At 42.1% G+C, this 243,793-nt stretch overlaps 10 protein-coding genes, 1 long non-coding RNA gene and 1 pseudogene across 28 annotated transcripts; 7 read left to right on the top strand and 5 right to left on the bottom strand.

Annotated features, from left to right (window-relative positions):
• The first annotated feature begins 6,002 nt into the window (after nucleotides 1–6,002).
• On the top strand, nucleotides 6,003–22,336 carry gad1a (glutamate decarboxylase 1a). 4 transcript variants are annotated; one of them, XM_035750098.2, is made up of 17 exons: nucleotides 6,003–6,306; nucleotides 7,488–7,568; nucleotides 9,292–9,354; nucleotides 11,747–11,887; nucleotides 12,594–12,836; nucleotides 13,007–13,097; nucleotides 15,601–15,713; nucleotides 15,874–15,989; nucleotides 16,250–16,329; nucleotides 16,416–16,470; nucleotides 16,981–17,097; nucleotides 17,263–17,327; nucleotides 17,429–17,507; nucleotides 17,701–17,850; nucleotides 18,023–18,130; nucleotides 18,498–18,587; nucleotides 18,705–22,336. In XM_035750098.2, exons 2-17 carry the CDS (start codon nucleotides 7,493–7,495, stop codon nucleotides 18,876–18,878), a joined length of 1,761 nt encoding a protein of 586 aa, XP_035605991.1. In that variant the 5' UTR covers nucleotides 6,003–6,306; nucleotides 7,488–7,492; the 3' UTR covers nucleotides 18,879–22,336. The 4 variants fall into 4 exon arrangements, with proteins under 4 accessions (XP_035605991.1, XP_035605993.1, XP_035605992.1 ...); XM_035750100.2 differs by having other exon boundaries at nucleotides 7,428–7,568; XM_035750099.2 differs by having other exon boundaries at nucleotides 7,396–7,568.
• An 11,061-nt stretch (nucleotides 22,337–33,397) lies between these two features.
• Nucleotides 33,398–37,970, top strand: LOC118367081 (Golgi reassembly-stacking protein 2-like). Of its 3 annotated transcripts, none has more exons than XM_035750094.2 (10): nucleotides 33,398–33,592; nucleotides 34,083–34,163; nucleotides 34,351–34,554; nucleotides 35,973–36,059; nucleotides 36,165–36,295; nucleotides 36,383–36,515; nucleotides 36,645–36,768; nucleotides 36,874–36,960; nucleotides 37,055–37,171; nucleotides 37,281–37,970. In XM_035750094.2, the coding sequence occupies exons 1-10, from the start codon at nucleotides 33,530–33,532 to the stop codon at nucleotides 37,409–37,411; spliced, it is 1,158 nt and encodes a 385-aa protein (XP_035605987.1). In that variant the 5' UTR covers nucleotides 33,398–33,529; the 3' UTR covers nucleotides 37,412–37,970. The 3 variants fall into 3 exon arrangements, with proteins under 3 accessions (XP_035605987.1, XP_035605989.1, XP_035605990.1); XM_035750096.2 differs by lacking the exon at nucleotides 33,398–33,592 and adding an exon at nucleotides 33,834–33,972; XM_035750097.2 differs by lacking the exon at nucleotides 33,398–33,592 and adding an exon at nucleotides 33,966–33,984.
• Nucleotides 37,971–40,318: 2,348 nt separating this feature from the next.
• Nucleotides 40,319–70,364, bottom strand: tlk1a (tousled-like kinase 1a). Of its 3 annotated transcripts, none has more exons than XM_035750090.2 (23): nucleotides 70,223–70,364; nucleotides 69,955–70,070; nucleotides 50,115–50,245; nucleotides 49,858–49,929; nucleotides 48,294–48,332; nucleotides 47,936–48,011; nucleotides 47,780–47,823; nucleotides 47,433–47,528; nucleotides 47,153–47,239; nucleotides 46,960–47,052; nucleotides 46,197–46,307; nucleotides 45,919–46,055; nucleotides 45,520–45,708; nucleotides 45,328–45,394; nucleotides 44,852–44,949; nucleotides 44,443–44,524; nucleotides 44,263–44,354; nucleotides 43,873–43,962; nucleotides 43,617–43,786; nucleotides 43,369–43,504; nucleotides 42,221–42,332; nucleotides 42,029–42,136; nucleotides 40,319–41,749 (listed from the first exon to the last, which is right to left on the bottom strand). In XM_035750090.2, exons 2-23 carry the CDS (start codon nucleotides 70,061–70,063, stop codon nucleotides 41,579–41,581), a joined length of 2,310 nt encoding a protein of 769 aa, XP_035605983.1. In that variant the 5' UTR covers nucleotides 70,064–70,070; nucleotides 70,223–70,364; the 3' UTR covers nucleotides 40,319–41,578. The 3 variants fall into 3 exon arrangements, with proteins under 3 accessions (XP_035605983.1, XP_035605984.1, XP_035605985.1); XM_035750091.2 differs by having other exon boundaries at nucleotides 69,955–70,067; nucleotides 70,223–70,362; XM_035750092.2 differs by lacking the exons at nucleotides 69,955–70,070; nucleotides 70,223–70,364 and adding an exon at nucleotides 68,850–68,872.
• A 15,682-nt stretch (nucleotides 70,365–86,046) lies between these two features.
• LOC118366671 (tRNA N(3)-methylcytidine methyltransferase METTL8, mitochondrial-like) lies at nucleotides 86,047–87,922 on the bottom strand (annotated as a pseudogene).
• Nucleotides 87,923–92,589: 4,667 nt separating this feature from the next.
• LOC118367079 (uncharacterized) lies at nucleotides 92,590–93,597 on the bottom strand. The gene is made up of 2 exons (XR_004822070.2): nucleotides 93,487–93,597; nucleotides 92,590–93,387 (listed from the first exon to the last, which is right to left on the bottom strand). It is a non-coding gene; the product is annotated as an uncharacterized LOC118367079 (long non-coding RNA).
• A 313-nt stretch (nucleotides 93,598–93,910) lies between these two features.
• On the top strand, nucleotides 93,911–99,987 carry dcaf17 (ddb1 and cul4 associated factor 17). The gene is made up of 14 exons (XM_035750088.2): nucleotides 93,911–94,307; nucleotides 94,395–94,498; nucleotides 94,606–94,696; nucleotides 95,070–95,206; nucleotides 95,364–95,442; nucleotides 95,582–95,671; nucleotides 97,351–97,458; nucleotides 97,594–97,696; nucleotides 97,831–97,973; nucleotides 98,413–98,522; nucleotides 98,673–98,757; nucleotides 98,912–98,995; nucleotides 99,133–99,288; nucleotides 99,480–99,987. Exons 1-14 carry the CDS (start codon nucleotides 94,188–94,190, stop codon nucleotides 99,594–99,596), a joined length of 1,527 nt encoding a protein of 508 aa, XP_035605981.1. The 5' UTR covers nucleotides 93,911–94,187; the 3' UTR covers nucleotides 99,597–99,987.
• A 540-nt stretch (nucleotides 99,988–100,527) lies between these two features.
• Nucleotides 100,528–103,863, top strand: LOC118367078 (plasma membrane ascorbate-dependent reductase CYBRD1). Its single transcript, XM_035750089.2, has 4 exons — nucleotides 100,528–101,427; nucleotides 102,045–102,253; nucleotides 102,720–102,874; nucleotides 102,989–103,863. Exons 1-4 carry the CDS (start codon nucleotides 101,235–101,237, stop codon nucleotides 103,272–103,274), a joined length of 843 nt encoding a protein of 280 aa, XP_035605982.1. The 5' UTR covers nucleotides 100,528–101,234; the 3' UTR covers nucleotides 103,275–103,863.
• Nucleotides 103,864–104,117: 254 nt separating this feature from the next.
• Nucleotides 104,118–124,178, top strand: LOC118367076 (dynein, cytoplasmic 1, intermediate chain 2a-like). Of its 3 annotated transcripts, none has more exons than XM_035750084.2 (17): nucleotides 104,118–104,282; nucleotides 106,303–106,420; nucleotides 106,731–106,845; nucleotides 107,595–107,685; nucleotides 108,990–109,049; nucleotides 109,392–109,507; nucleotides 114,434–114,520; nucleotides 114,740–114,902; nucleotides 115,036–115,135; nucleotides 116,142–116,267; nucleotides 117,320–117,466; nucleotides 117,654–117,767; nucleotides 118,204–118,337; nucleotides 121,422–121,566; nucleotides 121,865–122,005; nucleotides 122,225–122,350; nucleotides 123,112–124,178. In XM_035750084.2, the coding sequence occupies exons 2-17, from the start codon at nucleotides 106,313–106,315 to the stop codon at nucleotides 123,223–123,225; spliced, it is 1,887 nt and encodes a 628-aa protein (XP_035605977.1). In that variant the 5' UTR covers nucleotides 104,118–104,282; nucleotides 106,303–106,312; the 3' UTR covers nucleotides 123,226–124,178. The 3 variants fall into 3 exon arrangements, with proteins under 3 accessions (XP_035605977.1, XP_035605979.1, XP_035605978.1); XM_035750085.2 differs by lacking the exon at nucleotides 104,118–104,282 and adding an exon at nucleotides 104,328–104,485; XM_035750086.2 differs by lacking the exon at nucleotides 108,990–109,049.
• LOC118367075 (electrogenic aspartate/glutamate antiporter SLC25A12, mitochondrial-like) lies at nucleotides 124,074–145,573 on the bottom strand. 4 transcript variants are annotated; one of them, XM_035750081.2, is made up of 19 exons: nucleotides 145,412–145,573; nucleotides 144,828–144,936; nucleotides 144,233–144,286; nucleotides 141,957–142,099; nucleotides 141,174–141,289; nucleotides 139,663–139,802; nucleotides 136,842–136,988; nucleotides 136,626–136,764; nucleotides 136,119–136,212; nucleotides 135,491–135,575; nucleotides 134,150–134,234; nucleotides 132,902–133,060; nucleotides 131,952–132,004; nucleotides 131,658–131,738; nucleotides 128,748–128,888; nucleotides 127,384–127,522; nucleotides 126,948–127,106; nucleotides 126,708–126,798; nucleotides 124,074–124,714 (listed from the first exon to the last, which is right to left on the bottom strand). In XM_035750081.2, exons 2-19 carry the CDS (start codon nucleotides 144,837–144,839, stop codon nucleotides 124,501–124,503), a joined length of 2,052 nt encoding a protein of 683 aa, XP_035605974.1. In that variant the 5' UTR covers nucleotides 144,840–144,936; nucleotides 145,412–145,573; the 3' UTR covers nucleotides 124,074–124,500. The 4 variants fall into 4 exon arrangements, with proteins under 4 accessions (XP_035605974.1, XP_035605975.1, XP_035605973.1 ...); XM_035750082.1 differs by lacking the exon at nucleotides 144,828–144,936 and having other exon boundaries at nucleotides 145,412–145,438; XM_035750080.2 differs by lacking the exons at nucleotides 144,828–144,936; nucleotides 145,412–145,573 and adding an exon at nucleotides 144,519–144,685.
• Nucleotides 145,574–145,693: 120 nt separating this feature from the next.
• hat1 (histone acetyltransferase 1) lies at nucleotides 145,694–162,315 on the top strand. Of its 3 annotated transcripts, none has more exons than XM_052493808.1 (11): nucleotides 145,719–145,847; nucleotides 149,137–149,208; nucleotides 149,414–149,489; nucleotides 149,636–149,756; nucleotides 156,311–156,490; nucleotides 156,676–156,797; nucleotides 157,331–157,435; nucleotides 157,867–157,973; nucleotides 159,351–159,502; nucleotides 159,981–160,097; nucleotides 161,752–162,315. In XM_052493808.1, the coding sequence occupies exons 2-11, from the start codon at nucleotides 149,139–149,141 to the stop codon at nucleotides 161,917–161,919; spliced, it is 1,218 nt and encodes a 405-aa protein (XP_052349768.1). In that variant the 5' UTR covers nucleotides 145,719–145,847; nucleotides 149,137–149,138; the 3' UTR covers nucleotides 161,920–162,315. The 3 variants fall into 3 exon arrangements, with proteins under 3 accessions (XP_052349770.1, XP_052349768.1, XP_052349767.1); XM_052493807.1 differs by lacking the exon at nucleotides 145,719–145,847 and adding an exon at nucleotides 148,367–148,514; XM_052493810.1 differs by lacking the exons at nucleotides 149,137–149,208; nucleotides 149,414–149,489; nucleotides 149,636–149,756 and having other exon boundaries at nucleotides 145,694–145,847.
• A 36,270-nt stretch (nucleotides 162,316–198,585) lies between these two features.
• Nucleotides 198,586–206,984, top strand: LOC118367073 (homeobox protein Dlx1a-like). Of its 4 annotated transcripts, none has more exons than XM_052493812.1 (4): nucleotides 198,586–200,373; nucleotides 201,325–204,683; nucleotides 204,961–205,160; nucleotides 205,513–206,984. In XM_052493812.1, exons 2-4 carry the CDS (start codon nucleotides 204,371–204,373, stop codon nucleotides 205,765–205,767), a joined length of 768 nt encoding a protein of 255 aa, XP_052349772.1. In that variant the 5' UTR covers nucleotides 198,586–200,373; nucleotides 201,325–204,370; the 3' UTR covers nucleotides 205,768–206,984. The 4 variants fall into 4 exon arrangements, with proteins under 4 accessions (XP_052349772.1, XP_052349774.1, XP_052349773.1 ...); XM_052493814.1 differs by lacking the exon at nucleotides 198,586–200,373 and having other exon boundaries at nucleotides 200,745–201,547; nucleotides 204,093–204,683; XM_052493813.1 differs by lacking the exon at nucleotides 198,586–200,373 and having other exon boundaries at nucleotides 200,745–201,547; nucleotides 204,085–204,683.
• A 4,471-nt stretch (nucleotides 206,985–211,455) lies between these two features.
• Nucleotides 211,456–214,607, bottom strand: dlx2a (distal-less homeobox 2a). Its single transcript, XM_035750075.2, has 3 exons — nucleotides 214,005–214,607; nucleotides 213,709–213,893; nucleotides 211,456–213,470 (listed from the first exon to the last, which is right to left on the bottom strand). The coding sequence occupies exons 1-3, from the start codon at nucleotides 214,318–214,320 to the stop codon at nucleotides 213,144–213,146; spliced, it is 828 nt and encodes a 275-aa protein (XP_035605968.1). The 5' UTR covers nucleotides 214,321–214,607; the 3' UTR covers nucleotides 211,456–213,143.
• Nucleotides 214,608–243,793: the final 29,186 nt, after the last annotated feature.

Here is a 243,793-nt window from a genome sequence, read left to right as displayed (position 1 = left end):
AGTCTTTCTGGGTAAGTCTCTAAGAGCTTTGCATTCCTGGATTGTACAATATTTGCACACTACTCTTTTTACAATTCTTAAAGCTCTGTCAAGTTGGTTGTTGATCATTGCTAGATAGCCATTTTCAAGTCTAGCAATAGACTTTCAAGCCGATTTAAGTCAAAACTGTAACTAGGCCACTCAGTGTAAGCAACTCCAGTGTACATTTAGCCTTGGGTCTCAGGTTATTGTCCTGCTGAAATGTGAATTTGTCTCTCAGTGTTTGATGGAAAACAGACTGAACCAGGTTTTCCTCTAGGATTTCTCATGTCCTTAGCTCTATTCTGTTCTTTTTATCAACAAAAAAACATCCCTAGTCCTTTTTCCAATGACAAGCATGCCATAACATGATGCAGCCACCAAAATATATAAATATTTATTATTTATATTAAAATATAAAGAGTGGTACTCAGTGATGTGTTGTGTTGGATTTGACCCAATCATTTTTCACAGTTTTACTTTAGTGACTTGTTCCAAACAGGATGCATGTTATGGAATATTTTTATTCTGTACCGACTTCTTTCTTTTCACTCTGTCATTTAGGTTAGTAATTGTTGAGTAACTAAAATGTCATTGACCCATCCTCAGTTTTCTCCTATCACAGCCATTAAACTCTGTAACTGTTTTAAAGTCATCATTGGCCTCATAGTGAAATCCCTGAGCGGTTTCCTTCCTCTCTGGCAACTGAGTTAGGAAGGACACCTGTATCTTTGTAGTGACTGTGTGTATTGATACACCATCCAAAGTGTAATTAATGACTTCATCATGCATAAAGGGATATTCAATGCTTCATTTTGTTTTTACCCATCTGCCAATAGGTGGCCTTCTTTGTGGAAAACCTCCCTGGTCTTTGTGGTTGAATCTGTGTTTGAAATTCACTGCTCGACTGGTGGACATTACAGATAATTATTGTATCTGTGGAGTACAGAGGTGAAGTAGTCATTCAAAAGTCATGTTAAACAGAGGGAGTCAATGCAACTTATTATGTGACTTGTTAAACACATTTTTGCTCCTGAACGTATCTAGACTTGACATTTAAAGAAAGGGTTTGAATACTTATTTTAATTAATAACTTTTACATTATGAGGTATTGTGTGTACGTCAGTGACACAAAATCTCAAATGAATCAATATTAAATTCAGGCTGTAACAGCAAAATGTGCACAAAGTCAAGGGGTGAATACTTTATGAAGGCACTGTATATCAATAACAGTATATAACCTAGAATAACCTTTTTTCCCCAGATGGATGTATTGGTTTTATTCTTCACAAAGACCTACAGATTCAGAGTCCTATGAATAAAACATAACCTTGAGAATCACGTTTATCTCAAAACAACAGATTTTGTGACACTGGTTTGAAAATTTGTGTAAAGGCTTGGATGTACCATTATGCCAACATCAGCGTGTACATCCAAATTGTTTATGGCTTCTTCTCTAGCCAAAGGATGCCACATTAGCAGAGCGAAGACATGAATGATTGCTGTGGCAAAGACGTTGATGCAGATGACTGTTGTGACACCATTGACACCCTCTGACAGCTAAGGGGAATCCTCTGACAGCTGCTCCTTCAGAGGAAGAAGGAAGAGAGAGAAGGATCCTACTTCCACATTCAGAAACAGTGAAGCACTCAAGTAAAGATGGCAGCAGTGTCATGGTGCCACTGGCTCTGTGATTGGGCTAGAGGTGAAAAGTGCATCTTCAATTATAAGCCAGGGGATAGATGACCATGATAGTACGAGGTTCAAGTAGGGAAAATAATTCAAAATGTGTCTTGCATCTCATCACAAACAAGGCACAGCATCACATAAGCCTGAGCCAGATGGGTTAACACAAACCTGCTCCTTTTAGCTTGAGTGACCATACCGAGTCAGCACGACTCAACTGAAAGACAGCACACTTTACAGGGAAGTATCCCTATCACTACCCAAGGGCATTGGGGTCTCCTTCAGAGGGAAGAGTGTCCCCTAGGCCCTCTGACACTTCCAGAACCATCTGGTCTTTCATCCAGGTAATAGTAGATCTATCAACCCAGGCTAGGGCAATTCTGCTTTGCAGATGAAAGACATCATGGTCGTTTGACTGTATGACCATGGGGGCTCTAACCTGATGTCCAAATGTCTCCACTGCTTCAACTGTTTTTTCACTGAAATGGAACATACATTTTTGTTATCAACATTGAGCCTGTTCTCTAATAGGCCTAGTCTAGCTTTTGATGAGTGACGACATCACCAATAATAGAGACTCATTTATGAACGGTACTGCCTAGATGTGTTTTTAATGATCACATTCCCCTTAAATGGTTTAATATAGTGTTTCCCTTGACATTCTGTGGGCAATCTCTCCGTGGTTATCATAGTTTCAAGGTGGTTTCAACACTAGGGTTTGAGGTTTATCTGGTTTCAATGGTAGGAGGAAGCGCCATCTCCTGGAGACTGCTGTTAATAAGATCTATGCAACGCGATAAAGAGGACTGCATCCTTCACTTTCCTTTGGATGTCAATTAAGATCTGACGTCTGATTTTTAACGACTGCCACTTGATTAATTATGATAAGTGTATCAAAACAGATTAATCACAAACATGATACATTGGGATATTCAGGATCACATTGGAAGCATGTTGCCTATCACAATGACTTGAAAATTAGCCCAAATAGAGTTTGCCATAACAGGTCTGACAGCGTCAACTGGAAACCGTTGGAGGAGCTGTCCAGGTGCTGAAAACTCCATAGAAGCACAGCCAAGGTCCGCTGAGGTCACATGGGCTCAAGTGGGCTAAAAGGCGCTGCGTGGTCTGACGTCTGCATTGGCCGTGGAGCATTTTACGTTGCTAGGCTTCTGCAGAAGTCAGGGCATTCATACTTCTTGCGCTTCGCGGAGCAGAGCAGAGCAGAGCTGTTCTGAAGGAAGTTGTCAAGGAAGTGTGTTTTGTATTTATACGGGACCTCCCGCCCCCACCTACGGTCAACCAACCATGTCATTGTGGAGCTATATGGCGCTATAAGGAGCAAAAATGTGCTAGGTGCACGCCAATGTGTAATGGACCTCAATTTGGCCTCTGCATGCCTCCTGTCAAATAACTTGCATACATGGAGTGACCAGAACATCTGGTAACAATGTGGACACAGTGGATGGATAAGAGACACATTTTAATAACATGTGTAGCACTGGAGGCTGCTGAGGGGAGGACAGCTCATAATAATGTCCTGAACAGAGGGAATAGAATGACACATGGTTTCTTTGATACCATGAGCCCATCCTCCCCAATTAAGGTGCCACCAACCTCCTGTGATGTGTAGACACATGTCTGAAAATCTGAGCACAATCAGAATATGGCCTAGATCAGGACATAGGACACATATGCCCCGTAGCACTCACTTCCGTCATCATGAAGTGCTTTGAGAGACTAGTCAAGGACCATATCACCTCCACCCTACCTGACACCCTAGACCCACTCCAATTTGCTTACCGCCCAAATAGGTCCACAGACGATGCAATCTCAACCACACTGCACACTGCCCTAACCCATCTGGACAAGAGGAATACCTATGTGAGAATGCTGTTCATCGACTACAGCTCGGCATTCAACACCATAGTACCCTCCAAGCTCGAGACCCTGGGTCTCGACCCCGCCCTGTGCAACTGGGTACTGGACTTCCTGACGGGCCGCCCCCAGGTGGTGAGGGTAGGCAACAACATCTCCTCCCCGCTTATCCTCAACACTGGGGCCCCACAAGGGTGCGTTCTGAGCCCTCTCCTGTACTCCCTGTTCACCCACGACTGCGTGGCCACGCACGCCTCCAACTCAATCATCAAGTTTGCGGATGACACAACAGTGGTAGGCTTGATTACCAACAACGACTAGACGGCCTACAGGGAGGAGGTGAGGGCCCTCGGAGTGTGGTGTCAGGAAAATAGCCTCACACTCAACGTCAACAAAACTAAGGAGATGATTGTGGACTTCAGGAAACAGCAGAGGGAACAACCCCCTATCCACATCGATGGAAGAGTAGTGGAGAGGGTAGCAAGTTTTAAGTTCCTCGGCATCCACAGACAAACTGAATTGGTCCACTCACACAGACAGCATTGTGAAGAAGGCGCAGCAGCGCCTCTTCAACCTCAGGAGGCTGAAGAAATTTGGCTTGTCACCAAAAGCCTCACAAACTTCTACAGATGCACAATCGAGAGCATCCTGGCGGGCTGTATCACCACCTGGTACGGCAACTGCTCCGCCCTCAACCGTAAGGCTCTCCAGAGGGTAGTGAGGTCTGCACAACGCATCACCGGGGGCAAACTACCTGCCCTCCAGGACACCACCCGATGTTACAGGAAGGCCATAAAGATCATCAAGAACATCAACCACCCGAGCCACTGCCTGTTCACCCCGCTATCATCCAGAAGGCGAGGTCAGTACAGGTGCATCAAAGCTGGGACCGAGAGACTGTTAAACAGCCACCACTAACATTGAGTGGCTACTGCCAACACACTGACACTGACACTGACTCAACTCCAGCCACTTTAATAATGGGAATTGATGGGAAATGATGTAAATATATCACTAGCCACTTTAAACAATGCTACCTTATATAATGTTACTTAGCCTACATTATTCATCTCATATGCATACGTATATACTGTACTCTATATCATCAACTGCATCCTTATGTAATACATGTATCACTAGCCACTTTAACTATGCCACTTTGTTTACATACTCATCTCATATGTATATACTGTACTCGATACCATCTACTGTATCTTTCCTATGCTGCCCTGTACCATCACTCATTCATATATCCTTATGTACATATTCTTTATCCCCTTACACTGTGTATAAGACAGTAGTTTTGGAATTGTTAGTTAGATTACTTGTTGGTTATTACTGCATTGTCGGAACTAGAAGCACAAGCATTTCGCTACACTCGCATTAACATCTGCTAAACATGTGTACGTGACAAATAAAATGTTTTTTGATTTTATTTGATATTAGAACCAGGTATAAACGAGACTTCAGTCAGACATTTTGAATGGCTTTACTTATTGACCTTACAGCCAAACATAATAATTTGACCTTACGTATTGATTATGCAAGATACTAGATGAAGATTAAAATTCCATGTGCCCAGTATTTATATGAATGATAGTTTATGATGATGAATTTATATTTTAATTGATTGAAGGATTAAACCTGTACTCTACAGCCTAGTCTATGAATAGCTTGTTCCTTCGAATCTTATTCTTGCGCACTGGGCCTATTCTTGTTCCGTTCCATTGCACCCATGCAGCTTTGGTATGTAGCAAATCTGATAAATGTGTTGGTTTATTATTAGATTCGTGAAGTATTTGCGGAGTGGCCCACTTCAATTCTGTGGAGTTCTGGGAGGAATCATTGATGATTCATTACTGCCACCTTGTGGATTTTGTTTTCACCTTTATGCACTGACTTTGAATTTCACTGTTTCTTTACCAAAAAACACGTAAGATAAATGTTGCGTTGTCATCTTAAAATTCGGTCGAAAATAAGACATTATAACTTTGGCCAAAATCGCCTACTTGTCTATAAATATCGTTATTGATAATATATTTATTGTAGCCTTCATCGAAAAACAGATGAAGCCAATACACGCTGAGATTTCAACAAAACATGTTAATCCCACAGAAGAAGACAAACAATAACCTAAAAGGAGATGGCTCTTCTGATTATGGTTCCCTACTATTCCGATTTCACAAGAACAAGCCAAGGACCTCTCTCCTCCCCCCTCCTTCATCCCATATGAGCGTAATGTGTTGCATAGGATCAAACTTCCCAAGTCCATGTTCGTGACCGGGATTCCAAATCAGTTTCCAAATCGAGGTATATAGCCTCAAAGGCTATCAAACACTTACCAAAAGTCACGTTATAGATGAAAGCGCCACTATTCTATGTACATTTTGCAGACAAAGCGGATCTGTTCGATATTGGGGGTGGGGGGAATGTTCAGCACCAGAGGAGGTATTGGTGTGACTCATGCGTGCGTAGTAACGAATAAATAGTCAATGCACGCGGCTCTAAATATCAGCAAATCAAACGTAGGCTACTTCTCTAAAAAGGTCACTGTGGATGGGATTTTGTAGACTGATATTGAACTGATATTCAAAACCCTGTTTTTCTTGAAGTGTCAAAAGCGCACCAGACGTTGCGTTGCGTTGCCAACGGACTTTATTTCATCATCGTCCCATAGTTTCTTTCTGGGGCTCTACTTGGTCACCTGTACCCACCCTCAGCACGGTAAGATGTTTTTAACAGGGATTATTATCTTACAAGAGCTGGATAAGTGTGCTTTGTTCATTAAAGCTCTATGATAAATTGACGTTTGAGAGGCTCAAACAGGTGTTTTAACATCGTTCATAAACGATTTGTACGATAGACACAGAGAACAATACAGGCTATGCATAGTATGTGTTTGCTGATATTAAAGCTATTGATTGATAAAATTGTGGTATCATTCAACTACAGTTCTTTGAGCTTTGACGGAGGGTTTTTCATTGCATGGGCATGCTTTTCCCTTGAAGTGACATTGACCTGGATAAGGGTCATCACTATTTACAAATCTTCCTCTTAATTGAGGAGTCACTATCCTGTTTGTCAATCAATTGTGTAAACGTCGCATATTTTCTGTCATGATTATAAAATGAAATACGTCATTTATCTGAGGTTTGACAGTTCACCTAACTTGCCTATGTGATAAATCACCAGATTAGCTGTTAATGTCATAGTTGATCATTTATCAAGGCTAATTCAGTATTTTCACTTTCAATACATAATGTTTTAGGGTTAAACTATTTGTTGCCCAACTCCCCGGGTTACCTTCCTATCATCAAAGGCAGATACATATATAACTCTCTGAAAACAAAGAAATGCACTTGCAGTGATGCCTCATTATCCACGTTGACAGCAGAGATCAGGTTGTGGAACGGATTGGCGAGGATTAATGAGCATCATTGTCGATGATGATTTGATAAAGCCTAATGAAATGTATTGTATTTATAGCCAATAAGTTATTTAGCATTTTTTTTACTCTCATATCTGTCGCCTATGGATTCAGGAAAAAATCATGTGCACTGCAGCCTCAGCCAACCTGTTAATTGATGTTTGAGAATAATTGTACGCTACTCTGGCTGCCAGACGATGTCGTAGACATGTCTGTCGTGTCCTGTCTCCTTGCTTATTCGTAGTTGTGGATATTTCTGTCAGCGTTTGAATGAGGGATCGATCTTAAAATATCATATTCATACATTTAACATAGCCTAGATAGGCATGTCATTATTTATATATTTTAAGGCTCAGAGACAGCTATTCTTTCTACTCTCCTTGCAGTGAATGTGACTTTTCATCTTGAATAAAATAAGAAAGGTTTCCCAGAAAGTGACAGAGAGCTTTGGAGTGAGGACATTTGTACTGTATCTTAGGAGTGATGGCGGCGTCTGCACCTTCCTCGTCTGGCAACGAACCGGATCCCAACTCGACAAATTTACGACCACCAGGCTCAAGTAGGTCCATCACAGATAAAACGCTATTTCACTTGTGCTATTTACTTTGTGGGCAATGCCATTAATCATTTCCACGGAGGAAAAAAAACTGTACCATTCTAAATGCCTCCCACGCAACAAATCACCGCATCATTGCATGCGCAGCAGACCTCCCGGCATCTGCTTGATAGACGGATCTTGCTGTCAAAATCGGTTGATGTCCTCTAAAAACATGAACTGAAGCAATTAGAAAATACTAATGGCTTGTCTAGTACCATCCTGTCGGTATTGATAAATGCAAAAATCCCAAAAGAATTTAAAATAATCTTCCCAAAAAATATACAGCCTTCTTGAATTATTATTCTGCTGTTATAAACCTATTATTATTATTATTATTATTATTATTGCCTTCCATAAAGAGACTATAGTAGCCTATATTTGTCAGTGTATTTATTCCGTCGTGGTTGAATAAAAAGTGAGAGTGAATGTAATGCTAATTTATTATGTGCAAAGTGGCGTTAATTGTAGCCACACTAAATTGGCCCTAATGGCATGTGTTCAAGCACCTTATTGTACCTTCAGCTGAGGGGGGATGTAGAGATAGATGTAAGCGGCCAACAGCGCTGCCTCAATACTTTTTATTATCCAAGAGCTATTGAAGACAAACATAACTAACCTATAGCCTCGGCTACATTCCAATTAGTTGTCCAAGCACATTAATATTTTGATGCAAAGCTCGCTATAAATGTCCTACTTTTCCTCACATACAACCATAAAGCTCTGATTTGATATAGACTACACTCCAATGTAAATTATGCATTTTCAAAGGTAAAAGATTAAACCACGAAATTGTATTTGACGTCAGATCAGAGTTAAATGTAGAAAAACTGCACCTCCGTTTTTCTCACCAGAAAAGGGATTCAGTCAGTGCTGAATTTGCTTGCAAACCTGTGCTTGCTTTGGGCTGTTGTCGTGCCAGTATTAGGCTACAACTATTAATGTGCAACTTCAATTGTGTCTGTATCTCTTTTGACATCAATGCATAATACGCGAAAATCAGAATTATGCTCGTGGATCTCAAGCTTATTCCACCCATAATTGGCATAATTATTTGGCATTATACACGTCTTATTTCAGATATTTCTGTTTCCTTTGCATTTGTCTTCATGGGTGTAACATTGGCGTAGATTTGGTCCAGATATATGTGATTTGTGATCCTAAGCAGCGGTTAAACGTCATTCTGTGTGGAGCTGTCTGTCCCTTCCACTGGCCGCTTTTCCAGGGTCAATTTCAACAGAATTCTTCAATTCCTAGACCCCCCTCCTCACACACAGACACACAACAACTCCCCACCTCCCCAATTTAATCCATGGAAGCCCTTGATAGCGACGTAATGCTCAGCCCTTTTTGTCACTGGCCAATGTCTGGTGATGCATGTCTGATCTTTTCAGCATCTTCTCACCCAATTAGTTCCTTTCCACAGTCAGAAATGGCTAAATCGTGGAATGTTCAGCTGAAATGCCACGCTATAGGCCTATGGCCATAGTGGTATCATTGGGATAGAGCAGATAAATTAAAACACACACAGATGCAGGTTAATTGATAGTCGTATGCATTGTTTTATCCAACATGCTTCAATATTTTCCCATCCATCACTTTGAGTTTGGGAGTATTTTTTCAGAAATAATATGCACTTGAGGCCTAATGTAAGGGCCTTCTCAATAGTTTTCCAAATGTATTTTAGGCTATGACGCTTGGTGTGGAGTTGCTCACGGATGTTCTAGAAAATTGGGAATGAAGATATGTGGTAAGTTGACTATTTTCATGTAATTTATTTTCGTGGACCTCATAATACATGTTTATGTAGGCTTTTGTTCTTAAGTGTCTTTTAGAATGCAATTAGTCCTACGTCAAATAATTAACAGAATAAATATCATAGCCTACATTATGTAACCTGTTTCATATTTTATGTGTTTCTCAACGTCGAGCAAGCAGACCATTCTGATATCTGATTAATAGGCTATTAGCCATACTGTTTTGGGCTAATACACAAAGACTGTGAAGCCTGGGCGGCTGTGATTACGTTCTGTCCCTTTCTTCTTTCTCTGGTCGCATGAGTGGCTTTTCATGCAGAAAGAATCAAAATTGGCCATATTGATTATTACCACTGAATTTATAGTAACAAACCTGTTTTTTAATCAATATTAAAATCAGTTCGAAAAACAGCAGAGACTAGCTATTGGCCCAAAAATAACTATAGGTCTACGTTGGCACTTCCCAAAATGGAATATGAGCTCTCTTTAATCTTGATATGTTTTCAACGTGTGTGTTTTCTTACCTTGCTTTAAAAAGTATAGAATTCTTAATCAAATCGTACTATTGCGCCCTCTTATGGCCTACCTGGAAAAACATATACGTTTGCCAATGCTTAATGACCTTGGAATAAACAAATAGCCGGCTAAATTATACATTACATTTTTACATTTAAGTCATTTATACAACCCCCTTTTCATTATTTTTAGGTAATTTCGACTGAAACATGAACATGTACAGTTGATTTTACTACATTCATTGTAGTTATCCACAAGTAAGATAGCCTATCTTTGTATTTGCTGAGCCAAATCTTAATATCTTATTATACGCACCTGCCTTTGTCTTTTTCTCAAAATATATCGGTAGCCTCTGAGCGGGTGTCATTTATTAAAGAGCTATATTTGGTGGAATGATTGGAATCGGTCCTTATCATGATGCGAGTCCATCAGAAGAGAAAAGATTACTCTCATCGCGATAGTCATCTTTTCTGCTCCAGGGAACTCAAATCGCAATTCGTCAAGGTTCTGTTTTGCAGAGATAGTAGGACTCCTTCTCCACTATACGCACCGATTAAGTGGAAGCAAAATGCATTAGCCCTATCTGATATGGCCAAGCGTTGAGTCTATTGTTATTGAGCCATCAGGGCCAATCAAGGACCAACAGTATAGGCCTATTTTCATTTTACCAGGCAAGTCAGTTAAGAAGAAATTCGTATTTACAATGACGGCCCTATGGTCCTCCCATTCACGGTCGGATATGATACAGCCTAGATTCGAACCAGTGTGTACGTAGTGATGCCTCTTGTACTGAGATGCAGTGGCTGCGCCACTTGGGAGCCCAACGCAAAGGATAAATCAAGTTTGATTTGCCAGTTTTACGTTTTGGTTTGATCTGATTCACTATATAGGCCTATAGGCCCGTTTTCCACTTTTCATCTCTGTTTATTAAGTGCAATGATATTGGTTTAAAAACAACATCAAATGCTTGACCTTGTGAAATATTGGATTTATGCTTATTCGGGGTATATATAATCCAACATATCCTTTCTGAATGTGAAATAATACAATTATCTACAATTAGTCTATATTGAAAACGAAATAAAAATAAATGAACAGTAAAAAATACTTTCAACTATCATCTCCTGATACACTTTTATGTGGTTTTATTTATTACTCTAAAAGGGTGTGGGATATGGCATATCGTTTCACATCTTGTAGGCCTAGCTAGTTTATCTGAAATATTGCGTTGTTGATTGTAAAATAAGATCATAAATAAGATCACATTGCAGGACTTTGTATTACTAATAATCTTAGCATAACATTTGGAATAGTTGTTCTTTTTTTCGAAGGCCAACCTAGAAATACATTTTTGAAAAACAAAAAAAAATCGGTATAGGTTAATAAATAAGATTTGAGTTAATGTGGTGTCCTCCACAAGTCTATGAGCAGATAGCCTATAAAATGTCCCATATATCATCACAGCCCAGTCCAACTATTAGGTCTGACTTCAGGCTTTAATGACATTTAATGACATGACGTTCACTTCATTGTGTGCTCTTCCCTGCTTACTGAAGTGGAATCTGTCGGAGGGAATTAATACGAATTTACAGCTACACGAAATGACGGATATTTGTTTTTGCTTGACTGGCTTTTGGTGCTGCTGTCACTGGGCTCAACCTCCCACTGACTCTTCCTCCCATAAAAAGGCTTCCCTGGACAGGATGGGAATTTTCTTAAAACCAACCCACACCACGTCATTGTCAGCTCAATCAGTGAGAGACATTTAGGCATGTGTTTTGTGTAAAAAGTGTGTCATCAAAATGTTTGGGATTGGGAGTGATGATAGTAATCACTCATTTCAATCCTCTGCCCCTTGCAACAATTCAGGATTTTTGCAGAAGAACAACAACCTCGAGGAGAAGATTAGTTCCTTCAAGGAAAGATCGTCTAAGGACCTGCTGGATAACAGCGACAGAGATTCCCGTTTCAGACGCACGGAGACGGATTTTTCCAATCTATTTGCTAGAGGTAGATGTCCGGATTATTTTCATTATGGGAAACGTAGGCCTATGAATAAAAAGGATGTAGGGAACTTGTTGATGTTCGCTTTGTTCAGTTGTTTTACATGGAACACGAGTCAATTTAAAATCTTAAATGTTGTTACTGATGCAAAGATTAGCCTGATTTGATCTGGTTTGAAAATACCAAATCTTTATAATCAGTCTAAATCTCTGGGATTTCTTTCAATTTAGTCATGTTTGATGATAAAAGGTAATTCTTTTTTTTTTTTTTACTTTTTGTGGAAAATAAGAAAACCCTAAATCATTAGGTTGTTAGTCATTTAAATTGAATTGATTGCTATGCCTATTTTAAATCAATATTCACCATTTGGTTTACCATAATGACAGGCTAGATCAAGTTGTAATAGCTGTAAAATAGCATAGGCTACTCAGGGATACTCACTGGAGAAATACCAAAAAGGCTCATTCGTTTGTTACTGGAAATGACATTCTAATTTATATAATTTATACCAGCTTTAGAGAGGAAAACCAAAGAAATAGTTTACAAGATGTGAAGTAGAATGAAGTCATGACACATTCTACAGAAGATTGTGAAAGTAAGCTCTTAAAAACATCCTCAAGTGAGCTAGGATGCAAACAAAAGTGATGGATACATTTTTTCAAAAATGTGAAAAACACAAATACTGTTGACATGCTTCAATTTCTCACCCTAGATTTATTACCAGCTAAAAATGGAGAGGAGCCAACTATGCAGTTTTTGTTGGAGGTGGTGGATATTCTTACAAACTACGTCCGGAAGACCTTCGACAGATCCACCAAGGTCCTGGACTTCCACCACCCCCACCAGCTGCTGGAAGGCATGGAGGGCTTCAACCTGGAGCTATCTGACCAACCTGAATCTCTGGAGCAGATCCTGGTGGACTGTAGGGATACCCTGAAATATGGAGTGAGAACAGGTGAGGACAGAGGAGACAGAGGCATAAAGCACGGCTAACCCCCCAGCACAATCAATATCTCTCTCATTTGTCTACAATGTGGTTTAATGATTACAGATGATCCCATAGTTGAATGATGAAGCTTTCATGAGAAATGTATTAAAAGACAAATGGTGTTGTCTCCCTCCCAGGTCACCCCAGGTTTTTCAATCAGCTATCTACTGGCTTAGACATCATTGGCTTGTCAGGAGAATGGCTCACCTCCACTGCAAACACTAACATGTGAGTGGTCTTTATCTCACCACAGTTATTACACATTTGTTATGATACATTTATAGGTGTTTATTAGTGAAAATCACAGGAACTTTACAATTTTGGAAATATGTGTATAGTATTAAAGTAGTCCTGTCGATTTTGTAAACAATGTGCCGAAACAAAGGATCTTAGTAAGAGTTGCGTAACATAGTTTTCATTTTAGGCTGGGGATTGTGATAAGAGGTTGAAGGATCTAATTAGGCAGAGAGTGGATTTCGTTTGGTTTAAGGCATGTCTGGCGTTGAAGAAAAATGGCAATTCCTACCATTTCAAATGGCCTCTGAAGATTTCGTTTGAAGATGAAGATCAGTGGAAGTGACATATTTAGGGCCTTTCATAAGCTTCTAAGTGAAAGATCCCAAGGATGCTCTTACAGACTGCCTTTTAAGCAAGCAAAAAGGGAGAGTTGTGTGAGTTCACTATCTGTTTGCTTTATTGTTGTTGTTGACCGACACTGTGGCTGTAGTCAGATAATACAGCCCTGCAGGCAAACTAAATTGCATATTGATTAGCATTCAAAGTTATATTGGTTGGTGGTTGTTTTATGGAATGCTCTTTGCCACAACAGAATGAGATATGCCCCTGAGATCTTCTGCGCAAATGTGAACAATAGACAATTGTGATTCAATATTGCTTTTCCTGTGGCAAAGGAAATCTGTAAGAGACAGCATGGCGATACACCAGGTGCCCAGAGACTTGTCCAGGAGAAACGTTGACGCTTCGTTGGCCATGGACTATTGTTGACCAGTACACACAGATTACCAGCTAAGGCTTCCAAGTCAGTTAAGCCACTGGTCAGAGTGTATCAGCTGCTGTAAAATGCTGATCTTGTCTATGATGTCAGCCTGGGAACCCATCACAGCATTGTAAAATCATCATTACAACAACAAAAAACACACGATATGAAAAATATTGTGTTGTGAACATTGATAAAACATTGTATTTCTGAGTGGTAATAACCAGAGTAATCTGTGTGGTCATGGTCAATTTCCATACATTTTTTGGGCCTAAACACAGCACAGAAATACAAGCTCACCACCAAGGCTTGTCTTCTTCATGTCAGGGATTCAATTATTCATTTTGCCTGGCCCCTGAATTAATTAACGGGTCAAAACATGGCCTGGCTGACTTGACCTTCTATGTATTGTAATCCTCAAAGGATGTATCCCTCTTTGCTCCCAGTGTTTTGAAGAGTGTTTAGTCGGTCCAGCTCATGGGATTGATATGGTGCTGAAGATCTCCTGGTGAGAGTGTTGCCACCCTGTGTATGCTATATAGCAACACTACTGTAGATGAGTTGAATCAGAGGGTTGGCTCTGACTGCATCCATATTTGTTATTTGCATGAGCTAATTACTCCATCATCATTAATTACCCCTGACACGTATTGATTCCCACTACTAGGTTGACAATCACGTCCCAGGGTTATCATCAGGATTACTCTACATAAGTGAGCGAGTGAAAATTCATTTGGGACAATAGCTCCGGACTCATTTGAAACATTTCTGCTGGATATGATGAGCCAGAGAACAAAACAAAATAAGTGCTGTGTGTATGGCACAGTGTGATACACTGCATTGCCCCACTAATGCATTGACTCATTGCATGAATAGACAGGCAGTGTAATGAGAAGAGCATTGGGCAGGACATAGTGACGATAGATGAGTTAGATGGGGATCCATTTCATTCTACATTGATCTTGCACTACCCTGGAGGAAGTTTCTAATGATATGAAAACAATCCTTTATGTTGTAATTGTGATTGTATTGAATAAACATGATCGCAATGATATAATTCCTATTCTAAAGGAGAAACGACCATTCTTCCATCATTACTCTCTGTGAGACAGGCCATGAGGGTAATATACTGTTTTAATTCAAAACACATTGAAAACAAGCTCCGCGGAAGCTGGCCTCAAGACTAACCTCAGACGCAAAGGCAATGACGCTCTCATTGTGTTGCCTCGCGTTTCTAGCCTCTTCTTCTTGCTAACTCAGAGACAGGGGTTCCCTCTTGGTGGAATATTCTTAATGGACTTCAGACTATGTGACATTGATGTTCTTTCTCATTCCACTGCAACAAATGGTATCCGTAATACAATGTAACAGAGCTATCACTGAATCGCGACGGCGTTGAAAGTAGTAAGCGTGTTCCATTCTTTTCTCTGGCTTCAACGTGGCATTGCTCAATATACACATTAAGAAACATATGTAATGATAATTCAACAAAACAACACAATTTAAATCTATTTTGCACAAAAGAATAGAAGAAATAAGCTACAATTATTGGCCTTTATCACAATGGTGATGTATGGTGATGCCTTATCCTGGGATTTTGCCACCTGCCTTCATTGATTCTGTTGTTGACAATGTAGATATGAGAAACCCATGACAATATGAGAGTTCAAGGCCAGTGATAGAATGGATTTCTATTGGTAGTGGGTAACTGGAGACAGGTGCTCTGTATTTCAGGTTCACCTATGAGATTGCCCCAGTCTTCGTGCTCATGGAACAGCTGACGCTGAAGAAGATGAGGGAGATCATTGGCTGGCCTGATGGAGAGGGCGATGGGATCTTCTCACCAGGTGAGTGCGAAGCCAATTCTGATGAACAGTTATGAATTCAGCCATGCCTTGAGAATCTGAGGTGGGAATAAACCTACCGTTACAGATGAAGATTCCTTACACAAGCCTTCAGATAATCAAATGCAGTTTAGTGAAACATTGTATGCAAACGTTTGTGCAGGTGGAGCAATATCCAACATGTACAGTGTGATGATCGCCCGCTACAAGTTCTTCCCTGAAGTCAAGACCAAAGGCATGACTGCTGCCCCCAGACTGGTGCTCTTCACCTCCGAGCATGTAAGTCTCATCCAACATTCATTTCCACAGCAGAACAGGTCTCCAGTCTCAGAAGCAGGATTGTATTACCAAGACAACGTCTTATTGTTATTTATTGTCACTGCTTGATTGACCCTGTCTATTCTGTATAAAGGGTTTGTGGCATACCTGATTCAAAGCAACACAACAAATACAACCATTGGACAGTACATCAGCTGACTATATGCCAGAGCTCAGCTGATAGGTTCGTAGTCTAATGTCATGCTCATGTGTTTTGTCAGAGCCACTACTCTATTAAGAAAGCCAGTGCTGCTCTGGGCTTTGGAACAGAAAACCTGATCCTGTTGAGCACAGATGAGAGGTTTGTGGAGCCATGTCCAATTTACTGCACTGAATGAAACAACCCAGTGAGAACACCCCTTTGACGTGTCTTGTTTGCTTCACTAGAGGGAGAGTCATTCCCGCTGATTTGGAAGCCAAGGTCATCGATGCCAAGGCGAGGGTGAGTTTTCAAACTGTCAGCCAATCAACTTCAAACTGTGGATTCGTATCCCCTGAAGACATGAAATACCTTCCGTTTGATTCTGCACAATGATGCGATGCACTGACACAGAATTCAAATGAGAACAGCTGCCTAATATGAATCTAGTCATCTGAATGCTCCGGGTCGTCAGGTAATCTTTCATGTTTACAAAATAAAAAACAGGTCTACTTTCATTTTAGGGTTAGTACTTATGCCTCCTTAAGTATTACCTTACGCACTGCCACTAGCTCCAAAGCACAGTCTCCTGAAGCTAGTTCCGTTACAGGAGAGCGGTGATAGCAGGCTGTCTGCAATGGACGTGCAGTTCTGGGGTTACAAAGGCTCGCGCAAGAGAAATAGTCCAATGTTATTTAAATCTGTTCTAACCTGTTCATAGTATGTCAAAGATGACAGAAACAGAATGCAACCATTTCAATTCACTCCAATAACACAAGGCTCCATATTCATTCTCATGGTGTATGCTTGCAGGGTTGTGTCCCAATGTTCGTGAATGCTACAGCTGGTTCCACAGTGTATGGAGCCTTCGATCCCATCCACGAGATTGCAGACATCTGCGAGAAATACAACATGTGGTTACATGTGGATGTAAGTGCGTCTTCCTACTACGGATACAGTAAGGTTGTGGTGACATCGATCATTTCAGGGTTAAGTGCAACACATTTCAGTGGTCGGCTGAGCTTTAGTTTGAACATATAAGCCACCTGCCGTGTCCAATCCTTATCCTCAAAACAAACTGTTGTCTTTGTTCAGGGTGCGTGGGGAGGAGGCCTACTGATGTCCAGGAAGCACAGGCACAAGCTGTGTGGCGTAGAGAGGTAGGCTACAGCCCCGAGAAGATATCCTATTTTAAACCAATCACACACACTCATTGATGGGGACCGTGGCCTGCCTTACAGTCCGCGTTACATGTTTGCAGGGCCAACTCGGTCACCTGGAACCCTCACAAGATGATGGGTGTGCCACTGCAGTGTTCTGCCATTCTGGTCAGAGAGAGGGTAAGAGCAATACGGATAGATGGGTCATCATCCCTTATGGTGTGAATGCCACGAAACCACACTTCAAGTTAAGTCGGAGGTCACAGAGAGTTGGCTACTATTCTTATGAGTATAGCCCAGTTTGAAGGCACCGTTGAACGTGACGTCTCTGCCTTTCGTCCGTGTCCGTTAACCACACCATTGATCTTTGCAGGGAGTTTTATCAGGCTGCAACTCCATGTGCGCTGGCTACCTCTTCCAACCAGACAAACAGTACGATGTATCGTACGACACAGGGGACAAGGCCATCCAGTGTGGACGACATGTAGATATCTTCAAATTCTGGCTCATGTGGAAAGCAAAGGTAATGTGCACATATCTGTCCAAGCTCTTATTGCAATACTTAGTCAGGCTTTAAAGCGTTAGCATGAAACAGGGATTGATCTTGGATGCTGATCTTGGCTCATGGAACAGAAAAAGGGTAGTTCTTGATATGAATGATCTTTCTTATGTTTTGTGTATTTCCACTCCAACAGGGAACAATAGGGTTTGAACAGCACATCGACAAGTGTTTGGACCTCTCGCATTATCTCTACACTAAAATAAAGGGTCGCGAGGGCTATCAGATGGTGTTCGATGGAGAGGTGAGATTTTTCTCCCTTAATTTTCTACTTGGTTCTGTTCCCAAAAACAGCAATATCTTCTAATGGATTACCCTAATAAAGCGTCAGAGGAATTACATATCTGATTAATATGAACTCATTAACTGAGATGCCCAATAGTATTCTGAGCAACACAATGTAGTGAGGCAGGCCAACTCTCCTCGCTGTCTGCCTCTAGAGGTGGTGCTAGGCTTTAGAATCCCCAGTTGAACTCCTTGTGGATTTATGAACTTGCCTTGCAAGAGCCTCAGATCTCAATTTGGTCTCTTAGTGAGGTTGGCTACTTCTTCTTTAGACACTCCATTGAGTAAAGACACAGACAAACAATGTTGCTGTTTTCTTTCCACAGCCCCAGCACACGAATGTCTGCTTCTGGTACCTTCCGCCAGGCATTCGTGACATGCCCGACGGTCAGGAGAAGAGGGAGAAGTTGCATAAGGTAAGGAGTAAAGGACTCGTCAGCTTCGGCCCATGAAGACTATATTCTGTATTCAGATGAGACAGCACTGACCTACTGTACATTTCTCTGAATTGTGAATCCTTGCCTCTAAACCAGGTGGCCCCCAAGATCAAGGCGTTGATGATGGAGTCTGGAACTACCATGGTGGGCTACCAGCCTCAGGGAGACAAGGTCAACTTTTTCCGAATGGTCATCTCCAATCCTGCCGCCACCAGGTCAGATATCGACTTCTTAACCGATGAGATTGAGAGACTGGGGCAGGACTTGTAATGGCCACACCCATTAGGAGGATGTTGCCCTTTGACCTTTCATTCTCAGCTTTGTCATGTCCAGCTCTAAAAAGACCCTGAGCTACACTGAGCTTCATATTCCTGTTGTCTCTTGACCAATCATGTAGGACTTTGAATCTTCAGCTGCTTATAGGTCTTTTTAGACCACAGGTAACCTTCAGAATAATAAATGTGGGACTCATATGTTTCCTGTCTGTTCTGTCTTTTAGCAGTGACTATGCCATTGTTAGATTTAACTATTGTACAGTATAGCCTATGTAAGAGAATACATATTCACATACTGAGTGACCTTGAGCGACCTTTTCAGTAGAGACAGAGGACAATGCAAAGCACCTCATGGCATAGATATGTGCAGTATTGTAATATACAGTACTGGTCGAAAGTTTGGAGACACCTACTCATTCCAGGAGTTTTCTTTATTATTACGATTTTCTATGTTGTAGAATAGTAGTGAAGACATCAAAAGTATGAAATAATACATATGGAATCATGTAGGAACCAAAAAAGTGTTGAGATTCTTCAAAGTAGCCTTTGTCTTGATGACAGCTTTGCACACTCTTGGCATTCTCTCAACCAGCTTCATGAAGAATGCTTTTCCAACAGTCTTGAAGAAGTTCCCACATATGCTGAGCACTTGTTGGCTGCTTTTCCTTCACTCTGCGGTCCAACTCATCCCATACCATCTCAATTGGGTTGAGGTTGGGTGATTGTGGAGGCCAGGTCATCTGATGCAGCACTCCATCACTCTCATTCTTGGTCAAATAGCCCTTACACAGCCTGGAGGTGTGTTGGGTCATTGTCCTGTTGAAAACAAATGATTGTCCCACTATGCGCAAACCAGATGGGATGGCGTATCGCTATAAAATGCTGTGGTAGCCATGCTGGTTAAGTGTGCCTTGAATTCTAAATAAATTACAGACAGTGTCACCAGCAAAGCACCCCCAGACCATCACACCTCCTCCTCCATGCTTCACGGTGGGAACCACACATGCGGAGATCATCCATTCATCTACTCTGCGTCTCACAAAGAACCAAAAATCTCAAATTTGGACTCATCAGACCAAAGGACAGATTTCAGATTTTAGGCCTTCAATGTCCATTGCTCGTGTTTCTTGGCCCAAGCAAGTCTCTTTTTCTTATTGGTGTCCTTTAGTAGTGGTTTCCTTGCAGCAATTCGACCATGAAGGCCTGATTCATGCAGTCGCCTCTAAACAGTTAATGTTGAGATGTGTCTGTTACTTGAACTTATTTGGGCTGCAATCTGAGGTGCAGTTAACTCTAACGAACTTATCCTCTGCAGCAGAGGTCTCCTTTCCTGTGCAGATCTTCATGAGAGCCAGTTTCATCATAGAGCTTGATGGTTTTTGTGACTGCACTTGAAGAAATGTTCAAAGTTCTTGACATTTTCCGTACTGACTGACCGTCATGTCTTAAAGTAATGATGGCCTGTTGTTTCTCTTTGCTTATTTGAGCTGTTCTTGCCATAATATAGACTTGGTCTTTTACCAAGTAAGGCTATCTTCTGTATACCACCCCTACCTTGTCACAACACAACTATTTTGCTCAAACGCATTAAGGAAAGAAATTCCACAAATGAACTTTTAACAAGGTACACCTGATAATTGAAATGCATTCCAGTTGACTACCTCATGAAGCTGGTTGAGAGAATGCAAAGAGTGTGCAAAGCTGTCGTCAAGGCAAAGGGTGGCCACTTTGAAGACTCAAATACAAAATATATTTTGATTTGTTTAACCCTTTTTCTGGTTACTACACGATTACATATGTGTTATTTCATCGTTTTGATGTCTTCACTATTATTCTACAATTTAGAAAATGGTAAAAATACATTTTTAAAAAAAGAAAGAAAAACCCTTGAATGAGTAGCTGCGTCCAAACTTTTGAATGGTACTGTATATATATTATAATGTACTGAATATTGGTGCTGTGTGTTGTCCATGTAGATATTAAGCCAGGGGCACTGTATGCAACACCACATTGTATCTGGTTTTCCCCTTTCATATTAAGTAGAGGGAATATAACACAGTCATTGTAACAGGTACTGTATTCTATTGCTGCGTTTTTAGAGCTTATGAATTTTGTGGAGATTGTGTATAGTATTGTTACATTGCTTTTGTGGCAAATATATGTCCTAGTTTTTCAGTAACACATGTTCCAATGATTATACAAACCACTAAATAATAGTATTTAATAGATGAATCACTTGATTTATATTGTTATCTATTCCATTTGTAATGTGTCCTTACTTGTATTTTGAAACGCTACTGTGTTTTGTATAAGCATATTAAAAGGTATTTTAGTGTATTTGTGAACCAAAGAAGGGTATACTTACAAATATATATAAATAAGTCCCTTAATATAACCAATAGATGGATTAAGATATTTATATAAGAATATGTAAGTCAGTCACCCTTAACCTTAGTGCAATCTGTGTTGTGTAACTGTGATATGTCATTGTGAATCACATTGACTGAATGTTATAGTGTCACATGACTAGCTGTGGGAGGGAAGCTGAGCTCTGGCAGCAAATGTGCTGTTTCTTTAGGGCTCTTTAGGGCTCTATTCAATCTGTATCGCTGAAGCGGTACAGATTGCGCGATAGAAATTGAAAGGTCATGTCCCGTTGAGCCGTTTGCCGTGAATACAGTCTCCACTGTAATGCGGAAACATTGCCTTTAAATTGAAATTGCGCTGAAATGCTGCACTTCCACGATACGGATTCAATAAAGCCCTTATTTAGTGGGAAGCACAGTGATGAACCATCTGGGGAAATGTTTTATCGTAGGGACAAAGGATTGTTTGTATTTTGACAGTGATGCATTGACTGTTTTGAAGAATTTCACTTAATGAAGGGGGCCATTTAATTAAATATATAATCATTCAAATCTATAAACTATGTCGTGGATTATCTGGTCTTAATATGACCCGTGTGTGGACAATATTATAATAATAATATGCCATTTAGCAGATGCTTTTATCCAAAGCGACTTACAGTCATGTGTGCATACATTCTACGTATGGGTGGTCCCGGGAATCGAACCCACTACCCTGGCGTTACAAGCGCCATGCTCTACCAACTGAGCTACAGAAGGACCATCCCGTGAGAATCGACATGTTGCAAGAGACCAATTGTTTGTCATTGAGATGTTGACAAAACAAACGCACGGTCATGATGATGGTTTTGTTTCTGTGATCAGATTGATTGAATTTACATTCCAAGTGAGTCGGATGAAGATCCCCTGTCAAGGTAGCCACTTGAACCTCATACTAAGTGCAGATCATTACCGTCTTATTGACAGCACCAATAAAAATCTCAGCTTTAACCATTTTTGGGGGGGCATTTTTTTGCAGTTATTGTTAATGAGGTCTAATGATGATCTGTAATGAATAAATCTGTGGCTATGAGTCCGGTCGACCAGTGTAATGGCTTGCTGTTTTTAATTCCGTACGGTGTGCAGTAATATTCCCTCTGGGGTCCTGTGTTTGCTGGCTGAATAATAAAAAGGCCTTTGGGGACAGACCTGCCTTTATGGACTCGGGTCAGCCATGGGGAACAGCAATGATGTGAGAGACATTTTGAGATGATTTACCTCAGAAGACACTCGGCCTTTGCCACCCGCCTTCCATTCGTCGTCAGAGGCAACTGAATTGCAATCATCTCAACGGCACACTGGCATGTTCAAATACTCCGCATTTACAACATATTAACATTTCTGATAGCCCAGAAATGGAAGGTGCAGTATCAAAGTCCAGTATGGGCAGTAGAAATGAGCAATTAACATATTGTTTTTTTTTCAACCATGGCCTGTGAACTGATTAGCCCTCACTCCCCCATGCCAAAGATCTAGTATGAGCAAATGTCCATGTATTTCCAGTGCCTTGTCCAAATTCTCCAAAGAGCCTATGTGATTATCATTCCCCATCCCTCAAAATGAATCCCCCCGGAGGGAAGGTTTATTGGCTGATCATCTCACAGCTGAGCTTTCACGAGACCCCGCTGTGTACTCCACTCCTCTCATTACTCACACTTTGAAGATATTTATCATAAAACGCATCACACTGTGCTTCCTTTACATTTTTTTTTATCTCTCAGAGAAGCCCATTTCAAGGCTCTGCCTGGGTGCATTTTATCTGAATCCAGTCGTACAGGAGTGGAGTGTTTGATCACTGTCGTGATCATTATGGACTTGATGTCATTGGATGTTTCGTAGAGTTACACAAAATACAGGATTGGATAAATCACAGTCTTAAGGGGGTAACAGAAATCAAAAACCTTTTTTTCTTTGAGTCGAAGTGCATTAAACAAAGTGGTTAGTTGTTTGCATCAGCAATGGTGATAGTATTGTCTGGGCTTAATTGAACTGATGCATAATTACAGAGCTAATTTGGAAGCAGGTGTCTGAGGCTCTTGAAATAATTGAACGTAAATGAAAATGAAGGAGCCAGATTGAACTGCAGTACCTGAACCAGCTTTTGTATCTCCCAATAATTAGCTCTTTTGGCTGTCACAGTCCAGTGCCTAAGCAGAGACGAATGGCCTCCCACTGTAAGTTATATTCTCAACCTACACTGGAACATAAATATCAGTGCTTGGGGCTTCCACACAATGCAAAATGTATCATCTCCAGAGCTATTTTAGCATTCCCAAGATTGTTTGAACCGAATGTCTGTCCATTTTGACTGAAACATGTAAGAGAAATATGTTCTAATTTGCATTATCTTGTCTTCACACCCTTTATAATGTACACTTTGGAATAGCTCTCTGATATATTAGGAACATAAAATGAATAATTCATTGAATTTCTCCATCACCTTTACCAACCATCAGTAAGCCCATCAATCGCAATTACAAGCATTATTACACTTTGAACAAGTCCAAAGCAGGCGTTTGAAAATAACAAGCATGGCTGATTTCCTCAGTCTCTGGGGGTAGACTGTCTATGAACACCAGACTGTGAAATGCCTGCTGTCTGAATCGCTGACCACCCTCCATTTCACAACACCCACAACTTATGATTCTCTGTGTCCAACACACTGCCTATGAGGAGATGGATGGTGGGCCTAAAGAGGCTTAGTTTTCATGTCCAACAGAAAATGAACCAACACCAAGGTACAATCAAATTTAAAGGCCCAGTGCAGTCAAAATGAAGTTTTCCCTATTTTTTGTAATCATATTGTACAACAGCTGATTAAACGAACACTGTAAAAGTGTGAAGAAATTCGATCAGTGTTATATTTCCTGATAGTTACCCGTTGAAAATACAATCTACACAGGACCTTCTAATCAGCAGGTTTGGCATGGGTAGGGTTTTGGATTTGGATTGGTGACAAGTTAATATAGATCAATTACAAAGAGAGTTCCAAACCTCTCTGCAGCTAGTTTTCAGATTACATATCCCTCCCCCTCCCCACTCAGGCCACTCTGAGACAGTCCTAGCAGAATTCTTGCTTGAGAAATATTTATTTGCTAAATTGCTATTTTTGTTTCTTTTTTAAAATGTTAATGGAAAACTATTACAGTAAGGTACGTAATTCTTACCCAGAAATGATAGTGAGATAAAAATGGTTGCAATTTGGCTTTTAATGTAGCTGAACCTCTGGTCTCCAAGTTGTTTTTATTCATTAAATAAATAATTTCCTGATAGTTATGGTATTGGTTGCATGTGCTTGTTACACAATCTTTCCATTGATTTTGTGAGATATTGATTTGTGCTTCAGGTCTGAGATGCAGTATCTTTCCTCCTAACCATAGCAGTGAGTTTCATCTCAACTGGTATCTCTTTGCACCTCCAGTGTCCTCATATGATCATTCAGGTCCTAGACATTCTCCCCACAATGGGGTTCTCCCCCTATCCCCTCTCAGCTGTAAAGCTCTCCTCTCATATATATCCATGAGTCTAGTCATTGGGTTCCTGATGTGCCAGATCTATCTTCCACCTCCGGGAATCACTGCCACATTAGGCTCCTGATAGATACTGACATTCCCATTGTGCGCGGCTAGTCGAATGAAATGGTGATGATGATGATGATGATGATATTGATGGAGGCTCATTGCCACACAACCACCTTTTGTCTGTCTGTCTGCACACACGCTCGCGCACACACACACACACACACACACACACACACACACACACATATATATATATATATATATATCTTGGCCAAGTGGAGAGGAGTGTATTATTTAAATCAACATAGTTTATTCATTTAATCTTTAGCAGATATACAAACATGGCAGTAACTCTCTAAAGGGTTTTTAGCAGTGATGGTAAGGCTGAGATTAATTATCAAACCGGTGGCCTGGGCCTTTCACTCCTAAAACAATGATAATAGTTCACAATTATCTAAATAGCCTCCTCTTATTGACCTCGTGGATCACTCCCAGTGCAAGGTTTGATCTGTCTTGGGAGAAAGCAAATGTATAAATGGAAGAATGAACAATGCATCAACAGCAACTTGCTCATCTCCCCGGCTATAATGTCTGAACTCCTAATGGGGTTCTTGTTAAAGTTGAAAGACTGCTAGTAAATGTCTGTCTTGGACAGTTTCTAAAGGCAATTAGTGTTTGCCAAGAGCAATTACACTGCAACCAGGCCTTGCATGCTGATTACCATCATGTGCTTTAAAGAAACAAGACGACCCACGGAATGTGACAGTAATGCAGTGCTCAGCCTCACTCTAATTGTTAAATGTTAATTGTTAATTGTTTCTAACATGAGGAGGGCTGACACTTCCAGGGTACTGCACGTATACTGACTACGAGCCATGAACTGGCCTGGCAGGGAACACAGTGTCAGTGGTTGAAATGAAAATAATAAACAGTCTGTGTGATAAACATTTCACCAGCAGGTACCTGTACTGAACTGTCAGCTAAACACCCCCCCTCTCTCTCTGAGGAGCACTTTATCTCTGCCTCCCAGCACAGTATGTCGGTGAGATTATACAGCTTGTCTAACCACAGGCTCCCTTTATTTTGACAGTTTTCTCTTCCCCGGGATAATGACCTGTCACAGAGGATTCATTAAGTTTATGTCATTAAAATACAAACCCGCTGCAGTGCACAATTCTATTCATTTTTGCACTCGGCTTGATTATGACTGCAATCACTAAGCTTTGTCAGAATGCATTTGGAAGGCTCTCATTAGCTTCACAACTGGACTACAAGCAGAGAGCCAAAGACAGAGAGGAAGGAGATCATGGTTGGCGAGCACAGCTCTGGAAGGTCCATCCGCCATCATGACAGGCCGGAGCCAGGCCAGGCAGTTGGTGTGGTCAGCATGGCAATCCAGAGAAGACACAGCTGTTTGCCATGTGTTGCACGCTGAAGGATCCAGCACGTTGACTGCCAAGTTTAACCCAGACGAGTAATGTTTTTGCTCTGTTCTAAAGACTATTTTAAACATTGCCATAATGTTAGATATTGGTAATCTTCTCTATGTACATAGTCATTTTATTGCCCAGATTGTTGCCAGTTCATAAGTAAAATATACTCATTTATTTTACAGGCTTCAATGTTTTGCATAAGCTGGTATTGACATTCCCAAAATTATTTGGTCCTTCTTCAGTAATATACACCATAAAATGTTGACTCTCACAAAACGTCCAAGTCCGTGTCCTGAAAACTCCACAGAGTATATTTTATAGTGCTGTAAGAATGTATTTTCATGTATACTAAGAATAGTAGATTCCCTAGTCCAGACTTGCATTGTAAATTACTTGGAGGACTGAATGGATATAAATCTGTGACAGCCACATAGAGCGGCCCTGAGAGGAGTGATGATTGCAGGGACTTAAGGTGTCAGCAAGCTGCGAGTGAAATACCGAGTTTATTTATTTACTTCTAGTAGGATAGTGTCACTGTAAACAGAGAATTCTTCAGTGATTAAAAGTGAAAATGACAACAATTTTAATGTCACAAATGTAATACTGTAGCAAAATATATTAATCATATGTATAAATCAAATATTATCACCATAGTACTGAGTTAAATTGTAAATTCTGTATGCACATACAAGCACACATATTGTATACATTTCTGACCAGGAATGCAGATTAAGCATTCTTTAATTCTTACAGTTTGTTATGAGTCATTGCTACATAAGCCATGGTGGTGATATTTCAACATACTACTCATAGTACGCTAGTATGATTCTTGTCCTCCCAGCCTCGAAAGCATTATCAACAGAGACCATTTTCAACATAATGTTAAAGGACGAGGGAAGATAATGACTATTTCTTTCTAGTCTATGATGGATGTAATCCTTTGAAGTGGGGGTATTTTGGCCTCAAAACCAGAACATAAAGGTATCCTTCCGCTGAGGAGATTTTTATCCCAGTATGATGCATTTTGCCCCTTACAATGGCGAAAGGCCAGTAAGATGGAACTTTTACAACCACAGTTTGTAGAGGCCTAGCCTAACATACAGTACAGAAAGCAACATACTTGAATCCTTTCATATATCTCCTTTGTAAGAGAAATAAAAGGTTAAGCTTAATTTTAAAGTTAATATATTTGCTTAATCAATAACGGTATATGAATATATGTTTTAAAGAACAAATAAAGGTAATTGATATAAGTAATAGAATGTTAATTATTGATTAGTAGACCCAATCTCTGATATCGAGAGATTCACTTCACTGTCCAAGCAACCCTCTACATTTGGGGTATGGTTATACGGCCCTCCACATTGGTTGATTCATCTCAGCTGTTTTATTGTATCACCACAAAAACGTTATTATACTATTTCATCCTTACACAAGATATTCTCCTGACACAAATGTAAGGTTAATACCCAAGGGGGCTGGTCATTCGTTCTTGTTACGGTTTTCTTCCGGTGAAAGAGAGGAGGACCAAAATGCAGCGTGGTTATTCATAAACATCTTTAATGAAAGATGAAAATACGAACAGTATACAAAAACAATAAACGTGAAAAACCGAAACAGCCTATCTGGTGCAACAAACACAGAGACAGGAACAATCACCCACGAAATACTCAAAGAATATGGCTGCCTAAATATGGTTCCCAATCAGAGACAACGATAAACACCTGCCTCTGATTGAGAACCACTCTAGGCAACCATAGACTTACCTAGACTACTCTACTAAACACAACCCCATTAATCTACAAAACCCCTAGACAAGACAAACACATAATCACCCATGTCACACCCTGGCCTGACCAAAATAATAAAGAAAACACAAAATACTAAGACCAGGGTGTGACAGTTCTATCGGTACGGTTACCAGAGATGCAACCCAGTCGTTCGTTCAAAATGTTCCATTGCCATACTGGCTGGCAATGTTCTTATCTCTTGCTTGCTAGCTAGCAAATTATGGCTAACTTACAGTCACGTCAAACAGTGTAGCGAGAATAACAACAAAGTAGCTGCATTTGTTGAAGCTGATTTATAGTGACATTTACAGTGCATTCGGAAAGTTTTCAGAACCCTTGACTTTTTCCACATTTTGTTACAATACAGCCTTATTCTAAAATGTATTATTTCGTTTTTTCCCCCTCATCAAACTACACATAATACCACATAATGACAATGCAAAAACAGGATTTTAGAAATGTTTGCTAATTTATTAAAAATTAACAACAGAAATATGACATTTACATAAGTATTCAGCCCCTTTACTCAGTACTTTGTCGAAGCACCTTCGGCAGCAATTACAGCCATGAGTCTTCGGACGCTACAAGCTTGGCACACCTGTATTTGGTGAGTTTATCCTATTCTTCTCTGCAGATCCTCTCAAGCTCTGTCAGGTTGGATGGGGAGCATTGCTGCACAGCTATTTTCAGGTCTCTCCAGAGATGTTCAATCGGATTGAAGTCCAGGCTCTGGCTGGGCCACTCAAGGACATTCAGAAACTTGTCCCAAAGCCACTCCTGCATTGTCTTGGCTGTGTGCTTAGGGTCGTTTTCCTGTAGAAGGTGAGCCTTTGCTCCAGTCTGAGGTCCTGAGCACTCTGGAGCAGGTTTTCATCAAGGATCTCTCTGTTGACCTCCCGAGTTGGGCAGCAGTCTAAGACACTGATCAGTGCTAGAGGCATCACTACAGATCCGTGTTCGATCCCGGGCTGTGTCACAGCTGGCCGCGACCGGGAGACTCATGAGGTGGCGCACAACTGGCCCAGCGTCATCTGGTTTAGGGGAGGGTTTGGCTGGCTGGGATGTCCTTGTCCCATCACGCTCTAGTGACACCTTGTGGCGGCCGGGCGCATGGACGCTGACTCCGGTCGCCAGCTGTATGGTGTTTCCTCCGACACATTGGTGTGGCTGGCTTCCGTGTTAAGCGAACAGTGTGTCAAGAAGCAGTGCGGCTTGGCAGCGGGCTGTCAAGCGGGCTGTCATGTGCCTTTTACTGAGGAGTGGCTTCCGTCTGGCCACTCTACCATAAAGGCCTGATTGGTGGAGTGCGGCAGAGATAGTTGTCCTTCTGGAAGGTTCTCCCATCTACACAGAGGAACTCTGGAGCTCTGTCAAAGTGACCATCGGGTTCTTGGTCACCTCCCTGACCAAGGCCTTTCTCCCCCGATTGCTCAGTTTGGCCGGGCGGCCCACTCTAGGAAGAGTCTTGGTGGTTCCAAACTTCATCCATTTAAGAATACATATTTTTTTATTTTATTAATTTAACCCTTATTGAACTAGCAAGTCAGTTAAGAACAAATTCTTATTTACAATGACGGCCTACACCGGGTAAACCCAGATGACGCTGGGCCAATTGTGCTCCGCCCTATGGGACTCCCAATCACAGCCAGGATGTGATACAGCCTGGATTTGAACAAGGGTGACGCCTCTAGCACTGAGATGCAGTGCCTTGGGCTCCCAAGTGGCGCAGTAGTCTAAGAATAATGGAGAACACTGTGTTCTTGGGGACCTTCAATGCTGCAGACATTTTTTTGGTACCCTTCCCCAGATCTGTGCCTTGACAAAATCCTGTCTTGTAGCTCTACGGACAATTAATCCGACCTCATGGCTTGGTTTTTGCTCTGATATGCACTGTCAACTGTGGGACCTTATATAGACAAGTGTGTGCCTTTCCAAATCATGTCCAATCAATTGAATGTACTACAGGTAGACTCCAATCAAGTTGTAGAAACATCTTACAGAAGATCAATGGAAACAGGATGTACCTGAACAGTCTGCTGTTCCCACATGCTTCAAGAGGGCCACCATTGTTCCTGTTCCCAAGAAAGCTAAGGTAACTGAGATAAACGACTATCGCCTCGTAGCGCTCACTTCCATCATTATGAATTGCTTTGAGAGACTAGTCAAGGATCATATCACCTCCACCCTACCTGACACCCTAGACCCACTCCAATTTGCATACCGCCCCAATAGGTCCACAGACGACGCAATCGAAACCACACTGCACGCTGCCCTAACCCATCTGGACAAGAGGAATACCTATGTAAGAATGCTGTTCATCGATTACAGCTCAGCATTTAAACCATAGTACTCTCCAAACTCATCATTAAGCTCGAGACCCTGGGTCTCAACCCCACCCTGTGCAACTGGGTCCTGGACTTTCTGACGGGCCACCCCCAGGTGGTGAGGGTAGGAAACAACATCTCCACCTGATCCTCAACACTGGGGCCCCACAAGGGTGTGTTCTCAGCCCTCTCCTGTACTCCCTGTTCACCCATGACTGCCTGTCCATGCACGCCTCCAAACTCAATCATCAAGTTTGCAGACGACATTACAGTGGTAGGCTTGATTACCAACAACGACAAGACAGCCTACAGGGAGGAGGTGAGGGCCCTCGGAGTGTGGTGTCAGGAAAATAACCTCACACTCAACGTCAACAAAACAAAGGAGATGGTCGTGGACTTCAGGAAACAGCAGAAGGAGCACCCCCCTATTCACATCGACGGGACAGTAGTGGAGAAGATGGAAGGTTTTAAGTTCCTCGGTGTACACATCATGGACAAACTGAAATGGTCCACCCACATAGACAGCGTGGTGAAGAAGGTGCAGCAGCGCCTCTTCAACTCGAGGCTGAAGAAATTTGGCTTGTCACCAAAAACACTCACAAACTTTTACAGATGCACAATCGAGAGCATCCTGTCGTGCTGTATCACCGCCTTGTACGGAAACTGCTCCGCCCACAACTGTAAGGTTCTCCATACGGTAGTTAGGTCTGCACATGCATCACCAGGGGAAAACTACCTGCCCTCCAGGACACCTGTACCATCCGATGTCACAGGAAGGCCAAAAAGATCATCAAGGGCAACAACCACCCGAGCCACTGCCTGTTCACCCCGCTATCATCCAGAAGGCGAGGTCAGTACAGGTGCATCAAAGCTAGGACCGAGAGACTGAAAAACATTTTCTATCTCAAGGCCATCAGACTGTTAATATTAAACAGCCATCACTAATATTGAGTGGCTTCTGCCAACATACAGACTCAAACTCTAGCCACTTTTATAACTAACATTTGTATGTAATAAATGTATCAATGTAAACAATGCCACTTTATATAATGTTTACATACCCTACATTACTCATCTCATATGTATATACTGTACTCTATGCCATCTACTGCATCTTGCCTATGCCGTTTGGCCATCACTCATCCATAAATGTATATGTACATATTCTTTACACTTGTATATACTTATTCCTTTACACTTGTGTGTATAAGGTAGTTGTTGTGAAATTGTTAGACTACTTGTTAGATATTACTGCATGGTCGGAACTAGAAGCACAAGCATTTCACTACACTCGCATTAAAATCTGCAAACCATGTGTATGTGACCAATAAAATTAGATTTGATTGGATAATGAGGTGCGATTTCGCCTGGCATTGAAAATGTGCTCTCTCCTCAGGATACTGCTGTTCAGAGGAGCTAGCCAACAATACAGCTAACACAATCACATTAAACTGAAGCTGGAAAGACTGCAAACTAGCTGCACTTTGTTTCTTTTGACCTTTTTTCAATTGACATTTTTTTGTATATATTCATAAAAATATGCCAGCTGATTCATGATTTAGACTGGCTGAGAAACACGGCCTGTCTGTCTCGTTCCGACTCCTTCATCATTACTCTGGGACAGCTGGAGATCTAATTTGAATATTGAAACAATGTTGCAAATGTCTGAGAGACAGACATCACGGTTAATTTCAAATCTCCGCTGTTGAAAACGAAATGTTAGTCTAAAAGAAATGTGAGATTATGTCTAGATGCTTTTTATAGTGGAGAAGTTTATAAATCGCCTGGCTGGGCATATGAGATAGTGGATTGTGCAGTCAGATGGAAAAGAGAAAATTGGCATTTTAATGGCTGGAATGCAGTTTTAACCAATCAGCATTCAGGATTAGACCCACCCATTGTATAATACTGTAATGAACTCACATAATTTCTGTCACAAACTCCACACAGTTGTCACTAGTCGGATATTCATTACCCACTGAGCAAATAATTACTGTACTTACAGCCTTCATATAAATACATTTTTATCTGATTCTGCAGCTTCGAAGGAGCCAATGAGAATGTGTGGCATGTTCTGGTGAGTGAATTTTTATCAGGTTTTTGCTTTGGTTGACCTTATTTATTTAATTGACATTTGTCAATAAAACTCATGAATGTCAAATTATTTTGTGTTCTACTTATAGCCCTGGCTTTCCTGAAAATAAAATGGTAAAACAATTAATTGTGAGGCTAAATATGAGGGCTTGATGATAAATGAATGTCAGATAAACAAAAAGCTGTTTTTTGCTGGCGTCTCAGGACTGATATGGTTAATCTGTTTGTTTAAGCCATGTTCCTTACAGTTTACCTCAGCCTCCTGCACTCCTGTTCTAAAATGATAGCAATATGCCATACTCCTTCCAGTGATTGTATTAGACAGCACCATCCAGCACCTATGGCATCAACAACGATGTTGTTGTTTTCATTTACAATGTGTGGTTGCTGCCATAATGGACAAAGGCACTGATACAGTTTGTTGAGGAAAACACATTACATTTATGTTGTCTATCATCCAATTGTTCAACATGAAATTCCTTTCTCATAATACGTAAAGCCTGGAACACGATGGAATACGTTAGACAGATTAATAAGGCTCCTGTTTGTGATGATTCCCCAATCATGAGCTAGACACCACAGCATACACTGCTTTCATCAGCTCCACTCTCATTCCAAAACATATCAAATAGCCAATTCAGGGTAATTTAACCTTCTATTACCCTTAACATTAACCGTTTTTTCTTTAAAGGGACCTTAAGTAACCTTAAAATAAGAGCATATAAAATTGCATAAATGCATAGCACAGATTCTAAACACCGAGTCACAATATCGCGAGACTTCCGAGAACGGCTGCGAAACAGACCAAGACCAGGCGGGGTTTGGGAAGTCAAGTCGAGAAAAAATATATATAAAAACACACTGAACACAAATGGTAGTGGAAAGATACAAGGTTTTAGTATTTTTTTGTATTTTAGATGATGCCATAAACTCTCTCTTACAATGTACCGGAAGTGTTTCTATGTAGTCAAAAATCTTGATTTTAGCATCATCCCGGAACCGGGGGAAAGTGTTAGCTACTGTGTTTAACCAGCTACACTGATTTATTCACCAGAATAATATCCAGGGTTTGATGAGACATGGGGGGTGCACAGAGCATCAAAATACCTGGAGGAGGATCCGAAGGTTATCACGTCCTCAGGGTATGGATCTTTAGTAGCATGCTAAACCACGAGCTGTAACTGGGCTAGTTTATGATGGGAACGTAACACATAAATGCTTGTCATGAGTGTGAATAACGATAATGTTGTTGCTGTCATCAGGTTGCTGTAGAATGTCAGTGTGTATTTTATGTGCTCCATGTGAGTAATTCCCCACGTATTGTCGTTCAGGGAAAAAAACGGTGTAGTCTAACCAATTAAACAGAGCAATGTCTGACGAGTGAAATTGTGCAAGCTGATTTGAATAGCTAGTTAATTAGTTTGTTAACTAGTGCCAGTTCGTCGCTTGACTCGAGCAACCGGTCTGTCAATGTGTATGACGGGGGTGGGCTGTTGTTTCAATTCAGAACACACTTGCAAAGGTCATTGCACCTGTGTGTTAGCTGTGAAAGTGTGGTGATTTAAATTTTTAAGGGCAATATGAATGTCATGTTATATATGTCATGCGCAAAAATCCTGTCTCAATTTGCAGGTGCAAGAGAATTCCCCTGGGCATCGTGCAGGATTGGAACCATTCTTTGACTTTATTATTTCCATCAGTGACACAAGATTGGTAAACTCATTTCTCAAATCTACACAAGATTGGTAAACTGTCATTTCTCAAATGATCTACATCCTGAAGCTGTCAGATCCCATTGCAGCTCAACTATTTTCAAAGTCAGAGTTACAAGACAACCTATAGGTGGACTAACTTTGTTTACAGGTGATGATACACTTTAACATCTGTACATTTTTGTCAGAACAAAGATGATGACACATTTAAAGACTTGCTGAAGGTGAATGTGGAGAAACCCATCAAGATGCTGGTATACAGCAGCAAGACGATTGAGCTGAGGGAGGCAACAGTCACACCCAACAACATGTGGGGAGGTCAAGGGCTTCTGGGTGTCAGCATCCGATTCTGCAACTTCGAAGGAGCCAATGAGAATGTGTGGCATGTTCTGGTGAGTGAATCGCCTTGGCGTTTAGAGCTGCACGTATGAAGAAATGTAAACCTGGATATGTGTTGATGTGAAGACTTGCAGTGACCCGATATACAGTGCTGTGAAAATGTATTTGCCTTAATAATTTCTCTATTTTTGCAAACATTTTTATACTGAATGTTATCAGATCTTCAATCAAAACCTAATATTAGATAAAGGGAACCTGAGTTTACAAATAACAAAAAATATACTTATTTTATTGATTTTAATTAACAAAGTTATGCAACACCCAATTTTCATGTGTGAAAAAGTAATTGCCCCATTACACTCAGTAACTGGTTGCGCCACCTTTAGCTGCAATGACTACAACCAAATGCTTCCTGTAGTCGTTGATCAGTCTCTCACATCGCTGTGGAGGAATTTTGACCCACTCTTGTATGCAGAACTGCTTTAACTCGGTGACATTTGAGGGTTTTCAAGCATGAAATGTTCGTTTTTAAGTTCTGCCACAACATCTCAATTGGGATTAGGTCTGGACTTTCACTAGGCCATTTCAAATTTGTTGCTTTTTATTCATTTTCATGTAGACTTGAGTGTGTATTTTGGATCATTGTCTTGATGACCCAGCTGCGCTTCAGCTCACAGACAGATTGCCTGACATTCTCCTGTAGAATTCTCTGATACAGAGCAGAATTCATAGTTCCTTCTATTAAGGCAAGTCGTCCAGGTCCTGAGGCAGCAAAGCATCCCCAAACCATCACACTACCACCACCATGTTTGACTGTTGGTATAAGGTTCTTATTGTGGAATGGGTGTTTTGTTTTCGGCAGGCATAATTGGACCCATGTCGTCCAAAAAGTTGACTAAAGTTTGCAAAAAAGCACAAGGAAGCACCAGGATGGTTCAAGACTCTTGGAAGAATGTTCTATGAACAGATGACTCAAAAGTATACCTTTTTGGACAACAAATTTGAGGTTTTGGAATGGCCTAGTCAAAATCCAAACCTAATCCCAATTGAGATGTGGCAGAACATGAAATGATCCGTTCATGCTTGAAAACCCACGAATGTCACTGAGTTAAAGCAGTTCTGCATGAAAGAGTGGGCCAAAATTCCTCCACAGCGACGTGAGAGACTGGTCAACAACTACAGGAAGCATTTGGTTGTAGTCATTGCAGTTTAAGGTGGCACAACCAGTTTGTGAGTGTAAGGGTGCAATTACTTTTTCACATGAGCATTGGGTGTTGTACTTTGTTTATTAAATAAATTAAGTAAGTATGTCATTGTTGTGTTCTCCGGTTCCCTTTATCTAATATTAGGTTTTGGTTGGCGATCTGATAACACAAATATGCAAAAGTGGAGAATTAGAAAGAGGGAAAATACTTTTTTCACGGCACACTGTGTTTATAATTTTGGTCTGTATTCTATTTCTTGTCCCTAGGAAGTGGAGCCAAACTCTCCTGCAGCCATGGCTGGTTTGAGACCACATACTGACTATGTCATAGGTGCAGACACTGTCATGAACGAGGTGTGTGGGATGCCTTTCTTTAGTGTCATTTCAATTATGGTTTCCCTACACTAAGCTGTTGATGTAGTGTTTGACTATGGTTTTTGTCTGAACTTTTCCCCACAGTCTGAGGATCTCTTCTCCCTCATTGAGACGCATGAAGGGAAAGGGCTTAAGTTGTATGTGTATAACACTGACACGGACAACTGTCGCGATGTGGTTATCATTCCAAACTTTGAATGGGGTGGAAAGGGCAGGTATGGCATTGACGTTTTGTTAATTCATTTAGCAGAAATTCCTATAGGTTGCCCTATAGAACACATACTCACTGTGCCCTTCTTCAGCCTAGGCTGTGGGATTGGCTATGGCTACCTGCACAGGATACCCACACATACATTTGAAGAGGGTAAGAACATCAGTGTTCCTGGGCATATTCCAAGTGAACCAGTTTCCCCACTTAAGGATGGCTTCACAGAGGTAAGACAATTTTGTAAATGACCTACTTCTTTTCACTTCCAATATCTGCCAGTCACATGAAGGAATTTGTGTGCAATGAGAATATTTTACAGCACTGGGTGTTGATCCCAGTTTTAATTTGTTCCTCAGGTTCAGCTCTCTGCTGTCAGTTCTCAATCTGCAGTGCCTTCTGCTCCAACTGGGTTGGAACAAAATCTCTTTGACCTGTCAGTCAGCTCAGCTCCTCTCACTGTCCCGAGCGCTCTTCAAACAGGTATGCTAGGTATCACTACTTTTCATTCAGACTCATAATGCTTACAGACTTGATATCACCAAGTAAGAGATTAGTTATTAATAATGGATTCTATCTTTGTCCAAGGAGTACCTACTGTGCCAATGTTGCCTAGCCAAGTCAGCCACCTGCTAAGCACTATACCTCCAGTCATCCCTGCTCCCACATTACCAGGTCATTGTTGGACACTGTTCTAGTTTGGGAACAATATGATGCATGTATTATGCTTGTGGCTTGGTGTATTTCATTGTTCATATGTCCAGCACAGGTCTAATGTCGTTACCCGGAGGCCTACCTCCCCTTCACAAACTGGCAAATTTAAATGTCACTTTACCAGACTTGGGCACAGTGTCATTACCAGGTATTGGAGGGATGCCACCAGCAGGTACTGTCAATGTTTTCAAGATTCTTTGATGGTTTTTAAGATGTAGGTTTATGGATATTTGTATACTACTGTTAGTAATATTGCTGTAACTTTACACCTGTCTCCTCAGGTTTCCCTCCATTGGCCCCTCTTCCTCCCCTAAACCTATCCATGCTCAACTCCCAGCTGCCTCTGGTCCCAGGAGTAACTCCATCAGAGTTCACTCTCCCACCTAGCTCTGCAAGCGGCAATTCCCAATGAGCAAACACCCTCATCCTGGAAGCAACATCCTCCTCCAGAGCCCCAGTGGTCAGTGACACATTGACAGAAACACTTCTCCCTACACCAGTGGCTTCCTCTGAACCTAGAGAAACACTAGTGACTTGACTCCTAGCAGAGAACCATTTACCGACAAGATCTACTGCATTTAAAACTCAACAAGGAAAGAATCTGGAAACGCTCTGTTGTACTTCTAAATCCATGGCGGCATCCCCAATTATCCACCCTTTTCCAGAAGTGTGTATATTTGAACATTTCTTGTTATAATCATTGGCTTGAAGTTTGCACCATTGTTAAATCCACGATGGGGAGTGTACACTCTGGGAAAAGGGTGGAGAATCGGGATGCAGCCTTGGTGGCTGAAACAACAGCAAGGGTCTTCGGAAGAACGATGGGCGGTCAGAAATGTGAGAATTATTGTGAGATCTGCTTTAGTCTGTTGTAATGCAGATGTATTTTTATTTTTGTTGTACAAAAAATTACTAAAACATTAATGAAATATCCCTTTCTTGAATAAATTGATTTATTTTTCTTGTCTGCAGCATTGACTTCTCATACTTCCATTTGTAGTTCTTTGGTTGGTGTAAAAATGAAGGTACTTTACTGCTGAAAACCACAGGGTGTCAGTGTAGCACCACAATGAAACGTGACTATGGGAGAATCTATTGCATACTCATCCCGTCTTCTCTCAACCCATCATGAGTACACCAGAGGTCCTGCCCTGCTGACCTTCTCCAGTGGGTTTTGAGAAGGATGCAGTTGAGATTTTCCCACAATGTACCTTAAGCAGATTCCTTCGCAATGGGATTGATTAATTTTGCACTCACTATTACCAAGTTGGTGAATCTTGGCTACAAACCAAGTAGTTTCAAACTATTTCCATTCAGTGTTGTAATTTGGTATGATTCACTCTTTGTTGGCCTGCTGCATGTTAATTGTATTGAGCCTTTAAACATTTTCTGCTGTAAGTTTTTAGATGGTCAGTGGAAAAGAATATTGGTGCAACAGCTGATCAAGAATGCTGCTGCTGCTCATGTTAACTTTGCCCTTCAGTTCCATCCTGTCACTGGCAGCATTAGATCTAAAGCATGCCTACTCCACTGGGCAGTGAAAGAAACTCAATCATACACGCAAATAATCAGACTGGGTCACTGTCTGGTCAGCAGGCTCTTCTGGCACTCTCGGTCCTGTCTGACCCCAACGACAAGGAACACACCTATCTTCCCTTCTCAATTATCCCCAATATTGTCAGGGAGCCAAATGTACATTGGTGTTCACTCTGTGCTACGTCTACAATTCCAGCAGAATCCTCACAGGTACAGGTTTGAGAGTGTAGCTATTTTCCTTTGCCGCAATTGAGAAACGGTAGCCAGACTAGATACAGTGCATTTGGAAATTCAGACCCTTTGACTTTTTCTACACACAATACCCCATAATGGCAACATGAAAACATGTTTTTGGATTTTTTTTTTGCAAATAAATGTAACATACCTTATTCACAAGTATTCAGACCCTTTGCGATGAGACTCAATTGAGCTCAGGTGCATCCTTTTTCCATTGATAATCCAAGGTTTCTACAACTTGAATTGAGTCCACTTGTGGTAAATTCAACTGATTGGACATGATTTGGAAAGAAATATCTGTCTAGGTAAAGTCCCACAGTTGAGTGCAAGTCGGCGCAAAAACCAAGCCATGAGGTCAAAGAAATTGTCCGTAGAACTCAGACAGGATTGTGTCAAGGCACAGATCTGCACCAAAACATTTCTGCCACATTGAAGGTCCCCAAGAACACAGTTGCCGCCATCATTCCTAAATGGAAGACGTTTGGAACAACAAACTCTTCCTAGAGCTGGCCGCCCAGCTAAACTGAGCAATTGGTGAAGGTCACTGACGGAGCTCCTTTGTGGTGGGAGAACCTTCCAGAAGGACAACCATCTTTGCAGTACTCCACCAATCAGCCCTTTATGGTAATGGACAGACTGAAGCCACTCCTCAGTAAAAAAGGTACATGACAGCCCGCTTGGAGTTTTCCAAAAGGCACCTAAAGGACTCAGACCATGAGAAACAAGATTCTCTGGTCAGATGAAATATAGAACTCTTTGGCATTCATTGGAAGAAACTTGGCAGCATCATGCTGTGGGGATGTTTTCAGCAGCAGGGACTGGGAGAAGTGAGGAGAGGGAAAGATGAACAGAGCAAAATACAGAGATCCTTGATGAAAACCTGCTCCAGAGCACTCAGGACCTCAGGCTGGGGTCAAGGTTTGCCTTCTAAACAGGGCAACAACAACCCTAAGCACACAGCCAAGACAATGCAGGAGTGGCTTCTGAATGTCCTTGGAACAGCCCAGCCAGAACCTGGACTTGAATCCGATCGAACATCTCTAGAGACCTGAAGATAGCTGTGCAGCGACGCTCCCCATTAAACCTGACAGAACATAAGAGTATCTGCAGACATGAATGTGAGAAACTCAAAATAGAGGTGCCAAGCTTGTTGCATCATAACAAAGACTTGAGGCTGCCAAAGGTGCTTCAAAGTACTGAGTAAAGGGTCTGAATACTTATGAAAATGTGATAGTTTATTTTTAATACATTTGCAAACATTTCTAAAAACCTGTTCTTGCTTTGTCATTATGGGGTTGTGTAGATCGATGGGGGGGGGATTAATCCATTTTAGATTAAGGCTGTAACGTAAAAGTCAAGGGGTGTGAATAGTTTCAGAATGCACTTTATGTAATTTAAGATGGGACTGGAATGCTTTGTAACTTGTCAGGACTACACTGACTGAAAAGGCCCAACTTCATCCATCCATCAAAACATACACAAGTCACAGAACACTGGAGAGCTCCTCCCATCGTCGTCTCCAAAAGAAATACGTTGTATAGCATGCTGCGATTCCCTGTTATTTATCATCATTTATTGTTTTTACAGAACTGTACATTGTGTACCCAGAGTGTAACATACAGCCCTAAAAATTAAGAGCAACATCAAAAGCAGCAAAAATTTAAAACAAATCGGAAAAGAATAAGAAATTGTTAAAAGGTCCAATGCAGCCATTTTTATCTCAATATCAAGTCATTTCTGGGTAACAATCACCTTACTGTGATTTTTAATAGAAAACGTGGTCATAAACAAAACATAGCAATTTCTGAAGCAAAGAATTGATAGTGGTCTGAGTGGGGAGGGGAAAACTGAAAAATAGCTATTTTTAGCAGTGAGGTTTGGAACTCTTTCTTATTGATCTATAAACTAAATTTACCGCCTGAAGATGTCAGCAGGCAGGCCAAAACTCCATCCCACCACACAGGCAAACATTTCAGGTGGTCTTGTCAAACAGCTCTTACACTAAAGGGCATCACCATAATTATCACAATTTCACAGTATTGTTCCAACCTCAGTGTGGTAATGTGTATACAAAACAAAGGGGAAAATCACTGCACTGGGCCTTTAAACATTTGTACAGAATGGTACAGCTGCAGTTCGAAATCTGAAAATCGTCTTCTGTACAGCAAATATACATGTACTCTCGAAGAAATTCATTAAAATCTTCCTGCATAGGATTCTGTACATTGACATTTGGTTATTTTGTGCATTCAACATTAGTATGCTGCCTGGGCCTAAATGACAGATCCCACATATGCTAAAACATTACATTCTCATGGCTAATTGTACAACCCAACACTTTCTGAAAATAAAAAACATACAGCCAAATTGGTGAAATCATTGCATACCTACAAAAAACAAAAAACACGAATGTCCACTCCTAGAAGGTAAATCATCCCGGCAGGACCATGTTCATTCTTCTAAATGGCGGGCTGCCAGGTATACCTTAGGCCCTGTAAGGCTTCCACCAGCAAGTGTCTAGTCACATTTATTCAAGGTACTGTCTGTAGCAGTGCTCTATTCAACCTTCACAAGGTAATTTACTCATGTTCTTTTAAACATCCATTCATTAATAAGTCTTTAGTAAACACCCATTTGAAACCCAGAACAGTCCAGGCGAAGGCCAAATTCCACACCATTCAGTCTACAGGGTCCAAATGCCTTCCATACACCGCTGGTTGGCAGGCAGCTCCTCTCTCACACACCTGGTCCTGTGGGGGAGAGGGCTCTGCAGGCGTGGTGCAGCCAGTCAGTGCACAGCCGGCCCTCAGTACGAGATGATGCTGGAGGAGGCAGGTCCTGAGCCACCAGCGCCCAGCTGCAGATTCCCTGAAGAGCTGGACCTCCTCATGTGAGGGAGCAGGTAGGAATCCCTTCCCAGCTGGTGAACATCAAACCGGTCCTCCTTCCTGTATGCCAAGCAGCGCCTTATAAAGGCCTTGGGGAATAAAGGAGACGTCATTCAAAGGACAGCACTCAGAACCAATTAAATGAAACATTGGAGTAAGACGCTAAGTATGATGGCGATCATGACTTATGGCTGGACAGAAATGCATCTCAAAAGGGGCTGTAATGTCGATCTTGTATGAACACTAGAGGTCTCAACAAAAGCAATGTTTATACAGGAATTGCTAAATCATTAAACAATCCCAAAATATTAAATAGGAGTGACAATTGCAGTCAGATGATAATATTCAGAATAACTTCTCCCACAGACCTTAGCTTCATTACTGGCAACAGGCTTGACAGGAAACTGAACTTCGGTTGCTTTAAGAATAGTGTTCTCCTGCAGGATATCCTGCTGAGACTGATTGTGACCAAATGGCTGAAAGATAAAAATAAGGCGACAAGTTAACTTATCTTTACAAAACTTATTTTACAAGTCGATAAAGCCAGTTCTAACACTTACTTTTCTTCCATATAAACACTGGAAAAAGATGATGCCAACAGACCACACGTCCACCTTGTTGGAGATCTTTGGAGGTTCTTTGCCAACAACAAAACACTCAGGAGGCAAGTACCTTTGAGAGAACACAAAACAAAAATCTGTCCATATGTCATCATAGCATCAAAATCATGTCCTGGTCCTGATAGAGCCTTCAGAAAGTATTCGTACACCTTGACTTATTCCAAAGTTGTGTTACAGGCTGAATTCAAAATATATCTCTCACCCATCTACACACAATACCCAATAATGACCCATCCACACACAATACCCCATAATGACAAAGTGAAAACATGTCTTTCACATACTATTTTGCAAACCCCAGGCATGCGGTCATGTGCTTTTTCCCCCAGGAGTAGCTTCCGTCTGGCCACTATCCCATAAAGACCAGTATGGTGAAGTGCTGTAGAGACTGTCATCCCTCAGGTTCTCCCATCTCAGCCAAGGAACTCTGTCGTTGTCATAGTGGTCATTGGGTTCTTTGGTCACCTCCCCAAACAAAGGTCCTCCTTGTCCGGTTTCGGAGTTTGGTTGGCCAGCCAGCTCTAGGCCGAGATTGGGTAGTTCCATATTTGTTGTCTTTTCCAAAATGACGGTGACCACTGTGGTGAAAAGAAACTTTCTAACCTCTAGAAATGGTTTTATACCCTTCCCCAGATAGAATTGTGAGGAGGCATATTTCTCAGAGAACTACTGATAGTTCCATGGGCTTCATGGTAGAATTTCTGCTCTGACATGCACTGTCAGCTGCAGGACCTTATATAGACAGGTGTTTCTTTCTAAATCATGTCCAAACAATTTGGCCACCGGTGGACTCCAATCAAGTTGGAATGACATGTCAAGGATGATCAAATTGGACGGTCAAAGCAAAGGGGTGTGAATACTTATGCAAATGACATATTTCTGTATTTAAATTTGCAAAATAAATCCCTTTGTTTTACCTTCATCATTATGGGGCATCATGTGCAGATGGGTGAGAAAAAAAAAGAAAGAAAATACATAGTCCATTTAGATTTCTGGCTGTACCAAAGCACAACGTGGAATAAGTCAAGGGGTGTGAATACTTTGAAGGCACACTGCATATTTATCCATATATGGTGGCAGTTTGCTACCAGTAGGTCCCTGCTCCTTGTGAGGTCAAGTCCATGCCATCTGCACCGTAGCTGTCGTCATCCATGATTTTGGACAAACCGAAGTCTGTGATTTTGATTTCCCCACAAGCTGTGCCATCAACAAGCAGGATGTTACCTTGAAATTGGAAAAGAACAAGTGAGCACATATCCTGTGTTCTCTGAGGCTCTCTTTACAGATGGAAAGGTAACCATAATATCCCTGCAGTGTGTAAAGTGTGTCTGTTCACCTGGCTTGAGGTCATAGTGGATGATGGGGGGCTTGATTTCGTTCAGGTATCGGAGAGCATTCACAATCTGCATGACGATGGAGCGGGCCTCCTTTTCTGACATTAGCTTGTGCTGCTTCAAGTAGAAGTCCAGGTCATTTCCTTCACAGTACTCCAAAACTGTGCAAAACCTGTGACGGCAACATAAAGGAACAATGTGTAAAAGGCAGTGATGAGAGGATGTCACGAGAACATACCGTGAGGAAGGGTCACTTACGTGTCTGTGTCCAGTGAGAAGTAGTCATACAGCTTGACGATTCTGGGGTGGTCCAGCTGCTTGTGTATTCTGTACTCTCGACAGGCGTGTCTGCAACAAGGTGAGCAGTGTTGCCATGGGCAACCAAAGGAATGACTCAAGACAGTAGGAGCGCAGAGAGGTGGAGGTATGACAGATTGGCTAACCCAGACACTAAGCGGACTAGAACAACCAAAGGCTTAAAGCCAGCGAATTACAAATAAAACTGTGCCATTGTTACAGTAATTCATAAAACTGACTCTGCTTTTCTAAAATTATCTAAAGCAGGGCAATGCTTTAAAAAAAGTTACTTTTCACAGTGTTGATGAACAGAACCTGGCAAAAGTGGCAATTATTTAATGTTGAACATACTTGTGATAGTTTTCTTTTTTCTCCTCCCGCCAGTTCTTGTTGAGCTGGTGAATTTTCACAGCAGCATACCGTTGCTCAATCAAGTCAAACGCCTGTAAAAAAACAGAAAAGTTCTGACTGGTTTATTCAAACAAAGACTTGCAGATGCAACTGATGACACATGAACTCCGATAGACTCACCTTGTAAACTTCACTAAAGCCTCCTCTTCCCAGAAGATGCAGGAGTAGATACCTATCGTTCAAAGTCGGATGGTCTTTGAATCTTTAGCGGGAGATAAAAGGAAAAAGGGTAAGCAACTCATTACGAACGAAGTCAAATGGTAGGACTTCCACCAACACAAAAACTAATAATCCCTGTAAAGACATTAAGTTGAACCTTCTTACTGAAATGCCAGTCGGTGAAAAAAAATGGCTCATTTTACCTCAAGTTGCAGAATAGAAAACTGACATCCAGAATGATTTGTAACGTACTGTGAAAAATACCACGACATGGCCATTACTGCCTCACTGAACAATCTATGGTTGTCAGCAGGAGCCCTTGTGCATATGCCCTGACGTCACAGAGATTCTTTCCAGTGATCAGACTCACTGTGAACTGTCCTCATTATTTATTCTCTTAAGTTCCCGAATGTGAAGGTTCCGCACTCTCTCCAGGCGCTCCAACTCCGCCTGGATTTCAGCTTCTTCCTGTAATGATTCACACAAACAGACATAAAGAGGAACATCGGGGAACTGACTACAAGGAGAGGGGAGAGCATCAAAACCCACTTCTACACCAAGGCTGACAAGTCATTTTAAAAACTAACGATTGACGTGGTAGAAAGTCTGTCTAGGGAAATCAGTCTGATGCTTAATCCCTATGAAAGCTAATAATTCAATATACTATAAGGTTTGGAGAAGAAAAAAAAAAGCCACAGGATCTCTAGGCAGTCAAACTAATAGTGGTTCTATATCAGGATGTCTTATCCCCATTTCATTGTCTTGATGAACAATGGTGACATATGAAACAATGAAAGGTCAGCTTGTGTTGCCTGGCCCTGCCAGGTAGAGCATCTACACACTGACCTTTTTGAGATGGCCGAGTCGCAGTTTGTAAATCTCCTCCTGCTCATGGTACTCTGCTAGAGTCAACCTTCGGAATGAACCAACAAAATAAATGACTAGTAAGAGCAACAGGATCAGGCATATACGTTCATAGATATCTAGCGTCTGGTGTGTTTAGGCTCAGCCACAAGTAAGGAGGACAAGCGCACTCACAGCTGAGGTAGGCTGGGCTTGAGAAAGGGATCGTTCTCCGTGCCGTTCACTGCCTTGGTTTTGCGTTGCTTTGGCTCAGAGTTTGTGGTTGGTGCTTGGGAGTTGCTGGAGGATGGGGGTTTCCTCTTTGCTAGGAGTTTTCTCTGCTTCTCGATTTCTTCCCTCTGTTGGTTTATCCACTCTTGCTGTCTGCAGATAAAGATGTTATATGCAATCAATACCATTTCCCGCTACGCTTGCGCTTAACCCTGGCAAAGGCTTTAGAATAAAAAGGAAAATGGTACATTTCAGTACTAATTCTACAGATGTCTTTGATCCCTGGTTGAAAGATAAATATATGTAGCTTGCCAACCATATCATAGTTGAAAGTTAAGTTGACCTGGAATCTAAGGTACTCACTTGACTAGGTTTTGGAAGGCAAAGCCATCTGTCCACTGCTCTGTGAAGGAGGCTCCATGTCGTACAGTGGTAAAATGGCCTAACCGTAGTCTGTCTTGCATACTCTTCTCCCGGCACGCCTGCTTTTCCTGGGTGCTCTAAGCAACACATACACAATGTCAGGCATCACGGACTGATACGCAATACCAGATTACTCATACGGAAATGCAAAAGACTTGGCACAATGTCAAAAGCCAGACATGCCGGGCTTTAGACATTCCACTTTGAAATGAAAGTACCTTTTCTATGAGCAACTTCTTGCTCATGGTGATGCATTTATTTAAGCGTTCTTTATACTTTTCAAGTAATTTCTGTTGTTCATCTATCTGTCTCCTGAGATCACAGTTTGCCTATGGAGAAACACACATTAGGTTAATCATTACAATTCTAACACCCAGGACCTCTAAACAGAATTAAAACAGTCAGTCTAGCATGGATAACATGCATTTTTGTATGTACTTTTGAGTCCACTGGCAGCACACTGAACTGTGTTTTAATTGATCTGTGTTCAGTTGTGCCAGAGTAATATATCACTGACACTTAAAGTTCTTAACTTCTTTGGAATAGGGGGCAGCATTTTCACTTTTGGATGAAAAGCATGCACAGAGTAAACTGCCTCCTACTCAGTCCCAGATGCTAATATATGCATATTATTATTAGATAGAAAACACTGAAGTTTGTCTGTGAGTATAACAGAACTCATATGGCAGGCAAAAACCTGAGAAAAAAATCCAAACAGGAAGTGGGAAGTCCGGTTTGATTGATTCTATACTTAGTTTGACAAGTTTCTACGACCTGTAATATAACTTTTTGAACTTTTCGTCCGACGTTCGGCTGGACTTGAATGTGCGTTTGGATTTGTTTATCAAACGCCCTAACAAAAAAAGCTATTTGGACATAAATGGTGTAAATGATGAACGGGGTTTCGCAGTCCTAGACAGGTTAAGTCCCTCATTGTGTTTATGCTGAGGTTCTTTGTGCTCATTAGACAGCTTTTCTTACCCTAAGCAAATCATCTATTCTGCCTTCTTTTTTCTCAAGGTCCAGGTTCTTGTTACTTTCAAGGGCAGCCAACTTGAGCCCCGTCAGGTCAGTCTGCAAAGAAAACAAATAGAACCATTTCTTAAAATGCACCAACACAATGTCAGTTATTCAAAAAGTGCTGAACGCACATACTAATGGTTGTCATCCTCACCTGCACACATTTGACTGCTAGCTGTTTAGGATGCATCACATGGTCCCCAAAAGACAGACTCGTAGGAGATGAGCCGTTTTGCCTAATCTGAAACACAAGGGACAACAATTGTTTGCATATCGATCTAATTATACCATCAATATTACTTATAAACATTGACTGTTTAAAATAGGCCGGTCTGGCTCTGGGCTGTTCTGGCCTGGACAAGGATACTTGCCGTCTTCGGTTTCGAATGGCAACAAGCGGTAAATTAATTGAAGTGGATATGGGGGTAACTTACACTGGAAACCTGCGCGGTGTGGGAATGTGAGTTCTGGGGTGAGCGGATCACTGGGGGGAGACCGCTCACAGGACTGGACCCATTCCCTCCTTGGAACTGGAGAAAGAGAGGCCACCAGTGTGAGTGCAATCATTGTTTTTGCCAAGTGGCAGGCAGAGGCACAGAAAGCCTCCTTTATGTTTGGTTCTGTTTACTGCCTCTGAGTGAAATGGAACTTCATTGATATTCTCCAAAACAGAACACCTCTCAGATGAACACCGAACGTGGTGCTCCAGCACACAGGGACATTAAGAGTAGAACTTTCACTTAAAAAGACATTTAGCATGCGCCCAACTCATGTAACTTACATCAAAATAATCACTAATTTTGGGTCCTCGCACGATAGACTTCCCTGTGAGAGAGAAAATACATTTACCATTGTCAATCATTTAGAAATGATGGCCATCATATAGTAGTGACTATTTGTACCCAGAGCATAACAGAAACGGCTTAAGGGACGTTACCTTGGCTGCTCTCTGATTGGATATCAGGTTTCCTTTTTCTTCCCCTGGATGATTCAGAGTGTTTCTTTTCAGGAGTCTGTCCAAGAAAAACTCAGTTTAACCAATAACCACCATCTGGTAGGTTATACAAGTAGAGTTACTTTGATTCCTTGAAATGTCAAGATGAGGATGTAATGACGGTTTTGAAAAACAAAAGCGTTGTGAATATATTGTAGCAGCAGCAAAATGCCTAACCTACAGCCTGCTAAGTGAGTTCCTGAACGTAGGTGAACTGACCGACCACTGCTGCCTACCGGCCCAGCAGCTGACAAATGAAGGGGAACATAGCCTAGTATTCCAAATACAATGGAGTACCTACCGAATATGCAGGAGAGCTCCCCCTTTTCACATCGGAGCTCTGCAAACAAGAGGGGTACAGAAAATGAGTTCAATGTAATGAAATACATGACTAATCTCATTTATAATTAGCCTGTTTTGACAGAGATTCATTGTATTGGAAAGCTTAAGACTAATGGAAGAATTTCAACAGTTGAGAGAGGATATTTATCTATGGCCAATGCAGCCCATTGGCAGTTTTGGGCCACAGGCTGAGAGAAATAAAGACAAAAGCGACTACAGCAGGTAACAGGTAACTGTGGCACAAAGATTAACTAGCCTTTTCTAATGTCTGATTCAAATCTCAATGACAGAGTATACACACACTGCCCAATTCTGATCTTTTGACCAATCACATCAGATCTTTTTCAGAACCGATTTGATTGGTCAAAATACCAATTAGTTAAAAATAGACGGCCTGTGTAATACTGAGCTATACTTATGGAGGGGGAAAAAATAAGATCGCCAAACAAGGAATAATCATGATCAACCAATTTAATTAATTACCAACCACCATGGTAACATATGAGGATTCTGCCCTACAAAAGAAAAGCATTAAAATGCTTAAACTGAGAAAACCCAAACTAAATCAAAAAGGAGTAGCCTATTTCAACCAGGCAGAGGAATCCTCGTGACATTTATGCAAGACCCCAGGTCCAGGACAGAGCCTTGTGCAGAGAATCTGCTGACAGGTGCTAGTCTGATTGAGTGTGTCAACAGTGCATCATTAGGGAGTGTATGACGTATGGTAGCATCTGTGTGGGTGACATCTGTGCAGATTCAGCAGCAGAGGCAGCCAGAGAGGATTTATTCTGCCTCCTCCTCTCCCCCCTCGATCATGCTCACACACAGGCCTCCATCCGTGACTTATTAAACCAGTCAAACTGTACAGAAGGGAGGGGAGCAGACAGGCACCTGCAGTCAGGTTGCTAGTATACTCGCACACTCCACTGCAGTGGTTCAGGCTTCTTTATTCCAGACAATGTTGGAGCCCACCACCCCACATAAACAGGCTGCGACACTGCAGCCCCACCCAAGTTGGAAGCCATTTGGGTTTTGCCTTCATTAGCGTAGAGCTGTTCTGCCAAACACAGGAAAACAGTGTGGAGGGAGGCGCAGACACAGCATGATGCCTGTGATCAGACTGCCCTGGCACAGACCGTGTTTGTACAGAGAGGTGAGAGCTTGTGGTATGATGCGTCACAAGGCAGTTTAATTACAACAAGATTCCGCACATTTTTATTCTCTCTAGAGCTAGCTCCATCTTAGGTTGCGTCTGACATTTTCACCAGTGACAGAGGATCATATGAGGGTCCAGCTCCTCTCCCTCTGTGGGATCTCCCTGCTCACACCAACCAGCCCATATCTGACATCCAATCAAAACAGGTCTAATCCAAACAAAGGATGGAATGTCAGACAAAAAAACACAGAAAAGCCATGAAAACCAGTTATATTGTCTGACAAGAGCCCGTTCAAACAAACATGCACATTGATTAATTATATAATGTTTCACTAAAACTGTAACACCACCATGTTAAGAAACATACCTCTGACTCTTTGTCACTGGAAGACCCCAGGCTTCCAAAACTTTGATTTGAACAGTCATTGTTCGTCATTCCCTGAAAACAAAAACAGAGGTACGTCATGACGTTCTTCTGAAAAGAAACCATGACAACTATTTACTTTATTTTTGTTACACAAAATAAGCCTAACAGACAATTAGACTAGCTGAAAACATGCAGCCAAGTGTTACTGTAGTAATGTGAGTGTATGGGGATCAGGGGTTTGAGGCCAGCGCACACACTTTGGTTCCCCCGCTGGTGCTGCCAGTGCTGCCCCCGGTACTGCCCCCAGTACCAGTGACCGCACCCATGAAGCGAGCCTCCAGCAGCTCCTGTCTCCGGGGGTCCAGGCTGTGCAGCTCCTCCATGGTGCCTGGAAGAGAGGAGAAACACCACCTTAACATTAAAAGGTAAACCACTTATTGCCTACTCCTCCTTACATCCTCTCAGTCATCCAACGCTGCAGAGTAGACCTGACTGCATCATGATCACCACTTCTATGTCAGGCCTTACTTGAAACTTTTAAGTAGGACATTTTATGAAACACATTTTATGAATGGTGACCATTAGAGTAGGATGCCAAGCCTGGGACAGGCAATGTAACGTCACAATTTTTATGTTGCACCTTACTGAACTCGATCTTAATGTATAGCCTACTCAGCAGCCTTACATCTACCTATTCTTTTAGGCCGATACAAGGAAAACCAGAAAGTCTGGCTCTTTTTACAATTTCTTCATGACAAAATTGAGACAAACTACAGAAAGCACACCGAGGTCCACCACTATCTGAAAACTGTTGTATTTCATTGACTTGATCTGAAGCGTCGACCATAACTGAGACCAGGTATACAGCTAATTCAGTTTCAGGCTGACACAGGGATACTTCAGGATTTTGGCAATGAAGCACTTTATCTACTTCCCCAGAGTCCAATGAACTCTTGGATACCATGTTTAAGTCTCTGCATGCAGTTTGAAGAAAGTTGCCAACTAGCGTTAATGCAATTGCTAAATTGCGTTAGCAAAATTAAGCCGTCTAAGGTAACTGCTAGCATGCTAGTAGATACAGTACCATAGACTTCCAGTCATTGCGGCAACGCTAGTTAGCACTGGCTCGCAAAATTTCCTTCAAGGGATGCAAATTCGGTCAATTTCATTGCCAACTAACCAACAGTTAAATTTGTTCCAAACAGTAAAATGAAGTGACCAACAGAAAATACTATGCATGGAAGACATTTTTCATTAAAACCTTGAAAAAAAAATAATAAACACGCGACAATAGCAAGCCTATCCGCTAATATTATCGAACATGAAACTACAGTAATGAAGCGGAGACTGAACACATTTTCAAACATTTGCCAAAATGCAGTTTGCGGTTAGACACCGTTCTAAAAAGACGCATCTGATGCGAGCCGTTTCATGTGACAGAGATGAACATCTCCATTCGAAACTTTGAGGGAAAATGTAAACACGCAACAACGAGGCTGGGTTGTTAATACGATTAGGATTGTGCCTTTGGCTTCTGGACAACTAAATAGTTGATATGAAATCCAGTACTGAGAGAAAGTCTGAATCTCAGCTGTTTCATGCTGCTCCTCCCTCTCCCACTGCGCCTGTCAGTTTTCTTTGTGCATGGGCTGCATCTCAATCCACCGAAGGGCAGCCTTCCGAATCGGTGGTGGAAGGTGGCCGAGGTACAGCTGTGCTTGTCAGACCGCGAGACGCCTGGAAAAAGTCTGTATCATCAGAACAGTTTGGCATACTAACTAATATGACCACTCAATGGAAAGATGAGCCCCTCACTAACACAGCGATGTTCTCGGTTGTACTCTAGTAGTCGGTACCGACTACTACCAACTTGTTTGTAGTGTTCAGTTTGGGCTACACACTAATATGACCCGTCTATGGGAAGGTGAGAATCTCAAACATGTCTGTTGTTTTACTCTAGGAAGCCCACGAGTGTCACACGGCTCGCCTGTAGGTAGGCCAGTATCAGTAAAAATAAATGGAAGTATACCAAACATTAGGAGTGCATCTGGCACCTACTATGATACCCCGTTCAAAACGCAATTAAATATTTTGTCTTCCCCATTCACCTTCTGAATGGCACACACACACAATTCATGTCTCAAGGATTCAAAAAATCCTTCTTTTGACCAGTCTCCTCCCCCTCATCTACACTGGTTGAAGTGGATTTTCCAAGACATCAATAAGGGATCATAGCTTTCAGGGCCTAAAATTAACACCAGCCATGTTGGCGGGTGGTCAGGGCTCCACAGAGTGAGCATTTCACTTCATTTGTAAATAAAACTAGTAAAGTATGATCACATTTACAGTACCAGTCAAAGGTTGACACCTACTCATTCCAGGGTTTTTCTATATTTATTTGACTATTTCCTACATTGTAGAATAATAGTGAAGACATCAGAACTATGAAATAACAGTTGGAATCAGAGAACAGACTAGCAGCTGTCCACACAAACATACTTTTGGGTCATGTAGTATCAATATTTAAAGTTTCAACTGCTAGGGAAGAAAAAAAAGAAGAAATAAGCTGCTACTGGTCATACTCAATTTCACAGGCACATATAGGACTTGTCACGTTACTACGGTAACTTCCCGCACTTAAAGGGGCAGGTGAATTTCTCTCATCTGTAATATTTTTGTGAAGACTTCCGTCACAAAATGTATGAAATTAAATATACCACATTACTTCTTACTAGTAGTACATTTATGGTTTTAGGAATATTACAATGCATGCTCATCTGCTTTTGTGTTTTGTTGGTGTAATTGCAACAAAAAACTATATTTGGGTTGTTAAAATCTGAGTGGGTGGTAGATTAAATATATATAATTATAGGCCATGATAGCTTTCACCTGGTAAGTCTCATGCAAAGAGCAGGTGTTCTTAATGTTTTGTATACTCCAAAAGTAGTTTAGTGCCCCAAAATGTAGTATTTCTTATATATAGGACAGACACTAAAGTAAAACTGAGTTGAACTATTTTGCAGATATGAAAAGATTATAAAAAAATATATATATATTAAAAAAAAGTCCCAGTTAATGCTACAAAACCAACTTTAAGGTTTTAAAAATAGGTTATATTTGACTCAATTCCATGATGTAGAGTAAGGCATTGTTGGCAGAATAGATGGATGCAGTTCAATGCATGATGAATATAATTCACCAATACATTTCCTGGTAGTCCCAAAAATATTGCTCTCAGGTTGTAACTCACAGCTGGCCTGGTACATTGTTTGCAACCTCCACCCATTCAGGATTAGGGCTGGGCGATATGAACAAAATATCAGTATTAGATTTTTTTGAATAAATACTCAATATATACTTTGAGTAGTTCATGACCCTAGGGTGGCAATACAAATAAGTTCTTTCAAAATGGGGCTTCAATACAACTCTAAACAAAAATACATTTCTGTACTTCTATCATCATTTCACACTGTGCCACAAAGCATGATACGAGCCAAAATAAATCTAGACCTAGTTAATTGGTGAACTGGTGGAATCATGGAAATTATGATTAACCTAATTCTATAGTTGGAAACAGTGGAAAGCACCTAGAATAAATTGTCTGACGTGAATAAGTCAGTGAGGAATTATTGACAGAGTAAGAACCAGTGTTGGTCAGTGTTTCCAGGTGACCCTAATTAGATGTTACATGTTCTCTTACTTCATGTAGCTAGTTAGGTGAATGAATATGTTGGCGATTACTCTCTGATAAGCCGGTTTGTGCAGTGGTATCTTATCTAGGCCTACATCAGAATCGGTACCAGGCTGTATTAGCCAACTAGCTGTGTTTGCTTTGACTCTTAGTACATTTAGCAAGCTAGCTATTAGCCTCAGCAGCTAAAAAAAATATATTGTCGCAAAACCTTGCTAATAAAAGAAACTAGCAAATAGTAAGATGCACAAACGAATAGTGCAATTATAGAAACGCTTGTGGAAAGCAGCATGTCACCAACATTGTTGCATCCATCGACCCATGCAGAGTGAACGGCAAGAAAGTGCTTGGTCCAACAACTGCTCTCTCCTTGAGTGACAGGGGGCAGGGCTTGTTGAGGTTAGTGGCATTCAGCAGCAGGGAGAGATGAGTCAAATATAAAACAGAGTAAACTATCACATAAATCCCTTTCTGTGTTTACAAACGAGGGAGATGTGCGCAAGTTGGTGGCAGAACACCAGTTCTTATTGAACGCCAGCAACAGAAAATCTGTGCGTGACGTCAGTGTGTGGTGTACTGGAAAAGGGTCTATTTAACAAACCAAACATAGAGTTTTTACTTTATCTTCTATAACAGTGTTTCCTAACTGGTCTGTGCATCAATACCGGTATACAGTAAAATATAGCATACCACCCAGCCCTGTTCAGGTTACACCGTTTTAGTTTATGACTCAATATTCTGGACAAAAATGGATGAAACTAAGGCTGGGAATGTCAATACAATCATCTGTGGATCTATTGGGGCGGTAAGCAAATTGAAGTGGGTCTAGTGTCAGGTAAAGTGGAGGTGATATAATCCTCAACTAGCTTCTCAAAGCACTTCATGATGACAGAAGTGAGTGCGATGGGGCGACAGTCATTTAGTTCAGTTACCTTTGCTTTCTTGGGTACAGGAACAATGGTGGACATCTTGAAGCAAGTGGGGACAGCAGACGGATGTTCGTAAACACTCCAGCCAGCTGGTCTGCGCATGCTCAGAGAACACAGCTAGGGATGACGTCTGGGCCGGCAGCCTTGTGAGGGTTAACACGCTTAAATGTCTTAATAATAATAATAATAATAATAATATCGGCCACGGAGAATGAGAGCCCACAGAGTGCTCCGGAGCGGGCGTGTCGATGACACAGTGTTATCCTCAAAGTGGGCGAAGGTGTTTAAGCTTGTCCGGGAGCAAGACTGTCCGCGACGTGGCTGGTTTTCGCTTTGTAATCTGACTGCCTGGAGTCCCTGCCACATACGTCTCATGTCTGAGCCGGTAAATTGCAACTCCACTGTCTCTGTAATGACATTTTGCCTGTGATTGTCTACGAAGGGCATAACTGCACTGTTTGTATTCTACCCAGTCACCTTGCCGTGGTTAAATGTAGTGGTTGGCGCTTTCAGTTTTGCAAGAATGCTGCCATCTATCCACAGTTTTTGGTTTGGGTGGGTTTTAATAGCCAGTGGGAACCACCCGCCCTATACACTTCCTGATGAACTCAGTCACCGTGCACGTCAATGTTATTCTCGAAGGCAACTCGGAACATATCCCAGTCTGCGTGATCAAATCTTTAAACAATCCAATTGGTCAGACCAGTATAGCATAGACCTTAACACAGGTAATTCCTGTTTGGGTTTCTGCCTATAGGAAGGGAGGAGCAGAATGGAGTCATGATCTGATTGCTAAAGGGAGGGCGTTGTAGCCATCCCGGAAGTGAAAGTAACACATGTTTTTGAAGCGCAAGTACTACAGGCAATGTCTTGATAGAACTTTGGGAGTGTTTTCCTGAAATTTGCTTTGTTAGCCTTGTGACTAGGGGGCAGTATTTTCATTTTTGGAAAAATAACGTTCCCGTAGTAAACGGGATATTTTGTCAGGATAAGATGCTAGAATATGCATATAATTGACAGCTTAGGATAGAAAACTCTAAAGCTTCCAAAACTGTAAAAATATTGTCTGAGTATAACAGAACTGATGTTGCAGGCGAAAGCCTGAGAAATCCAATCCGGAAGTGCCTCATGTTTTGAAAGCGCTGCGTTCCAATGCGTCCCTATTGAGCAGTGAATGGGTTATCAACCAGATTACTCTTTCTCTTTATGTTGAAGAATACCCATAAGCAGCTACATTGCGCAAGTGGTCACCTGATGGCTCCCATAGTGACTCTCGCGTAAATTACAGGAGGTAGCCATTATTCCAATCGGTCCTACTGAAAATCAAATTGTCCCGACGGATATATTATCAAATAGATATTTGAAAAACACCTTGATGATTGATTATAAACAACGTTTGCCATGTTTCTGTCGATATTATGGAGCCAATTTGGAATATTTTTCGGCGTTTTCGTGACTGCAATTTCCAGGCGATTTCTCAGCCAAAACATGAAGAACAAACGGAGCTATTTCACCTACAAAAATAACATTTTTGGAATAAAGGACCATTTGCTATCTAACTGGGAGTCTCGTGAGTGAAAACATCCGAAGCGCAAAGGTGAACGATTTAATTTGATTGCTTTTCTGTTTTTCTGATTTTCGAGACCAAGTTACCTGCTGCTAGCTGGACAAAATGCTATGCTAGGCTATCGATAAACTTACACAAATGCTTGTCTAGCTTTGGCTGTAAAGCATATTTTGAAAATTATGACAGGGTGATTAACAAAAGGCTAAGCTGTGTCTCAATATATTTCATTTGTGATTTTCATGAATAGGAATATTTTCTAGGAATATTAATGTCCGTTGTGTTATGCAAATAAGTGTCAGTCGATGATTACGCTCCCGCATGAGGGATGGGTAGTCACTAGAGGTTAAAGCCCCGAGCTACAATAAATTGTGGCCGCAGGATGTGTGGTTTCCAGTTGACACAAAGTCCAGTGTAGTTCCTTGAAGGCCGTGGTCATATTGGCTTGAGGGGGAATATACACGGCTGTTATTATAACATAAGAGAATTTGGGAGGTAATACAGTCGTCACTTGATTGTGAGGTACTATTGTAAAGTGGCTGTTCCACTGGATGCCATAAGGTGAATGCACCAATTTGTAAGTCGCTCTGGATAAGAGCGTCTGCTAAATGACTTAAATGTAATGTAAATGTAGGTATTCTAGGTCGGGTAAACAAAAGGACGTGAGATCCCTGTACGTTATCACAATCACACCATGAGTAGTTAATCATACACCTCCACCTTTCTTCTTCCCGGAGAGTTCTTTTTTCCCATCTGTTCAATGTACTGAGAACCCTGTATGGACAGGCACAGTATAAGGAGAGTCATGATTCCATAAACCAGTATGTTACAGTCCCAGGATAGACATCAGGGAGCTGAGCTCATCTACTTTACTGTCCAGGGACTGAACATTAGCAAGTAATATACACTCTGAAGCGCTGGATGAAGTCCACGCCGAATACCTCTTCCCGCCGGCAGCGTCTTGGAGCAGCCTCTGGGATAAGTTTGATTACCAGTTGTGCATTTGGTTTGCTAATTTAGTAGCTAGTTAGCCATCTAGCGGAATAGTTTGCTTCATCCAAAATGATGCATTTGCTTGGTAACAGCAGAGACTACCCTGCTGGATCATGAGTGGTGACGCACCGATATCACATTTTTGTCCGATACCGATATTTTCCTTGCAAAAAAAATAACAGATATTTAACATTTTGGCGGCCTTAAGCATTCTAGTACAGTTAAATAGTTAACACCACACACACATGGACACAGCGGTCTACGGCACTGTATCACAGTGCAAGAGGCGTCACTACAGTCCCTGGTTCGAATCCAGGCTCTATCACAGCAAACATGCACAGCATGACAGTATTCCCAGAGAATTCTTTCAGAACAGAAAGCTCAGGAAAAAGTGCTTCGACAGTGGAAGTCAGTCAGCTAGAAGGCATTGATGTCATTTTATAAAAGTTGATAAGCAGAAATAAGGGAGTACTCTCACATAGTAGTATATGTGAGTTTCTCTTTCAAACAATCCCCTGGCCTTGTACACAGCTAATAGCTAACATTATCCAAAGCAAGCAACCCTATCAGTAGCTAGCTAAGTAACAGCACAGATTAAAAATTATCAGGTCTACTGGACATCTTACTGTAGAAATGATTGTTGAAAACAAGTCTAGGTTGGAACTAGAGGTTGACCGATTATGATTTTTCTCAACACTGATACCGATTATTGGAGGACCAAAAAAAGCCGATAAAAATTAAATCTGCCGACTAATCTGTAAAATGTATTTGTAATAATGACAATTCAACAATACTGAATGAACACTTATTTTAACTTAATATAATACAATCAAATCAATTTAGCCTCAAATAAATAAACATGTTCAATTTGGTTTAAATAATGCAAAAACAAAGTGTTGGAGAAGAAAGTAAAAGTCCAATATGTGCCATGTAAAAAAGCTAACGTTTCAGTTCCTTGCTCAGAACATATGAAAGCTGGTGGTTCCTTTTCACATGAGTCTTCAATATTCCCAAGTAAGAAGTTTTAGGTTATTACAGGAATTATAGGACTCTCTCTGTCTATACCATTTGTATTTCATATACCTTTGACTATTGGATGTTCTTATAGGCACTATACTATTGCCAGTGTAACAGTATAGCTTCAGTTCCTCTCCTCGCCCCGAACCAGGAACACGTCGACAACAGCCACCCTCGAAGCATCGTTATCCATCGCTCCACAAAAGCCGTGGCCCTTGCAGAGCAAGGGGAATAACTACTCCAAGTCTCAGAGCGAGTGACGTTTGAAACGCTATTAGCGCGCACCCCACTAACTAGCTAGCCATTTCACATCGGTTCCACCAGCCTAATCTCAGGAGTTGATAGGCTTGAAGTTATAAACAGCGCAATGCTTCAAGCATTGCGAAGAGCTGCAGGCTAACGCACAAAAGTGCTGTTTGAATGAATGCTTACGAGCCTGGTGCTGCCTACCACCGCTCAGTCAGACTGCTCTATCAAATCATAGACTTAATTATTACAGAACACACAGAAATACGCACCTTAGGTCATTAATATGGTCAAATCCGGAAACGATAATTTCCAAAATAAAATGTTTATTCTTTCAGTGAAATACAGAACCGTTACGTATTTTATCTAACATCCATAAGTCTAAATATTATCCATAAATCTAAACACAATTTCCCTAGTTTAATATTGCCTGCTAACATGAATTTATTTTTACTAAATACGCAGGTTTAAAAATATATACTTCTATGTATCGATTTTAAGAAAGGCATTGATGTTCATGGTTAGGTACATTCGTGCAACGATTATGCTTTTCGCAAATGCGCCTTTGTTAAATCATCCCCGTTTGGCGAAGTTGGCTGCCTTTGTTAGGAAGAAATAGTCACAGTTCACAACGAGCCATGCGGCCTAAACTGCTGCATATACCCCGATTCTGTGGCACAGAACGCAAGAAAAGTGACACAATTTCCCTAGTTAAAAGAAATTCATGTTAGCAGGCAATATTAAGTAAATATGCAGGTTTAAAAATATATACTTGTGTATTCATTTTAAGAAAGGCGTTGACGTTTATGGTTAGGTACACATTGGTGCAACGACGGTGCTTTTTTTGCGAAAGCGCTTGTTAAATCACCAGTTTGCAAAGTAGGCTATGATTCAATGTTAAATTAACAGGCACCACATCGATTATATGCAACGCAGGAAGCTATATAAACTAGTAATATTATCAACCATGTGTGGTTAACTAGTGATTATGTTAAGATTGCTTGTTTTTTTATAAGATACGTTTAACTTCTCTAGGGTAGGGGGCACTATTTTCACCTCTGGATGAAAAGTGTGCCAAAAGTAAACTGTCGCACGTACCCTAGAGGTTAATGCTAGTTAGCACCTTACCGTGGCTCCTTGCTGCACTCGCATAACAGGTAGTCAGCCTGCCACGCAGTCTCCTCGTGGAGTGCAATGTAATCGGCCATAGTCGGTGTCCAAAAATGCTGATTACCGATTGTTATGAAAACTTGAAATAGGCCCTAATTAACTCTGCCATTCCGATTAATCGGTCGACCTCTAGTTGGAACCGTTGCTGTTAAAATACAAGTAATCATTTTTATTCTGAACTGGAATAAACAGATTGCTTCAAAAAGTCAAAAATCTCCTTTCAAACAGTTCTGGGTTGCTCATCTACAGCAGGAAGCAGTCTCCTGCCTAACTGAGAAAGCAGTAGATGTTCTGGACCTGTTTGGCCCCAAATGCCTGTCAATCAGGGTTCTCAACTCTGGATTACTTAAACATGTAGGATTACTTAAACACACACACACAGTCTCAATGCTGAGCATGAGTGTACACTCAATGCTGAGTGTTACACTGTCAGAAACTGAGCCCAGAATAGACCTTGTTGAAACACCTCTAATTAGGACTGTGTGTGTGTGTGTGTGTGTGTGTGTGAACGGTCTACATCCGTGTGATTGAAATTAAAAAATATATTTTAAAACAATTTAACTAGGCAAGTCAGTTAAAAACAAATCATTATTTACAATGACGGCCTGCCCTGGACGACACTGGGATAATTGTGTACATCCCTATTAGACTTCCAAACACGGCCAGAGGTGATACAGCCTGGATCAGTTTATTCCAATTCAGAATACATTTTTAAAAAGGGGTTATTTTAACAGCAACAGCTCCAACCTAGACTTGACAATCATTTCTATAGTAAGATGTACATTAGGCCTGATCATTTCTCATCTGTACTGTTACTTAGTGCAACCCTATCAAAAAGCCTGCGTGTCTGTTCTGTTATCAGTTTGTTCCTTCAGAATGAAAATTATTTGTTTAATTTTAAACCGCAACATTTCCAACAGACAGATATGTAAGAGTTTTTAAAATGGAGGAAAATAAACATTACGAGCTATTTATATGGCCATTTCATTTCATTGTTATTTGTTTGTCGATATGCATTAAACAAATGCAATAAGGGCAATGTAATGTACCAATATTTACATATAGTTGCATATGTTCTTAAACTTGGGTCCCAGGAAAAACACAGAATTTCTAATTCGGGTCCCAGGCTAAAAAAGGTTTAAGAACCCTTGATCAAAAGTCACACTGTTGCTACCGCCTGTAAAAACTCAGTCCAGTTCAAAGTGAATGATGACGGGCCCTTGTGGCAAATGGCTTATTTGCATAAAGGCCTACTGTAGCTCTGGTTGGCTATGGCACACCGGTCTGTGTAGACTCCCATCCTGGACAAGGCCAATGTTTAGGTTTTATTTACTCCATTGTCTATTAATTGTCCAAACGCACGGTCTGCTTTTCCACTAGATTGCTATAGAATTTTCACATTTACAGACTGTTTGGGAATGACAGTATGAAAACAACCAATTATGTACTCGCTTGTCAGGTAACGTAAAACAGTTGTCATTCTTCCTGGGGGTTAAAAGGAGTCCTAAAATTCCAAATCAAACAACAAAATTATGTTCTTAGTAACAGTTTAGACTCTTAAGGATTAACTGCGAGGTAACGTCGGGATTGACTAGGAATCCTGAAGACCTTCAGAATATGCTTGTATTCCTCAGGACTGATCTTCCCCAACCATAAAAGGTTGCATAGAATCTGTTAAGGCATTATCAAAGGGCTATCCACTTGGTTAAAACTAAAGGATGTGATAAAGCAAAACTAATGAGGATTGTTCCCTTGTCACGCACAAAACAGCTGAAAGCAATTTCCTGAAGTCTGAAATGTTTAATAGGCAAAATGTCTGGTTACGTCATGTCTGAACAGAGAAAGGGAGATGTAATGTCCTAAATTTATACTCACGATAACATTTTACAAAACACTAAAACAGCTTAATCCCAGTACATGGGATTACATGACCACATTCTGCATGGTGAGTGTTCAAGGCAAACATGACACTAGGTGCTCTATATCAAGACACTTGTGTAATATATAAGTATGTGGATAGCCCTTCAAATTAGTGGATTAGGCCATTTCAGCCACATCCGTTGCAGACAGGTGTATAAAATCAAGCACACAGCCATACAATCTCCATAGACAAACATTGGCAGTAGAATGGCATTACTGAACAGCTCAGTGACTTTCAACGTAGCAGTCATACGATGCCACCTTTCCAACAAGTTAGTTCGTCAAATTTCTACTCTGCTAGAGCTGCTCTGGTCAATTGTAAGTGCCGTTATTGTGAAGTCAAAATGTCTAGGAGCAACAACGGCTCATTCGCAAAGTGATAAGCCACAAGCTCACAGAACGAAACTAGAGGTCGATTTTTCAACACATATACCGATTATTGGAGGACCAAAAAAGCCCATTACCTATTTTTTTTTTTTTTTTTAAACGGCCGATTCTTTATTTATTTGTAATCATGACAATTACAACAATACTGAATGAACACTTATTTTAACTTAATATAATACATCAATAAAATCAATTAATTCTTAAGCCCACCCGACACGCCCCATCTAGCCATCTGGAAATGCAAATGCTCTACGCTAAATGCTAATAGCACTCGTTAAAACTCAAACGTTCATTAAAACACACATGCAGGGTACTGAATTAAAGCTACACTCGTGAATCCAGCCAACGAGTCAGATTTTTAAAATGCCTTTCGGCGAAAGCATGAGAAGCTATTATCTGATAGCATGCAACACCCCAAAATACCTGAAGGGGACGTAAACAAAATAATTAGCATAGCCGGCGCTACACAAAACGCAGAAATAAAATATAAAACATTCATTACCTTTGACGAGCTTCTTTGTTGGCACTCCTAGATGTCCCATAAACATCACTATTGGGTATTTTTTTTCGATTAAAATCGGTCCATATATACCCTAAATATCGATCTATGAAAAGTGTGTGATCCAGGAAAAAAAAAAAAGTTTTAAAACGCAACGTCATTTTTTAAAATTAAAAAAGTCGACGATAAACTTTCACAAAACACTTTGAAATACTTTTGTAATCCAACTTTAGGTATTAGTAAACGTAAATAATCTATCAAATTGATCACGGGGCGATGTCTATTCAATAGCTCCACGTCTTCAAATCATGGTCGAAAATTTATCCTCCAAAACATCCTGTCGGAGACCGGAAGGAATGGGCTCTCTTACTCGTTTGACCAAGAAACAAAGCCCAGGCAATTGACAAGACTGGCGACATCGTGTGGAAGCTGTAGGACTTGCAATCTCAGCCCCATGTAATTTGCTTTCCCATAGACAATACATGCAAGGGGTGCATGGATATTTTTCCCAGTTATCGGTGATCAGTTTCTCTTGCGTTTTTCGATGAAACACACGCTCTGTTATAGTCACAGCCGTGATTTAACCAGTTTTAGAAACGTCAGAGTGTTTTCTATCCACACGTACTAATCATATGCATATACTATATTCCTGGCATGAGTAGCAGGACGCTGAAATGTTGCGCGATTTTTAACAGAATGTTCGAAAAAGTAAGGGGTAACCTTAAGAGGTTTTAATTAAGCCTCAAGTAAATAATGAAACATGTTCAATTTGGTTTAAATAATGTGAAAGTAAAAGTCCAATATGTGCTATGTAAGAAAGCTAACAGTTCCTTGCTCAGAACATGAGAACATATGAAAGCTGGTAGTTCTTTTTAACATGAGTCTTCAATATTCCCAGGTAAGAAGTTTTAGGTATTATAGGACCATTTCCCTCTATACCATTTGTATTTCATCAACCTTTGACTATTAGATGTTCTTATAGCCAGTTTAGTATTGCCAGTGTAACAGTATAGCTTCCGTCCCTCTCCTCGCTCCTCCCTGGGTTCGAACCAGCAACACAACGACAACAGCCATCGTCGAAGCAGCGTTACCCATGCAGAGCAAGGGGATCAACTACTAGAAGGCTCAGAATGAGTGACGTTTGAAACGCTATTAGCACGTGTTAACTAGCTAGCCATTTCACTTCGGTTACACCAGCCTCATCTCGGGAATTAAACAGTGCAGTGCTTGACGCACAACGAAGAGCTGCTGGCAAAACGCAAAGAAAGTGCTGTTTGAATGAATGTTTACGCGCCTGCTTCTGCCTACCACCGCTCAGTCAGATACTTAGATACTTGTATTCTCAGTCAGGTTATATGCAACGCAGGACACGCTAGATAATATCTAGTAATATCATCAACCATGTGTAGTTAACTAGTGATTATGATTGTTTTTTATAAGATAAGTTTAATGCTAGCTAGCAACTTACCATGGCTTACTGCATTCGTGTAACACTCCTTGTAGAGTGCAACAAGAGAGCGACAGGTCGTTATTGCATTGGATTAGTTAACTGTAAAGATGCAAGATTGGATCCCCCGAGCTGACAAGGTGAAACTGTCGTTCTGCCCCTGAACAAGGCAGTTAACCCACCGTTCCTAGGCAGTCATTGAAAATAAGAATGTGTTCTTAACTGACTTGCCTAGTTAAAAAATATATATATATTATTATTATTTTTTTTTAAATTGGCAAAATCGGCACACAAAAATTCAGATTTCCAATTGTTATGAAAATTTCAAATCTAAACAAAACCACCTAAAAGTAATCTTTCCTCAGTTGCAACACTCACTACAGAGTTCCAAACTGCCTCTGGAAGCAACGTCAGCACAATAACTGTTCGTAGGGAGCTTTATGAAATGGGTTTCCATGGTCGAGCAGCCACACACAAGCCTATGCTCACCATGCGCAATGCCAAGCGTCAGCTGGAGTGATGTAAAGCTCGCCGTCATTGGACTCTGGAGCAGTGGAAACACATTCTCTGGAGTGATGAGCCACGCTTCACCATCTGGCAGGCCAACGGACAAATCTGGGTTTGGCGGATTCCAGGAGAACGCTACCTGCCCCAATGCAGTGCCAACTGTCAAGTTTGGTGGAGAAGGAATAATGGTCTGGAGCTGTTGTTCATAGTTCAGGCTAGGCCCCTTAATCTTAAAGCTACAGCATACAATGGCATTCTTTTGACGATTCTGTGCTTCCTACTTTGTGGGAACAGTTTGGGGAAGGCCCTTCAGCATGACAATGCCCCGGTGTACAACGTGAGGTCCATACATAAATGGTTTGAGATAGTCATTTACATTTAAGTCATTTAGCAGACGCTCTTATCCAGAGCGACTTACAAATTGAATGAACTTGACTGGCCTGCACAGATTCCTGACCTCAACCCTGTCGAACACCTTAGGGATGAATTGGAACTCCGACTGGGAGCCAGGCCTAATCGACCAACATCAGTGCCCGACCTCAGTAATGCTCGTGGCTGAATGGAAGCAAGTCCCCACAGCAATGTTCCAACATCTAGTGGAAAGCCTTCCCAGAAGAGTAGAGACTGTTAAAGCAGCAAAATGTAGGGACCAACATATTAATGCCCATGATTTTAGAACGAGACAGTCAACAAGCAGCTATCCACATACTTTTGGGTCATGTAGTGTATGAGTTTCGATAATACCCTATGCTAGATCTTTATCATTTCACATATAAACAAGGATTTAAACTAGTAGACTACATCCTAGACAGAGAATAGGATTGGACTGTCTCCCTAAAGCCTAAAGGCCTCTGGGAGACAGCTGACATAGCCTTGCTCTAACAAGCGCTCCATTTTGTATCAACAAAGGGCTAGGAGGTCTCTTAACACCTGTTCAGTCAGTGCATCATGTCTGCTGCAACACTTCCTCTGTCAGAGCACAGATAGGACTAATACCAGAGAGACACTGATTATTTACATATATCTTACCAAATGCAATGACGGTCAAAAGTGAATCTACATCTCGGGTACTGCCATAAATCTTCTGAATTCTGCTCAACTATCCAGTAAAGTTAAAGACAGGGTGGAGGAAACGCCTAAATCAAAGCCAAAGCTCTAGATGTATATCCTTTACAGACATCAGGTCTCCTCAGAGCAGTCAGTGTGTCCAGTACAAGCCCCTTTACTCTGGCCAGTACAGTTCATGGTGGTTTCCCACCAGCTTGTGGTTTACAGCACCCACAGACAAGACGACACAGTTCCTCCACCTTGTCTAATATGAGCCTGGAGAACAATGCAGGCCTGTCTCCAAGACAATTCCCACAAGTGTAGTAGGCCCAAGGGACCTGGGCCTGGCTGTTTCACTTGGCTTTCACAAGTGCACCAACGTATCAGAGCTGGAATAGAGAAAAAAAAAAACATGCATCAAATTCTTCTCTGGCAGTTCTCTTAAAATCAAACACCCTTACATCAACTAAACTACAAAATACATTGTTCTGAAGAAAAACAAATGTCTGCGAGAGCTAGACTGTCTAAAACTAGGCCAGATAATGTTTCCCTACATTGATCGCTCATTAGTGCTACTGTTTTTAAAAGTGCTGCCACCAGTGACATGGCAATTGTAATTTGTTCCCTGTACTGGCTTCACATCAAAATCCAAAAGAACCATCTGGCTACCCATCGTTTCAATCCACTTTCCTCACCTACAATTTCAAATTCCCCTGAGAAACGGAACACTCCTGTTCATCTTACAAAAATGTCCACTGCAAGAAAAATATTTCATTGCCAGGGCATAAAAATATTTCATTGCCAGGGCATAGCCTAATTGTATAGCTCATATCATATACGTGCTACCATTCTATGACCTCAACTACCCTGTAATCTATATTAGAGTTTGCTTTTCATCTGCAGTCTGTGGATGCTGCAATACCAGATGCAGGCAGTCTCTCTAAAGTGAAATACGCAAAAGAAAGAAAAAGACAACACCCTGGGGACAAAGGATCAGATACCACAGCAGGTTCCAAGACACCCAAGATGGATGCCCCTTAAGCTCATTTGTAGAGTAGAGGTGAAATAAATGTGGTGCACTTGGGCTCTAGGGAATCAATGTACAAACCCAGGACAGTGCAACAATGTTATGCAGCTCCTTTTGGCAAGATGAATTTGATTTAATATAATTGTATGTAACAGCTGCCCAAGTGAAACTTGTGGAATAAGGTATTTTGTATGTTTCACCAATACTGTAATAAGCAGCAGATATGCACAACAATAACATTATAGTTGATCAAAAGTAGAAAAGTTGAAAGAATGTGACAAAATGAAAAGACAGCCATCATTTACAATACAGCCTAACAAAAACAAGAGGTTAAGGTGATGGGGAGTACGGTAATGTTATGGCTTGCCAGTAGATATTTCAGTGCAACATGAAGTAACTTGAGAAATGTCATGTAAGGATGATGTAACACAGTAAATAATACTCGACTTAAATGCCAGATATCTACTTCAGATCTCGGTTGTCATGTCACTTTCATTTCCTTATGATGGTCTGAAGAACCAGGCTACTAGACACGGCTCTCACTTTACAGCAGCATCTCAGTGTATACTCTCATATGCACCACCATTAACTTGGTAGTAAACAAAACAAAAACTATGGTTATCTTAAAATAAAAGCATAATCTTGCGTTGAGCGCACTTGGATCTACAGTCGTTTTCATATTTAAAAAAGCCAGGAAAGCATGGAGTGTAAGCCCTCTCTCTCTCTTTGGCAAGGAGGGATGATTTCCTAGACATTCTGCATAAATAAGTAGCCAATACATTCCAAGCAACCAAATTCAAGCCCCTGCACAAGCCAGTGGTTGAACCCTTAGAATGCTGTGGATGTCATTTGAGCTCCATGCTGTGCAACATAGTGTCCACCTGTTGACAGACAGACACTTGGACAGTCATTCAAAAATTAATTTGGCATAAGACTAGGCCTATAGTTTAGATTCAGATCAAAATAGGTGGCACAATTTGTATAAAGCCACCAGAAAATGTATTCTGGGTTACAATACTTTGACAACTCAACTATAGGATGCAGTTAATCTACTCATATTTCAACACTAAATGTTTTCCCATGCATGTAGGTCTTAATGTCTAATTAGGTAGTGAACATAGTAAGTTTAGTACGCATTAGACAATTGTACTACTTTGATGCAGTTTAGTCTACTTTCTTCACATCAGTGGTCCTTCTGTAGCACAGTTGGTAGAGCATGGCGCTTGTAACGCCAGGGTAGTGGGTTCGATTCCCGGGACCACCCATACGTAGAATGTATGCACACATGACTGTAAGTCGCTTTGGATAAAAGCGTCTGCTAAATGGCATATATTATTATTTATTCTATACTAAGGGGTACTGTGCTCAGTATTTTTTGGGTTACAAACTAAAAAAATATAGCCATCTAAAGAATGTTACCAACTAGCACAATGTCAAGAAATCAGTTAATCACTGCTGACAGAATTTGCTCTAAATACATTACATGACCAAAAGTATGTGGACACCGGGTCATCAAACATCTCATTCCAAAATTCTGGGCATTAATATCGAGTTGGTCCCCCCTTTGCTGCTATATAACAGCCTCCACTCTTCTGAAAGGCTTTCCACTAGATGTTGGAAGATTGCTGCGGGAACCTGCTTCCATTTAGGCACGAGCATTAGTGAGGTTGGGCACTGATGTTGGGCAATTAGGCCACGCTCGCAGTCGGCGTTTCAATTCATCCCAAAGATGTTTGATGGGGTTGAGGTCAGGGCTCTGCAGCCCAGTCCTTCCACACTGATCTCGACAAACCATTTCTGCACGTACCTCGCCTCGCTTTGTGCACGGGGGCATTGTCATGCTGAAACAGGAAAAGGCCTTCCCCAAACTGTTGCCACAAAGTTGGAAGCACAGAATCGTCTAGATTGTAATAGCGTAGCCCTAACCATGAAAAACCATCCCCAGACCATTATTCCTCCTCCACCAAACTTTACCATTGGCACAATGGATTGGGGCAGTTAGCGTTCTCCTGGCATCTGCCAAACCCAGATTGGTCCGTTGGCTGCCAGATGGTAAAGCATGCTTTTTCACTCCAGAGAACGTGTTTCCACTGCTCCAGAGTCTAATTGCAGGGGGGGTTGAATTTAGAAGACACTTAGTTAAAATTGTATAATTTTTCTCCACAAAGGTATCCAAGCATGTACACTGCCATCTTGTCCATTTCATATCTTCTCTCATTGAGACAGGTGGGTGTCCACCCCAAAGTGCTACATATCATCGCACTCACCTGTCTGGATCAATGAGAAAAGATTTGAAAATAGACATTATTGTGGCACATTGGCAGCCCAGTCTACTTTCCACATCATTTAACACCTGATTTACTTAACAAAACACACATCAATAGGTAGTCCAGGTAGGTCATGACATGGCACAAGGGGGCTTTCTTTGTTCTCCATTTCTCCTTAAGCAAAGGGGAGGCTGATGACATAACGTCCCATAAAACCAAATCCACGAATGCCCTATTCCTTGAAGTTGGCAGTTGTGCCTAAAAAACAAACATTTTTTTACCCTTTCGTGTGTGTAGTTTCCTGTATTTATCCTTGGGATATCGCTCTTCAACAGGAAATGTTCAAAAACGCACTGGAGGATGTCTTTAAGGTCGTCAAATGATCCGTGCTAGGCCAAACAGTACCTAACATGTAATGGCTAATGAGCATCACATTAGCCCGCTACATCTAGACTTCTGTCGGAAGTAATACACTGCCCAATTACAAACTATTGCCACCGTCCTGTCCACGCAAGCCATTGAAAATACCACGGTGTGCCCTCATTAGCATAGTAATAGTTGGATACCTAATTTAGTCAAGGAGTGCAATACAATTATGATTATAATCCCTAGTTTCTGAATCTGATATGGTAAATTGTACATTGGGTTTCCACAGCACAGTGTACCTAGCTGGTTACTGCAATAAAAAGGTGTCATCCCGACTTCGTGTCAAAGGAAAAGAGGGTCGCCAGACATGCATTAGCTAGCTATCGATATGTTGAGATATACATTTGAAAATAATTTCATACAGTCCACAGAATTCCGTTTAGATCTGGCAATACTGAATCCATAGGTCCATGTCATCTCTCGACCCTGATTTAAATCTGACATATTAGCTTGCTGTCTAGCAAATACAACATTCAACAACCGATAATAGCTAGCTAGCTAACGCTGTCAACGTAGCTAGCCGGTGGAGACAGCTAGCTAGCAGTATGTAGTTATTAAACTACCTAGCTATATTAGCTGGATAGCAAATTCTCTAGTGCTGATAACTTAGGCTACATCAGTTCTGTAGTCAGTTAGCCAACTAGCTAACTACTCCACTTCAGCATGTAAACATCTACAATCTTCACTTATATTGCAAACAAAGAACAAATGTATCAGTAGTTTAGGTAATGTGGCTAACGTTAACTAGCTAACGTTCCTCATGTGTTATTTCTCATGGACATTTGCAAACACCACCAGCAAACACTCGTCTGTAGTGGCTAGCTAGCAGGCTGCTGCACACCATGGCTTCGGTGTTACTCAGTTGCAATTCATTTCAAGATGACTCTTAACACGTACCACAAAACGACACACAAAACATGTAACTAGCAAATACTTTTGTTTCAATAATATTATTTTTACCTCCCTTGGCCTTCACCACTGCCGTGATATGTTGCTGAGAAAGGGACGTGGAGATCTGGGACCAAGATGGCGTCCCCTCCAAACTTCCACTGTTACTTTGGACACTCATCAAGCTACTTTTTGAAACGACAAAGCAAACAAACACCGCTGTCAGTGGCAGTGAAATCTTGTGATTTAAAAAAAATCCTGGCAATATTTAGACATTTGTCCAGCTACCATCGGTAACCTCACAAAATGTTGGAATGTAACATTTTTGGACACAACCCACCTTAAGACCTCTGCGGTGGATCTTTAAGTTCCCTTTGTAAAATGAACTTAATAAGATACCTTACATCAAACGTCACGCATCGTGTGCAAACATTATCGCGAGGTTCATGCTCCTAGGCAAAAATGTCACTAGTGAAAAAGCCATCCAAATTGTGTGGAATAGAATATAGTCATTTATATACTGTATTATCAGTGTACATTTAATTTAGAAATGGATACAGCAGTATATAGACATGCACACACATGATACAATATGTAATACAAACATAGCCGCGTGAAGTAGGGGTGCTGCAGCACCCCTTGAAAAATCTTGAAGCAAAGAATATGTATATATAGCTCGTCTGTATATGCACTGGGCCTTTACTAGTCCTGTATTAGCGGACTTATATATAACCATCTATAACAGGAATCATCTACTAGATTCAGCTATTTTTTTCTTGAGCGGATGGTCAGGGGGCTGGAACATAATTACAAATCATTTCTAGACTGCAATCATTTTGTTATATTGTTTTTAAATTAACCTTTATTTAACTAGGCAATAAATCAAATCAAATGTATTTATATAGCCCTTCGTACATCAGCTGATATCTCAAAGTGCTGTACAGAAACCCAGCCTAAAACCTCAAACAGCAAGCAATGCAGGTGTAGAAGCACGGTGGCTAGGAAAAACTCCCTAGAAAGGCCAAAACCTAGGAAGAAACCTAGAGAGGAACCAGGCTATGTGGGGTGGCCAGTCCTCTTCTGGCTGTGCCAGGTGAAGATTATAACAGAACATGGCCAAGATGTTCAAATGTTCATAAATGACCAGCATGGTCGAATAATAATAAGGCAGAACAGTTGAAACTGGAGCAGCAGCACGGTCAGGTGGACTAGGGACAGCAAGGAGTCATCATGTCAGGTAGTCCTGGGGCATGGTCCTAGGGCTCAGGTCCTCCGAGAGAGAGAAAGAAAGAGAGAATTAGAGAGAGCATATGTGGGGTGGCCAGTCCTCTTCTGGCTGTGCCGGGTGGAGATTATAACAGAACATGGCCAAGATGTTCAAATGTTCATAAATGACCAGCATGGTCGAATAATAATAAGGCAGAACAGTTGAAACTGGAGCAGCAGCACGGCCAGGTGGACTGGGGACAGCAAGGAGTCATCATGTCAGGTAGTCCTGGGGCATGGTCCTAGGGCTCAGGTCCTCCGAGAGAGAGAAAGAAAGAGAGAAGGAGAGAATTAGAGAACGCACACTTAGATTCACACAGGACACCGAATAGGACAGGAGAAGTACTCCAGATATAACAAACTGACCCTAGCCCCCGACACATAAACTACTGCAGCATAAATACTGGAGGCTGAGACAATAAGCCCTGACATATATAATATTTTGCTAAAACAATAATTTTGCACCTTGCTAACATTGCTATGATATCACATATATCGCTCTATTATGCGTGGGAATAATTTGGAACATTTTTCCAAAATTAAATCACTTGGGGCCTTCTGGGTGGCGCAGTGGTCTAGGGCACTGCATCACAGTGCTAGCTGTGCCACCAGAGACTCTGGGTTCGCAGCCAGGCTCTGTCGCAGCCGGCCACAACCGGGAGGCCCGTGGGGCGACGCACAATTGGTCTAGTGTCATCCGGGTTAGGGAGGGCTTGGCCGGTAAGGATATCCTTGTCTCATCGCGCACTAGCGACTCCTGTGGCAGGCCGGGCGCAGTGCACGCTAACCAGGACACCAGGTGCACGGTGTGTGGCTTGGTTGGGTTGTGTTTCGGAGGACGCATGGCTTTTGAGTTTTGTCTCTCCCGAGCCCGTACGGGAGTTGTAGCGATGAGACAAGATAATAACTACTAACAATTGGATACCACGAAAAGGGCGTAAAATACACCAAAAAAACAGCCACTAAATAAATCACTTGGAGCTGATTTGCTGGTGTTCTTAAATGTCCAACATTATTTTTTTTAATTAAAAACTTGGGGGGTCAAATAAAATCCCCCACAGTCCGAATTTGAGTATCTGTTATAAAAGTATAAATGAGGTCCCAAGCACTTTTAGCACTATGAAATACCTAAAAAAAAAATTTTTTACCTAGAGTTAGAAAATAAGCAAACATAAAAGCACACAATAATAGCCACTGAATCATTTTTATTCAAACAGTTTACTGCTAAACAAACAAGAAACCTCTCATCCAGAGGCGGCACAGTGGCCGGGGACATTAATGCAGGGAAACTGTTTCACCTAATTTCTACCAGCATGGTAAAAGTGCAACCAGAAGAAAAAAACCTCTAGACCACCTTTACTCCACACACAGAGATGCATGCAAAGCTCTCCCTCACCCTCCATTAGGCAAATCTGACCATAATTATATCCTCCTGATTCCTGCTTACAAGCAAATACTAAAGGAGGAAGCACAAACCGGAATATGTTCTGGGATTCTTCCGATGACATTGAGGAGGACATCAGTCACTGGCTTCATAAATAAGTGCATCGATGACATCATCTCCACAGTGACCATACGTACATACCCAAACCAGAAGCCATGGATTACAGGCAACATCCGCACTGAGCTAAAGGGTAAAACTGCCACTTTCAAGGAGCGGGACTCTAACCCAGACGCTTATAAGAAATCCCGCTATACCCTCCGACAAACCATTGAACAGGCAAAACGTCAAAACAGGACTAAGACTGAATAATACTACACCGGCTCCGACCCTTGTCGGTTGTGACAGGGCTTGCTTGCAAACTAATACAGACAACAAAAGGGAAGCACAGCCGCGAGCTGCACAGTGACACAAGCCTACCAGACAAGCTAAATTACTTCTCGAGGTAACCAACACTGAAGCATGCATGAGAGCATCAGCTGTTCCAGGTGACCATGTGATCACGCTCTCCATAGCCGATGTGAGCAAGACCTTTAAACAGGTCAACATTCACAAGGCCGTGGGGCCAGACGGATTACCAGGATGTATACTCCAAGCATGCGCTGACTATCTGGCAAGTGTCTTCACTGATATTTTCAACCTGTCCCTGACTGAGTCTGTAATACCAACATGTTTCAAGCAGACCACCATAGTCCCTGTGCCCAAGAAAGCCCCCCAGCACTCGTATTGGTAGCCATGAATTGCTTTCAAAGGCTGATTATGGCTCACAACAACACCAACATCCTGGAAACCTTAGACCCACTCCAATTCGCATACAGCCCCAACAGATCCACAGATGACGCAATCTCAATTACACTCCACACTTCCCTTTCCCACCTGGACAAAAGGAACACCTACAGTTTAAGTCGGAAGTTAACATACACCTTAGCCAAATACATTTAAACTCAGTTTTTCACAATTACTGACATTTAATCCTAGTAAAGATGCCCTGTCTTAGGTCAGTTAGGATCACCACTTTATTTTAAGGATGTGAAATGTCAGAATAATAGTAGAGAGAATGATTTATTTCAGCTTTTATTTCTTTCATCACTTTCCCAGTGGGTCAGAAGTTTACATACACTCAATTAGTATTTGGTAGCATTGCCTTTAAATTGTTTAACATGGGTCAAACATTTTGGGTAGCCTTCCACAAGCTTCCCACAATAAGTTGGGTGAATTTTGGCCCATTCCCCCCGACAGAGCTGGTGTAACTGAGTCAGGTTTGTAGGCCTCCTTGCTCGTACACACTTTTTCAGTTCTGCCCATAAATGTTCTATATGATTGAGTTCAGGGCTTTGTGATGGCCACTCCAATACCTTTACTTTGTTGTCACTTAGCCATTTTGCCACAGCTTTGGAAGTATGCTTGGGGTCATTGTCCATTTGGAAGACCCATTTGCGACAAAGCTTTAACTTCCTGACTGATGTCTTGAGATGTTGCTTCAATATATCCACATAATTTTCCATCCTCATGATTCCTTCTATTTTGTGAAGTACACCAGGCCCTCCTGCAGCAAAGCACCCCCACAACATGATGCTGCCACCCCCATGCTTCAAAGTTGGGATGGTGTTCTTTGGGCTTGCAAGCCCCCCCTTTTTCCTCCAAACATCACAATGGTCATTATGGCCAAACAGTTATATTTTTGTTTCATCAGAGCATAGGACGTTTCTTCAAAAAGTAGGATCTATGTCCCCATGTGCAGTTGCAAACCGTAGTCTGGCTTTTTTTATGGATGTTTTGGAGCAGTGGCTTCTTCCTTGCTGAGTGGCCTTTCAGGTTATGTCGATATCAAATCAAATGTATTTATATAGGCCTTCTTACATCAGCTGATATATCAAAGTTCTGTAAAGAAACCCAGCCTAAAACCCCAAACAGCAAACAACGCAGGTATAGAAGCAGGGGGTAGGAAAAACTCCCTAGAAAGGCCAAAACTTAGGAAGAAACCTAGAGAGGAACCAGGCTATGACGGGTGGCCAGGACCAATTCGGGAAGATAGGTAGGAGCAAGCCCATGTAATGATATAGGACTTGTTTTACTGTGGATATAGATACTTTTAAAACTTTTTTACCAAAGTACGTTCATCTCTAGGAGACAAAGCGCGTCTCCTTCCTTTATTTAACTCTTTGCAAACTGGAAAACATTTATCCGGAGGCTGCATTCATTGTAGCTGGGGATTTTAACAAAGCCAATCTGAAAACAAGACTCCTAAATTTTATCAGCATATCGATTGCGCAACCAGGGGTGGTAAAACCTTGGATCATTGTTACTCTAACTTCCGCGACGCATATAAGGCCCTGCCCCGCCCCCTTTCGGAAAAGCTGACCACGACTCCATTTTGCTGATCCCTGCCTACAGGCAGAAATTAAAACAAGAGGCTCCCACGCTGAGGTCTGTCCAACGCTGGTCAGACCAAGCTGACTCTACACTCCAAGACTGCTTCCATCACGTGGACTGGGACATGTTTCGTATTGCGTCAGATGGGAATATTGACGAATACGCTGATTCGGTGTGCGAGTTCATTAGAACGTGCGTCGAAGATGTCGTTCCCATAGCAACGATAAAAACATTCCCTAACCAGAAACCGTGGATTGATGGCAGCATTCGAGTGAAACTGAAAGCGCGAACCATTGCTTTTAATCAGGGCAAGGTGTCTGGCAACATGACTGAATACAAACAGTGCAGCTATTCCCTCCGCAAGGCTATTAAACAAGCTAAGCGTCAGTACAGAGACAAAGTGGAATCTCAATTCAACGGCTCAGACACAAGAGGCATGTGGCAGGGTCTACAGTCAATCACGGACTACAAGATGAAATCCAGCCCAGTCACGGACCAGGATGTCTTGCTCCCAGGCAGACTAAATAACTTTTGCCCGCTTTGAGGACAATACAGTGCCACTGACACGGCCTGCAACGGAAACATGCGGTCTCTCCTTCACTGCAGCCGAGGTGAGTAAGACATTTAAACGTGTTAACCCTCGCAAGGCTGCAGGCCCAGACGGCATCCCCAGCCGCGCCCTCAGAGCATGCGCAGACCAGCTGGCCGGTGTGTTTACGGACATATTCAATCAATCCCTATACCAGTCTGCTGTTCCCACATGCTTCAAGAGGGCCACCATTGTTCCTGTTCCCAAGAAAGCTAAGGTAACTGAGCTAAACGACTACCGCCCGTAGCACTCACTTCCGTCATCATGAAGTGCTTTGAGAGACTAGTCAAGGACCATATCACCTCCACCCTACCTGACACCCTAGACCCACTCCAATTTGCTTACCGCCCAAATAGGTCCACAGACGATGCAATCTCAACCACACTGCACACTGCCCTAACCCACCTGGACAAGAGGAATACCTATGTGAGAATGCTGTTCATCGACTACAGCTCGGCATTCAACACCATAGTACCCTCCAAGCTCGTCATCAAGCTCGAGACCCTGGGTCTCGACCCCGCCCTGTGCAACTGGGTACTGGACTTCCTGACGGGCCGCCCCCAGGTGGTGAGGGTAGGCAACAACATCTCCTCCCCGCTGATCCTCAACACGGGGCCCCACAAGGGTGCGTTCTGAGCCCTCTCCTGTACTCCCTGTTCACCCACGACTGCGTGGCCACGCACGCTCCAACTCAATCATCAAGTTTGCGGACGACACAACAGTGGTAGGCTTGATTACCAACAACGACGAGACGGCCTACAGGGAGGAGGTAAGGGCCCTCGGAGTGTGGTGTCAGGAAAATAACCTCACACTCAACGTCAACAAAACTAAGGAGATGATTGTGGACTTCAGGAAACAGCAGAGGGAACACCCCCCTATACACATCGATGGAACAGTAGTGGAGAGGGTAGCTAGTTTTAAGTTCCTCGGCATACACATCACAGACAAACTGAATTGGTCCACTCACACTGACAGCGTCGTGAAGAAGGCACAGCAGCGCCTATTCAACCTCAGGAGGCTGAAGAAATTTGGCTTGTCACCAAAAGCACTCACAAACTTCTACAGATGCACAATCGAGAGCATCCTGGCGGGCTGTATCACCGCCTGGTACGGCAACTGCTCCGCCCTCAACCGTAAGGCTCTCCAGAGGGTAGTGAGGACTGCACAACGCATCACCGGGGCAAACTACCTGCCCTCCAGGACACCTACACCACCCGTTGTTACAGGAAGGCCATAAAGATCATCAAGGACATCAACCACCCGAACCACTGCCTGTTCACCCCGCTATCATCCAGAAGGCGAGGTCAGTACAGGTGCATCAAAGCTGGGACCGAGAGACTGAAAAACAGCTTCTATCTCAAGGCCATCAGACTGTTAAACAGCCACCACTAACAGTGAGTGGCTGCTGCCAACACACTGTCATTGACACTGACCCAACTCCAGCCATTTTAATAATGGGAATTGATGGGAATTATGTAAATATATCACTAGCCACTTTAAACAATGCTACCTTATATAATGTTACTTACCCTACATTATTCATCTCATATGCATATGTATATACTGTACTCTACATCATCGACTGCATCCTTATGTAACACATGTATCACTAGCCACTTTAACTATGCCACTTTGTTTACTTTGTCTACACACTCATCTCATATGTATATACTGTACTCGATACCATCTACTGTATGCTGCTCTGTACCATCACTCATTCATATATCCTTATGTACATATTCCTTATCCCCTTACACTGTGTATAAGACAGTAGTTTTGGAATTGTTAGTTAGATTACTTGTTGGTTATCACTGCATTGTCGGAACTAGAAGCACAAGCATTTCGCTACACTCGCATTTAACATCTGCTAACCATGTGTATGTGACAAATACAATTTGATTTGATTTGATTTGATTTGAGCGGTATGACGGCTGCATTGTCCCATGGGGTTTATACTTGCGTACTATTGTTTGTACAGACGGAACGTTTTCATCTGGATCTTCACAACTAGCTAACTAGCTAACCGCAACCCCGGATGACTACTCCTGGCTAGCGTTTCCATCCACTTAGCTTGAAGCTAGCCCGGCCAGAGCTCCTGTGCTACCACCGAAGCATACTCCTGGGCTACAATATCCTTACCCACGACCGGTCTATCAATGTCACCGCATGAAGAGGCATAAACAGACTTAACCCCATCGCGACGTCCCCCAAAGGCTAACTTTCTAGCCTTTGCTATCTGCTTGCTTGCTAATTCGGCCTGCTAACTGCTAGCTTGTTTAGCCCCGGTCTGCTAACTGCTAGCTTGTTCCGCCCCGGCCTACTAACTGTTAGCTTGTTAGCACAGGCCTGCTAACTGTCTGAATCGCCGTGTCTCCAGCCAGCCCAACCACTCACTGGACCCATATTTACTTTCAATTTCTTTTTGATTTTTAATTTGATTATACCTTCCGGTGCCTCACCCAATGTGATACGGAATCGCTATTATTTTAAATTTTTAGAACACATTCAAGAACCTCCAGAAGCTAACCAGCTAACTAGCTACAAGCTATTTAGTCATTGTTAGCCACTGCTAGCGGCTTTTACCTTCTGCACAGCCAGCCAGTTTTTTTTAGCCTGGATAATACTCGCCAGTCTAGCTTCCCTGTCCCATCCACCGCTGCCCCCTGGACACTGTGATCACTTGGCTACATAGCTGATGCCTGCGATACTGTGATCACTTGGCTACATAGCTGATGTCTGCTGGACTGTCCATTAATCACGGTACTCCATTCTGTTTGTTTATGTTTTATCTGTTGGCCGCACTCAGTCTCTGTGTGTAGTTAATCCGACCCTCTCTGCCTTGTCAACGCGATTTTACCTGCTGTTGTTGTGCTAGCTGATTAGCTATTGTCTCACCTACTGTTTTAGCTAGCTCTCCCATTCAACACCTGTGATTACTGTATGCCTCGCTGTATGTCTCTCTCAAATGTCAATATGCCTTGTATACTGTTGTTCAGGTTAGTTATCGTTGTTTTAGTTTACAATGGAGCCCCTAGTTCCACTCTTCATACCCCTGATACCTCCTTTGTCCCACCTCCCACACATGCGGTGACCTCACCCATTACAACCAGCATGTCCAGAGATGCAACCTCTCTTATCATCACCCAGTGCCTGGGCTTACCTCCGCTGTACCCGCACCCCACCATACCCCTGTCTGCGCATTATGCCCTGAATATATTCTACCATGCCCAGAAATCTGCTCCTTTTATTCTTTGTCCCCAACGCTCTAGGCGACTAGTTTTGATAGCCTTTAGCCGCACCCTCATACTACTCCTCCTCTGTTCCAACAGCATCAAATAGTCCCCGCGATATGCAACTGTTCAGGGAAGTCAGGAACCAATACACGCAGTCAGTCAGGAAAGCAAAGGCCAGCTTCTTCAGGCAGAAATTTGCATCCTGTAGCTCTAACTCCAAAAAGTTCTGGGACACTGTGAAGTCCATGGAGAACAAGAGCAGCTCCTCCCAGTTGCCCACTGCACTGAGGCTAGGTAACACGGTCACCACCGATAAATCCATGATTATCGAAAACTTCAACAAGCATTTCTCAACGGCTGGCCATGCCTTCCTCCTGGCTACTCCAACCTTGGCCAACAGTTTAAAACGACTGGAACGGTGGTAAACTTGCCTGGTAGAGGATGCAAGTGTATCTTGTCCCCACGCACTGTGAGGAAGATGGTTCGGGAGGCAAATCCAAGTCCCACAGTTGGAGAATTACAGGGTCACCAAGTCTCCAAATCTACAATTATTCACCACCTCCATGCCAATAAGCTCCTTGGAAGGGTTGCCCAAATAAAATGCCTTTATTGGGATAACCAACAGATGTAAATGCCTGGAGTTTGTTAAATGGCATTGGCACTTGGATTGGAACCGGGTGCTAGGTCAAATGAGACGAAAATAGAGCAGTTTGTCCACACACACCAGTGGTGGGTTTGGAGTTGAAAGAAGGAGCATTTGCATAACCTTCACCTCAGATCAAAACTCCAAACCTAAAACCTAATTTTGGACAAAATTACCTGGAAGGATTACTACTACCAAGGATGGATTTTTCCAAGCGTTACAGAGCGTGCTCTGCAAACAAACAGCAGAGACCTGAGAACACCATCCAACCTGGAACTGAGACAGAACAGATACAACTTCAATTAGCATGGAGGTGTGACGTGAGAGCAGTCAAAGCCTTTGAGCCCAACAAATGACAGGAGTCTCACAGGCTACCCAACCCAAACCCAGAGGCATTTGAAGCCCTTTTCCACTGTTCAGAGACCATCCACTGACATTTTCGACAAGAAATCTGCCTCCAGAAATAAAAGCTTCTCCCAAGTGGGTTTGACACCTACTCCCATTGCCTGCAGCACTGCTGCTTGGATTCCATCTGGGAATCCGTTCACCGTCTGCCCTGGCTTGTCTCCCGCTGTCTGGTACAGGTACCCCACCACACTCCCCCCTCTCTCCCGAGCTTTCACTCGCCTCCAGCACACAGGCACTGTTGGGGCAAGTGACTCTCGACTTACAATGGCTAGCCCCAAGTCGTTATACTTTTTTTCTTGTGCATTTTGCTATTTTGCTATTTGCCTCATGACTCCTGCATGCTTTGTTGACTATGACATTTCTTGTTTACCCAACCGTGGGACAGACTGTGTTTGGTCCCACACGTGGGACTGACTCTCTACTGGTTACACATACTTTTGGCCTCCCATCCTATTCTAATCACATCTCGCTGGCTTTGTATTCATGTTACCTGATGAAATTGCTGTACAATATGATCTTGTTGCCATCTAATGCACATTCAAATGTCATAAATCAACACTGCAGAGCTTACCCTGTCCTCTGCCTTGATTGTATTACTGTTGATGATATCTGGAAATGTGCATATACACCCTGGGCAATCTACTGTTGCTAGCCCCAATTCTGACTTGTGCTCTGATATCTGCTTCACTGATTTCTGCTCTCGTAAAAGCCTGAGTTTTCTGCATGTTAACACTTGGAGCTTTATTACCCAGAATGGATTTTTAAAAAAGTGTGGGTTCACAGCTCCAATACAGATGTGTTGGTCATTACTGAGACTTGGTTAAGGAAGAGTGTTTTGAATACTGATGTTAACCTTTTTTCTGGGGCGGCAGGTACCCTAGTGGTTAGACCATTGGGCCAGTAACCGAAAGTTTGCTAGATCGAATCCCTGAGCTGACAAGGTAAAAAATATGTAATTCTGCCCCTGAACTAGGCAGTTAACCCACTGTTCCTAGGCCGTCATTGTAAATAAGAATTTCTTCTTAACTGACTTGCCTAGTTAAATAAAGGTTAAATAAATAAATACAAATTAAACCATTCTGGTTAGAACCTTTTCTGGCAAGACAGATCGTCCAAAGTTGGGGGAGTGGCAATCTTTACCAAGGATCACCTTCAGTGCTCAGTTGTCTCCACCACGTCTGTCCCCAAACAATTTGATTTGGCATTAAACTTTCAAATCGCTCTTTGTTGACTGTTGCTGGGTGTTATCGTCCTCCATCAGCACCGGCCTGTACCCTAACTGCCCAAAGCTTTCTCCTGGCCCTTTACAGTAAGACTGAATTTGTCCTGCTAGGTGACCTAAACTGGGACATGCTTAAACCACTTGACCAAGTCTTAAAGCAATGGGACTCCTTAAATCTTTCTCAGATTATTACCAATCCTACAATGTATGACTCCAAATACCCAGAAAAGGCTACTCTCCTCGATGTTATCCTCACAAATAATCAGTCTGGTGTTTTCTGTAATGACCTTAGTGATCACTGTTTTACAGCATGTGTTCGTAATGGCTGCTCAGTGAAACGACCTGTCCTAATTTGTCATAGACGCTTGCTAAAAAACTTTAATGAGCAAACCTTCCTTCATGACCTGGCCTCTGTAAATTGGTATAGAATCAGATTGATCCCCTCTGTCGAAGACGCTTAGATCTTCTTTTTTAATATTTTCAGTAGTATTGTTAACAAACACTCCCCCCATAAAGAACATTTGAATTAAAAACAGGTTCAGCCCGTCTCGATTGTGATCTTGCAGAGTTACTCCACCTCAAGAAATGCACACGCATACTCAGGCTGACTGGCTCTCGTTCAGGCAATTGAGAAATAAGTGCACTCAGGCTATCCGGAAGGCCAAAGTTAGTTACTATAAGGAGCAGTTCTCTCTCTGTGGGTTTAACCCCAAGAAGTTCTGGAAAACGGTTTAAGACCTGGAGAATAAACCCTCCTCCTCACAGCTGCCCATGTCCCTTAAAGTTGATGATGTGGTTGTTACTGACAAGAAGCACATGGCTGAGCTTTTTAATCACCACTTCATTATGTCAGAATTCACATTTGACTAAGCCATGCCTCCTTGCCCATCCAACATTTCCTCATCTCCCACCCCTTCTAATGTGACTACCCCCAATGCTCCTCCCTCTTTTTCCCCTGCCACGCTACAACGTTTCTCCCTGCAGGCGGTCACTGAGTCTGAGGTGCTAAAGGAGCTCCTTAAACTTGACCCCCAAAAAACATCAGATGGGCAGATGGTTTAGACCCTTTCTTCTTTAAGGTTGCTGCCCCTATCATTGCCAAGCCTTTCTCTGACCTTTTTTAACCGGTCTCTCCTCTCTGGGGAGATTCCCATTGCTTGGAAGGCAGCCACGGTGCGTCCTTTATTTGAAGGGGGAGATCAACCTGATCCTAACTGTTATAAGCCTATTTCTATTTCGCCCTGTTTATCAAAAGTGTGAGAAAAAAAACACAATAATCAACTGACTGGCTTTCTTGATGTCTATGCTATTCTCTCTGGTATGCAATCTAGTTTCTGCTCAGGTTATGGATGTGTAACTGCAACCTTCAAAGTCCTCAGTGATGTCACCACTGTCCTTGATTCAAAGCAATGTTGTGCTGATATTTTTATTGACTTGGCCAAAGCTTTTGATATGGTAAAACATTCCATTCTTGTGGGCCAGCTAACGAGTATTGGTGTCTCTGAAGGGTTTGACCTGGTTTGCTAACTACTTCTCTCAAAGAGTGCAGTGTATAAAGTCAGAACATCTGTTATCTCAGCCACTGCTGTACCCCAAGGCTCGATCCTAGGCCCCCCACTCTTCTCAATTTACATCAACAACATAGCTTAGGCAGTAAAAAAGCTCTATCATCCATTTATATGCAGATGTTACAGTCTTATACTTATGGCCCTTCCCCGGATTGTGTGTTAAATGCTCTACAACAAAAGTTATTTTTGATTTAACCTTTATTTAACTAGACAAGTCAGTTATGAACTAATTGTTACTTACAATGACGGCCTACAACGGACGACGCTGGGCCAGTTGTGCTCCTCCCTATGGGACTCCCAATCACACCCGGATGTGATACAGCGTGGGCCTCTGTACACCTGTGTAGATATATCAAAAATCTGCTGTTTCCAGCTACAATAGTCATTTACAACATCAATAATGTCTACACTGTAATTCTGATCAATTTTATGTTATTTGAATGGACAAAAAATGTCCTTTTCTCTCAAAATCAAGGACATTTCTAAGTGACCCCAAACTTTTAAACAGTAGTCTATGTATAATGTATAATGCAGAGGCCTCTTTGATTTTCATTTAATTGAAGAGGTAAGGGAGGCTGCTGTGACTGAGTTCTAGAAGGTTTTAAAGAGAAACTATAATTAACTGTAGATGATAGATAGTATCTGCACAACATACCAATACCAATTGTACATGCCTTTGTGTGCCTCCTGGTCAGTATACATGCAGTATACCTGCAGACTAACATATTCTTACATATTCTTACACATACTAACACATACTGCAGACTAACATATTCTTACACATATTCTTACACCTCTTTGTTGGTTGATATCCATTAAATTGTGTCCATTTTCTGTTTTAGAAATCATGTCATTTCAAATCCAAATGTTTCAGTTGGGCAGTTAGGTTCCTTCAAGAACCCCCAGGAGGTTCCTCGATGAACCCCACCTCCTTTGGGGTTCTTGGAAGAACCTTTTGTTGGGCATTTTTCAGAGCCAAGAATCCTAAGGTTCTTCAAGGAACTTTTAGGATCTTAGAAGAACCCTTGTTGGACCCCCAATTTTTTGAGTGTACTCCAGAACTTTGGAAAATAATGTTTAGTCTGGGAAGCATGCGGACACCTTTAGAGAGCCTGTTTTTGGAGGGTGGAGTGGGTTGGGTTAGTAAGGACATTCAGACAAAGTATAGGGAAAGGGGGAGGGATGGGGGGTTTGGGTGGGAGTGAATGGGAATGATGGGAGTGAGCGCTCCTGCCTTTGTCTCCTAACCTTCACCTACCACTCAGGTGAATGGAGAAGAGCACGAAGACCAGCAGAATAACATCCAGGCTCAGTGAAAGGAAAGGAAAGGACCTTGTCACATCGATATGTTACAATTCAACTCATTCATTGGTTAAATGTAGTGGATAACTTAAAAACCTACTGTTGAGCTCTTATGATGGCAATTTGGATAAGCAAAATGTTTTGCTTAATTCAAACCTAATTGAAATGCAGAAAAATATGCCCCTGAATGTACTGACAAGCTCCTCAAACACCTACAGTCCTACAGTATAGTTACATAAACCCACAGATTAGGCATTATGTGAAAATTCATTATTTTCATCCTTAGAAGAAAAACAGCCATGTTTAATGTAAGCAATTTTGAATAAAAAACTATTATTCACTTATTTATTACAGTAGCTGAAAAAGGCATTACCATTCCCAGGTTAAAAGTGCTCTTCAAAACCTGCAGACAGATCATTTTACTGCAAGTCTCAAGAGGAGTTGCTATGGAAACTGAAGTACTCCCCCCCAAAAAATGACTCTGTAGTGGCAAGACCTTAGACTAAATCACCACTAAAAGGTGCATATAACTGAAGGCACCCATAAACACACCAGTACATTACAGTGTAGTCTGAAAGATTGAGATAATTTAGCTATTATGAGGTAGTTACTCAACCGGCAATAGAATTAGCAATGTGAACAAACTAGCCGTTTCCTAGTGTTTCATGAGTAGATTGCATTAATTGAGCAACATCATGTTAAGCTCTTAAATAGTCTTGGAAAGAATTGCACCCCATAAATTGCAAAGCAACTGGCAACAGATAAGGATAAATGTAACAACCTCTAATGAGGACACACAGTCTGTACCTGGTAGATTGCTCTGTTCTGCATCTCTCAGTGCCGTTTTGCACTGAAAGATTCTGTACAATAATGCCTGGACTGCTGATCATGGCCATTTGATAAAAGACAGTCCATTGCAAGAGCATCAAATGTCCACCAGGCATCAAAGCAAGAAAGGTGTGATAGCAGACATTTTGGGTAGAGAAGGATAATCACAATATGTGAAAAATGCTTGTTTGTCGTGATGTAATTTCAAGCAGATTTGAACGTTTTTGTAACAATGTAACTTCAACCATATTTCAATCTGTTTGTAATGACGTAATTTCCAATGTTTGATTGTATGAATCTCACTTGTTTGGAAAATGGTATCTTATCTTGACCAGTTGGACAGTGTAAGGTTCTGTATTTATGTTCTTAGTCAACCTTGTGTTCTGTTTCTTTGTGTTCTTGAACGTAGCCCTGTCTTTCATTTTTGTTTATTGATTTCACCTGTGTTAGTTACTCAACTGGTCTCAGCAGCTCCTTATTTAGTTCAGTTCATTCTCTTTGTGCATTTTTAGGCATTGTTCGTTTTGACTCTACTAAGCCATTTCCTAGCTCGTTTGTAAGAACCAGTTATAGCCTTCAGTCCTAGTTTTGATTCGCCTGCTTGTTTGCCTACCTGTGTATGACCATTGCCTGCCTGTGACCACGATTCCTGCCTTCTGCAAAGGCGAAATAAACCCCTGCCGGCCTCTGACCGTGAATCTACACCTTTTTTCTCCCTGAGTATTCATTACAGATAGAGTGAGGCTAAAGTACCAGCAGTATAAGAATGCCCCTGTCTCTGCAAGACAGCAACAACATAGAGGGAACTTGTCAGGTTAATTTCATATCATTTTCACAACTAACACCAAAACAAAATGGAGTAGTGATACAATATTTAATTGAATAATGACACGTAGATTTAATCGATTGGCATTCTGTAGTAGTCAGTATATATTTACTGATCAAATTGCTCTTAATCACACACCAGGCAGGTAGACTGAGGGACTAATATATTTGCTATCAGATAACATACACTCCATATAATTCAAGAGTCATTCATAGGATTATGCATGCAGGTCAAGGTTAAACACTTCCTCCTCATTATTTTCCTCCCCTAGGCTTGCCAAGCCCTCTGGACAAAATATTCTATGTAAGATGACATTATGCTTTAGCACAGGTGGTCTGCATAACAAAGCAAATATCAAAACATTTGCAATCAACAAACACAACCTTATTCTTAAATGACTAAGAAAAGAAAACCATTTAACCCCACAGACTCAGTTTGACGTCATGCATCAATACAGGTTTCTGATCAGAGTGTATAAAATACGTCATTTAGACTGGATAAAATATGTATAATGTTGAACTTAATAGAGCTGACAATAGGAAATACACTGTTACCAGCCCCACATACAACATAAGACAAATAACATTCTGTCAAAATAGAAACTACTGAGCCAGTGAAATCAACACAGGTTACAAGAGTTCATGCATCTTACCATTTATTCTAACTACATAATATTTTAACTGTGTAGTGGATGAGGGATTAAAACTAGATGAAAATGTCTACAAGATCCTGAAAGTTGCATGTTCGCCTGGGAAAGAGCTGGTCTGCCTTGCAGCCACTGCAGTGTCTCTCCCATCTTGGTTACAGGACTGTTGGCAATCACTTGTCTGTGGATCTATGTGCTGGTGAGTGGGTGCATGCTGCCCCATCTCTGTGTCCCTGCAGGACACACCAGGCTCTGGGCATGAGGCCCACACTGTCTTTCCTCAGTAGCACTGCTCTCTGGCCCTAAAGAAAGAAGCTCTCGGAACTCCAAGAACAGCCACTTGCGATCTTTAAAGAACTTGTCCTGGTGCATCTCATAAAACCTGTCTTAGTATTTACAGGCGTCTATGTCATATTTGCCTGAGTGGGTAGGAAGAACAAATACTACATAATTATTTGTTTTCATACAATCAAAATTAAGAACAGAATTTGCTAGGAATGTTTAGAAAGGGGTTACCTTGCTCTTCTAATAGAATGCGTATTCTCGTCTGGCTTTTTCTTTTTCTTCCTCAGACCATTTCACAACCTCTTAAGGATACGCTCCTTTTTTCCCATTTTCGCCTATAACGACATACCCAAATCTAACTGCCCATAGCTCAGGCCCTGAAGCAAGGATATGCATTTTCTTGGTACCATTTGAAAGAAAACACTTTGAACTTTGTGGAAATGTGAAAGAGAATATAGGAGAATATAACAGAATAGATCTGGTAAAAGATTACACAAAGAAGAAAAAAAACGTTATTTTGTATTGTTTTTGTACCATCATCTTTGAAATGCAAGATAAAGGCTATTTAGATTTTGTCCACTAGATTGCAGCAGTGTATGTGCAAAGTTTTAGACTGATTCAATGTCATGTTGCATGTTTAAAATTTTGTATCAAGACTTGAAGAATGTGCCTAATATGTTTATTAATAACTTTTCATGTTCAATGCAATCTCCTCAAACAATAGAATGGTATTCTTTCACTGTAATAGCTACTGTAAATTGGACAGCGCAGTTAGATTAACAAGAATTTAAGCTTTCTGCCAATATCAGATATATTTATTTTTATTAATTTTATTTTACCTTTATTTAACCAGGCAAGTCAGTTAAGAACACATTCTTATTTTCAATGACGGCCTGGGAACAGTGGGTTAACTGCCTGTTCAGGGGCAGAACAGATTTGTACCTTGTCAGCTCGGGGATTTGAACTCGCAACCTTCCGGTTACTAGTCCAACGCTCTAACCACTAGGCTACGCTGCCGCCCCATATATATATCTATGTCCTGGGAAATTTTCTTGTTACTTACAACCTCATGCTGATCGCATTAGCCTACGTTAGCTCAACAGTCCCGTGGAAGGGACACCCATCTCAAATAAGTTTACATTTTTTTAACATGAATGTATGCATGATCCAAAATACACTGCTGTGCCATTTGACACAGTATATTATCAACTTCAGACTTCACATTGAAAATGGCACTGAATGAAAATAATAGATGTGCAAACACATACCACATGTTATGCTGAAAGAAGTCCCAAAGGAGCATCCCCCTCTGCTGTTTAGTCTGCATGGAACCCTGTCCCAACCCATAGCCACTGAGGCTAGGCAGGGGGTCGTGATCCTCTCATTTAGCCTATGGATTGGGAAAACCATGTAAGAAACAACCTACATTTTAATGATTGTCTAAATACAAATACACAATGACATACAGTTTGGGGAACAGTCCCAAAATGTTTTGCGTGCCAGCAGTCAAGTTTTCAAGATATTGGACTTTCGAGAAGTAAAGTGTCACCAGCCACATCATCATGATGATCCATTTTGCATCATCATGATGATGTAGCAAGTGACACTTTGGGTTTGTTCGACATTGCAGCCGAAAGTGAAGGCGACCTTTGACTTATTGATCTACAAAGAACCTTGCATCATAAATAACTACTCGTTATTATTTGTAGATCCGTCAGTCAGTCACAATTTACCGATGATACTGTTGTAGGTGTTGTAGGAATTCCCATTGTTAGAGCTTATCCTGCCCATGATATACTAGACAACCTACACATGGCCACATTTGTAAAAAAAAGTGCCATCCATTGTTGCCATGTTCCCAGTTTTCCTGAAAAATTGGGCTACTTTGAAAATTACGTTGCGGGTGAAAATGTATCTGCCGTAATTGTTGCAAACCCTATTACTAGCCTGTTCAACCTCTCTTTCGTATCGTCTGAGAACCCTAAAGATAGGAAAGCTGCCGCAGTCATCCCCCTCTTCAAAGGGGGAGACACTCTAGACCTAAACTGTTACAGACCCATATCTATCCTGCCCTACCTTGCCCTTCTGTAGCTCAGTTGGTAGAGCATGGCGCTTGTAACGCCAGGGTAGTGGGGTCGATTCCCGGGACCACCCATACGTAGAATGTATGCACACATGACTGTAAGTCGCTTTGGATAAAAGCGTCTGCTAAATGGCATATATTATTATTATTATTATATTAAAGTCTTCGAAAGCCAAGTAAACAAACAGATCGCCAACCATTTCGAATCCCACTGTACCTTCTCCGCTATACAATCTGGTTTCCGAGCTGGTCATGGGTGCACCTCAGCCACGCTCAAGGTCCTAAACAATATCATAACTGCCATCGATAAAAGACAGTACTGTGCAGCTGTCTTCATTGACCTGGCCAAGGCTTTTCTACTCTGTCAATCACCACATTCTTATCTGCAGACTCAATAGCCATGGTTTCTCAAATGACTGCCTCGCCTGGTTCACCAACTACTTCTCAGATAGAGTTCAGTGTGACAAATCGGAGGGCCTGTTGTCCGGGCCTCTGGCAGTCTCTATGGGGATGCCACAGGGTTCAATTCTTGGGCCGATTCTCTTCTCTGTATACATCAATGATGTCGCTCTTGCTGCTGGTGAGTCTCTGATCCACCTCTACGCAGACGACACCATTCTGTATACTTCTGGCCCTTCTTCGGACACTGTGTTACCAACCCTCCAGACGAGCTTCAATGCCATACAACTCTCCTTCCGTGGCCTGCAACTGCTCTTAAGTACAAGTAAAACTAAATGCATGCTTTTCAACTGATCGCTGCCTGCAGCTGCCTGCCCCCAGCCTCATATCATTCATTTTCAAAGACACAAGTTGGCATATCATATTTCAAATATGTGATTACACTGGAAAAATTGGGAAGAAGTGGAATAATAAAATGCGTTTGGGGAACAACAGTATTGTTCTTGCTGGCAAGCACAGTAATTACCATATATTTTAGCCCATTGTTAAGAAAGAGAATTGTTCCACTGATCAGACTAAATAAAGTAAATAGCTCATAAAATCTATTTAATAACATAAATCTGCCCCTACACCCTAACCAAATAATTATTCTATTTTCTTCCAACTCTAGAATCAAAAATACACTTTTGTGTTCACAATCTGTTTGACAAAATAATGTTCATAGTTACAAATCAGGTCACTACCTGCTAAAACCATAAGGGGACTAGTGCAAGTGTGGATTAAATCTATTTTAGTACATGCTGTCAAAAGGCTGCATTCTGCAATATATTTATGGCTGTATTATGAGAACATAATTTTGTTGACAACATTTGAGCGCATAAAAGAGCGCTACTCTGCTGCTCTTTTTTACAGCTCTATAAAATCAGCAGAGAACGTTCTGTTTCTCCATTCACTTCCACTCTAATCTTGATGGGCGTTTCTTTAAAACATGCATCCAATAGCCTTGATCCTTCACATAACTAGACAAATCATATACTTCAATGTGCCACAGTTCACAGTGCTGTGTGGTAAAACAGGACAATGATAGATGTTCTGCTCGTGATGTTAAATTGCAGGCGCATATGCTCTGATTTCAAAACGAGTTTGCGCAATATATGTCCTAATTATAAAAATAAAATCAGTAGTTTTCTATGCGTGAGATATAAGAAGTGTGCCATCTGAGTGTGAGAATGGTCAAATGCTTCTGTCTCACGGGGAATGTGTGAGAGTTTTTTCTATTTATTGAACCTTTATTTAACTAGGCAAGTCAGTCAAGGACAAATTCTTATTTACAATGACGGCCTACCAAAAGGCAAAAGACTCCTACAGGGAAGGAGGAGAGGATAAATATATAAATATAGGACAAAACACACATCAAGACAAGGGAGACAACACAACACTATATAGAGACCTAAGACAACAACATAGCAAGGCAGCAACACATGACAACACATCATGGTAGCAACAGAACATGACTACAACATGGTAGCAACACAACATGGTAGGAGCACAAAACATGGTACAAACATTATTGGGCACAGACAACAGCACAAAGGGTAAGAAGGTAGAGACAACAATACATCACACAAAGCAGCCACAACTGTCAATAAGATTGTCTGTGATTGAGTCTTTAAATGAAGAGATGGAGATTAAACTGTCCAGTTTGAGTGTTTGTTGCATCTCGTTTCAGTCGCTAGATGCAGCGAACTGAACAGAGGAGCTACCCACGGATGTGTGTGCTATGGGGACCTTTAACAGAATGTGACTGGCAGAACGGGTGTTGTATGTGGAGGATGAGGGCTGCAGTAGATATCTCAGATCGGGGGGAGTGAGGCCTAACAGGGTTTTATAAATAAGCATCAACCAGTGGGTCTTGTGACGGGTATGCAGAGATTACCAGTTTACAGAGGAGTATAGAGTGCAGTGATGTGTCCTATAAGGAGTATTGGTGGCCAATCTGATGGCCGAATGGTAAAGAACATCTAGCCGCCCGAGGGCCCCCTTACCCTACCGATCTATAAATTATGTCTCCGTTATCTAGCATGGGTAGGATGGTCATCTGAGTCATCGTTCGTTTGGCAGTTGGGGTGAAAGAGGAGCAATTACGATAGAGGAAACAAAGATTTAACTTTAGCCTGCAGATTTTATATGTGCTGAGAGAAGGACACTGTACCGTCTAGCCATACTCCCAAGTACTTGAATGAGGTGACTACCTCAAGCTCTAAACCCTCAAAGGTAGTAATCACACCTGTGTGGAGAGGGGCATTCTTCTTACCAAACCACATGACCTTTGTTTTGGAGGTGTTCAGAACAAGGTTAAGGGTAGAGAAAGCTTGTTGGACACTAAGAAATCTTTGCTGTAGAGCATTTAACACAAAATCCTGGGAGGGGCCAGAGTTGGCAGCTCTGCTGACATGCAACACATTTTGGGACTGTATCAACGGTGGACTAATACAATAAAATACAGTTTTTGAGGGATTGTTTTCCTTTAAGTTCCAAAGGTTCCCCAAATCTGTATCGCCTATTTGCGTTTAGACAACGTTGGGATTATACAGAGCGTCTGGGTTGTAGTTCAGGAAGGAGCCAGCTGTTATCAGTACTGTCAGCTTAGAACCCAAGGAGGCCACTGTAAGCTGGGTATGACCCACTTGGGCTCTTGAGAGATATTGTATACCCAAATTGTACCATCAAGTTCTGATTAATCATAATGGCGAGTCTCTAAAATTGCCTCCTCTGTTCATTGAAAAAGGACACTCAGTGTAGTAGTGCACTTTCGGAGAGAGCAAATGCATGTGAAGAGACATTGAGCTATCAAAGAACGTTGAAAAGCAAAGATGGAACATGACAAATGATTCCACTTCCTCTTTGGATGAACCATGAACTCGGAAATAATAAACTGAAGTAAGCTAGGAAGGAAATGGATGAAACAAAAAAATTGGGGGAAAGTGATCAAAGCAAGTATCAAAATGCAAATTAAACCATACAATTACACTCAACTGCTTTCATCAGATATGAAGGGATTTACATATTTATATATTCTTATTCCATTCCTTTACTTAGATTTGTGTGTATTGGGGTAGTTGTTGTGGTATTGTTAGATTACTTGTTAGATATTGCTGCACTGTCGGAACTAGAAGCACAAGCATTTCCCTACACTTGCATTAACATATTCTAACCATGTGTATATGACAAATAACATTTGATTTGACATTGCCATATTTTACTTTTGAGTTTCAGTGGCATGTCACTCTATCACAACTTTGAAGTGTGCCCTCAAGAACTACACGTACAAGAATGCCTGCACTCCATACACTCATACACAGTCCCAGGCCAAAGGTCTAGAGCTGCAGAATTGAGACATGAGCCAACTGAGGGTGAGGCTTCTACCCCACCAAGCTCTCCAGCCGTGGCCCTAATCCTACCCCTGTCAGAGCCAATACTTACTCACGGGTGGGTCGGCTGTGTAAGCCACCAGACAGGCTTACTTTGTACGCAAGGGACCGTGTTAACCTGTCCTCTGTTAAATAGAACAACAACAAAAAGAGGCAGACGACAATTGAAGTAAAAAGAAAATGTAATGTATTTTCATTTGTTATGAATTGCCTGTTAAGAACTTAATGTTGTGCTGTTACGTTAGCACTTTCTATTGAAAAGGATGATGCTACGGAGTTTAGTTGATAGGTAATCAACTAGCTGGGCTGTTCCCCTGGGACTTGTACAATACTTGAACATGGCTATTGAACTTGACATTTGTGTCTGTCTTTATTCTTTAATCTAACATATCATACAGAAACAGTAACCAGGAGCGGTATGGTGTTGATATCTTGTATATATCAAAAGAGCAAAAGGAGCATGCATTGTGGCTCGCAAAGTTATCAACGCAGGAAGTGGACAGCTTTGATTGTCGGAGCAGGGCACCAGTTAAAGGTGTTATCTCTGGCATTGACAATCAGGAGTAGTTGAATGTAAAATGTTGCAACTGTGACGGGGATCACATTTCCGAATTCCCTGAGTGCCCTGTTAGAGTGAAAGAGGTTGAGGTGTCAAGGATCAGGGCTGTACAGCAAATCTCCTATGTGGAGGCGGTGAAGAGAGTTCTGAATAAGATATTGTATATCTCAATCAAGTGGTCTGGATACATTTATTGTGAAGAAGGTGGATGTTGTACCATTTATAGCCACAGTTATTAATTGTACTGGCCAAATGTCCAAGAAGTCCAAGAAAGCGGACATCATTATATCTGCAGCTGAGAAGTTTTTGGGCCTCCAAGACTTAACCACAGAAGCACTGCAAGGACTATTGTCGCCAGGAAATGTCCAGCCATCACAGGATCCTTCTGGGCCTGTGGAGGGACCTGATTAAAACAGAAAAGCAGGCTGATTTAGTTTTTAAAAAATGTCGTTATTGATAGTTTGTATGGAATATATATATTTTTTATTTATTTAATAATTACCCCGCATTTTTCCCTTTCGGATCTTTATTTTCCACTTGTACAGTAGGTGGCGGAATGCACACGTAATTGTCGCAAAAGCTCTTACACCAAAGAAGAAGGAGGGTGGGGCGGAACGCCTACTATGTGAAGTTTAGTAATTCAATTCGCCCTTGCCCTCCTAAACGATTTACATTTTTTTTGTTTAGTTTGGCGAAAGGTAACGTATACAAAACGCAGTCCACTCTGTTTGTTACAGATTCTAGTTTTGGAAACTGAAAACGGTTTGGAGATCAAATGTTTCATCGTTGAGATAATCTGAAGAATGCCAGTCAAAATCCACCTCGCTCTATCGTCTCCCACTGTTGACTGCTGGTCTTCCTCTCATCCCCATATTTGGTAGTGAGCGGAAACGCCAACCGGATGCTTCACATTTATACATCCGGTGAAATATATGGCTCGTTCTATCTGCGATCACTGTGTATCTGATGCTAAGGACACGTCGTTTTAGCAGTCGTGATAGTTAGTTATGACTATTTAATTATCGTGTTCTAAAGGACGAAGTTTTTGTATACGTAGTAATTGGTTGTAAATGAATCGTTGACATGGCTGGAAGTATCGAATACCGACGTGGATAACAGTTGAACTGCGCTTGCTTTGTTTTGGACACACTGGTGTTATTGTGTGGAGTGTTCCAGCCACTGTGCATTGAGCGCCTCCTAGTGATGCCTCAGCTGAGAGGGAAAAATGTTGCAACCTACCTAGACCTGAGATCGAGAGGCATTTTTGATGCTGGCACTTTGTCAAAACTCAACTTGAAGATTCTTAGGGGTATTGTCCTCCAGGTATGTGAAGTGCAATGTATTAAGTAATTGAATATATTAATTCCACAAAAATAAACCTGAGTAATGACTTTTATTAATGTACTCTAGGACAGCAAAGACTTCACCAAAGTCTGGACCAAGTCCTCAAAATCCACTATATTTTATGAGAGTGGGAGGATATATTTTGAAAATTATCAGTGTTGCTTCAGTAGGTAATGTGTATATTTTATTTTTTAAACTACATTATATGGCATTGTTATGTTTCATCACATGAGTACCGTTACTTCTTTTTTTTTTTTTGAAAAAATATCATTTCCAGCCTTCCATCTGAGCCACAACTTCTGTATGAATTACCCAAGCGGTCCAAAGCGGAGAAGATTGAAGATGCATTGCTATGCCAGTGCCCTCTTGTAAGTGAATTAATATTTTCCATCATAGCCAGTTCACTGTTGCTGTATAGAAATGTAACAGGTGTCAACAGCTTAGAATTCCTAAGGGGTCAATAGATATCACTTCCAGTTTTTAGTTCTGTACATCTACATCGTCAGCATCACTGTGGACTTATGGACTATTGGACTATAGAATAGTGAATGGACTGCACTGTATTGCATTTTGTATTTATAAAAGGCATGTTTTATTGTCTATTATACCTATTTCTGAATTATTGCCCCCTTGGGGATGAATAAAGTATATTAAATGTAATTGTAAATTAGTAGAAATGCTATAAACAGAGTGCTGTATTAGTGTTATCCTAATTAACCATCATTATGTTTACCCTCATAGGACAAAGGGTTGCCAACACCGTCAGATCAAAAACCTAGCCTCTTGGCCCTGACTAGCAATAATTGGCTGTATCGCTTCTCAGCTGTGACAGGACAACAATTGGAGAAAGTTTACTTGTCCCCACATCACAAGTTCAGGTAATTGGCAGTTGTATGTGATTTAATTACAATTAAAATGTCCTCCACAAATCATGAACCCAACAGATCTCTTTTTATTATTATTGTGGAGCTGGGGTTCCTCTTGTTTTAGGTAACCGCTGATTTTACTTAACATGACACATTTTTTCTATATCAGATACCTTGGCTGGGATGTATCGCAGGAGACATTTTATGTCAAGTCCATTCAGAATAAAGTGACATCTTCAGCAAGACAGGTGTGGTTTCCACGAGTCTGATATGCCCATTCATCTTATAATTTGCCTTTGTAAAGTAGAACCATTCCATGTAGTTTTTCTCTTTGTGACTGGTGAAATCTGAGAAGTATTCACTTATTTCCTATCCTAACTCTCACAGGCAGGTTTCAACCAAAACACCTTGCTGTACCTTGCTGTGTTCCGTGTTTTCCCCCTGCAACTTGTGGGCGTTCTGGAGATCAACAAAAGTGTATGCAATATTTTGTTTCTTAAGGTTTCTTTAAGTAATGTATTTTTGTAATGACATATATGTTGTACAGTGTATTCGGGAAAGTATTCAGACCCCTTCCCTTTTTAACATTTTTGTTACATTACAGCCTTATTCTAAAATTGATTAAATAAATAAAAATCATCATCAATCTACACCCAATACCCCTTAATGACAAAGCAAAAACAGGTTTGTAAAATATTTAGCAAATGTATTAAAAACAGAAATACCTTATTTACATAAGTATTCAGACCCTTTGCTATGAGACTTGAAATTGAGCTCCGGTGCATCCTGTTTACATTGATCATCATTGAAATGTTTCTACAACTTGATTGAAGTCCACCTATGGTAAATTCAATTGATTGGACATGATTTGGAAAGGCACATAGCTGTCTATATATTTTTATTTTATTTAACGAGGCAAGTCAGTTAAGAACAAATTCTTATTTACAAGGTCCCACAGTTGGTTTTTGCTCTGACATGCACTGTCAAGCCATGAGGTCGAAGGAATTGGCCATAGAGCTCAGAAACAAGATTGTGTTGAGGCACAGATCTGGGGAAGGGTACAAAACCATTTCTACAGCATTGAAGGTCCCCAGGAACACAGTGGTCTCCATCATCATTCTCAAATGGAAGAAGTTAGGAACCACCAAGTCTCTTTCTAGAGCTGGTCGCTCGGCCAAACTTAACAAGTGGGGGAGAAGGGCCTTGGTCAGAGAGGTAACCAAGAACCTGATGGTCACTCTGACAGAGTTCCAGAGTTCCTCTGTGGGGATGGGAGAACCTTCCAGAAGGACAAACATCTCTGCAGCACTCCACCAATCAGTGAAGAGTGGCCAGACGTAGAAGTAAAAGGCACATGACAGCCAGCTTGGTTTTCCAAAAGGCACCTAAAGGACTTTCAGACCATGATAAATACGATTTTCCGGTCTAATGAAACCAAGATTGAACTCTTTGGCCGGAATGCCAAGCGTCACGTCTGGAGGGAATCTTGCACCATCCCTATGGTGAAGCATGGTAGTGGCAGCATCATGCTGTGGGAATGTTTTTCAGTGGCAGGGACTGGGAGACTAGTCATTATCGAGGAAAAGATAAATGGAGGAAAGTACAGAGAGGTCCTTGATGAAAACCTGCTTCAGAGAGCTCAGGACTTCAGACTGGAGTGAAGGTTCACCTTCCAACAGGACAACGACCCTAAGCACACAGCTAAGACAATGCAAGAGTGGCTTCGGGACAAGTCTCTGAATGTCCTTGAGTGACCCAGCCAGAGCCCGGAATTGAAGTCTACGCTCCCCATCCAACCTGACAGAGCTTTAGAGGATCTGCAGAGAAGAAGGGGAGAAACTCCCCAAATACAGGTGTGCCAAGCTTGTAGCGTCATACCCAAGTAGACTCGAGGCTGTAATCGCTGCCAAAGGTTCTTCAACAAAGTACGGAGTAAAGGGTCTGAATACTTGTGTAAACGTGATATTTCAGTTTTTATTTATACATGTCACAAAACCTGTTTTTGCTTTGTCATTATGGGGCATTGTGTGTAGATTGATGGGGGGGGGGGACTATTTAAAACATTTTAGAGTAAGGTTGTAACGTAACAAAATGTGGAAAAAGGGAAGGGGTCTGAATACTTTCCGAAAGCACTGTGTATATCTCTGTCATTTCAGATATTTGGAAGCACCGTCATTGATGTAGTTCTGTCCCAAGGGGTCCTTGCAGTTTCTCACAGTACCAAGACTGTGAAGCTCTACAGCTTTGAAGACATTCTGAATAAGGTGTGAATTTATGATTAACAATAACATTTAAGTTGTTTTAATGCATGCTTCTTAAAATGTTCAGATTGTCTACATACTGTATGTTCCATTATTTCTAAAAACATTTATTGATTGTTCTTTCTTCTTCTTTGCCAGTACATAAGAACGGAATTGGTTCTTGGGGAGCAGTGTCATTCAGAAGGCGGTAAAACTGTGGGAGAAGCTCCATTTGGCATTCCAGTGAATATCCACATCAATGGTAGGTGATTGTTTATCTGTCTATCCATCTTTCTGTCCCTCAGATTTTCCAACCATTCATTTGTCTATCCATCTGCAGAATTGCCTCAGGGGACTCTTAGTGATTTTTTTTTTTTCTCATTTTTTTTTCCGCAGAATGTCCCCCAGTGCTGTTTGAGGTGTCATGCTTCGATAATGGAGTACAGATCGGAGGCCATCCATGGCACTATATCTTCACCCTACCCCATAAGAAGCACCAGGGGTCGTACCGCATCTGCTCTCTCAAGGATAACACCCTGGTAATATACTTGTACATATCTATCTTTATGCACTACACATTGAATGAGTCGCAAATAAGTCTCTCCTGAATTGTGAGACTATTTAAGCATATTAAGTATCCTGCTGCTAGTGTGCCAGAGCCATTTGAGCATGTCAGTTTCGGAGCACTACAGATGTCTTTGACAGGCATTGTCTTTAACTGACACAACAAACGTATTACTCAAACACAAATTATCCTCAAAAGGATGTTTAGATGGCTCAGCTGGTTGGAGCATGGTGCTGGCAGCACCACTGTTGTTGAGTCAATTTATGCGTGGCTCACAAATACTTTTGGGTACTAAGTTGCTTTAAATGTAAGCTTTTGCTAAGTAATTATCCAGTTAAGGTTCAAAGTGTTTTGTAGTTGTCATACCCAGTGTCAATATCTGTAATATTCCCACTGTACGCATTTGTAAATAGGCAAAGCATGGAATACAAGACATGAAGTGCTGTTCTCTGGAGTCTGACTGGATCTACTTCCACCCTGATGACTCAGGAAGAATCATCCATGTTGGACCTAGCACCATAAAGTGAGTTTAAAACCCCCCAACAAAGTTGTCCACAAGACCATGCTTTACACTGCAGCTTTATGGTATTTAGGTCAGTGCTATTCATCAGTCAGATTTCACACAACAACGTTTCTCTTCTGCCTTTACTGAATATTAAATACTTTCCCCCAGTGTGCTGAAGATTCTGAGTGAACTGGAGAGTGATTCACAGTTCGATATAGTGAAGGAGTTTTCCATCACAGCTCATCGAGACAATGTGAGTTAACATAGTATTTTGGCACCTTTTTTAACCATGGGTCATAATACATTTTAAATGAGATATATCTTCTCCATTATTATGATAGAAGGCTGGAAATTGCTGCTTTTCCTGTGATGGATTCATAAAACCTCTCGTCTTCTATCCACCATAGGCTGCCTCCCAGATCAATGTCACTTCCTCAGGCCGCACAGTGAAGAGAAGATTTTATCAGCTGGATGATGACCCAGACCGAGAGGTAGATTCTAAAGGATTAGGCTTAGACTGTATCCTGACTAAATTACTTTTACTAACATTTGAGTGGCATATATAGGCATATTGGTTATTGCTGGTGAGTGTTTTTGTTGATGCCTCTTGCAACATGCTACTTCAAAGACATTCCGGATGGTGGAGTATGAGGATGAGCTTGACCTTCTGGCTGTTGTGGAGGTGACCCACAGAGAGGATGAGGGGAAGGCCCACGTCAGACTCCATGACAACAACACTGGAGCGTTACTGAAGAGGGTTCCACTTGTGGAGTCATGGGATGTGGTTAGTGCTTTTAGAATATTGTGTAAATGTAGCCTGATCTGCCATCTTGACCGCTGCACTCTCATTTTGTTTAAACAGAATGTAAGCTTGCAAGATCACAATGGTCGAACGAGGCCACTGTAGAGGAAGAGAATGTGGGAAATCTCTCCTTTTCATGTTATTTATTAATGTATTGTCTTTTCTTGTTTCAGACTTACAGCCACGAGCTGTTCTTTGACAGAGATACAATTGTTCATATTGAACAGACGAAGAATAATAACTTCTGCTGCCATGTCTACAAAATCAGTCGTGGACAAGCAGATGAGTGAAGTTGAGACAATCCTTCCAATTGCTAATGATGTTAGTCAAAAAGATTCCTCAAGTAAATAGCCCTGTTGAATGTGTTTTCCTAGTTATTTTTTATACTTTCTTTCCCAATAAGGACTACATGTTGTCATTCTGTTATTTTGAAGATGTTGTTGGTACTCTAATAAAGTGTCTGAAATAGTTTTTCCAATACAACTGTTGGCTAACTGGGCTACCTCTGCATTTTATATTTTAGGACATATGAATTAAGCCACAACATTTCTAAATTAACTGATAAAAATAGTTGTTCATGTTTGATCATCTGAGAAGAGCTGTGAATTTAGGTTCTCTGATCTTTTTTAACTGCATGTAAGCACATTCCTGCCACCCAAAAATAAAAAAAATAATTGTCAAGATGCATGGAAGTCAAACATTTTGTATCCTCAAAATTGAGGACATGTTTCTCCTTTGCAGAGATCCGCAGAGCAAGGCTGCTGGCAAATGTGTGGCAACCTGGAATTTGTCCCCAGCACTTTTGAATCGGCTTCATAAAAAATATTGACACAAAGCGTTGAAAAGAAGGACAAAGTATTGTTCTTTAGACTGATTTACCTCATGATTTGACAACTCGTGCACAATTCATCTGTGCTTTAGTCTGATCAACTGTAGCCTAACCACAGCTGCAGGTAGCCTAGAGAAGCCTGTGTGCTCTGATCCCCTCTGGCCAAGGGAAACGAAGTGGTAACGTCATGTATTTATAGCCCAAGCTATGTATTTATAGTCTAAAATAGGCCCATTTATTTGTTTTTCTTCGGGTGGCTAGGCTAGACCCATTCTATCCAAAATGATTGACTGGAATTAATCAACACAATAGCGAAGACATACTGTGTGAGTAACTCTAATTACAGATGCAAGCTCAGACCTGTTTGTTATATTGTCTAATAGCAGTTTCTGTGTAAATAAGTACTCCCTAGGGCCAGGAGTTTTTAATAACATCTGACCTGATTTAGAACAAATCTGGTCCCGTAACAGCCCATATCAAACCGTTTTAAGAGTTGATTTGACTTTATTACTATTTTTATTTTTAACACCTTGCACTGCCACCCTTTTTGTATTATTTTTTGCATCTTGGCCTCCTTGGGTTATTCCTTTTCATGGTTTGTGTGCAAGTACCTTTTGAACTCTGTCATACACTGGTCTACAACTAGGGGCAAGAGTTTTACCTGGTTAGGTAAACCATCCAGATCAGGAAACAACAATCCCACCACCACCACTGGCTTTGGGACATGTGGTGCCACCTCTGAAATCACCACACAATGCTACAAACATATCCTTTGATTATGGTCTATCTCAACATTTCGACTTAGTATCTAGAAATGTTTACTTGCATATCTCGTAATTTCGAATACATATCTTCAAAAATTTTACTTGCATACCATGAAATTTCGAGTTAATATTGACATAAAAAATATTTTAAGAAATGGTGGCGGGAATGGGCTTCCACAATAACTTGTGTCTGGCGCTTTTGTAACAACCTGCGGTTACAAAACTGGTAGTTAAAAACATTCAGACCTTCTGTTATGAAGAAGAGTCATGACCCATCCCCCCTGAGTAACCTCTTGAAATTCCTCTAGTCCAGTGTTGAATTGCGTTCGTCGGAGATGGCGATGGAGAATTTCAAGCAGTTCCTGTTCGCGCTGTCGGCCGCTGTATCCGTTGGTTTTGTGTCGATAATTTTTGTTTTGAGATGGGTATTCTACTTCAAGGAAGGTTTAGCATGGGATGGAGGATTTGCGGAATTCAATTGGCACCCTGTTTTAATCGTTACCGGGTTCATTTTTATGCAGGGAATTGGTGAGAAGTTTGTTTTTCTCTCTTCTGTACATACATCATTCAGTAAAATCTGAAGCGATGGAGGTCTGTCAATACATACAAAAGTGAAGTTATTTCAACAAGCAGTGAAGTTTGGGAATGAATCAATCTTGGAACAGATTGCTATGCAAGGCTGTTATTGAACGAATTATACATTGTTATGAAACGTGTCAATGTTTAGTAGAAATAGCCTGTTATTGACTTTTTTTTGCAGACAAATAGGTGCTCTATGGTAATTTGTTACCCTGATGCATTTCGGAGTAAAGTTACTGACTGAGGAGCTTAAATCAATAGCACCCTTTGATAATTTACAAAAGTACATTCCAGAATCATTTGCAATATTTCACGTGAAGTACCTCCTTTAGTGTAGCCTAATTAACTTGAATGACACAGCAACTTTGATTGGTATGCACTTACATTAGTTAAAAAGAAGTATAGAAGTATACCTCAGCGATTCTGTCAAACCAGGATGTTGCAACATTTGGTATTCATAGCAGGAATTGCACATCCCAGAAGGTGTATTATTCCCATTCAATTACTGTGAAGTGAAAGCATTTTCATGATTAATAAGTTGAATAAGTGTTTTTTTTCTGTTTCAGCCATTGTGGTGTATAGGTTGCCATGGACCTGGAAGTGCAGCAAGTTAATGATGAAGTTTATTCATGCTGGCTTAAACATATTGGCCTTCATTTTCGCTGTCATATCTCTGGTAGCAGTATTTGACTTCCACAATGCACAAATCATCCCCAACATGTATAGCCTGCACAGCTGGGTGGGGCTAGCAGCAGTGATACTATATTCACTACAGGTAAGCACACCTCAAATATATAATGTAGCCAGTGCTTGACTTGGACTGAAATAGGTCATTGTACTCATTTTGGGTGCCGGTACTGTTTATATTTAGGGGCAGGAGTACACAATACTTTTGAGCTAATATTTTAGAAGAGGAACAGGAGCTCAAACAGTAGAATATTTGAGGTGCTGGTACTCTGCTCCGGTGAGCTCCTTCCCAAGTCAAGCACTGAATGTGAGCTAGTATTACACTATAGGACTGTCCATAATGATTGCTTCATAATATCTATTACATTGTTATAAAGCTTGGTTATAAAGCATTATTAATCTTTTTCCCTCTACTATATAACTAGAGTTCTATGCATGGATGCTTGTGAAGACTGTTTATGAAGTGCATTTTATTGCACAGTAGGTATACCACATGCCATTCTTTATTACAATGCTTGACAGAGTTTCCTGATCTTTCCTCTTTTACTGAGCAGCTTGTTCTGGGAGTGTGTATATACTTGATACCCATCACCCCGATATACCTGAGAGCAGCATTTATGCCCCTGCACGTCTACAGTGGCCTGTTCATCTTTGCCAGTGTCATAGCCACAGCACTCATGGGCATCACAGAGAAGCTCATTTTTGGCCTGTAAGTATTACAAGGCAGGAAATACGAGAAATATACTAAACTTGGGTACTTAGAGACCCCATTTCGTAAAATAATATTACAGCTATAGGTAACTCTCTCTTCTTTGTCTCTCAGGAAATATCCCAAGTACAAGGACTCTCCCCCAGAGGCCAACTTTGTGAATGTGCTGGGAGTATTGATAGTCGTTTTTGGCGCAATAATTCTCTGGATCGCTACTCGCCCCTCTTGGAAACGCCCCAGTGAGCAGGTCCTGCGCTCCCTGCCAACTTACAGGGATGGGTCAGCTGGCACCAAAATGGGCACTGCCCTGTCACAACAAACTGACCCGATTGACCCCGAAGGCAATGGAGATGCCAGAAGAAGGAGTGGTAAATTGGAGGACTCAGGACAGGTCAACTGAGTAACATGAAAATCAACTGCTGGTTCTGTCTGTTTGTTGATGCTTTAAAAAGTTGCATGGATCCACTGTTCTGGCAGTCCCAAAGAAAATGTAAACCTTTGTATTAACTATTGTTCCAAATAGCACCTTGAGGAATTGTTCCCAACCTTTCCAGAATGTTGACCTTTAATTAAGCAGTTTTTTATTTTGTAATTTTTTACAAATAAATTAAACAGCTCAATTTGATATCATTGAATAATGATTTGATAAAGGATTACACTAGCCTATTGAAGCATAGAAAAATAATAATCAAATACATATTCTTTACATTTGTATAGCTTTTATAACGATTACATACTGTATTCTTCAGTGTTTTTATTTTCATTTAAGGGAGCAATTACAGAATCAACACATCTTTAGGGAAGGGATGTGAGAGGTGAATCCATTATAATCCAAATATATAATGTAATATTACATATAGGCCTACCTAAAGGCAATAATGGGCAAACAAAGTTCCTCATTACTTTGTTCAATGCACTGTGTACCTGGGGTTTCATACAGTGAGAAATTCATAATTGCGGCATAAAATTAAAGCATATTTTACAAATGATCAAGTTGTAACATTAGCTGAATGTTTGTAGACATGTCTCTATATATTTTTGTTGAATTATGATTAGTAGGTCTTTGTTTTTTCAAATATATTTGCTGTAGGGTAAATGGAATTGTCCACCCTCTTGAATCCAAATCATAGTATTGCGCGCAGATAAATTATCAGGACTTGGACATGCATCTCTCTCAAATGATCTCTCCACCTACACTTATCTTTATCGGCAGCCACTGGGATCTTACAACCTTGCGCAGACAGTGCTCCCCACTGGAACAGTAAACTCATTGCAAGCAAATCGGCTGCGGATATCAATCTAGATGTCCCTCATCGGTATTCGTAATTCCGCATTGGTTGTGTTGGCAAATTTAGGAAAGGATCCTGGGTTCCTGATTCAAGCGATTGGAAAGCTTAGGAGAAACCAGGTTTGTTACCAAGCTACAAGTGAAACGTGGAGCGTACTTTTTTTGTTTTACATATTGTTGCTAATAAAAACGTTTTGCGATTTAGTCGCCATGCCAGCCCTTCCGTTGTCTTTGAGTTGGCTGGCTAGCAGGCCGAGCTGACTCACTTGCACTTCATTGTGATATAGCTAGCTAACGTTAGTTGAGAATCTTAACTTTACAAGGTAAGCTGAAATAAAACTTCATGTTAAATAACGGTAGTTATAAAGTGTTTGCGACATATCCAGCTACCTAATCAACTTGAAGAGATCAGGATGCCAAGTCAGTCATCAATTATTTAGCTCGCTCGTTTAAAAAATGTCTGTCACTACACACAGTGAGGGGATTCGATTAAGGCCCGGGTTGCCCCGGTGGTAGGAGATTGTTTCGGGAAAGCCTCCTGGGCTTTCGTCAGCTTTGTCTGTCGGCGAAGTATGCTAAAAACAAACAAAAGTGACGTAGTTAGGTTAAGCACGTGGAGTAATGAGTTGGATTCTGTGTTCTCGCATGCAAAAGTGGTTACTTTTGATAAAGCCGTATTGTATTCGTCACATGCTTCGTAAACAACAGGTGTAGACATATATATTCCCAATGAAAACTAGTTTGTAAATTCGAACATATATTTGATGGAAAATAGATGTTTATGGACGATGCACCATGCTGCCTTGTTGACAACATGACCCGAGTGGCGCAGGTGACTGTTCGATTTGAGGATTGCGTTTCTCCCTCACAGTATTTGTCCGTTCACTTCTCACGGGTTTTAGTCCGGTGCACAGCGGCTCATGTTAATATAACTCCCTCATTGGGTCAGTGGCTGGGTGGGGCCGCGGCTAGTTTACCAACGCGATAAATTGTGTCAGTAAAAAATAACTCATTTTTTCCGCATATGTTGGGATATGTACACAATGTTGGCGCTCTAGTAGAAGTAAATGTGATGCAAGAATATGCTGCTCAATACTCATCATGGCTTGACCAGTGTCTGTGGTGGCTAGACTAGTTACTTCTCGGCTCGACTCTTGCCAGCATCGCTTATGTTGGAGCTCTAGATTATCTCTTCTGTTTTAAAAAGTATTATAACATTTTTTTTTAAACGAAACACTTTTTTTATAAGAGTTAGCTAACTGAGGTCAAATATATTTGCCTTTTGCAGAAGTCTGCATTCACAATTAACACCTTAAAAGCATGTTTTATTGTCTGTTTTTGTCAGCAGAATGCAAATATATGAGTTAAATAAACACAGCTGCATCAACCACATTGTTATCTCAAGGTTGATCAAATTTCATGTGCAAAAGGGGTTTCACACTGCGCAGACCATCTTAAAAGGAAGGCTTTTACACATCTATTTCAATATAATAGCTCAGACCTCCATTCATTGTTTTAAATTGTGCAATTAGGACAAATGTCTTGAAGTGGTCTCTGTGTTAGATCTGGAAAGGGTCAGGTGCTGTGGAGGATGTGAGGGTTGATTAATGCTGTATGCAGAATGATAAAGCCTCTTGAAATTATCAACTTAATCTCTAAGAGTGCATTGTGAAGTTGAGTAGACAAAAGAGCCTTGAATGGGGCTTTGGACCAGGAGAGGGTTTTACAGCCCAGATGGTCAGGACCCTGTTAATGGAAGAGCATCCATCCTTTCTCTACCTGGACAGTAGTGTGCTCTTGAACCAAATTATCTGGGCCCTGCTGAAACTTAATTCATGCTAAAAACCTAGCAGTGGTCCCCCTAGTTAAATGGTTTGACCTGGTAGATCAAAGGAGCAGGTGCTATTCTCGTTGATTTGAAACGTTGAAACAAAGGAGTGATCTTATTACACTTTCAGAACAGCTCACGAAATGTGCTTCTGACCATACTATAGTCTATATTCCAATGTATAGCCTAACTCGTGGTTATTTGTGAGAGACAACAAAAAAAAACACCTGTACAAATAATGGCAAATCAGACTTCTGTAAAATGTTGTAGGTCACTGATCTTGTTGTTCTGAAGTGTGTTTGTGTCCTACAGTGTTGGCATCATGTCAGACAAAAGCGAGCTAAAAGCAGAACTTGAAAGGAAGAAGCAACGCCTGGCTCAGATCAGGGAGGAGAAAAAAAGGAAGGAAGATGAGCGCAAAAAGAAAGAGGTTAGTACATGCTTATAGGGACTTACCCCCTGAACTAGTCCTAGCGCATTCTGCTCAGTTTCTGAGTAGGTGTATTTGAGTGTAAAGAGGAACAATAGCTTTGATTCCATGGAAAATGTACAGATTATACGGCTAGACTAATTGTTTTTATTAAACTTGCCAATTTAAAAAAAACAAACATTTTATTTCACTAGGCAAGTTAACCAGGCAACTAATTCGGACTATCAGACTCGAACGCTCCATCAAACCCTCTATTCCTCGTGCTTACAGCCAGGATACTAACTGTGTATCTGCTCTGCTTCTCTCCCAGGCTGACTCGAAGAAAGATGCAGCCCCAATGGATGACTCCGACTTGGAGAAAAAGAGACGTGAGACGGATGCCCTTCTGCAGAGCATGGGCATCACGTCAGCTGATGTTCCTGTTGGTAAGAAACCATGTACCAGCAGATTTTTAACAGATCTCTGCACATTTGCTATTTACAAGGACGTGTATTGTGCCTCTAGTGTAGACCATCTGAATCTTGACATGTGTTTTTCTAAACTGAGATTTATGTGAGAGAACATTGTCACCAAGCTAACAGAAGGGGGCAGAAGTGGTCCATAGTAGATTAATTAATGTTGCCTAATGACTGGCCAGGACTGTCAGTGTGTAAACCAGAATTTGTGCGATAGAAAAGTAGGGAACTGATGCTATGAATGAATTCAGAAAATTAAATATAATAAATCTAAGGTTTGCCAAGGTTCCTTAGAAATGTAAATAGTTTTTGTTTTTTAAATGACAGTGACATGATTAAATACTTGTTTGTATTTTAAAATTTGACAACTCTATTTTTGCCTCAACTTCTCTACCATGTCTCATCCATTCACTTTTGGTATGCTGATGTGTGATTAGTTGTTTGTAATACTATTGGTATTTGTCTTACTGTTGAATTTTCCCTTGCATTTTCACACCATATTGTATGAAATATAACCATTCTTCTTTGTATTTTCTCTTTTGTGCTGCTCATACCCACTCCTTATTTGCCTTTTTGCATGCCAGATTAACATATATATGTGTATATATATATATATATTACCACTCCTGGTACCACAACACTACGTACTTTTACGCCATTGTGAACAGACCAGCCTCTGCGCATAGTAACAGAGGATACCTGTCTGTTTCACTATCTAGTCCCTCCTCCCATGTCTCCAACCTGCAAATCCGTGGGCACACCAAGCGAGGCAGGGAGCCAAGACTCGGGCGACGGCGCCGTGGGACCCAGGTACAAACACCCCCCAGTCTAATGTTTAATGACAAAATGCTTTAATTTCTCTCTGCAGAGCCTTCATCTTCTAAGCAGAGTGCAGCGTTGCTGTAATTTAGGTTGTGATGCGTGCAGGTGCTTTTAATCGCAGGAATGAACGAGGGACTGTCTCTCCTAATGTCTGTCATTTTGAAGGATTTGTGTATCACAGGTTTGAGCAGGTCTCTTCTCTATAAATCCATGTCACAGCTGGAACAGTAACCTCACATCTAGGTTTTTAGTAAGATATTGCTAATGTTCTTACAATAAAATGTAAACTATCGTTGAGTTAGTTTGACTAAATTGACACATGTGCATTTTCCTTATAAGCTATGCCCATAAACATGTACAGTTTTTGAGATCACAGTACGGGTGTTCTTCTCAAAGTAACACACAAATGCCCACCAACAACGCTTTGCCATGGTTTTTCATGCAGTCTAAAACCTAGCATGACGCACTTGTAAAAGTAAACTAGTTTTTGCAGAGCCCGAGGTTTCACATAGTTCTAGATTCGTATAGCACTACACAGGGTAAGCTGATACATCGAAGAGTGTACATTAACAATATCCCATCTGAAGCATGGTGTTGCATGGTATATGCAGTACCATTAAAGATAATGATTACTAGCTTATGCTGAGGTTGTGCATGTTCATTTTGTTTGTGTTCTGTTGCATTAGGATGGTCCTAAATGGACAATAAAACAGCAGGACTGTGCAATGCCTGGGGGACATCTTAACCCCTAATTAGAGCCCCGGCCCCTCTGCTGAAACTCTAGATCCCCCAGTGTCCCATCAGGGCCAGGGAGCTCTTCCTCCACCCCAAGGCTCTACGTGTTGACTCGTTTCCCTCAGCAGCGTGGCCATTTCCTACACACATGGAGGTCATGTTTTCCCCGCAGGGCGCTCCCTCACGTGGGAGTTCAAGCTGTTGGCGTGACACAGTTCAGGCCTCGCCAGTCCCTCAGGCTGCCTAATTACACCGTGTCATCACACTCTCAGGACCTGTGTCCACGCATTTTAAACGGATACTGTCCTTGTTTTTTTTTATTTTTTTTTTTAATGTGGAAGTGCCTACTAGAGGGTTGTTGTGGTAACCTCGTTTTCCCAACCTCTATGTAAAATGATTCATGCAGTGTTTCTGAAATGAAATCCTATGCAATCAATTGGTTTGTAACCAGTGTTTTTCAGTGTGGGCATGTTGCGTGTATATGTTCTAACATGTATCCTCTGGGTTATGCCTGCTTTCTCTCACTAATGCTGTCTTCTTGCTGTGACACTAACCAGGACTCTCCACTGGGACTCTGACCCGTCCACTCTTCAGCTTCACTCTGACTCTGAGCTGCGGTATTGGACACTACCTTCTTTTCGACCTCTAGTGTTGTTGCTCTTCTTGACCCGCTCAAAGCCGCCATTTTATATCAGAAGAAAAGTGTGTAGCTTGGTGGCATCTTTCTTTGACCTACATACACTCTGTTATCCTTCCTTTCCTTCTCCACGAATAAGTGATTATCAGAAGACAAAATCCCCCATCGGTCTTAAAGGCAACTTCAGCTTTGAGGTGCTAATGGAAAGGCGGCAATATGATAGTACCATTGTGTGCTTTGTCTGGGCTGGCCCTAGGTTTATGTTATTGTTTCAGCTCTCCTTGGCCCTTCCATGTGTCCTGAAGTTGTGCTCTGCTTTTAGGCGGGGACCTCTGAAGATGGGCATGGCCAAGATCACCCATGTTGACTTCCCTCCAAAAGAGACTGTGTCGTACACCAAGGAGACCCAGACACCTGTGATGACCCAGCAGAAAGAAGGTGAAAGCCTGACTCAACTCCTCTAGACTCTTTTAGGAGTTGATATTTTCAGAACACAACTAAAGTGTGTGTGTGTGTGTGTGTGTGTGTGAGATGTGGCCGGCTGGCCTGTGGGAGCAGGAAGTGAACACGGAGTGGAAATGATCTGGCCTTACCGAGCACAGAGATGAAAGCTGGGGGAAATTGCAGGGGCCCCCGAGAAACATAAGAAACCAAAGGAAAGATTAAATACACACACGTATGCCCACTCCTCTCTCAACTCCCATCCTCAAACCAATAGGGCCTTGCTACAATAAATGTGCAGGTTGAGAGGGCCAGAGCGAATGGGGAAGAAAGGCAGTAGATTGGCTAGATAGGAAGTGCTTTGTGCATGCTCGGCTAATGTATTGGAAGCATGTCAATATGTATGTTATTGTTGCACAGCAGCTTTCATGTGGTTGTCTATGCGTATCTTTAAAAGAAAAGCATATTTACTCAAAGTCCACATGTGCAATATTGTGATTACGCCCCTCGTTTGTCTTTGCTAAGATGCAGTTCAAACACTCTCAGACTGAAATCCATCTTAGTTGTTTACACTGCTTTATCAGCAAGACATGTCAGACTACCCTACTGCTATAAAGAGGGGCAATGTAACCTAGCTGTTTAAAAAGAGTGTATATATACATATATATATATTTACACAGTGAGTGATTTTAAAAATGTTATGATTGTGGATTTGTGTCCGTAGAAGTATTGGTTGATGAACAAAAGGTTGATTCCCTGCATGGGCGAGTTGTCTTTGTGCTTGTGAAGCAACTCCTCTAAGTTCCCCCTTCACACTTCAAACTGCATAGAACCAAGTTTGTTCCCTATCATTTCAATCTCCCGTGGAAACGATGCCAGATGACTTGTGGTGATTTGTCATTGAGGATTGTCAATTGCCTGCAGTCTGGCTGTGAACAAGTTGTGTGACTCTGGGGGGAAAAACAACCAGACCCAGTGAAGAATGAAGAGTGGAGCTCTCTCTGTCTGTTCTGTGGAGGCATAGGGACTCTCTCTCTAGGGCATTGTAACACTGTGTTAAACAAGGATGGTTTCTGCTGGCTGTTCAACACTAGACCCCCCTCCCTCCACTCTCTCTGTCACTCTGTAATCATTTCATCAACTCTCTTGCTTCCCTGTCTTTTCCCTTCACCCAATAGGCACATAACAAAACACACTCAGTGACATTGTGCGTTTTCGCGGCATCACTCCTGGCACTTGGTGAGGCGGCGTTCCCTCGCCTGTTCGCACCCTTCTGTGCATATTCCATGTTGGGGGTGGAGTCGGGCGTGTGCACTGATTTGAGCGATTCATCATGTTGTCAAGAGGAGGCGACGGCACGGCACACAAGGTCAGCGGGCGGTGGCATTGGAGGGAGGTGCTGCCGTGCCATGCTCGACAGAGAGAGCGGGGGTGGAGAGGGAGATCCCAAATGGTCCCCATAGTAGAACAACCCCTCTCCGAAAAAGGCACAAAAAGCTAATTAGTCATCTTTAATTTACATAGGGGGCACTGGTCCTTCCAGCTCCCATCCTCTAGACCAGGGGTTTTCAAACCTCTCCTCGGGGGACCCCCAGGCGTTCCCTGTATTTGAACAAGTCCACAGCTATCACACCTGATTTTTAACTTGTCAACTAATCAGCAAGGGCTTGAATAGGCGAATCAGGTGAAATAGTTCACGGCTACAACTAAATTGTGAAACTTCTGGGTGGGTCTGATGGGAGAGGTTTGAAAGGCACTGCTCGAGACTCTCTAATATAGGCTACTAGGAGTCCAGTGTAGATGCAAATGTTGTGACCTGGTGGGAAAGTATCTATTAGTTTGAGACGTTTGCCCATAAATCTTAGGCCCAACAATATTTATAAAAGTAATACTCATTGTTTATTTGGGATGGTTGTAATTCCCATTCCAGGTCATGCAAGGAAAAGCAGTGAATCAGGCCCACCCTGTGTGTAGAAATCAAATGTTGTGGTCGCCTATATCAGCAGTAGACTATGCAATGTCAATAAGTGCTGCTTAACAAGAGGTTGTAATTATGGGAAGAAGATATGGGGAAATTCATTGAGTGGTCTGCCTGGAACTCTGTTTGAAAAAGGCTTCAGGCAATACAAGAGAGCATTTGAGTACATTTGAAATATGATTCATTTCAATTGTTTTAATCACTTGGAATTCAGGGGAAGGCTATAACTTTTAATCACTAAAGGAACTCAACAGCCTCTTGTTCGAAGTGGCACTCTTTGAACATTGTCTCATTTCATGCGCTTGGCACTTGATGATTAGTACCCCTTAACTGACTGTATTGTTGAATTAAGTTTAGGCCCAGGCTACCATTTTTAACTAGGATTTCAGCATGCTCATATCAATTCTAGTAGAGTTTATTCCAAGGTATGAATGTGAAAAAATAACCATAAAGAAAGATTTCTAGTGTAGATAATATTAGTGTTTTTGCTGAATCACATCTTCTCAGAAAGGTAATTTTTGTCTCAATCCTTTGTTTGTTGCGAGAGAAAGAGAGCCTATATAAAGGGATAGAGACGCAGAGAAAGTGAGGTAACCAAGTATATAAACTCAACCAAAGCCTCCCATTTTAAAGCAGACTGAACCCTGATTAACCTGCTCATCAGAATAGCAGTAGGGTGACTGCTGAAATCTCCCGGGTTGTGTTGTCCCTCTAGTAAATCCGTATGTGACACTTGTAGAAAATGTGATGGAGGCATATGCTATGCACGTAAACCTATTTTGGAGCTTGACCTGCTTCTGATGGCAGCATTATGATGGTTTTTCCGAGATGTCAAATTATTTTGCCGTTCATTTTAGCTGGCAAATGCAAGAAATAGGAGAACCCGAATGAAAAGGAACCTTTTCGTATGTGGTTTGTGAACAGTTGTTATGAGTAATTATGTTTACTTTAGACTTGAAGGGGAAGGACATTTTTCATTTACGGATTGAAAACTAGCGGTGAATTGAATGACGCCAAGGCGCGTTCTGTATTTTAGCGCTAAGTGGGCTCTCTCTCTCTCTCTCTCTACTGACAGACTGTGTGCTGTCTCCTCAGCTCATCTAGAAAGACCAGCAGATGGAAGCTGAGGTTTGTGGAACAGCCTTTAGTAAACTGACATGTGGAAGTCAGATTTGTGTTGTCCATCCTGTGGCTGTGGAGGCGACGGACACACCTGCAGTGGGGAGTAAAGGTCATTAGTTTTGTACGTGAACAACACACTGGGGCCACGTCTCGTTTGCATTAATATAGTGTCTATTGACAAAGAACTGTGATTACACCTCCCTCTCCCGGCACCCCCCCCCCCCAAAAGCTTTTATTTCTCTGGTACAAAAGCCATAATTGGGCCTGCTTTGAGGGGAGGTGTTAGTGTGCAGGACATGGTTGATCCGTGTTGAATTCTGTTAAATGTCCCCCCCCCACCCCACCCCTGATTCTGTCCTCTTACCCCAGCAGGGTCACCAGGATCACTAGCTTTTCTCCAAATGGCCATTTTGGTTGGCAGGTGCATTATACCCTTTATTTTCAGATTGTCTTTCCGCTCCTAATGCCTGGCAGGTTGATTGCTCTGCCTGCCTCGCCGGGGGAAACGGCTGACGAGCGCGGCCGGGCCCAGCTGAAAGACAGTGATTACTGTTTTCCTTTAAGCCTGATTGAGGCCCTTGAAAGGAAAGATTTTAACCTTCTCCTTTGGGTCTCAGGGTACGGCCGTCCATTTTGAAATGGCTCGTCATCAACACAGTTCTGTAAACTTATCAGAGCACCCAACGCCCTCCCACCTAATAGGAAGGAGGGAAGAGAATCACTTTATATGGGAAAAGTGACAGATTACTTTATCATAGATCTCAGTGGAAATGGAAAGGTTGTGTGCAACACTGCCGCCATTAAAGATGAACTATGCATACGTAGAGCTCTAAAATTGTATGGAAGTAACACACTGTACATTTTCTCAGCCACGTGAATGTGTTTGTTTAGACGGCCTATTTATGCATTGAAGAGGCGTGTATGGAGAGGGGACGGTGATGTGTTGGAGATAGCAGAGTTGTCTAGTGTGTCTGAGCCAGCGTGTGGTTTTGCCAGCTGGTCCGGCCTACAAGCTGTATTTTGTCGTACGTTCTACGAGGTTGAATAGCAGTCTGTGGACCCCCCGGTGGGGCGGTAATTGCACAGGCTTGCCGTTCAGAGAGAGACTTGTCTAGGGGCGGCCAGGCGGGAAACCTCTGTGCCATCCTCATGCCACCTTGTTGTAGAACAAGACAATCCAAGCAGCGCCATCTGGTTAGCACCGTCCTGTCAGCTGGTCAGGCCATTGGGAGTGGGCCTGGGCAGCTGCTCCCCGCCCGCTGGCCCCGGACCATGGCCCCGGCCCCTGGCCTGGTTAGAAGGGGGGACTTGTTACTGGGACATGGAGGATATGGCTGCACTGACAAGTGCAAGCCCCATGTTGAATAGCTGCGTCTCATTAACAGGAAGAGGGGGAAAGGGGGGGGGGGACCCTAGGACCCAGACCCCTGCTGCGTCACCCCCTCCACACAAATGACAACTTTAGAGGCGCAGGTCCTTTCAGAGAGGTGACATTGTGTTGTCAAACCAAACGAATGGGAGATAAGACACAGAATAATTTCATTCCCATACCCATGCTAGCCTGCTTAACATTCAGTGTGTTATATTGAAGAGAAAAACAACGTTGTGGCGGTAGACTAGTACTCATTAGGAATGAGCCAAACATTGACACAGAATTGCAGGATCAGTTGTCACTTCAAACCATTGTAATTCAAATAAGCCGTAACTTTGCTCATTTGTCACTGTCAAATTTGGCGTCACTCATTTTGTCTCAACCATGAAATATAAAGCATTGCCAGATTTATGTGGTGTTCAACTGAAATCATGCACCTTTGACCCAACAGAGGAAGAAGAAGAGGAGGAGGAAGTTGCTCCACCACAAGTGCTTGAGGCCCAAACAGAGAAACCTGTCCAGAAAGAGGAGGAGGAAGGTAGGAGTTGTGGTGTTTAAACGAATAACAATTGGATCTCTTTGACGTCCTCTTCATTGAATAATCTTGCAAACCGTTTTTGTGGGATTTCTACATCAAAGTTTTGTATGACGTCCCTTTCTTTGTTTTGGACTTTTTAAAATTTGAATGAGACAACTCAAACCTGTTAGATGATTCTGTGTCTTTTGCCCGTAACGTTTCCTGTCCTTTTGTCTGTAGCACCTCCACAAGAGCTGACCGAGGAGGAGAAGCTGCAGATCCTCCACTCTGAGCAGTTCATAACCTTCTTTGACCACAGCACCCGCATCGTGGAGCGGGCCCTGTCTGAACATGTGGACGTCTTCTTCGACTACAGTGGTCGCGAGATGGAGGAGAAGGAGGGGTTAGGAAAGCTCTCCGATAGACGAGTCCCATTTCTTTGATACCTTTTGAGTAGAAAAGGGCTAAATCATGTCGCTGTTTAGTAATAGGAAGGAGTGTGGTATTGTTATGACTGTGACTATGCTGTTTTCTAGTGAGATCCAGGCAGGGGCCAAGCTGTTTCTGAACAGGCAGTTTATGGACGAGCGCTGGTCCAAGCACCGTGTGGTCACCTGTCTGGACTGGTCCGCTCAGGTAAAAACATGCTCCGGGGGTGAAGTGTCTCCTAGGTGCAGATCTAGGATCAGCTTCCCTTTTCCAATCCTACACAGCACCCGTCTGTCAGCGTTGGCTCATGATGCAACCTTTTCACTGACTCAGTCACTGAGTGACAATGCAAGCAATAGTTATTTATGGTTTCACTGGCCCCTGTGTCTTTGTGACTCATGTCAATCTGTCTTTGTGTGTTAGGATGCCATTGGTATTGTAAGAATGAAGTATGTAAATGTATTGTTGAGTCTTTAACTCCTTCACCACTGCCCTAATTCTGTATGATATACATGGGACTTATTTTATATATTAGACATTTAACCATGTTCCTCCTGGAGCTGGGACTGTGTCATGCACAAATTGTCACTTACATACGAGTACGAGCTCGCAATGATATGTTTCCCCTAACGTCGCCCTTCATTAGATTCATAGTTCTGCAATGGCTTCGGTCAGTGATTGAACACCAACTCATTGTTCACCACTACGTCGTTCGCTTAGAGCAAAATCCATTCCCTTGTGTTTAATTGTGTATTCACAAACTGTAAACTTCAGTTGTTCCAATATGAGAAGCAGCAGAGGTTAATGGTTTGTTTACATCTGGTAAGTGGTTGAGAGCAGGTCTTTAAAGCCTTTCTTTCCTCCGCTATTTCTCCTTGTGTTTTAAATGTGCACTGGGAAGGTTGAGTTGGAGTGGCCAACGACCTGGAGTGGCCAACTTTACTACCGTGGTTCACTCGGCTCTCTCAGAAGTCTAGGCTCTAGTCCTTTAACATTATGCAAAGCTGTATCATCCAAACGTTATTTACCAGACTGCGCTGTTGGGGAAAAGTTTCCCGGCCATAAATCTTGTTGAAGGAGGGGCGGTTACGCATTCTGCTAGGCATTCACCGGCACCGCGGAGGGCAGGGGAGGCTTGTTCACATGGAGCCAAGCCTGGGGGCCATGACTACTTCCTCTTGACATTCATTTGGGCTGATTTGTCTGTCACCAGTATCCTGAGCTGCTGGTTGCCTCATACAACAACAACGAGGAAGCCCCCCACGAGCCGGACGGGGTGGCCCTGGTCTGGAACATGAAGTACAAGAAGAACACGCCGGAGTACGTCTTCCACTGCCAGGTACTAAAGCAACGCAGGGCCCTCCCTTTCCCTCTGCCGCATGGGTGGCTTTCTCCCTGACGAGTGTGGCACACCGCCAACTATCCCTCCCACCTCTCTCTCACCTCCACCCCCCTCTCTTATATCCACATTGTGATTTCACCGGGCTGGCATTCACCTCCTCCACATCTATCCACAAACACATGTTAGTGAGGCGCCGGAGAAGAGCAGTGTTGTAATAGCTGACTGGGGTCCAAGAGGCTGCAGCAGTCGTATTAAGTGTGCTGTGCAGGGCTGGAGTGGTTATCATGTGTGTCTAAACAAGGGCCCTGTGTTCAGCAGAGAGAGAAGCTCCTCCGCGAGCTTGCCTTAATATACTGCATGCCCTGCGGTTCGCAGACCAAGGCAGGTTGAGTAGAACCACATGTTGCTGCTGCCAGAGCGGATGTAGTCCCAGGCACATTGCGCCGACGAAATAAAACTGAGCAGAAGTTTGAATTCATTTTTCCTCATGCCTCTAAGTGGGCGGGAAATGCAATTTTTCCTCACCAGGTGTCACCTTTTGTGTTAAAAAAAAGAAAAATGGTACTTTGATGAATTAATGATTACATATGACGACTACATGTTTTAGGATTTACAGGGGATGTGTTTCAGGCTACGGGGAAGGTGGGGCTTGGACCAGTAACCCAGAAAGCAAGGAAGGATATTTTACAAATAATAAACTAGCATGAATAATGTAGACCTATCCTGTCGTGAGCAGCCTCCAGCAGAAGGCTCTGCCGTGAGTGGTGAAGTGTGAGTCATGGAAACCACGGGATTGTTAGTTTCAAATGAAAATAAGCAGCCCGTTATACAGCAAGCTGGTATACTGCTGCAGGAGCCTGAATGGCTCAAGTCTGTATGTTATTTTGAGCAGGACTGAAATGGGGACTGCACACAGCAGTTTTTGATTGGAGGTGACATTAGACGTATATTACCGGAGAGCTGTCGCCATTCCCCTGTGCTCTCCATCTCAGCAGACGCTAACATGGCATTCTCTTTTCTTTTTCACCCTCCCCCCCTCTCTCTGCCAGTCTGCAGTGATGTCGGCCGCCTTTGCCAAGTTCCACCCTAACCTGGTGGTGGGGGGCACCTACTCAGGGCAGATCGTTCTGTGGGACAACCGGAGCAACAAGAGGACCCCTGTACAGAGGACCCCCCTGTCAGCCGCAGCACACACGGTAACACTGGGATGGAATGTCAATCAACCATCACCAGAATATATATTGACCTCAAGTTGCATTTAACACACACAATGGCAATTAGAGGCGAGTGCAGGAACATGGTTTCGTTGGCGTGTCGTGAACAGCCTCATTGTGGGGCCCTGATCCTCTCTCTCTCTCTCTCTCTCTCTCTCTCTCTATGCAGCACCCAGTGTACTGTGTGAACGTGCTGGGCACCCAGAACGCCAACAACCTCATCAGCATCTCTACCGACGGCAAGATGTGTTCCTGGAGCCTGGACATGCTGTCTCAGCCGCAGGTACCACCCATCAGTCACCTGCCCGCCACCACACTGACATGAGACCGTTCAGCCCGTTCTGCGCACACAACACGTCGGCCCATTCATAGGGCATGTCAAACACCGGGACCTCACTAGAACCCTTTTGTTTTACGTAAAACCTTTAATTTTGCGCTCAACTCTTGTTTTATTTATTTTTATTATTATTATTTTTTTCCCAAAGTCAAGGAAATGATCTCCGCTAGCAATGTTGTTCCCACGCCGCTGCCAAACCCACCCATGTCAAATGTTAATCATTTATAAAGTGCTAGCTGAGTTTAAATTCTGCATTAATAACCTGTCAAGTGAAATTTATAGGCTGTGGTTAGGGTAGTGTGTGTGTTAGCATGCAGGCTGCGCAGAGAGAGCTGGTTGTGAATGTTATTCTGCTCCCTCCCGCCCTCCCCCTACTCTACAGGACAGCCTGGAGCTGGTGTTGAAGCAGTCGAAGGCCGTCGCTGTCACCTCCATGTCTTTCCCCCTCGGGGATGTCAACAACTTTGCGGTGGGGAGCGAGGACGGTTCCGTCTACATGGCGTGTCGTCATGGAAGGTACACCAACACCCCCCCCACCCTTTGTCCCCGTCCTCGTCCCCTCTGGCTGGACAGACACCTCCAGGAAACTGAGGAGGCTTGTTAGGCCCCGGTTTAAAACATAAATATATCCCCCTCACTTCCCCAAGCAATATGAATCCAACACTTGATCTCCTGCTGTTTTGAGGTTTTCATTCCTACCCCAGTCATCCTGTTTTGCTTTAGCTTCTGTCAGTTATGTTTGTAAAGGTCGCCCAACCTAAACAGGGCACACATGGAGGGGAAACAAATCATTTTTTCCCTCTTTTCTTTTGGAGGAGTTCTCCCTCTGAGTGAGGGAGTTTGTTTAAAACTGGGTGTCCCAAAGAGACTAGAATCTGAAGTTTGTTGCACAATGCTCTCGTTTGAGCGAACAGTCAGTGTGTCCGCATGTGGGGCGAGCAACATGGCTGAACTGGGAGTGCTGCCCGCGACGGAGAGCCTGGTCTCTACGGCTACGGTGTTAACGTTAATGTCCTGCATTATGCCCAGAGACCGCCGAGAGGGGATAGTTGCTAGGTTCTGCGTTGCAGGTTCACCTCGGTAATTGAGGGACTGATTTTTCCACCTCATTTACAATGGTATGATACTCTCATCCCAGTTAATAACGCATAAGCATCACTCATGCTGGGTATTTACCTCTCTGCGTAATTATCAGGGCCACCGCTCTGCAACATTTGACTCTGGAGCTGAATGCTGTCTCTCTTTCCCCACTGGGCTGGGAAACTACAGGCATGTTAAAAGGGGAATTCTCTAAATGTTATTCTCAAAGTAAATTGAGACAAAAAGGAGGTCTTAACCAAACCTTGTGTACTATAAAATTCAGAAATATACTGAACGAAAAATATAAATGCAACAATTTCAAAGATTTTGCTGGGGTACATTCCTGCAGTCAGCATGCCCATTGCACGCTCCTTCAAATCTTGAGACGTCTCTGGCATTATGTTGTGGCCTTTTATTGTCCCCAGCACAAGGTGCACCTGTGTAATGACCATGCTGTTTAATCACCTTCTTGATATGCCACACCTGTCGGGTGGATGGATTACCTTGATAACATGCTCACTAACAGAGATGTAAACAGATTTGTGAACAAAATTTGAGAGAAATAAGCTTTTCGTGCATATGGAACATTTCTGGGATCTTTTATTTCATCTCATGAAACATGGGACTAGCACTTTACATGTTGTGTTTATATTTTTGTTCATTGTATATGCTGGCATATTTAATGTACAGTATATTTAGTTGGTAATGATATCACAGTATACACTAGGTGTACAAAACATTAAGAACACCTTCCTAATATATTAAGTTTCCCCCAGAACAGCCTCAATTCGTAAGGGCATGGACTCTAAAAGGTGTAAAAAGCGTTCCACAGAGATGCTGGCCCATGTTGACTCCAATGCTTCACACCGTTGTGTCAAGTTGGCTGAATGTTCTTTGGGTGGTGGACCATTCTTGATACATGCTGGAAACTTTTGTGTGGGAAACCCAGCAGCGTTGCAGTTCTTGGCACCAACTGGTGCACCTGGCACCTACTACCATACCCCTTTCAAAGGCACCCCGTTCTTGCACATTCACCCTCTGAATGGCACACGTACACAATCCATGTCTCAATTGCCTCAAGGCTTTAAAATGCTTTAACCTTGAATCTCTCCATCTACACTGATTGAATTGGATTTAACAAGTGACTTCAATAAGGGATCATAGCTGGGGCCTCCCGGGTGGCGCTGTGGTTAAGGGCGCTGTACTGCAGCGCCAGCTGTGTCACCAGAGACTCTGGGTTTGCGCCCAGGCTCTGTCGTAACCGGCCGCGACCGGGTGGTCCGTGGGGCGACGCACAATTGGCCTAGCGTCGTCCGGGTTAGGGAGATCCTTGTCTCATCGCGCACCAGCGACTCCTGTGGCGGGCCGGGCACAGTGCGCGCTAACCAAGGTTGCCAGGTGCACGGTGTTTTCTCCGACACATTGGTGCGGCTGGCTTCTGGGTTGGATGGCGCTGTGTTAAGAAGCAGTGCAGCTTGGTTGGGTTGTGTATCGGAGGACACATGACTTTCAGTCTCTCCTGAGCCCGTACGGGAGTTGTAGCGATGAGACAAGGTTGTAGCTACTAACAATTGGATACCACGAAATTGGGGAGAAAAAAAGGGGTAAAATTCAAAAAAATATATATAAAGAAATAAGGGATCATAGCTTTCACCTGGTCGGTATATGTAATGGAAAGAGCAGGTGTTCATAATGTTTTGTACACTAAGTATATATGTTAAACACCTAATTTTGATACCCGCTCCCCTGTGGAAATCTAACATAATTTTAAAAAATCCCCATAAGTCTGTCTGTTTAAGCTAGAAAGATAGGTTTTTTTTGTTTGTCAGACCATGACACATCCTGAAAATCGGTCTTCTCACAAAATCATCTGTAGCGTAAGAACGGTTTGGCCTACAAACTATTATGGCCCCTCTATTGAAAATGAGACTTTCAGGAACACAGTGGTGGTCTTCGTTTTGCTCTATGACCCCCACAAGCGTCTTGGGAATCGTCTGAAGTCGGTACAGCTGATCTGCCAACTTCTGTCTGCAGCGTCCCAACAGTTTGGGTTACACACTAATATGCGAGTGCTGAAGAGCATGGTGTGTACATTTGTTTTGAATGGGCTAATAGTGCTAAGGCCAAATATTTATTTTTGATACTTCAAGGGGTTTTAAAATTATAAATGAAATAGCTAAATTATCTTCTTAAAACAATTCCATATATATATATATACATACATACATACATACATACATACATAGCAGAACTCCCCCGGTTTAGACAGGGCTTAGACACATGACAAAAATAAGGGGTGAAATAAATGCATGTAAAAAAAATAATAATAATAATACAATGTTTCCTTATCTTTCTTATCTCTCAGATATAGGACAGACACTTCAGAACAAACTTCCTTGTGATTATTTTTTAGGGCTTAGACTCTTATTGGTTAATGTATTCATTGAGGGGTTCTTTAAGAAGTGGAACGTGGTGTTTGCTAATTATTGCTTTCTTATCTGCTGTATGTCTGGGCCACAGTAAAGCAGGGATCAGTGAGATGTTTGAGGGCCACCACGGGCCTATCACAGGGATAGACTGTCACACAGCGACCGGGCCCGTCGACTTCTCCCACCTGTTTGTCACCTCCTCCTTCGACTGGACCGTCAAGCTGTGGAGCACTAAGGTACTGTACCGTCTCCATTAGAAAGCCTGCTGTTACTATTGTGCGTCCCAAATGGCACCGTATTCCCAACATAGTGCACTACTTTTGACCAGAGCCCTATAAGTAGTGCACTAAATAGGGAATAGGTTGCCATTTAGGAAGGAAAATATGTGGTTGAATTTGGACCTGTTTAAGCCCACAATGCTGCATCTTTTTTATTTTTTTATTTTATTGCATTGATCCAGATAATTGTATTTAGCATGGTCAGTTCAATGGGTCTATGTTTTCAGGTGCCACCTACTACGTTTCTCTCTTTCAGAACAACAAGCCGCTGTACTCGTTCGAGGACAACTCGGATTACGTCTACGACGTCATGTGGTCTCCCACTCACCCGGCGCTGTTTGCGTGTGTGGATGGAGTGGGCCATCTTGACCTGTGGAACCTCAACAACGACACTGAGGTACCTGGCGCATGCCCTCTTTACCACAGGTTTTGCACCAATGCAGCATCTATATGGGCGGTTTCCCGGATTAAGCCTGGTCCTGGCAGATTCTCCATTGATAGTGCCGTTTAGTCCAGGACTAGGCTTAATCTGTGTCTGGGAAACTGGCCCATAGTGTGACAGAAATCCAGTCAGTCATCAGTATTGGCGTTGACAGATGAGGTGTTTCTTTTGCAGGTTCCTACAGCCAGTACCACAGTGGAGGGGAACCCAGCCCTGAACCGCGTGCGATGGGCCCATTCCGGCAAAGAGATTGCCGTGGGAGACTCTGATGGACAGATTCTGGTCTATGATGTTGGAGAGGTGAGTGTGTTAAGAGCCTTTATTGTGCCAATAAAAATGCATGGCATTCTTCATAAACACTGCAAACAAAATAAATGTCCCTTTTTCAGGACCGTCTTTCAAAGATAATTTGTCAAATCCAAATATCTTCATTGTAAAGGCTGTTTCCCATGCTTGTTCAATGAACCATAAACGATTTTGACCCCCCCTTTGTTCAGGGTCACATTATTCCGTTTCAGTTAGTCACATGTCTATGGAACTTCTTCAGTTTATGTCATGTTCATACAAATATTTACACATGTTAAGTTTTCTGAAAATAAACGCAGTTGGCAGTGAGGCCGTTTTTCTATTTTTTTGTTTGGGAAGGAGGTTTTACATTGACATTTGAGCAAGAATTGAGATCTAAATCTAAAATGTTCAATGGGGTTATTCCCTATTTTCCTCCTATATCTCAAGTGGAGGTGAAGGCACTCTGGTAATACTTCATGCTCCATTTCTCCGGACAACAATTAAGCCATTGTCTTGTCAGGAGGCCAGCTATCTGGATGGAGACTGCTCCAGAGGGTCTGTCTGAGTGTGTGTCAGTCATGTCACTGAGTATTGAGCTGCAGATGCAGAGAGCAGCTCTCCCCCCCCCACCCTGATCTCTGCCACTGACAGGTCAAGTCTCTTGTGACAATTAGAAGATTGCCTGTGATCCCATGCCCTCTGGAAGTGTCCCAGTTTCAACAATGTGTTAGTATTTTCACCCATATCAATGCTTTGTCTTCCTCTCCCACCAGCAAATCGCCGTTCCACGCAACGACGAGTGGACCCGTTTCGTCCGAACCCTGGCGGAGATCAACGAGAACCGGGACGACGCAGAGGAGCTGGCCGCTCAGCGTCTCTCTGCCTGATCGCCATGGAAACTCCAGTCTAGGGACCAGAGAAAGGCTTCATATTGTCAGCCTTGTTTTGATTGGAGGAAAAGACGAGATTTGCGACAATGTTCAGGCGTGTGGACATCTTTTCTTTGGAAACATTGTAGTCAGATTTAATACACATAGCTACTTAACTGGGATAGCCTTCTACTTCGGCTGGTTTAAGTACACCAATCTCCGATGGGATAACTAACAGGGCTATCTATCAACCTCAGACACTACAAGAAACAAAGCCATCTTCTTACTCTGCAATACAAATCAGTTGGAACTCTTTTTCAACGACTCAAAAACCAGAATGCCTTAAAGGTACCATGTCTGAATCCATACGGTAGTGTTGTGGGTTTAGCTTCAGTTTCGCAGGCCACTCGACTTGTTTGTGGTTACACCACCTCGAGCATGTGTTTGCTGTCCTCATGACTCATGATTGCTGTTCACCATCTGTGCTTCGATGCCCGTGTCCACTTCAACTGCAGTAGACCCATCACTACACACAGGAATATAGTGGTCTCAGACATCAGCCAGTGTTTTCTATGTTCCTTTAACCTAGATGCACAAGATCTCCACTTGTTTTTTGTACTATATGGACAATTGTAACCTTCTTCAACTTGACTATTGCTCTTAAACTAAATTTGAGACTTAAGATATCAGAACCAGAATCTTTAGAAGTTCGATCGAGGGAGAACTACCTGAAGATATTATGCTGTATTGGAAAATTGCTTAATGTGTAGTATGAATTCAGTATCCATACTTTATGGCGTGTCTAAGCAAAAGCGTTACTTTGTGTGACCTAGATATTACAGAGAATGTCAATGTACTTTTCACAATTAAAATTAAGCCATTTTGATTTATTTCAACAAAATACAATCGATACATTTAAATGATTTCCCAAAACCCTGGTCATGATTTCAAAATAAATACTTTTGAAAACATCTGTACATCCTTTCAAGTCTCTGAAATGTGATTGACAAGATGACATCCTCACCAGCCTCGCTTTGAGGAATGCTGTAGTGACCACTCATTTTCAATGAAAAATGCCTCTCCACAGAAATAAAAAATGTACAGTAACATTGTGCGAGCTATACAAAGACTAACCAAGGAAGCACTATTCATGCAGCATTCAGAGTTAAGTATTTCAAATGAGACCATTTTCTTTACCATTTCAGAGGAATGAAGGGACAGATATTTTAGGACACCTGACTCAAGGAGCATGCAGCCATTTAGCAGTTAAGTGTTGAGGGGGAGACAGACAGCCTATGAGGCTGTAGGCTCCTTTTTGGTCGGGGCTGGGGCTTGGCTAACAGACACCGCTCCAGAAGACTTGAACTTGGGTAGGTGTAGACCAAACTTGTTCTCCACGCCAGCGAATGTGGCAGCAGCTAGACGGTAGCCTCCTATGTGGTCGGCACTTATAGGGGGAAGGTCTGAGATCCTCGACTTAGGAGTTGGCTCAGAGCCGGTGGGGCGACTGGGGGCAAAAGATTTAGGAAGGATAATTAACATACAGACAATACTTCAGTTCACTAAGGGTGAACCCAGTGGCAACCTGTAATTCAAAGTTTTGCCTGTTTTACATGTTATTTTGGCATTAATACGTGTTCCATATCAGTTTGCAAACTCTTTTTTTTATAGTTAAAGCCGCAATAGAAACATGGTCTCTTTTTTGCTTGAGTAAGGCAGCTCCAAAATGCAGGTGTTTTAGCCTAGTTTAGTGCTTTCTGTGGTGGAGGGGCAGCCAGTGGAAAATACAGAGCGTAGGGGTTGGTAATCTTCTCTATTTGTGCCGTGATTGGCTCAGTGTTCTGTCACTCATGGGAGCTAGAAATTTCAAGCCCCCTTGGGTGTTGCCATAGAATTACATTAGATGTACCCATCCAAGAACACTCAAGGTCATTGGCCACAGATACAATTCTGTCAAATCCCATTATATCTCCCGTATCTTTGATTAGACTCATGTCAACATAAAACTTTCTAAATCTTAGCTAGCAAGCTAGACAAGCAGTCATTACGTCAAATCTACTGGCAAATCCTTTTCAATCCTTGTCAGATGAAGAAAAATTATAGATCAAACGTATCGGTGCTCATCGGCCATTGGACATTACACAACAAGTTGGAAATCGCAAATTCAACAATGAGTGGTTTGGAAGGAATCAGTGGCTAACTGCAAGTATTGAAGAGAAATCCCTATTTTGCTTCCCCTGCTATTCGGGAGAGAGGGTATGTTGTCCAAGTCTGGGTTTAAGGGTCTCTTTTCCAAGCTTAAAAGGATAAACATCCACACGCAACACCATGGGCCAGAAAAGGTTGAATACATTGGCCATGCTGTCAATCCAGCATGACTTCTGCCACGTCCAAAACTTGGAACTGGGAAATCTCAGACTTCATTGAGTTCAATACAACTGGGAACTCTGGGGGGGCTCTCTGACTAGGAAAATAAGTTTTGAACAGCCATCCAACTCGGAATTCCAAGTTGGGAACTCGAGCCTCTTTCTGGAGCTCCGACCTGAAGATCACACGTCATGATTCATCCTTGTTTTTTTCTGAGTTCCCAGTTGTCTTGAAAGCACCATAAATCCACAGAAGGCCAGACTTTGTTTCATGACAAAATTTGCCCACAAGAAAAACGGCTGCGCCACCTTCCTGTTCAAGTGAGCACAGCAGAACGGTGAGTCCAAAAATGTCTTGTGTTCTGCTGCATAAATGATGTAATATGCCAGGGAGATATGTATACTGTAGCTAAGAAACTAATACTAAGTGTATGTTGTGTAGTAAGCTGTAAGTAGCCCATGTGCCTCACTCTAATAATTTGGTCCCTTTCCCCTTAATAACTTAGCCTACCGTTCTGACTTCGTGGTGCACATGTCGCCTGTTTTAGAGGATTGTTATCATTTAATATTGTAAGGGCTTTCATTGTCTGCTTATATGGCCCCCTTTTTTTATCCTATGGTTCTGACTTGTTCTGAATTCTGAAAGTGCTGAACAAATAGTTATATTGATAGCTATGTCCGTCCATGCTCGCTCATTAATGTCTTAATCAAAATTACGGATTGCCTCTTATGCGCTCGTCATTCCCTTATGCCATAGTTTGTACATCTAAATTGTCAGTAGAAACCACATTTGTTTAAGCAAGTCAGCCGTAACAGCTATGTTTTTTTTAAAAGGCAGTAAATGAGGCTGAATGAACAGTTTCACTGCCAGAAAAGTGTCTGCTGATAGCCAGGTGTAGCGGTGGTAAGGATTCACTCCATGGTACTGAAAAGAAAGCTCTGCTGTTGGGACAGATTTATGTAGGCCTTAACAGTTTGTGGGCACCATTTGTCACGGTTATAGTGCAATTAATGTATTGTTTAGTGTTGTGTAGTGGCTTTGCTGGCATGCATCCCCCATTTGTTTGTTTTGTTTGCCCTACCAAGATTTACATACTAAAATTGCCACTTGGTGAACCAGACAGAAATACTCACTGTCCTCCAAAGTCAATGTAGAACCATCTCTGCAAGAGTTCATAAGTCACCAAGGTTACACCAAACTGTGGCGAGGACCTGCAGACACGGGCTGGTGGGAGAGACTTTGAAATTACAATGTGGGATTTCACATTTTTTCTCTGATGTCTTCAAGAGAGCAATTATGGGAGCCAAGGAGTGCCTCATTTCCCGGTCATGAAACTGCTCATTTGTGGAGCGCACGCATGTGTGTGCTTTTACCTCCTGCTCCTTTCCACAGGGCCCTGAAGCCCTCCTCAGCAATGATCTTCCTGAAGCAGTCTATGACTCCGTTGTATGTGGTCTGGCCTGCGCGGGCCGCCACCTGGAGCCTGGTCTTGATGACATCAGCAGGGGTCACCAGGGAGGCAGCAGGTATACCTTAGGAGGTGTTGCACAACACACATAATGAGTCATTCTCACTATGCAGGAATAGTATCACCACTGATGGCAAGCAGAGTAGTACAACGCCAGGTTTAAAATAGAAAAGGAATAGAATGTCCAGTCGTTTACTGTACATATGTTTTTTATCATATATAGAATATATATGATAAAACATTCAATTGATTGAAGCATTTATTCAGGCCTCTAGTATACTATACTATGTCTATAGGTTGAGATGGTGAGGTTTGCAGCAATGGTTGTTAGTGCTAGCTACCTGCTATGGCACCAGCAGTGAGCAGCTGCAAAGGTCCAATTCTGCCCTGTTCGTCTGCAAACTCAGCCTTGGTGTGGGCGTACACAGGGAAGTAGATGGCAGAGAACGGGATGTCACGCAGAAAGCAGGCTTTCGCTCCCTAGGACACACAAACACAAAAGGATTTATTTTATATAACCCAAAATATTTCACCTTTATTTAACCAGGTAGGCTAGTTTTAGAACAAGTTCTCATTTGCAACTGTGACCTTGCCAAGATAAAGCAAAGCAGTTCGACACATACAACAACACAGTTACACATGAAATGTACAGTACATGAAATGTAAAATGCATTTGGACCTGCCTGAATTTCTGTAAGATATTTGCTTAGGATAATGCTTACCGAGTGCTTTAAAAAATATATTCTATACTAGAAATACTGTATAGAATATTGCACAGGTTTATTTGGAATCATCAACTACAAATGAGTTAAGTGGTATAGACATCTGGTCTCATTAGTCCAGATTTGGACTACTGTACTGAATATTGTAATGTACTGAATATCTTCCAAAATATGATTGACCCTGATGGTGGAGAAGGTAGGGCAGTGGTTGAGGCGGCCGCTGTGGCTTTGGGATCATCTGGCCTGGGAGCTCCAGTGGATTATTGTTGGCAGGCTGTGAGCCTCAGCCAACCCACAGAGGAACCTGGCGGTGCGGTTGATCACAGCAGGAGCCAGAAGGCCCTCAGGCAGCGCTGCTCCCCCCATGGTTCCCCCGGGGCCCCCAGAGAACTCCCTCCCTCCCAGCCCAGCACACAGTCTCTCAGACACACACACACACACACACAGAGACTACATTAACATGGACCCATGGTCTACTGGGCCCATCCACAGGGAGGAAGTCAGTCACTTTTAACAAGCTCCACATTGTCTGCTACTCATTAAAATATGAACCATGAACACATTACTTGAGATGTAAGTAAACCGACTAGAACTTGGAAAGGAGCAGTAGCTAAGCATAATTTACTGTTGGTTGTTGGCAGCTGTGGTCTCTCTGCATGTTAAACACTGTTTTGGAAATAAATAATATGATTGTAACAATCAGTAGGGAATCTAGCTAGTCATCATACTGCAGACTGCGCCTGCTCATCAGAACTCTAATATTGCAAAGGTGTCTTATGTAATATCAGCATTGATACACAGTCATACAGTATTTATTGTTCAACACCCCTGCAACATAAACTGTTAAACTACAACATAAACTACCACATAAACTACGTCACCTTGCAGGTGACATCATGCAGGGGTTATTAACTTAGGCTATAACAGAGGTTTTAAGAGGTGATGTGGTAAGTGAAGCTGCTGATGTAGAGGGGTTTACCCACTTTGTAGAGGCCAAAGAGGCCCAGGTCCCTGACCACGGTCAGGGCACCGACCCTGCGGGCCGTGGTGATCTCTCCGGCCACCTGGAGACGGATCTTGACTATCTCCAGAGGGTTGGTGAAGATCACCTGGGATCCTCCAGCCTGCAGAACACAACTCAGGTTGAGAGTGAGAAGAAACAAATGGTACATGTCACAGTGCATCCGTAACTGAAGCGTGATAAAATCGTAGGTCTCAATCTGCATAACCAATTTTATACACTATTTTTTGTCTTTCTTTCTGTAGTACTTTGTCGCACAAACAAAATCTATAATTATAATGAAAAACAAATGTAATCACTTACAGTAAGTAAATCAAGACAATCGTACATGTTTTGTTTTTACTTGTGTCCCATGATTAGGAAGGGGTTAATAGGTTTTACAACATCTCAGGGGTCAGCCTGTGGTGAGGATGATAATGTCTAAGCATTTCACCCCAATAAGCATTTTCAAATTAGCTTGGTAAACTCAAACACAAAAGACACTCTTTTCAAGTACTGATGTCAAGCTGTCAGAAAGTGGCCTTGATGAGAGCAGGAGAAACAAGCAGGCATTGAGGGAGGAAACAGTGGGGTCAGGGAGGAACAGGCAGGGTGCGAGGAGAAGCCTTGCTTATGGCTGGAAGGCCCTGACCCCGGCAACAGCCCTCTGCCCCTTCCCTCTCCCCCGGGCACCTCCTGTGGAGGGGTGAGTGGCCCAGCCCAGCCTCGCCCCGCACACTTCCCCAATTCACCCCACTCCCAGGGGAGAGCGTTGAATCACACTGCTCTGCTCAGGGCCCTGGCAGGGACGCCCCAGGGTGCAGCCACTCTGACTCTGGCACATTTATCACCCTCCCCAAATCGAATCAGGCCCCTGGATGCCTGCTGGTGACATAGAGGGCAGGGGTCCTATCTGTAAACATCCGAGCGCTGTCCTAAAAAAAGCTCAGGCACATTTAGTCATTTTCAAAGTGGAAGGGGAAGATCCGCTACTCTGAAGATTTATGCATTCATCCCTCTGTCCCTATCTCCTTTATCTTTTCCACTTATTCACAGTCAGGAGGGATAACATTACAGTCCATCAACACAAACTAGTAAAACATTTGCCTTCTACAATGTGAAACCACTTTACACAAGACCACGTTCATCTGATGTGCAAGAAATTGATACTATGGGAAGAATCTAGCATAAAAATATATACATAGTATATTATATACGACAATATTGCTGGGTGGAGTCCTTCACCAGAACTAGGTTACCGTAATCTAAAATTCTAGATGGCATGCTATACTCCCGAGTGGATAATCACGTCATAAAAAGGAATTTCCCTCGACCACACCCACACATTGTGGAAAACCAAATTATTTCCCATTCACCCCCCATTGTAAAAGTCTACTTCGTTTCTTGTTATACAAATAAAATGTAAAAAATAATGCAGAAAAGCTGCTGTGTTGTTCAATGTACACGTAACCGGGTCAAAAATCCTCACTTATGAATCGCAATGCTCCCACGTAGGGAAATAGAGCCTGCAAGAAGAGCCCTGTGGCTTCAGGCTATTCGGCATGGGAAATGTGAGGACCCGGTGTCCAAGTAGGTTACACGTAGCTACAGTATGTGTGGAAAACATTTGATCACAGATAAGACATTTAACTTGTTTACTACTGTCCATTTGTAACTCCACTCACTACTTGTAGCTGAATAGTTCTTTTTTTTAAGTTGTTGTTCTTGGCTAGCTTAAGTTCCAGTCGATAGCTAGCTAGCACTGTCACTCACGTGGCTGCTAGCACCGTCCTGAAGCCCTACAATATTACGTTTTTCTAAATAGTGAGAACCCTCTGGAGCAGGCAATGTTGAAAAGTACGTTTTAGACACGCACCTTTCTTAGATGTAGTTTTGTAATTGACTTAAAACAAGCCGACAAGAAAATTGCATTTGAAAAGGGTCAAGTTTTTGCTGTGAACCAATGGGATAACCTAAAACAGGTTGTTTTCCCTACAGGCGGGCATTCTATCTAATACCGCCTGTGACTATGCTTGTTGTTGTACATGTATGGTGTATGGAACTGTGGTGCCTATGGCAGATCAGGCCTCAGGTATGTGCAGTCCTGTCAAACTCAATCACAGTGAGGTAAAGCCAGCTCCATCCAGGGCCCTCCAGGCCTTCTTCCTCCAATTACAGGCTGACAGGGGTCACAACCCTGAAGACCCTGCCCTCCGTAGGCAACCTGCAGGCTCTCTTCCCTGCCCTGTCTGTTTCGTTTCACTTAGACCCATTTAGCAGAGGTAGGGTGATGGAATTACAGGCTTTAATCCACCAATGCACTCACCAAACGTTACAGCGTGCCAAATTACCACGCTGAGGTAAAAAAATAGTCCATTCACAGACATAATTTCTCAAATTGTGCCCAATTAGAGAGTTCAGAGACCCAAGAGCACCTTTTTATCAAGCTCCGCCACTTATTTAGGATGTCAATACACCGGCAGGAAACTTGAATTCGAGCTTAAATTCATATACAATAATTCAATGTCTGTAATTCAAATTGAAGATGAAAAGCTTATAATTGTAGATCCAGATCAGTCAGAAATAATTAAACTAAACCTTAAAGTTGAAGGGGTTGGAAAACCACAAAAAATGTTCCCCCTTTAGCTCAATATCTGGAATCCACAATTTACACCCATGAGATGCCAAATGTTCATAAACTGAAAGAGAAAATCTTAAATCATGTTTTAGTTTCAACAAAAATCTTGTTTCAGTTCCCCCACATCGAGATCAATTAGATTTAAACGAGTCAATGTAGCAGCTGCCAACGCTTTTGCTTTGCATGAAGCACACGCCTTTTCAGCCCTCTGTAGAGACAGACTGTCTACGAAGACATCCTCACACCAATACTTACAGTGGCACCAGCCAGGACTTCTGCAAACAGGGGAATGGTGTTATCCTCTGTGGTGAATTTGTCTCTTACAAAGTCATTCATCTGTGAGAAAAGAGAATGAGGCAAGCACAACGCATACCTTTAGAGAAAGAAATGCTCAAAGAGAATGACAATGAGTGCATCTAGTCACGCCTTGGATTTTGGAAGACATTGTCTTTTCTGTGAGACTGTATTCATATTTAACATACAAATGGTACAACCTTTCCTTATTGTGCAATAAACATGAAGGCACTCTGCGGGTTTGTAATGACTTGCCGTGAGTTTGATAGCTTTCTCTGGGGCAACACCGATAAGCTGTGGTACGAGACCTGCAAAACAGTATTCATGGAGACCATTTAGATGACCTGACAGAGGAAGACACACCGACTGGAAATGAATACTTCCATTGCCAGTTACAACAATGAAATCGGCATGATTCTTGTCCGGATAAAATAAACCCATAAATATTTACAGATACGACTGCTACATCTGATGAACCAAACGACAATGGCTCCCATTGAAATGGACAAAAAGCTCAAATATGAAACTGGCAGTTGTATGGGCTCAACATTGTTGTGGCCTGATCCCAGTCTGGTGGAACAGAGAGAGCTGTGTGGCCCTGGTGGTGGGGGGGGGGCAGTGCTATAGCGCTGATAACCACCATACTGTTTCACCGTCCGTCCTTCAGCGAGCCAGATAAACTTCAGAAGGAGCTGCTGAGTGACTGCTTGTGGTATGCAGCCAGAAAACAGCCAACCGTGTCTGTCTCTCAGTCAATCACCCCTCTCATCAGCGTGGAAAGATAAAGAGGGAGGGGGAGAGCCAAGCAGAGAGGATAAACAAAGAGCTGCAGTGGCAGATGCAGCAGTAGATGGCAGTCTTGACTTCCTTCATCTGATAGCCCTCACTGTGGCAGTGTTTTTTATATATATATATATATATCACAAGCCTTCAGCAGCGTTATCACCACACTGGAAAACATAGATCTGACACTACAACAGGAGTTCTTTTACCTCTGGGGGATGTTTTGAACTAGCTAAGTAATGACAATGTGACCTTCCATAGACTTGGTCAATTTAGAACAGTCAAATGATTCTGTTATTATGCAAAACATATTGATGATGATACTGGCACAAAAATGTGTTTTGCCACCATTTGCCGCCGGACCAGATGACAGTATCTAGCATTACATAATAGAAGGACATTCACCAGGCTTTAGTTTATACCTCTGTAGAATCCAAAGAATCCCTCATATCGGAGCACTTTCTTGGCACAGTCAAAGCTATTCTTGTACATGAGCTCTCCTACGAAGGAGCTGGTGGAGCGCTGGTTCTGCATACGGGTCTTCACCAGGTCAATGGGGTACACAGCTGTCGCACCCGTGGCTGCAAATCACACATGTCAATCAACACACCATCAACATCCTGCATTCACACCATCAACATCCTGCATTCACACCATCAACATCCTGCATTCACACCATCAACATACTGCATTCACACCATCAACATCCTGCATTCACACCATCAACATACTGCATTCACACCATCAACATCCTGCATTCACACCATCAACATCCTGCATTCACACCATCAACATCCTGCATTCACACCATCAACATCCTGCATTCACACCATCAACATCCTGCATTCACACCATCAACATACTCTTGTTGGTGATAATATCCTATGATTTTCATATATTCAGACACAGCAAATATCTTTATCATTATTTTAACTATTTAGCCGATCGTTTTTAGGTGGGGTATATTTAAAGATTGGTGTTTTAGTGTTTTGCTTCAGTGATAAATAGTGAGATGTGGGCATATAAAGAAGTTAAAAACAGTCATTAGGCCCAGACAGAGTAGTGACTATTTAGGAGTTTGCAGGAGAGCCGTAGTGTAGAGGGTGTCTACTGTCTGAGGAGGCAGCCATGCAGCAGGTTGCCCTAAATGCAGCTCTTAGCCACAGCGGCTTGTCATGTCTTGTCTCTGACATCAAAGGCCCTGTAATGACTCGGGCTCTCAAGCATGCAGAGAGCTCTCTCACCCTTCGTCAGCAAGAGAGGGTGAGAAAGGTCTCATTATCGCCATGGAGAGCCGCCGTCTTCACAATGCTTCACAAGACTTCTGACCCTCAACTGTCCATTGATCATTCAGAACTGATCACCCTCCTGAGCTGCTAGATCAAAGACCCACTGAGACAGTAGGCTCTTAGAATGTTGCATGTTGGTTTCACGCACGAACATCTCAATGGCTGTTATATTAGTTCCTCCCAGTGTAATTAGACAGAGATTCCAGTGCGGTTCCGGAAGATTTGTGTCATTCCAAAGCTCCGGCTCCAAAGACAGCCTGGAGCCACCAGTGGCACAGCAGCACAATGGGCAGACCGGCCCCAGGGCCTCAGTGCGCCAGTCTGACCGGCTTGGGTTACCCCTCAGTGGGCCCAGGTCTCCGTCGCAGACATGTCACTCACCTCCAGCGAGTGCGCCCAGACCGAACCTGTAAGCAGACTCTGCAGCCTGGAGCAAGACGGACCGATGAGGATCCCCATGAGCTTGCTGTGGAGGGAGAAAAGACACCGATGTGGAGAAAGACGGGGGATCAGAACACCAGGAAAGAATCGACTTCTATTAAACTGTAGTGAACCAGATACATTGTGGAAAGAAAAACGTTATGGACCACTCAACAGTGGAGGAAAGCTATGGAATGTAGACATCTCGTCGTGGTATAAGTCTTATTCATAAGCCAGTATTGTATGTCACCGACATAGACACTCTGGCTACGGATACAGTAAATGGCTGTGTAGGAGAACTCTCCAGGGCTATCCATTGATTATGATGGAGCTAGGCAGAGGCTGGAAGCTAAGGGTTTTCCTTAAAAAAAAAAAATCAACTAAGCATGATTTTGCATTATCTGTCTCCATCTCTGGTTTGGTTCATGATCTTGAAAGTGGAGCCCCTTTGTTTTCTCTGTGGTGCCGTGTAACAGATTAGTCCCACAAGCCTTTCCCATGTAGAGATAAGCATCCACATGAATTATTACATTGGCTGAGTAACAGTTGGAGTGTGTCTGCCCTCCTTGGGGCAGTGAGCAACATCTCCCAGACCAGGCCCTTCCTCCTACCCAGCTGCTTTCACTGAAGGCAGCATGCTAATGAGATCGAGGCCTTGATCAAAAGGTTTAAGCAATTACCCTACTTCCACAAATGGCGGACCAGAGAACGCCAACATGTTCGTGTCTTTCCCTTTTCCCAAAATCACATTCCAGACCTCCGAGCAAAAGTCCCGGAACATTGAGTGGACCTGGGCCTGACCACAGTCCGATTTACAGAGCTGTGTCGTCTGGAAAGACAGGAACTATTTCCTCCTCCTCCCTCCCAGAGCCACCTCTCGCCAGCACACTCACCATGCTCCTAGCCTCCTACTCTAAACAGACCTAGCCAGAGGCTTCATACACCAGCAGACTCATGGAAAGCCACCCTGATAAAAGCATCCTATTAGATTCCCAGGTGTATGATTGCGTCTGATGTATATGTCTACACTGAATAAAATGGGACAGGCTTTTAGAAAAAGGGAACATCGCAACAATCCATTCGTCTTTTGTACCTGTAATTGGTGGGGGGGGGGACTTTTATCCTAGGTGGTGTAATGCACATTCACAAAGAAAGAGAAAACATCAGCACTCTGCTAATTCCATCATTGAACACTCCCTTTCGTTGCTCTTTAATGAGAAAGCATGGTGGGGGAACAGAAGGGCTGCAGCAAATAAAAGGCAGCAGGTAAGCGCCGTGTGGACAGTCATTCAGGCAGGGTACCTGTCTTTGGATCTCAGCCAGGTGGTATGGGAGTGCGCCTTCCTCCAACGGTGCTATCCTCTCGATGTCCGCCAAGTTGAGCTTTCTTCAGAACAGCAGGGGAGAATCACAATGTTACGCCAGGAGTAGCAAACACAGCATAGCATCCCTCACACGGAGTTGATGCACGATTTTCCACAGACATTTTATGGCCATATAACTTGAGGATGTTGCTGGTTTAATATGAGTTTGTATACACAACAGACAAAAAAAGCTGGATACATGCCCACAACTCAAGCAGTAAATGAAGCTCTCTTAATGCCAGTGAGACACAGATATTCCCTGCTGGCATCATAAAGTCTGCATGCTTAGATTTATTTTGCACATCAACCAGTAGAGCCACTATTGCTAAACTGAATAGGTAATAACTTATAGCTATATTTATTAGAAATAAATTCAAACTTTTTTTATTCCATTCACAGATTTATTGAAAATAGCTTTTTCTGATTAATGTGTTAGATATTTTGAATTAATGTGGAGGACAGTAATTCAATACTTGGCAGCGCAAATGCCACGTTGTATGGTTGTGAGTAAAAAGCACAACGCAGCGGTGATGAGTCACTGAGACTGGAGAGAGTTTGAACCTTACCCAGAATGAGCGTAAAGGCCGGAGAGCTGGTACAGGATGTCAATTTCCATTGGATTGATCTGACCAAACTTGTTGGCAGCACTAACAAACTCCTCTGTGGTACAATACGGAGCAGAGGGAGGAATGTTATGTAAGAAAAACCAGACAGGGGGTCACTTATTAAGACTAAATATTTAGAGATACAGTGGGTGGGTAGGCCTGCTGCAAGGATAACCAACCACATCAGCAGTACAGTCTAAAGGTGAAAGGGTAAACTCCTATAATACAGGTAACAAATCACCATCAGAACAGGTCAACTATTCATTCCACAGATCTAAGGGAACAGACTAAACTAATAAAACAGAATATTACAGTGTACATTTACCTTATTTACTTAGAGCTAGGATAACATGTTCTTGTGTTCCCTGACACCATTCTGCCAAGAGAGGTGAAACTCCCATGACGGTACTGTACAGCCTCAGTTCATGTTTGAAATCACATTTCCTGACTTGAGCAAGACTAGGCTACCTTTGGTGACGAGGGTATCCTTGTATGGTCCGGCTAGTGTGCTGTAGACCTTGCGGATCAGCTCCATGTTGTTAAGGAGGGCGTTGAAGGCATTGAAGTAGGAGAAGCTCACCATGTGGGAGGTGCTGCCTCCAGCGGCCTAAAGGGGAGAGGAACAGACACTGAGGTCTCATCGTACAATCATCTCATGGGAGACCATAGCTGTCTCTAACTCACTGAGACCAGGTTCTCCTCCACAAAGGGGGTGAGCACGTGGTGGCGGATGGTGGCCATGATGTCGCTGAAGTCCATGGCAGAGATGGTACCGCTCTTGCTCTTATCCTTCTGGGCAAAGGCTTGGCGAGCATGCTCCAACTGCAGCTCCTACAATGAAAGGAAAGATAGAAAGAGCAGGCTCTTGTGACAAAAGACAAGTCAAATTACCAGGGATGAAATGGAACATTGGGGGAATATTGATGATGTCGGACACTGCTTGGCACATGTGGAAGCATCAGATGAGATAGTGTTAGACCCTGGCTCTTGTAATCACAGCTGTCTCTCAGGAGTCTTGATGAAAACCATGTCCCCCTGAAGTCGGATCTCAAGTCTGTGCAGGAGAGCAGGCAGGTGTGTCCGGAGGAGCACGGGGATGATTCAATAGGACAGCCATGCAATCAGAGGGGAAGCAGGGGTACCACTGACCCAGGGTCAGCACTGCTGTCAAAGCTGATCACATACTACCAGCAGATCCCTCTCATCTACATAACTCATCAGGCCATAGCAGAGTACAGCCCATCATGACAATGGTAACATTTTATACGGTATACTTTTATTCCACATCTTGTAAGAGTTGGGGAATACTTTGGTACCCAAATCCAGGTACTGTACTAGGGTGCTGCTGCACTATTGAGGGCTATTGCAGCACATATGCTACAAATAGTGATGTTTTTTTAAATTCCGGTTAGAGAATTTTGAGAACTATGGAACCTCCAAAAGGTGGCAGGACATATTCTGCAATAACAACAAACAAAAAACTAAACTTTCAGCAGTTTTGTTTATGACTATGTTAGATTTAGCTGAATCACATTCAATAATCTATTAGCAGGAAACAATATTGCAAAACATCAGTAGTGAAATAACAGCTAAAGCAAATGTTGTTTTGAATGAAAAGGGTCGCACACAGGAATCCTTGACGCGCAAGTGGGAACCGTTAGTCAACCATGATCCACCGCAAACTGCTATGAGGGTTTACACACAGTAGAGTAGTGGAACTACAGCCAAGCCCTTCCAAGTCCCAGACCACCCAGCTGCATATAAACCCACAAACCCCATCATTCCAAACAAGCTACGTCCACAGCCATACTACTGGCTTCATGGCCCTCGCTGTTTCTGTGATTACATATGTGTTGCAGCTTTAATACATTACATAATTGTGTATCTGTTATGCTATTATAATCGGCCCATGTCTATCTAAACCAGAAATGTTCAATTCCGGTCCTGGAGTGCTCGAAACACTTCTGTTTTTTGATTCTACCTGGTAGTTAATTGCACTCACCTGGTGTCCCAGGTCTGAATAAGTCCCTTAATAGAAAGAGAGGATTAAAACCAGAAGTGTTTCGGCAGTCCAGGACCGACATTGGACAGCCCTGATCTAAACCATGATAGAAAAATAACTTCCTGCATGCAAGTGATTAAAAAAAACATTTGTAAATTATTCAGACCCTTTGACTGTTTCCACATTTTGTTATGTTACAATCTAATTCTAAAATTGATTAAATTGTTTTTTCCCCTCATCAATCTACACACAATACCCCATAACGACAAAGCAAAAACAGGTTTTTCTACATTTTTGCAAATTTATTACAAATTAAAAAACAGAAATATCACATTTACATAAGTATTCAGACACTTTACTCAGTACTTTATTGAAGCACCTTTGGCAGTGATTACAGACTCGAGTCTTCTTGGGTATGACGCTACGAGCTTGGCATACATATATTTGGGGAGTTTCTCCCATTCTTCTCTGCAGATCCTCTCAAGCTCTGTCAGGTTGGACGGGGAGCGTCGCTGCACAGCTATTTTCAGGTCTCTCTAGAGATGTTCGATCTGGTTCAAGTCCGGACTCTGGCTGGGCCACTCAAGGACATTCAGAGACTTGTCCCGAAGCCACTCCTGCGTTGTCTTGGCTATGTGATTAGGGTCGTTGTCCTGTTTGAAGTTGAACCTTCTCCCTAGTCTGAGGTCCTGAGTGCTCTGAAGCAGATTTTCATCAAGAATCTCTCTGTACTTTGCTCCGTTCATTTTTCCCTCGATCCCTACTGGTCTCCAAGTCTCTGCCTCTGAAAAACATCCCCAGAGCATGATGCTGCCACCTCCATGCTTCACTGTAGGGATGGTGCCAGGTTTCCTCCAGAAGTGACGCTTGGCATTCAGGCCGAAGAGTTCAATCTTAGTTTCATCAGACAAGAGAATCTTGTTTCTCATAGTCTGAGAGTTCTTTAGGTCCCTTTTGGCAAACTCCAAGCGGACTGTCATGTGCCTTTTACTGAGGAGTGGCTTCCATCTGGCCAATCTATTTATTTTATGTTATTTATTAACTAGGCAAGTCAGTTAAGAACAAATTCTTGTTTACAATGTTGGCCTACACAGGCCAAACCCTAACCCGGTTGACTCTGGGCCAATTGTGTGGCGCCCTATGGGACCCCCAATCACGGCCGGTTGTGATACAGCCTGGAATCAAACCAGGGTCTGTAGTGACACCTCTGCACCTGAGCTCAATTTCGAGTCTCATAGCAAAGGGTCTGAATGCTGAATACTAAATAAGGTTTCTGTTTTTATTTTTACATACATTTGCAAAAATGTCTAAAGACCTGTTTTCGCTTTGTCATTATGGGGTATTGTGTGTAGATTGATGAGGGAAAAATGTATTTAATCAATTTTAGAATAAGGCTGTAATGTAACAACATGCAGAAAAGGGGAAGGGGTCTGAATACTTTCCCGAATGCACTGTATTTGTACGGTTCATAAGGTGTCTAGTAATGTCTACTGTATACTGTACCTGCAGAAACTGGGTGAACTCCAGATAGCTGAGATTCTTCTTTCTGTCACTGCCAAAGTGGAGCCTGATAAACTCACAGTCCCAGTTGAAGGGGATGTGGTGGTGCACTGTGGTCTGGCTGAAGATGTCTCGCACATTGGCTGCCAAATGAGAGATGAATGAGTAACATCAAGAGATTGAAAAAACAAAACAACCATACAATATACAGTGGGGTTTGAAATGACTGACACCCTTGTTAAAGATATGCAAAAATGACCTTATCAATTCAATGAAAAGTGAGCTACTGTATATTGTATGCCAAAACAAATGTGAAATTATATAATTTTATTATATTCTGAATAATAGATTTTGTTTCAAAAGTATGTATTTTTTTCTCTCAAAAAGGTAGAGGTCAAAAGTATTGACACCCCTGTTTTAAATAACTTTCAATATATTTTCTAAAATGTTTTATGAGTTGGAGAACACATTGGGAGGGATGTTAGACCATTCCTCCATACAGAATTTTTACAGATCATTGATGTCCTTCGTCTGTGCTTATGGAATGCCCTCTTCAATTCCAACCACAGGTTTTCAATGGGTTTCATGTCCGGAGACCGAGATGGCCATTGCAAAAGGTTGATTTTGTGGTCAATTAACCATTTCTTTGTGGATTTTGATGTGTGCTTGCGGTTTTTGCCTTGCTGGAAGATCCACTTTCTCTCAGCAATTGTATTAGTATAAAATAATAAAATTTCCACAATTTCTTGAGCATCCAATATAGCTCAGTATTTTAATTATTTATTTCATGCTTATCTTTATTAATGGTGCCAATCATTTCAGACCCCACTGTATGGCCCTATCTCATTTCTGGGAACCTGATATGCACAGAGAAGGAATATGGCCTAGCTGACAATCCCAGTGCCTTCATATTGTGTGAGTTCTAAGCAGATCTAGGTCATTCTGTGTCTGAGCACTGCCTTCCATTTTCTATCGCCTTCATGGGGGCCCACGCTGCACAATGTGTGCACAATGAGCATTGCAACAGCTCTTTTTTCCCTGTTTTTGTGACAAACTGGATTCATCTCTCCCCCTGTCAGATGGGACTTGTTATGATGTGGTATTATCCACAGCTCGCTCAGAGCTGAGACAATTCTTATCTTAGAAGAGACCTCTAGAATAGAAGCAGCTGACTGACAGACCCTATACTACTCTGCAGTCTCCAGAAGTCCAGTATAGAGAGACACACTAGTGCACAAACGGAATACATATTGAGCACTAGGAGTAACATGAGACCTACATTCATTTTCTACACTGAAACAGCTATGTAGCACTTTTTTTTACCTAAGGTCCTAGGTTATAAATAAGATATAGTAATCTTGTGTTATCCACTTCTTGCATAGAGATCTTGCACAATGGGAAAGTGTGTGGTCATTGCCCTAAGGTAAAAGCTCTAATGATGCTGTCCCCATTACCTATGACATGGTTATGACATGAAGCAGACACCAGGTCACGGGGCATCCCCATGTACATACCAAATGAGATGTCCCCTGTGCCAGTCTTGTCAAACAACTGAAAGGCAACTATGAAAAGGGCATCCGGGACACACAGAATCGATTCAAAGGCCAGAAACTCCTGGAAAGAGATCAGTCTGTTCGGACAAGAAAGAAAGAGTACTATCTGAAAAAAAGGACATGTCCCTACAAAGCCCAAAGAACATCAGCAACTCAAATTTTCACTTGAGCACACCAATAACTGTAGCCTACCAGATTCATTTACATGAACGTTCAAGTAAAGTTCAAGTATAAAATTGTACTTTGCCCATATTTATAACATGCTCTACAGTCTACAGTATAATGTGGATAGGAACGTGCTGTTTAGTGCTATTTCAACAAGATGCTTTCTCGAGTCTTCGGCATTATGCAAATAATATGTCCGCTTATCTTATCAGGTGGATATTCAATCAAACAAACATGGGTGTTAAACAACTGATAAAGATGGCTATTCAGGCAATCTGTGAACAACCTTGTGACCAATCATTAACCTAACTTCTCCTTGCTACGGATTTGTCTTCACGACGCCAATACATGTAACATTGTGAACCCCATTGTGTGTATTAACATGGGTTACTTTGGGATCCATGTGGGTAGTGGAACTGAACTAGTGGAAATGTTATGATCCTTTTTTTCCCCTCACAAAAAATCTCAATTCCATTTTCGCTGTATGATGTCTTGAAGGACCTCTTGTTTAAGTCCTTCTATAGCAAGGTTCCTATTAGTAACGGTCATCCACCTCACCCGTAGTGGGAGCAGACTTACCCATCCTTGCTGGTGTCGGCTACTCCAGCGATCAGCTGCACAGTCTTGCGGTTGTGGTCGGGCTGGTTGTGCAGACCCAGGAAGTTCTGCACAAAGTCCCTGGGGGACATGTAACGCACCCCATTCTCAACCACACTGGCATACTGAAGGGGAGACAAAAAAAATACAGGTTAGTGTTAAATATAAATGCTCAGAAACTCAATATACAAACTTATACTCATAAAAAACTCCCTCCTTGAAGTCCCTTTCCCAAAACAGCCCGTCTTTGTATTGCATCACTGTTCCCCCACCAGCTATCAGACATTTTTTTTTTTAACTTATGACAATAAATGATTTGTTCAGACAACCTGATGCAGTGTCTGTCAAAGCAATGCATTTTGTCTCCGTAATTATGCTTAGAGTGATTTATATTAATCCCATCATGTACTTTTCAGACATCGCATCAAAGCTAGGCAAAAATATCAGAGTTCAAAACAATCTTGTTTTTGCAATTCATCGTATTCTATTAATTTCTTTGAGTTGTTGCAGTGAGTAAACGGACTTCAAATTTGCTTTCAAAACACTTTCAAGCTTTATAATACCTTATTCAGAAAAATCTGGGAGATTTGTGGTTTAACCCACAATAAGCCAGCACAAGCTGTAGTATAGTGTAGGAAACCATCAAGGCAACAAAGCTTCCCAAACCACTATCATGTTAATTCTCACAATGTATGCAGATAAGTGCAGTGCAGTATACTATATTTAATATACAATATGGGATGTTTAAGTATAATGTAACAGATAAGTACTATAGCAGCGTATATAATGATATGTGACATTAGGGCTTTAGCTGTGGCAATGCAAGGGACTGCCAAGTCATCTGAAAAATATATTTCTCAATTAATCCATGTGCACTACTTAGAAAGAAAAAAGGAACAGCATTGTTTTGTTTCTGCTATGCTGCAAAACATGCAACCCATGCACTGGTGTTGCTACCTTTCATCTAGGCTTAAAGAAACAAAAGGTCAGTTTCAGAGTCAGGGTTGGGTTACAAGCTGGAACACTGCATGAACTGGCAGCATAAAGGCCAGGGTCTGGGTGTACAGCCAAGGAGAGAGAGAGAGAGAGAGACCGAGAGAGAGCGAGCAAGAGACCTTCACAAAGAATGCATTTCAGACCACATCTCACTGCACACTCTTTCGTTAATATTTTAAGTGAAAGTATTAATTCCAAGCAATTTATTAACCCATTTCTTCACTCCATAATTTGGCATCAACTCAACGTCACAGTAAGCCTCAAGTGCTTCTTGATAAGATTAGGCAGGTTGGACAAAATGGCCCATTCATCCATTAATTAACTATATGTTTATGACTAATTATTGCATGTGTGTATTAGAACAGCTATGCCTAATATAAATTGCTGTGCGTTCAAGATAAAATCAGTGCAGTGTTGTATGAAGAAAGAAGAAGATCCTAAAATAGTACAAGGTCAAAATAATAAGTCCCTCCTTGGCGCTATCTGTTGCTAGAGGCACATTTTCCTCTAATCAATGGCCTTACACCCTTCAACTTGGTACTGTGTGTGACTTTGTAAAGCACAAGAATGCATGGTCCAAATTTATAGCAAAAACAACTGATTCACCCAGACATCTGAAAATCCTAGCCAATGTCACAGCCTAAAAGAAGTCTGGGAAGGACAAATTCCTCTGTGAAGGCAATTCAGAATTAGTACAAGCATTTGTATGACCTTTAGTATTCAACAGTAGACACAACACACTCAGTGTATCTCTCCCTGTGTGTGTGTGTGTAGAGAGAGAGACTGCTGGCCTGCTGGCAATAAAATCATATTTGTTTAACTGTAGCTTTGCCATACAATCAAGGTTATATAACCTTATACCATTGACGACAACCAATGTAAAGTTACATGCTGTTCTCAAATCAAAATTCAATCAAATGTTATTTGTCCCACGCACCAAATACAACTGGTGTAAAATGTACTGTGAAATGCTTGCTCATGAGCCCTTCCCAAAAACGCAGAGTTAAAAATAATAATACAAATTAAATTGTAACAAAAGAGGAATAAAATCAAATATACAAGAATGAAACTATATACAAGGAGTACCAGATCAATCTGCAGAGGTACAGTACAAGGTATCTAAGGTAGATATGTAAATGAAGGCAGGGTAGATAATAATACGAGTTGAACTGCTGCATTCAGACTAAAATAATGTAAAGAATTGTGTTTTTAGTGCCATAGCAATATTGGGTTAAAGATCCACTTGTGAATGACAGTCTTACCTTCAGAAATATAGTCCTTAGTGCATTGGAATCGCCTCTTGCGGTTGTTTCTACCTAAAAAATACAGTTGGAGTCATCAAAGCTAAACCCTGATGAATCTGGCAATGCAATGAGAGTTTGAGAATGACATAGGACGCAACGACTCTGCATTGGCTACAATGTAATACTATCATTACTGCAGAGAGTAATCGGTTGCTTGTCTCTTAAGTTTCGATGTTTGAAAAAGCAATAACACAGAACTCGTAGTCTACAGTTGAATATCAGCCCTGCCAGCAGCAACAGTCACCTTTGCCATTATCATTACTGAACCGGCTACTCGACCTTCACAGCAATAAACGTGTTATACTATTAAAGTAGCTGAACAGCTTCCATTAGATCAGTAAACGAAAATCTGTAACAACGAAACCATTACTCAATTCGCTCTCCAAGGCCGACGTGCCCACGGAAAGATGCTGAAAGAGGACCATTCTGTTCGTTTAAAAAAAGTAAATAATATATGCTTCCGCATCAATAAGCTTAAGTCCTCATCCAAAATAAATAAACAACTTAAATACAGGTAATATTCATTTCTGATAGGAAATATTGGCAGAGTCACCTTGACAGCCATGCTGGGTGTGACGTCACGTTGACTAGCAGCGCAGGCGCTTGGCTACTGTAGCCTTTGATTCTGGGATAACAGCATGACAGACACTTTTGAAGATGACCTAAAACATACAGTTGGAGTCATCAAAGCCAAACCCTTATGAATCTGGTAATACAATGAGAGTATGAAAATGACATAGGACGCAACGACTCTGCATTGGCTACAATATAATACAATCATTACTGCAGAGGGTAATCGGTTGCTTGTCTCTGAAGTTTCGATTTTTGAAAAAGCAATAACACAGAACTCGTAGTCTACAGTTGAATATCAGCCCTGCCAGCAGCAACAGTCACCTTTGCCATTATCAATACTGAACCGGCTACTCGACCTTCACAGCAATAAACTTGTTATACTATTAAAGTAGCTGAATAACTTCCATTAGATCAGTAAACGACACGTTGTAACAAGGTAAACATAACTCAATTCTCTCTCCATATATGCTTCCGCATCAATAAGCTTAAGATCTCATCCAATAGAAATAAACAACTTAAATACAGGTAATACTAATTTCTGATAAGAAATATTGGCAGAGTCACCTTGACTGCCATGCTGGGTGTGACGTCACTTTGACTAACATGCTGACCAGACCAGACACGTCGCGTGCCCGAGCGTCGCAAAATAAATTTAGAAATCCATGTTATTCAATTATTGCACCCACACTGCTCGCGTGCGCCAACGAGCGTCTGCGACGCCAAGGGCTAAAATAGAAGTCGTTCCTATTTCTGACGCAGATCGCGCTGAAAGTCATCTCCTCATTGGTTTATAGAAGCAGGTACCCACGCGCCATCTCCTCATTGGTTATACCTACGTTGATTGAAAGACGAACTTTGTTGCCGGTTGTCTGGTAATAGAATGAAAGTTTAGATGGATCACCATATAAGTTCAAAAATGAAAAAGCCTGGAAGGAGGAGAGATGACTATAAACGATTCGGTTGGCAGAATTGTTGGAGTAGACGTCCTTGTGCATTTCAGGTAATATAACAACTCAATGTTTATATCCCAGGACAAATTAGCTAGCAACAGCAAACTAGCTAAATAGAACAAATTAACGTTAGCTAGCAAGTGCAAGCTACCTAGCTAAATTGCCACACATGTTTAATGCTTTTCGACCTGTCCCCAAATTAATGTCATTGGTTCAGAGTTTGTTTTGATATTTTAACCTGTGTGTCGTGAGCGCGTTTGGTGTGGGGGCAAAATACATTTATGCACGATAGCGCACGAGTGCAGCCTGGGTTCCAGCACAGGCAGTTGGCTACTGTAACTTTTGATTATGTGATGACAGCATGACAATATTGAAGAAGACCTACATATCCATCATGGCTTATATTATGTATTTTAAGCGTCTGCAATGTGAGTAGGCTATCTGTCAGCAGAGTCTGGCATGGTTCATGTGGTCATGTAAGAACATGATGCACTACTGTGTGGGCTATCTGAACCTGCAGATAGTTTTTTTTATAGCATGCATGCTCAACTAAAACAAATCATCAGATTACTAGCCTACACTAGCTGTGCGCAAAGTGTAACATGCTGACAAGACAGGAGCGTGAGCGTCGCAAAATGCATTTAGAAAGCCATGTTATTCAATTATTGCACTCACACTGCTCGTGCGCGCCAACGAGCGTCTGCGACGCCAAGGGCTAAAATAAAACTCCATCTCCTCATTGGTGGAGGTGGCAAAATACATTTATGCACGGTGACCACTGTGTGAAAACCTCTCCAATTTATGCTGTCCAAAATTATTTTACGTTTTCTATAATCTTAATGAAATGTGAGCTCCAGTGAGGTGCACAGGGGTCAAATGTTGCATTACTATTCATGTCCATCCAGTATCCAGGGACTATTATAGGGGGTGAATAAAAAAATTCATTTTAAGGATTTTGTGCACTTGGAATCTGAAATGTCATGAAAAATACAATTGAGAAGGCAACTGTCTGGCTTGTTTTCTCTTTGGTTTCAATACTTGATTTATCATAAAACCATCCACAGATTTTTTTTTATTGCATAAGAACATACTTTATTATCTGCTTTGTGAAGAAGCTCTGTATGATAATGTTCTGTTACCCCAATGATACAAAATCTATAAAGCTTAAACGAGAAACAGTCTACCCACAAACGTAAATAGGCCGCAACAGATCACATCAACGTTTATTGGTTGCGTACACAGTTTAGTGGAGATGTCATAACGGGTGCAGCAAAATACTTGTGTTACTAGCGTCAAATAAGTACATAAATAAATATTCAAAAACTAGAAAAAAAATAAGTAAAGTATGTCAGAACAAATCCAATTAACAACCCAAATAGCACTGTATCAGTAATCCAAATACAATTTTTGCTAATATATACACCAACAATATATAGTAAGAAGGAAATGTACAGCAGTAGATATATTACAGTGAGGATTGGGTATGTGGAGGAGGGGTGCGTGTTTGTGTGTGTGTGTGTGTGTGTGTGTGTGCGTGAGCTTGTGGGTGTTTTGTGAGTTTATATTTGTCTCTTACTATAGGTGATGGTTGTTTAACAGTCGAATGGCCTGGAGATAGGAGCTGTTTTTCAGTCTCAGTCTTTCATCAACAGACACAAACAAGTTACACATTACACATTGCACAAATTCTAGACAAAAGTTCAGGAAAGAAAATTCTGGTTCCACCAGAAATATTTCATAAAGGTCAGAGATCAAGCTGCATGTATTGCCTCCATACTGACACCCTAACACATAGCAAGAGAGTAAAAGGTGTTGTTGCAGGAAAGGGATAATCTAGTGCTGTCAGAGTAGTAGGTAGGGGTAAAATTATAGTGGCTTAAACATGACTGTGTGGGTCAGTCATTGGTGCTTCTGGAGGACAGAATTGCCATGGCAGGGATGATAGCACAGCATTACCACAGTTCAGTGTTCAGCCATGCACTCTCCCCCAGAGAGGCCATTTATTTTATTGAGCTATCACTGTACTGTAATCCACTTTTTGAAAGACAATTTTCAAGGTTCAAATTCTTCATTTAAGTCTGCGATGGACTGTCATAATGGGACATTTAAAGGGTCAATTTTGTTTACCACAACATAGTGTGCTTCCCTCTTGGAGTTCTAAGGCCATTTCGTGACAGTACGCTTTGTTTTTTCTCTCTTTGTGGGAGTAGTATAAAAGGGAAACCACAGAGGATTTTTAAAATTGTATTTAAACTTTGTGTGTGTGAGGAGGTTGGTCGTTTAGAAATAAAATAAATAACAATAGTTAATAGTTCGTGTTAAATTATGGGGGGAAATGAAGTTGTATATTTTAAAAGGATTCACATGTTCAAGCTACCAGTAGCCTATTTAAAATTAAATTAAAATAATAGAATATCATAGAACACAGGTACAGCATCAAATCCTCTCATCAGTAAAATAATAACTTGTACACGTGTACAGAGAAGTGTTCTATTTTTTCCATCGATTGGTGATGCGCAATCGTTTGTGGTTACAGTGTAGCACACGCTGGAAGGGTATGCTAAAAAATCGATGGAGAGCGCGATGGTAAAAGAAAGGGATTTCTTCCGCATACACCAGATGCGGCGGAAATACGTAAACAAACAGGAAGTTCTTGGTGCGTATTTTCCGCGGGCCTTTGACGACAACAGAGATGCAACAGTGTACAGAAATGGCGGGTAAGTAATAGCTACATCAATTACGTTATACAAATTATTTAAATGGACAAAACCTGTCTTATGGTTTGTATTACAAGTTGTATGACAGCTGTGCTTACCTTTTTTTGAGTTTGAGGGCGTGGTATGTTGCTGTCACAGGCAATCCAGATGGCAAACAAGCTAGCTAGGTAGCTAACTGTTAGCCAGAGGCTCTGGCCCAAGCTAGCCAGCTTGCTGAGTCAGTGATGATGGTGTGGCTATTCACAAGCGAGCCAAATCCTGAATGTAGAACTGCATCGCATATAGAATAATATCTTTGACTGCATGTTAGCAATAGCTTGTAACTAACTGGTGTGCAAATGACGCTAGCAAGCGACTGACTGTGTTGTGCAATGCTTCACCATGTTGTGTTTATTGTCGCTTCAATAGCTCAATGTTCAATGCAGGTCGATTAACTAGCTAGCTATGCAGCGCCAGTGGCTGGCTGGCTAGCAAGCAATCTAGCTTCCTTTGTAAACAAGAATAGGGTTGCTATCTATTGTCTTGCTTTACTGCTAACGAGCAAACTTACCACTTGGTGTTCAAATCAGAATGGAGAATGATGTAAATGTAGAAGCTAGAAATGGTTTGTTTTGATCCATAGGGATGAACCCAATGGAGAAGAAGTTGGCAGAATATAAGTGTGACACCAACGAAGCAATCAGCTTAAAACTAGGTTTGTTTCATTCATCTACTTATTTAGCTTTGTGTAATCTTAAACTTTTGGTTTAGGATGTTGAGAGAAAGTAGCTACTTTCGCTGGAATTTGTAGTTTGGTAGAATACACTGAGTGTTTCATATTCATAATGCAATATTTTATGTTGGCTGACTATTGACAACACCCTCTAACTCAAAGAATTAACAACAACTATTTATCTCAGTCCGTTTCGCAGATGATTTGGAGGATGAAAGCACAACATTCCATCCAGAGTACAGCCACCAGCTTTATGGTGATGAGTGAGTATCAAACCTGATTCAACCCTGAGGTCTGTGTGAATGTCATCTGCATGTGATTTCTACATCTGTGTTCTGGTTGCATGACTAAACCGTTAATAACAGTATTGTGTGAATGCTAACTCATTTATTCACTTTTTTTTTCTAAGTGAGGTGGCTTTTGGATACAAAGGCCTTCAGATTCAGCTCTACTACAGTGCTGGAAACCTGAGCACCCTCTTCAAAGTGAAATACTCAGCCAGAGTCACAGAAAAGTTTGATTGTGTGGAGGTAAGAGTTGTTTGAAATTATGCCCTTTGTTACTTATGCCAAGTGCGGTAACACTGACTCCGTTTACCTAAAAAAAAGAGCTGTCCTGTCAAACTATAGGCATTCAGAGATGGGGCCCCATCATATTGTGAATTAGGTTTTCTCGACCACGTGACTTGACCAGGGAAGACTCTGGGTCTTGGTGATGATAGACTATAGTTTTTCCTGGTCAGGTGATTAACCACCCTCAGTACCCTTCTAGTATCCTCTCTTCTGAAACCTGTCCAGTTTCCCAGCCTGCTTTGTTTTGAGGTGAGCTGTTTTGTGAGCTTTTTCGGTGGGTTGCTTTGTGCATGTTTCTCTGTGTTTGTGTGTGTGTGTGGGGGGGGGGGGTTGGCTCAGCCATTGATTTGAGTTGTTCTGTGATAGGCTGCAGGAAATGGAATATGTCCTGCTTGGGTGTGTTTCCCATAAGTGTGTTTTTATCATGAGGGCGATCACTGAAGAACTTGGTGCATGGAATGAACTCAAACTACAGTTCGGAACCTCTGCCAAAGTCTTCTTGGTCATCAGCTATTCTTTATAAAGTAATGGCCAATAACGCTTCACTGGCTTTACACAAAGCATTGATGTAATTGCTGCAGTAACATTGCATTAACACATTGTCATTTAGTCATTGTATGGACTTGGCTGATGTTCATTATTACACAATATCAAGAAGACAATGTTAACTTACATAATTACAGCATTTCTATATTTCTAGGTGGAACGCTTTTTAAATTGATTTAACAAGTCAGTTAAGGACAAACTGTCACCTAACCCAGATGACCCTGGGCCAATTGTTGTGCCACCCTATGGTACTCCGGACTGTTGTGATACAGCTCGGGATCGAACCAGGGTCTGTAGTGACGCCTCTAGCACTGTGATGCAGTGCCTTAGACTGCTGCGCCACTCGGGAGCCTGTTAGTAGGATAAACTAAATGTTGTGTTCCACTAAAATGTTCAGAATGGGAAGCAATTGCTGAATTGAATGTGAAATGCATTGACAGTAGTAACATTCTATATAAGAAAAGCAGCGGCAATATCCTTTTTTAGACACTGATCAGTTATCAGTGCAAATGTTTTTCCTTATCTACTTTTTTTTCCATAGTAGTTTTCTTATTTCAGTATTTCCAAAACTGTCTATACTGTTCCAAATACTAAATAGTGTAGGTCGACCGATTTTAATCGGAATGGCCGATTAATTAGTGCCGTTTTCATAACAATCGAAAATCTGTATTTTTGGGCTCCGATTTATTATTATTTTTCATTATTTTATATATACCTTTTATTTAACTAGGCAAGTCAGTTAAGAACACATTCTTATTTTCAATGACTGCCTAGGAACGGTAGGTTAACTGCCTTGTTCAGTCAGGGGCAGAACAACAGCGTTTCACTTTGTCCGCTCGTGGGATCCAATCTTGCAACCTTACAGTTAGTTAACTAGTCCCAACGCTCTAACCACCTGCCTCTCATTGCACTCCACGAGGAGCCTGCCTGTTACGCGAATGCAGTAGAAGCCAAGGGAAGTTGCTAGTTAGCATTAAACTTATCTTGCAAAAAAACAATCAATCAATCATAATCACTAGTTATAACTACACTTGGTTGATATTACTAGTTTATCCAGCATGTCCTATGTTGCATATAATCAATGCAACGCTGGGGGATGATTTAACAAAAGCGCATTTGCGAAAAAAAGCACATTTGCGAAAAAAGCACATTTGCGAAAAAAGCACAATCATTGGGCGACTGTACCTAACCATAAACACCAATGCCTTTCTTAAAATCAATACACAGAAGTATATATTTTTAAACCTGCATATTTAGCTAAAAGAAATCCAGGTTAGCAGGCAATATTAACCAGGTGAAATTGTCACTTCTCTTGCGTTCATTGCACGCAGAGTTGGGGTATATGCAACAGTTTGGGCAGCCTGGCTCATTGCGAACTAATTTGCCAGAATTTTACGTAATTATTACATAACATTGAAGATTTGCAATGTAACAAGAATATTTAGACTTAGGGATACCACCCGTTAGATAAAATACCGAACAGTTTCGTATTTCACTGAAATAATAAACGTTATGTTTTCGAAATTATAGTTTCCAGATTCTACCAAATTAAGGACCAAAGGCTCGTATTTCTGTGTGTTATTATGTTATAATTAAGTCTATGATTTGATAGAGCAGTCTGACTGAGCGATGGTAGGCACCAGCAGGCTCGTAAGCATTCATTCAAACAGCATTTTTGTGCGTTTTGCCAGCAGCTCTTCACAAGCACAGCGCGGTTTATGCCTTCAAGCCTATCAGCTTAATGACTGGTGTACCTGATGTGAAATGGCTAGCTAGTTAGCTGGGTGTGCGCTAATAGCGTTTCAAACGTCACTCGCTCTGAGACTTGGAGTAGTTATTCCCCTTGCTCTGAAAGGGCCATGGCTTTTGTGGAGCGATAGTTTAACGCTGCTTCGAGTGTGGCTGTTGTCTGTTCCTGCTTCGAGCCTAGGTATGGGCGAGGAGAGGGACGGAAGCTATACTGTTACACTGTCAATACTATAGTGCCTATAAGAACATCCAATAGACAAAGGTATATGAAATGCAAATGGTATAGAGGGAAATAGTCCTATAAATACTATATTAACAACAACCTAAAACCTCTTACCTTTGAATATTGAAGTCTCATGTTAAAAGGAACCACCAGCTTTCATATGTTCTCATGTTCTGAGCAAGGAACTTAAACGTTAGCTTTTTTACATGGCACATATTGCACTTCTCCAACACTTTGATTTTGAATTATTTAAACCAAATTGAACATGTTTCATTATTTATTTGAGGCTAAATAGATTTTTATTGATGTATTATATTAAGTTAAAATAAGTGTTAATTCAGTATTGTTGTAATTGTCATTATTACAAATAAATAAATAAAAATCAGCCGATTTTAATCGGTATTGGCTTTTTTTGGTCCTCCAATAATTGGTATTGGCGTTGAAAAATCATAATCGGTCGACCTCTACTAAATAGTACTCGGGGAAGTAAAAGCATGGCTGAATAATTTCTGATGATAAAGCCAGCGTTGACCCACGAGTGTCCACCTCGTTAAGGGTTTAGTGCAGCTGGTGTGAGGTAGAGTTAGGGAGCAGTAGAGTTCAGGCTGCATCTGAAGTGCTTGTCTGTGAGTGCGTGCTCACTGTGGCTGGGTGTAGTGCAGCTGGTGGGAGTTGGAGAGGATGGGCGCTGTGGGATAGTGTTCAGCATGCAGCTGCTACTCCAATGGAAGACTTGTCAGTGATCACCTTAACCCTAAACCAGCCAAATGCTATAATGATGGACTCCACACAGTCCAAAAAAATTGTTCTCAGTCATTGTTTCATACTGGGCATCAATAGTGAAAATCCGGAGAGAAAAATTAATCAGTTGGTGTCTGTTAGCCTAGGTGTAAAATGTCTAGATAACACGTACAAATGCCTGGTCAGGATTTTTATTGCCATATGTAGTTTGAGGCTGACGCCATTGGCAATGATTATTTTGAGTGGAAAAGAATACAACAAAAGGTAATTTGTTAGATCTACAACTTTTCTCAAAGCTCCTCTCTAAGCAGAAAGCGAGGGGGGAAAAACTTTTTAAAGTTAGTTAGCAAAATAGTTCCTCTCTGGGCCCCGAGTGTGATCTAATTGAATGCATTTCCTGTTTAGCGACATGTATAAATAAGGGTGTCGCTGAAGTCCAAGAATTGTAAAAAAGAAATATATATATAATATTATTATTATAATATATTTATATATATCTTTTTACAATTCTTGGACTTCAGCGACACCCTTATTTATACATGTCGCTAAACAGGAAATGCATTTAATTAGATCACACTCGGGGCCCAGAGAGGAACTATTTTGCTAACTTTTTTTTTTAAATTCCCCCTCGCTTTCTGCTTAGAGGAGCTTTGAGAAAAGTTGTGGGGCAAAAAATAATTGTCAGCCACCAGTTGTGCAAGTTCTCCCACTTAAAAATATGAGAGAGGCCTGTAATTTTCATCATAGGTACACTTCAACTATGACAGACAAAATGAGGGGGGGAAATACAGAAAATTACACTGTAGGATTTTTAATGAATTTGATCAATAACAGAAGTTTATCTCAATACTTTATTATATACCTTTTGTTGGCAATGACAGAGGTCAAACATTTTCTGTAAGTCTTAACAAGGTTTTCACACACTGTTGCTGGTATTTTGGCCCATTCCTCCATGCAGATCTCCTCTAGAGCAGTGATGTTTTGGGGCTGTTGCTGGGCAACACAGACTTTCAACTCCCTCCAAAGATGTTCTATGGGGTTGAGATCTGGAGACTGGCTAGGCCACTCCAGGACCTTGAAATGCTTCTTACGAAGCCATTCCTTCATTGCCCGGGCAGTGTGTTTGGGATCATTGTCATGCTGAAAGACCCAGCCACGTTTCATCTTCAATGCCCTTGCTGATGGAAGGAGGTTTTCACTCAAAATCTCACGGTACATGGCCCCATTCATTCTTTCCTTTATACGTATCAGTCGTCCTGGTCCCTTTGCAGAAAAACAGCCCCAAAGCATGATGTTTCCACCCCAAATCGAGGGAGATTATCAGTGGTCTTGTAATGTCTTCCATTTCCTAATAATTGCTCCAACAGTTGATTTCTTTAAACCAATCTGCTTACCTATTGCAGATTCAGTCTTCCCAGCCTGGTGCAGGTCTACAAATTTGTTTCTGGTGTCCTTTGACAGCTCTTTGGTCTTGGCCATAGTGGAGTTTGGAGTGTGACTGTTTGAGGTTGTGGACAGGTCTTTTATACTGATAAGTTCAAACAGGTGCCATTAATACAGGGGATGAGTGGAGGACAGAGGAGCCTCTTAAATAAGTTACAGGCCTGTGAGAGCCAGAAATCCTGCTTGTTTGTAGGTGACCAAATACTTATTTTCCACCATAATATGCAAATAAATTCATAAAAAATCCTACAATGTGATTTTCTGGATTTTTTTTTTCATTTTGTCTGTCATAGTTGAAGTGTACCCATGATGAAAGTTACAGGCCTCTATCAGTGTTTTAAGTGGGAGAACTTGCACAATTGGTGGCTGACTAAATACTTTTTTGCCCCACTGTGACTAGAACACTAAATCAGATCACGTTATCAGCCTTTTTACCTCCAACATGTTGACTACTCTAAATAAGATGTGTACACATGGTCAATTATATCCCGACGATAAAAGGCTTTCAGATTAAACAACATGTTCTAAAGGTGCATTGTTGCGTCATCTATACCAAACTATGGCTTCTTTTATGCCGGATTGTGCAATTTAATATCTAGTATATAGGAGAGAGCCTTGGACAATATGACTTGTTTGTCCATGGCCAGCTCCTTGTTCTTCAGAAATGCAGTTGAACAATTACAATGGTGAAGTGGCATTCAGCTGCAGGTGCATTACTTCCAGTTGGATATTAGCTGATGTCTGAAAGGAGAGGAATTAGCACTGTTCTATTTGCCTTTTGTAGTGCATTTTTTTCGGGCCTTCTTAATTTCCCTGTTTTCAATGGCGAGCAGCACGGGTCTCTACAGAAGTAATACCCATCACGTATGTAAATGGTGTGAAAGGGCTGCTTAGCAAGTTAATACAAGGTGTTCTCGTGTCAATCCTTGTGGAAATGGATACAATGCAAACATCACAGCTGAACCAAGCACACATTCTAGTGAGTAAAAAGTCCAGGGGGAGGGGCCCTTTGTCTGCCTGGCTCTTTGAAACATGGGGGCAAATTCATTTGATTGAGTTCGCCAGGGTTAGAGGAAAGACCTCTATTATGGATGCCCAAGGCTTTTTTAAGTTGAGATCAATTCATTAAATTTTATTGCCCAGTGAGAAGCAGAAATACGTTATTGTGGGGACTTGATAAAATATTCATGGTTTAACATAAGTAGTAAATTTATTCAATTAAGTGCTCTTTCACCAAGGGGGGTCCTTGTCTACTCAGCCGACAGTCTTAATTGCCTAATGGTTCTCCTTTTTGTGGAACAAAATATGTATTCTTCCACTTTAATTCCTTGTGTGCTCTGTCAATCAGGGCTGGAGTATAGCCTAATTACAGAACAATAGGACCTTCTTTTTTTTTAGGTCTTGTTAGTGATTACATATGGAAGAGGAAAATGGAAAAATGTCCACACACTTCCTGATTATTGTCTAGTCTATAGTATAGTTGGTTAAAAAAATGAAAACATGTAATAAAGACCTTGGCCATTTTTTGTTATCGATATGATGAAACTATATCAAAGAACAAACCCATTGTACTCTGGGGAAATGACTGTTAGAAAGACCTATGCTAAATGTTGAAGAAATGGGGTTATTTCAAATGTATGTTGGAAGGTGATAAGATTGTAAATGACCTCCCTAGCAAAAACGTGTCTTGTTGGTAATCACACTTTTCAACAGAAATGGAACAATGCATATAAAATACCAGGCTGCTTTTCCGTGTACAAGATGCTGTGAGTTTATGTTCTACTAAACCCTCTTTCTTTCCTTCCTGCAGCCTGATGATGTTGAAGGGAAGATCCGGGAGATCATCCCCGCTGGGTTCAGTTGCAACACGGACGACTTCACCTCATTGTTGGAGAAGGAGACCAACTTCAAACCCTTTGGCACCCTGCTTCACACATACAACGTCCACAATGTGGAGGAGGGAGAAGACTTTACCTACCAGATTCACAAGGTTCACATGCTAGTCCTTGCTCTTACAATATACAAAAACATTAGGTTGTTGTATAGGCCAACAGATGTTAGTGCTTTCCATGCCTACTGTACGACTTGCAGATTATTTCAGTGTAAGTGGGTGATCTGCTTATTTATCATGACTTTGATTGTCCTTGCACCTTCTCCATGTGTTGTGTTCCCTAGGTGGACTTGTCGTGCCCGGGATTCCGAGAGTACCACAAGCGCCTGCAGACCTTCCTCATGTGGTTCATTGAGACGGCCAGCTTCATCGACGTGGACGACGATCGTTGGGACTTCTTTCTCGTGTGAGTCTCCGCCCTCCTTAGCCAATGTCACTCTCCCCCGAACCCTTCGTTGTCTCCCTGAGAAACTATGGGCTCCTTTTTGAGGTGCTCACCACCAATTTATCTGACCAGTTTGATTTATATTTTCCCTGGCCATTTGAGAATTCTTGATGTAAAATGTTTTGGGACGAGAGCTGAATTGAACACTGTTGTCTTTTGAAACACTGAATGACATCTAAAACAGTAAAAAGAGCCCCTGCCAGTGTTTTCTTTAGCCAACCAACTATTATTAAGAGTGACAATGGGCAAATGGACTGAAATGATGTGGAGGGCCTCGATTTCCCCCGTCTAGCCCCATCTCCTCTTCTAAATTGCAGTCCTCCAATTAAGTGCATAATGTATTCCGATTGCAGCAGGTGTACGGATCGGGACGGCCTGGCTGCTCCAGCATGTGGACACTGAAAAAGGGCACCCGGAGAATGGAGAGGAGAAAATGGCCGCGGCCTTGGAGTGTGTCTGGAATTGACCCGCTTGTCTTTGTGTTTTATCTGCAGATTTGAGAAGTACAATAAGGATGGGGAGACGCTCTTCGCAACTGTTGGCTACATGACAGTTTATAATTACTATGTGTATCCAGACAAAACCCGACCACGTGTGAGGTAATTGCTAGGGGTGCACGTGCCTTCCCATTCTTTTGTACCAAAAACCAGAGGAAAATTATACATTTCGGTCTCCCTTGTCCTACAAAAAATCCCAAATTACTGGCTTATGTATCCAACCAAATGATCAGTGTCTTGGGGGCTTTTGGCTGTAAATAAGCATTTGGATTGATGGACATGATAACAATTTGTTACGTTTCTTATAATCAAGTGAAAAATTGCTCCCTCAATTTTCGCTTAATTAGTACATCATTCTGTCAAGTGTTTTTTTAATTTATTTTTTCAGTCTTTAACATTGGTCATGTTTCAATTTGAATCACGTTTACAAGGATTCCCCATGTGTATGAAGTGAAAGAGGGTTAGGTTTGCGAGGTCTGTGAAGCTGTTCTTTCATGTCTTTGTGTATGTTGACCTGGTGTCCTTCCGAACAGCCAAATGCTGATCCTGCCGCCGTTCCAAGGAGAGGGTCATGGAGCCCAGCTGCTGGAGGCAGTGCACATGTTCTACTGCAATTTGCACAAAGTACAGGACATTACAGGTGTGTGTGTTAATCAACCTAATTGTGTTACTTACATCATCTTATGTTTCAATTTGGGGAGGAGGCTATGTGCTAGAGTTTCACACATACAATTACATGCATGTATTTGCATAGTGTAAAATACAAAGCAGTTGCACACCAATATGCTGAACAAAAATATAAACTCCACAATTTCAAAGATTTGACTGAGTTATATTAGGCCCTAATCTATGGATTTCATATGACTGGGAATTGAGATATGCACCTGATCAAATATACCCCCCCCACAGGGGCCTCACAATGGGCCTCAGGATCTCGTCACGGTATTTCTGTGCATTCAAATTGCTATCTATAAAATGCAACTGTGTTCGTTGTCTATCGCTTATGCCATAAACCCACCGTCACCATGGGGCACTCTGTTCACAACGTTGACATCAGCACACCGCTGGCCCCCGTGGTCTGCAGTTGTGAGGGTGGTTGAACGTACTGCTAAATTCTCTAAAACAACATTGGAAGTGGCTTATGGTAGAGAAACTAACATTCAATTATATGGGAACACCTCTGGTGGACATTCCTGCCGTCAGCATGCCAATTGCACGCTCCCTCAACTTGAGACATCTGTGGCATTGTGTTATGTGACACAATTGCATTTTTTTGTGGCCTTGTGCAATGATCATGCTGTTTAATCGACTTATTGATATGCCACACCTGTCAGGTGGATGGATTATCTTGGCAAATGAGAAATGCTCACTGACAGGCATGTAAACACATTTGTACACAATTTGAGAGAAATAAGCTTTTTAAGTGTATGGTGAATTTCTGGGATCTTTTATTTCAGCTCATGAAACATGGGACCAACACTTTACATGTTGTGTTTTTCTTCAGTGTAGTTGCTTTGCATAGGCAAATTACATTAATATCAGAAGCACCTCAGCTCCCCTGTCCAGAGGAGCACCCTGATTTTTCTTGTCTATTTTTCCCTCCTATTTTGAATGTGGACATGGAGGGACAACTCCTGCTAGAAGGAGGTCTTGTTCCATGTGGCTCTGCACTGAATTCTTTCAACAACAACTAAAACTGGAAGCTGGATATATGTAAATTTGAGCAGGTTTAGCAGTACTGGGCTTGTTATATGCAGCCACAATCATAGTCTGACAATGGTGTAATTATTTTACTGTGTCAGGAGTCAGTGGGACTTGAATATAAGCCCGTATTAAAAACTGTAGCCGTAGATGTGTTGGTGCGGTAATGTGAACCGTTTAAAAATGTATAAATTGAATATACCTAACATTTGATGTAATTTTATGTGATATACACTGAACGGAAATATTAATGCAATGTGTGTTTAGTGTTAAATGGAATCCCAAGCTTGTTTAATTATCGTCTTGTTCTCTTCAGCTGAAGACCCCTCAGAGAACTATGTGAAGCTGAGAGACTACGTTCTGGTCAAGCTTTGCCAAACACTGCCATCGTTCTCCACAGACAAGCTTCCCTTGGGCTTCAGTGACGACATGGCCACAGAGGCCAGGGAGAAATTTAAGATCAACAAGGTCAACAGCAACTTCATCCACAGAGCCCAGAGGAGGATATGTTTGATTACTGCACTTTCTAATAAGGCTTTTTTTTAAACTTTCACAACCATTAATGGACAAATTCAGTCATTAACCCATGGCTCTCCAGTCCTAGAGGGGATAATGTACCATTCCATTTAAACCAGTGGGCACTCACTTCAAAAGTGGCCCCTGCTTGACTTATCTTACTGCACTTAGACCCAATTTATATTACTAGTTTCCTGTGTCCCTCTTGCATGTAGATGATTATCACAGCTTTCTACCCATGATGTGGAAAGACCAAATGCTTGTTTCTAACTCTGCCTCGGCTCTTGTGTGAAGCTCCAGGCACTGTTGTACCAGGAGGTCCTTAATATCTCTACTAAGGATTGGCTCAGTCTTTTCTAGATGATGAGGAGACTGACTACGGTTTCTTTTTAAAGGCAATAATAGCCCTGTCCTGTTTTTACGCCTACAGAAACACGCACGACGAGTGTACGAAATCCTGCGTCTGAGGGTGACGGACATGAGCGATGAGACGAAAGCAAGGGATTACCGTCTGGAGGTCAAAAAGAGGCTATTTGCCCCTACCAAGGTATGTTTTTATAAGAGCGTGCCGCAGCTTCTCCAGTAGCGTCCGCCTTGTGCTTTAGTTTCTAGTCCAATGGAGTTAGCATTACACTGTACAGACAACCTGCTAACGGCTGTGTAATTCCCTGTGGGCTTCATCAGTGGTTAATGGCTGTTAGTCACACTATTTAACCAGGATCAATCAAGTTGATTTGATAATTGATTATACAGTGCTTCTCCAAGTGCTTAGTGTTTGACAATTTATGACTTTACATACATGGTTTCAGAAAGGGCGGAGAACGAGGCCAAGAATATGACGTGCACTTTATCCGCTTAAAGCTACTTCGGCTGTGTTTAGACAGGCACCCCAATTCTGATTTTTTTGTTTTGAATTAATTGGTCCTATAACCAATCAGATCGGCTTTGTAAAAGATCTGATGTGAAATGTTCTAATGTGATTGGTCAAAACACTAATTAGTGGGAAAAGATCAGAATTGGACTGCCTGTCAAGATGTAGTCTTGTTACTTATGTTGCGTGACTTTATCCAGAATCAGGAGAACGATTATTCCCCAGTTGCAGGAAAATGTCTGGAGTACCAAAAGCTTATTATAGGATATACAATGGAGCACGGCAGGCGTCCATGGTTGTGTTACCCCAGGATTCAGTTCCATTCAGGGCAGTTTCATTATGCAGGATTTGCATGTCATTGAGGGGGTGGGTAATTTAGGTGGAAGTAGGTTGCTGACATCACACATTCAAGCAGTTAGAGAAGCTGCTTGCCAAATGGCACGTGTTTCATATCAGCACTGTTACTGTGCTTTTGAAATCTGATTTTAAACAAACTGCAACTCATTTTGTATTGACATGCTAACATTGATTTACATATTATGCATGTTCCATGACCTGTAGTTGTTGAGTGTCTTATTGAAACCCAGCATAGCAACCATTAGAGGATTGCTGTCAGCAGTGTAACCGCACATTTTGGGCAAAAGGCCAACGAGGAAGAAAGTATGGCGGAAAACGGAAGTAGAAATTCCTTTGTAGACTCTAGAGTGGAGAGATCTGGTGGCCAGATGCAGCAGGCAGTTCCTGTGGAGGTTTGGTTTGTAGCAAGCCCATCTCTCATTGAATGTGCGGAGGGTTACACGTTTCTGCTCACCTCTGCTTCTCTTATCCCCCATTCCCCAGAGAGAGAGGGTGTGTGCCCGCCCGTGTGTGAACACATGCTTCTTTTTAGCATTGTCCCCAAAATACACAAGTGAGGAATCTTGGTCCATGTCCAGAATCTGTCAGCACTCATGCAGACTTGATTACAGAATCATTTTCTTCCCTCCCCTCTGACTATTTGGCTTTAAGACGCTGAGATGCTGTCAGGTCTGCAAAATGAGGACCCACAGGAGGAATAATACTCAATATAAACTTGCTCTTGTCTGTTAAATGTGCATTATGTAAGATAAGCTGCTGCTAACTGTATCACACTTCTAAAATACACCCCTCTTAACAGAAGCATTTGCATAATACCATATAGCATTTAATAGCCTCAAAATTTTTTTTTAGAAACATGGTTACCACAAGCTAATTATACAAAGGCTTGGGGGGGGGGGGCAATGGATTTCAAACACAGGCTGTGCATTAACTAGTGGATTTTGTTGTTGTTGTTGTGTGTGTGTGTACTTAGAAGAACCAGCGGGAGATGACCAAGATGATGAAGTGTCTGCGGCCAGAGGAGCTGGCATCCCACATCAGTCAGATGGACACGGCGCTTCAGCAGGAGGAGCTGGAGAAGAGCTACCAGGAACTGCTGGCCGAGTACAGGAGAGTCATTGAGAGGCTAGCACAGGCCTGATCCAGGGGGCCTAATGTCAGCCCTGCCTACCCACTGTAATACAACCCCCCCCCCCCTGGCCCCTTCTCCTACCCTTCCTCCTTTCCACTGGTGGTCCTAGATGTACAGTAGAGGTGGAGCTGTGCGGTGCAGCTGGTTGGCTGCCTGGGGAAGGCCCACTCTGTGTCCCATGTGTGTAATCACGCTGTGTGAGCTTTAGTGATTTGGCAATCATTCACAGGTGATAGGAACACCATCCGTACGGTCTGGCTGGGCAGAACATGCCTCCTTTTCATATAGAGAATAAGGGAGAAAGGTTTTTTTTTTTTTCAATATCTGTCTAGCTTTTTCCTGAAGACATGTTGGTTTTGAAGCACTTCATACTGAAATAAATGTTTTTTTTGTACATTGATCAAACTGATTTGTCCTCTTTATTGACTCTATTCTAAAGTGTAATTTCAGATTCACATGTTTTATAGTTGTTGGGGTAATGTATTACATGCAATAATTATTGCTCTGTGATCAGTTTCCCGGTAGCTACTATTGTACTGTTAAAATAATTAATGTTGAGAAGAATGTGTAAACTACAGTATTCTATTTAATGCCTTCCTACTGTTAACTGCGTCCTGATTGTACCAGAAATTGTACTTTTAAGCACAGTGGATTTCAACTGGACTGAATATGCATTTATACAATATCAGTTACTCTATTTAGTCTAATCAATTTACAGATGTAATTTTGTTCAGGCACCCTCTTGTGGCTAATGCAACTTCTGATTGCCCTTTATGCTGAGTGTTGGTCTAATGAGCGTTATGGTTTTCAATTTAAAACCTCTTTGCCTCTGCATTGCCCACTCCAAAGCGCTGTGATGAATAGCCATCTATGCATACTTTCACACATTGTTGCTGAATCAAGGTCTCCAGGTTCATTTTCCTTTTTTTTCCCTCCACTTCAGTTGTAGGAAGTAAAACCTCGTAATACTTGACCAGCTCTGATTTAAATTGATTCACTGATGGCCACCAGGGGTGTCATTTCACTATTGGAGACCAGAGCATGTATTTTCCTGTAATGTGCCTATACAGTGTACAAAATATTAAGAACACCTTCCTGGAATGGACTCTACAAGGTGTCAAATGTTCCACAGGGATACTGGCACATGTTGACTCAATGCGTCCCATAGTTGTCAAGTTGGCTTGATGTTCTTTGGGTGGTGGATCATTCTTGATACACACGGGGAAACTATAGTGTGTGTGAAACCCATCAACGTTGCAGTTCTTAACACAAACTGATGCGCCTGGCACCTACTACCATACCCTGTTCAAAGGCACTTCAATCTTTTGTCTTGCCCATTCACCCTCTGAATGGCACACATACACTAACCATGTTTCAAGGCTAAAAGGTCCTCCTTTAACCTATCACCTCTCTTTCATCTATACTGATTAGTGGATTTTAACAGGTGACAATAAGGGATCGTAGCTTTCACCTGGTCAGTGTCATGCAAAGAGGTGTTTGTAATGTTTTTTTAAATTAGTGTATAGCTACAGTAGATGCTGAGCTGACAGGTAAGTTTTTGGGCTTCATTGTATTGGAAATAGTGGTTGCTGTCATCTGAGTTCTGACTTAGTGTTGGGACCTGGCTGGATAGGGCTCCATGCTGTTGGACAGTTTACAGGCCTCAGTAATGTCAGAGTGAGGGGTTGTGGGACTGGGACCCTGTGCCACCTTCCAGACCAGACCACACTAGTGATGTGTACAGAAGCAGCACCATTACTCCCCTAGAGCTCTGCCATGCAAATCAGGGGGAGACCTCAGCCCCTTCAGTGAAACCTGTGAAGAGCTGTGACGGTCCTGGAATTTTGGATGACTGTTATTGGTCAGCTAAATGACCGCGGTCTCCGTTATCATTTGAAAAGCAAAATAATTTCAGGTTTTTTATTTTTGTTTCTTGCAGGGGTGAAAGGCAGGTGTCCCGGCAAGATAGATAGTGGGGGTACACTACTGATAAAACATGAGCCTATCACAAAAGTTAAAACAAAATGTCAAGGAAACTTGAGGCTTTTACAACATTATCGTTACCACATGTCAGCCTCATGAAAAATGTAAAGAATGGACTTGAAAACGGGTGTATAGCGTACATGCTCCAAAATATGCTGTGGTTCTATGAGAACACTGACATTTTTCCAAGGCAGAGATGACTGGCTGAGACTGATGCACTGACAGCAGTAGATGCATACATCCAGGCAGTGGTGGACATGGAGAAGTGGGAGTACAGTAATTTTGCCAAACAAATTCTGTGACAAAACAGTGACATTTTGAATGACCAAAAATTATAAATCACATGTTGGTCTTTCACAGTCAGGCCAACCCAAGTCGTATTGTGGAAGTAGACTAATAGTAGGCCTACTGTTGAAATAGATCAATTAGGCTGTCAACTGAGTCAATTGCACAAGATTCTGATCTTTTCCCAAAAACATTTAGTCACACTTTCTTTAAATAGAAAATCCAAAAAAATGGATGTTCTAAGTTCACAACAAAGCTTAAACCACTTTAGGAGAACACTTTTGAGGTCTGGGAAAAATCTAAGACATTTGGGGTTTTGAGTGTAGTTACCCTTTAATTCAACTGTGCAGGCACCTAGCACTGTTGATTGGTTAGCAGTGTTTCTGTAGGATATATTAGATGGAGTTGGAAAAACAAATGACCAATGTATTGATGCAAATAATCATATCATTCTGCCAAGTAGGCATAGGCTACTTTGTAGTTAACATCAAATTAAGGTTTTTGGGAAGGCCTTTCCATCTACCAGAAGACATTGGGCCTTTCATTAGCTTCACTATATTGTTCCTTTTCCTTAGGCCTACTTGTTTAAAACCTGGACATTTTACTTCATATTATGCGGAATGTCTTACTTTGTTTCAAATTAGCCTATAGCTGAAAGTCCCAGCATAGAAACGTGGAGGCAATAATTTTATTAAAACTTCCTCAAATGCACTCTGCTGTTCTATCGGTTTTCAAATCAACCGTGTTTCATTGTCTAGCAGCCAAAGGCATTATCCTAGTTATATTTGCAACCCATGATAGTCATTGCATTTTAAGATCAATGTGCATGTAGGCCTACCACCGTGTACAGATTGCTGCACTTAAATGTGAAGAAATAATAGTTTATCAACCTTTTAAGCTCAACATTCTGATCTGTGCCGTCAGCATTATTAATTTATAAGGCCCATACTACACCTCCACTACACTACTTTGATAGGCCTATGCATCGTGGTCAGTGGCGACCTGTCATCCAGGGGTGAGCCCCACCTGTTTAGTGGCCCCACCTGTTTAGTGGCCCCACCTGTTTTTTGTTGCCTGATTTGCATGTTATTTTGGCATTAATACGTGTCACATATCAGTTTGCAAAACAATGTAAAAAATAAATAAATAATAATGGAGTTGATAAAGCTGCATACAAACATGGTCTCTTTTTTGCTTTCTTGAGTAAGGCAGCTCCAAAATACAGGTGTTTTAGTCTAGTTCAGTGCTTTCTGTGGTGGTGGGGCGGCCAGCGGAAAATACGGAGCGGAGGGGTTGCTAATGTTCTCCAGTTGTGCCGTGATTGTCTCAGTGTTCTGTCACTGATGGGGACACTATGTCCCCCCAAAATGTATGGGGGGAGCTCGAGAATTCAAGCCTCTTGGGTGCTGCAATAGAGTTACATTAGAAGTGCCCATCCAAGAAAGTTAAAGGTCATTGACCACAGATAAAATGATGTCAAATCACTTTATATCTACTGTAGCTTTGATTGGACTGATCATGTCAACATCATACTTTCAATATATTAGCTTACGAGCTAGACAAGCAGTCATCCTCACTTCGGAAATCTACTGGCAAATCCCTTTCAATCGTTGTCATATGAAGAGAAATGATAGATAAAACGTATCAGTGCCCATCGGCCATCGGACATGAACATTACACAAGAAGTTGGAAATCGCAAATTCAGTAATGAGTGGTTTGGTAGGAATCAGTGGCTAACCTCAAGTGTTGCAAAGCAATCACTAGCCTGCTATTCATTGGAGTGGATCTGGGGTTCAAGTCTGAGTTTAAGGGTCTCTTTTCGAAGCTTAAAGGGATAAACATTCAACATTGGCCATGCTGTTAATACAGCATGACTTCTCCCGCGTTCAAAACAACTGGACACTCTGGAAAATCTCAGACTTCAGTGAGTTCAAGACTGGGAACTGGGAACTCTGAAAAAAAAACAAGCTCCGACTGTAAAAATACGTTTTGAATGGTCATTCAACTCGGAATTCTAAGTCGGGAACTTGATCCTCTTTCTAGAGCTCCGACTTGAAGATCACTAACGTCATGATTCAACGATGCTTTTTTTTCAGAGTTCCCAGTTGTCTTGAAAGCACCTTAAATCCAGAGAATGCCAGACTTTGATGACAAAGTTTGATGACAAAATTTGCCCATGAAAGACCACCGCGTCACCTTCCTGTTCAAGTGAGCACAAGACAACAAGGTGAGTCCAAAAATGTCTTGTATGCTGCTGCATAAATGATGTAATATGTCAGGTAGATATGTATACTGCAGCTAATAAAATAATACTAAGGGTATTATTTGTAGTAAGCTGATAGTAGCCCATGTCCCTCACCCTAATAATTTTGTCCCCCCCCCCCCCATAATTTATGCCTACTGTTCTGACTTGATTGAGCTTTCATTGTCTGCTTACAGTGGGGCAAAAAAGTATTTAGTCAGCCACCAATTGTGCAGGTTCTCCCACTTAAAAAGATGAGAGAGGCCTGTAATTTTCATCATAGGTACACTTCAACTATGACAGACAAAATGGGGGGATTCCAGAAAATCACATTGTAGGATTGTTAATGAATTTATTTGCAAATTATGGTGGAAAATAAGTATTTGGTCACCTACAAACAAGCCAGATTTCTGGCTCTCACAGACCTGTAACTTCTTCTTTAAGAGGCTTCTCTGTCCTCCACTCGTTACCTGTATTAATGGCACCTGTTTGAACTTGTTATCAGTATAAAAGACACCTGTCCACAACCTCAAACACTCACACTCCAAACTCCACTATGGCCAAGACCAAAGAGCTGTCAAAGGGCACCAGAAACAAAATTGTAGACCTGCACCAAGCTGGGAAGGCTGAATCTGCAATAGGTACGCAGCTTGGTTTGAAGAAATCAACTGTGGGAGCAATTATTAGGAAATGAAAGACATACAAGACCACTGACAATCTCCCTCGATCTGGGGCTCCACGCAAGTTCTCACCCCGTGGCGTCAAAATGATCACAAGAACGGTGAGCAAAAATCCCAGAACCACACGGGGGGACCTAGTGAATGACCTGCAGAGAGCTGGGACCAAAGTAACAAAGCCTACCATCAGTAAGACACTACGCTGCCCGGGACTCAAATCCTGCAGTGCCAGACGTGTCCCCCTGCTTAAGCCAGTACATGTCCAGGCCCGTCTGAAGTTTGCTAGAGAGCATTTGGATGATCCAGAAGAATATTGGGAGAATGTCATATGGTCAGATGAAACCAAAATATAAAGTTTTGGTGTTTGAAGGACAAAGAATGCTGAGTTGCGTCCAAAGAACACCATACCTACTGTGAAGCATGGGGGTGGAAACATCATGCTTTGGGGCTGTTTTTCTGCAAAGGGACCAGGCCGACTGATACGTATAAAGGAAAGAATGAATGGGGCCATGTATCATGAGATTTTGAGTGAAAACCTCCTTGCATCAGCAAGGGCATTGAAGATGAAACGTGGCTGGGTCTTTCAGCATGACAATGATCCCAAACACACCACCCGGGCAACGAAGGAGTGGCTTCGTAAGAAGCATTTCAAGGTCCTGGAGTGGCCTAGCCAGTCTCCAGATCTCAACCCCATAGAAACTCTTTGGAGGGAGTTGAAAGTCCATGTTGCCCAGCAACAGCCTCAAAACATCACTGCTCTAGAGGAGATCTGCATGGAGGAGTAGGCCAAAATACCAGCAACAGTTGTCACGACTTCTACCGAAGTCGTTGCCTCTCCTTGTTCGGGCGGTGCTCGGCGTTCGAGGTCACCGGTCTTCTAGCCATCATTGATCCTTTTTTCATTTTCCATTGGTTTTGTCTTGTCTTCCCACACACCTGGTTTCAATCCCATTCATTACCTGTTGTGTATTTAACCCTCTGATTGATTTGTTGTCAGTGTAGTGTTATTGTTTGTATAGGTGCGCGTCGGGTCTTCGTACCCATGTTTTGTTTGTTTGTATATTTATTGTTATGGAGCATACTTGTGGAACTTTATTAAAAGACTCCATATTTACACTCCATTTGACTCTCCTGCGCCTGACTTCCCTGCCACCTATTACACCTATGCTTGACAACAGTGTGTGAAAACCTTGTGAAGACATACAGAAAACATTTGATCTGTGTCATTGCCAACAAAGGGTATATAACAAAGTATTGAGAAACTTTTGTTATTGACCAAATACTTATTTTCCACCATAATTTGCAAATAAATTCATAAAAAATCCTACAATGTGATTTTCTGGATTTTTTTTCTCATGTTGTCTGTCATAGTTAAGTGATGAAAATTGCAGGCCTCTCTCGTCTTTTTAAGTGGGAGAACTTGCACAATTGGTGGCTGAATAACTACTTTTTTGCCCCACTGTATATGCCTTCTTTATTTATCCTACGGTTCTGACTTGGTGTACAGGGAGAATACTGTAAGAATGGCCCATGTTCTGATTTCTGTTGCTGTACATTTCAAAAGTGCTGAACAAATAGTTATATTGACCACGTCCGTCTTAGCTCGATCATTAATGGCTTAATCGAAACTCTTAATTGATGGCCTCTTATCCGCTCATCGTTCCCTTATGCCATAGTTTGTTCATCTCAATTGTCAGTAGAATCCACATTTGTTTAAGCAAGTCAGCCATATCAGCTATGTTTTTTAAAAAGGCAGTAAATGAGGCTGAATGAACTGTTTCGCTGCCAGACAAGGCTCTGCTGATAGCCAGGTGTAGCGGTGGACGGTGTTGGAACTGATGCTGGGACCCTGCTGTTTGGACAGCTTTATGTAGGCCCTAACAGTTTGTGGGCACCGTTTGTCACTGTTATAGTCCAATTAATGTATTGTTTAGTGTTGTGTAGTGGCTTTGCTGGCATGCGTCCCCCCCCCCCCCCCACCCCCCCCCAAAAAAAAATGGTTTGCCCCACTAAGATTTACATGCTAAAAATCGCCACTGATCGTGGTGATTAAAACTTGATTATACACAATCCCCACTACACCACCGAATTCAGGCTACAAGTGTAGGCATAACGGCAACCGGCGAACGTCATTCAACCTTTTGGTGTTTTAACAGATGTTTCTTTCCGTTCATCAATGGACAGAGCACTGTTTGGCTGTTGAAATTATTGAGTGGAGGAACGTGCGCGGGCAGTTTAATACATGAGCCTTTGAAGTGACTGACTATCAACAGATGAAAACATCATGACTGGTTGTGTTTATACAATGCCACATTAATAGGTAATACATTTAGTTAAGTTAAATGACAAATCGTTACTAGTAGACCCACAGAGATCTTATTAAATTAGTAGGTAGACCTTTAGGCTTTATGTAATTCTATGATTAGGCCTATAAAACATGTTTGTGCAAGAGCATGCAGACATTGGGGGTCCACTACAGGGAAGAAATTAAATCTACTTTCACCCCTTTTTAAAAGACACTTTTTAAAAAATCTCCTCCACTCTTGACTGCATGTACTGCTGCTGCTGCAGGGAGGGGGTGTTGCCTCGTCAGCCAAAGACTTGCTTTCTACAACACCTTTGCTTGTTTCAGCAAGGATCAACAAAGTTTCCTCATCGTAAAGCAGGGATGGACAACTTTGTTGGGGGTGGGGGCCACAATTTTACAAATTTTGCCATGGGGCATAGAGAAAACGTTTGCTGCAATTCGACACCTTTTGCCATGGGCGGAGGGAAGATTTTGAGAACTCATTTCATGCAATTCTACTAATTCTGCCATGGGGGAGAGTTGTTTTTTGCAGTTCTACAGCTAATTTCCTGCAGTTCTACACATATTGCCATAGGGTGGATAGAAATGTTAGCAGTTTTTAATATGATATTTAAGTGAGAGTGACTAACAAAATCAATGGGGGCCCTGCGGTCAGTAATTCTACCATGATTTCTAGTTTAGATAGGTGGCTAGACTAACTTACCATTCATTTTAGCTGACATGGACTAATTGATGGTCAGTGACTGAAATAACAAGAGAAAAACTGCTGATGCACAAACGCATTTAGAAATTGCACCTTGCGTATTCTACTATTCTACAGTAAGTTGAGACACCGACTGCCCCCCCCCACCCCCAAAAAAATCACATCACATGCCAATCCCGGTTCTAAAGAGTCTATTTTACAGCAGAAAAGGACTCAACCGCACAAATTCCTGGCAATCTTCAGTTAGCTGTTTGTTCCACAAAAAAATACAATAATAATTATTAAAAGAGGTTATGACAGTCATTTCATTTTCATTGACGGTCCTCATCCATAATCTTTGGTTACACGATACGGTAATTGTGCCAGCCTTACGTAGTAGGCTATAGTCTTTGGGAGTTTAGGAGAGAATGTGGCTAAGATTGATGCAATGCAGATGACAGCAACCCACATCTAGCCAGCAAGGAGCATACAAATATATTTCAAAAGGCTTGCTTGATAACCTGGTATAAGGATATAAGTGTTGCTTAATTGCACTCAAATAACTGTCTCAAAACAGGTGACTACACTTTCGAAAGAGATGACAGAAGAACAGACTTTCTATTGAACAGTAAGCATGTTTTTGTATTTGGGTGGGGTAGAGACGAGAGACAAAGTGGAGCTATGTTCTGACCAGGATCTATTGTATTACATACAGTTAGTAATCAGATGTTCTCCCATGCACTGTGTTCAAATGGACCTCTTGTGGTAGTCGTGATAGAAAATAACCATGTTTAGCAAAAGACACATCCAGACTCCCTGTAAAGTGTAATATTATTGGACAACTCTATTGCAGGTTATTCTCCCTCTGCAGTCAATCAACCATTCAGGCGCAGTGAATTGAAATGTAAATAGGACATACGCGGTTCTCCCAGCCCATTCCAGGCTACTACAGAGGAGCCAGCCGTGCCCATTATTTTGGCGCTACCATGGTTAGAAGAAGAGATTTTCAAAGAGGGTTCTCAAAGGAGCATATGGGGTTTAAAGTGTGTTTGTCTCAGTCACCAGATCTCAAACCTATTTAACACTTAGGGGAGATTCTGGAGCGGCACCTGAGACAGCGTTTTCCACCACCTTCAGCAAAACACCAAATAGTGGAATTTCTTGTGGAAGAATGGTGTCACATCCCTCCAGTAGAGTTCCAGACACTTGAAGAATCTATGCCAAGGCGCGTTGAAGCTGTTCTGGCGGCTTGAGGTGGTCCAACTCCCTATTAAGACACTTTATGTTGGTGTTTCCTTTATTTTGGCAGTTACCTGTATATACACTGCTTTTTCCATGACATAGACTGACCAGAGGAATCCAGGTGAAGCTATGAGCCCTTATTGATGTCACTTGGTAAATCAGTGTAGATGAAGGTTAGGAAACAGGTTTAAGAAGGATTTTTAAGCCTTGAGACAATTGAAACATGGATTGTGTATGTGTGCCAATCAGTGGGTTAGTCAGCAAATGCAATATATCTAAGTGCCTTTGAACAGGGTATGTAGGTACCAGGCACATCGGTTTGAGTGTGTCAAGAACGGCAACGCTGCTGGGTGTTTCACTCGCAACAATTTCCTGTGTGTATCAAAAAGGGTCCACCACCCAAAAGTCATTCATCCAACTTGACACAACTGTGGGAGTCAACATGGGCCAGCATCCCTGTGGAATGTTTGCGTCACCTTGCCCAACGAACTAAGGCTGTTCTGAGGGCAAAAGTTGGTGCAACTCAATATTAGGAAGGTGTTCCTAATGTTTTATACACTCAGTGTATAGTTTATTTATGTATGCATTATAGTGGATGCATTTTTTGGGGGGGTACTTTATTGAAATACAGTATATGCTTATCATTGATGTTGTGTTATTACCAAAAACGGACTAAGTGTGTGCACTGTGCATGGGCCTTGGGTCTCAAGAAAAATACAATTTCAACCAGAAATGGGGCTTATTATTGATGACTATTGTGCAGTAGGAAGCTAGACTTTAAGTCTCTGATTTCACCTGTTGGCATGCAGGTTGTCTGCTGCTCTTACCCGATGGCGCCTCCCTATCCCTCCACTGAGACAGACAGAGAGTTTGGACACCGGCCCAGCTGTACTGAAGGACCTGATGAATATGATACCTGTGTTGAGGAACCCCAACGTCTAAGCGATGTCTTAGCCTCTGGATTCCCAGGAGAGTGAAAAGGAGGCACGTTGGTGCCTCCCCTCCCTCCCTTGTCCTCCTTATCATGTTCCCAGTTCTATTGTGCTCCTCGGTTACCCACATACCCCTGGGCCCCCTCGCCGTCATTGAACCTGGCCAGTGGCTTTCTCTGCTTAAATGAGGCCTCTTTAAGATAATGTTTGATGCGCTGACAAGCAGAACCAAAACACTGTAAAATAAACCAGGTTTGACATCTTTTAATTGTGTGTCAGAAAAGAAGGATTGCGGCTCTTCGACCGGTTGAGATCATGCTGCTGATATGGTAATTTTCTTAAGTAAAGGATGTGATGAAAGTGGAGACCACTTTGCTTGTGGCTCGCTTCAAATGATCCATAAACATGTCAAGATGGTTCAGGCAGTGCACCTATTTACTGGCCTTTGCTTCAGCAAATGACATGCAGTTTGTGTCCGCCGAAATAGAAACATTCATAAATACATTTATTTGAACAGAATTGAATGACTGAAACAGGTGGCAGACACATTGCCAGGTCCCAAGTGATTGGCACCTTTTATAGAGATCAGCGAAAAAAGACTATCACATAAATCATATAATAATTATACTAATATAATTCAGATTTTTTTTTAACAAGTAATACAAAACAATACTCAAGGATAAGGGTCAGAATTATTGGCACCCCTGATTTTAATACCTTTCAAAACCTCAAATTGCGAGGATAACGACACTGAGCCTTTTTCTAAAATGTTTTATGAGATTGGAGAACATATTGTAAGGGATCTTAGAACATTGCTCTATACACAATCTTTCCAGATCCTTGATGTCCTTCATCTGTGCTTATGGACGGCCCTCATCAATTCAAACCACAGGTTTTCAATGGGGTTCAAGTCCAGAGACTGAAATGGCCATTGCAAAATGTTAGTTTGGTAGTCAATTAACCATTTCTTTGTGGATTTTGATGTGGGCTTGGGGTTGTTGTCTTGCTGGAAGATCCACTTGCTGCCAAGTTTTAGCCTCCTGGCAGAGGCAACAATGTTTTTGGCTAAAATGTCCTGGTAATAGGTAAAGTTCATGTTGCCATTGAAGCCTGTGGTTTGAATTTAAGACTGCAGTCCATAAGCACAGACGAAGGATATCAAGGACCTGGGAAGATTTTGTATGGAGGAATGGTCTAAGATCTCCCCCAAAGTGTTTTCCAAAACATTTTCCTAGAAGGTGATGTATTGAAAGGTATTGAACACCCCTGCCAATATTTTTGACTCGTACTTGTTAAACCAAATATCTTTCTTTGAGCAATTGTATTAGTATAAAATAATATAATTGCATACACTGTAGCTCAATATTTGTATTATTTATATTTTACAGTCTTTTTTGCTCATTTTTATCAAGGGCGGCAATCATTTTTTAACCTGTGCAATAACTGAAAAAGATCAAGAGAAATCTGCAAATGTGTTGCTCATTTTGATGGATTGTGAACCGTACTGTCAGGATTTGTTTGTGTATTCTAAACGTGTTCATCCTTGCATCATTTTGTGATTACATCTGCATCGACAATGTTATTGTGATTTTTTAAAATGTTTTATCAAAGAACTGCCAAGTCTTCATTCCCATACTAAGGGAATTAGAAAAGGAGAAAATGGATTCATATTTGAACGACAATGCAGGAAATCAGTGGTGTTCAATGGATTACGTTATAGTGATTGACAGTGATTGAACAGTTCCAGGGAAGAGCTTGTTATTTTTTGTCCAAGTGATGTATGTTTGGTAGTGCTGAAAATATAAACAAGCCTTTCCTGTATCACAGCTCAATAAAGATCCAGTTTCAAACTCCAAAGACGACTTCGTCTTGGCCTGGCAGTATGGCTTGGTGAAATATTTGAGGGTTTTTGTCGTCCTCATCCGATGTGCTCATTTATTATGCCTCTTTTTTTGCTTTTTCCTCTTGTATAATGTTCCACTTTTTAAATTGACTTGAACAAATGCAAACGACCAGATGCTATTAGACTGAACATGTGTGCCATAAATGATGTGAACCTGTGTGGTGACATTTGGCTTTCATTTACTTTATGCGTGGGTACATGTTGCCATGTGGCGTGATAAAATCATCCGGGAAGTGGGCTAGAAATATCTGAAATTGTGTTTGGGTCTGGGGAGGAGCAGCTTCCTTGACATAAAGGTTATTCATCAGGACTAACTGTACTGCCATCCAGGGCTGGGTAGCATTCATCTCTTCAATGAGCCATGTTGTGGAGGCTGAGGAAAAGCACATACTTGCTCAATGTCGTTTTCTAATTAAAACTGTCCCATTAGGCGGTAATTGGTGCAGCACTATCTGGACTTGTGATGGAGGCGTAAGGAAGGGAGGGGAGCTAGGAGTCAGACTAAGATGGTATCAGGTCTAGGAGACAGGAAGCCTCTCTGTAATCTTGTCAGGTTTGGGGATCAGTGCGCTGCATAGGACAGGGCACCTCCTCTCAACTCCTGTCTTATCGCACAATTTTACTATGAGGCTTTCTAAACGGAGCCTGGCATAAATTCAACCTGGTAGATGTTTATGGTAAAAAAGTGTTGTCGTGCAAGACTGCATGTTCATTATTAATTGGTAACAAACATTTACGGAAGTGTCCCATTTAATGGTCATAGACGGTTCCCTGAAGGCATAGCCCACTTATTCATTTTGATCCTGTGTATTTAGTGAGACACAGTAAACCGTTTTAGGAGTGCAACATATCAGAACGATCATAACTACTGACAACTGTGGTGCAATAAAAAGGACTTTCTCAATAGCAGAAGCAAGACCTATCTCGGGAGACAGCTTGTTAATTGAAAAACATAGTATCCAGATTGATATGTAAATACCCAGGTCATTGGCAACACCATAGGCTATAGAGGGAAGACTGTTGGCAATGTTCAAATGCTGTTTGTTTCTCAGTTTGAACCAGCAGCCTGAACCAGAAGATGTGATTAAGATATTGGGTTTGGCTGGAGGGAAGTGTCACTCTATGGGGATATAATCTTTTCCGTGTTTATCTGCAGAACTACATAGAGTGTCAAGTTTGGTGTGTTGGGAAAGGTGTCTGTGAAGGTGCCATTTCTTTCATGCTCTGACGGTACACTTTAACCTGGCAAACAGAAAGCTATAGAGTGGTGGGAGTCCAACCTGAATCAACAGACAGAATCTAAATCCATGTTAATAAAACCAGGGGAAAGTGAGATGAGTGCCATTCCATTCTATATGTCACTTTCATTCTGTGTGTCACTCCGGTTTTCTCTGTCTGAAACATTCTGAAACTCCCGGTGTATTTTCGAGCCGAACCCAAGCTTAGTAAGTAAATAGGAATGTTGCATATGCCGCGAGGAGACACGCTGACATTTTCCAGATGCTCAGTTCTAATTAGGGCCAAGTATTCCCTCTTTTATGGAGTGTGTGAGAAGCATAAGTGCACTGCTGCCCAACTTACAGTATCAGACCTGATTTGAGTGAAACTTCAGTGTTTAGATTCCAAACATTTGAATATAACAAACACTGCTTTGTTATTCGTTTGTAAACCAGAAGTGTTATTCTAGAGGCGGAATTTGTCATTTCATCGTTCGTAGACATGAGAACTGTCATACGATCCAACCCTCCTACACTTTAGCTATCTGGATCCCCTTATGTCTTTAATGGTTTCAGAGCTCTGTATTTGGAGTCGCGAGAAACGACCACCACGTAGGGTTTCAGTGGTTACAGTTGTAGTAGCAGCTCATCGACAGGCACTTTGTGTGTGTAAGTGGACTGGGTCTGTTTCCTGGTGGGTCCAGAGCCCTGGAGCATGGAGACCAGCTCCAGCAGGAGGGACGGCTCGATCATTGTTGGAGATATTAGTACAGTCTTTTTGACAGAATGCCTCCTGCCGAAGGTGCAGCCAGACTCTTGAGAGGAACACTGTAATTAAGGATCCACTGGCTCTTCAAAAGCCAGAGGCAGCAGGTTTCAGCATGTCTTTACTGCTGTGCCTTTGTGTGTGCCTCAAATACAGTACCTTCGGAAAGTATTCACACCTTTGACATTTTCCACATTTTGTTGTGTCACAGCCTGAATTTAAAATGGATTCAATTTACATTTTTTTTTCTCACTGGCTTCAAAGTGGAATTACGTTTTTTTTCATTTTTATGTTTGCTCATGAATTAAACCGAAAAGCTGAAATGTCTTGCATCAATAAGTATTCAACCCCTATGTTATGGCAAGCCTAAATAAGTTCAGGCGTAAAAATGTGCTTAACAAGTCACATAATACGTTTTGTGGACTCTGTGTGCAATAATAGTGTTTCAATTTTTGAATGACTACCTCATCTCTGTACCCCACACATACAATTATCTGGAAGGTCCCTCAGATGAGCAGACACAGATTAAATCAAAAAGACCAAGGAGGTTTTCCAATGCCTCACAAAGAAAGGCACGTATTGACAGATAGGGAAACAAATCTGACATTGAATATCCCTAAGAACATGGTAAAGTTATTAATTGCACTTTGGAAGGTGTATCAATACACCCAGTCACTACAACGATATAGGCGTCCTTCCTAACTCAGTTGCCGGAGAGGAAGGAAACCACTCAGGGATTTCACCATGAGGCCAATGGTGACTTTAATCCAGTTACAGAGCTCAATGGCTGTGATAGGAGAAAACGGAGGATGAATCAACAACATTGTAGTTACTCCATAATTCTAACCTAACTGACAGAGTGAAAAGAAGGAAGCCTGTACTGAATAAAAATATTCCAAAACATGCTTCCTGTTTGCAACAAGACACTACAATAATACTGCAAAAAATGTGCCAAAGTAACTGATTTTGGGGAAAATCCAATACAACACATTAATGAGTACCACTATCCATATCTTTAAGCATAGTGGTGCATCATGTTATGGGTACGCTTGTAATCGTTAAGGACAGGAGAGTTTTTCAGGATAAAAAATAAACAGAATGTAGCTATAAGCATTGTTAAAATCATAGAGGAAAACCTGGTTCAGTCTGCTTTCCACCAGACACTGGATGATGAATTCACCTTTCAGCACGACAATAACCTAAAACACAAGGCCAAGTCTATGCTAGAGTTTCTTACCAAGAAGACACTGAATGTTCTTTAGTGGCCGAGTTACAGTTTTGACTTAAATCTACTTGAAAATCTATGGCAAGACCTAAAAATGGTTGTCTAGCAATGATCAACAACCAATTTGACAGAGCTTGAAGAATTTCACACAATTCCAGGTGTGGAAATGTCTTAGAGACTTACCCAAAAAGTCTCACAGCTATAATCATTGCCAAAGGTGCTTCTACAAATTGTGAATACTTATGTGAATGAGATATTTCTGTATTTCATTTGAAATAAATTTGCAAATATTTCAAAAAATATTTTTTTTAAGTTGTCATTATTGGGTATTGTGTGTAGATGGGTGAGAAATCAAATAAATGGATTCCATTTTGATTTCAGGCTGCAACACAACAAAATGCGGAATAAGGCAAGGGGCATGAATACTTTCTGAAGGCACTGTACAGAAGCAGTCAGCCATTACTCCACAGCTGAGTTGAGCTTGTCTTTCATAGCCTCCATCTCTCCAGCGTGAAATCATGTATTATCCTACCTCATCTGCAGGTGTTCACGCGTCCAAGTCATTTTATTTTACCGTGACGATTAGTGGCCGTTTAAACTGGAATTAAAATTTAAAAAACAATCAAATACAAATAAATATTTACACTGAGTGTACATAACAATAAGATCTTCTGCTCTTTCCATGACATAGACTGACCAGGTGAATCCAGGTGAAAGCTATGATCCCTTGTTGACGTCACTTGTTACATCCGCTTCAATTAGTGTAAATGAAGGGGAGGAGGCAGGTTAAAGAAGGATTTTTAAGCCTTGAGACAATTGATACATGGATTGTGTATGTGTGCCATTCAGAGGGTGAATGGGCAAGACAAAAGTTTGAAGTGCCTTTGAACTGGGTGTGGTAGTAGGTGCCAGGCGCACCAGTTTGGATCAAGATCTGCAACGCTGATGGGTTTTTCACGATTTACAGTTTCCCGTGTGTATCAAGAATAGTCCACCACCCAAAGGACATCCAGCCAACTTGACACAATTGTGGGAAGCATTGGAGTCAACATGGGCTAGCATCCCTGTGGAACGCTATCGACGCCTTGTGGAGTCCATGGCCCAGTTTATTGAGGCTGTTCTGAGGGCAAAACTGGGGGGTGCAACTCAATATTAGGAAGGTGTTCTTAATGTTTTGTACATTCAGTGTATATTCTCCCTGAAGTCTGTGAATTTGTTGGAGATTGACCTGGAGCCCTGTTGGGGGAAGGAAACAGCACAGAGCAGGAAGTCAAAGGAGACCTCTGAGCTGTAGCCACCCACAGACCCCATCCCTGCCCTCCCTTCCTCTCCCTCTTACCCCTCCCTGCCTGGCTCTCCTGGGCTGCAGCATGGGGCTGTGGCCTGGCTCCTGTCCAGTTTCCAGCACTGTGATGGGGAGGGTCATGGAGTGCCTGACCCGGGCTCTGCATGTTGGATGTTGTTATTATTAGTACTCGACGCCCCCCCAGGCCGGCGGTCTCCATTGCAAGGGGAAGAGGTGGGCTCTGGAGAGGCTCTGGACCTGGTGAACAGCTGTGCTTGGTAGAGGCTGCAGGGGCCCCCAGCACTCCTGGCTCCCCTGGGGCCTCTGCACGGACCAGGCAGGAGGTAGAGCTCCACACTGCTATTTATACACTCTCAGTCCCATTGCACAACCTCATCCTCACACTACAGCAGACCAGAGCCAGAGCCAGAGCCAGAGCCAGAGCCAGAGCCAGAGCCAGAGCCAGAGCCAGAGCCAGAGCCAGAGCCAGAGCCAGAGCCAGAGCCAGAGCCAGAGCCAGAGCCAGAGCCAGCATAGCAACAACACCTTACACCTCACAACCATCCATCTCTGCTGGGTCATTGAATATGAGTGTTCACTTTTATGTTCTTGGAGGATGCATGATAGACTCATTTGAACAAATGACACCAGCTCTCGACAACACCCGAAAATTGAAACATTATTCAGGCTGAAGCTATCATGGCTTACATACTTTATAATTTTGCATAAAAGCCCCTGGTTGTTTTTGAAACACACAGTACACATGTCATGTGATCTAAAATGACGTCTAATTCGGGGACAGCCAATGTCCTGTTTTGTAAATTACAGTAGGCATATTTAATGGAGACCACCTTACCATCTTACTATCTTGATTTTGTATATTCATATTAATGAAAACTAAAACGTAACCTTAATTTAAGGTTGGGGTTACCAGTGTGGTAAGGGTTAAGGTTAGGGTTAGGTTTAAAATCAGACTGTGTGACTTTTTGGCTGTGCTAGCTAGTGACCGTTCTGCAGAGCTGCCTCTAGAACAAGATTCATAACGAAAAACGCTAACATGCATCTCGAGGGGGCCTTCTCAACTGTGTAAATAGCTCTGGAAATTGCGCATGCCCTTTGACTGCCTGTGTAATTATGAGCCTCTTGCAGTATTTTGCTTGGCAGCCTGAGAGGTTAACCCCTGAGGGCTGGAGGCCTGGGGCTCCCTGTCTGACTGGCAGAGGTCTCCTCAAAGCACTGCTTGTTCCCCTGTTAGCTGGGCTGCCTAGGCAGCTCTAAGCACGACTGATCCTCTGGTGGCTGGGCCCTGGGGGGGAGGCTGTCACATCAGGCCACAGCAGAGGCTCCGCTGGCTGGGTGAGGGCTGCATCATTACATGCCCACACAGACACCGTGCCTGGGTCTTTGGGAGCCCATTGCATTGCTACAGGGGTCAACAGCGCTTGTCCCTTTATCGTCTCCATGAGAGTGTTCCGTACCACCACTCAGCCTATAATAGGACAGGCTCTCTCACCTTCTTATCTGCGCCATAATCAGACTATCCATCGTTATGTAGAAAATGACAACCTCCTCTGACAGGCATTTTAGCCATAATCCCATTGAATTCAGAAGGTGGAATTGATAATGTAGTGGTTGGTGATAATGTACAGGTGGACTCATGTAATATTAGATGTTTCTTATTCTGGGCTCAGGCATTATTAACACCAGCTCAGAATTGTAATAATTTCTATCTGTGGAGGTTACATGACTACTTCTTTAAAGGAGCTTGAGTACATTACTGAGCTGAAAGTAATGGGACATTTTTCCAACTTAAATATGCCTTCTCAGTGCACTAGTCCACATAGAAAGGTGTGTTTATACATACAAAAAGTATACCGTTTGGTTACTCTTTAGACTGTCACGCAATGGCCAAAATACAATATTTTTTTAGGTTTGTATTGTGCAAGAACACTTTTTGATTTGGTCTGTCTCCATCTGAGCAGTATTTGGGGTCATGTAAGGGAAGGGTTGGGGCAGAAGGTACAGTCTGGCCTGTCTGACGTGATTGATGATGTTGCTGTATGAAATAGCCTGTGAAGATACAGCCTCTTCTTGGAGTCACAGCAGGGACTGTAAAAAAGGGAATGTGTGGGTTCTTCTCTGGATTCCCACATTGTTCACCCTCCCACGCTCCTCTCCCATGGGCCATAGAGTTCTTCTAAAGCCTCAGACAAAAGTACACCGAGGGAAAGGATCTCTTGTGAGAATGGCACTTTATGTAATTCTGCCGAGTGGTATAGATTTTCCTCTGCTTTGATTGACAGACTAAAATCATTACTGGATGTTGTGGCCAGCTGGGCCTGAGACTGAGGCATAATGGAGGCACGAGCATTCATCTCTGTGGTATTCGCCTTTGTAACAATCCTCTACCTCTGGATCTCTCTTCCTCACCCATCTCTGTTAGGGATGTGTTGTTGAAGGCAGTGTGTGTCTCTGGCCCTTGTCCTCTCAGCAACAGCAGGGCCAGGGCTGGGGATGGATGGATGGGGGATACAGGGTCCATCCGTCTCAGGGCTCTGTGCTGGGGAAGATCAGCAGCTGTGTAATCAGGGCCTGGCTCTGACCCTACCTGGGTGGAAGGGCCTCTCCATCATGTCCTCCTGTCACGCAGCACGAGCAGAGCGGGCTCCTGATGAACTGGTCGCGTGCAACCTCTGAGGAGCTTTGACCTGATGCTTGATTTACTGAGAGGCTACAGGTGTCAGTGGGCCTAAAATCAGAGGGACTAGGAACACCCCAGCAAGTAGCCTGCTCTTGTTATTTTCTTCAATCATTGCTGAACAGTATAATCATTGCTATACATTATTACAGTATAATGACTGTAATTCACAGTTCCGGGGACTCAAATGCTAGCACTTGCATATTAAATATAATGAAAATGAATGTTCTATATCTGTCATGGAAATGCTTGCAATATATCCATATTCCCTTCTCTGTGTTTCTGATCGTAGCCATACTGTTGAGATGACAGAAGAGCCTCCTCGGTGTGGTTGTATGCGGATCCTCTTGCTGTCACTGCTGAGAACACTAAGCTCCATATTTGCACTCCTCTTGGTGGAGGATAATAGCCTCTCCAGCCCAGGCTGGGAGTGGAGCTCCCCGTCGCTGCTACGTCTGAGGCTGATTGGTGTGGTGATGAGCGAATGAGCGGCGTGAGCCCGGGCCAGGGGAGCCCCCACACTCTGAAAGGGTTAAGCTGGCGGTCAGGGAAGAGACATGCTCTGTGTCCAGGACGTTGAGTGGTGCGCTGGTGTGCTGTTAAGCCATATGAGGCCTCGGCGGGCTCCACTCGGGCCCTGATTGGGCTTGTAAGATCACAAGCCCCTCTATGCCCTCCCCTCAGGGCTTCTCTCCCCACATCCTCCCTGATGATTATCACCACTGCCAGCACTGCCTCTCGCACTCCAGCTGCTGTCCACACTTGCTCTGGGGCTTGGGCTAATTTAAACAGGCCACATGGAGGGAGAGTACTTTGTCACATGGCCCAGAGAGAGCTACACACTACGCTACACAGCTCATATCAGGCTGTGGCCGTCTTCCCTCCCCAACACCACTATTCCTCCTGCTGCTGCTGTTCAATACAGAGCTGGTTCACATAAATGTGTTGTTTTGTAAGTGATATAACAGTCCTGATGATACTTATCTGGTCTCCTAAGGTCCATTCAAAACAGCGTCCAAAGCTTTTCTAGACGAAGATGTTGGAGAAGAACATCTCCAACATCTGGTCTGTGCAGGTGTTTCCTCCAGCGGGGCTGGGGATCAGTTCCTCCAGCGTTGTTAGAGTATAGTAGTGCTGTGGTCTATCCACCCAGTCCCAAAGGGGAATATCAACAGTGTCTTCTAAGGCCAACCTAAACAACAGCCATAATGGTACTCCCCCATCTACACATTTTCAACTGTATTTGGAATGTGCTGGAATTGAAGGTGTTCTGTACTTCTGTATTTTAACATGCAACTCCTGAGAGATATAGTTTTGGACAGTATTTGTTATTGGATTATTCTCGAGGACTGAAAGGAGGTTCAAGTCAGAGGTGCCATTGCTTTGTAAACCAAATTGCCACCTCTTGCCATTCTGTTGCGTGTCAAGTTTCATATTGACATTTACAATGTTCTTTAAAAAATGAAGTTATTTGGGGGGGGTCATAAGTTGGAAAGGTGAAAATATATATATTTACACTGTGAGGGATGGAGGCATCGGCATCAACAGGGATGGAGGCATTAGCAAGGGTCGGGTGTCCCGGGGGCCCTAGGAGAGTGCTTAGGTGCACCCCCCCATGAAGTACGTGAGGTTTGCGGAAGCCAAAACATTTGGAATTTCTCAAACACCTGAAACGGCTTTTCCCTGCAATCTAGACCCCACTCTATACCCACTCCTTACCCCACAACAACTATAAACACATGGACTGGATGCATTTTCCCCACAAGATAAGTACTCTGTCTTTATTGTTGCACTGTGCTCTTCATAACTTGGCAGTCTAGATCTGCTTACACATGGTATTGGGTTTGTTCATTTATTTTAGAAGCTAGCTAGAAATTGATTGACAACCAGTTCGCTAATAGCTAGCTAGTTGCATGGATTGAGAACAGGACAGGACACACTCATCACTCAACTCAACAGGTGAAAATAAATAGTTACCAGTTGTAACGTACCTCTACCTTGCACCTTCTTGTCCTCCTCTTTTCACCTCTTCTCTGCACCCGATGTGTCTGACCTTTTATTAGATGCCTTGACAGATGCATACCCTAGCCTAGGCACCCCCTCCTCCTCGCTCTCTCATCAGCAGCACTGCTTCTGTGCAACTTGCACCCGTCCCCCACTACGTAAAACCACATCTGTAACTCTCCGCAGGTTTGTGCGAGGGCCTCTTGAACTTGCCTGACCAAAACAAAAGATAATGTAATATTTGGTTGGGGCCTTTGACATTCTGGGGCACTAGATTGGGGGGGGGCCTTTGACATTCTAGGGCCCTATGCGGCCTCATATTCGGCCAATTGGCTGGGCCGACCCTGGGCATCAGAGTAATTGCAGTGTGGGAACATGACAAAATATGTAGGTGCATAAACTTGGATTGAAATGTATAGTTTTCTTTCCTACAGACATTATTTGTAGCAAATCAGTTTTAGGAAAGGGTGTATGAAATTAATATGTACCTACATTGAGATTGAACTCCACAAATCCTTGTTATTATACCAGTATATATATACACTGCTCAAAAAAATAAAGGGAACACTAAAATAACACATCCTAGATCTGAATGAATGAAATATTCTTATTAAATACTTTTTTCTTTACATAGTTGAATGTGCTGTCAACAAAATCACACAAAAATTATCAATGGAAATCAAATTTATCAACCCATGGAGGTCTGGATTTGGAGTCACACTCAAAATTAAAGTGGAAAACCACACTACAGGCTGATCCAAATTTGATGTAATGTCCTTAAAACAAGTCAAAATGAGGCTCAGTAGTGTGTGTGGCCTCCACGTGCCTGTATGACCTCCCTACAACGCCTGGGCATGTTCCTGATGAGGTGACAGATGGTCTCCTGTGGGATCTCCTCCCAGACCTGGACTAAAGCATCCGCCAACTCCTGGACAGTCTGTGGTGCAACGTGGCGTTGGTGGATGGAGCGAGACATGATGTCCCAGATGTGCTCAATTGGATTCAGGTCTGGGGAACGGGCGGACCAGTCCATCAATGCCTTCCTCTTGCAGGAACTGCTGACACACTCCAGCCACATGAGGTCTAGCATTGTCTTGCATTAGGAGGAACCCAGAGCCAACCGCACCAGCATATGGTCTCACAAGGGGTCCGAGGATCTCATCTCGGTACCTAATGGCAGTCAGGCTACCTCTGGCGAGCACATGGAGGGCTGTGCGGCCCCCCAAAGAAATGCCACCCCACACCATGACTGACCCACCACCAAACCGGTCATGCTGGAGGATGTTGCAGGCAGCAGAACATTCTCCACGGCGTCTCCAGACTCTGTCACGTCTGTCACATGTGCTCAGTGTGAACCTGCTTTCATCTGTGAAGAGCACAGGGCGCCAGTGGCAAATTTGCCAATCTTGGTGTTCTCTGGCAAATGCCAAACGTCCTGCACGGTGTTGGGCTTTCAGCACAACCCCCACCTGTGGACGTTGGGCCCTCATACCACCCTCATGGAGTCTGTTTCTGACCGTTTGAGCAGACACATGCACATTTGTGTCCTGCTGGAGGTCATTCTGCAGGGCTCTGGCAGTGCTCTTCCTGCTCCTCCTTGCACAAAGGCGGAGGTAGCGGTCCTACTGCTGGGTTGTTGCCCTCCTACGGCCTCCTCCACGTCTCCTGATGTACTGGCCTGTCTCCTGGTAACGCCTCCATGCTCTGGACACCACGCTGACAGACACAGCAAATCTTCTTGCCACAGCTCGCATTGGTGTTCCATCCTGGATGAGCTGCTCTACTTTAGCCACTTGTGTGGGTTGTAGACTCCGTCTCATGCTACCACTAGAGTGAAAGCACCACCAGCATTCAAAAGTGACCAAAACATCAGCCAGGAAGCATAGGAACTGAGAAGTGGTCTGTGGTCACCACCTGCAGAACCACTCCTTTATTGGGGGTGTCTTGCTAATTGCCTATAATTTCCACCTGTTGTCTATTCCATTTGCACAACAGCATGTGAAATGTATTGTCAATCAGTGTTGCTTCCTAAGTGGACAGTTTAATTTCACAGAAGTGTGATTGACTTGGAGTTACATTGTGTTGTTCAAGGGTTCCCTTTATTTTTTTGAGCAGTGTATAAAAAACATATATTGTTTTTTTACTGCTATAAAGCACTATTCTCTTGAGATGAAATGCCTATAATTTATATCTGATTGGGATTTGATGTGAAAGTCAACAATTGAACCAGCATGGCATGCAGGTAATAAGCATCGAGTCAATGTCCATCGACATCAACTCTTCACTGGTAGATATCCATACCGCCAGATGGAGGATTGCCAACAAGCTCCAGAGTTAAGCCCAGTCTTACTTGTGATTGTGTGCCAGACAAACATTATACTGTATGAGGGGCTGGGAGTGTTGAGGTGGATTGAGTCCCCTGTCAGTCCCCAGGGCTCTGGAATCTTTCTGTTGGAGCTACCCTGGGTCGGCCTGGAACATGGAGGGCAGGCTGCTGTTGATCCCTACACCCCCATCATGCTAAATGGCTGCATTGTGACTGCAGATCGGCTCTCATTTTCATGCACAGTCTCTTTTTCCCCTGCTGCCTCCCAGCATATAATGACCCCAGACTATGTGACGACGGGTATTGTATCCAACTGGGGCGACCACAGAGAAATTAAAGATGAAGATCCGATTCAGGGGCTGCCTTTAGTTGGCGTGCTGTATCCTGCCACTGGTTCGAATGATTGTAAGGTCTGTGTGTGTGCGCGCGTTTGTTTGTTGTTTCCTACACATGTAATAGTTAACTTCAGATCAGCTGCCCAGAGCAAGAAATCAATATTAGGTTTAGCCCTGTAATTTGATGCATATCTTGGTTAACAGGCAGGCCTGACATAAAAGTCCTTTTGTGATATGCAACGTTATACAATGATTCCCAATAATGACACAATCCCTGTAATTTCAGTTATTTATTCATGTTAGCTCAGAGAGTACCTTGTCAACATCAAAGACTTGTAAGGAAAGAGCAGAGATCATACATGCAACTCTTCTCTACAAATGGACAGATAATTGCCCGTGCCACCATTAGCATCTCGATGTCAAAAGTGCGTTCAGCATGCATAGACCACCTACATTCACCATAATGAGTTCTGCAAACCTATTTGGCCTACTTATATATATAGTCTCGTGTGCATGGCCGAGTAATTGTTCATTACTCATGATTGGAGTTGAGCTGCAATCTGTATTCTGTACTTATTTAACCTTTATTTTATCAGGGAGTCATATCTACTGCAGACAGAAAGAGAGCGAGAGATAGAGGGGGAAACTGTTTTTTTATCCTGTTTTTAAATCTGAAGGTTGGCATGACAACTGAAGAAACAGACTTTATTGTTCAGCAAAAAGCAATCAGACACAATAGCCATCTGGCTCCACAGAAGCTTCCCAAAATCAATCTTTATCCCAGTGAACAATGCGGTATGTCACAGTATACCTTACAGGTATTCACTTCCTTTTAGCTGTACAGTCTGGCTCTGGCTCTAGCCCAGGCTCTGGCTGGGAAACCCCCCCTCTCCATTATGGCAGCCCAATTTAGGATCAACCCCAGGAACAGTGATGTCTGGCAGTGGAGTTATGCGATCTTTTTTTCGTTTAAATAAAGCGATGTGCCTATAGGAACAAGGGAACACAGTCTATTGGGTTGCATTGATATACAGATAAGTCTTGGAAAGGATCCCTGTATGGTCATAGATAGGCTTGTCCTTTGCTATGAAAAAAAAGCTAATTGATGTCCCATCCTGCCAACACAAGAGAAACAAATGACATGCAGTTAATGATTTGTATGGCATATTGAAAATGAAAATCCATTGAAAGGAAAAATACGCATGAGTATGTATGGAAGACATAGACATGGAACAACGATGGACTAGAAGAAATATAATAGCTCATATTCCTTTAACATGTCCTGAGTTCCCGATATAAAGTACAGTGCCTTCAGAAAGTATTCATACCCCTTGACCTATTCCATATTTTGTCTGTGTAACAGCATGAATTCAAAATGGATTTAAAAAAAAAAATGTCCCATCTCACCCATCTGCACACAATACACCATAATGGCAAAGGTGAACGTATGTTTTTAGTATTTTTAACAAATCTATAGAAAAATGAAATACAAAAATATAAAATGTACCTAAGTGGTCACACCCCTGAGTCAATACATGTGAGAATCACCTTTGGCAACTGTGAGTCTTTCTGTGCAAGTCTTTCTGTGCAAGTCTTTCTGTGCAAGTCACCTGGATTGTACAATATTTTTCGAAATTCTTCAAGCTCTGTCAAATTGGTTGTTGATCATTGCTAGACAACCATTTTCAAATCTTTACATAGATTTTCAAGCAGATTGAAGGCCAAGTGGAACATTCAGCCACACAGGAACATTCACTATCTTCTTGATAAGCAACTCCAGTGTAAATTTGTCCTTTTAGTTTTAGGTTATTGTCCTGCTGAAAGGTGAATTTATCTACCCAGCGTCTGGTGGAAAGCAGACTGAACCAGGTTTTCCTCTATGATTTTGCCTCTGCTTAGCTCCATTTCGTTTATTTTTTATCCTGAAAATCTCCACAGTCCTCAGCGATTACAAGTGTACCCATAACATGATGGAGCCACCACTACGCTTGAAGATATGGATAGTGGTACTCAGTAATGTGTTGTATTGGATTTGCACTAAACATAACACTTTGTATTCAGGACAAAAAAGTGAATTGCTTTGCCACATTTTTTGCAGTATTACTTTAGTGCCTTGTTGCAAACAGGATGCATGTTTTGGAATATTTTTATTCAGTACAGGCGTCCTTCTTTTAACTCTGTCAGTTAGGTTAGTATTGTTGAGTAACTACAATGTTGTTGATCCATCCTCAGGTTTCTACTATCACTGCCATTAAACTTTGTAACTTTTTAATGTCACCATTGGCCTCATGCTGAAATCCCTGAGTGGATTCCTTACTCTTTGGCAACTGAGTTAGGAAGGATGCCTGTATCTTTGTAGTGACTGGGTGTATTGATACACCATCCAAAATGTAATTAATAACACTGTGCTCAAAGGGATATTCAAGGTCTGCTTTTTTTTACCCATCTACCAATAGGTGCCCTTCTTTGCGAGGCATTGGAAAATCTCCCTGGTCTTTGTGGTTGAATTTGTGTTTGAAATTCACTGCTCGACTGAGGGACCTTACAGATAATTGTATGTGTAGTGTAAAGAGATGAGGTAGTAATTCAAAAATCATGTTGAACACTATTATTGCACACAGAGTCCATTAAAAATGTATTATGTGACTTGTTAAGCACATTTTTACTTAGGCTTGCCATAACAAAGCAGTTTAATACTTATTGACTCAAGACTTTTCATTTTTAATACATTTGTAAACATTTTGAAAAACATAATTCCACATTGACATTATGGGGTATTGTGCGTAGGCCAGTGACATAACATCCATTTTAAATTCAGGCTGTAACACAAGAAAATGTGGACAAATTCAAGGGGTGTGACTACTTTCTGAAGGCGCTGTTTATGTAAATAAATACTTTAAATGGTTCATATGAAGGTCTTATTTAATGCAGTGATTCAAGTCAGTATTCGACAACCATCCATGGCTGAGGAATTGGGTGATGACGTGGAAACCAGCCACTAGGGGCAACAGTGAGCACTGTTACCTTCAAGTAGGTCGTTGTAAAAGTAAAATGTTGCATATTCGATTCAAAATGTTGCATATTCGATTCAAAATGTTGCATATTCGAATCCAAGATACAAAGTCATTTTTTATATTTTTATTTTAAGCTTATCCCAAACCTTAACCCTTACCTTAACCATTCGTAGTTAATGTCTAACCTTAAAAATGTGGAGTTAATGCCCAAGCTTAATCTTAAACACTTTGAAATGTGACGTTTGGAACAACTTTGAAATTTGACATTTGATAAACATGGACGAACATCTAATTCTGACTTTGAGACTGTGAGAACTTGTAGCTTACTCTTTGCATCACTTCCACCTCTGTTTTACATGATAACACTTCAAGAGCAGACCGACCCGGGAGATAACGTCTTGTGTCTCTAAGGACGATTTAAAAGAAATTAGCCTAAATTGCTTCTAATTTGATGTTGTCTGCTTTTTCTGTATGTTTATCTTGTGAAAGGTTTCTCAGAAACTCCCACTTTTTTAATTGCTCCAAATGTTTTTGTTTTTTATGCCTCTGAATTTCCAGACGGCCACTTCAAGCTGGAGATGTTATCGACAATGATGTCAATGTGACTATTTATCTCTCTCATACACGTTCATGCATATACATTGTTTGCATATGTATACTCTATATAACATAGCCTACACAGGTCAGGCTTTGATCCAGTTCTTGAATTGCCAGTAGCTACAGGAAAAACAGTAGATTGAAAACGAGGAATGCACAGAGGGGTGTGCTGTTTACTTGTACACCGGCAGCTGGTTAGCTACTCCCTCTGCCATTTTACACTCCCACCCCCTCGCTTTTCAATTCCAGCCAGACCCCAGGCTCAGGCACAAACTGGAGGCTGGAATACTGTGTGCTGGGATCAATGCAGTCCTGAGTGAAATGTCAAGCGCGTCCCTGCAATGTGTCAGGCTGTGGAGGAGTCGTAATGGTTATTGATCCACTGTGTACTTAATGCAGAGCTCCCTCGCCACTGTGTGGGCCAGCTGCAGCAGATAGATATGTATGAGATGAGCTAGAACGGAGAAAAATAGAAAAGAAAGAGCCTACCGTTTTCCCCCTTCCATCCCTCCCTCCCTCGCTGCAGATTGATCTTCCTCTTCCTGCTGATTCTGACTGGGGTCTGTCATTATCTTACTCTATCATTAGGGGCTCCATTGACAGCCTTGGCCTGTCTGTGTCACTCTATTGAGACAGCAACACTTTTCCCTCGCAGTGTTCCCTACATTTATTACAATCCCTGACAGCCTTGCTGGCCACAGAGTGCATTAGGGACACCTTAAAAACCCTTGCTGTTGTTGAGCTTTCACTGGGTAGATGCTCGTGCTCAAAGGAAACCGTGGAATGACTAGTAAACACACTAACCTCAGGAATAGGTTTTAATAGTAGGCCATCTGTCCGCGTGACAGTGCTAAGGTATAGATGGTCTGGTTTGCATTGCCCGACGGGGTATGATGACCAATCATGGTAGGTTATAGTCAAGCCCCCTGTGTCGTAAGGTCTGTCATGTCTGTCTGGAGTCATACGCGAGGGTCACTGATAGGATGATGCAGTGGTGGTTGGTTGATCTTGCTCCTTACACCCATTTAGGAATTACATGTGTGCATGAGTTTGTGTGTAAAGCCAGTTTTGATGTATGAAACTCCCTCCACAAAATGACAAATGCTGATTTTGTCATACAGGGACAACTCCTTTGTTTCCTTCACTGTGAGTCAACCATTTATCTCAATCACCAATTAATGTCAGTCAAGCCGAATGGAACCCCTTGAAATGTTTGTTTTCTGTTCAAGTGTTAGACAAATAAACCATGCTAGAGGTAGCAGGTAGTGTTACAAGTTAGCAGAGAGACTTACAGTAGGGAAGACCGGATACAGTTGTAGCACTATTCACCTTTTTGTCCATTTTTCAGAGATTGTTTGAGCTACTACATTCAAATGTGACACAAACAACTTCCATCTGTCTGCTACAAATAGGTACAGGTATTATCTTTCTAAATCAAACAGACAAGGTGTGACTTTCGCTCATGTACAAGGAGTAAAATGTTACAATTTACCCCACCTCCAGGGTCAGTTGCAACACTGCTTGGGGTGAAATGGAACATTTTCAGGAAATGCATATATCATAACTTGCAATTTAGCAATAAATGTGTTCATTGAGCATTTGAACAAATATCAGAAAAGCATTGCAATTGATGACACGTCATGTGGCACAGAAATGACTTAAAACTCACAAACCTTATGGCACTTTTTTTTCAGTTGAATGTCTTACGCAAACAGCTGAACTAAACCAATCACTGTTATATTGTTTGTGTGTTTTCACACTTGACATTTCGCAAGTTTGTGTGTGTGCGTGTACACCCATTGGAAGCCTCTTCCCTCAGATTTACAGTTGTGAAACATGTACACTTGTCCTCTAGGAGTGCATCCTTTGTGGGCCAACAACTTTGTGTGCTTCAAAGCACTGCACCCACATCTCACTTGGGATAGTTGCAGTGTCGAGTTTAGCTTGGAAATCTTGGTGGGGCAAACAAACAAAATTTGGGATGCATGCCAGCAAAGCCACTACACAACACAACACTAAACAATACATGAATTGCACTACAACAGTGACAAACGGTGCCCACAAACTGTTAGGGCCTACATAAAGCTGTCCCAACACCTTACCACTGCTACACCTGGCTATCAGTGGAGCCTTGTCTGGCAGCAAAACAGTTAATTCAGCCTCATTTACTGCCTTTTAAAAAAACATATCTGATATGGCTGACCCACTAAACAAATGTGGGTTCTACTGACAATTGAGATGTATAAACTATGGCATAAGGATAAGTGGATAAGAGGCAATCCGTAATTTCGATTAAGACATTAATGAGCGAGCTAAGACACACGTCATCAATATAACTATTTGTTCAGCACTTTTGAAATCTACAGCAACATAATTCAGAACATGGGCCATTCTTACAGTATTCTCCCTGTACACCAAGTCAGAACTGTAGGATAAATAAAGAGGGCATATAAGCAGACAATGAAAGCTCTTACACTATTCGAAGATTACATTTCTCAATAACAGGTTATAGGCTACATGCGCACCACCAAGTCAGAACAGTAGGTGAAATTAAGAGGGGAAAATAGACTAAATGATTAGAGTGAGGAACATGGGCTACTAACAGCTTACTACACAACATACACTTAGTATTACTTTCTTAGAAACAGTATAATTATCTCCTTGGCATATTACAAGATGATGTCAGTGATCTTCTGGTCGTAGCTCTGGAAAGATACCAGAGTTCCCGACTGACAATTCCGAGTTGGATGATCGTTCAAAACTTTTATTCCCAGTTTATTCCCTTGAACCCAGACTTGGGACCACACAGCCACTCTATTAAATAGCAGGTTAGTGATGGCTTTGCAATGCTTGCAGATGGCTACTGATTCTTTCCAAACCACTCATTGTTGAATTTGCGATTTGTGTAACGTTTATGTCCAATGGCCAATGAGCACTGATACATTTGATCTATAATTTATCTTCATTATATCTCTTCATATGACAAGGATTCAAATGGATTTGCCTGTAGATTGTTGACTTGATTCATGATGATGACTGCGAGCTAAGATTTTGAAAGTATGATGTTGATATGATCAGTTGAATCAAAGCTACTGTAGATATAAAGTGATTTCACGTCATTTTATCTGTGGCCAATTACCTTGAGCCTTCTTGGATGGGCACTTCTAATGTAACTCTATGGCAGCACCCAAGGGGCTGAATATTCAAACTCTACCCTTAAATTTGGCAGTGAGGTAGTGTCCCCCTGAGTGACAGAACACTGAGCCAATCACGGCGCAACTAGAGAATATTACCAACCCCTATGCTCCGTATTTTCCGCTGGCTGCCCCACCACCACAGAAAGCACTGAGCTTGGCTGAAACACCTGTATTTGGAGCTGCCTTACTCAAGAAAGCAAAAAAAGAGACCATGTTTGTATGCGGCTTTGTTAACGCAATTATTTTTATTTCTATTTTACATTGTTTGCAAACTGATATGTGACACGTATTAACGCAAAAATTTCAAGCAAAACAGGCAATCCCCCCCCAAAAAGAAAAATTATTATACTTTTTTTGCTAAAAATCTGGGGCTCAAAACAGGTGGGGCAGAATGACGGATCACCACTGGATAGTTGTAACATTTTGTGTTACAACTCACCCCAACCTTAGCAGCCATGACATTGCTCCACATTTGAGCTTAATGCTCCAACTTTAGCATGGACATCTAGCATCAAATATATTTACAAAGACTGGTGACACACCAGATGGAAGTGCTTGCAGATGGAAGTGCTTCCCTGCTTGCATGTGGGTTTTTTGGACAGATAGGGCCAAGTGTGCACAGTCAGTCAAATGAATCTAGCTTGTTCCCAATTGGAGATATTGAGAGTGTTACATTATATAGGGTAGATCAGGGATAGTTGTATGACAGTTTTCAATTTAAACATAAAAGTCAACAATGGCAAAACAATAATAATACGAGCTTTTCGCAGCCCATAGGTGAAATACTGTATGGCTTCAAGGCTCTCTATTTCTTCAAACTGTGAACATTTTGAACGTCAGTGTTCTCATATACTTTTCATTCCTGCATTCCTGCATGAGTATGCCCAGCCTTTGTGCTATTCTCTGTTTCTGGACTATTACCATGGCGACTTGACAAGTTGGAGACATTTCTGGTGGCTGTCAGGAGAGGCGCTGCGGGAGGCTGCTGGGGGATGCTGGGAGCTGAGTGTTGGTGGCGGGACGCGGCTATTGGCGCCTGTGAGCTGGACACCCCTCTACATGTCATCAGAGGCACAATCAGGTGGGACCAGGGGGTCTCTGACTGGCTGGCCAAGAAGCACACAGGCTGCTCAATGGGACAGAAGTTATTGTGGGTTTGGGATGAAGCTGATGACATGGTTGGTGACAGAGACTCATCATTTGAGTGTGATACAAGCATTTGAGCTGCCAGGCTGTAATGTTTCTCGCCTTGCCTGGAAAGATTTATCCCAGATTACAGGGCCTAAGGGGTCAGCAGCCATACATGTGGGAACAGTTTAAGGTTTGTCTGAATAAATTGCAGTTTTGTGGGGGTCTACTAACATCCCAATATGGACAACATCCAGGTGTCAGCTAGTCAGAAAAAATAATAAGAAACAATAATCAACCAGTGATAGCAATGGGGTAGTTATTGCTCAATCACTCAATGTGTTATAACAGTTGGTTTGAACAGTTTAACATTTACATAATAGTAGGGTAGTAGGGTACACTGGCAAGACATGCAAAAATTGTATTTATTGTTTAGTTGTTCAGTCTGGACAGGGCAATGTGATTCTGAGGAGAGCATGCATTTATTTATTTTGCTGAATAACTTTCTCTAAATTGTTTCAATTCGCTTTGTGGATCATGCATTTTTTGCAAGCATTTTTCCAAAGAACAAAGGTGCACTGTATGAAATGATGATCCCTGAATTCAGAAGGTCTACTGTTGTCAAGATGTATGTTGGCCATTTACTGTAGCACAATGAACTTTTTTTCTCCACAGAGACTGAAATTATAGGCTGGCTCCTGCTTGCCAAGAATCTTTTCTATCTATTCTGTGGGGAGGAAATGTTTAATCCGACCCCCACTGGGAAACAAAAAGTAATGCATATTTCACTGTCTCTCCTGTCTGCTAGTGTGATGAAATCGACATTTTAATGCATATCAGAGTTTTTCGAAAAGGCAGAGTTGATAGGAAAGGGAACATCATATTTATGAACACCCTGGGTTTAATGCACTCTACAACACTGCTATTCCTGTGTTCCATTGAACAAAACATGTTCTGCAATATAAAGAAAAGCCAAAGTACTCAATTATTCCTCAGGCTTTCTATCAGGCCTCCTGCATTCGTGGCAAAGGCTAAAGGTCATGTCAGTCGTCCTGCATCTCAGAGAGGTAATTATCCTTTTCCTGTCACAAAACAACAAATGATAGCCAACTACTAGCGTGCATTTGCAGGAGCTGAAATTTTGTCAATAGGAAGGAGAGAGAGGTATAATTTTCAGGCAGCTGCATATCTACTTTTTAAAATCGTATTTATTCAATGGTCATTTGTCTACATATGTATTTGTATATGTCTGTGTGTGTGAGGGAGAGAGTGTGTGTGTTTATTTATGTCTTTGTTTGGTAGCTTTCGAGGGGTGTATTTATATGGTCCTACTTAACATATTTATTTATAGTCCTACACTTTCTTACAGTCATCTTTTTTTGTCGTAGCCATTTCACACTCTATATTGTCCAAGTAATTTCCCTTTCAGCGTCTGTTTTTTACCTTTCAGAAAGAGCCATGAATGGAAGGGAAATTATCACAATTACTCATATAATTGAGCAGTCTTTGTAGCAAGTGCAGCTTCAGTAGCCTTTTTCCATCAGCCAAAATGGTTTCATTATAAGGGTTTTTCATATTCCCTGACTCCGGGCTCCACTGAGGGCCTGGCACGTGGATGAAATACAGGGGGAACAGTGCGAATCATTAAGGTCACAGTAGGAATAATTATCCCAGCTATGGAAAGAGCATCTCGGGTCTTTTTTCTTCCCCAGCACAAATGCACTGTCCACGGCTTTTAGTCACAAAGAACTTTGTAACAAATAGAGCTTCCACCTACTACTTATACAAAGAAGAGAGAGGGAGAGTAAGAGACTTGTATCAACATGACAATTTTCCATCATTAAGACTAATGACAGGCACGGACTGTGGGGATCAAGGGGAACACAAAAAAGGGAGCACGTTCAGGTGTTGGCTGAGTGCTGACCTCCTTCCTGTCTTTGTTGGAGACTTAACTCTTAACAAAAACTAGAAAGAGGTGCCAGATGAAGGCACCGAGGCAGCTGAACTCCAGGCAGCAGCCTAGTCCTCCATGGCAAATGACTTAATTAGGACATTTGCATGATTCCCATTTGTGAGAAAATACATTCAATGAGACATACATTTGCATCCATATAATTAAGCATTGTTTTCACATGGGTCACAGAGAATTCGACAGATAGTTTACCCTGTCACATTATCCTGTGTATGATTTGCCCCTCTACTAAAATAAAATATATTTTGCTTTCATTTATTACATTAAGATCATGAAGACCCCACAGTTAATCACATTTCACTCCCAATGGCTCTCTTTACTGTTAACTCATGGATGTATTTCCTGATCATGGCCGTAACTACATATGAGAACATCGAGGTCTGGACCTCTGTAATAAATATATATATAAAAAACATATAAATAATAGGCCTAATACAAATATGTTGTACATAAAGAAATGAAATGACGAGTCAACATCTAAATATTGCTCCCAACGTTGATCTAAGCTCAGAACGCTTTGGGCTATTCTTGATCTGATCGAGTTCTCGATCTGATCGAGCCTGCCTCTGCGAACGAGTGGAATCATGAACAGCGGTTTGTTGGTTATGTTCGCCTGCGTCCTCCGGATTTGACTTTTTAGCAACACATTCACCTCTCTCTCAAAGGTCTAGCTCCGCACTCTCGCAGCACAGGCCGAGGGCCTTAGACATGAAACAAACTACCCCAGCTCGGAGGCAGCTTTAAGTAGGCTACTAGAGATGCCGCAACCAAGATGATAATGGCTGGGGTCATATTTGCTTGTTTTTGCTGTTCTCCAAATAGCATTTTTAAAGTTATTAACTGTAAGCCTATACAAATGCAGGGCCTCACTAAAACTCAAATGCTGGTGACAGCCCTGTTTCTGATTAGTCTAAATATGTGGATTCCCAGTTATTTTCAACTTTAAGCCAACAGCTAGAACTGTAAAACATCAAAAGTGTCAAGACTGTTTTTTTTTACTGAATTAAGTAACAGACATATTTTTTGAAATCCACTTTTTTTTAGCTATACTTTTAGGTAATTGGTCATTTTGTGGCCAATTTCAGGCAGGTTGGAGGCTTGCCACCACCCACTGACCCCTGTAGCTGCAGTAATGGGGAGCAGCGTTTTACCCAGAGTCCATTGTGGGTTGCCACAGTGTGACCCTTGGCTTTTCAGATTCTCAGGTGAGGGAGCTGGACTGATCATCAGAGGCGACAGGGCAGAGGGACTTCCAATTTATAATTTCTCATGTCAGAGAATATCATAATATTTTAAGAAAATATGTAGCTCGCTGTATTCATTTAACTTACTTTGCTCCAACATAATATGTCCAAGGACTTCAGTGGTTTACTGTGGGACAGGGCTTCAGACAACTCCAATATGATGCATAAATGAGCCTTCTCTTCTTCGCTCTAAGAGAACCCCTTGAAAAAGATGGCAAATGGGAAGTCAGTCTGTCTATGTAATATTTCTCAGTGTGCAGGTGTCAGTTACTTGCAGTGTCTGGAGACAATTATGTCTGGCTGATCTTCCAAGACTGATGTGGTACTCTGCTAAAATTCCACCATCCAAGCCTGGCAAATACTCAACCTTGACATAACAATGAAAATATTGTTTAAAAGTCATATTATATGCTTGGGAAAGCTAAAAATCAAATCTTTGAAAAACCTGGATGAAAAACCTGCATATTTATTCAACCTTTGACAGATGATATTTTGTGTATGATGTTCACCCCCAAAAAAGCACACACAAAAATAACCCAACAACAGTTGATCAGATGTTGAGATACTGACTATTTCAAATACAGATTTATAGAGACAGTATTACTGCTTTGAGATTTTAAGAGCCATGCAGTGCTTGTTTGGTGTAATTTAATTATTGATTGGAGTTTTTCTAACTACACCAGGAAGTGCCTTTGACAGATGTAAGAGCAGAAACTCAGACTGACCCACAGCCTGATTGCTAGGTCTTTCTTGATTCACCCAGGAGAAACAAGTCCATCTTGTCTCTATGTCCTTCTGGAGAACTGGCTCAATATAGCCAACAACTCATCCAGTCCAACAAATGGCTATCAAAGTGTAGGAGTTTGAGTTTATTTAGCTGCGTTTAGACAGGCAGCCCAATTCAGATAATTTCCCCCACTAATTGGTCGTTTGAACCGATCAGATCTTTTCACATCAGATATTTTTCAGAGCTGATCTGATTGGTCAAAAGACCATTTAGTGAAACAATTATCAGAATTGGGCTGCCTGTCTAAACGCAGCCTAAGAAATATAAAGGAAACATGCATTATATGATAAATATCACTCATTACCACAGTTTCATTAACCACTTGGACTGAATCAAAAACCCAGAATTGATTTTTAAGGGTACAAGGCTATCTGGATGTGCTCTGCAGTTCAGGTGTGACTCACTGACATTGCAGATCAGAGAAGGTGCACTGCTCTGAATCCTCACTCTTTATTTTGTAATACAATTGTGATATACATATATACACAGTTTGATACTTGAGAAAATGTGAATAATGTATCATGCCTTCTGTTTGAAATAACTGAAATAAAAGGACAATTGATAGTTGGCACATTTGTTAAATGTATTATTTAAAACATATTTCAAACACAGAATATCTTGTTATAGAAATTATACCATTTCATAACAAATAAGCATTTTTATAAAGAAATCATGACTTCTCATCCTAATCGTTCAAGCACTTCCTGAATTGTATTGCATTTGAATGTCCTTCACATCCTTACTTAATTCAGTATCTGTTTACAACATAACATTCAGGAAATCCAAAGCAATTCACTTTTTGATGGTAAATTGAACAGGAAAATACATCTCTAAAGTTGGCTTAATTCCTCTAGTTGGTGCCCAGCGAAGCAGCAAATTACAAGAAGGCAAGGACCTCCAAGGGCAGAGAAGGAACTGGAGGAAATACCATCCCGAGGATCTGTTCACATTGGATTGATCATGTTTTGTTAAGTCACCATTTTGTTTTATCAGCAGCATGCTTTAGACATCAGACAGATATTGATCACGGGTCAATAGTATTGGAACGTTATTGCAGATTTGAGAGAAATATACAGTCATTTTGTCTTGCTATTATTGGCAAATGGGTCATGATGATGCAGTTCAGTAATGTAAATGTAGGTCACTGTTCAGTTAATCTTTTTTTTAATGCTGCATAAAGACAGCATCAGTACAAATAATGAATGCAGTATTTCATTGATGACAAAGTATATCAAATACATGCACAGCAAATTATGTTTTCAATTTTCTCATACATTTGATTAACAAAGTGGTCTTTAAGAGCAGTCTCTAGTACTCCTGGCTTGTTAGAAATGTACAGTGTGGATATGTTTGCAGAAACTACATCTTCATATAAACGGAAAGATTATGTCCAGAACACAGAGAACTGTGTACCACACATCAAGAGACTCACGTGCATTGAAACAAGAAGCAGGAAATGCAGTACACAGGAAAGAAGAAAAATGAACTTGGAAGGGATATACATCACGATCCCTTCAACTACTGGTAGATTGATCGTGCAATCTTTAAGAAAACACGGAACAAATTTCGTGAATGTTTTGAAATGGGACATAATTATCTCCTCTTCCTATTTGACATAAGTAAGTATTCTGCAGATATCCCTAAAGCATCACTCTGTCCAGCATGAGATGACAATGTTGCTAATACATTATTTATTCAAACTGAACAAAAACAAGTAAGCATTATATTGTCTGCATTTGACAACATTGTTCAGATATTCCTCATAATAAACGGTCACCTCGTGAAAACAACACTAGCATCTGCAATAAATGGTCATCTTAGAGAGTTAAGTTATTCCGCATATCAGCTGTTCAAATCATGGGTCAGATTTGCCGTGGATAGCGTGTCTCCCTCCCTTCAACAGAGGAAATGAAATGAAAAGGAGTATCCTGTGCCACCAACAACAGTAATTAATCATTGACATTTACTCCCATTTACCCTGGACCTTGTAAAGTCTGAAGCAAAATAAGTGCATTAGTTTAGCAAGCCCCATAGGTACTGAAGATTCATTTGAAAAACGAATTTCTTCCAGAGCCACAACATGCATATTTGGCGACTGTTCAAATGTAGGTTGGAAGGGGTAGTTAGAGAGGCTTTCCGTCAGAGGGTTGAAATGAAGTAGGGGACACTTCAGGCCCTGCTCTCTCCACCCTTCACCCTCGGCGCTGGCTGCTAACCCTCAGGTGGAGTGCAGCAGGTGTTAAAACACACTCTGCCATAGAGCTACTCACTGCTAATGAGTCCTGTCTCCTTAAACTCTCTCTCTCACTGATGCTTCCATGCACATAGGGCTTTGTTTTTAGTGTAGGCCAGTTAGAGCCGTGCCATGATTCCATCCGAAGATGAAGAAATCCTGTAAGACTGGCCATTACAAGGTACTTCCATCTGCAGGAGCCAAGAATGTTATTCAATGTTTCTCCAGGTCAGCAGTGTTTCTGAAAGCTGTCGTATTTTCATTTGGAGTTGCAGTTAGTTTGATTGTTACAATAGTATTTAGTTTTTAAAAAAAGTCATTGTATTGTTCTTTGTAATTCCTAATCAAAATATAGGTTGAAAATAATGAAAGAGTTAGTCACATGAAATGCAAAGAAATATTTACCCTTTTTGAGTGGGCTATTGTGGATTTTGTCAAATGACATATTATTGTATGCAAAGGTAATTACAATGACATTTGAGAAAGGCAATATTAATGGTAAATAATTATGTATGTTATTATATGTAAATATCAATATGTTTAAGATTAGGCCTACTTGGCATTTTCGTCAGTGAAATGCATGTGTGATTATTTCTCTTTTTCATGCTTTTTTCCTTAGAATTAAGTCTATGTTCCATCTGTTAATGGTCTGAAATGTAGGCCTATTGCTAAGAACACGCATGTTCATCTTCAGAATTCCAGTTTGCAGATACTATAATCGGGGGAAAATAATGACAGTTATCAGTCGCACCCACCAAGTGCCCATAAAAATCTGTCCTCTGTTCTGGAAGATGATAATTATTGGTTGTACTACTATTATCATTTTCACTGTTGATAGAGGAACCCTTTAAGTATTTTTCGAACGTAATTCCAGAAATAGATTGCTTTAAATTGGGCAATTTAAAGGAGAGAAGACCAGTTATCCTTATAAGCGTTAATATTTTATAGCATTCTTCAAATCCAGAGATCCACTGTTAGATGCACATCGCAGACTAGACATTGCTCACCATGATGTCAGCGCTCGCATTTTCAAAACACATTCGTAAGTTGCTTGATCTGCTTTGAGTTCAATTATGTAATTAGGTTGATAATCACAGTGACGGAATTTAACTGCCTTTAATGTGTTATTCAGGTGAGGAGTTTGAGCTGCCGGGGGAACAGGCTAGTGGTGTTTTTGCTTTCGGCTCATCCACAGCAGAAGGACTCAACATAGGCCACATTGAAAAATAAAATGAAGATCAGGATGGTTGCTGCATCTTCGTCACCCTCAGTGAGTGGTGCGCAATGGAGTATTTCTGATCTCCGATATTGGGGATACTTTTTCTTCTTTTTCATCACATGATTGTCGATATTAAGTAAGTGAAAATGATGACTAATCGTCGTTAACACTTCATCTCAATGCTGAATGAAATGTGGATCTCCTGTATTCTTACTGTAACCATAAATGTTCAACGTGCCTGTTATAGCCTAAGGATCAGCGTGGTTTTTTGAACAAAATGTTCTTCGAAAACTGAGCCAATAACAAAGGGAAACGGCCTAATCTTTAGTCAGTCGTTAGTTTCGGGTAAATCAAACGTCCTCTGAAAAGCATTGTTCATGTCTACATAGGCTGCAGTCGTAATGGGAAACTGGCCGCACCCCCACCAACCTCGCTGGGAATTATGTTAATTGATTGAGACTATGTTTAATATTCGGCTGTTTTACGATTAAACTATCCTATATTATTATGTTACAGAGTAAATCGAAAATGTTAATTGTAAAATTATTTGTTTGAATTTCACGACAAATCATGATCTTCTAGGCCATTTGGATTTACCCACTGCTGGGCCAATTAATAGGCACTAATAGATACAGAGGAGGTGCGGGCAGCATGACTAACAGCATGGGTCTGCATGCTCGCGCCATATTTAATACGGTATTATAAAACGATTTACTTCCCATTAATGGCAACTGATGGTGCATCATTTAGTATATTGTGAGAGCTGGGCAATACATTTATGGCAGCCAAGGACACCCAATATGTATTATATCAAAGCTATAGCATAATGCACTCCTATTTAACATGTACTGGACAAGAATTTGGAAATGGGTCATATTTAATTTGAAATTTAAGGTATAAATAATACATATAATCACATCATTGTCCACTCTCAACACAACCTGTTCAAATGTTGTTGTTTTTTTGTTTGTTTTTGTTTTACATTGCTTTACCATGCTTCAATAACAGCCGCAAATGAATTCTATGTTTAACCCCCAAATGGAACATTTGGAGATTTGCCAGCGGTGTAGTTTTTTACGTCGGTTGACAATATACACCTACTAGATACAATTATTGTTTTGTAGATTGATAACGCACGTTATATAGGCTACTACAAGCATTTTGTTTCTGGTCATGAAATGATTTCACATGTGGAGAATAGAGCAATAAAAGGCGTATAGCCAGTGATGGAAAAAGTACCCAATTGTCATACTTTAGTAAAAGTAAATATACCTTAATAGAAAATGGCTCAAGTAAAAGTGAAAGTAACCCAGTAAAATAATACTTGAGTAAAAGTCTAAAAGTCTTTGGTTTTAAATATACTTAAGTATCAAAAGTAAATGTAATTACTCAAATATACTTAAGTATCAAACGTAAAAGTAAGAGTATACATAATTTCGGGTTCCTTATATTAGGCAAACGTACGATGTTTTTTTTTTTTTTCAAATTTAGGAATAGCTAGGGGTACGCTCCAACACACATAATTTACAAACGAATCATGTGTTTAGTGAGTCCGCCAGATCAGAGACAGTAGGGATGACCAGGGATGTGAATTGGACCATTTTCCTGTCCTGTTAAACATTCCAAATGTAACGAGTACTTTTGCATGTTAGGGAAAATGTATGGAGTAAAAAGTACATTATTTTTTTAATGAATGCAGTGAGGTAAAAGTAAAAGTAGTCAAAAAAATATGAATAGTAAAGTAAAGTACAGATTCCCCTCAAAACTACTTAAGTAATACTTTCAAGTGTTTTCTACTTAGCTGGCTATAGCCTATATGGATAAATGTTGCAGAGAAACAGCCCAATGGTTTTTACAAATATCAAGGTTAAGAAAGTATTCCTTTTCACAACAATATTTTAAGCATGAAACATAGGTTAGTCATTGCTTGAATTTATCAATTCAACCAGGACTCAGATATTTGAGACCATGAGCCATTGCGAGTGTTAAATATATGTTTAATTATGCGTATGAAAATTAAACATTAGTGTTATGCTAATTCATCTTGCTTCAGCTGTGGCTCAGAGCACTTGAGACTGGCATTTGATCAAATAGACCTGTAAGTAATATATATGTGCATGTGAACACCAAAAGACTCTGTCAATAATTAGTCAATCTATTACAGTTTGTTTTGAGATATCGAAACAATATCTAGTGAGAAATAAAACATAACTTTTCTGTTAAATAGGCCTATAACGCCTCAAAGTTACACTTCAATGTATTCATACTGCTATCTCTGAACATTATTATGTTTAGTTGTAGTGTGATTAATTTGTATGAAACACTTCTTAAATGAGAATAATAATAATAATAATAATAATAATAATAATAATAACACAGGCTGTTTCTTAATGTTTAAGTGAACAACAGGCCTATCGATACAACAGGATCTTAACCATAGCCTACTTGTGATTGACAATAAAATAGGCTATTTCTTTATAAGAAACAATTTAATTATTATTATTATTGTTATTATTATAAAATAGGCTGGATTTAATTGTGTGTTGTTTATTTTAAAGCAGATATTTAGGATTTCAGTGTCTAGTTTGCTAATACCTTTCTCTGCTACCTAAAGCAATATTTTTTTTATTGACATCTCCGGGCTGAATCTCAGGTTTTGTTGTTTTTCTTGAGTTTATCAGGTCCAAAGGACCCAACCTCAGGATCGCCAATCGGCATCATTCTTGGATAGAGTGGACCAATCAGCGACCGTCTTTGATGAATATTCATGATCCCTGATTCAAACCTTTGAGCGAGTTTGTCTAGACCCAGTGCATCATACCTAGACTTTTCACAGAGACAAACTACATTTTCTTATGAATGGAAAGAGAAAAAATCAGTACAGCTTAAATTGGGATCCATCCTTCACTGAGATCATAGAAGAAAACAAAAAAGGAAGAGGAGAGATCCGCCAGAAGAGATGACAATGACTACAATACCAGAAAGTCTTAATAGCCCTGTCACAGGAAAACCCGTTTTCATGGAATTTGGGCCACCGAGTCAACAAATGTCGCCTTCCTCAATGTCTCACGGACACTATTCCATGCACTGTTTACATTCTGCTGGTCATACTCAACACGAGAGCTCGTACAGTCCAGCCTCATCTTTTCCTAGATCTTTAGGTTATCCATACGTTAACTCCGTCGGCAGCCATTCCTCAAGTCCATATCTCAGTACAGTGCAGTCGTACCAAAACAGCTCGGCACTAACACAGACACAGTTAGAAGATACAGGTAAGCGTTCAACTTCATCCTTTTTGTCTCTATAAAGTTCTTGGAGACATTTGGTTTCTGTTTCCAGCAAGCAAACGTTGGATTGGTAAAGCAACCCAGATGTTGGGGTATTACGCTCGGTAATTATTTATTGCGTAATGCTATAAACAATGTACGCAATTAAGGGTAATTATACCTAAACTACAGCCTGTAAAACTTGCACTGTGATGCGCATTGCTGTGCAGCGACGTTGGCGAGCTGTCTCCTGAGTAATTCTGCTATTTTCTCCTCTTCTCAGCACCAGAGACAGAGAAGAATACAGTTGTAGAAGGCGGAGAGGTGCGGTTCAATGGGAAAGGGAAAAAGATTCGCAAACCAAGGACTATCTATTCCAGTTTGCAGCTACAGACTCTAAACAGAAGATTTCAACAAACTCAATATTTGGCACTGCCAGAGAGAGCCGAGCTGGCAGCTTCAATGGGACTCACGCAAACACAGGCAAGTTAAAGTTTGCTATCTTTACTTTCATTTAACGCTTGTATTTCAATGTACATTTGAACACGTTAAACAATTGTAGGCTATTTATTCTCTTTCTGGTTGTGTTATAGACCGCTGTCTTCGTGTTTTGAATAAAGTTGGGTTTTATGAAATGTTTCATATTGATTATCATCATGCTGATATTCTATGAAAAGTGTAGAAATATTTCGAGGCTGGGAAGAAATCGAGGCTTTTACCAAAACATTATTTCGACATTCCAAATCAAAATGGTGCCTTACTGTCCCCTGATATAGTTTCTTGAAAATGCCCAACTAGACAATCTTAATGACGTTGATTGTCTCTTTCTTCTCAGGTAAAGATTTGGTTTCAAAATAAGCGATCGAAGTTCAAGAAGCTGATGAAGCAAGGTGGTGGAACAATTGACAACAACACTTTAGCCCAGTTTAATGGTCGCATATCTTCGACTGGCTCTCCGGTAGCACCGGTTTGGAGCTCACCGACCACGGTGAAAACATCCGTGGGTACACCAGGGTCTTACATTCCAAGTTACACCTCATGGTATCCAACTGCACACCAAGAGTCTATGCAGCAACCGCAACTCATGTGAACATAACAGTGAGCTAAAAGACCTGCCCCGCCCTCTATACTATCATGGCCCATATCAGGAGATTTTGGGTCAACCACCCAGCGTGGCCTTGCACTGTCCCGCTGCAGCCATGCACAGATGTAATCCGGAGTTTGCTCCCAAAGTTGCCAGCTGACATGTCGGCCTCCTCATGCCGACCGACGGGACAGAGAACAAGAGCCCTGTGAGCGGAGGGACTGAAAAGGCACCGTTCGCGCCCGAGGGCAACAAGTCCTTTCATGTCACCGACAGACACCGGAAATTGTTATGAAAAATGGGTCCTCAAGCTGCTCTTATTATCTTTTGTGACATTTTAATAGGCTATGTGTTAAAGTAAATATATTGAGCTGTAACAAGTCAGTGAGAGTAGGCTATATTTATGTATCCTATGTTTGATTTTAAGATTTGCTTAATTTCTTATCCCAATTATGATTTTAAAAAATGGCGTATGAAGACGCACGTTTCCAAGTATCAGATGTAGGTCATGCATCTCTAACGGAGGTCAACATAGTGATTTGACCATCACCTTAAAACCTTGCTTTCAAACAGACAAAACTACCACTGGTCTACAGTGTAACTTTGACCAACGAATGTAGGCCAATCCAATTAATAGTCGTATCATTTTGATGGGCATGGAATCGAATATCGAGTCCGTCCCTTAGTTCTTTCCTGCGCCATTGCGCTAGCCACATGTTGCTACCATGCTGTTTTGTGTGTTAATTTAAGTTAAATTATTTAGTTTTTTCAAAGTCTGTGTGTTTATTTAATATGCAGGTGTGTTTGACTTATGAAACGACAACAAAGTGTTGTAAATGCTGCTCTAATGCAAGCAAAACTCCTCTTCTACGACGGAGCCCCAAACATTATGTGAAAAAAGTTTAAATGGCTAGTGGCTGCTTGAGAAGAGCACTAAGTTGATCTCGCAGATGAAAATATGGTTTGTCATTGTTTGTTATGTGTTGCGCGGGTGGATGTACATAAGGACAAGATATAATATGATTTTTTTCAGCTTTGGTTTGTGCTGTAGCCTAATGATACATTGTGAAATAGGGTTTTTGTGTGTTCATTAAGATGAATGTGTTAAGCAGTCTATAGAAATATTTAGTTTTGTATTGATCACTTTAATTTATTGCTTTGTTTTATTGAAGTTATGTACATATTGTTGAAAACAGTAAAAAAAAGTATGATTTAAAAGGACAGTATAACGGTGTCAGTAATATTGTGTTTATAGGCATGGTGCTGGCCTAGCCAGTGGGGTGGTGGTAACGATTAGAAAGTAAAGTGAACCCCTAAAACAAGTCCATGTAGGCTTGCGATGTGACAGCTATTTCTTCAGGACGTTATATTTAAAACGAAATCGGTGGTAAGATACAATGTAATAAAATAAAGCCTCTATGGTTACTCATTTCATTTCCATTCGTCTACAATGTTCAGCATTGGCCGTGTAGCCTACACGGGATTAGGAATAGGTTTTTAGCCAGGAATATTGTTCATAGCCGAAGCCCAAGGGGCCTAATGGATATATATAGGCCTATCCGTTTATCATAATCTCTTTCTGTGTGCTGGATATCGCCATGCTGGAGACATGTCAATTCAGACTGGACACGATTAATCATGTGTCGGTTTCTATAACATTGTAATTCTTTCAACAATATAGTGCTTGTTTCTTTTCAGTTTCATTTAGCCGCTATAAGCTCCTTTCTCGCTTCTGTGGTTCCAACAAACCCCGTTTTCATCGATGAATAGAGGAGAGAGCAATGGTGTGTGTTAAGTGAATAATTGGGCGAGAGGCAGGTGCTGCAAACAGACTGGTTGGTCGAGGAGGTGGGGGTGGGGTTTAAATGTAGATAAGTAAAAGTGAAAAGTTCAAAGGGCCTCTTGTTTGGGGTTGATGGTTTAACTGCGCTTTTACAGAAAATTCTGAAGCACCCGATGAGCTGAGGAAAGGACCAATTGAGTGAAAACGTTACAGTTCTACCGTAGACAATAGATTGCAAATATCATTCCGTGCATGCACCCTGCAGTTTGCACCCAGTTGTCCATTTCATAAACGTTAGGCCTACACGTCCAGTTCAAATATTTAGAAATATAAATGTGGCTATTATGTGGTGCCTGGAAAAACATATACTGCAGACAAAACTGCGTGTTATGTCCCTCAAGTTGTTTATGACAAAACATAACGTTTCTTCTTATTTACCATAATACAAAAATCCAATAGATGTCTGTGCTAGACGATGTGTGTATGCACAAACGTGCGTAGTTTTCCATGAATATTAAACTGTTAGTGTTTAGTAATTGAGCTAACACATTTGACATGATTTGTGTGACCTGCAGGGATGTTCTCTTGTTAACCGGCTTGGCCTGCGCAGAAAAGGCTCCAGCCATCCCCTGAGAAAACCACAGAAATCATGGTGCAAACTGGTGAAAACACGGTCACAAATTGCCCTTACAGTTCACACATGCACAGATCATCCATGTGCACGCCTTTATTTATTGTTTGATTTAGTCTAACAACCTGATCACATTGCTGTTATTGTAACGTTGCCATTTACTGTATGGTTTTACTATTATTATTGTTCAGGAAAGGGAGCAGAAATATGTGTTTTTGTTTAATTTGTCCACAGTTAAATCAACTATTGGGCCTAATACGCATAACAAATATTTTTGTTGTTGTTGTCAATCAACAATATTATCGGCTAGCGTGTGCCTTTTTTTACTCTGTTTAAAAATGTATCGTTGCGTTTTCCATTCACCTGGTATTAGTCGGACTATTTTTTTATGAGGAGTAGCTATATAGCCGTGAAATAATAAACCTTAAGAAGTGTAAGGTGTCTGCACTTATCTCCTCTCCCTCCAAAAGACTAGGCGCAGCTGCACATCCAAGAGGGTCAGTGCTATTTCACTGTATTCTCCTCTTGATTACGAGCCGAGCCCATCAAACCCAACATAATTACAGTAATTTCGCCCTTATTTATTCTAATGCAGTTTCCCATCTCTGGGGTAATTATGAGCAATTTTTTTCGCATAGTGAATCTTTCAGCGTTAACAAAAGAGTGCACTGAAAGAAATTTGCTGCGCAATGAAAAAAGTTAAATAGGTGAGCTGCCATCTCGCTGCTGTTCCCTGACATGTATGGCTGGTAAATTGCTTGCAGGTGTATAGTGCGGATATGTCTATGCGAAGAAGGTTCAAAATTAGCAAAGCACAATGTAAGAGTAATGAAGGCTGCGGGTAAATTACAGAACGAGAGGAGGCTTAGCCTATTCTATGCCCCGTCCATTTCCAATCCATAGACTATTGAGCACCCATTTCCTGATGTAGAATCAGTCTTAACATAACATGGTAAGTGTGGTCTTGTCTCTGGAATAATAATCGAGAATCCTTGGTTTTTCAACACATTTGTAATAATCAGAAAACCCCACTACAGGCTTGAGACGTTTATGACAAAACGTGTTACATTATGGTCACATAAGTACCTTGTTTAAAATTACTCAAATGTCTATGTTTTCCAGTTGCCTAGAATAGGCAAATTACAGTTTGATATGCGTGCATAATTTTGGCATTTCCAGAAATGAAATGCATAAGAAATATGCTGTCCAATTAAATTGAAAATAGATTTGTAATATTTTAATGAATAGGCATAATTCGTTAACTAACCTACTACCGGTATATCCGTTTGATTGTTATAGCCTAAAAATTGTGATATATTTATTAAACCATCAATTAATGAAATATTGGTGCATAATAAATAGCCCGTCGACCACCAAAAACGTTTACAATTTAAAAAATAAAAATAAACTGTAAAAATATATGAAATAACGCTCCATACATACTTACCTAAATCTCTAAAAAGGAACCACGCGGACTCTTTGTCAGGATTCAAAGATTCCCTGATTTAGAGAGAGGCAGATAAATTAGACTAGCATCCTGAAGCATGGCCATAGGTTGAGCGCTTGAATCCCATAAACTGTTGACCATGCAGTGTTCCGTGCTATAACAGCACAGCTATAACAGCACGGAATATGACTGAACATTTCTGCTTTATTTCCCCTTTTTATAGCGGATGGAAAAAATTGTAGATTATTAGCATAAATGTTTACTCCTCATTACGCTGATGACATTGTGCACTCGAGATCTTGGTAATCTTTGGGAAAATGATGAGTAATTTTTAAAAATTTAAAGCAGCAGTTACCATGCAATTCAGGCTAATCTGCGTAGGCTCCACACAGATATAATTATCGTCGAGTCAAGATGGTATGCTAAAAACTATGCATTGATATTTTTATTTATTTTATACTCTGTACTTTGACAATGTTGATGCTTAAAATAGCTGGAAATGATCTTGCGCAAAAATTACAGACCATATTAGGACATCTAAAATTGCGAAGGATTAAATACTAATTGCAGGCTTTCAGATCGGAAAGCCAAGAATTCTCAAATTAGAGCAAATGTGGAAGAAATAACAGATCAGGGTATTAACTAGGATAGGAATATGTCATTTTCAAATTGTCTACAGGATTCCGGAAGTATAAAGCCACATCATTGCTAATCCGTATGAGAGAGACATGGGTGCAGGGCCAATGAGCGAAAGACATATCATGCACTCTTTGAAGAAAATGTTCTGGAAAGAACCAAAAAGGGTTCTATGCTTGCTTCATATATGGCACGCCTTTATGTTCTATATAGAACCGACATTGGTTCCATGTATAACCCTATATGGAAACAATGTTGGTTCAGTGATGAAGAACCCTTGGGGTTCCAATCAAAGAACACTACAAAATAGTTATATATAGAACCTTTAGGGGTGCCATATATGAGGCAAGCAACGTAACCCTTTTTGGTTCTATACAGAACCTTTATTTCTAAGAGTGTGGTAGTGATTTTCATTAACCACTGTGTGTTCGATACTTTTTTACTTGACAGACATACACAAAGATACAATGTTATTAAATCAGTCATATTTAATTGATTTGATCCCGTGCGTAATGGCTACAAATATGTTTCCATAAATTAACGTTATTATTGTTGTGTAGACACAGGAAAGACTCGAAATGCTGCAATTCAGCTAAGGGCATATGGACACAAGACCAATCCGAAGCAGGTGAATTAGTGCATGTTTTTTAAGGAAATTATTGTTCCATCAAAATGTCGCCATGGGAAAAGCGTCAAAGCGAATGAGTACCTTTACGCATATTACGCATGCACTTGCTCAACGCAAGCCTAATGTGTGAATCTTACTAAATGTAAAGCACCACTTATTAAGCATATATATAAGCATATATATATATATCCAAGCAATCATATATTCACCGTAGTCCACAACCAAATGTGTGTTATATTGCTTTTTTGCTCCACGGGCTCACTCAACATGTGGTAGGCCTGCTGTCCCGAGGGACTCCTCATATCAAGATAAAGCAACGACAGCCCCAGGGAGAATGTTCCATCTTGTAATGTGACAATCACTGACAAGGTACATCCTTATTATGCAAAACGATTCCACTTTATGTGGCTTATGATCACTCAACCATAAAAAGCAACGGGTTGACATGATTATCAAACCTAGCAAACGCTCGTCTATTGGGCTATGTCTTGTATATCACTTAAGAGAACACGGCGAATATATGCTACTGTTTTAGGGAATAAAATAGAAATAAACATGATAAAATATTTATTTAGCATCTAAGAAAATCCTGATTTTATCCTTACATTTCAAAACAGAGGCTAGACCTAACCTAATATCTGGAATGCATTTACAAACTTGGCTAGGAGATAAAGTAGATACCATTTTGCAAACAATAAGATCTCATAAGCATATGGCTAATTATATATACAAAAAAAATTGTATTGACTATTTATAATGTTGCCTTGTCTACGATGGACAAATCCGACTGTAGGTCGGTCGATTCGCTCATGAGAACCGATGAGAAGAAGGGCTTTGTGTTGTGTGAGTGAACAAGATGTGAGAAATGTTTCCATGTTGCTCAGCTTCAGGCGGTCTTGGGTCTAGTTCTTTGGTTGGGCTGTGTTCATAAAATGTCTGGAGAGCGGCACTCTGACTCCAAAGAGTCTGAGGGGTTGAGCTCAGTCATACGCCCTCATCTTCCCTTTCGCATGCCAAGGCGTGTTGCGTGCCTTCGAATACTCCAGCGCTCTCGGCGCCCTGGGCACTGTGTCTCGGCTCTGTTAATCATCTTGTCTGTATCAGGTTCCCCGAACCATATACCCAGCTAGATTTAACGTGTCTATAAAACATGAGTTAAGAAGAGGAAACAATTTGCAACCAATAATGAATACAAATGCATTCCCAAATAATGCTATTTTTAGGTGCATCTTCCAAAAGCTTGTCGAGCCCATAGCCGACCTGTGGCGTTAATCACATTTTGTGAGCTACGTTGAAAGATTTACAAGGGTTAGAAACATGTCTTTTGACGGAACCAGAACTCTTCTGGCGCCGTAGTACTGAATGGAAGTGGAGTATAGGTTTCTTCTCTCTATAGACTAAATAAGAACGCGCAATATAGTTTATTGACAGGCTATTACGAATCGGGCTAAGCTTGAATCAAAAACTAAATCCACTTCTTACTCCGTATGCCAATTTTTTAATGTTCTTAAAATGGAGAAAAACCCATTGTGAACAGAAAACATAATTTTATTTAAATAACGTCTGATCATATAAAGAAAACACTGCTAACCATACAATAAATTAAAGACAATACACCATAGAAATGTTATACAAGTTAATTGGAATAGGGGACAATCAGTAGTTTATGAAGGATAAAACAACCGTAAAGAATAGGTACAGTATTGGTCCCCAATATTAAAATAAAATAAAAATGATGCCAGGATGGCATGTCAAAATAATGTTGTGAAATATTTCTCAAAGCCGAATTATGACCTACAAAAGGAAACCAACCGTAAAGAACTGGCCACATAGAAATCTGTGTACATGTAGGCTTATACATGGATCTCGTACAACAAAATGAGGACATTTTCAAAATGCACGACGCAGTTGAAAAATGTGCTACATATGTGTCAGTTGTTCACGTCCTGCAATCAACTTTGGACTCCCGCTGATTCAAAAGTAACACACGTTCGTAAAAGCATCTTACTACGTGGTTGTTTTGGCTATTAGTGGTTCATAAATCTCATCCATTAAAATAAACACAATAAATAAATACAAAAATAACTGTAAAAATATGTAGTCTGCCATTTTACCGGTGCGAGCACGGTGTCATTCTGAATTACCCTAGCAGCTATAGGCCAAAGTTGCGCGTAAAGTTCGCTTGGTGAGGTCTGTAAAAATGTATCATGACATTTTGTTTGTTTCACCAGTATTCTCCGAGTAAGAGTCAGTTGTATTAAAATATTGTCCCAGCGCTCAAGGCGGAGTTGTGGTGGTGCTGGACAAGCGGGCCAGCCTGAAGATGCGTTGCAGAGTTCGTTGATGAGTACCAAGAATAGTTTGCCAAGAAAGAAGGCTCAGTCGTATTTGGAGGGCTGCTGCTCTGAGATAAACTAGAGTTTACATTGTTCATTCTTTGATTCTGTGGAAAGTCCCAGGCAGTGGCGGGTGGAGAGTTACAGGGGGGAGGCTCGCTGGAGGTCACATGTTGCTCATGGGGGATTTCTCCATTTTTCCACAACTTCTTGAACTTGGAGCGTCGGTTCTGGAACCAAATTTTCACCTGAAAAGGAACACATTGTTATTATTGTTGTGAAGTTTATTTTAAAAGGTATTCTAACGAAGATTAATAGTGAGAGACTAACTATGTATACACAACAAATGCTGGATAAAGTTAAATAGCAGTCTAAAGCGAAATGTCAAGCCTATATAAAATAAGTAGCCAGCCTGAGCCTGATTATATTATTCACAGATTGATGCGGGATTTGACAGCTACGGGACTCATTAAGAGTTGCACTAACCTGGGTTTGTGTAAGGCCCATTGAGGCTGCCAACTCGGCTCGCTCCGGTAAAGCCAAGTACTGTGTTTTTTGGAATCTCCGTTGAAGGGCGGCCAGTTGGAAGCTTGAATAAATAGTTCGAGGTTTCCTGACCTTCTTTGGTTTCCCGTTAACCATTCGGATTTCAGGTTCACTTTCTTCTTTCTCTGATAAATACATGTAAGAACAATAACTAAAACACATCACGGCTGGTCTTAGTATAACTTACATATAATAGAATACGAATGTGAATAGGAAAGCATTGACATGTTATTTACCTGCATCCGTTGGAGTCGGTGAAGAACTGGAACCGTAGGAGCCGTAGGTGCCATAAGAGTTGAAACCAAGGTCGTATGATTTAGTATTGAATTGAAGGTTGCTCATACCACTGTTGTGGTACTGGTAAGTTCCGAGTTGGCCATATGGAGACCCTGCGCAGTATCCAGGCTGTTGGCTATTGTAAAAGCTGCTGTCCGTTGCAGTCGATACTGGTAGAGTTGGGGACTCCTGCGATTTATGCAAGCTGTGGTAACTGTTCGAGGTAATCTGGTTCGAATGCATATCTGTACTGAGACTGTCAAAAACTCCAGTCATCTTGTGGGTAAAGTTGCACAGCTAAATGTGCTTGAAGCAATGCAATTGAAAAAGTCAATTTGCAATGAATGCTTATATCTCGTGGATTAAATTCGTTTTGAGTTTAAAATGGCATCCCCATGAACTTTACCAAAAAACGACGAAGGTGTGTCCCTATCACAGTGGTCTGTGATTGTCTGTTACCTAGGATGCTAGCGGGCGGGCATTTATCCAGTATCACGTGGGAGGCAGAGCTGGTATATTTGAGGCAGCCAATGAGTACAGGATGCATGTCTGACAACTCCACAGATTTTCAGAGTCCACTATTGAGTTATCCCGCTTGATTGCCTTGCACGGATTGAAAAGTAAAACATTATTTAACAATACACTTGTAAAGCCTAGGCTATTAAAAGGAAGAGTTATATAAAATATTCAAAAAATATCATTTTTAGCTTTTATGCATCTGTTAGAGAGAATTGTGCTGTTTGAAAAACATTCGGCCTCCACCTTACCTCTAAAATAATTTCCGAACTTCAGATACCCGTGCTTAAATGTAACTTTTGCACAAATGTTCCACTAACATGACTTTATGCGCGCATCTACGTTAGAATTCGACCCTAAGTGAATTCCATTTTTATTTATATGGATCAAGATTGTATTTTTTTTACTAGATGTCAAAGACAACTGTAGTTTTACTTGACACGGGATCATATTTCAACGATAGCCATAGGGAATCATGGCATCTGTGCGCCACCTGTCTGTGCCAAATAGAAACAAGCAAAAAAAAGGCCATCGCACACACACACACACACACACACACACACACACACACACACACACACACACACACACACACACACACACACACACACACACACACACGCACGCACGCACGCACGCACACACACACACACACACACACACACACACACACACACACACACACACACACACACACACACACACACACTGCCTTGTAAACTTTTTTGGTTAGTCACCAGATTAAGGTGTAGACCTAAACAGCACAGCAATGGAAATATGATGATGGGAGATAGCCTTTTGCTTTTAGCGTGGAGTTTATGATCGACAGGGAGCCTGACATTTAGGACCCCTGGGCTCTCATCATCGATATACTATCCCCCTGAAGACGGCCATGGTAGGCTGGCGTCCTCTTGTGGTGGCAGAATATACATTGTGAAGTTTTTCTCGTTGAAAGGGGGATGCCTGAGAGATTATGTGGGCTACTGCAGGCCTACTGAATTACCAGCTGAGCGCCCTCAAAAAACAGCATGCACTTCGATCTTAGAGGACAGGGATACGAGTGCCCTACATGGAGAAAAACTATAGGGGAGACAATTAAGGACGTTGGGGGTAAAACATTAGAAGCAGCTGGCCAGTGGTGCAACCTGGCTTCAGAGAATTTCGTATTATTCTGTATGTAAATCCGAGACACTCCGTTTATGATGATATGTTACATTTCGTTTGGTATGTATTAATTTGTGGATGTCCATCACAACAGCAACATCATATACAACAGCATACAAGACATTTTTGGTTGTTCTGTGCTCACTTGAACAGGAAGGTGTCATAGTGATCCTTCTTGTGGGGAAATTTTGTCATGAAACTTTGTCATCAAAGTCTGTCATTCTCTGGATTAATAGTGCTTTCGAGACAACTGGGAACTCTGAAAAAAAAAACAATGTTGAATCATGATGTCAATGATCTTCAGGTCGGAGCTCTAGAAAGAGGCCAGAGTTCCTGACTTGGAATTCCGAGTTGGATGACTGTTCAAAACGTATTTTCCCAGTCGGAGCTAATTTTTTCCAAGTTCCCAGTTGTCTTGAACTCACTGAAGTCTGAGAATTCCCAGTTCCGAGTTTTCCAGTTATGCTGGTTTAATATCATGGCCAATGTATTAAACTTTTTCCTGGCCCATGGTGTAGTCTGTCAATGTATTCAACCTTTTCTGGCCCATGGTGTTGTATGTGAATGCTTATCCTTTTAAGCTTGGAAAAAAGACCCTTAAACTCAGACTCGGATCACACACCCACTCCACTGAAAAGCAGGCTAGTAATCGCTTTGAGGGCTCCTGAGTGGTGCAGCGGTCTAAGGAACTGCATTTCAGTGCTAGAGGTGTCAGTACAGACACTCTGGTTCAAATCCAGGCTGTATCACAACCAGCTGTGATTGGGACTCCCATAGGGCGGCGCACAATTGGCCCAGCGTTGTCCGGGTTTTGCTGGTGTAGGCTGTCATTGTAAATAAGAATTTGTTCTTAACTGACTTGCCTAGTAAAATAAAAACGTTTGCAGTTAGCCACTGATTCCTTCCAAACCACTCATTGTTGAATTTGTGATTTCCAATATGTTGTGTAAGGTTTATGGCCGATGAGTACCGATATGATTCCCTACCACTGAGGAAGTACAGTTCCCGCTCAGCCCAGTCAAAACTGTTCGCTGCTCTGGCCCCCCAATGGTGGAACAAACTCCCTCACGACGCCAGGACAGCGGAGTCAATCACCACCTTCCGGAGACACCTGAAACCCCACCTCTTTAAGGAATACCTAGGATAGGATAAGTAATCCTTCTCACCCCCCCCCCCTTTTAAGATTTAGATGCACTATTGTAAAGTGACTGTTCCACTGGATGTCATAAGGTGAATGCACCAATTTGTAAGTCGCTCTGGATAAGAGCGTCTGCTAAATGACTTAAATGTAAATGTAAATGTAATGATTTATATTCATATGACAAGGATGAAAAGGATTTGCCAGTAGATTGTCAACTTGATTCATGATGATGACTGCTTGCTAGCTAAGATTTTGAAAGTATGATATTGACCTGATCAGTCCAATCAAACTTACGGCAGATATAACGTGATTTACATTTGAAGTGCCCATCCAAGAAGGCGCAAGGTCATTGGCCACAGATATAATTACGTCAAATCTATGGCAGCACCCAGGGGGCTTGAATTTAAGAGCTCTCCCATTATATTTTGAGTGACAGAACACTGAGCAAGTCACTGTGCAACTAGAGAACATTAGCAACCCCTATGCTCCATATTTTCCGCTGTCTGCCTCACCACCACAGAAAGCACTGAGCTAGGCTGAAACACCTGCATTTTGGAGCTGCCTTACTCAAGAAGCAAGAAAAAGACAACATGTTATTTGACATTGTTTGCAAACTGATATGTGACACGTATTAGGGTTAGAGGTTAGGGTTAAGGTTAAGTTTAGGAGCTAGTTTAAAGGGTAAAGTTAGGGTTAAGGTTAGGGAAAGGGTTAGCTAAAAGGGTTATGGTTAGGGTTAGTAGTTGATAATTGGTTGCAAAGTAGTAAGTATTTGAAAAGTTGCTAATTCGCTAAAATTATCGTTGATGTTATTTGAACTTGTAACCTTTGGGTTGCTGGACTTTGTGTTACACACCCAATCTTCCACCCAGACTAACCATCCTACTTTCTTTTTTTGTTTAAAAAACCATATCAAACATAGCATACTGTATCATGCTAATTTGAGTGCCTCAAATTTACTGACAAAGCTTAGTGGATTAAAGTAACTAAGTAAAAATACTTAGAAGTACTACTTAAGTATTTTGGGGAGGTATCTGTACTTTACCATTGATATTTTTGACAACTTTATATTTTACTCCGCTATATTCCTAAAGAAAATATGTTATTTTTACTCCCATACGTTTTCCTTGACACCCAAAACTATTCGTTACATTTCGAATGCTCAGACAGGACAGCAATATGGTTAAAATCACGCACATATCAATAAAACGCGTTGTCGTTCCTACTGCCTCTGATCTGTCAGACCCACTTAACACAGCTACTGCTTTTGTTAAGGAAGTCTGAGTGTTGGAGTGTGCCCCTGGCTGTCCATAAATTAGAAAAACAAGAAACTTGTGCCATCTGGTTTGCTTAATATAAGGAATTTGATGGCATCTACCTTTACTTTTTAGTTTTACTCAAGTATGACAATTGAGTACTTTTCCCACCACTGTACTAAAGTACGTTTTAAAACAGATACTTTTAGACTTTTACTCAAGTGGTATTTTACTCGGTGACTAACGCAAGTTAGTCAGTGCCTAGCTCCACTCTTATTCCCCAGGCGCTCTCTTTTGATGACTTCTGTAACGGTAATAGCCTTAGTTTCATGCATGTTAACATTAGAAGCCTCCTCCCTAAGTTTGTTTAATTCACTGCTTTAGCATACTCTGCCAACCCGGATGTCCTAGCCGTGTCTGAATCCTACACAAAATACACAAAAACACCCTATGGCGTTCTGCATTAGCATCGAACAGCCCCCGTGATATGCAACTTTACAGGCAGTTAGAAAAGCCAAGGCTAACTTTTTCAAGCAGAAATTTGCTTCCTGCAACACAAACTCAAAACATTTCTGGGACACTGAAGTCCATGGAGAATAAGAACACCTCCTCCCAACTGCTCACTGCACTGAAGACAGGAAACTCTGTCACCACCGATAAATCCACTTTATTTATTATTTATTTATTTATTTATATATTTTTCAATTTTTTTTACCCCAATTTCGTGGTATCCAATTGTTTTTAGTAGCTACTATCTTGTCTCATCGCTACAACTCCCGTACGGGCTCGGGAGAGACGAAGGTTGAAAGTTATGCGTCCTCCGATACACAACCCAACCAAGCCGCATTGCTTCTTAACACAGCGCGCATCCAACCCGGAAGCCAGCCGCACCAGTGTGTCGCAGGAAACACTGCACCTGGCAACCTTGGTTAGCATGCACTGCGCCCGGCCCGCCACAGGAGTCGCTGGTGCGCGATGAGTCAAGGATATCCCTACCGGCCAAGCCCTCCCTAACCCGGACGACGCTGGGCCAATTGTGCGTCGCCCCACGGACCTCCCGGTCGCGGCCGGTTGCGACAGAGTCTCTGGTGGCACAGCTGGCGCTGCAGTACAGCGCCCTTAACCACTGCGCCACCCGGGAGGCTGATAAATCCACTTTAATTGAGAATTTCAATAAGCATTTTTCTACGGCTGGCCAGGCTTTCTACCTGGCTACCCCTACCCCGGTCAACAGCACTGCACCAACCACAGCAACTCGCCCAAGCCTTCCCCATTTCTCCTTCTCCCAAATCCAGTCAGCTGATGTTCTGAAAGAGCTGCAAAATCTGGACCCCTACAAATAAGCCGGGCTAGACAATCTGGACCCTTTCTTTCTAAAATTATCTGACGAAATTGTTGCAACCCCTATTACTAGCCTGTTCAAGCTCTCTTTCGTGTCGTCTGAGATTCCCAAAGATTGGAAAGCAGCTGCGGTCATCCCCTTCTTCAAAAGGGGGGACACTCTTGACCCAAACCGCTAAAGACCCATATCTATCTTACCCTGCCTTTCTAAGGTCTTCGAAAGCCAAGTCAACAAACAGATTACCGACCATTTTGAATCCCACCGCACCTTCTCCGCTATGCAATCTGGTTTCAGAGCTGGTCAAGGGTGCACCTCAGCCACGCTCAAGGTCCTAAACGATATCTTAACCGCCATCGATAAGAAACAATACTGTGCAGCCGTATTCATTGACCTGGCCAAGGCTTTCGACTCTGTCAATCACCACATCCTCATCGGCAGACTCGATAGCCTTGGTTTCTCAAATAATTGCCTTGCCTGGTTCACCAACTACTTCTATGATATAGTTCCGTGTGTCAAATCGGAGGGCCTGTTGTCCGGGCTTCTGGCAGTCTCTATGGGGGTGCCACAGGGTTCAATTCTTGGGCCGACTCTCTTCTCTGTATACATCAATGATGACTCTCTTGCTGCTGGTGAGTCTCTGATCCACCTCTACGCAGACGACACAATTCTGTATACTTCTGGCCCTTCTTTGGACACTGTGTTAACAACCCTCCAGACGAGCTTCAATGCCATACAACTCTCCTTCCGTGGCCTCCAACTGCTCTTAAATACAAGTCAAAATAAATGCATGCTCTTCAACCGATCACTGCCTGCACCTGCGCGCCCGTCCAGCATCACTACTCTGGACGGTTCTGACTTAGAATATGTGGACAACTACAAATACCTAGGTGTCTGGTTAGACTGTAAACTCTCCTCCCAGACTCACATCAAACATCTCCAATCCGAAGTTAAATCTAGAATTGGCTTGCTATTTCGCAATAAAGCATCCTTCACTCATTCTGCCAAACATACCCTCGTAAAACTGACCATCCTACCGATCCTTGACTTTGGCGATGTCATTTACAAAATAGCCTACAATACCCTACTCAATAAATTTCTTGCATCACTTGCAGTTCCCTTTTCTACCGCAAGATGACAGCATGTTCAACCTGATGGTTCACGGACATTTACTGCATTTAAGAAGTCTTTTAGGCTTTTTCAGTCATGTTTTATCGAATGTAACATTATATGTAGGCTATTTTTACTTAGAGGGAGAGGTTATCTCTGTGTTTGAGAGATTTGTCAAGATGTGATCCCAGTAATGGAAAAATATGTCTTGTTTCCCAGAGAATATAACTGAAGTATTTGTCACTTCCTCTATTTGAAGTGATACATATTCGGTCCTGTAAAACTTACAAGAATGTATCTTCTACCCCTTCCAGATAGACTATTTAGACTATTATAAAGACTTTTCACCCGGCAATGTGACATGATCATGAGTGATATTTTACATACCAGGCAAGCACAGCCTTGGGAAGATTGTGATCTGTTGCCACACCTGCATTCACCTTGATCATGGTATAATAAATATACCACAGCGATGTTGTGGGTGGGTGGTACAGTACAAAAATAAATGTTCTTTTGATGAGGGCACTCCACACCTCTATTACGAAATCATCTTGGATGATTGTCCTTTAAAAACGCCTGACATGGTTGTTGTGGCAGGCAACTCATATTGCTATACCATGTACTTCCTACCTGAGAACTCATGCAAGAGGACATGAAGACGTCAATAAGACAACACATTATATTGTCAATTATTTGAGTGCATTATTTTGGTTGTTCAGAGTGGCCCAGGTATGCCCTCTAGGGGTCAGTATCATCTCATTTAGCCAACATATTCTTGAAATAATGTGATACACATTCCAATGGTTTTTGATACAAAATTCATTCATCACAGCATTTAATATTGATATGAGACTATGTGCATATGATCATAAAAATAAGCTTATGTCTATGTACAGTACATTTTATGAAGTTCAGTAACACTCCTACTCTTTTTGCCCTTACTGCTGTATAGAAACAGGGAGATATGGTAATGAAGATGAAGCCCTGGTGCATACAGTAATAGTCAGTACACATTCGTTTTGGGGGTATGGGCAAGGATAAATACATGGCTCACTCTACACCTGTACCAACAGGTCGCCTACACAATGGACCTCTGTCTTAATTCATTCTCACGTAGGTTTCACTTTCTCTCTCTCTTAATCTTTTTTTTTGGGATGGTCGATTCCAACACCGTTTATCAGTGTGTAGGGCAAATGTTGAATTACAATATTAAAAGAGGAAACTGACATAGAAAGGGACTACAATCAACTGAATGACCCGATCAATATTTGTCAACTTTACCCTTTCACCAGTGGCGTGTATTCATGGATGCCAAGGGAAGCCAGGCTTCCTCATCATTTGACCAATAAAAACATTAAAATGATTTATCTTTCGTCTCTCTGGGTTTTTATAATTTCCCGTAAATTGGCAAGTGTCTGAATCTCACCGGAGAAATCATCAGAGCGAGAGAAACAGTCCCCCTCTGTCTCAGCAAGGTTAGCACATGTATCTGATGCTGCCTGGAACAAAAGAGTATCAGATTTTGCTGCTGTGAGACAAGATAGTAGCTACTAAACAATTGGATACCACGAAATTGGGGTAAAATTAAAAAAACAAAACAAAAAAATGTATCAATTGATTGATTGATGTCAGCAAGAACTTGGCCTCCCTTGAAACATTTTTTTGTTTTGTTTTTTAATTTTACCCCAAATTCGTGGTATCCAATTGTTTAGTAGCTACTATCTTGTCTCATCGCTACAACCAAGCCGCACTGCTTCTTAACACTTGACCTCGCCTTCTAGATGATAGCGGGGTGAACAGGCAGTGGCTCGGGTGGTTGTTGTCCTTGATGATCTTTATGGCCTTCCTGTAACATTGGGTGGTGTAGGTGTCCTGGAGGGCAGGTAGTTTGCCCCCGGTGATGCGTTGTGCAGACCTCACTACCCTCTGGAGAGCCTTACGGTTGTGGGCGGAGCAGTTGCCGTACCAGGCGGTGATACAGCCCGCCAGGATGCTCTCGATTGTGCATCTGTAGAAGTTTGTGAGTGCTTTTGGTGACAAGCCGAATTTCTTCAGCCTCCTGAGGTTGAAGAGGCGCTGCTGCGCCTTCTTCACGATGCTGTCTGTGTGAGTGGACCAATTCAGTTTGTCTGTGATGTGTATGCCGAGGAACTTAAAACTTACTACCCTCTCCACTACTGTTCCATCGATGTGGATAGGGGGGGTGTTCCCTCTGCTGTTTCCTGAAGTCCACAATCATCTCCTTAGTTTTGTTGACGTTGAGTGTGAGGTTATTTTCCTGACACCACACTCCGAGGGCCCTCACCTCCTCCCTGTAGGCCGTCTCGTCGTTGTTGGTAATCAAGCCTACCACTGTTGTGTCGTCCGCAAACGTGATGATTGAGTTGGAGGCATGCGTGGCCAAGCAGTCTTGGGTGAACAGGGAGTACAGGAGAGGGCTCAGAACGCACCATTGTGGGGCCCCAGTGTTGAGGATCAGCGGGGTGGAGATGTTGTTGCCTACCCTCACCACCTGGGGGCGGCCCGTCAGGAAGTCCAGTACCCAGTTGCACAGGGCGGGGTCGAGACCCAGGGTCTCGAGCTTGATGACGAGCTTGGAGGGCACTATGGTGTTAAATGCCGAGCTGTTGTCGATGAACAGCATTCTCACATAGGTATTCCTCTTGTCCAGATGGGTTAGGGCAGTGTGCAGTGTGGTTGAGATTGCATTGTCTGTGGACCTATTTGGGCGGTAAGCAAATTGGAGTGGGTCTAGGGTGTCAGGTAGGGTGGAGGTGATATGGTCCTTGACTAGTCTCTCAAAGCACTTCATGATGACAGAAGTGAGTGCTACGGGCGGTAGTCGTTTAGCTCAGTTACCTTAGGGAACAGGAACAATGGTTCTTGGGAACAGGAACAATGGTGGCCCTCTTGAAGCATGGGCCTGGGCCTTGCGAGGGTTACAGCAGACTGGTATAGGGATTGATTGAATATGGCTCCAGGCCCTAAAAACAAGGGCACCGTTCATCCACCTGGCCTGCTGCGCATGCTCTGAGTCAAAACTGGCGCGGCCCCCAATGGTGGAACAAACTGCCTCACGACGCCTGGGCCTGCAGCCCCACCTTGGAATACCTAGGATAGGGTTAACACATTTAAATGTCTTACTCACCTCAGCTGCAGTGAAGGAGAGTCTGCATATTTTCGTTGCAGGCCGTGTCAGTGGCACTGTATTGTCCTCAAAGCGGGCAAAAAAGTTAATTAGTCTGCCTGGGAGCAAGACATCCTGGTTCGTTAGCTCTGGTTAGCTTGTTTGATAGCCTTGCGGAGGGAATAGCTACACTGTTTGTATTCGGTCATGTTACCAGTCACCTTGCCCTGATTAAAAGCAGTGGTTCGCGCTTTCAGTTTCACACGAATGCTGCCATCAATCCACGGTTTCTGGTTAGGGAATGTTTTAATCGTTGCTATGGGAACGACATCTTCAACGCACGTTCTAATGAACTTGCACACCGAATCAGCGTATTCGTCAATGTTGTTATCTGACGCAATACGAAACATATCCCAGTCCACGTGATGGAAGCAGTCTTGGAGTGTGGAAGCTTGGTCGGACCAGCGTTGGACAGACCTCAGCGTGGGAGCTTCTTGTTTTAGTTTCTGTCTGTAGGCAGGGATCAACAAAATGGAGTCGTGGTCAGCTTTTCCGAAAGGAGGGCGGGGCAGGGCCTTATATGCGTTGCGGAAGTTAGAGTAAGAATGATCCAAGGTTTTTCCACCCCTGGTTGCGCAATCGATATGCTGATAAAATTTAGGGAGTCTTGTTTTCAGATTAGCCTTGTTAAAATCCCCAGCTACAATGAATGCAGCCTCCGGATAAATGGATTCCAGTTTGCAAAGAGTCAAATAAAGTTAGTTCAGAGCCATCGATGTGTCTGCTTGGGGGGGGATATATATACGGCTGTGATTATAATCGAAGAGAATTCTCTTGGTAGATAATGTGGTCGACATTTGATTGTGAGGAATTCTAAATCAGGTGAACAGAAGGATTTGAGTTCCTGTATGTTTCTTTCATCACACCATGTCTCGTTAGCCATAAGGCATAAAGCCCCCGCCCCTTTTCTTACCAGAAAGATGTTTGTTTCTGTCGGCGCGATGCGTGGATAAACCAGCTGGCTGCACCGCCTCCGATAGCGTCTCTCCAGTGAGCCATGTTTCCGTGAAGCAAAGAACGTTACAGTCTCTGATGTCCCTCTGGAATGCTACCCTTGCTCGGATTTCATCAACCTTGTTGTCAAGGGACTGGACATTGGCGAGAAAAATGCTAGGGAGTGGTGCACGATGTGCCTGTCTCCGGAGTCTGACCAGAAGACCGCCTCGTTTCCCTCTTTTATGGAGTCGTTTTTTTGGGTAGCCGCATGGGATCCATTCCGTTGTCCTGGTTGAAAGGCAGAACACAGGATCCACGTTGCGAAAATCACATTCTTGGTCGTACTGATGGTGAGTTGACGCTGATCTTATATTCAGTAGTTCTTCTCGACTGTATGTAATGAAACCTAAGATGACCTGGTGTACTAATGTAAGAAATAACACGTAAAAAAAAAAAAAAACTGCATAGTTTCCTAGGAACGCGAAGCGAGGCGGCCATCTCTGTCGGCGCCGGAAGTGTGTACACTTGTGTGTATAAGGTAGTAGTTGTGGAATTGTTAGGTTAGATTACTCGTTGGTTATTACTGCATTGTCGGAACTAGAAGCACAAGCATTTCACTACACTCGCATTAACATCTGCTAACCATGTGTATGTGACAAATAAAATTTGATTTGATTATTACAATGTAGAAAATAGTAAATCGTTTTTTTAAAGTAAGAAAAACCTTTAAATCAGTGCTTTCTGTGGTGGTGGTGCATTCAGTGGAAAATATGGACGGAAAGGGTCTAGAGCAACAAACTGCCCTTGCTGTCTCTGCCTGGCCGCTTCCCCTCTCTCCACTGGGATTCTCTGCCTTGGGTTGTGCCGTGGCGGAGATCTTTGTGGGCTATACTCGGCCTTGTCTCAGGATGGTTAGTTGGTGGTTGAAGATATCCCTCTAGCGGTGTGGGGGCTGTGCTTTGGCAAAGTGGGTGGGGTTATATCCTGCCTGTTTGGTCCTGTCCGGGGGTATCATCGGATGGGGCCACAGTGTCTCCTGACCCCTCCTGTCTCAGCCTCCAGTATTTATGCTGCAGTAGTTTATGTGTCGGGGGCTAGGGTCAGTCTGTTATATCTGGAGAACTTCTCCTGTCTTATCCGGTGTCCTGTGTGAATTTAACTTATGCTCTCTCTAATTCTCTCTTTCTCTCTTTCTTTCTCTCTCTCGGAGGACCTGAGCCCTAGGACCATGCCTCAGGACTACCTTGCATGATGACTCCTTGCTGTCCCCAGTTCACCTGGCCGTGCTGCTGCTCCAGTTTCAACTGTTCTGCCTGCGGCTATGGAACCCTGACCTGTTCACCGGACGTGCTACCTGCGCCAGACCTGCTGTTTTAAACTCTCTAGAGACAGCAGGAGCGGTAGAGATACTCTTAATGATCGGCTATGAAAAACCAACTGACATTTACTCCTGAGGTGCTGACTTGCTGTACCCTCTACAACACATATGTCAGAGTCAAGGCCCGCGGGCCACATCCGGCCCGCGAGAAGGTTTTTTACGGCCCCTGGGATGATCTTGATTTATTATTAGAACCGGCCCGCAGACCGCAGCAAGCCGGCAGCCCGCAGATCTTTTACACGCACCAATACTACATTTCCCACAATGCAACGGTGACGCACCGAGCAGTAGGCTGCTTCATTTCAATATTTATTGGCACAGCAGTTGTCAGCATCACAGTAAAATTAACTTTCAGATACCCATCAAAAATGGCAAAACGGAAGGTGGACACTGAGAACCGGGGTTTCAAACAAGGTGGGAGTCGGAGTATTTGTTCACGGAGGTAGCTGGAAAACCTGTGTGTCTTCTGTGTGGAGAAAGTGTGGCGGTACTGAAAGAGTATAATCTGAGACGACATTATGAAACGAAACACGCGGACAAAAACAAGAATATGGACATGGAACAAAGGCTACAAAAGGCAGAGGAATTAAAACGAGGCCTCAAATCTCGACAGGCTCTGTTCAAAAAAGCCAAATCACAAGGCCAGGCTGCTGTCAAGGCCAGTTTTATTTTGGCAGAAGAGATCGCTAAATCAGCCCGGCCATTTACGGAGGGGGATTTCATCAAAAACTGCATGATTAAAGTTTGTGACGAAGTTTGCCCAGAAAAAGGCAACTCTTTTTAAATGTGAGTCTGAGCAGAAACACCATTGCCGAGAGAGTAGACCAGTTGTCCATCAATCTAAAAGAGCAGCTTGTGAAAAAGGGAAAAGATTTCATTGCATATTCCTTGGCTGTGGATGAGAGCACCGACATTTCTGACATTGCCCAGTTGTCAATTTTCATCCGCGGAGTGGACTCCAGCCTAAGCGTGACAGAGGAGTTTTTGGCTTTACGTCCTATGCATGGCACAACTACGGGGCATGATTTGTATGAAGAGGTGTCAAGATGTGTAAATGAGATGGAGCTGCCTTGGGAAAAACTCGTGGGTTTGACAACCGACGGAGCACCTGCGATGTGTGGACACAGGAGCGGACTGGTGGCGAAGATACGGGAAAAGATGCAAGAGGAAAACGCGACAGGTGAGCTGACAGCTTATCATTGTATCATACACCAGGAAGCGTTGTGCGGTAAAGCCTTGAAAATGGAGCATGTAATGAGCATCATCACGCGCACAGTTAACTTTATCAGAGCCAAAGGTTTGAATCACCGCCAGTTCAAGGCATTTCTGACGGAGTTAGAAACGGAGCATGGTGATTTGCCTTATCACACAGAGGTGCGATGGCTAAGCCAGGGAAAGGTGCTTCAAAGATGTTTCGAGCTTCGTGAGGAGATTTGTCTGTTCTTGGACAGCAAAGGGAAAGACACAACACAACTCCGAGACGAAATGTTTCTGTGTGAAATGGCTTTTCTGTGTGACATTACGAGTCATCTGAATGCAATGAACTTGCAGCTGCAGGGTCGGGATCGTGTCATCTCTGATATGTACAGTACAGTGAAGGCATTTAAAACCAAACTGACTCTGTGGGAGACGCAGATGCGGAAAGAAAATTTGAGCCACTTTCCCAGCTGCCAGACCATGAAAGAGAAGCTCTCTACCAGTGCGTTCCCGAGCGCACAGTTGGCTGATAAAATAGGTATGCTTGCCGCTGACTTTCGACGCCGATTTGCTGACTTTGAAGCACAAAAAAGCAGGTTGGAACTGCTCGGTAACCCATTTGCTGTTGACGTGGAAAGCTCACCACCAAACCTCCAAATGGAGTTGATTGACCTCCAATGCAATGATGCACTGAGGGCAAAATATGCGGCAGTGGGTGCTGCGGAGTTCGCCCGTTTCCTCCCCGACACAATGCCCCAGCTGCGCATCCAGGCTGCTCAAACGTTGTCTATGTTTGGCAGCACATACCTGTGTGAACAACTGTTTTCTTTGATGAACTTGAACAAAACATCACACAGAAGTCGATTTACTGCTGAACACCTCCACTCAATTCTGAGGATTTCCTCAGCTCAGAGCCTTACCCCGAACATTGATGAACTTGTGGAAAAGATGGGACACCACCAAGTATCACCCTCAACCTCAAACAAGTGAACATTACTGTGCAATCACATATTTAGAGTTTTTACTCAGTTCAAGTTTAAAAGTTAAAGTTTAATATTTGTTTTCACTGCATGTTACTTCTCCTTAAACAAAGTGTTGTTTTTGATTAATAGATTTTTGCACTTTATTTTATTGTATTTCAATCCAATTATATTTTAAAAATATTTCAGTTGAGTGGATGATAGAAAATTGCTATTATTGTTTTTTTCTTTGAAGTAAATTTAGCCCACTTTTGCTAAAATAGAAAATATAGGCTACTGATGGTGCCTTGAATACCGGTTTCTTTCATTTAATGTTCATGTTATGGGGATTTTTATATAAAGGAAATTTGTCTTTTGTGTCTGTTGAAAATTAAAGATTACTGACAGAGCCATAAGAAAATATTGCTTTATTTATCTGATCATATTGGAATATATTTGTTAGGTTTTCAGTAGGTTCAATTAGGTTCACTAGACTATATGCGTCATTTAAAAATTTTTCAATGAACATTCGAACAGTCCGGCCCTCGGCTTGTAGCTAAATTTTTTATTTGGCCCTCCGTCCATTTGACTTTGACACCCCTGCTCTACAACTACTGTGATTATTATTATTTAACCATGCTGGTTATGAACATTTGAACATCTTGGCCATGTTCTGTTATAATCTCCACCCGGCACAGCCAGAAGAGGACTGGACACCCCTCATAGCCTGGTTCCTCTCTAGGTTTCTTCCTAGGTTTTGGCCTTTGTAGGGAGTTTTTCCTAGCCACCGTGCTTCTACACCTGCATTGCTTGCTGTTTGGGGTTTTAGGCTGGGTTTCTGTACAGCACTTTGAGATATCAGCTGATGTACGAAGGGCTATATAAATACATTTGATTTGATTGCCTCATCATACGGCATGCCGAAGTTGTCGTTGCCCTACTTAGAGAGCAGTAGAGAGAGTGACTTTGCCCTACTTAGAGAGCGGTAGAGAGAGTGACTTTGCCCTCCTCAAGATGGCCCTAGATTGACCTGATGAGCAGTCACAGACACCTAAACGAGCGATATAAGTATCAAGTTCTGAAACTACAGAGTGCAGTCCAGCTTACTAAGGTCTACATGCATGACCTTACACCTTACAATCGCTGCAGGGCAAATACGGTCAGCCCCGCCAACTTGTCCAGTGTGAGCTAGCCACCATCTTAAACTCCCCCACCGTCAAGTTTGGAGATGCAGAAGCCTTCGACACCTTAGCCCTGTCTATCCACTCACTGGTAGGCATGCTCAGGACCCTTGAGGGGCAGAACGGCTATGAGCTCAGATGGGGATCCTATGTCGACCAGCTTTTGAGCAAGATGCCACAGAGCTACCGGGATAAATTAGTTGACTATTGATTTGATCGCGTCATCCTCAGGACTGGCACGGACCAGATGTACACCCTACGTGACTTGGCAGCCTGGTTTCAGAAGAAGTCCCAGGCTAAGCGCATATGAAGCAGAGCCATTCAAGACCACCGTGTCTTTACGAGACAGAAGGAGAAATCTGCTTCAAACCTTTTCAACGCAAGTGAAGATCCAAACCCCAAGGAGCCTGTTCAATCCAAGGAGAAATCCAAACCCAAGCCATACTGTCCCCACTGTGACAATAAAGAACACTTTCTCAACTAATGTGAAGAGTTCAAGAAGCTGAACACAGAACAGATCGTCAAGTGGATAAAGAATGGAAAAAGGTGTTGCTAGTGCGGACGATCCAAAGCTGATTTCTTGCACCCTCAGACAACCTTACAAGACATGTAAAGAGCAGCACCTAATGATCTTTCATGACGCCATACAGGAAAACCAGAAAAGCGTGCTCATGGTGAGTGTCCCTACGACCAATGTTTACCTGGACAGAACAAAACCAATTGGCAAAAGTAATGCGGAAGGTCGTGAAGGTTTTACTTCATAATGGAGACCGAGCCCTGAAGACGCTTGGAGCGTAACATCGTCCTGCCACAGTCTGTTCAACAAGTAAACCTCACTTCGGAACTTGAGACCCTCACCCTCACCCAAGTACAATGGCTAGCCTCAAGTCGTTATATATATTTTTTAATTATTGTGCATTTTGCTATTTTGCTATTTGCCTCATGACTCATGCATGCTTTGTTGACTAGGAACTTTCTTTACCCAACCGTGGGACAGACTATGTTTTTTCCCACACTCGGGACTCTGACTCTCTATTGGTTACACTGACTTTTGGCCTCCCATCCCATTGTAACCACCTCTCGCCGGCTTTGTAATCATGCTACCTGATTTAATTGCTGTACAATATGATCTTGTTGCCATCTGCTGCACATTCAGATGTCATAAATCGGCACTGCAGAGCTCTCCCTGTCCCATGCCGTGCCATGATTATATTACTGTTGAAGATATCTGGAAATGTGCATGTACACGATGGCCCATCTACTGTTGCTAGCCCCAATTCTGACTTGTGCTCTAATATCTCCTTCACTGAATTCTGCTCTCGTAAAAGCCTGGGTTTTCTGCACGTTAACACTAGAAGCTTATTACCTAAAATTAATCAACTGAAAGTGTGGGTTCACAGCTCCAATCCAGATGTGTTTGTCATTACTGAGACTTGGTTAAATAAGAGTATTTTGAATACTGATGTTAACCTTTTTGGTTATAACCTTTTTTGGCAAGACATATCTTCCAAAGATGGGGTAGTGGCAATCTTTACCAAGGATCACCTTCAGTGCTCGGCTGTCTCCACCAAGTTTGTCCCCAAATAATTTAATTTGCTGGTTTTAAGTGTTACACTTTCAAATAGCTCTTTGTTGACTGTTGCTGGGTGCTATCGTCCTCCATCAGCACCGGCCTGGTTTTAAGTATTACACTTTCAAATAGCTCTTTGTTGACTGTTGCTGGGTGCTATCGTCCTCCATCAGCATCGGCCTGTACCCTACCTGCCCTAAACTCTCTCCTGGCCCCTTACACTAAGTACAAAAAGTACGATCTTTGTCTCCATGTGCAGTTGCAAACTGTAGTCTGGCTTTTTTATGGCGGTATTGGAGCAGTGGCTTCTTCCTTGCTGCGTGGTCCCATGGTGTTTATACTTGCGTACTATTGTTTGTACAGATGAACATGGTACCTTCAGGCATTTGGAAATTGCTCCCAAGGATGAACCAGAATTGTGGAGGCCTACAATTCTTTTTTGGAGGTCTTGGCTGATTTATTTTGATTTTCCCATGATGTCAAGCAAAGAGGCACTGCGTTTGAAGGTAGGCCTTGAAATACATCCACAGGTACACCTCCAATGGACTCAAAATATGTCAATTAGCCTATCAGAAGCTTCTGAAGCCATGACATCCTTTTCTGGAATTTTCCAAGCAGTTTAAAGGCACAGTCATCTTAGTGTATGTAAACTTCTGACCCACTGGAATTGTGATAGAGTGAATATGAAATAATCTGTCTGTAAACAATTATTGGAAAAATTACTTGTCATGCACAAAGTAGATGTCCTCACCAACTTCCCAAAACTATAGTTTGTTAACAAGAAATTTGTGGAGTGTTTGAAAAACGAGTTTTAATGACTCCAACCCAAGTGTATGTAAACTTCCGAACTTCAACTGTATCTAACATTGTTAGCTACATTTTCGCCTGTAATTGTCAGCTTGTTAGTCTGATGTTGCTAGCTACTTGTATTTTCGTTTCAGTCATTAGATTATTATAACAGATGAGAGCTGTTTATCTTGTTTTGTTATTGCTAAATGAATGTGCCTTATCTTAGTATTGATGCCATTGTATTCATGTTTATTATTTCCAGACCACATCTTGTATGGATAAATGGACAGTTAATTGGATAATCACAGCTCAGTGACATGGCACAAAATTGCAAACATTGTTAATGTCCAATCAACATTAAATAACCCTGAACGGAGGAACTGTCACTCTCGCCGTCTCTCTAACAAGAGTACAATCTCCATAACTTAATTTACTCAATCAGTGTATAAATTCCAGAGGCATCACCCTCTAATTCAATATATAGCCTTGTTGATTTGATTATGTTTAAATGTTGAAGTTGAAATAGTGCTGCAATAGTGGAGGCAGTGCTCTTGTTGTCTTTGTACTGACTTGCGGTAGCTCTGTGGTTCTAAATTAGCAGTTGTTTACTAAACTGTCAAAAACATTAATTTGCTTGACCATGTTGCAGGTCATATAACTGTTACTTGTAATATTTGCTTCGTCGACTTCACAGGACAGATGTTGCTCTCTATAGTTTTGTGATTTTATTCCTCCACTGTGTGACTTGTATTTTTGTTGTCACGCCCTTATTGTATATCAAGGTGGCGTATGAATAAATGGGTTATAGAGAAAATAACACAAATATCACAACATAGGTTGTAATATGGCTTTTTTTTATTAGCTTGGCTTCTCCAGTGATTTTATCAACGCACCGCTACTGCCTTTCAGAAAGACTTTACCTACTCAGAAAGATGTCCAATTTGCACTTGGCATTGAAAACGTAAAAAGGCATAATATGGTTACATTGTAAATAGAAATAAAAAATAACTAAATAAGTTAACAGGAAAATGAGATTCAATAAGCCATACACATGCTCTTCTGTTGCCAGGTTACCTCTGACCTGGCCGTCTGCTGTGGTGGACATGGTCAGTTTGAGTTCTCCTGGTCTCAGAGCCAGGCTGCTGGGATCTCACTTCCACACATGTTGAGGGGAGATACAGTCTGCCCATTGTTTCCAGGGACACAGCACTCCATTCCCAGGCTGGACCGATGGGGACTGCCTGTCACAGCCAATTAAGGATCTCCACAGTCTCACTGCACTCAACCAGCAACAACCAAATAGTCTGTTGCCAGAAGGAGCTGCTCCCGTGCAGTTAGAGTAGGAGCACTGAAGTTGATCTGTTTCAGTATCACTTGATGTTTTTTCTAAGGATAGAAGTGTGGGTTTGTTCTTTGAAATAAGCATACGTCTAGGAAAAAACTATTGCGACCTATTGCATGGTTATGAGTAGTCTCGCTACGTTTCCTACATTTAAGTTGCTAATTAGTTTGAATATGTGCTCCATACAAATTCATTTGGTTATTGATATGTTGGGGGTTGAGATTCAACAAGTGGAAATAGACTGACAAGGTGTTTTCAGCCAGGACAGGCATCATAACGTAGTCTGGAGTGAAAAGATTAGCAGTTATCACTCCCACTACTCTCCTCTGCTTGGCACTGTGTGAAGAGGTGACAGCTTGAGTCTTGGTTGTGTGCCACGAGAGTGTCCCTAGAATAGATTCAACATCTGTTTTTCTCAGGAGGCCAGCTAAACAAGGCACAGGGTGCAAATACTTGGCATGAAAAACATAAATACTGTCAGAAGCTGTTAAAAGGAGCAGAGAGGCACTGGGAATGCGTGAGTCATCACTTTCAGATTGTGGAATGGTGGGATTTCACACGGCCATGACACTATCTCAGTGTTGTTTTACCCTACATGGGGATTATTTACAGGACTGGAGCTACTACACGACTACTCTTCTCACTACAACCTTAAGGACAGCATTGTATTGAACTTATTGATTTAGCTGTTTTCCTGAGATTTTCCCCTCAGTGCTGTGCTCCAGCATGGCACAGTGGATCTTCTCAGTGTTAACTGAAATGAGGATAATGACAAGAGACAAGGAGCAGGTGCCAAGGCCGTCTAGAACAATCATGTTTCACCCCTGTGCTCGTAACCCTCCTTGACCCAAGGAGAAGCTCACTAACCAGTCTGGTTTGAATGTCTGTGAGGATCTTTGCCGCAATGACTATCGTTTTAGTTGGTTTGCAGCACTAACTGGACAGTATCCGTCTCCCAACGTGTTTCATTCTGATTTTGAGAATGGGGTTACAATGTGTTGACGTAATAAGAAACAGTGTGAACATCTGCTGATGGTAAGTAGAACAGGTAGCTGCAGGGAGAATTCAATAAACAGGAATTTTCCAGATGTATCGTTTCAATGACTGAGAAAAATGGACCTTTCTTGATTGGATGTTTCTTTTCTTTGGCCAATTCACATGCTGTACAGACTTCCTATTGGATCTGTTATAGGATAAAAGCCTGAAATCATGTGTAATAGAAGCACTTCTCTTTTTTTGCTGCATTATCAATAATTGAATGCTTAAAATGCTCATATATTATGTATTACTGTGTAAGTCAATAGGGAACGTTAGCAAAGATGGCTGACAACATTTTTTAAGCAAATGTCATTGCCACATTTATTTGATGTGATTTATATGTCTTGGTGTGAATGGGCATTTATAAATTACTGTGTTAGTGTGTGTTTTATTTAGACTTTATTCTCTTCTAAATACCCCTGAAGACACAACAAGGCCAGACAAGGTTGCTGTGCTCTGTTATCCTCTAACTTCTTGGTTATGCTGATAACAGGGTCATATTCCTCTCTTTCTCTGCCTCTGCCTCTGCCTCTGTCTGTCTCTGTCTGTCTGTCTGTCTCTGTATGTCTGTCTGTCTGTCTGTCTGTCTGTCTGTCTGTCTGTCTGTCTGTCTGTCTGTCTGTCTGTCTCTCTCTCTCTCTCTCTCTCTCTGTCCTTTTTACTAATGCACACAGCACACAATCTGTACAATCAAGGCAAAGCAATGGCGTCTATATCCCTGCATTCCCACCCACAACCTCACTCTCTGACTCCATGTAGCTCTCACTGCCCTCACTGGCACAACAACACATTCCTGCCCTATCTTCACCCACCTCTGCTACTTTAGAGCCACATAAAAGAGCCTACCGCAGGTAGGTTGTAGTTCTGTATGATGCAAAATGGTTACAAACAGGTTTCAGTAGTTAAACATCAGCTGGTATTGATACTTGCTGTTAGCAGTCAAAGTTCAGACAGCAGGATGTCAATGTGACAGCTAACGATTTTGACCTCTAGAGACGATCTATACATTCTACTTAAGTGTCCAACATATCCCAAATCAAATCAAATCAAATTTATTTATATAGCCCTTCGTACATCAGCTGATATCTCAAAGTGCTGTACAGAAACCCAGCCAAAAACCCCAAACAGCAAGCAATGCAGGTGTAGAAGCACGGTGGCTAGGAAAAACTCCCTAGAAAGGCCAAAACCTAGGAAGAAACCTAGAGAGGAACCAGGCTATGTGGGGTGGCCAGTCCTCTTCTGGCTGTGCCGGGTGGAGATTATAAGAACATGGCCAAGATGTTCAAATGTTCATAAATGACCAGCATGGTCGAATAATAATAATGCAGAACAGTTGAAACTGGAGCAGCAGCACGGCCAAGTGGACTGGGGACAGCAAGGAGTCATCATGTCAGGTAGTCCTGGGGCATGGTCCTAGGGCTCAGGTCCTCCGAGAGAGAGAAAGAAAGAGAGAAGGAGAGAATTAGAGAACGCACACTTAGATTCACACAGGACACCGAATAGGACAGAAGTACTCCAGATATAACAAACTGACCCTAGCCCCCCGACACATAAACTACTGCAGCATAAATACTGTGGCCCCATCCGAGGACACCCCCGGACAGGGCCAAACAGGAAGGATATAACCCCACCCACTTTGCCAAAGCACAGCCCCCACACCACTAGAGGGATATCTTCAACCACCAACTTACCATCCTGAGACAAGGCTGAGTATAGCCCACAAAGATCTCCGCCATGGCACAACCCAAGGGGGGGCGCCAACCCAGACAGGATGACCACATCAGTGAATCAACCCACTCAGGTGACGCACCCCTTCCAGGGACGGCATGAGAGAGCCCCAGTAAGCCAGTGACTCAGCCCCTGTAAAAGGGTTAGAGGCAGAGAATCCCAGTGGAAAGAGGGGAACCGGCCAGACAGAGACAGCAAGGGCGGTTCGTTGCTCCAGAGCCTTTCCGTTCACCTTCCCACTCCTGGGCCAGACTACACTCAATCATATGACCCACTGAAGAGATGAGTCTTCAGTAAAGACTTAAAGGTTGAGACCGAGTTTGCGTCTCTGACATGGGTAGGCAGACCATTCCATAAAAATGGAGCTCTATAGAAGAAAGCCCTGCCTCCAGCTGTTTGCTTAGAAATTCTAGGGACAATTAGGAGGCCTGCGTCTTGTGACCGTAGCGTACGTGTAGGTATGTACGGCAGGACCAAATCAGAGAGATAGGTAGGAGCAAGCCCATGTAATGCTTTGTAGGTTAGCAGTAAAACCTTGAAATCAGCCCTTGCTTTGACAGGAAGCCAGTGTAGAGAGGCTAGCACTGGAATAATATGATAAAATGTTATTTTATCTAGCAGCCATATTTAGCAGCCATATTTAGCACTAACTGAGGTTTATTTAGTGCTTTATCCAGGTAGCCGGAAAGTAGAGCATTGCAGTAGTCTAACCTAGAAGTGACAAAAGCATGGATTAATTTTTATGCATCATTTTTGGACAGAAAGTTTCTGAGTTTTGCAATGTTACGTAGATGGAAAAAAGCTGTCCTTGAAATGGTCTTGATATGTTCTTCAAAAGAGAGATCAGGGTCCAGAGTAACGCCGAGGTCCTTCACAGTTTTATTTGAGACGACTGTACAACCATTAAGATTAATTATCAGATTCAACAGAAGATCTCTTTGTTTCTTGGGACCTAGAACAAGCATCTCTGTTTTGTCCAAGTTTAAAAGTAGAAAGTTTGCAGCCATCCACTTCCTTATGTATGAAACACATGCTTCTAGCAAGGGCAATTTTGGGGCTTCACCATGTTTCATTGAAATGTACAGCTGTGTGTCATCCGCATAGCAGTGAAAGTTAACATTATGTTTTCGAATAACATCCCCAAGAGCTAAAATATATAGTGAAAACAATAGTGGTCCTAAAATGGAACCTTGAGGAACACCGAAATTTACAGTTGATTTGTCAGAGGACAAACCATTCACAGAGACAAACTGATATCTTTCCGAAAGATAAGATCTAAACCAGGCCAGAACTTGTCCGTGTAGACCAATTTGGGTTTCCAATCTCTCCAAAAGAATGTGGTGATCGATGGTATCAAAAGCAGCACTAAGGTCTAGGAGCACGAGGACAGATGCAGAGCCTCGGTCCGATGCCATTAAAATGTCATAAACCACCTTCACAAGTGCCGTCTCAGTGCTATGATGGGGTCTAAAACCAGACCGAAGCATTTCCTATACATTGTTTGTCTTCAGGAAGGCAGTGAGTTGCTGCGCAACAGCCTTTACTAACATTTTTGAGAGGAATGGAAGATTCGATATAGGGCAATAGTTTTTTATATTTTTTGTGTCAAGGTTTGGCTTTTTCAAGAGAGGCTTTATTACTGCCACTTTTAGTGAGTTTGGTACACATCCGGTGGATAGAGAGCCGTTTATTATGTTCAACATAGGAGGGCCAAGCACAGAAAGCAGCTCTTTCAGTAGTTTAGTTGGAATAGAGTTCAGTATGCAGCTTGAAGGTTTAGAGGCCATGATTATTTTCATCATTGTGTCAAGAGATATAGTACTAAAACACTTGAGCGTCTCTCTTGATCCTAGGTCCTGGCAGAGTTGTGCAGACTCAGGACAACTGAGCTTTGAAGGAATACGCAGATTTAAAGAGGAGTCCGTAATTTGCTTTCTAATAATCATAATCTTTTCCTCAAAGACGTTCATGAATTTATCACTGCTAAAGTGAAAGTCATCCTCTCTTGGGGAATGTTGCTTTTAAGTTAGCTTTGCGACAGTATCAAAAAGGAATTTCGGATTGTTCTTATTTTCCTCAATTAAGTTAGAAAAATAGGATGATCGAGCAGCAGTAAGGGCTCTTCGGTACTGCACGGTACTGTCTTTCCAAGCTAGTCGGAAGACTTCCAGTTTGGTGTGGCGCCATTTCCGTTCCAATTTTCTGTAAGCTTGCTTCAGAGCTCGGGTATTTTCTGTGTACCAGGGAGCTAGTTTCTTATGAGAAATGTTTTTAGTTTTTAGGGGTGCAACTGCATCTAGGGTATTGCGCAAGGTTAAATTGAGTTCCTCAGTTAGGTGGTTAACTGATTTTTGTCCTCTGGCGTCCTTGGGTAGACAGAGGGAATTTGGAAGGACATCAAGGAATCTTTGTGTTGTCTGTGAATTTATAGCACGACTTTTGATGTTCATTGGTTGGGGTCTGAGCAGATTATTTGTTGCAATTGCAAACGTAATAAAATGGTGGTCCGATAGTCCAGGATTATGAGGAAAAACATTAAAGATCCACAACATTTATTCCATGGGACAAAACTAGGTCCAGCGTATGACTGTGACAGTGAGTGGGTCCAGAGACATGCTGGACAAAACCTACTGAGTCGATGATGGCTCCGAAAGCCTTTTGGAGTGGGTCTGTGGACTTTTCCATGTGAATATTAAAGTCACAGAAAGATTAGAATATTATCTGCTATGACTACAAGGTCCGATAGGAATTCAGGGAACTCAGTGAGGAACGCTGTATATGGCCCAGGAGGCCTGTAAACAGTAGCTATAAAAAGTGATTGAGTAGGCTACATAGATTTCATGACTAGAAGCTCAAAAGACAAAAACTTCTTTTTTTTTTTTTGTAAATTGAAATTTGCTATCGTAAATGTTAGCAACACCTCCGCCTTTGCGGGATGCATGGGGGATATGGTCACTAGTGTAACCAGGAGGTGAGGCCTCATTTAACACAGTAAATTCATCAGGCTTAAGCCATGTTTCAGTCAGGCCAATCACATCAAGATTATGATCAGTGATTAGTTCATTGACTATAATTGCCTTTGAAGTAAGGGATCTAACATTAAGTAGCCCTATTTTGAGATGTGAGGTATCATGATCTCATTCAATAATGACAGGAATGGAGAGGGTCTTTATCCTAATGAGGTTGCTAAGGCGAACACCGCCATGTTTAGTTTTGCCCATCCTAGGTCGAGGCACAGACACGGTCTCAATGGTGATAGCTGAGCTGACTACACTGACTGTGCTAGTGGCAGACTCCACTATGCTGGCAGGCTGGCTAACAGCCTGCTGCCTGGCCTGCACCCTATTTCATTGTGGAGCTAGAGGAAGTTAGAGGAAGTCCCAGCTAGTTCCATGTCACTGTGCCTCAACTGGAGGTATAAAAGCTGTTTGAAACATGCGACACCTGACACCTAGCTGGACACATAGTTTCTGGAGAAAATAAATGACTTGGCCTGATTCCATGGCATCCCAATTTGCCCTGGATTGATTTGAGCACTCCAAGTGGGAGAGTTGCTGTTGTGATCACACCTCAGACACTAGTGGGGGATTAGCCCTCCTAGTAGGTAATGGAGCTGCATGTGAACACAATCATGCTAACAATCTCTTCCAGATGTCGCCCACCACGCCCAGCGGCGCAGGCAGAAATTGCTGTGTTGCTGGGCATAAGTAAAAGTGGCTGGGCCAACATTTTCCATCCCTGACATATTCAAGTGAAAATTAACGCAATCACATTGCATAATTTAACACATAACACATCATAAATGTGACCAAATACACCACAAACAAGCCCGTTATTTTTGCCAAGTAGGCAGCGCAAGTGCGCAACTACACAACTGCTTACACCACTGACAAAAGAGTACAACAGTAAACAAACATAATGAAATATAATACAAACATGGATGAGAGCACCAGCTGTTCCGGAAGACTGTGTGATCACGCTCTCCGCAGCTGATAGTGCCTGTGTCCAAGAACACTAAGGTAACCTGCCTAAATGACTACCGACCCGTAGCACTCATGTCTGTAGCCATGAAGTGCTTCGAAGGGCTGGTCATGGTTCACATCAACACAATTATCCCAGAAACCCTAGACCCACTCCAATTTGCATACCGCCCCAACAGATCCACAGATAATGGATCTCTATTGCACTCCACACTGCCCTTTCCCACCTAGACAAAAGGAACACCTAGGTGAGAATGCTATTCATTGACTACAGCTCAGCATTCAACACCATAGTACCCTCAAAGCTCATCAATAAGCTAAAGACCCTGGGACTAAACACCTTTCTCTGTAACTGGATCCTGGACTTCTTGACAGGCCGCCCCCCAGGAGGTAAGGGTAGGTAACAACCCATCTGCCACGCTGATCCTCAACACAGGGGCCCCTCAGGGGTGTGTGCTCAGTCCCCCCCTGTACTCCCTGTTCACTCATGACTGCACGGCCAGGCATGACTCCAACACCATTAATAAGTTTGCCGAAGACACAACAGTGGTAGGCTTGATCACCAACAACGATGAGACAGCCTATAGGGAGGAGGTCAGAGACCTGGCCGTGTGGTGCCAGGACAACAACTTCTCCCTCAACTTGATCAAGACAATGGAGATGATTGTGGACTACAGGAAAAGAGGACTGAGCATGCCCCCATTCTCATCGACGGGGCTGCAGTGGAGCAGGTTGAGAGCTTCAAATTCCTTGGTGTCCACATCAACAAACTAACTTGGTCCAAGCACAACAAGACGCTTGGACCACGGGAAGAAGGCATGACAAAACCTGTTCCCCCTCAGGAGACTGAAAAGATTTGGCATGGGTCCTCAGATCCTCAAAAGGTTCTACAGCTGCACCATCGGGAGAGTCCTGACTGGTTACATCACTGCCTGGTATGGCAACTGCTCAGCAGAGGGTCGTGCGAACCGCCCAGTATATCACTGGGGCCAAGCTTCCTGCCATCCAGAACCTCTATACCAGGTGTGTCAGAGGAAGGCCCTAAAAATGGTCAAAGACTCCAGCCACCCTAGTCATAGACTGCTCTCTCTGCTACCACACGGCAAGTGGTACCGGAGTCTAGGTCCAAGAGGCTTCTAAACAGCTTCTACCCCCAAGCCATAAGACTCCTAAACACCTAATAAAATGGCTACCCAGACTATTTGCATTGCGCCCCCCTCCCTCTTTTCACCACTGCTACTCTCTGTTGTTATCATCTGTGCATGGTAATTTATGTACTTCATGTACATATTACCTCAACTATGTCACATGAGGTGACGCTGGAGAAATGAAGCAGGTACGGGGAGTAAAACATTTAATAAAGATGGACATAGAACGAAACAGGAACAGCATCAGCAAACTAATACTAAAGACAACAACAATACAATACAGCAGCGGGGAACAGAGCAGGGAACTGACAAATATAGGGGAGGAAATGAACAGGTGATAAGTGAGTCCAGGTGAGTCCAATAACGCTGATGTGCGTGATGAGATTAGGCAGGTATGTGTGATGGATGGCAGGAGTGCGTGATGTAGGGCAGCCTGGCGCCCTCAAGCGCCAGGGGAGGGAAGAGCGGGAGCAGACGTGACAGTACCCCCCCCCTCTTGGGGTGCCACCTGGCGTCCCACCTGGGCAAACCGGCCGAGATATGGGCTCTGGGCTAGCCGGTTGGGGCGTGGAAGCCCGACGAACCGGTAGGAGCGTGAGAGCCTGGCGAGCCGGCTGAGGCATGGGAGCCTGACGATCCGGCTGAGGCAAGACGCCTGTCAATCCCGCTGCAAAGAGGGAGCCCGATGATCCGGTGGAGAGTGACGTGGGATGGGAAGTCGCCGAGCCAACCGAGGCAAGGAAACCTCTCGAGCCAGCCAGGGTGTGGAAGCCCGACGGGCTGGCTTAGACACCCCCAGTTCCATCGGCGGCGCAATCCACCCCGACATCACCAACAAAACAAAAAACTCCTGGACCGGCTGGGCGAACAAGAACTGAGCCAACCGGGGCAAGGAAACCTCTCGAGCCAGCTATGGTGTGGAAGCCCGACGAGCTGGCTTGGCACCCCCGGTTCCATTGTATGTTGGCTGCTGCATTCTGTCACATGAGATGACGCTGGAGAGATGAAGCAGGTACGGGGAGTAAAAACATTTTTATAAAGATGGACATAGAACGAGACAGGAACAGCATCAGCAAACTAATACTGAAGACAACAACAATACAATACAGCAGTGGGGAACAGAGCAGGGAATTGACAAATATAGGGGAGGAAATGAACAGGTGATAAGTGAGTCCAGGTGCAGACGTGACAAACTAACCGGTGCCCCCGCACACGGACTCTGTATCGATACCCCCCTGTATATAGTCTCGCTATTGTTATTTTACTGCTGCTCTTTAATTACTTTTGACTTGTATTTCTTATGCTAATGCATATTCTTTTAACTGCATTGTTGGTTAGGGGCTCATAAGTAAGCATTTCACGGTAAGGTCTACTACACCTGTTGTACACGACGCATGTGACTAATAACATTTGATTTGATTTGATGCATGTCTATCACCTACATATTCAGGGAGAGAGAGAGAGAGAGAGAGAGAGAGAGAGAGAGAGAGAGAGAGAGAGAGAGAGAGAAAGAAAGAACCAAAGAAAGAGATTCTACAGCAGCAAACAAGTACAGTGGACAAAACGTGAAAAATTATACCGTTATAAAAAAACGGATAATGGCTGGTGTTCAGTCCGAGAGTCCAACCTCATGAAATAATCAATATATTATCAGATCAGACTGACCACTCCCACTAAAAGGAGCTATCTACAGTACAGGCACAACAGGTGGATTCAGGACCATGGTCAGTGCATCAGCCGGACACCAGCTCGGCACTGGATTGGAATATGTGCAAACAGTTTATTGCACAAAGATGCAAGAAAGAAAAGAAAGCCCTGAAAGTATTTTCATTAAGCCCCCAAGTGCACACCTTTCCCATATGAAAACACCCACACACAATACAATACAAACAATTTAAGCCTATATCTTGAGCTCTATGGCAGGTATGAAATAAATAGCTCACTTTGAATAAGAAAACTACTGTATAGGCATTCAGAAATGAAAACATGAAATCATTATACATAATACCACGGTGGGTATGAATACAGCCGTCCTATTTCATAGGGCTAGGTTGTTGAGGTGCAGACTGCATGCAAGATCGGATGGATGTTTTGATACGGCCTGTAGTGGTGAAGAGTCTCTCAACAGTACATGAAGTCACACAGTAGGAAGGGTGAGGCCCTTAGTAGTCTATTGATGTTAGGGAAAATGTCAGGGCTGCAGCTGTCCTAAACTTCAATAAGGGATGGGAATTTCTGACCTTCCCAATGTAACGGATGTGAAACGGCTAGCTTAGTTAGCGGTGGTGCGCGCTAAATAGCGTTTCAATCGGTGACGTCAGTTGCTCTGAGACCTTGAAGTAGTTGTTTCCCTTGCTCTGCAAGGGCCACAGCTTTTGTGGAGTGATGGGCAACGATGCTCCGTGGGTGACTGTTGTTGATGTGTGCAGAGGGTCCCTGGTTCGCGCCCGGGTATGGGCGAGGGGACGGTCTAAAGTTATACTGTTACATTGATGCTGTTGACCCGGATCACTGGTTGCTTCGGAAAAGGAGGAGGTCAAAAGGGGGGTGAGTGTAACAGATATGAAGCGGTGGTGCGCGCTAAATAGCGTTTCAATCGGTGATGTCAGTTGCTCTGAGACCTTGAAGTAGTTGTTCCCCTTGCTCTGCAAGGCTTTTGTGGAGTGATGGGTAACGATGCTTCGTGGGTGACTGTTGTTGATGTGTGCAGAGGGTCCCTGGTTCGCGCCCGGGTTTGGGCGAGGGGACGGTCTAAAGTTATACTGTTACAACAACGCAGTGATGGTAGGG

This window comes from Oncorhynchus keta, chromosome 34 (genome assembly GCF_023373465.1).
Source record: "Oncorhynchus keta strain PuntledgeMale-10-30-2019 chromosome 34, Oket_V2, whole genome shotgun sequence".
NCBI lineage: Eukaryota > Metazoa > Chordata > Actinopteri > Salmoniformes > Salmonidae > Oncorhynchus > Oncorhynchus keta.
Note: the sequence above shows the minus strand (reverse complement) of the source record. Positions and strands in the feature narration are given on the sequence as shown.

Excerpts from the sequence above, each read along its gene's own strand:
- gad1a (XM_035750098.2), top strand. The coding sequence starts at position 7,493 with ATGGCGGCGTCTGCACCTTCCTCGTCTGGCAACGAACCGGATCCCAAC. Across the intron at positions 15,714-15,873 it reads CGATGGGATCTTCTCACCAG|GTGGAGCAATATCCAACATG; the intron begins GTGAGTGCGAAG and ends ACGTTTGTGCAG. Across the intron at positions 15,990-16,249 it reads TGCTCTTCACCTCCGAGCAT|AGCCACTACTCTATTAAGAA; the intron begins GTAAGTCTCATC and ends GTGTTTTGTCAG.
- LOC118367081 (XM_035750094.2), top strand. The coding sequence starts at position 33,530 with ATGGGGGGTGCACAGAGCATCAAAATACCTGGAGGAGGATCCGAAGGT. Across the intron at positions 36,516-36,644 it reads TTAAGGATGGCTTCACAGAG|GTTCAGCTCTCTGCTGTCAG; the intron begins GTAAGACAATTT and ends TTTGTTCCTCAG. Across the intron at positions 36,961-37,054 it reads CCCTGCTCCCACATTACCAG|GTCTAATGTCGTTACCCGGA; the intron begins GTCATTGTTGGA and ends TGTCCAGCACAG.
- tlk1a (XM_035750090.2), bottom strand. The coding sequence starts at position 70,063 with ATGAGTGTCCAAAGTAACAGTGGAAGTTTGGAGGGGACGCCATCTTGG. Across the intron at positions 47,529-47,779 it reads AAATTAGTGATTATTTTGAT|TTCCAAGGAGGGAATGGGTC; the intron begins GTAAGTTACATG and ends CTCTTTCTCCAG. Across the intron at positions 47,240-47,432 it reads ACACCGCGCAGGTTTCCAGT|ATTAGGCAAAACGGCTCATC; the intron begins GTAAGTTACCCC and ends CTTGTGTTTCAG.
- dcaf17 (XM_035750088.2), top strand. The coding sequence starts at position 94,188 with ATGCCTCAGCTGAGAGGGAAAAATGTTGCAACCTACCTAGACCTGAGA. Across the intron at positions 95,443-95,581 it reads TGACATCTTCAGCAAGACAG|GCAGGTTTCAACCAAAACAC; the intron begins GTGTGGTTTCCA and ends TAACTCTCACAG. Across the intron at positions 95,672-97,350 it reads TTCTGGAGATCAACAAAAGT|ATATTTGGAAGCACCGTCAT; the intron begins GTATGCAATATT and ends CTGTCATTTCAG.
- LOC118367078 (XM_035750089.2), top strand. The coding sequence starts at position 101,235 with ATGGCGATGGAGAATTTCAAGCAGTTCCTGTTCGCGCTGTCGGCCGCT. Across the intron at positions 102,254-102,719 it reads TGATACTATATTCACTACAG|CTTGTTCTGGGAGTGTGTAT; the intron begins GTAAGCACACCT and ends TTTACTGAGCAG. Across the intron at positions 102,875-102,988 it reads GAGAAGCTCATTTTTGGCCT|GAAATATCCCAAGTACAAGG; the intron begins GTAAGTATTACA and ends TTTGTCTCTCAG.
- LOC118367076 (XM_035750084.2), top strand. The coding sequence starts at position 106,313 with ATGTCAGACAAAAGCGAGCTAAAAGCAGAACTTGAAAGGAAGAAGCAA. Across the intron at positions 117,768-118,203 it reads ACATGCTGTCTCAGCCGCAG|GACAGCCTGGAGCTGGTGTT; the intron begins GTACCACCCATC and ends CCTACTCTACAG. Across the intron at positions 122,351-123,111 it reads TGGTCTATGATGTTGGAGAG|CAAATCGCCGTTCCACGCAA; the intron begins GTGAGTGTGTTA and ends CTCTCCCACCAG.
- LOC118367075 (XM_035750080.2), bottom strand. Across the intron at positions 136,989-139,662 it reads AGTTCACCCAGTTTCTGCAG|GAGCTGCAGTTGGAGCATGC; the intron begins GTACAGTATACA and ends CTTTCATTGTAG. Across the intron at positions 127,107-127,383 it reads CACTGCTGGTGCCATAGCAG|GTATACCTGCTGCCTCCCTG; the intron begins GTAGCTAGCACT and ends ACACCTCCTAAG.
- hat1 (XM_052493807.1), top strand. The coding sequence starts at position 148,490 with ATGCAACAGTGTACAGAAATGGCGG. Across the intron at positions 148,515-149,136 it reads ACAGTGTACAGAAATGGCGG|GGATGAACCCAATGGAGAAG; the intron begins GTAAGTAATAGC and ends TTTGATCCATAG. Across the intron at positions 157,436-157,866 it reads AAAACCCGACCACGTGTGAG|CCAAATGCTGATCCTGCCGC; the intron begins GTAATTGCTAGG and ends CCTTCCGAACAG.
- LOC118367073 (XM_052493812.1), top strand. The coding sequence starts at position 204,371 with ATGACAATGACTACAATACCAGAAAGTCTTAATAGCCCTGTCACAGGA. Across the intron at positions 204,684-204,960 it reads GACACAGTTAGAAGATACAG|CACCAGAGACAGAGAAGAAT; the intron begins GTAAGCGTTCAA and ends TCCTCTTCTCAG. Across the intron at positions 205,161-205,512 it reads TGGGACTCACGCAAACACAG|GTAAAGATTTGGTTTCAAAA; the intron begins GCAAGTTAAAGT and ends CTTTCTTCTCAG.
- dlx2a (XM_035750075.2), bottom strand. The coding sequence starts at position 214,320 with ATGACTGGAGTTTTTGACAGTCTCAGTACAGATATGCATTCGAACCAG. Across the intron at positions 213,894-214,004 it reads ACCGACTCCAACGGATGCAG|AGAAAGAAGAAAGTGAACCT; the intron begins GTAAATAACATG and ends TGTATTTATCAG. Across the intron at positions 213,471-213,708 it reads TGGGCCTTACACAAACCCAG|GTGAAAATTTGGTTCCAGAA; the intron begins GTTAGTGCAACT and ends GTTCCTTTTCAG.